Source organism: the organism of the source record quoted next, unplaced genomic scaffold (assembly GCF_019419815.1).
Source record: "Pyrus x bretschneideri cultivar Hongxiangsu unplaced genomic scaffold, Pyrus_bretschneideri_v1 Contig12, whole genome shotgun sequence".
NCBI lineage: Eukaryota > Viridiplantae > Streptophyta > Magnoliopsida > Rosales > Rosaceae > Pyrus > Pyrus x bretschneideri.
In genome coordinates this window covers 2,061,676-2,312,500 of record NW_025999413.1, presented here as the reverse complement: position 1 = coordinate 2,312,500, position 250,825 = coordinate 2,061,676, and the positions used below count along the sequence as shown (strand labels likewise).

Sequence of the window (250,825 nt, the reverse complement as noted above, 5' to 3'; positions counted from 1 at the left end):
GAGCTGTTGGATCTAATTCTGAAATTTCGCGGCATATCGACTTCACCTTGTGAAAGTACTGGGCAACCGTCATGTCACGTTGTACCATCGATAGCAGCTCATTCTCGAGAAGTTGCAATTTTGTATCGTTCCTCTTCGAAAAGAGTGTAACAAAAGTGTCCCATGCTTCCTTTGGCGTTTTAGCATCCCGAATGTGCTCCAACATTTCTTCTTCTACTGTGATCTTTAAAGCAAACATTGATTTGCCTGCTTTAATTTTCCACTTCCGCAAGACGCCGTTAGCATCTTCCGCTGCCGGTTGTGTAGCTTCACTACCACCGACAACCTCCCACAAGTCTTGACCTTGAAGGTAAGACTCTATACACGTTGCCCACGTGTTATAGTTTTGATTTTTGAGCTTCTTGATTCCTCCAACAACTTGAAGATCACCCATCGTATCGACAAGACTTTGACTACACCGAACAAGCTTGAGTGACTACCGTGCAGAGTAATACACTACTCTCGACACAAAGAAGCTCCCTCTCAAGGTTTGTGATAACCCCAGCAATAATCTCAAGAAATTTTTTTCTGATGTGGAAGATCAGTCAAAACTGCAACCACAGAGCATACTCGGAATTTCAAGAGACTTTACAACCAATGCTCTACCAAGAACGATCCCTGACCGACTTGGCTCTAGATACCAATTGTTGAATAAGAAGAGTATCCAAGATAACTCTAATGATCCCAAGAAGAAGAAAATAGAGCACACTCTTAAAGAAAGCTCACAAAACAAACTAATTAGCAAAGCTTTTCTTATTTAGCTCTAGGCTTTGTTTATCCTTGGATGATGTACAATGCTTGGGGACTTGGGTATTTATAGCAAACCAAATGAAAGCTACACCACACACTTACTTCACCTACAACATCCACCTACTTCACCTACAACCTCCACTTACTTCACCAACCTCACACACTTACTTCGCCTACAAATGACATTGATTCTTAACATGGTATGTATCATTGATTGATAGGTTTGCCCACTATTTCCCATTTACATTTTTTTCGTTCTAAATTTTTTGGATATTGTACTTGTCATGGTCCGGGCATGTCGTATGCTGCAGTAAAATGTGTCTTGAAATGATGACGGAAGTGTAAGAACTGCTGGAAAGATGTATATTTGAAAGAGGAAATCCAAAGAAAACTTGTCTCTGATTCTGTGCAAACCTGTGGATCTAAAGCTGTTTCTTTCAACAACAAAAATAAAAAAATAAAAAAAACTGTGTTTTGCTCGTCTTGTTACGTTCAGGGTTTTTTTTTTCGACTGCCATTATTTGGTTTGTTGGATGATAATTCATTTGGTCATGCCTATGAATTGAAGCCCATGACCCCTTAGGCTTTGGAGCCTCCTGGGCACAGGCCATCCATGCGTTGCCCTGCCGTGGAGAGATTCTAACTAGGCGTGGGCACGGTGCGGTTCCACCCCTAAATTGGAACCGAAACCGAAATATATTAACGGTTCGATTCGGTGCGGTTCCACTTAAATTTATTACTAGAACATTACGGTTCGGTCTACACCGGTTCCGATTTGGTTCTTGCCAGTTTACGGTTCCTAATAATAAATTATTTGAACACCAAATCAGTATGCATTCAAATACATCTTCTAAAACTGATTACATAAAGTTGCATACAACACATCTTTTTTAATGCAAATGTCTTTGTTAGTGGCACCAAGTCAACAAAAAGAGACAACTAAAATACATATGCACTGGTCAATCAGTCAACAAACAAAAAAATGACGAAGCAAATTGCAGGTTTTCAGACTTTAGAGAGCAAGCAAGAAACATCAGCTCTTGTACACAATTTTTCAACCTATTATACCATGACATGTGTGTGTATATATAATTTATTTATTTATTATTAATAAAACGGTTCGGTTCGGTTCGGCTGGTTCTTGGTCATTCGAAACCAGAACCGGAACTGGTTTGAACGGTTCGGTTCGGTTTTTCACTCAAAGTTGACTTTTCCGGTCAGCACGGTTTTTTTCAGTTTTTTTTCTTACGGTTCGATGCGGTTTTGCGGTTTGACGGTTTTTATGCCCACCCCTAATTCTAACACAAATCCTCGTCTCAATATCTCTCTTCTAATTTCATATGACGGATATACATCTAATTACACTTAAGAATTTCCTCCAATGGGGGGGAAAATCTCTCTTTCTCTTTCTTTTTACCTAAACTTTTATAATTTTGTAAGTATTTTTGTGGAATAACTCTTCAAGTCGTGTTGTGTAATCCTTCCGAGTGATGTATTATATTGCAATTAAATGAGTTTTACATTAAAGTGTGAATAAAATCGATCGATGTTGATGGTGGTGCTCATCACCACGATGAACACATATTTAACACTTAAAAATGGACATTCATTTAGCTAAATAGCTACTCATTGACCAGCCCTACCGTCCACTAAAAGGTTTCAAACTCCATTGCTGTCTGTGAGAGATTTTATTTTCTGTTACATTGCAAAGTTTCGGATTCTGAATTTAGGCTACTTGTACCCATCACTTTACACTACGCCCGCCCTCATCACAGGCTAACCTTAGTGCCTTTGAGAAATTATTAACTCCTAAAAAGCTTGTATTTCTCTTTTCTTGTTAAGATTTGGTTCACTCTCATTGATGGAAAGTAACTAAGAACACTAGTGCATGGAGTTAAATGTTGAAGGGGACTTGACATCAACATTAGGGTTTGCTGCAACTAGCAGAACATAAAGTGATGGACTCATGTGGTTACTTACTACCCTATTGTAGAATTGTAATTCCCTCAAATGTATTGATGACACAATATTACAAATATATATATACAAGTTAACTATCTTGGGATACAAGTAATCTTAAGCCCACATGAATTTATAAAACCTAGCCCTCTAATTGAATTCTCCTATACTAACACCTATAGAGGAGTATGGATAAAAAAAATATATACATTAACATTAAGGGAGAGAAGAGAATTCAAAACTATTACAATTATTTAATAAAAGAGTAAGTTTTGAATCAGGAACACATAGATAAAAATCTAACATTCGTACACTAAAACATTGGACCACATGTCCTATAGAGGACTATGGAGTGATACTTTTCCTAGCCAAATTCATTGCATAACTCTAAATAATCCAAACGGGTGGCTCTCCATACACCTGTGTTGTGCATGCTAGCCAGCTTCTTATTTAGTTTTCAATCATTTTTTTCATGTAAAATTATTGATCCCAAACACCTTTTGTGCTTATATGGTCTATGAATGCAAGGCAATTTAGAAGCATGCATTGAAGCAAATAGTGGCCCCACTTTCAATAATTATCTTCCGCACAATTGACGTGAATAGCATATGTTTTAGGGTTCTTTAGATATAAGCCCGGACAAATTACATTTCATAAACAAAAACCCATATAAATTTAAATGTCTAAATAAAACCCAATTTTCAAACAAACTGACATGTAAGCAAAAAAGTGGCCTATTGTTACAATATATTTACAACTTATGCCACAACTCCCAAATTAAGTCAATAAAGGTTATCATAACTCACCCTAATTATGATGAGCAACAAGCTCCTATACTGTTAATATATTATACCAACAAATTTACCTATATTTTGTTGATTAAATAATAAGTATATTTATCTAAGAAATATCAATAGTATGCCTAATAAGTGTATTTATATGAGAAATATCGATAATATGCCTACTAATAGAGGCTCAGAATGCATGATAAACATGTATGAAATATTATACTAATTTACCTATATTTTGTAGATTCACTAATGTAAATAATAAAATATATTTTATATGAGAAACATCAATAGTTTGCCTAATAAGTATATTTATATGAGAAATACCAATAATATGCCTACTAATAGAGGCTCGGGATGCATGACAAACATGTATGAAATATTATACTAATTTACCTATACAAATTAATTTACCTATATTTTGTAGATTCACTAATTTAAATGATAAATATATTTTATATGAGAAATATTAACAATATGCCACCTAATAGAGGCTCAGGATCCATGATAAACATGTATGAAATATAATACTAATTTACCTACATAAATTAATTTACCTATATTTTCCAGATTCAAAAATTTAATAACAGGTGCATTATTTTTCAAAATGACCAAAACTATTAGTACTAAGTAGGTACACTAATCTTTTCAATACAAAAAAAAATAGGTACATTGATGTTCGAAAAGTAAAACAAAACATACTAGACACATCATTTTTTACCCCTTTTGTTTTAAAGAAAACAAAAAGCATGGTTTTTATTAAATCGCAATAGGGTACATTAATCTGAAAATTTATTGTTGAATTCAAAACGTTTTGAATTTTTATTCCTACGTCAACTAAAATTTCAAAGCCAATACACACGTTACAGGAAAATTAAAAAAGCTTTCCATTTTAATTTTGATATCAACATAAACTGCTACAATGACTTAACTGAGGGTAATTTGGGGAATCCAAATAATATTAAATATGACGCACAATCTCGATTAGGTAATTTGCTTAGGTGGAGCCTAGTCATTGGGTTTTTGTTAGAAAAATATATTATTGTGGGTTTTATGTAAAAAAAATTGAGTTTGAAGGGGTAAAGTCACATTTTCAGTATGTTTTATGAGTAATCTTTGGAAAATTAAATTTTTGGATCAAACTTACAAATTAAATGAAGTTTCACAAATAGAAATAAATTCGTTTATCAATACTTAAGTCATAATCTAATCATCAACTTTCATATTATTTAATTTACAAACTTTTATCTAAAAATTTAGTCTCTTTAGTATTACTATGTTTTATTGTTCTTGTTTGGGAAAGTTTTTATTTATTATTTTTTTTATGTATAATCAGCGATATATCTCTTTGTAATTGTATTTTGTATTGTGTAATTGAGAATGTATCAGTTTATATCTATATCACTCATGATATAATAAGTGAAAGATATATTATGATATATTTTGGAAGTCAGAATCCTCTTTGAGAGAATTTCAAAAATTTGTAAATCGTGCTCGTTCATCATACATCGTGCAGTTAGAAATATTTGTAAATTTTTTTATTTAAAATTAAACACAAATAGTATTTAACTAAAACTAATCGTACGATATATAATAAACGGACACGATAAAAAATTTCTAAATCTTCACAAAAAAAAAAAATCGGAAAATATCCTATTGGTACTAACGTTATATATATAAAAAAGGAAAGGGATCTCTCCGGATCCCTTCTACTAAATTTACCCAATCAATCAATCCGGACTTTTGAAATTTGATTCAAAGGCTACAAACAAGAGGTCATTTTAAAAATTATAATAACTTTAACCGTTTGATCAAATTTCAAGTGTCTAAATTAGATGATTGGATGAATTAGTTGGAAATGGATCATTTCCTAAACAAAACTCTCATTAGTCAGTTGATTTGACGCTCCTCCATCTAATTCAATCAACCTTTCTGCCATTTTTTTCAGCCGTACACCGTTCAATCAAGCTTTCGGCATCGTAAAATAGTTGATTTACCTCTTTACGACCTATCTAAAGAAAATTTTCTACCGTGCAACTGTAATGAGAAAGAGAAAATACTTTCTACTGCAATTACAGTCGGCTAAATGCTTATAAAAAAACAATGAACATAAACTAAACTGATTACAAATGTATGTATTGACACCATTGACACCACCACCTAGTGTCCAAGATAGAGGGAGAAGCTCCCAACCCTAGAAAAAGAAACCCCTAAAAACACATATCATGAAATCATTGGGACAACAAAATTGTGCATGCGTGTGTGTGTGTGTACAGAGCACAACATGGAAAGAAAAGATAATTCTTTAACAACATATACATACATCTATCTACATATATATACGTTCAATAATATTCTGGGCCAGAATAATTGAATTCAAATAATAATTAAAATAAGAGAAAATAGGCTTTGCTGCAATCTCCAAACTATATAAGCTGGCTTGAATATTTAGCAAAATATAATAGAGAAACACCAGTTGCAGGCTTACAATGATTTTTAAGTCCTAATTCACACTGCAATCACATGTAGAATGACTTACACTTGCGGCGAACCCTGTGAACACAAGATCTTCAATTAGCTCTCCATTCTTTAGCCTTCATCTCGACAAGGAGTATACAAACCCTTCTCAGTAGAAATCATGTGCTTGAGTCCTTCACTAGCTAGCTAATGAGCGAAACCCCCGCCGACCAGGCCATGCGATTCTCCGTTGCCCTTGTTGAAGAGGACGTCACAGGTGGCCGGATCTAGCTAAAAGGAGAGGAAAAACCAATGTGCATTTGAATCTTGGAAAACATTTGCTAGGTACTCTCTTTTCTTTTTACAGACACAAATACATACATACAAAATATTATATATATATATATATATATGCTTTCTATTCTTTCGATCCCTTTCATGTATATAAGCACTTACCATGATCCATTGATCCAAGAAAATAGGTTTAGTTCATAACAAAATCTTAGAATACAATAAAATTAGACAACAAAATCCAGAAAAAAAAAAAAAAAGGGTAAAACAATACTACATTACCTGATCTTTCTCCGAGCTTGCAAAAAATTAAAGATGGGTTTTCTTTTCCGTAGAATCAAAGCATTAGAGGCTTCTGTCGAGGAGAGATGAAGCTCGCTGCCCCGAATTACATGGCATCGGCGCCATCTCACCCACGACAGAAGTCCCGACGCTTTGATATTTCGATCTCGCTTTTAGTACGGGTTTTCGATCCACTGGCTAGATCTCTTCTCCGGAATCCTCATGATGTAGCTTTTTCTATATAGGCATGAAAGAGCCAGTATAGTATTTCTTCATTTTCCTTTTTATTTTAACAAAGTGCAACTGGAACTATAAATAACTATTATTCGTACATTATAAACTCCAAATTTCTCTCTCACAAACAATGATTAAAGCCTCATGTCATGGATAAGGGACACAAAATATAATATACAATACATATTTAGTACAGCTTTGGATATAAATATATATTATAAAATGAAACAAATGTATAAACTTATATTTAGGAAGGGGTTGTCCTTGGGTGAATAAATTTATTTTTTCATAAAATTAAAAATAAAAAAAAAATATATATATATATATATATATATATAAACTATGTCATTATATGATCTCAGCAGTACCTATATGTTTATTTTTAGATTTATGACCTAGCCCTAAGCTCATACATATGAGTTGATGAATTATTCATGAAATTTGTCAACGCAAAACAGTTGTGAGATGAAATCGATCTGCAAAACTAGTATTATTAGTTGATTAGTAATCTCTTGACGTAGTCTGAATGATAAATTCGTACTGCAATATATATGAGATCACCAAGAATTCCATCATCTAATCATAGCAACTTATTATGTTTACAGCTCCAAATGGAAGGAACCTTTTATTATTAATCCACGTTTTAGTGCGGTTAGATCAATCATCAGATTATGATAATCATGATAGGCCTGTTTTAATTAATAATTTATATATGGCTTCTGCAGTAGATTACCTAGCTAAAACAATCATATCTTGACAAAGTTATTGAGAGTATATTAATCAAAAAATTAATCTACAAACATAAGATAAAAATCATGTTGAAAAAAAAAAAGCTAAAATGTTGTAACGTTAATATTTGCTTGGTCTATATAAGTTATGGAGTGTGGTTCTGGAAATCAATGGAGTTTACAGACCCTAATATTAAGGCCTTACCAAAATAAGAAGTCGCAAAATGTGAAGACCAAAAAGAATCCAATTAACATGTACTTATATACACAGACTACAGTCTACGGAAGTTGTAGGGTATCTGATCGTCACTAGCTTAAAGGCCAGCAGCAAGGCGTCAGTGCCATTCCTCCTGACAAGGGTCCTCATCAACTCCTACACATGTTTTCTCTTTGAAGTTTAAACCTTGCCTTCCAATCCTCGCACTCTCTCGTTTTTATGTTTAGAGTGGTGCTATCCACGCTATACTACTTTTTATTTTAACACACATTTTTTAATTTTTGAGAATCAGTTTAAATTAATTGAAAAAAATAAAATAATAGAAATTAACAAATATTGTGTAAGAGATAAAAATAAAAGTTTTTAACGAAAAGATTCCGGTACTGTTTACTTTAACAAAAAATTATATTTTTACATTAAAAAATTAATTTTTGTACTATTCACTTTACTCTTTATTTTGTTCTTATCGTTAAACTCAAAATTTTCAAACCATTTTCATTAGTTTTCTTAAAAATAATTGTGTGAATGGAAAGTAGGAAGTTGGAGAAATTGATTGGGCATCGATATATACATTAACAAGTCGTTGACTAGAAAGTTGTGTGGTGCAATTCTGTAAACAAAGTAGGAAAGCAAACCCTACATATCTTTCGGCTTTCCCAGTCCATTCCACCATGTATTTTTATTTATTTATTGACAAAGTAAATTAGTGGCAGAATTACACAGATAATGATAGCTTCTAGATGGAGAGATCGATCAGCTCCAGAAGGCACATCCACCCTATATTTATAGTTAGGTTAGTGGAATATGTTAGCTTCCCTGCAAACACATGCATTTGGAGGAGTCGTTCCTTTCACACGTGAAATTTCCAGATTATAAAATTTGCCTCGAAGCAACGAGACAAGCTTTCAACTTGCTTCATCATTTTTAACCACATGGACTGCGACATGACCTTTTTTTTTTGACAATTTGACTGATGACAAAATGAACGAAGAAAGGAGGACAAGTTTATTGGAACGTGGACAACGAGGATGAAAAATTAAAGTAGCAACCTTATGGCACATAAAGTAGTTTTATAATTACTAGAACTAAAAATTGGTCACAAAAGAGATCAAACTTAACGGGAAAACTGCAAATGGCTTGTTAGCAAGTTAATTGAGTTTGTTCGACAAAAAAAAAAAAAAACGTTAATTTAGTTTGTTGCATACACATTAATTAGCAAGACAAAAGTATTTGGAGAAATAACAAAGACAAGAAAAAAAATCATGAAATTTAATAAGAACATGACTATGAATAAACAACTACAATATACATATATATATGGATGCAAATATTGAAGATGGAGTTGGTACGTGCCAACTTACCAATATACCTTTTTTTTTTTACTCTTTGGATTCTTGTTAGATACCCATTTAGAGAAAGATCAAACGTTGTAGAAGTTGTGTAGAGATTTTTGGTCACATGAGAGATGGCAACAACTGTTGGTACAATTAGTGCCATCTCTCCTGCGAACATAAATCCCCCAACTTTCTTAATTCCATCACTTCCCTAGAGGTACCTCTCTCCCTCTCTCCCTTTCTCTCAATGAATTTGGAGAATGCTGCATTTTTCTTTAATAGAATGAAGAAATTATTGCATCTACATAAAGAAATAAAGGGGTTCATGTCACAGGAGGATGGAACATGCTGTTAACTAGAGCGCAGCTCGTACCATCTCTCCTGCGACAAGAATCCCTCAACCTCTTTTATCTCTTCTTTGTTTCTCTATACAATGTGTTAATGCTCTACGACCTTAGATAGCCCCCAGTATTTATAGCCATCAAGCTAGGCCGATATTTCTCTATGTACTCGGAGAATGTTAGGTTTATCAACAATGTCAGGAAATTACCTGCACATTTCCATGAAGTTTGCTTTTAATTTTCAAGGACTTTGCCCGTGATTACATAATATAGAAAGTGAGATAAATTGGCATATGCTAATGAATTAATCATTATTCAAAATCAAATATCTTGTTTAAAATTTGGAAAATTGGTCTAACCACACAAATTTGAAACTCACTAGTAATTTACAGGGTTCATTTTTCCATGGAAAATAATAAAAGTTACAAGCATACAATTTCGTCGAGACCTTCATATCTCCTAATAGATCTCCATAGCCAATCAAAAGAAAATGAAAATGATGTTAGACTCTTCGAATGACTGAGTCATTCTGGCTTGGACTAGATTTTTTTTTTATAATGTTAGTCATATATTAGAACAAATCACAGAGTTTAACTTGTAAAACGATTCTTAGCAATGAAATTTCAAGTTCTCATGAAAAGTGAGACAATTTTGATCCGTAAGTTGGTCTAAGAAATAGCTAGGAAATGAGGGGTGTAATTAAATAGGATTTAAGAGGATTTTAATTGACATTTTTAAGTGACGGTTTTCATTATGTTGACTTCTAGAAATTTCATATGGATTTTGGAAGATTTGAGAAGATTTTTTTTTTTCCTTTTTGTCAAATGATAAATTTGTTAGATTAAATGTTAGATTAGTGAGCCGATGAGATTTGAACCCACGCCATGATGTAAGAACAACAGTTCTCTCTACCACTGTGGTACTTGTGAAGAAGATTTGAGAAGATTCATATAGCATATTTCTATGGATTTTGATAGACTTATGTAACGTTGAATCTTGAATGTCGAATAGATCAAATTGTGATAAATGTGCCTAGGTCTAAACCTAATCAAATTGTCACATCATGGCATGGGGTTCGAATTTACGTTGAATACACTGATTTGTGACTCTTTTTCGTTCGAGTATTTTCTGGTTGCGGGATGTACACATTGTGCGCTCTTCGAGGGTTGCGTGGTGTTTCGAAGACAAGCTCTGTATGAAATTAAAGCACCAGGATTCCAAGCCTACTACAAAACCGGGGGATTTAAGTTGCCTATTATCACTTTGTTTCCAGTTTGACATGTTTGTTCATAAATATGCAATCATTCTCTATAAGATATATGAGATTCAGACTGATGTATCAACTGATTGGTTTTCGAATACAAGATTCAAGTTAGGAAACTATTAATCTGCCACAAGTTTACATGCTGCCTTCAACAAATCTACGTTAATTAATTAAGCAAATTTTACATAGACATCGATCTGATTAACAATTGGAAACCACATTTCTTGCTTAATTACCTGTATCTGTCAAAGATTAATCACATCCTTTTTGGGTCTATTGGTGTTTCCATATATTAATCTTGGGATCTAGTCATCAGCCGGCCATTCCTGTATATGATACTCGAACTTTGAAGAGGGTCTTGTGAGGAGAAGCCGGATTAGGGACATGTGAGAGGGAAGTAGGACCAAAGAGCGGTCCTAGGTTCGCATAACAAATCATGAGGATGGACTGGTGGATTTTTTGTGTCTTGGGACCGCACAGGACAGGCGATATGATTGCCAGATCCCAAAATTTCTTCAAACTTGAAAGAAAAATAATAGATACCTCAACCCCTCCTTGATGGTGCTTCATTTGTTATGGGCATCCAGTGCTAATTTTTGTGCTTAATATTAAACATATACGGTCTGTGAGCAATCATGCACTCTGGTCTGGATACAACATTCCTCAGATAAAACTCCCTTTCTTTTAACTGGAGAATATATTAACTAGTACATACGTATAATTTATGTAATATATACTGAACCATGACATGTGGGGAATATTTCTTTTTAACTTTATACATTTTCGATCAGTTTTTTGTCCAATGCCGGGAAAGCATGAACACGCTGTAAGATTCCTAGCAGGATCATCATGCAGTGCGAAATTCATTGGTAGTATCCTCAATATAATACTGTAGAAAAAGCGGCCTACTGGAATCTTATGTTGTTGCTTGTGCTTTGTGTCGAAGATTTGTGCTGCTTTTGGATTACGTTCTGGTGAAAATTTGCACTTTTTCCCTAATAACTGAGTGTCCACCACATGCTAGTTAAATTTGTGTGAATAGAGGGGATTATTAGGATCTTAGTTATGCCCGATTGTATATTCATGGTTCAAGACAGACATATATTCCTTTTGGATTGAATATTTCTCAAACAATGGATGTACAACCGAATAGATTTTTCCTAAACATGAGGCTGACATGCCCAACAATTGCCTTGCTCAAACCTTGACACAATTATAGGTAAATATATATATATATATATGCAAGCTGGTTATTAGGGGGGAAGAACTAGGACCACATTGGCGGTACCCAAAGACAATCACACTTTAACTTTGTGATAGATTTGGGATATAACCGCCGTGTCTTTCCATGTGTGAGTAAAGTTTCTTTTATATATGGGTTATGGATACCCAACTTCAGGTAAGTAAAGTCATATTAACCTCCCCAAGAACTGCTAGAATATTGCCCACACGAACATTAACCCGCCGACCGTGGATCCGAGGAGAGCGAAAATGGTTGCCAGAACCATGATTTGGGGTTCAAAGTTTGAAACTTTTTGCTTGTTCTTGGGTTTCTTCTGCGTGATCTTGCTGAAAATGTTAAAATTTGTATAATTTTGTGGAGATTAATTAATATATATTTAATGGAAAAGGGGTTTTTGGGGTGAGTCGGCGTTGATTATTCTGTGCAAATACAATAAACGTTAAGGTCCAAAAATTGACTGGTGGATTTGTCTCAATGCAAATAAGTTGGGGTGTGTATGTGTCTGCGTGGAAGAGTCGTGGAATCATTTACCTTGCTCCGTAGGTTAGCTTAATGTGGACCAATGGAAAATATTATCTTTAAAAAAATGGAGTTTTTTTTGTTTTTTATAAAATGGAAATTATTATTAGTTCCCTGACTTCATATAACAATGATGTCATCATAATCTTTTAGTTCAACAGTTCAACATCACATGGTAATATCCTCTCGGTTTGAATTGCACTTAGTGGCAAAGGAAATGCCAATTAGTATGGTCCCAAAATAAATCATGAACTGAAATGTTTGGTAGGAAAACCATGTACTTATTTTGTTGGCGATTATGATATCCACACATAACTGATGCAATATATTAGATGGATGTTCGTTCCATAACTAGACGAGTACGGAAATATCAATTCGAAACTATGTTAAACATAATCTTTAAGGGAAGATCTTCCTATTTTTTGAAAAAAAAAAAATTGGGGATTAGTGGTACGGCTCACACCACATCGAACTTCAACAATTCAAACCTCCTATTTTTCAAGTTGCACCCCATAGATCATTTTTGTAAAAATATTAGCCAAATAGGAAATATCTGAAGCATCTAATTTGAGTTCAAAAAAATTGACGAACACTATGATCTAAGAAATATTGGAATTTCATCATGACAATTAAATAGGCAAATGATTTTGGATTGAATTGAATTTTTGCAAGAATGCATCAAAGAATCGAGACTTATAAAATCTACTGTTCAAATCATTGAAGCTCGATGTAGTGTGGGCCTCACAACTAATCCCCATTCTTTAAACAAAATGAGAACATCTTCCCTTAAAGGGCCTGTAATTATTGATATACTTACTTCGAGTAGGCCTATCTGTGCACCTTCTAATCCTTTCTTACGAGGTTCGTTAATTGGTATGTCTTCCCCTTGTTTTGTATTTTGAACCTTCAATACAAGAACATGTGTGAGATTGACGATGTATTAGGGTTTACAGTAGTCATGAACTCTTTCCACCCAAGTTCTTATTACATTATTAAGATAAACAGCCACATTCATCAGGGTGTACAATGGAAGAAATAAGGTTGAAAAACCCCCACCCCACCCCCAGGCTGACTGTTTTCTTCAAATTATGTCTGCTGGAGTCGCCATTTGAACTCCGCTTTTCTTGCATGGTTCTGTATTTTACAAATACGGGCAAGCAGTCCACAACTAACCGTAAACAAGGAAACTAACAGCAACATACATGCAAGACAAAGAAAAACAAGGAAACTAATCACATTTCTAGTTATATTGACCAAATCTGATGGAATTTGTAGACAATTTGTTGTTAATTGATAAAATTATAAGCTTTTCTTGTATGCCCTTAGCCCGCTTTTCTTGTATTTTATTTTTCTTGCTTTATGAGGGGCAAGGTTTATATCATCTTCTAACTAGGTGTAACATTTTTTTTTTTTTTCATATCAATAAATTTCTTCATACCACCGAAATTTCTCAAAAAAATAAAATAAATTCTTGAAATAGGGCGCACACGCACATCACACCGGCGATATCTGAGCCTAGTTTAAGCCCACACCCATCGTACGCATTCTTTCTAATTCACTTTGAGTTTCAATTACAGGTTTGGTATCACGAACGGTCACCTTTGGATAGAATTCTGGAATACCAAATATTGAAAGAGAACTCTGTTTTAATTTTTGAATTTTATTGAATGAAAGATCCTAAAATACAACCCTAATTGTTGTTTAAATAGTCTTAACAAGCCCTAGCTCCAAATAAAAAATAAATTAAACAAATAACAAATAAAAAATTTCTAAAATATTGAAACCCGAATTAAACACATTATACGACATAAGTAGCCTAAATTTCGGCTGGGCTTGTTAGGCGTCAACAAGTCTTGTAGATCTCGTCGTTTTCTTCAAATTCAGATCTTACAAGCCCAAAATTGACACGCCAAATGAAAGTAACATTCATCCGAACAACTTGAAAAGCCTAAAATATAAACTTTCTAGATATGGCACCAGCAAATAATCTGTTAACCCCCTGAATTACCCATTTTTCCAATTAATTTTCTTAATTAAATGACGCTTCATTCCTTTAACTCTCTCGTATCTAAAATAACTCCAACTCATTCTCTCGGTTCCTGTTATTGGTAAATAAGTAAGAAAGGCCACTTTCAAACGAGAGACCTATTTTCACTGTATACTTTGATCTGATAGTAATTCAGGATGTATTGCAGTAAGAAAATCTCAATAATTAGAGACACTATTACTTACTTTCACCTTGTTCTTCACAGCAACAAGAGTTTTTGTAGATTAACTTGTTTTACTTTGCTGCCCAGAAGTTTTTTGTGCCTCGCCTTTGACTCTTTTGTACTTATATTGTAGATAAAAGAGAAAAAGATAAAGAAAAAAAAAAGTGGCTGCAAACCATATACTTGAAGACGCTTATGTGGCTACACAAAATGTTTTACAACTCCATTAAATGATTCTCATTACACACTAACAAAAGGTAGAACATATACAAGAAAAAGGGTTTGTAAACTTTGTAGCTCAGTCTGCTACGAGCATTCGCTCATTGAACTCGGGATTCTGAGTTCGGTTCCCTCACATCCTCATACCACTTGTGTATAAAAGATGATGAGGAAATTATATAGGTGGAAAATATAGTACACAAACATCACACTTACATAAACAAACATAGCATTAGAGGATCTGATTCTTAAATCCTAATTTTTGGCTCTCTTTTTATCTTCTATCAAATGATCTTGTGTGCTTGTCATGCACTTCCAGCTGATTGCTCCGTATTTACCGTATTTCCTTTCTTCCTCGGCTATTAACTTTCCGTTCTCTTTCTCCTTTTTGAGAGCTTGAACCAGGTTCTGCAGGCAGATGTCAGCGCTTTGAGAAAGTGTCTTGGGCATCAAATGCTCTGCGACATCAGCTGGAACCACATTAGTTTTCCCCAGCAACTCGCAAATCGTGGGGAACAAATGGTGGGATTCAAGTTTAAGGTAGTTTCTAGCGAGCACCTTGAATGCTTCAAAGGTGCAGTATGATAGTTCTATGTGCTTGTCCAACCGTCCTTTCGAGTGAGTGCAGCGTCGAGTTTCTCCACATGGTTGGTGGTGAATACTATCAGCCTCTCTCCTTTACAGGCTGACCAGAGCCCGTCAATGAAGTTCAGAAGCCCTGAAAGAGTAACCTGGCTCAGTATATTTGCTTCCTTTTCCTGTCCTCCGTTTTCCTTTCCATGATCTTTATCTTTGTCCTCTTTCGCTTTATCATTCTTCTTAATCCTTTGCCCAGTGAGATCAAGCGAACAATCAATGTCTTCGATCACAATAAGAGACTTGTTCGATGTTTCAAGCAGTAGCTTCCTCAGCTCGGTGTTGTTCTTCACTGAAGTCAACTCAAGATCGTAAATATTGTAGCCCAAATGATTCGCCATGGCGGCAATCATGGTTGACTTCCCAGTTCCCGGGGGGCCATAAAGGAGGTACCCTCGCTTCCACGCCCTCCCAATGCTTTTGTAAAACTCTTCCGCTTTGCTGAATGTCATTAAATCGTCCATAATCTCCTGCTTCTTCACCGGATCCATGGCTAGTGTCTGAAATGTCGCAGGGTGCTCAAACACAACATGGCTCCAACGTACCCCATTGTTGGTATAAAGCTTCCTTTCCCGGTTTCTCAACTTAATTGCATTGCCCTCTTTCATGACATGTTCGATATAACGCCCGATAATGAGATCCCTCTGCGTCTTATGAAAAGTGAGCTTGTAGTACCATCTCTCATAAGGAACTGGATGGTTCGACGAACTCCTTTGCATAACAATGGTTTTCCCGAAAGCCCACCATACTTTGGCTCCTTCAAACTCGTCAGCAACCTTTTCATTTGCATCCATGCTAAGCACAAGGGACTGGTTGTTTGTCACGCAACCACGCAGCCGATTTGCTTCATCGGAAGCTTTGGACCTCAGGTAGTTCTCAATAGCGGAGAAGGCTTCACTGCGCATGAGGTTATGTTCTCCAGAATATTCACTGAATTTGATTTGGATGTAAGGATAGTAAATGGAACCGAGTACTACTGGAAAGAGCATATCAACGTGTCTTAGAAAACCGTAGGCAAAGCAGAATTCTCTTAAGATAGCCCACGCAGACGAAGACATTGTTTCGCTAATTGCTGTTTATGGGTGCTAATTAACCTCCTTTTCACTCTTTTCTTGCTTCTCTCTTGGCTTCAAGTCCTCCATTATATATTTACAGGCAGCGCCAGGGTTTTCATTTTTTTTTTCTTTTTTAATGCGTTAACAAGAGCAGCAAATTTATCTACATTTAATGCTTACAACTATTCTATTAAGAGGTATTTGTCGACTTCTCAAATTTGTAAGGAGTTAAATTTTTCTGAATTTTAATTTTAGTCAGTTACCTCCAAAACTTTCATAATTGACCAATTTCTCTCCTGAATTTTAATTTTAGCAGATTAGTCTCTGAATTTTATAATTAATTAATTTCCCCTTGGACTTTAGTTTTATTATTGCCCAATTATAAAAGCTCAGGAGGATAATCAGTTAGAATTAAAGGTAAGGAGAAAATTGACAGCTCCTTACAAGTTTGGGAAAAAAATCAACTAATACCTCTTCTATTAATTACATAAATTTCTTGTTGTAGTCAAGATTTGCTACTCTAGTTAACACTAAGGTTGAAACTTACTGGCAAATACAGTATATATAGGAATCAGAAACGCTATTTCCTGAAGAGCTTCTTCATAAATTCCCCGACTTCTTTCTTAAAAATTTAACACAGTATTCTTACTACGAAAATATGCTCACATCTCCATAACAAAACTGTGCGGGCGCAAGAACGAAGGTGACAGGCTACCAGCTTTACTATAAATAACTTTGATGCAGAGTATAAAACATTATCCCGACCGATGTCAGTGTGTCAAGGAAGGTTCCGACTTGTTCCATGGCAGTTCTTTTTCTGTATTTTAAGTATTTCAGTTGCGGCTGGAAATTAATGTAGTCCTCCAGTTCTTCTATGGCAGATCGCGACAGGTTTCCAATCGATTGTTTTTTTTATTTTTCATGACGCAATTCCAGTTGGAAGTACCGGACTTGTTTATTAATTACGATGCTTCTTCGAAACTTCCTTCACAAACTTCTTCTGAGCGATTTCCTTGCGGCTCTTAGTTTCACCTTTTTAGCCGGTTCCTTATTTCCTTATAATCGAAAGGCTTACGTGCTACACAAAATGATTCTTACTACACATTAGGAAAATAGAGACTTTAGATGCGGTCCTTAGCTATGAATATTTTTTTATTGAAATCCTGTTGATTTTTAATTTTTGATCCAGATCCCTGAAATTAATGTAATAATTTATTTTTATGTACGTTACTATATTTTTTAAATTAAAAATTAGAAATTTTAGTTGTTTATAGTAAATGAGATTTTAAATTAAAAAAACCATAATTTGTGGGATTAAAAATATTAAAATATAAATATACTAATGTGTGTGTATGTATATAAACATGGGTACATCCATCAAAATTAACCAAAAAAATTATTGTATCAAAACATGGATACATTCTTCAAAATCACAAAAAAAAATAAAAAATAAAAAATAAAAAAATAATAGTAGGCTTAATAACATTAGTAAGTTTCTTCGATTAAACTTGACATGGATACATTTTAAAATCAAAGAAAAAAAATGTACCCATATAAGTTTAAAAATGAATTAGAAAAAAATTGAATAGATTTTATATTAAAAAAATGATACATTTTACATATAACAAATTGGTATATTTAAGAATGAGTACATTTCAAGATTAAAAAGTTTTACATGAATGGGTACATATAATTAGCATGGGTACATTTAGCAAAATAAAAAGTACAAATAAAAAAAATATATGGGTACAAATACAAATAAACTTTAAAAAATATGGACACAAAAAGAATTTAATATATGGGTACAAATTAAAATTGAAAAGAAAATTAGTACAAATTAAAAATGGGTACAAACTAAAACTAAAAATATATGATAAAAAATTTAGTCATAAATATAAATATACTAATTGTAACATTTTTAACATAAAATGAACATATTTAGAAATTAAAATAAAATTATTATTAAAATAATTAATGATGTTATTAATACCCAAGAATCTTGATCAAAAATTGAAAAAAAGTAGATTTTAATCAATGGAGTAATAAAAGGAAGGATGAGAACTTAATTTTTCCTTAGGAAAAAAACACACACTGATCATGGTGTAAGGTTGAAATTTATACGGACACTCTCTTTCCCACAAATTCAAGGCTAACTCTGATGCGGCACGAGTGTAGTAAATGGATACAAACGTAAACCCAAGATCCGGAAGGCTGGAATCAACTAGTTTAGAGATAAAATCTCAAAGGGTTTTTATTTTATTTTTTATTTTTATTAATTTTTGAATGTTCCATTACAACAGAATCCATAAGGCTTAAATAAATTTAATCTGACCCTCGGGAAGTTCAAGGGGTCTTAGGAAATATAAAAGACATTAATTGGACGGAAAATCAAAAGCTTAACTTTTTTACAAATATTAAAACGTTGTTTTGGAGGCTGAAACTATCATTTTTTGCCTTAAACATGACAGGCTCATGACAAAATCATGAGTCTTCTTCTGCTCGCGATTCTCTACAAAAAGACATATATACACCAATTTCTGACATCTAAATATTTCTTGCTACCATATATGTCGCTATATCAATTGAAAAAAATATATATCCTAACTTTAATTCTTCTTTTCTATAATTTGAAACATTTTATTTTCTTTATTTGTCTTCACCGGTATTGACCCATATCTTCACCTACATTAGCATCCTCCACTTGAATGGAACTCAACCTCTAGTTCGCCTTAAAATTGACTCTGATACTAGGGATCATGAAGCTAGATAATCATATATAGTCTCTAACATGTAGTCGATTCCGTAATAAGATTTGATATGTAGTTGACTCATCTTCTTGTTTGGGTTCACATGTTTAGTAGTTCATGTTCGTGTTTGATAATGGCTTATCTTCTAAAACCATACAACTTTATCAACCATAATAGTTTGAGTTTTATCAATACCTTGTCGGTCATGGATGCTAACTTGATTGTCTTCTTTTATTATGGCTTCCTCTTCAATCACGAGATCAGTTTGAAAATGCGATTCAACTTCTGTGTCAGAATCGTTGTCGACTACTCAAATACGATCTCATCATTCTGCTCTCCAATCACCTTCATTCGATATTCTGCCCCTTTCTTTGCTTCGACAATTGGCTTAGCTTGTTTGCGATTTAGATATTTCCTTGATAAATACAAATCGTAATCATAAGGAAGCAATTTTTCCACCAATAGTCGTTCAGTTTCGTCTTCCTCCTGTGTGGACTTCTGATTTGCCCTGTTGACGAGCTTTCTTTATACTTTTTCCATGATATGTTAGCAATATTCCTAATCCATAATTTTAAAGAACAACTCAACATCTTCAATCTATAGGAGAAATATTATCTTAATACACTCACAATTTTCGAAATAAGGAATATCCTCCATGAAAAATTGATGAAGTTGGCCATGGGCGAATCCTATAATGTGTTCCCTTCAATATTTGGTACTCATTTACAAAGAAAGTCGTTTAGGGTTTTACTTCTTTCACGATTGATTGCCATTAAAATAGGGCATGCTGATACCAATTGACACAGCACGAGCATAGAAAGGATACATGTGATCGAGATTTTCAAGAACTCGCTGAATATTTGATACAAGAATTTTTTGTGCCCTGTTGTGTCCACATATATAGTTGTAAGCACGAACAGTCTCTCCCCTCCACAAGCTGGCCCAATCCCATCGATAAAGTCTAGCAGCCCCGAAAGAGTCACCTTGCTCGGTCTGTTTTTTTCATCTTCCTTCTTTTTCCGAACTGGATCATTTTCTTCATTGTCCTCCTCGTCCTTCTCCTTCTTCTTCTTTCTCTAGTTCGGTAAGATCAAAAGAGCAATCAATGTCCTCAATCACAATTATACACTTACTCGGCGAGTCAATCAGTAGCTTCCTCAGCTCAGTGTGTTCACTCAAGATCATAGACATCATAATCCATGAGATTAATTAAAATATATTTAATGGAAAAGGGGTTTTGCGGTGAGTCGGCATTGATTATTCTGTGTGAATATAATTTAACATTATGGTCCAAACATTGACTGGTGGAATTGTCTCAATGCAAAGAAGTTGGGGTGTGTGTGTGTTAGTGTGGAAGAGTCGTGGACTCGTTTACTTGCTCCGTAAGTTAACAAGCCAATGGAAATTATTATTAGTTCCATCACGTCAATAACAATGATGTCATCATCATCTTTCAGTTCAACGTCACATGGTACTTTCCTCTCAGTTTGAATTGTAGCTCGTGGCAAAGAAAATGCGTCTTAGTATGGTCCCAAAGTTAATCTGAACTAGAATGTTTGGTAGGAAAACCATGCACCTATTTTGTTGGCGAATATGATATTATTGATTCATTATATTAACTTACATTATAACCGAATGGTGTCAATGTGTGTCATGGATGGTGAACCTGACTTGTTTCGTGGCCTTTTCCTCACTCTTCTTTTCATTTTTTTAGTATTTTACGTATAGGCCGGCGCTTTAGTCTACCATTTGGACTCATGCTTTCTTCCGGTGATGAGTTCCTGCCTGTAGAAACTGGTGTGCAAAATTTTCTTTGGCTCATCGCAGAGCTTTCTAATTGACATATATGTATATATACACACACATTTTATTGTAGAGATCAATTGTTCTTCATAAAAAGCTTTCTCTGAACGATTTCGTTGCAGCACAAGTTACATATGTTCTTGATGATCGAAAACGCTTATGTGCCATATATGATTTATTACAACACCATAAAATAATTCTTATTACACATTAAGTAAAACCACACACTGATCAGGCTGTACAAGCACAACATTTCACTATATTTCGTACACATTCAAGCACTTTGTTTTCTTCGCGTTGCAACTTATGTTCCATTACATTTCTCTTCAACTTTAGCAGACTGGTCTTCTCCTTTTCTTTCTCTGCCTTGAATTTTTCTGCTTCTTCTGCCCTTAATTTCGCTTCTTCCTCGGCCTTCACTCTTGCCTCCTCCTTTGCAGCCTCAAGTGCTTCGATCAAGTTCTTCAAACAAGACTCAGCATCCTGTATAATAGACTTAGGCATCAAGTTCTCAGCAACATCAGCAGGAGTTACATTGGTTTCGCCCAACAAACGTGCAATTGTTTCAAACAACTTGTGTGAATCCAAATCTAAATAATTCCTAGCAAGCACTTTGAATGCTTCGAGGCAGCAATAGGACAACTCTATGTGCTTGTCCATCATTCCTCTTCTAATGAGCGCAGGATCAAGTTTGTCCACATAATTAGTCGTAAACACGACCAGCCTTTCCCCTCCACAAGCTGACCAAATCCCATCGATAAAGTTTAGCAGCCCTGAAGAAGTCACCTTGCTCGGTAGTGTTTTCTTCATCTTCCATCATTTTTCGAACTGAATCCTTTACTTCCATGTCCCCCTCACCCTTGTCCTTCTTCTTTCTTTGGCTGTCCGGTAAGATCAAGCGAGCAATCAAAGTCCGCAATCACAGTTATAGACTTACTTGGTGTGTCAATCAGTAGCTTCCTCAGCCAGTGTTGTCCTTCACCGTAGTTAACTCAAGATATAATTGTTGGGTCAATGACCCAACTTCCCGTCAAACAGCCCCATATATATATATTATTTTTAATATTCAACACATAGACATGATAATTCATTACATTAGACATGGCAGCAATCATGGTAGACTTTCCAGTGCCTGGTGGCCCGTAAAGGAGATAACCCCGCTTCCAAGCCTTCCCGATTTTCGCATAGTACTCCTTTCCCTCCCTGAACTTGGTAGGTCATTGATGATTTCCTCCTTCTTTTCTGGGTCCATTGCTAGGGTTTCAAATGTTGCCGGGTGCTCAAACACTACAGGACTCCACTTTGTCCCCCTGTAGGAATACCAATCATGTGCAGGATTGTTAACGTAGAGCTTTCGTTGCCTTGAAATTCATCAGTTACTTCTTTATTGTCGTCCATGCCAAGGACTAGAGACTTTGCTGTCCTTGACATCATGAGCTTTTAAACGCTTAGCCCGAGTGGAAGATTTTGTGCTGAGGTAGCTCTGGATGGCGGAATAGATTTCGCTTTGGTTGCGAAAATCATTGGTGAATTCATCAAAGGTGATTTGTGTTGGAGTAAATATGTTTTTATTTAATAATATATATGTTTATATATTTATGTTTTGTTTTATTATCAATATTATATACATAACATTTTGTTTTATTATCATTATTCTATGCATAACAGCCAATTGATTTTAGCTTTTCAATAAGATAAGGAGTTAGCTTTTTAAGTTTGAAACATGCCATTGACTTTTCAATTAGATAAGAATTTATCTCCTTTTAAGTTTGAAAAGATGGGATTCCTTCTCTGAAGATCAAGTCTATTTACATAATTTTTATTCCGTTGTGATTTTGACGTTTTGATTTTGTCCGTTTTGTTTTCTTCTGCATTTGATTCCCTACAGTTTTGCATTTGATTGTAGATAGTTATACACGCCGTAAATCCCCATTAACTCCCTTCATTTCTTACGTTCGTACACCCCACAACGTCTACTTTATATATATATATATATATATATATATATATATATATATATAGGTAGATGGTACATAAAAAAACATGGGAAAAAAAAAAGTTTTACAAATATTGATTTAAAAAGCAACATATTAAGAGGGTGTGAGTTCGAAGGTTCTTCTACTGTGCAATGAAGAACTTTATCAGAAGAAGAAGGTTCTGGGCTGTTTTATCCTGGGAACGATGTGATGTTTGTGAACTGCTTGCACACTTTAGGCAGAGCCGCAAAACGTCTTAAAGAGAGTGAGTTAGTCCACGACTCATCCCAAGAATCATTCACCACTCATGACTTCTACATTTTTCGGGTAACTTCGTTCATTTTCTATTTCAATTGTCAACAATTTGTATGTAAGGGTAGACAAAGCCCACTAATTTTTGAGTGTATCCTTCGACATGGTACCGAAGTTGGCGGGGAACGTATCATTGAAATATGGTGACAACGAACACCACTCGCTATCACCGAGCCCATTTGAGGCCACATTCCCCCAATCATCTTCATTTCTGGCCGAAGGGTTTACAGAATCTCTTGAAGGTTTACATTATGTTTGAATGAGGAAAATAAACTTAGAATTTATAAATTGAAATGCACCAATTCTCTTGTTTGGATTTATAAACATGGAAATTTAGAATTTCCTTGTGGAAAAAAAATTTGGAATTTGGAACCTCCAATTCCCAAGTTTAAGGGGGGTGTATTCAATTGGATTTTGAGGGATTTTAATTCTTTTAATGAATCTAGAGGTATTCAATCAGATTTTAAGTGATTCTCTGAAATTCAAGGTGTATTCAATTAGAATTTTAAGATAGTTTATTAAAATCCTTAGAAATTCGGGTGTATTCAATTAGGATTTTAAAGAAGTTTATAACATTGTAAGTGTATTCAATTAGAAATTGATTTTAAAGAATTTGAGAAAGTTGAGAAATTAGAGGGAATTTGAGAGATTTCATAGTGTATTTTAAGCATCCACAAATCTCACATCTTCCCATGAGATTTCGAGGGAATTGAATCAAAATTTTATATGGAATATCTTCAAATCAATTAAACTCCATATAAATTCATGGATTTATAAATCTATTAAAGTCTCTCAAATTCTCAATTGAATACATCCTCTAAATTCTATGTAAATAGGTGTCATTTCTTAATTTCTATGATTAAGAGTTTAAAAATAACATATTCCTGTATTCAATTCCATTGTTCTTTTAAGTTAACCAAACAAGAAAATTCACAAATACCCGGAAATAAAATCTCGTCATTCCAATTTCTGTCATTTTAAAATTCCTTAATAATCTTAAATTTCTTTAGCCAATCATAATGTTAGAGATTTAATTTTGTTTCTGCTCAATGAAAGACATGGTTTTATATGGAGTGGAGGATTTGTTCTTTTCTTGGAAGCCAAGTTTTAGTTGTTTACGATAACACAGTGAATAAAGGGAAAAAAAATTGAGGAAGTTTGCTGCGATCTTCCGAAGGTAGCCGCCATTGATGACAAAGGACAGTTATTTTTGGCTTATTTTTCTGTTTTTAAGAGAAACTCCGTTATACGAGGTGATTTTTTTTTTTAAATTAAAAAAAGAAAGTCATTTTTAATGGTGGCAAAGAGGAGGACATAATGAGAAATTCAAAGGCGTGTGTGCTGGAAAAATTGTTTTTAAAGTGAAGAAAATTGTTATTAACACTTCAAAATTTCATTTTACATTCTTAATTTTTTACATTTGGAAAGAAAAATACACTTGTGAGGAGTGTCGAATGAGATTTTTTGAGTGCAAATAACAGTTCCCAAAGGGAAAATTCATGCATTTACATCCTGTTACTATCGTTGCAAGCCACCGCCACCATCTTAAACACAATCATCGTTGTTAATAATGTTGTTGTCACCACTACCACCAGTGTGACCTCTGCAACTCAACAACCTCACCCATTTATTACCACCACCACCACCACCATCACAACTATTGCCCTTGCTACTGTTCTTGTGGTCATCGCTCACATAATCATGTCCATTTTTGTCATTGTATACAACTATATCATTTTTACACCAAAGTTTTACCAATCACTTTTACACTCCTTTCCATATTGAAAAGATTTTTAAAAATAAGTTTACCAAAGCTCAAACTAGCCCTAGTTCATACAATGGTCCAATCATAATAAAGTGGTAACTAATTTGTTGTTTAAAAGTTGAGCCTAAGACTTCCAACTTGTGAAAATGAATACTACTAGACAGTCTAGACCATATTACTAAATAACATATTACCGAAGCTTAATCCTAATAGTCAAAGGTAATTAACCAAAACTTGTTAATCAAGTGACAAGAGTAATTCACCATGTATGATTCAAGAAGAAAATAAAACTAACCTAAACAACGAAGGACAATAAAAGACATATAAATTAACAAAAGCAAGAGCTACTGAAGACAACAAAACCCAACAAGTGGGATCATATATCCTTCGTTTTTTCCACCCACTAATTGATATTAGAAGAAGAAGAAAAATGTCGGACGGGCTGTAGCACAGCCAGTCCTGTGGCTCGCTAAGTCCCTGCGTTTTGGTTCATCTGTTGGCCCGTGAATACGCAAACCGTCACTGCCCGTCGTCTATTCCGTTACGCTATAAAATCGAACGGTGATACAAAATAGTGTACTTAGAGTGGATGCATAATTTTTTTCGGAACCTCTTGAAGGTTTACGTTTTTTTTTTGTCATGACTAATGAATGGTGGAAAAAAAAAAAAGGGGGCATTGGTTCATTCCATTGGCCGGTGAATAAGTACTTAGAGCAGATGTGTTTTCTTATGTCCGAGAATCTCCCTTTCTCTAATTTTAAAGACTAGTTTTAAGAAATTTCAGATGGGAGCTGCTCTTCCACTGTTAACTCTGTTTGACAGGTTGGTCCAAGGTGCACAGAAAACAAAAAATTAGGTAAGTGACTAATAAGAGTGCAAGTCACTCCATACTTTTCGTTCTTTCACCTTCACAAGGGGATGAAGAATGTCAAGCTCTTGGCATCCGAGCCTCCAATTAATTTGGCCGAACCACGTAAATACTTGTGTTGAACAATTGTCCCATTTTATTGTCTTAATCATAACGATTTATTTACTCTAATTGATGAAGCTTCGTTAATTGAAAATAGAAATGATAAGTACAATCTTAGAACTTCTAAGAAACTTTAGTAAGTAATGTTGAAATTAATAGAAAACATTAAAAAAACTTCAAATTACTAATCTTTTTGTTTAGATTAGATTATTAATGGGGTGACACCATTTTCCTCGACCTTTTCAGCTAATGTTCCATTACATTTCACTTCCTTTTTGGTAGATTCATCTTTCTTGTCCTTTTCTTCTTCCTCCGCCTTCAATTTCCCTTCTTCCTCCGCCTTCTGTTTCGCGTCTTCCTCCGCCTTCTGTTTTGCTACCTCCTCCGCCTTCACTCTCGCCGCTTCCTTAGCAGCCTCGAGCGCTTCAATCAAGTTCTTCAAACACGACTCAGCATCCTCCACATCAGATTTTGGCATCAAATTCTCCGCAACATCGGCAGGTGTCATGTCGGTCTCTCCCAACAAGCGCTCAATGGTTCCAAACAACACGTGCGTTTCCAGATCCAAATAATTCATAGCAAGAACTTTGAACGCCTCGTAGCAGCAGTAGGACAGTTTTATGTGCTTGTCCATCCTTCCTCTTCTAATCAGAGCAGGATCAAGTTTATCCACATAATTAGTCGTAAACACGATCAGTCTCTCCCCTCCACACGCAGACCAAATGCCATCGATAAAATTTAGCAGCCCCGAAAGAGTCACCTTGCTAGTTGTGTTCTCTTCTTCTTCCGGCTTTTTCAGAATTTGATCCTTTTCATCACCATCTTTGGCCTCCTCTACTTTCTTCTTCTTTCGCTGCCCGGTAAGATCAAGCGAGCAATCAATGTCCTCAATCACAATAATCGCCTTACCGGATATGTCAATCAGCAGCTTTCTCAGCTCGGTGTTGTCCTTAACCGCGGTCAGCTCTAGATCATAGACATCATAATTCATTAAGTTCGATATGGCGGAGATCATGGTGGACTTCCCTGTCCCCGGTGGCCCGTAAAGGAGGTAACCCCTCTTCCAAGCCTTCCCGATTTTCTTATAGTAGTCCCTTCCCCTTTCCGAACTTCAAAAGATCGTTAATTATCGACTGTTTCTCCTTCGGATCCATCGCCAATGTCTCAAATGTCGCCGGATGCTCAAACACCACATGGCTCCATTTCGTGCCCTTTCCGGTGTTGTTAATGTAGAGCTTCCGCTGCCTGTTCTTAACCGCAATCGCCTTCCCCTCCTGCCTCACATGGTCAAGATACGACCCCATGATAACGTCCCTATGCCGGCGGTGGAACGTCAGCTTGAACATCTTCCTCTCATCGTAATCGGGAAAGAACGAAAAGGATGCCTTTTTCGTCGCGCTCTTCTTGGACGCCCACCAGAGCTTGACGCCCTCGAACTCGTCGGTGACCTCCTCGTTGTCGTCCATGCCTAGAACCAAAGCCTTGCTTCCTTTAACCTCATGAGCCTTGAGGCGCTTCGCCAGCGTCGAGGATTTCGTGCTGAGGTAGTTCTGGATCGCGGAGTAGACCTCGCTCCGCCGGTAAAAGTCGCTGTCGTATTCATCGAAGGTGATTTGGATGTACGGGTAGACATAGGCTACTAATTTCTGACCGTATTTTTCAAGGATATCGCCGAGATTGTCTGGGAAGAATTGCTTGAACATGGCATAAGCAAACATCATGCTCGCCATCACCGAGCCGAGCTGCCCCCACATATCCCCCATTTTCAACATCGGTGAAGGAGAAATCAAGTGACAGTCCGACAGTAGCAGTATTCTCAAGAAAAAATCACGTAACGATACGACAGTCACACTGTAAATCTCTTTGATAAAGATTTGATAATGAAGGCGAAGTTATATAGAGAAGACGATGAGGAAGTTTGGCTTGGTGATCAAGACAGAGGACTGTCTAGAGAGAAGCGTGACCAGCTAACTAAACGCTCTGATCAACTCAATTTCCTGGCAGCTTCCATTTGGCCACTTTTGATTTATCTGAATTTAGCTTTTTCAACGCCTACCAAGTTTGACCAATGCAAAATATTGTGTACGTTCACATACATGGAATTGAAATGACCAAGACTATAAGATATTTTCTTTTTTAAGTATTGGTATTTAAGCAAATGCTTCATATGTTATTAAAAGAATATATATGTTATAATATTATGAGTCGTCCAATATATGGATGGTCAACCCATTACATCTCACTCATCCCACTTTACATGTCCTTCCACTAGGAGCTGCCACTGTTTGCTTTTGGTGTTCCTGCTTTGCCTATAAATCAAAGGAGATACGAAGAGAATAAATATATAGAAGAAGAAATGGAAGAGAGAAGCCAGAAGGCTCATGGTAGAGAGAGGAAAAAGAGAGGAGAGAATAAAGAGAGTTATATTTGTAATCTTATTATTTCAGATTATAATGAAAACACTACTACTGCTCTGAGGACGTACTCCAGTCACACTGACTATAGAGGAACCTCGTAAATTTTTGTGTCTTGTTTATTTATTCTGCTGCACATACCGTCAATTTTACAACAATATAAAGAAACACAAAAAAAAAAAAAAAAAAAAAAATTTAACACGTGGAGTATCGCTTTAACATAGGTCATGAGGAAATTGATGTCAATATGAAATAGAAAGCGGTTTTCTCGTTAAATTATTTACTTACGATCATGAATTGAAGTAAAATTAGTTTGGTTACTGAAATATTTTTGTGTACGATAACATTTACTTCTCAATTTTCAAGGAATTGTTTTAGGTCTTTGAGCGTGAGGAGCATTTGATGATTACTTGTTTGGAGGTACTTTTAAAATTATCGAAAAAACGTTGTTAGACAAAAATTTTTTCGATTCTCAAAGCACTTGAAGTGCTTCCAAGGAGAATGATTTACTTGCGTTTTTACCAAGAATTAATTCCAAAAATATTTTTACAACAAATTATTTTCAGTCATTTTAAAATGTTGTTAGACAAAATGTTTTTTTGATTCCCAAAATACTTAAAGTGCTTCATGAGAGAATGATTTACTTACGTTTTTATCAAAAATTAATTCTAAAAATATTTTTATAAAAAATTATTTTCAATCATTTTAAAAATATTCCAAACAAGTACTTCCACACATAACAATTTCATTCATTGTTCTTTTTAATTCCCACCTAACATGAGGAATCTCACCCGCCCTACCAATTAGTAACGGCATTCCTAATTTAGCTTACAAAGCTATTTCATGGAAAGGGATAATTTCTGGATCCCTTCCTCCTAATCAACCAAATCAATAGATTCGTACCATTGAAATTTGATTTAAAAGCTAAAGTTATTATAACTTTTAAAGTAGGCACCTGTTTGTTTGGATCAAATTTCAACAGTACAGATCCACTGATTTGGTGAATTAAGAAGAAAGAATCTAGAAAGGATGCCTTTTCCTATTTCATTACCTTTTAGAACAAGCTGTCAAAAATTAAATTGGTTAACTATCTTTTCCATCTTACTTTAAAATTCATAAATTTTAATTCATCAAAATTCTTTAAAATCTCAATTAAACACACCTCTTTAAAAATAATATAATTTTATATAAACAGTTTATTAATTTACCTCAATCAAAATGGACCAATATAATTATTAAAATTTTACATGCTAATTAATAGGTAAACATAGAATATCAAAAAATTAGTGAGTGTGTAATAATTAGAAATTTGGATTGTCACATCAATCACCTCCACTATTCTTTTTCTTTGCCGATTCACCTTCACCGGTTCACACTAGTCAAATAGGATCAGTACACCGCCTTGTGACGTTTTCTATTAATAAGCGACGTTTTCTATTAGTATCTGTCACCAATCAGTATACGTCGGCATGACCAACACAATATAAATTATTCTCCGTTCTCCGCAACATTCTTCAACACTCAATTTAAAAAAAATAATATTTCATATCATTTTTATTTTTAAACTAAGATATTAAATTGTTAAAGCAACGTGGCATTTTTGTTTTTACATTAGTATATTTTATATAAGAAAATATTATTGGCACTTTAAAAATCTCATTCTACCCTCCTCACAAATGTATTTTTCATTCCAAATATAGAAAGTGTAGAATGAGATTTTTGAGTACCAATAACAATTCTTTTTATATATTTTGTTTTAAAAAATTTTGATACGAATTTAATATTCTTAATTTTGTCAAATATATTCTTGAGAGAAATTTATGCATTACCCAAATGTATTTATAAGGTCATCTTCAACCGACCCGACCAAAAGGTTATATGGTTAAAAATAGCTCGAAATGACACGAAAATCGTCTACAACTAAGGGCTTATGGGCCCTATCGGGCCTAAACTCCCAAATCAAGCCAATGGGCTAGCCATTTCAGCCAGCCAACTAGCCATCCAGCTCAATCCATTTGAATGCAAATGGCTAGCTAACGTCATGCTGCCGTCAGGTTACAGATGGAATTTGAATTATTTTTTTTGAACGAATTTAAAAAGAAAATTTCTAATTTTTTCCTATAAATACCTACATCATTCCTACAACATTGAAAGTTGAAGATAATAAGTGCCACTTAGATAAGAATCTTATCTAAAATTTGCACAACCAATTACATCTCAACACGTGGCACTCGAAATCCTATCGGAAAAATTATTAAGCTTAATAAAGATAAGAAATCTAGAAAGTTACTCACTTTAGCAACACGTGTCACTTAAAATTCTATTCAAAAAATTATTAAAATTACATAAAGATAAGAAATCTGAAGAGTTATTTAAGTTAGCAACACATGTCATTCAAAATCCTATCAAAAATATTATTGAGATTATATAAAAGGAAATCCAAAAGCTTATTCATTTGGCAATAAACAGCACTCAAAATATGTCCAAAAATCTTATTTTAATATAATAATTTAATTTAATTAATCATATTAATTTAATTAAAATAATAAATTATGTTTAGCATTTGATCCTTTGGACCCCTCGCTGGAGATGATTTTTTATCAAATGACTATATTTGACCTATAATCCTTTGATGAAAATGTTATAAAATATAACTTAACACTGTTTATTAAAATATAATTTCTTATAAGGCTATTAGTGTTAAAACGGCATTGCCTAAGAGAAATTGGTTGGTCGCGAGAATATGATAAGTCCGACAGCAAACGCCGACGTCAAAATTCACAAATTTGGCACGATAAAAAACGAGAATGAAATCGTTATCAAACAGAACAAAAACAAACCCCTCGGTGGAGATGATTTTTTATCAAATGACTATATTTGACCTATAATCCTTTGATGAAAATGTTATAAAATATAACTTAACACTGTTTATTAAAATATAATTTCTTATAAGGCTATTAGTGTTAAAACGGCATTGCCTAAGAGAAATTGGTTGGTCGCGAGAATATGATAAGTCCGACAGCAAACGCCGACGTCAAAATTCACAAATTTGGCACGATAAAAAACGAGAATGAAATCGTTATCAAACAGAACAAAAACAAACCCTGGAGATGATTTTTTATCAAATGACTATATTTGACCTATAATCCTTTGATGAAAATGTTATAAAATATAACTTAACACTGTTTATTAAAATATAAATTCTTATAAGGCTATTAGTGTTAAAACGGCAATGCCTAAGAGAAATTGGTTGGTCGCGAGAATATGATAAGTCCGACAGCAAACGCAGACGTCAAAATTCACAAATTTGGCACGATAAAAAACGAGAATGAAATCGTTATCAAACAGAACAAAAACAAATGGCAAGGAAGTAAATCTCAGACATCCAAGGAAGGATAAAAGCAGCATAAGCTCTCAAGCCCGGCGAAAGGCGAAAGCTCTTAGGCGGCCACTGCGAATGTTCTTGAGAAACAAGCCTTCGATTTTGTCATCATCGATAATTTTATATTTATACATACAAATTATGATTTAAAAATTCACAACACAAATGCAAAAAACAAAAATTAACAATTTTTTTTTGTGAATCCGATCTGCCCAGATAATTTCAATTTTCATTCTCATTGATTTTAAAAAAATAAAAGAAAAAACAAATCTCTGAAGTCTGACATGTGAATTAATTCAGAAATCATCACAGCAGAAAATAAAATTTAAAAAAAAAAATGAAGAACATTGGAAAACTTTCGGATATTTTTAACGACAAATTGAAATTGGTAAAACTGGAAGAGCGATCAGAGATGGTTAAGGGTTGTCGGTCACGGTTAAATCAGAAACACGGACCAATAAGTTCATCATCATATCACAATTGAAAAATTAATTTTGCAAAGTAAATAGGTTTTAAATTTGTGAAATTCATGAAAAAAAAAAAATGGAAGAGTGGAAAGAAATCATCAGAGACTTAAATAACAGGAATCATGGAAAACGGAGCGTATCCATCATATTGTTGCAGTATTTTCTTCATCACCTGATTCGCAATTTCCACATCACAAAACTAAAATCGGGACGTAAAGAGATAGAGCGGCAGAGGAAGGGTTGGGGGCGGCGGAGGGAGTGTGTGTGCGTGTGCGCGCGCGCAGAGGTTGAAGAGAAACCCTAGAGTGATAAGAAGAGGAAGAAGACGACGGTTTGAAACTCTAGGAGAGAATATTTATAAGGTGACGGCTGAGGTGTAAAAACCCTAAATTTTGATATGGGCCGTGAGACATAAATGGGCCTTGTATTCACTTAATACGTATTCATAATGTAACCGCCTGTCACTATACTACATAGTATAAGGTCCACAAATGAAACCCAAAAACTTATCTTTTGGGCTAGTTTAACCTAGAGGTGGGCCGGGAGCAATCCGGTTTGGTTCGGTTAAACCCTCAAATCCCATACTGACTCAGAGCTTTGCTCATTCATACTTTCTTTAAGCGGGAATGGTTGAGATTTATTGAGATTTAACTAATTAAGCTTGTGAGAAAAAAGGGTGAGGAAGAATTGTAGACATCGAAATTTCAGTAAAACAAATGTTCACCAATGCATTAAAGTTTTGACGTGTCAAGGCATACATGGCATACGCCACGTGTTGTACAAATTGTACACATGGCGTGTGACTCAACAAAATAGGAAGAAATACCCTTGAAGGATTAAACAAGTTTTTCTTCTCATTTTGGGCAATGACAAGGCAAGTACATTTCAATCCATTGAGGATCAAAACAAGTTTTTCTTCTCATGTTGGGTAATGACAAGGCAAGCACACTTCAATCCATTACGGATCAAAGCAAGTTTTTCTCATTTGGGCAATGACAAAGCATACACATTTCAAGTTTAAAATGGTGTTAAGTGGGAAATTAGGCCATAAGTTAGACCACTTCAAGTTTAAAATGGTATTAAGTAGGAAATTAGGCCATAAGTTACACCACTTCAATTTCAATATTGCATTAAGTGGGAAAATTAGGCAATGGTGCTTGGAAAGGAAAAAAATATTTTTGTGGTGGTGATTCATTCTCAAAGCCTATAAATAGGCTTCTCCATCAAGGTATCAAGCATCAAGGAATTCACAAATACATTTCTCTACTCCAAAATTAGAAGAGGAATTCCCCAAATCCTTGAAGCTTTGAAACTCCAAAGCTTCCAACCATCCAAATTCCCAAGAATTGCGAAGGATCAAGAAAGCTCTCTTCGTTCTTCGTTAAATCCTCTTTCAAAATCAAGCCCCGACGGCCCTTGAAGAAAGTGTTCATCGTTCATCCTAAGATCAAGCCCCAACGGCCCTTTGGATCAACAGCACAAACAAATCCACACATCCAATCATTCTTCAAGATTAAGCCCAAAAGCCCTTGAAGATCCGCTCATCCATCAACCTTCAAGATCAAGCCCAAAAGCCCTTGAAGAAATCCACACAATCATTATTCAAGATCAAGCCCCGACGGCCCTTGAAGAAAGTGTTCATCCGTTCATCCTAAGCATAAGCCCCCAACGGCCATTTGGATCAACAACCTCAACAAATCCACACATCCAATCGTTCTTCAAGATTAAGCCCCAACAGCCCTTGAAGATCCGCTCATCCATCAACCTTCAAGATCAAGCCCAAAAGCCCTTGAAGAACTCCCACCAACTCAAGATCAAGCCCCGACGGCCCTTGAAGAAAGTGTTCATCCGTTCATCAACTGTTCATCCTTAGATCAAGCCCCAACGGCCCTTAAAGATCCGCTCATCCATCAACCTTCAAGATCAAGCCCAAAAGCCCTTGAAGAAATCCACACAACCATTATTCAAGATCAAGCCCCGACGGCCCTTGAAGAAAGTGTTCATTCGTTCATCAACTGTTCATCCTTAGATCAAGCCCCGACGGCCCTTTGGATCAACAACTCATCCACAAACCTACACCCTACGAAGATAGAATCAGAGGACCAAATTTGAGAGAGATCGTAACCCCAAAATCATTAAACACAAAAACATTATTTTGTACACGTTATTCTTGTTTCTTGTTTCAAGGAACTTTCGTGTTCACAAGAATTTCCACACCGACCCAATGTAAGTGTTAAGAAAATAATAAAAGTAAAATTGACAGTTTAGTGCGGTTTAAGCCAGTTCCAAATAGTCAATTTTTAGTAGTTTGTTCGTGTAAAATTTCATTGCTTTAACGTAAAATTTGAATCAAATTGCTCAAATTGGTTTGGGTTGACCGAGTTGAACAGTTCGGACGGTTGTCAAACTACTCCTAGATCTTTTCCCTTTAAAATTTGGAGAAATTGAGCGTCCAACGAAAATAAATGAAACAGTTAAATCTCCAACGACATTATTTGTGGTGTTGATTATCAATTGTACATTAGCCTTTACACCCAAATTTCAAAGTAACACAACATGGGGCAAACTAGTCTTTAACCTACATGGAGGTATACCCAGCAGCACCCCACCCTGCAGGACAAAATGTGATCACATACTTACTTGCCTTGCAGGTCACCAATGGAGGTGGTGTATCATAAGCATAGCTGTAATACGAAGGGCAAGCATCTTTGAATAACTTTGAGTACACACTCGGCTTGCATTTTTCTGGGGTTCCATACTCTTTCCGGCAACAATACGCGTCCGTATTAAACGCCAAGCAAGCACTTTTGCACGCCACAACTTCCCCTTTCTTGTTTAAAACCTTAAGCTCTTTGGGGCACCGAGTTTTCAAATCTTTCAAACACCCTTCGATAGTGCAATTGGATTTTAGTGGGTTTGATAAGACTGCGACCGGAAGATTGTATCCATCAACCGCGCTCACATCGTAGAAATTCAGCTTGCCTTTGTCGCCTTGAACCGAAACTTGCACTAGTGTCACTGGTGGATTGCCTATTAGCCCATTGCATGCTAATCGTCCGTCACAATCTCCTGTTTCGCAGGCAGGCTTCCCCTTGGAAGCAAAGTCGCATCCTGTTCGGGCCCAAATCCGACCGCTCCATGACCACGGGGCAGTAACGCGCTGAGTCTTGCCAGCGGGGAGGTAGAAGCCACCATCAGCTATCACGGCCTTTCCGGCGTTGGGGGCAGTTGCTGGCCATATGTTGAAGGGGCACTTGTTGTGTATGTAAAACGAAACTGTCTGTGCCTTTCCATGACCTGCAATATAACATATTGATTCAAAACTAGTAACAATAAAGTTCAAGAACAGTTTAGACACTGCAAAATATGAATCTGCTTTAACAAAGGAAACCGATTTTCACATTTCCTCCCCCCCAAACATTGTTTCCCTTGGGAGGAGTACATACCGAGAGAAACGGGAGTGTGAAAATCACTACCTTGACAAACAAAACTGTTAAACGAACATGTTTGTTTCTATGAAATTACCAAAAAAGATGAAAGTCCACACTAGGAACAGAAGGAAAGCAGCAACAAAGTCAGGCGACTTCATGGTTTGGATGCATATATTCAGGTGGAATGCAATGTTGCTTAGGAGCTACATATATAGGTAAAGTTAAATGGTGCTTCTTCTTGGATTGCACTTCAAGGTTTGATGTGGGACAATCTTTGTAGATAATCAATACAAGATTATAGTAATGTTGCCCTTTAAGCAACGTTCTTAAATTGTCATTTGGACATTGACCTCTGTTGACAAATGATGAGAATCAATACGATGTCTAATTACTTTTGCAGAGAAAAATCACCAAATATAGGTCACATGTAAAACATAGGATGAGCGGTAATTGTCAGTAGTGCCAACTTTAAGGTCACTCTTTGAAAGGGTAAATTATTCGGTGAATCCGGTTGTATATTTTGTGTTTATCATCAAATGAAAGAGATAGTCACACGATGATATACATCCGTTGCACCATAAGTTCTCTCATTTCAAAGCAAAAATTTCTAGGTACAATCAAGTGTATATCACATTGTCTCTGTTCCTCTTGTATCTCTCTTCATGTGATACGGCACATGAGGAGAAAGATAGGCACAAAAAAATATACACCCGAATGTATATCACTTTGTCTTTGTTCCTCCTATATCTCTTTATGTGATATGACACATGAAAAGCGAGATAGATAAAAAAAAATATACATCCTATTGCACTTTAGTTTCTTTGCTTTATTTAGAAAGGAAAAAGGCAAAAGCTTTACAACAGTTGGACAATGATGATGACTGATTTGTGTAATATAAACTTATTTTCTTTTCAAAATTGAAATAATACAAAAACTCTCAGATAATCATCAGTGCAATTAATGTGGTAACCAAGAAATTCAACCCCAGGATTCTGACCTGACCCTCTCAGTTTTTGTGCATTGTTTATTCTTTCCAAAGTCCAAATAATATTTGTTATAGTAATGCTATTTACACACTTATTTTTACTTCTTACATATTTCTTGCTAATCTTCATTCTTCGATCAATTCATTTGATTCGCAGCTGAAAATTAAGAGTGGTGTGTAAGAGGTTAAAATGAGTGTGTGAATAACACCATCCTATTTGTTATAACAATGGTGATATTTCTTGCCCTTTTTAGAACAAATTAATAAATAATGAGTTCCTTTCTTATTCTGGTCTCTGCAAATGTGTTTTACAAATTTAAAAAATAAAAAATTGCCTCTTTTTAGTAAAATCTTTTCACATACATGGAAAAGTAATTATTGTCCAGGGTGGTTTACCTTACCTTCTCCTTCTCCTGCCACATTTAGCTGTCAAGAATATCCAATGGTATCCACACTGCATCCTCTGCATCAATTGCACTTTGCAAATCTGCTATTCACCATCTACTCACTTCTGGATACAGTACACTGAAACTGTTCATAATCCGACACGAGATAAACTTCTATACACCAGAATGTCACCGCGACGATATTTCAAGTTAATCACGAACACCCCACCGACCCAAACTTGAGACCTGATGTGGGTTTATCACATGGCACCGTACACTCAAACCAGAGGGGGAAGGCCATAACGGTATTGGCTAAGGAGGTGTAAAATATACATTTGCACTTTTGGTTTCATTAGAAAAATCTGAGAGGCTTTTGTCGTCCTCGTAAACAGGGATTCTCTGTTTCCTTCTCTCTCTCTCTCTCTCTCTCTCTCTCTCTCTCCCTCTGTGTTGTGTTTTGTCTCTAAGCTGTAACGTTGTCTGGGGCAGAGAGTAAGAAAATGGACATTGGTTATCTCACCCCGTTCTTCCCACACTCACACTCTGATTTCAAATTTGAATACCGTTTTTATACACTCTCTTTTGGGTCCCTACGCTCAGCTCCCTTCTTCGCGCCCGCATCTCTCTCGTCCTCCCTTTGACCACCTCGGTCACACCCCCATCCATCCCCCACCCCACCACCAACCCCCATTTTTAACCCCAGTTTTTTCTCTCTGACATTTCATCGAACAGCTCATCCGCAACGTCTCAACCATGGACAAACCGCCCCATTCCGCCGAATCCCACGATGGCGAATCCGTCGTCAGCAGCCTCCAAGATCTCAGCTTCAAAAACAGCTTCAGCATCAGCATGTGTAGTAGCACCGTTTCTGGGTCCGACAGCACCAAGGTCAGTAGTAATGGCACTCCGGAAGCAAACAAGAACGCCGAAAATGCCGATTGCGAAGACGAAAGTTACAAAAGTAGCTTAACCCACTTGGGAAATTCCAACCGGTCCGACCCGAACGAGAGCAGCTTCCGGAGTTTCTGCCCGTCGAAGCCGCACAAAGGCAACGACGCGCGGTGGGACGCGATACAATCAGTGAAATCCAAAGACGGAGACTTGGGACTCGGCCATTTCCACCTGCTGAAGAAGCTCGGCTGCGGCGACATCGGAAGCGTCTACTTGGCGGAGCTGAGAGGGATGGGTTGCTTCTTCGCCATGAAAGTAATGGACAGAGGAATGTTGGCGGGAAGGAAGAAGCTGATCAGAGCTCAGACGGAAAGAGACATATTGGGGTTGCTGGACCACCCGTTTCTTCCGACCCTCTATTCGAATTTCGAGACAGAGAAGTTTTCTTGCTTGTTAATGGAGTTTTGCTGCGGCGGCGATCTGCATACGCTGCGGCAGCGCCAGCCCGGGAAGCATTTTACAGAACAAGCAGCGAGGTTAGTGTCGATTGCTGTTGATATTTACCCTTTTGTCCTTGTACTTTCTCTCGGTGTGTGTTTATCTTGTTGTCCCATAATTTGCAACATATTATGTAGGTCTGATGATATTAAGGACGTTGTAATTTTTTGGTCAAGACAGTATTTTCGTCGTTACACGTTTATTTTTTCTGTAAATTATAATGGTTTATAATATCGTCTTGTAAATGAAAAATTTTTAATGCCTGTTTGGTATTTTAATTTTTTTGTGATTAAAATAAAAATTTTAAATTTTGATTAGGCTTAACTGTTTTTTTTTTCACAGCTAATTTATTAACATGATTTAGACCAAAAAATTTTCAATCTTACGCAACAAATAAAGTGATTATTTTCTCAGCACATCAATATCAAACTAACCATGTGTTGGCCTAGATGTTGAGGACTAATTTCAAACCAATATTCCACTCAACATGTTCTGAATTCAATTCCATTTATGTGTGATTGTCACGATGATGATCAAAAGAAAGAAGCTTGGTGGTCAGGTTAGTAGGAGGTTGGAATGCTAGTCTCTAAGAACCTTTTGACCTTGGAAAAGATAGACTACGGTGGCGAAACCACCGTCAGTCCCTTTTCAGACAAAAAAAACTATTATACTTAAAAGTGATTTATTTTTAGTTTAACTCTTGTACTCTTGACACTGGGAAAAAGCTCTGTCCTTCCAAATGGTTTTGCAATCAAAATGTTTAGAAATTTCATTGACTTTTGAAGCTTTTATGGGTATAGCAAGCTTACGAGTTGTTTCACTTTTCAACAATCTTTTTTATGTTCATAGCCACAACACCCTTTTATGTGCTTGGACCTAGATCCCAAAACCGTCGGCTCGATAGCCATGTAGCCGTGATCAATGTCATGTGTTTTAATGTTCTTACATGTCAGTGTGTATTGATTACATTCATAGTGAAGTATCCGGTTTATGTAAATCTCTTTCAGTGTAATGCTTGAAAGATTATCTACCACCACCAATGACTTGATAACCAATTCCGGTTAATTTTGGTGCTAACTTCTCGATCAAACAGTAAAAACATTTGATCAAATCAAATTGCATTTTGTTTTGCAGGTTTTATGCTTCAGAAGTGCTTCTTGCCCTCGAGTATCTCCACATGATGGGCGTGGTGTACAGGGACTTAAAACCCGAAAACGTACTAGTGAGGGAGGACGGCCATATCATGCTTTCCGACTTCGATTTATCGTTGAGATGTTACGTGAGTCCGACTCTCGTTCAGTCCAGCGACGATCCATCTTGCAGAATATCTGCGTACTGCATTCAGCCAGCATGCATTGATCCCTCGTGCAAATTGCCGGTTTGTGTTCAGCCGGCTTGTTTGCAACCCTCTTGCTTTAAGCCTCGGTTTCTTAGCTCCAAATCAACCAAGGAGAAAACCGAAAGAGTAGGTTTTGGAAATTCGGATTCGTTGCCTGTACTTATTGCTGAGCCAACGAGTGCGCGCTCTATGTCATTCGTTGGGACACACGAGTATTTAGCTCCAGAGATAATCAGAGGTGACGGTCATGGTAGCGCGGTTGATTGGTGGACTTTCGGTATCTTCTTGTACGAGCTGCTGCATGGGAAGACGCCATTCAAAGGGAATGGAAACCGGGAGACATTGTTCAACGTGGTCGGTCAGTCTCTCAAGTTTCCGGATGGATTCAACGTTAGTTTCGCTGCAAAGGATTTGATCCGGGGCTTACTTGTGAAGAACCCTCAAAAGAGACTGGGATTTAAACGTGGTGCCACAGAAATTAAACAGCACCCCTTCTTTGCAAGCGTAAATTGGGCTCTCATCCGCGGCACGCGCCCGCCGGAGATTCCAAAACCGTTTGATCTTGCGACTCTAAGTCACACATTCAAGTCTGCGGTGCCTCAAAACAACAAGGTGGCTACCGAATCGAATCGATCGTCGGGTCCATACTTAGATTTTGAATTTTTCTGATGAATTTTGATGGGATGAGAAAAAAGGAATGTAGCATTTTTCTTGTGACATTATTCATGTTCTCAATGAAATATTTTCTTCACATAATTGTTTCATTCAACCCCTTGCATAGGGAGGGTTATGCTAAAAAGCATAATTGTGCCACGATGGCGGCGTATGAAGCGGATCAAGCATTGACATATGAAAAAGTTAAAACATGACACTCTATATTGGTTTAGAATACTGTTATAGTTACAGTTATATCTCATTTGTAGGTGATTAAGTTTCTCTCACTCTATTGGTGGTGGAGAAAAACATCGGGCACATACTATTTGCCTCGTTCGCCCTCACACAAAACCAGCCGTCCCCATGTATTTTGTCACACACATTGTTCTTGAACCTTACCTTTTGTACGTACGGCCTTAGTGCGGCAGCCCTACTAAATACTCCATATTCTCGTTCACTTGTAAGTTCCTTTCCATCTACTGGTGCTGGAATCTGAATTGACATGTAAAATGTCTGAAACTTTGGCTGGAAATGCACTTTTCGAAAAGAAGATTAAGAACGAGACAACACAAAAAAAGGGAGGAAAAAAGAACCGTGATTTTGTCTCCCTGGCACTTTGATCTCTTTTGTTCTTATATAATCTGCTTTTATCAGTGTTGGATTCTGCTTTTTATTGAATTGTTCCATGTGCTTCTTTGCTTTTATTTTTTTTCCAGTGCAGCCATTTCTTCAAGATCATACTTTATCAGTGTCCTTTTCCTAAATAGTGAAAATGATTTTACAAAAAAATAAAAATAGTGAAAATGGATACTCACTAAAATATGAAGAAATGTTTTCATATCTTATATCGCCCTTCTTCTTTTTACCCGCTGTATTTCCACCTCCATGCCTCTAGTCAAACCATTTTCACTCTTGATTTCTCAATTGCTTTGATCTGCAACCGTTTCGTTCCTCCGTGTATCACGGCTTTATCAGAAGGTGTCTAGAGTTTTAGCTCGGGTGTTCACACCACCACCTTCTTTTTATGTGTCGATCTCAGCATTGTTGCCTGTGGGAGGTAATGGCTGCGGATTTGAACTTTGTGATGTTTGATTAAGGACGACGAAGTCTACTTCTTCTTTTATTCTTTTTTCTTTTTTTTTTTTTTTTTTTTTTTTCCGGGGCTTGGTTGGGTTTCATCTCTAGCGCATGCAGGGGTTGGTTCGTGTTCGGCGGTAGAGGAATGAGGTGGCTAGAGTTTCATTGTGTGTTTTTCAATTTTGGGCTTAACTCTCGGGTTAGGCATCTTTTTGTCGTTCTATTGGGGGTCCAACTTTTGTTTTGTGCTTTATGTGTAATTAGGCCTTTGTTTATGCACGTATAGTGTGCTAGTAGTAAAATTTACTGAAAATATGACTTTAGCCCCTGAAACTCAAGTTTCTTTACATAAAACCCGACATAGTCTTTTTATTTGAATAAAACCCAATGACTAGGCTCCACATAAGTAAATTCATTAATTTTGTTTGCCTTTACACATTTTTCATTTTTTAGATACCTAAAATACCCCTAATTACCGTTTTGATGTAGACATTTAATTCTATGCATATTTGAAGGGAGAAATTAATAAAAAGAAATGTATTAATGAAGTCGCTATCATTTCAACTCTTGCATTATTGTATGTCGTCTTCTTGACATTAATAAAGTCGCTATCATTTCAACTCAAAAAAAAAATTTAAATTAATTATAGAATAAAAAATGTTATTTGATTCAAAATAAATTTATCTATATTTTATATGATAATATAGGTAAATTTTTCCACACATATATATTAGTAGTAAAATATGCCCAATATATATAATAATGCATGAAAATAATTCACCAACAAATAAAGGAAATTTGATTAAAAATTAATATATCTATTGCTTTTTGTTTATGAACTTCAATTCTTTTTTTATATTACAAACATAATGTACCTACAATATAATTTACCTATTGTTTAATCTTATAAGAAAATAATGTATCTACTATTTTATTTTATTTTATTTATTTATTTATTTTTGTTTTTGTCGAATATGTACTGTTTTATTTTAATGGAGATAATTTGTCTTGGTTTAATTTTTACGAAATTATTTATGCACTGTTTAACTTTCCCAAAATAATGGAACTACTATTTTAATTTACCTACAAAATAAATACTATTTGATTCAAAATTAATTTACTTATATTTTAAATATAAATATAGATAAATTATTTTTAACAAGCATATATGATAACAAACAAAAAATGCCTAATGTATGTAATAATCTAGGTAAAATAATTTACCTACAACATAAACGAATATTAATTGGTTTTTTGTTGTTTTATAAAACAATATTATTATTTGATGCAAAATAACTGATTGTACAAAGGATTTTTCTTTCCAAACGAAAAATGTGCCCATAAATTGTTTATCAACATAGCTAAATTTATATATATATATATATATATGTATATTCCTAATATTTATCATACAAGAAAGGTAAAATTTTCATATGGGGTTAATTGCTAATCATAATTAGGGTGGGTAATAATATTTATTGACATAACTAGAGTTTTGTGGCATAAGTTGTAAATATGTGATGATAATTGGTTACATATTTGTCTACATGGTACTCTATTTGAAATTTGGGTTTTATTTGGAAGTTTAATATTATGTGGGTTTTTACTTGGAAAATAAGAGTTTCAAGGGCCTTTTTCTAAAGAACCCTAAAATTTATCGTTTACCAAAAAAAAAAAACGAAGAAATGTGTATACAAAGTTTTATTTTACAATACGATGTATATGTTTAATTACTCTGATTTTTATATACAAGAGCGAAGATTAAAACGTGAATGCAAAAGGAGGAATCCGGGTCCTCTTTGGGAGGATTCCGGGAATTCGTCAATCATGTTCGTTCATCGTACATCGTGTGGTTATAAATTATTTTAAATATTTTTATGTAAAATTAAACCCAAACAGTACTTAACAAAAACTAACCGCACAATGTATAATGAACAGACATAATTTACGGATCCCATAATCCTCACCAAAAGTATCCGAACAATGTTGCGATAAACCAATCCAAATTCAGCTCAATGATTTACCAACAACATGTACTTTTACCCCTTTAGCATTCTTGGTTGTGGCCTCACGTCTCCTTTGAAGCCCAATTAAATATACAAGGCTCGGTTGTTACTTTGAATTTCTATTTTCTTAGCAATAAGAGTTGATTGAGTTGGTAAGATCGTTCTTTTTAATAAACTAAGATATAAGTTCGAGTCTCGCTACAAGCAATCTCACTTGGTGGGTTTTCTGTAAAAACAATAAAAAAGGATTGAGCCCCCCTCTGTAGCCCACAAAGAGGCTTGTGATATACCTTGACCCTAAGACAGGGGTAGCCTCCTCTTCTCCTAAACTTTTGGTAATCTCCCACTAACGCGCAATACACACAAGCAACACAGCATGTATAAACATTACATATTGAATGTCGTTGCATCTTTGTTTATGAATAACAAAAGTCCTTTATAATGTAATAAAAATCGAGAAATGATAAACACACATTATTTTTTTTTATTTTTTTATACCTCTCGTTGATCTTTTCATTGTTTTTGTTTTATTTATTCACTTCAATGACCATTACTAAAATTAGGCAAGAGTCTAAAAATGATGGGCAAAAATCTATATACCCTAAAAGTATCACTTTTACTATAATTTTAAGTTCAATTATCTTCGCACGAAACTTACAATTATAGCTTAATTAATTAGTAAACTCCCCTCTTTCCTCTATCTTTCCCATAAACAAACAAGAAAAACAGTTATGGAACCTTCACCTCTCCTCTGTATCATCAAATGACATGTTTGAAAGTCATAAAACATTTTACGGTCATCATTCAAAGTTAGACTAGTCGGCGGTATTGAAACGAACCAAACCACCCAATCCATGAGCTCAATTCTTCACGAATTACATTTATTAGCCTTTGCTCATACTCTACTCCAACTTAACACAACAAATCATTATTTTCAGTCTTCTTTCCCACCAACAATATTTGATAGGATAATCTTAAAGAGTTGGTCTAGTAAAAACGATCAAAGATTTGGAATCTTTAATTTGAGTTTGAACTCTTATTAGTGTATTTTTTGAGATTACCGACTTTATTTTGGCGTCCTGTTTCATTTCGAGGCTGAAACACATTGTTGCCTCATGTGAGTTAGACTGCATGGGGGAGGAGGATTTAATCTGGCTTCAATGTGCAGCGGGATACCTTTTATGTTAAAAAAATATAATAAGATGAAGTATTTAAATATTAGTGAAACCTAAAAATATAACTTTCTATTAGAATAAAGCGATCTTATTATTCTAATTTAAATTTAAAAAAAAAAGAAAAAGAAAAGAAGAGTTTGAATATGAAAGTAGTAAGTTGAAGATAAAGACTTTATTCATTAAGGCAGTATTTCGAGACACAACAGGGACAATAGTCTTACACCATAAATTTTGTATATAATTTTCATACTATCCATTTTATATTAAACGCGTTCTAAATAACCATTACATAATTCTATTTTTAAAGGATCAGCTATTGGAGAAGTTACGATAGTCTATCTTTAAAGAGCCGAAAAAACTTACAAAGACATTTCAATTTCTTCTAATTACCGTCGTGTATGATTCATTAGCACTATAAATCAAACTCAAACCTAACAGTATGAAATAAGAGTCTAATATTCGGCCCGACAGGGTCAACCTCTAGCTAATAGAATGCGTTACAAGTCATGTAACTCCCAACTACTCCCGACACTTGCTATCCCCATATTATCAGTGACAGGTTTGAAAAGTCAATGATTTAGGTTATGGTTATTGGGCCACCGGTGGGCCGAGGAAAACAAATATCTTGCAACAACTTTCCATGATCGTGTGAATAGGTACATGTACGAAGCCACGACACGACAGCCCATCGGCGGGACGTACGAAGGTGCTCGTTTTAAATTTTCAAGTTCTTTCGTTAGAACGCAATAAAAACATAAAAAAATGTAATAAAGATCAACGTCTACGTCATTTAAGTCATGTATGGCTAACAACTCAATATCATGACTAGAAAATCAATTCATTTTGGTAGTAAATCAAATTCCGACGTGATATAGTCTGTTCACATATATGATAACACGATGATACTGCATTTATATTTTTTATTAATATTATACCTAATTCATGTTATAATATAAACATGTTAGTATTAAGTAATGCAACCTGATAATGTAACGTTTCGAAGCCCGTAATTTGACCCATAATATTAAGCCCTGGTACAATAATTAGCATCTTTCTTTCTCTCGTTCATTATTAAGCATTTAAGCCTAATACACAAAGCAACTAACACAAAGACAAATGGGTGATGAGTCCAATGATGGTGTCACCATTCTCCCTTGTCTTAGGAACTCTTAGCGACACTGTCATTGGTCACATAAGCCAAAACATTCAAGCAACCACCCTATTTCTCTCTCTCTCTCTCTCTCTCTCTCTCTCTATATATATATATATATATCCACAAACAAACCCTATTAGGCAGGTGCTAATAACAAATTAACACTAGGAAAAAAAAATATTAGTACCAACAATTTCGCCATAGCCAAGTTGATATAATTTACAAAGCTTTCGATCCCCTCCATGGCCACCGGTATGAAGGAAGGTTCTCTTCCTACCTTCCCGGCAATCTACCGCTGCCCTTCAATCGGTCGTGAAAAACACACCGTCGTGGCGGACATGGACGGCACTTTGCTAAGAGGACGGAGCTCCTTCCCTTACTTTGCCCTCGTCGCCTTCGAGGCCGGCGGCATACTAAGGCTTCTGTTTTTACTACTGGCGTCTCCACTCATTGGTCTGCTGTACTACTTTGTCTCGGAGTCAGCCGGCATTCGTGTCATGGTTTTCGCCACTTTCGCCGGCATGAGAGTCTCCGACATAGAATCTGTGGCGCGTGCGATCCTCCCCAAGTTCTATTCTGCCGACTTGCACCCCGAGACGTGGAGAGTCTTTTCTTCGTGTGGGAAACGCTGCGTTCTGACAGCAAACCCGAGGATAATGGTGGAGCCGTTTTTGAAGGCAGTTTTTGGGCGCTGACATGGTTCTTGGGACTGAGATCGCCACCTACAAAAGCAGAGCCACAGGTTGGGTCCTCAGTCCTGGGGTTCTGGTCGACGGAGGCAAGGCCAACGCACTTAACAAAGCGTTCGGCACTGAGCCTTCATCAGCTCCTGATGTCGGGCTTGGCGATCGTGAAACGGACTACCCATTCATGAAGTTATGCAAGGAAAGCTATGTAGTTCCTGCTACGCCGGAAGTCGAGGCAGTGAGCCTCGACAAGTTGCCAAAACCGATAGTATTTCACGACGGAAGGCTGGTTCAGAAGCCATCGCCGCTTTTGGCTTTGCTCATAATTCTTTGGATCCCGGTCGGTTTTCCTTTAGCTTGCTTGAGAATAGCAGCTGGCTCACTGCTTCCTATGCCCGTCGTATACTACGCGTTTTGGGCGTTGGGCGTACGGGTGTACATCAAAGGAACCCCACCGCCTCCCGCCAAGAAATCAACGGGCCGCACCGGAGTCCTTTTCATTTGCTCACACCGCACTCTCCTCGACCCGATTTTTCTCTCAATCGCTCTGGGCCGGCCCATCCCGGCCGTGACCTACTCTATCTCCCGCCTCTCCGAACTCATCTCGCCAATTAAAACCGTCCGACTCACACGGAACCGGGTCAAGGACGCGAACCAGATTAAAGACCTCTTAGAACAAGGCGACCTCGTCATATGCCCCGAGGGAACAACGTGCCGAGAACCATTTTTGCTCCGATTCTCGGCCCTGTTTGCAGAGCTGACCAACGAGCTCATCCCCATAGCCATGTCGAACCGCATGAGCATGTTCCACGGGACGACGGCCCGAGGGTGGAAGGGGATGGACCCGTTCTACTTCTTCATGAACCCTAGCCCGGCGTACGAAGTCACGTTTTTAAACAAGCTGCCGTACGAGCTGACTTGTGGAGCCGGAAAGTCGAGCCACGACGTGGCGAATTACATACAGAGGAACATCGCGGCGAGCCTGTCGTATGAGTGCACCACCTTCACGCGGAAGGACAAGTACCGGGCTTTGGCGGGGAATGACGGCATCATCGAGGAAAAGTCTAAGCGCGCGGCTGCAGCCGAGAAAATTATGGGCTGCTAGCCATAACGTGATTAATTAAAACAGAAATTATATATAAATTAGCGTGTGTGTTCTGTTTTTGTTCCTTCTCATAAAGTTAATCTCAGATAATCACATGCATATTGGATAACAACGTATGCATGGTAATGCATGGCGACATATTTTTCTGCGTGCCAAAAACACAGTCAGATTATGATATTAAGTGTATCGAATCGTGGTCTTGACACACTAAAAAATTTCTCATGCATGGCAATTAATTAATTAATATATTGTAGTAGTTTAAATGTATTTTTCCTTTGGTTTGGTACTTTCACCTAGATTTAGAGGTTTTCAATTGGGAGTTAATTTTGATTAGCCAAAGGCTAATTGCCCCGTTAACTAATATTTTTCCTTTGATTGGTATTTTCGCCTTGATTTAGAGGTTTCGTGCAAGACAATACAAATGTCGCTATTGCATTTGTTTGTGAACTTTATCATGGTTTGTCAAAAAGATATCACAAATTCAAATGCTGATTAAAACCAAAGAGTTTTGTTATATCGCGTTAGTTAGGAACGCATTTAAAGGTTAACTGATAAAAAACCTAGAGCCAGAAAATATCCCTAGAGAATCTCCAAATTAAGGAGATGTAAAAAAATGTCAGTTGGACAAAAACAAATATTTTTAATAGCAAAAGTGGCTCCAACCGATGAGCCAAATTCTGACTTAAATGAAGCAGGTGCTCCTAAACATTTTTAATTTGATTAAGATAGGGTCCACAATAAATACAACCTTTTTGGTTTCTTTGAAATTATTACTTTCCACTTTCCTTAATAAATAAGGAAAATAATATAAAATGAAACATTCTGATATATCGATGGAGTAAGAAGTTTTGCAAAATACTAAATTGCCACATAAGCTATTAAATTTAAATTTGATGTTTGACATTTGACATCTCCATTTAGAATGTGCTTAAAAACTCATCAAGTTCAGACAAAATAGTCTCAGGAAATTAATCAATCTTTAAAGAGTAATGTTACACTTACTACATATTTGTACCATCATTTGTATTATATTTCTTATAGAGATAGAGTCCACCAACACATAAAATCTCATCTTTATGAGAAATATAATAAAAATAATTGTACAAATATGATAAGAGTAGTATTTTTTATCTTCGAAACATACGTAAGTTAAAAGTGTGGCCGACAGTCAATATAAACTGGCCAACAATAAAGAGGTTGGGTAGGAGCAAAATATGTCCCTGGGAGTTGGAATTCCCACAATATTTCTAGGCCCAATATTTAACATTGTGTTGCACAATGCAAGCCCAGATATTTGTTATAAAATTGCCGTTGAGACCCAAGATGAGGGCTGCATAATATTTGGATATTTCATACGACCAATGGAATCGAGAGTTCCGCGTGGGTCATTTTTTTTAGGAAAATTTTGAAATAGGTCCAATTTTATAGACTACCTTTTGAAATAGGTCTAATTTTTAGTGACTTTTGACTTTTGAAATAGGTCCAATTTTTAGTTACTTTGGACTCATTTCAAAAAACCCTTTTTTTTAAGTATAATTAAGAGTTTGGGATGAATGAGAAGTTGACTTAGTTGTACTACCTAACTATGCCTAACTCATAACTTATAAAGAGTGTTGGTCGATTAAACAGCAGGACGATGACCATAAAAATTCAAATCCGATAAAGAACATGAATAAACTAACCTGCCGAATCAACTAGTTATGAACCCGAAAACATACGGCGTTAAAGCAGACGACCTATACCTTGGTGTCATGATAAGTTTCAGACCCTGATGAGTAAGACGATGCAACATTGCTGTAAAACATGGGTTTGATCCAACACTATACTGATCTACTATATGTGAGAGCTATCCAATCAAACAATTCTACCGAAATTTCTCTAGGGACCCTTTATTTGTTTTTCTTTCTTTGGACTAGCCTTTTGACTTTGTACAACCCTACATTACCTCAAACTCACGGAACCTTCCAGAAAATAACAATTGGGGGCTTTGACTCCAGACAACAGAAACAAAACCGGACCAAAACGGTGCAGTGGGCGCCCATTTTATTTGTCCCAACCGAAGAAAAAGCTAAAAAGTCGAATTAATTAATTAACTTTTTGCAAGAAAACTATTTAATTTGCCAAACAACCCACCAATTTAGTACATTTTCAGCATAAACCCCAACGAAGGGACAAAGTCTTCCATCTTCGTCTCCCTCCGATTCTGTAACATTTCTTACAGAACTTTACCAAAACCCTAGATTTTCTCATGGATCGTGGATATTCTCTAGCACTTTCTCTCTGTTTCCTCTGCATTTTCCCTCACCTCGCCCATTCCAGAACCCGCGTCCCGGGATCGCTCGACGAGAAAACGTATTCCGATCCCTCTCACTCTCTACGTATTTTTTGGTGTACATTTTCGTAGTTTCGTTGAATTAATTTTTGTTTGGAAATTGTGTGAATTTTCAGGGAGGGATCGGTGATCAGATTGAGAAGGGGAGCTTCATCTGCTACCTTCGATCCGACTCGTGTCAGTCAGCTCTCATGGCGTCCAAGGTGGGTTTTTTATTTTTCTCTCAATTGCATTTCTAATAATTTCTGCTGAATTTATCTTTTTATTATTGTTTCATTAATTTTATTGTTTTTTTTCCCTTAATTTTACGTGTGATCGACAATCTGCAGGGCGTTTTTGTATAAGGGTTTTCTTTCTGAGGAGGAATGTGATCATCTAATTGAAATAGTAAATGATTTTGTTTCCTATATTTTCATTGAATTTTGTGTTTTTAGTCCATCTAGAATTCACTAATTAGAGTCTCTAATCAGTATTAATTTGGTTATAATTTGAATTTTGGTTTGTGTGAATTTCGCGGAGTAGGCGAAGGATAAGCTAGAAAAGTCTATGGTGGCCTGATAACGAGTCTGGTAAGAGTATAGAGAGTGAAGTCCGGACGAGCTCCGGAATGTTCCTTCTGAAAGCTCAGGTTTGTGAAGTCCTCTGTTTTTTTGTCAATCTCTCTGCTTTCTTGAATTAGTCATTTTACTTCGTCGAATGATTTTGAATTACTTCATTAATGCCACAATGGTTTCGGTCTAATGTGGTGTGTTTCTATTTTCCTTCACTCTTTATAATTCAATGTACCTTTGAACCTACTTGTTCAGCGGAATGGTTAACTTGCATTTGGTGTTGTCCAATTTGTGGAATTAGAACTGAAACGTCTAACATTCATTGGGTTAATAGTTATGTTTTTTTCCTCGGTCGTTGATAGACAATTGAACTCAGAGCAAGTGTATGCGTTAACACGATCATCTTCTTGCATCTTATTTAAATAAACTTAAGCTGTAGACTTTTCATATCAAAAAAGTCTGAATGTTATCATTGATCCAAACCTTCGTATATTTGTGTTCGGAAGAAGAGAAGTTTCTATTTTTGTTTAGCTGTCAAGTATTAATCCTGTCTTACTATGCCCTGAGATTCAAACCCATTACGCTTCTACGTTAGATGATAATCCCATCATGTGCAAAAGCTTATGTGGTAAACGTAGCCACTGGGATGGGTTTTTTTTGCATTTATTAGAAAATGCAAACCATGTTCCGTTCCTATAGTGTCTCGCTTTCTCTGACTTTTGAATTCAGACGGTTTACTTGGTGTCCTATGTTTCACCTTAGGATGAAGTAGTTGCTAACATTGAAGCCAGGATTGCTGCATGGACCTTTCTTCCAGTTGGTAAAATTTCTCGTGCGCTTTTGATTTACAGTTTATTGGACTATTAAGAAAGTGCCTTATTTCATCTTTCTTGAACTTCCTTTTCTTTTCTAATCAGAAAATGGGGAGTCCATTCAGATACTGCACTATGAACACGGTCAAAAGTACGAACCGCATTTTGATTATTTTCATGACAAGGCTAACCAACAATTGGGTGGCCACCGTATTGCCACCGTATTGATGTATCTCTCTAATGTTGAAAAGGGTGGGGAAACAGTCTTTCCTAATTCGGAGGTAATTGGTTACTTGCAAGACTGAATTAGTTTGCCCTCCTTTCCTTTCTCCTTCCTTACCTCTTGAATTTCATTCTTCTTATGCGTTGACAGGGGAAACTGTCTCAAATTAAGGATGATGACGCTTCTGATTGTGCTAGAGACGGCTATTCAGGTAATCACATTATGATATGGTCATGTAAACTGAATGTATTTGAAATTTTCTGCTTAATTCTCTTTTAACTGATTCACAAGTGGGTATGGGGGTATGTCAATACTTACAATTTAACCATTTCATGTCCCATGTACAGTGCGGGAGGGGGTAGTGAATTATACTGTTCTATCTGTGTTGTAGCCACTTATTTACTATGTCTATGTATCCTTACAGTGAAACCGTACAAGGGTGATGCCCTGATGTTCTTCAGTCTCCATCCCAATGCAACCATCGATCCAAACAGCTTGCACGGGAGTTGCCCTGTCATTGAGGGCGAGAAATGGTCTGCAACCAAGTGGATTCATGTGAGATCTTTCGAGAAGTCGCTATTAAAGTCTGCAACTGGCAAGGATTGTTCAGACGAGAATGATAACTGCCCCCTGTGGGCTAAAGCCGGTGAATGTCAAAAGAACCCGACTTATATGATAGGCACACAGGGCCTTCCTGGATATTGCAGGAAGAGTTGCGAGGCGTGTTCGTCCTAGGGGAGGTCAATATTTACAGAGCGTGGTTAAATGCTTAGGTGTACATAACATTGAGCTCTGCCATAGTGAGATATATGTTCGGAGCTGCTGTGCCCAGATTGAAACTTTAGAACATTATTCATTTGTTGCGCAGTTTACTATTACAAAGATGAAAATTTTAATTTGGGAGTCTTAACGAAACACTTATGGTACTGTTCACCTTTTACGTTAAGGACATTTTGGGAGTCTTTAACGGTTATCCCTTATCCGTTGAAGCATCACGAGCTGTAAAAGCTTATGTCCAACTGTTTAATTCTGAATTGCTAACTTTCAACTTGTTCCCTCTAGTTGTTTCATTGTTATTTATTCTGCTTGTGCCTTTAACCAAATAATTCATACAATTTGAACCAGCTGGGTGAGAGAGAGAGAGAGAGCGCATAGGTTGGTTTGTGATGTGATGTTAATCCGTTTTCAAAAAGAGATTTTTCAATGTGACGGAAATACTGTTCGGTACACCAAGTGTAATAATATAATTGGTTAGAAACTTAAAATAAAGAATTCAACCAATTGTAATATGACACTTCGTGTACCAGACCGTATTCTTAGCATACTAAAAAATTTCTCTTCTAAGAGATGAAAATGTTGATGCAATTCTGGTTAATTGAGAGCCTATTAGCATGCATTCCTTGCCTTCTTCTCTTTGCTAATTTCTTTCCTCTTTTTAAATTGCACTTGCAAAGCTTGGAACTTGCATCACCATTACATAATTATTCTCTCTCTCTCTCTCTCTCTCTCTCTCTCTCTCTCAATGGGAAGGCCGCCTTGCTGCGATAAATCGAACGTGAAGCGAGGCCTCTGGACTGCAGCGGAGGATGCAAAAATTCTTGCATATGTATCGAAACATGGAGTCGGAAATTGGACGTTGGTTCCTAAAAAAGCAGGTTCGATTTTTATGGTTAAGTTCGTTAATTGTTTATAGAGCGTCTGTTTGATAACTATTTCGTTAGTTCTTCCAACGCTTAAAACTTACGTGTTTGCATGATGAGTTTGTCTGCAGGACCTCAAGCATGACAACTTCACTCCTCAAGAGGAAGAGCACATCATTGACCTGCACAAGGCCATAGGAAGCAGGTGGAGTAATTTTTCTTTTACTTTTCTCCTTTCATGTGAACGTAACTGGGAAAATATAACATAAATAACCAAGATTATATCTTTAAGTATATAAAAACCAAGAAATTATCCCGGATTAACATGAGAAGAAGTAAATAAGGGGTCTAGAAAATTAGTGAATTTCCCAATAAAAACAACAAATTAAAATTTTAAATGTACATGTAAAAGAAATTCTGTGTTTTTAATGAGTTAATAATATTTTAGGCATCATACTGTGATTTGTAACTAGACGTCATACTGTGATATGTAGTTAAGTAAGGAGTCAAGTAGTATTTTCCCCTAACTTGGTTGGTGTGATATTTTGGTTTTAACGAACTCTTTTAGGAGTAAAGGACTTGTAACTCAAGTGATTATGATCATTATTATCTGTGCACTCGAAATCCTAGGTGCATTGCCCCGTCTCACCATCACTTGTATCAAAACAAAAAATTAGATGAATCCAAAACCATTAAGACATTCATTTGTAGAGAAGAAAATGGACGAATACAGTTCTACGTCACTAAATTTAATCCAACAGTCGTGTGGTTTTGGATTTGGGTGATTTATGGTAGACATGATCTTTGAGGGAATATCTAAAAGATAGACAATTTGAATCGTTAAAAGACATTACAGAATGATCCTAAGAAGCCGTGTGTCAAAAGCGTGTTCCCGGATCCTAACCCTATACATGTATAATGTATATATAACTAACTGTTTAACAGCCCGTATTAATTCTGTTAGAAGTGACCCTGTCACCCACAAACCCTACTCTCAGATCCTCTCCGACTACGGAAACATTAGCGGCCTCCCAAGCACTGCCGGGAATCATCCGTTCTCGTCCTTTTTCAAGCAATACCCGAATCAAACTCTTCCTGCATCACAGGAACTCCATTCACCAATGTGATGATGAACCCTAATATTAATGGACAAGGATCAGAGTACAATTCCTCTGCTAGCACAGTTGGCTTTTTGGCTCATCGGTTTCAAGAGAGTGTGCAAATTGAGCACCCGCACATTTTAAATGAAGTAACCTCATCTTGCTCCTCATCATCCTCTCCTCGTGCCACAGATCATCAATTAATTTCGCAACCAACTTACGTGTGCCGGGAAGCACACGAGGCTCAGATTACGCCGTCCTCTTCTTCGTTTAATCGGAGGGAGTATCTTCGGTACGATCCTTTTACATCAGCTGATCATTTGAAGCAAGAACAAGATTTGCATGGGATGTGATTACACTTGGAGTGCAAGGCAGCTCCGATGCAATTGAGGGATGTGATTTTGTAGGTCAAAGGAGCTATGGCTTGCCTGATCACCAAACTTCTTCGACTTCCATGTGTTCGTTTGTGGAGACAATCTTGGATCAAGACAGTGAGATGCAGGCAGCTTTTCCTCAACTTTTGGATGCTTCTTTCGATTATTAATTAGTTAAACTATTTTTTGATATGAGGATATCCTATAAACTATTATAATTTAGAAAAAAAAGAAATCGAACTTGGATGCAACGGGCAAACATACTACCATTATACTGGCAATAACTCACATATGCGTTAATGTAGTTAATTTCTTGTCTTAGCTTTAGCATGTTACGTTAACTACATAATGAAAGCTTTAATTTTCACTTACCACCAAGGATGAGCCCAGAATAATCAATATCAAATTATTTAAGGTTGAGGGAGAAAAAAAACTTCCTTTTTTTTTTTGGTTACACAAAGGGGCTAATAGCCCGACAAAAGAGAAATTACAAAATAATGTCTCGAGGTTGAGAGATCTCAAAAATATCAGAAAATAATAATTGCTTACAAGACTACTTACAAGAAGATAAAGTTTACTCAAAATAGACCGGACCCAAAGAATGATTGAGGCTCAAATTGGCCAATTGATCATCAACAAATTCATCTCATGATCAATATGTCGCATATTACATTTCCGGTCACACAGTAACATCGCATGACAAGCTTAAATCAATTCACCAATAGGATATTATCAATTGCACCATGTGATATCAACTACAGAGCAATTATGAAATCAAACTCCACCAAGACGCTGGATGAGAGATGATTATACGGTACTAGAATAAGATCACGTAGTTTTAATATAGGTGGATTATTGTTAATATTATAACCTAAGATATAAACTTGTTGTCCACTCATATTATAACATGGACTCACAAGTTAACCAAAACTAAAGCAAGATGATAGTCTCAAAATGAACGACTTTTTATTTACTCGTTTAGAAATTATTGTGTGGTATTGGAATGTGGGTACAATGCATAGTAATGTAATTGCATCTAGAATATATTGTGGCTATAATTATGAGTGAGTGGCCACAAACTCAAAACAAGAAACTGTTTTGTTAGTTGAAAAAGGAAAGCCTATTAATATCATCCTCCAAGTAAAGGAAGAGACCAAACAAGACCATTGACCGAGGAAGGGAAGAGGACCGAAAGTATCGATCAATGACTGCGTTGCGGAGATCGTCGATGTCATTTCGACGGCAGGGCTCCTCCGGCCTCATTTGGGAGGATAAGATTCAAGTTGTCGAGAAAAAGCCGACTCTGAAGGTCACAGTTTCGATTAACAGAAGTGACGGGGAAGAACATCCAAATCCAGACGAAGGGTCTCGAGAAAGAAAGGATGCTGATTCACATTCCCCACCAGATTCATCTTTACGTTCTAAGCCTGCTCAAAGTGTTCATAAATGTTCGTTTTCTACTGTTTTCGGGCGATGTATGAGGCCTCCTGCAGCCTAGTGGGAACCTCGTTTTATAAGTGCCTCGCGACGGTAATTATGAATGAAAATCTTTATTTCTTACTTTCTTACCTTGCACATCTGGAAAGATGAAATTATCGATCATCAGCGTGCAGATAAAAGCAGCAGCTTCCAGATACAATCAGGTGGATTTAAATGGAGGGGAGGGAATGAGACCCGTAGATGCAGCAGCAGCAGAAGGAGGTGAGGAGAAGATTCTGGCTCTTGCTCCAATCTATAGCCAAACCCCTTGCTGCCAAGAAGCTGCAAACAGAAACCGAAAGCATACTGGACACAGAAGTATGAATACAGATTTTATCGTAGAACTTGTTTTTCAGTTATTTATTAATTTGAGAAACTCGAATCGTGTTGGGATTACAGAGACTTTTGATTCAAATCTCCTGGTAATGATTTATTATTGTAGTCAACTTTATTCAACCGTATGCTGCATAACAAATGTTCAGGCAAGTCTTCTGGCTTGTTCCCCTATTTGAAAATCACAATGCATAGCACAGATTAGGCGTCGATCTTAAGTATGCGGTAAATACGCCATGCTCAGATTAACGAAATATATTGCTTACCTGAATTGTGAGACCAAAATCCAATACTGACAGCTTCATTCTTTCGTGAAATGCTTCAATACCTTTTCTAGAGATGTAGCTGAATCTGTGCATATCCAAATCGATCTCGAAGTAGTTTTCTCCCTGTATGAGTATGATTGACGGGAAATAAAAGTTAGATGGGGATATATGGTGTGTTTTCCGATAATTATGTAGGTGGAGAATCAAAACCAAAAATTACCAAGTAAAATTCATGTTGAGGACGTGAAAGAACAGGTTTTTCATTGTAAGCATTCATTAGCTTCTTCTCGGCTGTGCTTAAATGAAGATCCTCCAAATTTGCCACTCGGCCCAAAATTTTCAATCTTTCCCTGAAGGGTGCAATTGTATCAACAGGGAATCCTCTAACTCTCTCCACTTCGTCATTGATTAGTCTCTGTCACGGAATTAACCAAGGACACAAAATAATTAATAAGCTATACATACTAAATCAACACAATGAGCGAGTCTTGAGTCTACTATACGATAATCAGGAACCAGGACACATCTAGAGTTTCATGCAGCTTACAGTGATACTTTCTCGGAAATGAGGGGGAAGCTCTTTGGAATAAGTTTCAGAAATCTTATAGTACATAACCAAGTTCATTCCTTCTCCATCACTATCGCCTTGAAAAAAATTGGCTGGATAAAGTGGTATCTGTAGCATAGAAGATTCACATAGAATTAGGGAAAAATTACAAAGACTGTTTAGCAGTAAGAAAAAAACGATTGCTGAACCTAGAGGACAAACAGATTATGAACATACCAACAGTTAGCATGGAACATTATTATTATCTAAAGCGAAACGAAATAAGAGGTACAAAGTTCAGGATAATTTTTGAAGAATAGGCACCTGAACATTTACAACAAGAATAGAAGGGACGTCTCCGGTGGTACTCACAACTGGAAGTTCCACAAAACGAGCAATGTGATCAATCTTTTTCTGAGATAAGAAAATATCAGCGGCAAAAGGATAAAATGCAGCGCAACTCGGAGCAATCTCTTTCTTTTTATCCCTGTCAAGCAAATGAAGAGTTGATACACGCACAAATCAGACAGATTGTTCCAAGAAAAAAGAAATCGATCAATTCTATCAAAAGTACTAAGCTCTCACCTAAGATAATTTTTACCCCGGACTTTGAATGTGTTTGGCTCGAGAGGTGACCAACAATCTGGAATTCTCTTCTCAACGGGACAGTACGGAATTGTAGAACCGGCTAGTGGTCTTTTCGCAAGCGATCTGGGGGAAACTAGCATGAACACAGAAGATTATGATCAGCTGCCAGTCCACATTGTTAAGTAGCACGATTTAACATCACAACGCTAACAAAACGGCAAGTATACGGGCAAAACTCACGTAATGTAGGGGTGGAATCAGCTGCAGCTGCAGCACTAGCAGAATGCCCTTCCCTCCATTTAAAGGAAAGGACTTTCCTCCTCAAACTTGGCGCGGCCGGGGTTATTCTTTTGTCGCCCAACGGGCTATTGGAAGTGGAAGGAAGACAAGGCAAGCAAGAATTTTGAAGAATCCCACAATGATCCAGTCCCTGCATCTTGTCCCCTCCGCCAATTTCATCCACGGTCACCTCCGCAGACACAGCGGAAGTGGAATGCAACGGCGGCGGTTTCAGTGCCAGCCGAGAAAGACCTCTCGGTGACGACACACTCAATGTGGATGCACTTTCCGACTCGTTTAATGACATCACATCTGAAAAATAATACAAAGCAACCCACTTTTCAACTCCACCATTCACTTCCTACAACTACTCTTGCACAAACTCGCTTTAACTACAAAATTCAGGCCAATTTCCTACGCAATTATTTAAAAAAATCGGAAAAAAAAAAATTACTGAAAATTGAGAAATGAAAATACCATCATGAACACTGTAAAATTCGTCATCTCGCTCCGACTCGATCGCCGAATTCGCATCAAAAAACGATGCATCCATACTTCCTGCCGGTCAGAACTCGTCCAATTAAATAAAATAAAAAGAAAAAAGAAAACCCAACGAATCAAAAGAGTAAATTAAAAACCTTGGAGTGTAGGAACGGAGTGAGAGCGATCGGAGGCCGACGAAACGCGCCGGGGAATGACTCGCCTCCGGCGGCGTGCGCCGCCGTCATTCTTCTTCTTCTTCTTGAATCCGAAACTGCAGCCCTTCGGCCTCGAAGCACAAGCCCCCATTTCCCCAAAACTAAATTCCCTCGCTCTCCAATCGGATTGGGCAGCTTGTGCTTCGGCTACTGCTCCTCCACTCTCTGATCGATCGATTAATTAAAAATTAAATACTTAACTAATTAATTAATTAATCAAGATTCGACGCCTCTTTCTCTCTCGCTTGCGGCTTCGGAACTGGGCAGACTTGGTTGGCGAGTCCTGTTTAGTGATTTTTCAGTGTCACCGCTATACGGACGTGTCATTGTACAGCCGAGTTAAAAATTTAATAATTTCAAAAATAAAATTTATCGTCACTCTTATAAAAACACGCGATGTGACGCGGTCTTCCCACGCATGAAATCGACGGCTGAGGGAATGCCGCGTGGCAGGGTGATCGTGCTCGTGATGGCTAGACATCACGTGTTCCGTGTGTTAGTGTATAGTGACGTGTCTCAGTTTGCGAGACCCCGTTTGGTGACGTTATTGGTAGATAGATTCGGACACGTGTGGATGCGTTAACAAGGCACCGGGTTCGAGGAAGGGTCTGGTTGTTGGGCTAGCCGACTAAAATTGTAGGCCCATCTACCCTTTTTCTGATTTGTAATGATTCGATACATAAAAGCCCACATATATTGGCCCAGCTCGTATTCAGCCCAACAGAAAGAAAAAGATAACAAAGTGAGAAGCTTTCACTCTACAGTCTACAGCTTGAGTTGGAGCTCTGAGCTCAGGGCGGCAATGGCGGTTTCATCTTCTCCGATCCTCTCTCCATTCCGAATGAAGATAACAGCTACGGAATTTGTCTCACCTTCTTCCACTCTTCCTCGCATCAATTTCTGCAACAATCGACGGCAATCACCTGCCGTCGTCCTCGCTTCCAGTAAACCTCGTCGTTTTTATACGATTCGATTGAAATTTCGTCGTTTGTATTAGAAATTTGAAGGTTTTTTTTTTTTTTTTTTTTTTTTTGTGTTGATGGTTGCAGAGTCGGAGAAGGAGTCGTGGAGTGAGGCCAAGAGAGTGTTGATGGAGCAGTACGGTTTCAACCCCGACGAAGCCTTATCTCCTGAGCCCTCTCCAAACGTACCCTCTCTCTCTTTCTTCCTTTAATCTGTTTGATTATGATTGGTGATATATATATATATATATATATGTATATATGTATATTTACGTTTGGGAATTGGAACGTTAGGGAAAGAGGAAGAAAAAGCTGAAAGAGTCTGGACGGGGCGTTGAAATTACACCAAAGGAGCCTAAGGCCGCTCGAACAACCCATAAGTTGCTTACTGTATTCAATTTCTCCAAATTTTGTGTCTTTCCTTCGTAATTTAATGCAAGTTAAGAACACATTTAGCTGCTACTTGTTGATTAGCGAAACGGCGGTATACAATAACATGTTTGGCAGTTGGAAATAGTGAAATACCAATTACAGTAATATTTCTTGAGTCTAAAATTGCGGCTAATGTTTTCGGCCAATGTAGGTGCTTGGAGGAAAGGCGCGGAGAATGAAGTTGCTAAGTCCAAAAGGTATGGATGTGCGCCCGATGATGGAGGTTGTGAAAGGTGCAGCCTTTGATATCCTGCAGGTAAGTAAGTGTTGTGCCTACGACATATGTGCTTGTATTCAACATTTGTGCTTGTAAATTAATATTTGTGCTGCAAATCTTAGGCTGCTGGTGGTTGTCCTGCATCTTTGAGGCCTGGCCGTTGGTTAGACTTGTACAGTGGTACTGGATCAGTTGGAATTGAAGCTATTAGCCGAGGATGCTCCGAGGTGCCATTCATAAATTAGTTCATATCTCTTGGTACTACAAAATTGTTCAATGTTTAATACAATAGACTTATGTATGTACTTTAGTGAGTTCTCAATTCATATCTGGACCTACAACAGTCTAAAGCAGTCTTCTAAGTTTAGGTGAAGTTGGGGTTTAAATGTGGATTTTCCTATGAATTTTTTCTTTTGCAATGCATTTCTTTTCTGTTTTTGTTGTACTTCGTAGCATATTATATCTTTTGTGTCTTTGGGTCAAGAACTTACATCTTGATGAATTTCCTACTTTCGACAATTACAAATTCCAGGTACATTTTGTTGAGATGGATCCATGGGTCGTTTCAGATGTTTTACGTCCAAATTTGGAATGGACTGGGTTTCTTGATATGTCAGTTATACATACTGTTCGTGTTGAAAAATTCATGGAACGTGCACAGAAACTTGCAGGTATGTGCTAATAATCTGTCTTTCTATCTTGCTCTCTGTGTGTGTGTGTGTGTGTGTGGGTGTGGTAACCATAGACAAAGGTTTAAGTGCTGATTAGAAGAGACCTCATTGTGCACAAACATTGTTATAATCTTAGATTCGTTATCGTCATATTTCTTACAACATATATACCATCTTTCATTCTCCTTTTGTATCCAGTCATTACAAAATAAAATCAATTTCCTGCAGGTAAAGAACCATTTGATTACATTAGCGTTACCCCACCGTATATGGAAGTTGACTATGCAGTACTGATGGATCAAATATCAAGTTCAGATCTAGTTGGAGAAGATACCTTTATAGTAAGTTGTGATTTTCTATTTCTGTTATTGCTTATATTTTTGCCAGTTCTTCACTAATCTTCCAAATTCATGGTCTAGGTAGTTGAGTACCCACTAAGGACTGACATGCTGGATTCATGTGGATGCCTTGTGAAGGTAATGCAAACTATCAGCAGTTTTACAATGGATAAAGCATTATGAAATGTGAGATAGTGATAGCTATCCGGACCTTATAACTGTAGAATGTTTGGGATGGGTTTAATTGCTAATGGTTTCATATGAAACTGCAGATAACCGATCGACGGTTTGGCAGGACACACTTGGCTATTTATGGACCCAAGTGGGCCCAGAAGAAGAAGAAGAAAGAAAAGTCACTTCGAGGAGCAGCAGTAGAAATTTGAAGGAAGTCTATCTATGGGAGGGGGATCATGGAAACTGAAATCTGAAACTGTGATGATTTTTCAGATGATGCAATTGCACATTCTCTAATGCCATGTTGAGAAGGTGAGCTTGTAACTTTGAGTCATGCTGCATCAGCTTTAATGAACTTGCATTGTAAGTTGCTGTTTTACGGGCAGTATATATGAGTTGTGTTTTCCACATGGTCCCATATATGTTACTATTATGTATATGTCCATATTGTTACATCTCTCTGATTTTTGGACCTATATATTGCAGGTCAAAGATTTCGGTGATAAATTATAGTTTCCTGGATGATCAACTACTGTTGAAATTGAGTTAAACTTTATTATGTTAAAGCTGAGTTTTGTCAAGAATGTAAGAAATCTGCAACTAACTTTGTATATATATTTCTTTTATTGGAAAGTTAACTGTGTAGGTAGAGTTATTCCTTAAGTATTTATCATCTCCCAATATCTGAGTTGCTCAAATTATTAGGTTTTATAACCAGCTTATCATTTGGTTTTGCATGAAATAATGGCACCAAAATTGGTCCATATCAATACCTGCCTTATTTGTGAAGTCTTTTCTTATGTATGCAGGATATATATGTGCTACATAGTCATGTCCTGATCTTCCAATGCTATAGTTATAAATTTTGTTTTATAACTATATGAAAATTCTTTTCATTTTGATCGCAAGATTTATGTATACATATGCTACATAGCCTAACTCTTGATCTACCTATACTATCGTCTTCTCTTATCATTCCCAAAATGTAGTTGATTTGTAGCATAACAGTTCCTTTAGAAATTCTTCAAAAATTGGTTTCCTTTATTTATTTATTTTTTTGCTGATGTGATGGTGGCATTATCTTATTCATATTGGTGTGTGGTCTTACTCCATTCAAGGCCGGTAACGGAGGTATAGAAGAGCGCATAGCATCTAGTATCAAATTGGTTGACCCCACTAAATGGTTTATGCTTCTAAGATCTAAGGTAAAGGAAATACTTTTGACTTGATTCTGTTGGTTTTAGTATCAGAGAATCAAACTGGGCCCTTGAAAGCACAATATATGTTCACCTAATAGAGGTGACAGTATGTAAAAGTACAAATTTCATAAAGAGAGGTGAATTTTGATCAAATGATGAATGGTGGGCGTTAATAAATACTTCGGGTTTTGTAATTGCAAGTTTGAAAGCACAAAGACATTGCATAGGGAGGGGGAAAACTAGTAGAAATCAGTAAGGCGTTATATCAGACATGTAGGGTACACTCATTTTGGACAGAAATACTAACTTTGAACTAGGTTCATGTCTTCATTGTGGGATGAGGGCTTGATGTTTGGATTCATTGTGACTTATTAATCTCATTTGTATGTCAAATTGATTAGCTCACTCACACTCGCTCGCATATGGTGCATCACAAAGAACAAACATTTTCTGACTGGATATATTTGTAGAATCGGGTAGATAAATGTCTAAAATTCAAGTCAAGTTCAGTATTCTTTTTTTCCTTTTACTTTCTGGCAAGAGAATTGAGTTCTTTGAGGTTTGTGATTGTTGATTATATGTTTCATGTTCTAGGTTTTGCTACTTATACTCCAATCTTTGTTGTGGAAAGGGCAGTTAGCATTAAGTGGGCATCTCACAACATCTGAAAGTTGATTAACTTTTTTGCGAATGATTTAGATGTGGTTTGAAATTTTGAATAGCATCTGCATTGCTGCTTCATATCAGGAGCTATCTGCATTTCGTTGAACTGATGATATTTCATAGCTAATGTTTGCCCCATTTCCCCTCTCCCTTCTCTCTTCAGAACTGTGAGAAACTAATTGGGCTAAGTGGAAGTTGGGACCCAAAAAGGTAAATTGCTGTTGTTGGAACCCAGTTAATTAATAAACTATAGTCTCCACATGTACTTATTTATGAAGAAAGAGTTGGGACCTTTTGGTGGACCGTATATTTCATATGATTGAAAGAGTTGCCCCCACATGTTGGTTTGAACCATAGTTCTTTCAATGGAGCCATGGATTAAGAATTTGTTGATGTAATACATATCTCTAGCCTTGAAAGTAACATGGAGAACTTTGAAAATAAAGTAGTTAAAGCTAATAATTAAATACTATTAGTAACATTACTGGTAGCATTTCTTTATCTGTCACTAAATTTATATCGTCTGTCGGGCAAGCTGCCAAGCTTTAGTACACATCAGTTTCTGTAAGTAGTGACCATGGATATTTGTTCAATCATATATGGTATAATCGTCAGATTTCGTAAAAACACCACCAGGTTTTTTTCAGGTTTCGATGTTTCTGATTCCTCGATTATTTGCGACACTTAGTGTTATGTTTAAGGATTTGTGTCTGGTCCCCCCACTTGGATTGCAATGGCACGTCCTTTAACTGTCACTCTCTGGTTGTATTTCTTATAATGCTATGGTTGTTGCCGACATTGACGAGTCTGATGGGTAATCCCCTATTATACCCTTCTGGTGTTATGATTAATAAGAAAGTAGATTTTAGAGATGTACTTGTGTTTGCCTCTCCAGTTTGTATCTTTGTTACCGAACTTAGTAGATTAATTATGTGCTCACATCTCTTTATTCAACTCTTATTCCTCTGTAAGCTTTCAAATTTTGCACATCCACATGCATTTGAATAAAACTAGTTCAAACTGTTACGAGATCATCCTTACTTGAAGACGCTTAAGGAGTAAGTAGCGTACACTTTTGTGATACATCGTTTATCATATATTCATGTGACCGACTGATGTCGAGTAGTGTTGCAACTGATTAGGGGACAGATATACCTTATAGTCCTCTAATGAATCGATTGCATTAAAGTAATTGCATACTTGATGGCTTAATTGGTAGTTCTAAAGCATTTAGCTTCTTTTTGGTGGGACTTTTAAAACCTGTTTGGAAATTTCACCTCATTTTGAGGGCATATTTGGAAAATTGTCTAGTCGACTAAGACTGGTACATTATCCAGTCCAGAATACATTGATCTGAAACTTAGTGCCAATCCAATTTGCTATTGTCTTTGTTTGAATGAAAAGTAGCATATGACCTTACTTTTTATTGTTAATTATTTCTACTTTATTACAGACAAGCATATGTTGAGATCCTTACGAAGCAAGGAAACTCTCAACCGTAGCCAAAGTTTTAGCCTGACGCATTTCTGTTTATTAGTATTATTATTATTATTATAAATATCATTTAGTTTCTGTTGTTTGGGTGAAGTCGTTTATATAATGTGGGTGAGGGCGTTAGGGTTTAGTTTAATTCAGTTCAGAAATCAGGGGGTAGCTTGTTCTCTGGAGCCAAGTATTCATCATAGGTGGGGAGGGAGGAGCTCGTGTGAAGCTAGTGTATAGGGTAGCTGACTCAAAGGTGTATAACCAGCGTGGGGTTGAGTGGGACCAAATACAGGGGGTCCCGCTCTGTTGTGGGGAGGGTCGGACAGGTTACGTGGTCCAGCAATTGAATCCTAGAATTTTCCGGTAGGGAGGGGAACAAACAAACCAGTAAAGAGGGGGTTCCAACTTCCTCAGTCCCGAATGTTATATGATAGGGTAGCTCCAGGCTCTATGTCTTTTAGAAACTTGGGAGTACGCAAGGATTAGGAGGACAGTGAGGTCCCCTATTAGCTGCATGAAAATACACAAACCAAAGCAGAGAAAGAGGGCATAAATGGACCCATTCAACACAGAAAAGGAATAATGAACTTTTCTGTTTATTATTATCCATTTATTCTCTCTCCCTCACTCACAGAAATACCTCTCATAGAGCACCTTCCTGTATGAGCCTTTAAATAGAACCAACAACTCTACCCGCCAAGTTAAAGATCACCTAATCATTTGTTCAATTCTGTTCTTCTTTTTGCTCTCTCTCTCTCTCTCTCTCTCTCTCTCTCTCTCTCTCTCTCTATTTTCTGTTTGTGCTTGCTTTTCTGAGAGTTCATCTTCGTACTCTCGCCACAAGCATTGGTCTTTGGGTACATTCTTTATCGTGGTTTCAAATGACCGGCCATTAGGCTTGGTGGAAAAGCCAGTAGGAAAAACTTAAAGCCGGAGGGGGCTGAGGAGAGATATATACATGGCAAGTGGCAGGAAGGTTTTAAGAGCTATGTTTGGAGCTCTTCTGCTTTTGGGTGTCTTCTGGTTTTTCCTTGCTGGAATTCTTGTAAACCGCAGTGCTGAAAAACCAGCTGTTACAGTTTCATCCACCGAAATCTTCAAGCATTGGAAGTTGATTGGAAGAGAGAAGCATGCTGTTGTCTGGGATTCCACCTTTATTTACGTGAGCAAAAGAAGAGTGCCAAATGGACCCGATCCCATTCATAACAGGTACTTATATTTTCCTTCATCAATTTTTACTAGTATATTTCTCCGTAGCACTATAATTTACTGCTGCATAATTAAAAGCTGCTTAATTATGAGGGAGGGGACATGCATACTGAGACAGAAGAGAGAGACTTCCCTACACCCCAGATCAATAATACAACGCAATGTGAGGAATTTAAAACTCGTGGCATTGTATCATTGGTCTGGGACGCTAAAATGGCATCCCTGGGTGTAGGTAAGTCCTTTCCTACAGAAAGATCCAAAAGAAAGAAAACCAATATAGAGAAAAGCCAAATCACAGTAATTGGAAAGAGAATATATTGTTTCCATAAATTTCATTTCATATATTCGGTCTCTGGTTTTCGGAGACGTGACCGTGAACTTTCTTTACCTACAAGTGGCTCACTGGCTTTGGTATCATCCTGAAATATTGGTTTTTGTTTTTTTTTTTTTTTTGGGGGGGGGTTGTAAAAAGAAATGCATCCCTGTTTCTTTCTTTGTTTGTTGGTATATTTTATATGGAAATTGAGGATTGTCTCCCTCTTTATTTAAAGCTTCTTTATATACCAAGCTTTCTCTTATTTTTATAAGGAACACGTATAAAGGCCTTGGAGAAAGAACTTGACAACTTTTTGTTGTGGGAGGGAACATAAAGAACTAGCTTCTCCTTTTTCTTTTGACAGTTTTGTTAATATATTTACAGTGTCGATCTACTCTTTTTGCCCCATATGAATTCGAGATTAAAATTGGGGTATTAATTTTAATCTTAGGAAGGCTTGGTGCAAAACCGAGCGCAGTGGCATAGTATTAAACTCTTCATAATCGGCATGTTTTCCCAATTTCCATACCATTTGCTCGCCTCATCTTTTTAGTGCTTTCTTTTTTGTTTATACAGGAGAGTAGTGAAGACTAGACAACCACCTACGCGAGCCTAGACGTGCGGAGTTTTGAAGCATCAGAACTTGGCAGCAGGCATGTACAATAAGTTAATTATATATCTGCATTCTGCATTTTTTACCCTTCAGTTAGTTATCATTTTCCCCGCCCGTAGGAATTAGGACTTGTGGAGTGATTAGTTACTAGATTTTTTTGGAGAAGAATAAGCTTAAGCTCACTAGTTTGATCGATTTCCAAGTTCCGAGCATTGTTGCAGACTCACGGTAAAGCTGTTCGTGGGCATGGAAAGAAGCCAAAGCTTTATCTCAAACAAACTATACACGTTCAAGAATCTTGAGAAAGATAGGAACAACTTTTGAAATGTATCTCGATGGTATTTGCTTAAAATGTTTTGGAGACAAGTTTATGGAGTGGATTTTGCTTTTGTATTGAAAAAAACAGACCAAGTAGATATACTATAAGAAAATCGGAACACCGCCCGAGGAAAATCCTATTCTGGTTCCACACGATGTGAGAGTTAGTCTGTTGAAGCCTCGATCCTCCGTACGATATATGTTGATGTCACTCGTGAATATCTCACTCATCATGTGATCTGGCCCTGTACGTATTGGGGTATTGGAGAGGAGTGGGCTTGTAACTTGTATGACTCATTCATCATTCCTCTCTCTCCTCGTTCTTGAAGTGGCTTTTGTCGTTTGTGTTTCCCAAGTAAAGCAGTTCCCTCTCAATAAAGGTAAGAATCCAAAAAAGGTGGGTAGAACATAAAGCATAACCCACCAATAAAAATTTAAAAAAAAATGATTTAAAAAAGAAAAGGGAAAAAAGAGAAAGTAGAAAGAAACGAATCGAGTTGAATTCAAAGTTAAGAGATGATGAATATGCGAAGTGAATAATCGACTACCTCTGGGGATCTCGTAGCTAGAGCCGACGGGTCGTGTAATCCAGATCACTTGTTCAAATCCTATGGTTCCAGAGGAGAGATAGGATCCTTATCTGATTTTCTTTGTAAGGTTTCTGAGAATCTTTCAATTACATCCGTTCATCTTATATTAGGTATTGTTTATATTCAATTTTAAATAAAAATTTACATTGATTTTTGACTGCACGATATACGATAAATGACTATGATTGGAGGATTCTCACAAAGAGGATCTGACGAGGATCCACTTGTCACCTCATACAAACCAAGAGTCCGAATCTCTCTCTATTAAAAACGGTCTCTATTACTTTGTTCGTTGGTTCCGGACTGCGAGATCCAAAGAGGATCTGAATTGCAAAAGTGAAAACAAAGGAGCTAAAAAATGTGGAATTTTACTTTAACTTTTGCTTCCTTTTGTCGTTTGATTTTGATTGATTCGAGAGAGGGAGAAGGAAGACTGGGTCCAAAGTCTCTTTTGCTTGTTGCATGGGACACAGATTCCCCTCCCGTGCAGTGCCCGTTCCCTTCCCTTTGCTTTGCTTTAAAGAATCAAGGCAGTAAAAAGAAGATTTTTCCCCTCAAACTATTCCACTCAAATTAACACTACTTAGACAGACAAAACTAACGACATTGTCTGCACTCTTTCAAATATAGAGGTGGGGGCATTTACTATTGCAAGTAAGATCCACCTGTATTAAAGAGTCGTTAATATAATCAGTTTTGTACGGCTAAATAACCGTACTTGTAATAAACATACACAAAAGTGGTAATGGCACTATGCATGACAAATCTTGCAGGATTGTTGCTGGATGTGAGGGTTGGTCGTTCGGTTATATAGTGTCGATCGACCAGTTACTCACATCTAGCCAAGCACTCGAGAATTACAAGTGATGGCATTGGTCAATTAGAAAGTATAATGGCCCAACTCATCTCATGCTACTATTTGTCAATGATGAAAGTTGAAATCAAGGTGGTGCCGTGCTGAATGTGGTGATAGTAGCAGTGGCCTAAGTCTACGGATTAGACTTGGACTGCCTGCCGCACACAACTTAAATTCTTAGTGGTATGAAAGGATCAGATTAGACTACTGTATTCAGTGCCTCAGACTATTTCTTTCCCACTGTGTTTTGTGATTCCAGCTGTTGTATAACAACACTCAACACCTCTATTTCTAACCTTGTAAGTTCGGGGGCATGAACGATTTTTCTACGAGTTTCTATCGCTGCTTAACAAGAAAGAACTAGCATATCCCGGTTGTGTGCAACATGTACAGCCGGGTTCTTCTCCTGCTCGATGCTGATCTACCTAAATAATTGTACGGAAACCATCAATCTACAAACCCCATGTTGCTCCTGTACCAGTTGGCATTTAAAGTGATGTATAAGAACTCGGAAGTGGATACCAATTGGTAATGCGTTACCACTTCGGATATTTTCATCACTGAATCCAGCTCCTAATGAGCATGTCTAAACAAGAAGTAGAAAGGCTCGGTCTGTATCGAATGGGTCCAGCTGCGCTGTTTCTTTGGTTCTAGCCTAGCACCTAGGTCGGCATCAGTTCTATGAGTTGTAGTTCAGGCCTCTAAGCTATCCACAACTCTTTTTGCGAATACATAAATTGATCTTCAACAGTCTTTAAGAGTGAAAACAAAATCTTGTTTAAATCATAAACACAGTTAATATGCAAAGGAGGTCGTAAGAAATTGAACACGGTAGAATCAGCACGCGACACAAAATCTTGTTTAAATCTGAACAACGAGAATGTGAAGGTCATGGTAGTCTATGGAGTCCAGCACGATTCAGATAAACTTAGACGTTCTGAAATATTTTCGTTGTGTCAAGCAGTAAAAGAAACAGATTGAGCAGATAAAATGCAAGGATTTAACTGTTTGCATATAATATATTACACGGGAACTTCCATTTTTCGATCTTTAATTCCAACTTTCTATGGCGAAAAACTGGAAAGCATATTGCAAACATCAGTGGATTTATAACAAATAGTTTCGTGGGATGCAGGACCTTAGGATGTTTATTGTATTATACAGCTAACTAAAAAATAGGGAAAAACCGGCTAATTGAAATAGAGATCACATCGTAGCATAGTACCATTTACATATATGAACCTTATAATAAAACTTACCTCAATACGGAATTCTGTAACCATTTGTCATCTCTCTCCTCTTTGATTCGAGTTTACGCTGAATCCTTATTCAGTATCTGGCTTGCGAAAGAGCAATGGAAACTCGTCGTCTTGTTCCCTGAAACTGTGTTCTTTGCTCATACTCTTCAATGCATGGTAAACCTGGTACATAGACCACCTGTCCTTAGGCCGAGAAATCACACAACTACTAGCAATCTTCAGAAACTGCAAAATTTCCTCGTCATGCCCTTTTCCAATGAGAGCTTTATCGATGGCATCCTTGGTTCGACCAGAATTATATAGATGATTCACCCAATCCACAACATTGCCCTTATAACCTTCATCAGCCGTGCTGACTTCGAGAGGCTTTTGCCCGGTCGCCAGCTCCAGAAGCACAATTCCAAGTCCATAAACGTCCCCTTTCAGTGACGCAACCAGAGTACTCGGATACTCTGGAGCTACATAACCGAGCTCTCCCAAGTCTCCGTTGACGAAACTGCTCTCCTTAGGATCAGAAGCCGTGAGCGTTGCCAATCCAAAATCCATTATCCTAGCATCAAAATCCTCGTCGAGGAGGATCACATTGGAGCATATGTTCTGATGCATAATCGGAGGTTGGCAACCGTGGTGAAGCCAAGCAAGTCCCCTGGCAGCACCCAAACCGATCCTAAACCTAGTCGGCCAATCCAATCCCTCACCACTTCCGTGCAACAACGAATGCAAAGTCCCACTCGACAAGTACTTATATACCAAAAGCTTTTCCTCCTCCACAATGCAGAAACCCAAAAGGGGGGTCAAATTCGGATGCCTAAGCTGTCCTAACCGGTTCATCTCCAACCGGAACTGCTTCTCAGCGAGCTTACAAGCACTAAGCCGCTTAATGGCCAGCGCCGACCCATCAGGCAGCAGGGCCTTGTAAGTAGTCCCCGTCCTAGTCGAAATGATCTCATTTTCGGGGCTAAAATTATTGGTAGCCGCCATCAAGTCCGCCAACTTAACCTTCACAAGTGGCTTCTGAAACAAGGAAACTTGAGTAAGCCTATGAGCCCTCAACTTTTCAGCCCAATCTTCCCTCGCAACACCAAAGCCTCCCGTCCTCCGCTGCTTACTCAGCCTCAAATGGTACCACCACCACAGCCCCAAAGCCGCCAGCAAAGACGCAGCCGCGCCAAAAACTCCGGCAGCAATTATAATAGCAAGACTCTTTTTGCTCAAGCCACCACACTTGGACCCGAGAGGCCCGCCGCAAAGCCCGCTGTTCCCGGCAAACTCCGCCTTATCAAAATCGTCGAGAAACGAGGGGATAGCTCCCTTCAACTTATTATTCGCCACCGAAAACCTCTTAAGCCTACCCAAGCTAGAGAATTCATAGGGAATCGGACCCGTAAGCTTATTATCTGAAAGGATCAGATTGTTCAGATACTTACAGTGCTGGAGGCCCGGCGGGATCGGGCCGGAGAAGTCGTTCCCGGACAAATCCAGGGTCACCAAAAAGGGCAACCAATCGCAAATATCCGGCGGAATCGACCCGGAAATAGCGTTGCTGCCGAGATCCAGACTCGTGAGGCTGGCGCAGTACTCTATCTCCTTGGGAACCGCGCCGGTGAGCTCCATCTCTCGGAGCTCCAGTTTGACGATCCGATTCTCCTTATCGTTCCAGCAGGTGACGCCGACGAACTTGCAGACGACTCCTACGGTGGTGTTCCGCAAATCCCAAGACGCCAGCTTCTCGAGCGGATCATGCAGCGACTGCTGCAGCCCCCGAAGGCACCTCAAGTCGTCTTCGACCACGACGGCGTAAGAGCAGAAATGGGTGCTCACACAGCTCAAAAACAACACCGGAATCCAAATCCTGGCTGTACGGGAATCCATATCCGGCCAATTCAGCAGGTAACAGATTGTGGGTTCTGCTCCTTGAGGTCTGAAATGCTCAAAGGTCCGGACTTTTTAGTCAAATTTGCGCGTAATCTGTGGGGAAGAAGGTAGGCTTGTAGAGAAAGCGAGGGCCATTGACTTCTCTGCGCCCTGTCTGAAGTCCGAAATTACCAATTTACCACTACATTCCAGGCAAATAGTGGCATGGAAAATTTAGGGTTGAATTGTACGAATCACTGCGAAATGTGTGACTGAAAATTGAGTGTTGAAAATTCTGGGGTTGTGTTAAATAAAGTTTTAATCTTGTTTTAGTTGGCAGGTGCTTAATTTAATTAACTTTAATTGAGGGATTATTTGACCAAAAGGGGCTGCCTACTGAACTACATAATGAACCGAATATGATACTTCTTTCAATTATTTAACTAACTTCCAATTAGTTTCTAATTAATGTGTGTTTTATTCTTCTGTATTGATTTGCCCTTTAGTGCCCAGCCAATCAGAGTTTGGGAATATGCATCATTGACTTTGACTGCCACTAGCTTGTAGACTGAGAGATATTTTTTAAGAAAACTAATAAAAAGGTTTAAAAATTTTGAGTTTTAACGGTAAGGATAAAATAAAGGGTAGAGTGAATGGTATCAGGATTGAGTTTTTAGTGTAAAAATATGGTTTTTATTAAAATAAACAGTACTGGAAACATTTAGTTAAAGTTCCCTATTTTTTAATGTGTTCAAAATATGAGCACATACTTTGGACATTGTTTAAAATGACACTTAAAAAAAATTTATATTATGACATTCAGTGTCTTAGGCCGTGTTCTCGATGCATTGAGATTTTTTTTCATTGATAGGATGGAATTTATCTTAGTATCGCTCCATTTGTCAAATTTGTTTCCCTTCTATTTTGGTCATATCTTTATTTTTGTTTCATGTGCTTTTTTTCAGTCAAATTTGTTTCATATTATAACTACTTGCGTTTATTTTATTCTTATTTCGTTTAGCGTTGATATCATATATGTATACATGGATAATGTGTTAGCTCTTTACATTCTTATCTATATAAATTGAATTACTCTACCAAATTATCTTGTAAAACAAAAACCACTATCAAGCTATTGAAATTATTATGTAATATTGACAATATCGTGAAAATATCACCGACATGAGAAGAAATCGACTTATTCTCAATCTCGGTGTCAATATTCGGAAAAAAGAAGAAGATTTTATTGGCCGAAACTAATACGTGCGCATACATTTCTTTATTAACTTTTAACATTAAAGAAATAAAAACATTTAAAGTAAAGATAATCCTAATTCATAATTTCACTCTTTCGATCGAAGATCTCGAAAACAAATTTGGCGATATCTAACCGACTCCTATCGTATGAATGCGAGTTGAATCTTTCCTGGCCCAAAATATACTTTGACATCAAAGCCCAATAAATAACAAAAACGAGGCCCAATAGAAGCCCAGTAACGCTCCAGCGGAGACGTGACCTTGACCGCGCGTTTACAGAAGAACCGCGACCCGCGTCATATTAAACTGTCGGAAACAGCTTTATGCCATCGGTGGGCCCCACAATTTTCCCTCCTCGCGCGCCTAAACGGGTGAAATGACCACACTAACCCCCAAGACCTAACTGACAGGGGCACACGCAATACAGGCACAGCTTAACAAGTAACAACCGAAAACCCACCCCCTTCTCTCTCTCTCTCTCTCTCTCTCGCCTACTGTTTCACTACTCTCACTAGTTAGTTGGCCCCCAAGAGAAAATGGACGACGAGGCGCAGGTGAAATTCTCAACCACCTTCCACCACTACTGGCGGCGGCGCCGCCATCGCCGCCTCAAATTTCAAATCTTTTCATCTTATATTGTAAAATCCGGTGCTGATTTACTTTGGTTTGTGGGTGATGATGATGATGATGCAGAAAATGGAGGCTCTGAAGAAGGCGTACGCGGAGATAATTCTGAACACGGCGAAAGAGGCGGCGGCGAGAGTAATGGCATCGGAGCGCAAGGCTCTCCGGTACCAGCACGATCTGCAATTTACGAAAGACGAGGCGCTTCGCGTGCTTTGCCGCTTAAAGCAAATGCTCGATTCCAAGGTTTGCTTCTTTCTTATTTTTCTTTTTTTTTTCCCTTCTGAATTTTGCATCCTTGAAGTTTAAAGTTTTTTTTTTTTTTTACTAGTTTTGATGATCGGATTCCTGTTCTTGGTTGGAAAGAGGGGTTTTTTTTTATTTGTCAAAACTAAATGGAATCATCAATCTTGAATCTTTGTGATTTTGTTTGGATGGAATATGAATGTGTTGGAATTCTGGAGGTTGTAATTGCGATTCGTTTTCGCGAAAGCAGCCATTTTCTGTTCTATTGAACGTAGATGATGCTTCACTTTTGGTGAACATTTATTTCGCTGAAATTTTGATGTCTACAGGGTGTCTCTTTGTGTGCTGTGAAAGCAGTTTTCTATTTCTAAAAGCAAAAGCTCTTTGTTAATTTTTAGGTATACTGAACTTTGACGAAATGGAAGGTAGCAATTGAAGAATCTTTGTAATCTAATTTGGATGGAACGTGAGTGTTTTGATTTGAGAGTAATTGCAATTCGTTGCTATGAAAAAGCATTTTTCGGGTATTTTTAACTTTGAAGAAGCTTCACGTTTCAAAAAGCAAGAAATCCCTTTGCATCTTCTGTTCAAGCAATTAAATTTTCCAAAAAGCTAGATAGCATTTCCCAAGTGCTAACTACTTGTTCGACTGTCAACGTTGTCGTTTAGGAGTAAGCTCTTTGTTGATGTTTAATCAATCTACACATTTTGAAACTCCTGTGATGCATCCATTATGCCTTGTCTAAATTTGCAGGGTTTACTCCTTGTGATGTTTGGTCGTTTATACTTGCGTCGTCTGGTATTGCTTGAAGGTTCTATAGATTCTCAATGTAATATACCCATGTGCAAATTGAGTGATGCAAGAGTTTTATGTATATCTTATGGAATTTATACTGATCACTCACTCATTGTATTTACTATAAGTGCTCTTACTTAGTGGACATTTCAATTGACGCAGACAAGTGAAGCGGAGATAACTTCTTTGAGCCAACAAAGAAAGATTGAAGAGCTTGAAGCGCAGCTCCAAGAGGCGGAGGATATCATAACTGATCTGAGATCAGAGTTGAAACAAGTATGGAGTGAATTGGAGAGGGTAAATAACAACCAAGTGAAGCCTTTGGACGAACAAATGACGATTGAAGATGCATCATTTTCCTACAATCCGATACCTGAGCCCATCATACTATCTTCTTTAGCTTCAGAACATGAAACTATTCCAACTTCTGGCCCAAAGAACATCGAAGTAAATAGAGGTATTGAGCATAAGTGCTGTAATGAAATGAAACGAAGTGTTTCTGATTTGGATAAATTGTTTGCACCTGACTCTGACCTTGCCTCAATAATCATGAGACCCAAGGAGCCTGAGCTGCTCAGAAATGGATGCACACAGAGAATTCGTGCTTTTGAAAGAAACTTACTTGATGATAAACCGCTGCCCTCTGGATATGTAGACAATAGCATTTGCCATGAGAAGAATGAGTTGGTCATCAAAGCAAATGACAAGGAGGAAGAAAAGTGTGATTCACCCTCTTTTAGCGACAACAGCGTGGAAGTAGTTAATGGCCCATCTTTGGAAGAGACCAAAAGGAATGCTAAAGTGCACACATTACGAAGAAGGCAGACTGGATTTGGGAAAGCCAAAACCTCGGGCCGATATCGTCCTAGTGAGCTCATGAAATCTCACCAACAAACTTCTGTTCCTTCTCGTTGTAGAGTGTATTCGGTCAATGGAAATGATAGTTCTCAAAAAGAAGCTTGCATCCTGCCCTCTATCGAGACCAAGAATGTAGACATGAAAGGAACTTCCAGTGGGTTGGAAGAAAGTTTGCAGCATAGTAGCTGCTATTTCATGGACAGAGTTAAGAATATTCCGAAGGGAAAAAGAAAAAGGAAAATGAAAAGTAAGGATGACATTACAACCTCACTCACGACTACTGATCAGCCATCTTCTGTTCTGTCCCGCTGCAGGACTTTTGCGTATTTACTTTATGGTGGTGTGAAATCTTGGGAAGATCAACCAATCACAACTGAAAATGCGGCTAAGATGAAGCCATTGCCCCGTCTGGATCGTGGGTTGAGATTAATGAGAAATGATGTGGATCCTATATCAGGGTCAGCTAGTGTCGCGGTGAGCATGAAGGGGATGAATAAATCTGGAACTGTCCAGGATGCAGCAGACAAGGACATGGAGTTGATAGATGTGCCTGTGTTGATGACGGAAAGTGATGGTATTGAGAATTCAGAGGCCCTGAGTTCTGAACTCGACCTTTGTTCTGTTGATGTATCACTAATGAACTCCGAGCTAAAAACTGTCAAAGTGTCATTGATGAATTCTGAACTAGAACATGTGAATGCATCATCGATGAAATCTGAATTAAAAGATGCAAGTGCATTATTGATGAGTTCTGAATTAAAAGACGTGAGAGCATCAGAACAATCAAATGGATCTCCTAGTCATGTGGACAACAGCAGACTTCTCAAGTACACTTTCCAGAGGAAGCGCAAGAATTCCTCAAGGAATCCTGGTGAAGAGATCACTGCTAAGAGGAGGATGGAAGAGAAAGAATGTGTTGCACAACAGCCACAAACGACAGATGAATTATCTAGGGACAGCCGGCGACTGGCTCAGGTTGCTCGACAGGTTGGTTGCCAACAGTCCTTTTCTTCATTCCAAATTTGAATTGAAAACTGAGATAACTTGACCTTATTTTTCACATCCGTGAATTGTATTAGCACGCCAAGGGCTAAGGTCACTGTGCACTGTGTTTGGGAAAAGTTTACTTAGGCTGGGGAGGAAAGTAGGTCAATTAGGCAACCATGAATCATGAAATGTGTTACAATTCACGCATATTTGTTAAATTTCACAGAGCAAAACAAATACAATTGGATATTGTAATGTTCCATTGAAACTCGGGATCTTTGGTTGAAATGACCTGAAGTATATTGTAGAGCTTTAATCCCCAAGGCGAGAACTATAACAAGATTGCTAAATACGGAACTTAGCCGCTGTTGCCTCCAAACTTATTTATGCTTTGATATATGGTTTGTCTGTGAAATCTTTATTTTTGGGGACTACACTCTATAATCTATATGCCTGTTAAGTTACTGCTACGGGGTCATTGATCTCGCTTAATCTTTCATTTGTTGGCAGCTCATATCATTGTCTGGGAAGAGATGGGATTAAGAACCACGATCAGAGGTAGTTTTCGAAGGATGTTTTTTGACAAAAATTGACGGACAATTGGCTGCATAGCATCAGGGGAGAAAGAGGGAAAGAGAGAGGCGGCAAGAGAGATTTATAAATATGCAGTAATGTCCGTTAATTCTCAGTTTTTCAATACTATTTTTACAAATCAATTCCTCTCAAAACTTCTTCCAAGATGCCTCCAAACATTTATCGTCTGCGATTTTCAGTAAGCATATTGCAAGCTGACGCTTAGAATCTTTTGTATCTCATTCTCGTAGCACAGGAAGCTGCTCGAACAAGTCATCATGTGAGTTAGATCAGTTTGGTTAAAGGTAGTGTGTCCGTCTACTTGCATCCTGATTCAATCCCCTCAGAAAATTAGAGCAGTTTAGAATGATAACCACTTCAGTGTCTAGTTGCTGAAAGTTTGGGCCATTTCTTGTTTACTTGATTCTTTTTTCTTCTGTTTGGTCCGCAAAGGGTTCAATCTAAAAACCGATGCAATTCGCTTCCAAATGTCTGCCCACGGCATAACGAGCTGGTTTTTGCATTTCAGCCCGGTTTGGTTTTAGATAGTTCCTTTTTTTTTTGGTCCAGACCAAATCAGGTTCAGATTGACCGGTTTGGTTAGTTGGACCATCTTAACGCCCACATTTGCATTTGAATGTACTTTTAAAACACATCACAATATCAAGACTGAATATTAATTGGACAAGAGATTCTTGTGGACCTGTAGATTGAAATCTCTTCTTTCTATGAAAATTTGAAAAAACGCAGGAACCCAAAAGAACCAAAAGAATGATTCTCTGGTGCTGACAGCTGCTGCCGCTGACGGTGGTGGTGATGTAATTACGGTGGCATGAGGGGTCGTTTTTCTGATGATGAAGCAAACAGGCGTGCTTTTTCGACCTTCACGTTTTATAATTTCGTTGCCCCTCCTTTACGCGGCAAGGCCCGCTTTTCTGAGTTCCAACTTCCGATTCGAGTAAAAAGGCATGCGCCTTTCCTTACTACTTCTCTAGAATTTCGCCTAACCTAAGCTTTAATTAAATTAAATCAAACTAGCATTGGCCCACATAATTTGTATGAATGAACATATTTTTTTGGGAAATGAGAAGGAGAGAGAACATGGGGAGAGTCGGAGATTTTTTGTTTTTTGTTTTTTTAATATTGAAGGTATTTTAACATCGTCTATAGATAAAGTTTCAATAAAAAACAGTAAAATTTGAAGATGTGAAATTACAATATGGCCCATAATTTTTTTTGTATGATAGAAGGCTAATTTGTCTTTTCACATTTTTTTTATTGACAAAGAAAATTTTATTAATTAGTAGAGATATTTTTCTTCCATTTTCATACAAGCAAGAAGATCGACCTTGATAATCCCAAAAGTAATGACTTTTGTTTTGGTAGGCTGGAATTTAATCCAGCGCCAAAATTAAGAGAATTTTTGTTGGTTTAACAGAATATTTTGTCACATAATCTCATTCATTACTTTAAATTATGTAACGGGTGAGATGGAGTGATGAACATATTTGATTACGTGTGAGAATGTCTTAAAAACCAAAGGTAAAAAAACTTGCATGGTTAAATCTAAAGTCGAGAAATTGTCCAGAATATATTCCTGCATGACTATGACAAAACTCATATTGAACATATATTAAGAGAATTTAGCAAGCTAAGTTTCCAAAATCAAGAAAACATTTTGAGTGTAATTGAGGATATCCTCTATCATACTTACTCCTCACGTAACAGAGAAACAGGAGAAAGACTTATATAAACATGTTCACCATTACATGGTGTCATTTATCCAATAATACATTGTCATGTGCCAGTTTTTCCCCACACAGCAATGTATCATTAGATCAGTATGCTACGTAGCGGTGCACATGTCAATGCATTATTGGACAAAAGACGTCATGTGGCAGTGACAATAAACCCGTTTCATGTAAATTGCTCTTGTGATAGAATGATTACACGTAAGAATACTTTCACAACCAGCTAGAAGACTAAATCCAAATTGGAGAACTCATCATATGGTTGCAATTCACGTCGCTGAAAGGAAGAACATGGACTGCAGGCTTCAGTGAATATATGTCTAGATGTCTCCCCTCCCCAAGCAAGCTTAAGTCACGTCTCTCTGATCATCACAGCTGCCCCTTGAAAAACTGAAGCGCACTCACAAATCCCACAAAATCCTCTCCTGTTCAGCAACCCAAAATCCCACGGATAAATCCCATCCCCCCACCCCCTGCCCCTGGTACATATAAACCAGACCAAACAGATGATATCACAATTTGTAACATCTGAGAAAACCAAACACATTGATATCATATGGAGAAGATGAGAGAGAGTGGGAGAATAAACACAGTTTTGGTCACAGCAGGAGCAGCTGTGTTGATGGCATGTTTGAAACGTTTTATGTTAATGGTGTTTCTCATGGAGCAATGGCGGGCGTGGGTTTTCCTTCTACTCAACCTTGTCCTCTTAGCCATTGTTTTCACCTCCATTTCTTCCGGGACGTCGAGTATTGGTCGAGAATGTGAAAACAAAAACAATGGCGAAAACAATGCCGAAGGATTCAAAAGCAACGAAGGAGTAAAGAGAAGAGAGTATCGGTGCCCATCAGCTCCTCAAATAGTTGAACGAGTTAAGGTATGTGAGGATGAAATGTGCAAGAGATCGGACAGCGGCGGTGGTGAGAGCGAGCATGAGCGGGTTGAAGACGATGCGGAGGACGAGGAGGTTAGGAAGCTGTCGAAGGAGGATTTGAATGAGAAAGTGGAAGCTTTCATCGTTATGTTCCGGCAGCATTTGGTTTCCGATGCAAGAAACTGATTAAGGTTGTAGGGTTAAGGGTTTAAAAAACCAGCATTCTGATTTTTAAACCTGTAATATGTTTTAGTTAGTGATGTTGGAAGGAGTTGTTTAGAGTGTAATAATAGGGTCTCATATACGAAGAAAGTTGAGATTCCATTATAAAACCAATTGGTAATATGAATGCAAGATTTTTCCTCTTATCAATGTGTATGGCAATATGGGTGCAAGAACCTTCCTCCCATCAATGTAGTGTTCATTCTCAACATGTTTCATTAGTACATGTGTGAATTTTCAAGCCTAACACGTGGATAACACAAGAGGGTATGTGAAGCACGTGTGGCAGTTGAGTTTTACACGTGGGACAACTTGCTTTAATACTATGAAAAAAGCTCAGGTTCTACTATAAAACCAATTGACAATTTGAGAGTAGCCTAATTTACTTATAAGCACATGCAATGTCCTTTCGTCCATCAAAATGAAATTCATTATGAACATTGTGTGACTAAGTGAGACGGAAATTTGTATGTACCTTTTGAATTATAACCTTGTAGAGAGACTTGCATGTATTTGGGCGTATATTATAGTATCTCTCTCTTTTTTCACGTAATGAAAACGTTTTCTCATGTAAGAGATTACATGAAAAGAAATATAGATACAAAACCGAGCCTGCCATATATGCGATGCAACAATATCAAATAAATTAACAAGGTTAATTTTCCCACCCAAACAAACTTCCAAACACTTGACAAGGTATTCAATTCCGAACAATACTTGGCTACTCAAAGATGAGTAGGAACTCTCACTCGAAACTCTTAATGTTTTAATCACAAAGCTTTGTGCTTATGATCAGAATCGTTCATACTATGAATCATACGGTAAAGATCATCTCTGCAAAAAATAAATTAAAACTAAGGTCGTTTAGTCAATTTATTGTAGTAAATACATAGACGATTCGTAATGCTTTTACAAATACCGTTGGTTTGTTTTTACATAGTTTGATGACTAAACGACCTTAGTTTTAATTGATTTTTTGCAAATACAATCTTTACAGGGTGATTTATAACATGAACGGTTCTGATTATAAACACAAAATTCTATAAATTGACAACGAACAATTTTAAGAAATTTTAAGTAGAATTTCCTACTCATCTTTAAGTAGCTAAGCATTGTTCTTCAATTTCTATGATGGGTGCTAGAATGGGAGGGTATGGTCGTCATTTTACGAGTAATGATTGGAAAAGGAATCAAATGGTCCCCAAGGAACGAAGGTTGAGGAGTAAGCATCTCATTATAGTTTGAGGTAGAAAGCTATCTGCAAAGACTATAATCGCATAGACTTCTCCCGCCAGAATGTCTCAAACCCAAGAAAACAAGAAGAATTTAATTAAAATACGTCAAAATCCAGCTTCCAAAGGATAAGTGTGGATCAAATTAATTCCGATCCGCCAGTTCAAATCTGCAAGGTACACTGAGGCCACAAAAGGTCAAAGTGCAGAAGATTTTAACTCAAGGCCAGCCTGCACAACCGACGAAAAACGTAACTTTTGTTTGGAGGCAGATTGCCTATCCTTTCCATCCTCTCTTATTTTATGCGATCACGGTTAAGTTACGTAAATATTTTATATTGATTTTTTATAGAGATAATAAGGCAAAAAGTAATAGAAATATAAAATATTGACATAGTTTAACTGTGATCGTATAAATTAGGAAGGAATGTGAATGACATCTAAACAGGAAGGCAGACAATCTGCTTCCAGGTTTTTTATAGTTATATTGAAAGTTTCAAACTTTGAAGCTAAGCTATTTTTACTGATCGCCGTACTCATTCATACCACCTGTCTGACCTATTTTTGCATGCTGCATACTTCATGTGCTTGTACAATAAATCCAAACGTACAAGTCACTGGCGTCATTACTACTTTGGACCCCATATCCATGCTCCCACATGGACCGATGGTGAGATGATCTTCATTTTGGAGTTTTATTTTGGCCATTAATCCTTACTAGGAGTTGGGACAACAACTTATCACATATAGACCAAAAGAGCTCAGTGGTTGATGAGTCGTCGGCCTCACTCTCATTGACGATTGGTGAGTCATGAAATTCACCTTCATCCACGATTGACAGTCACTCACATATATACCTGTTAATTTCTGGCACGATCAATTAACGAGTTAAGTTATTATCGGGTAAGAACCCAATGAGACATCGTTTGTCAGATCCATACATTAGACAAAACAATTTCTTGCATAACTTGTTAACCTGACATGAAATAACACGATTCATAAAGAAATTGGATCATTATCGGGTCATCTGTTTAGAACTCGTTAAGATAACAAGTATGACACGAAAACGACAAACACAATCTGTTTTCCGGACCAACTCATTTAGTCTAACAAGTTATTGATAGGTCGTGAGACTTGTATCAGCTGACAACCAGACACATAGTTCAACTTGTGATTAATTAATGGAAGATACACCATTTAGCTAGTTAATGCAGAATTAGTGAAGTCTAAGAAGCCTATAGGGGCAGATATGTACAAAGATATTCTAGCTTGTTGATTGGACTTTGGACCCCTCGTAGGTGTACCCAATGCTGTAAGCCTATAACCTGGCTTTTTAATTATTTGACTTGGACATGTTACAATCTTGTCACGTAGAAATCCCACGACACGAACGTGACAACCACCAACCTAACCAACCCGAATAATCAAACCAAATGAAAGAGCCATTGTGCTTTTAATCCTCCCCTACTTATCCTAATTCTTAACCATCTCTGCCTTCACACGCACGGTATGTTTTCTCTCTTGTGTTTGCCGCCGGATCCGTATTTTCTCTCAGCTTCTTGCGCTTGTCTGTTCCTATGCTTTGAATCGCTTCCGAACACGGCGGGCTATACGATGTTCTTACAGCTAAACCCGCGTTTTGTTTTTGTGTCCAGAGCAATGCGGCTAGAGGCCGCCATGGTAGGAGGGGAACAGCTTTCATCTGATCAGCAAGGCGCAGGAGTATTACGGAGTTTCACAACGGCGATCCTCTAGTGCTCTACCTATTTTGTAGTTGATGTATGGACATACGAAAGACCGGAGAGTTAGGGGAAGAATGTTTAGAAAGTGGTTCAAGAGAAAGCATAAGAGAGCTGAATCCTATCAACTGAGTCAAGTTTCAGGTTTTGTTTCTTCTAACTATGGATTTGATACCGACTTCCTTCTTATTCGCGTTCTTATTCTTCTTCTGTCCACAGAGTAAGTTCAATCCGGACTGAAGTTTACTGAATTTTTCTCCAGATGGGGGCGAAGATGAAAGCGCAGATTACTTGGATGATATTCTCTTTCAGTCCATAGAGATGGATCCATGCACTTCAACTAGTGAGTTGAGGTAATTTTTTTCGATTTATGGAAGAAAGAAAGCAACAGGAAAGTGTATGATCTTATAGTACTTCGTCTGATAACCATTTTCGTATGTTTTAGAATCTTTGTGGGAACTTGGAATGTTGCTGGAAGGTCTCCCAGAGGGAGCTTGGCAGTAGATTTGGATGAGTGGTTGAATCTTAAGGACGCGGCAGACATGTATGTTCTCGGGTATGTTATATAAACTTGGAACTCAACATTACATATAGTGTTCATATTTTCTTGATTTTTTTTCTGACTAATATGAGAAAGTCGCATGGATATCACAACTCGGATATTTCGCTTGCAGATTTCAGGAGATCGTACCTTTGAAGACCCGAAATGTGATAGGAGTGGAAGACCCAACCGAAGCAAGAAACTGGAACCTGCTGATAGGGAAAACTCTCAACGAAAAATTCGGATGCCCTTGGTCGACGCCCATTGTTCATCCAATTTCTAGTGAGAACTACAATTATGTGCAACTTTCTGAACTCGAACCTGAAATCACGAGGGAGCAATCAAGAACCCTACAAGAAAAGCCAAATAGTGTGAGTAAGTACAAGCTAATTGCAAGCAAGAAGATGGTTGGAGTCTTCATTAGTGTATGGATGAAAAGTGAATTGGTCAGAAAATATAACATTTCAAATGTTAAAGTTTGTTCCGTGGCCTGTGGCATCATGGGTTATTTGGGAAACAAAGGTTCGGTTTCAGTTAGCATGACAATCGAGAGAACTAGTTTTTGCTTTGTTGTTGCCCATTTAGCTTCTGGAGAGAAGAAAGGAGATGAAGGTAGAAGGAATCATCAAGTCGCAGAGATTTTTAAGCGAACGGCTTTCCCTCGATCCTCTTCAGACGACGATATTCCTCATCCTCTCACCATCTTAGGACACGAGTACGTGTTCCTCCCAGTAGAAATGTAGCAGTAAAATTTTCCCGTTATTCGTTATTCAACCCAATAATTACAAGAGTTCCTAAAACTGACAATGATAGGACAGCTTTGACAACTAGTAGTATGCTTTAACGTAACCAAAACTCAATACTCACAGAAGTCTGTCAAAATTTAACCAGATTTTAAAACCAATAAGGTATCTGGATGACCCAATTAACTGAATGAGTCAAAATTATCAAAGAATGGAAGAAGTCATCCTTAACGGCTAATTTTTCTGTTGTGAAACAGTCGGATTTTCTGGTTCGGGGATCTCAACTATAGGCTATACTTGGAGGACAATTCAGCCAGGCAGATGATAAAGAAACTAGACTGGACAGCGTTGCAAGAATTTGATCAACTTCGTAGGGAACGAGAATATGGTGGGGTATTTCAGGGTTGGAAGGAGGGAGCTTTAGAATTTGCACCTACCTATAAGTATTCTTCATCAAATTGCAATCGCTATTCAGGTGGGCTTCCAGGCAGATCAGGAGAGAAGCAAAGGACTCCAGCATGGTAAGAACCACCGGAATCAGTTGTCTACCCCCCCATAGGCCTCCCATGAGCCTTGATCAACAAATACCTTAACTTTCTTCTGTTACATAAAAACTAAAGACGTAATTTAATTATGGTGGCAGGTGTGATAGAATTCTGTGGTATGGAAAAGGGGTGACACAGCTCTCTTATTTCCGTAGTGAAAGTAAGTTCTCAGACCATCGGCCCGTCTCTGCCCTATTCTCAACACAGGTAGACGTAGAACAGTCTACTAATCCAAGAATGGTTTCAATGCATACCATTCTTCCCGCCATACAAACTCCTAAAGAAATTGTAAGTTCTCTCTAACAAGGTCAAGTTCAGTAAACTATATGTCATGTTCAATTTGAGTTTTGTAAGAAGATAAAGCTTTTTGTTGTTGGAATAATGAGAAGAAATTTATCAATGCAGATGCAGAGCAACAGTGATGAAGAGGCCAGTTCTACATTTTTATCATTGATCGTAAAGGATTTCGAAGAATCACCAACACAAAATGGAAGTTGTATAGAACAAATAGATGACAGTGGTTGCAGCTAGCATTTGGCAAGTGTGTTGTTGGATGCATGCTCTCCAATGTAGTGTAGTAAGCAATTATCTATGATATAGTTATAGTCGTTTAATTTCAATTGTTTAAATTCAGCAGCATGGAACCTTAAAAAACTCAGAGGCAAACTGTGGTCATTGCTAAATTGCATATAGATTCTACAATTTCTCATTTGCAGTACATTACATGTTAGGTACAACGAACATATAAAGTGTAGTTATGTGAAGTAGATTACTTACAAAAAATTAATTTGCCTCACTTGACTGAATTAATCCACCCAGGACGTCCACGTTGTCAAAATGACAACTGGGACACACGCATCTGCTCTGCAACGTCTCACCAATGGTAGCACAGATCTGTTCCAATTCTGAACTCTGCTTGTTTCCCGTCAAAGGCAAAACTTATGTAGGTCATGCTCACAAATATGGTATTTATGACATACTAGACCTTAAAATCCAGCATAGCAAATTAAATTCTAGACTTCATGACTAAAACAGGCATTCACTTCGGAAGAAAGCTGTCCAAGAAGCTTGTACAAATAGCCCTTGTGGATAGGGTTTCATTCAATTATGGCAGTTTTCAAACGATGAAACATTCAAACGGCCTACGAAGTGCATTTGACTATTCTCATAATCATTTATAAGCATTGGGACTGCTTTAAAATCATTCACCTATGATCAATAAATAATTGCCATATCGGATGCCTAGTTTTCTTTGCATTCAAATTTTCTCGATGGTCCGGAGGAAAAATATATTTTTTGCTTAAGCATTGAATAATTTCAGTAACCAATGCATTCTTGAAAAGGATATCTTGTCAAATCATGCACTTCTTTCGTTGCCTTGAACGTCTCCTCCATCAAGAACACCTTCCTTTCACAATCACTCAGCGCCTGCTGGACCTGCAGAGGCAGAAGTGCCATACAATCCAATTACTTAAGCTAAGCTTCTAGCAAACCGTAAAGACCCATTCGTAATGTTTCCAAGACCGATTTCTTCACCTGCTTTTGAGTGTTCTGTTCAGCTTTGTATTCTTCTTCCGCTTTGGCTGTCTGAGACACCACACCAGCAAGCATATCCTCAAGTTCTCTTAAATCACCTTCAGTAACCTCCTCCTCTCCTAGCTTGGGATCTTCTTCTGAAACAAAAATTGCAATTTTATTTTAGTTGCTACCCACACTACATTAGGAATCATTTTGTTCCTCTTATGAGAAATATTAATTTTGAAGATTAAAAGAGAGACGGACGAGTTTGGTCCATAACAAATAGAAGATTCAACAAATTGAATTATGTCAAGAGATCAATTCTACAGGTTAATGGCAAAACGTACGTAGGCCATCACCTTCTGCACTTCCACAGTACTCTTCCTCATGAATATGGCCAGCAATTGACTCTTGGAACTTTCTACATTCACAGATGTTAACAAGTACAGTAGTAATTTAGTAACTGCCAGGAAGGCACTAATCGCTTTTGAAATATGACTCGCATCAATCACGTGAAAGTAGACTTTAAACGGGGCACATAAATATGTCGAGTATTCCAAATTATCTGTGAACTTGTTACAAACTGCAGCTTGGTCGCGGTCGATCAAGTTGTATAAAATGTCAGTATTGATCAAAGCAAAATTCGGTAATATGCCTGTCAAGAATACGAAAATGTCTTCTCTTCTCCTTTAAGATATGCATTAAATGGAGCATACAAGTACAATATTTTGCTATTGAAATGAGGCTAACCTTATCTTAGCGTTAATCTCAAACATTTCGCTTATAAACTCGTCCCTGCGTAAACAATTATGGAAAATAGGAAGGTAAGCAATTGGAATATTTCGAAAAGAAAAACAGATGTGAAAAATAGAAGTAAAAACAATTGAGATGAAAATTTCATACCTCGAAGCAGCTTCTTTGTTCTTTTGCAAGATCCAACAAAAACAATGTAAAATTAGGATAAGTAATCAAAGATTATAGCTGAGAAAATTACAAGAAACTGAAACTTCAATACCTTAAGAGCTTCTACTTCAGATCCGACGGCGGAAATCTCGTCTTGCGTATGAGAAATCCTCAACTGAATTTGAAAATCCGATCGGAACCTAATCAAATTAAGAACAAAATCACTCAATCCAAACAATGCGCAAAAATAACAAACAAACCTCCAGCGTTTGAACCGTTGCTTCGTTCATCGCCAATTCGACTTCGTAGCCTTTGACCTCTTGCTCGGCGGTTTCCTTGGTGCGCTTGGCTTCTTCGAGCTCCGCATTTGCAATTTCCAGCTCGGAACCGAGCTCTTCGATTCGCTTCCTCAGACTTACCACTCTTCGCTCTGCATTTCTCAAATCATGCACATGCAAAGTCCTTTAGCTGAATTTTGAAAATCAAAGAAATCGGAACTCTATTTGTTCGTTTCCAGGTGAAAATTGATTTTTCAAATTTTCCCTTTCCTCCACATTTTCTCAGGAACCAAACAGAGTGGCGAATGCAGAACGGGAAAAGGTGTGCAGGTAAGGACTGTACCTCCGTGCGACTTTTCGGATGCGAAATCGTGAATTAAGTTCAGAAGCTGCTTCCGAGCGTCGCTTCCCGCCATGACTTGTGTGCTTCTTTTTCGCGCTTCTTCTGCAAATATATAGTGCTCAACCAGTCTCAGACCATCACACGCGACCGCGGATGGTCTCACTTATATGCGAGATCATAAATTCATATTTGTTTTTTTAAGCCCAAGACTAGGCCCACTTCCCTTTTTAATTTTTGATGGGTGAGGCCCAAAAAGGCCCACTACCAACACTTGGAAAAAGAAGGTCGTATTCAATTTTCAACAAAGGTGGTATTTGCTCGTGTATCTGAAGTTTTGTGCTTCGAAGTTGTCGCTCAAGTTATTAATATTGTTTGCTAAACTACCCTTGTGTTTGAATTTCTCACAAAATATTTTCTATATTAAGATTGAGTTAATAAAGAAATTTTTGGCAAGTGAAATTGAATATAGATGGGGAGGAAAATTATTTTCATTATAGCTTTCTTGGTCCTAAAAATACCAAAGCTCATGGGGCCTCCAAGCCGAAATAATTAGGAGTTAAATGCGTTTTTTCGGTGGCTTGAATATTGATGCGAGCGTGTGCCAATTCGTTGCCCATATCGGCTGAATGAATAACGTGAATATGGTGAAATGCGCTGCTAAATTTTGAATTGAGCGACATCAGACGAATAAGGAATACTCTTCACCTTGGGTTTTATAACTTGAAGATAATGTTATACAAATCGCTATGAAGTTTATGAATCATTTGCACCAGGTTCGGTAGCCTAGATTCAATTGGTGAGAATGTAGGCTTGTCGAATCGATATCAAGCTGTATGAACAAAAATACTCAAAGAAGATGATTGTCTTTATTGTAAAAGTGGTTCGAACGTTTGCGTACCGAACTCTAAAGATGACTTGAGAGTGACTAAACATAGACTCACTCTTCACAAAAAAGCTGATAAAGAAACATCTTTCAGCGAAAAAATCGAAGACTCTTTACCGGCTGAGACTTAAGATAAATAGGCAACCAAAGACTTAGGAAAATGCCTTTCCATCCAATCGGTCATTTTCATGGTTACTTTAGAAAACCTCGTCTATTTAGTCGGCTGTCAACTCAACCACGTTTATCCAATCGAAATTCGTGCTCATGGTTAGTGAAGCAATTAGTCTTCACATAAAGTGTGAGAGATGTCTGTCGAGCATACCGTTGATTTATTAATTATTGATGTTTAGTTATTTGTAAACAAGTAGTGGAAGTCCTATTCTTTAGGAATCCATATGGATTGCTACAAATTAGGAGTATCTCGTTTATTTGTTTATTTATTTTAATAAACGACTATTATCTACTAAGAGGAGGCGTGGGAATAATCTCACAATGAGTTAACAATAATGTGGTTAAAACTCGCCTTTAACGAAAATCGAACTTAAAACCTCTCACTTACAAGTGAAGAGGAATATCACTAGACCGTAGTACTAAAAACTTAGGTTCGATTCTCGCCAAATGCGAATTTGAACTACATTATTGTTGGCTCATTGTGAGGCTGAGCCTACCTCCTCCCCTTAGTGTAGATAATAACGACTGTTGAAAAAAAAAAATATTATAGTCTTGTTTTCAACACCCTTCCGCGTAGACTAAATTAGACCACCTATCCGTAATCCACAGAAGTCACTTATAGTCTCATTTAAATTAGTCCTTCAGCACATCAAACATGGTATTATAATCCTAGCTAATCCAATCCTAGCTAAGGAAGTGATACAAACAGGAATCTAAGTTGGAGTTAACACAACATGTTCACGTGTTTAATCTTGACTATTTAATAAGAGGATTAGAGAGGAAAAAAAATTGAAGGGAGAGAATCATATTCCATTGAAGTAAACATGGAGTTAATGTTATTAACTTATTCGAGATGCATTATTAAAAGATAGATTAATTGGTGGCGCACAATGATGCTAAACTGAGTGTCTTGTATGTCTTGAAACTTTTTTAGTTCGTCTCCCACTATAAGATACCAAATTATACTTTTAACAATAATCCAATGGAAATTTTTAATCCCTGAGTTGAGTCCTTGTAGATACGTTAACTTTTGTATAAACTTTGCTTTATACACACACACACACACACTAGAACCATAGAATAACATTTGCCTTTGTAAATGTGGATTCGAATATGCTAAATTTTGCAAATTCACATCTTATTATTCTCAATGTCACTCCTCACATGAAAAAAATAAAATGTTTTAAATTCCACTTAAAAAAAGCAATGAACAATACATATTTCGTATTAAATTGAATTGAATATGAGACCGACATATTGTCTTTTATAATCTCTTTTGTTGGATCGAGACTCCATAAGACTAATTTGGACTCAATTCCAATTTTCTTCCGTCTGAATAACAACAAAATGTGACACTACATGCATTAAGTACTATGTTCCACCAACTTGAACAAATAATTTCCAGACTTTTCTATCCAAATCACTTTATAAATTGTTGGATTATTTGTCAGTGTGCACTATAAGCCAACTACCAATAAAGCAGGAGACGGATGCTATCCAGTGGCCATTATAAACAAGCAGGCCAGCAGGTTTATTTTTGCGTTACTAATTACTACTGCTTGTCATCATCTCCGAGAGAGACTCAGAAAAAAATGAGTAGTGTAGAGAAGAGTAGTAATGGAGAAAAGAAGAAGAAGAAAAACGGGTCGATACGCTCCATTTTCGCGCATGCAGATGGAGTGGACATGTTGTTGATGACTCTAGGGTTGCTCGGAGCCATTTTTGATGGATTGACCTCGCGGTTGCTTGCCGTTCTCGCTAGCAGGTTGTTTAACCTTATGGGGAGAGCGGACAAACATGGAGCCTCAGATTTCGACGCACATATTTTGCACCGTTATATCAATAAGGTCTCTCTCTCTCTCTCTCTCTCTCTCTCCTCACACATGCATAAACACAAACACTGAAAAACCAGTACTGAAATTCCAATATCAAGTTTGTAACGTTGGTTTCTGATCTCAATGGCCTCATGCAGGACGGAATACTCGCTTTCGTTTACTTAGCTTTGGCGTCGTGGGTTGCTTGTTTCTTAGGTAATCAATCCGAGCGATCCAATGTTAAGCGTCAAACGAGTCTTATGGTTTTTGTTTTATTTTGAATAATTTTTTGTGTAATTGTGATTGTTTTAGAGGGTTATTGTTGGACAAGAACAGGGGAGAGACAAACTGCAAGAATGAGAAGTAGGTATTTGAAAGCAGTGTTAAGGCAAGATGTAGGTTACTTTGATTTGCATGTAACAAGCACATCCGAGGTCATCACAAGCATCTCAAACGACATTCAGGTCATCCAAGATGTGCTTGGTGAAAAGGTTTGATCCTACAAATCTATTTTCTAAATTCTAATTATATACAATCACAAAGTCAGAAATTCATGTTAGCATGGTCACACTTCATACTAAAATGGACATAATATATATGGACAACTATCTATAAATGAAATCGTTCATATATAGAGTAATGCTAAGGAGATCAAATTTGGAGATAAAATTTGTTAATTAAATGATGCGTCACTAATATAAATAAGCACATTTATCAACACTTAAGTAATAAATAAATCATTAACATTCCATGTCCTTTAGTTCTAAAAAATTTAGTCTCCTTAGTATTAAATTGTCGTTGTTTGGTGCACCTAGGTATCAAATTCAAAGGTGAGTGACCATGCATTTATTCTTCTTTATATGTGGACAACTATATCAAGACTTGAAAATAAAACATTAAAAGCATATCCATTTATTCTTCATTCTTGATATCAAATTCAATAGTGAGTGATCATGCATTTCATATCTCATGGTGAGCAAGAGAACATTTTTGTAACAACATTAGACATGAGAGAATTTGAAGTTTTTTTGTGCTAATTTGGATACAAGAAATCTTTTTCTCTTCTTCATTGAATGATATAATAGAGGGAAATGAAAAATTAACCAAAATAATAGTCTGCAAGCAAAGGTTAAAAATTGTACATAGGCAAGAAACAGAGAATATGATCAACTAATATTATTAGATAAATATAGTTTCGAATCTTTGATGTAAAAAATTAAAGGCTTTGTATTTGTTGAATTGAAATTAATTGGACCAACCAATACAATTACAAATTCAAGTTTACGTCCTGTCTAGAGAATTACACACGCACGCACACAGTATATGAAATTGGTAGAGTCCAAAGTCCAATTTCTAAAATATGAATGACCAGGTGCCAGATTTTTTAAGCAAAGTGTCAACATTCATCGCGGGTTACATGGTGGCATTTGTACTGCTGTGGGAACTGGCTATGGTGGGACTCCCTTTCGCATTGCTTCTGGTTGTCCCAGGTTGGATTTGCGGAAGAACTTTAACCGGATTAACGAGGAAGAGAAGAGAAGAGAAGATTAAGGCCGGGACAATAGCCGAGCAGGCAGTATCTTCCATTAGAACTGTTTATGCATTCGTTGGAGAGAACAAGACTATAGCACAATTTTGTACAGCTCTGCACGGGACGACAAAGCTGGGGTTAAAGAAGGTTTGGTTAAAGGCTTTGCTATTGGCAGCTCCGGCATTGCTTTCTCCATTTGGGCTGTCATGTCCTACTCCGGTAGCAGAATGGTTATTTACCACGGTGCCTTAGGTGGGACCGTTTTCGCAGTCGGCTTCTCGATCGTCAACGGCGGATTGTAAGCAAATTTCTCCTCAATTTATGATGATAATATGAATCATTTCATGTGGCTTACTAATAGACAGGGCCAGAGTTGTAGAATCAGTTTGGTTTAGGAGTCTCGGCCAACTGAATAGACGGGGACTCTCCCAAGTCTGTGGCTTACTAATTATCTCAAGTCTTAGTCGACAAAGAGTATTTAATTCTTTCGCCTAAAGAGGTCACTTCATTAGCCTTCTCGGCGAAGTGAGGTATCATTTTTAGAGCTCAACAGACAAACAGCGGAACCATTTTCAAACTTCACAATGATGTATAACCTTATCTTCAGGTTATAGAAGTCAGGCCAAAATTGTTTCTTCCTCGGTTGAAGTCGCTCAATTCAGAAGTCAACAACGCATTTCACCACAAGCCACCAAAGGACGTAGTTAGCTTCTAGTTATTTCCACCTACACGTCAAGAAGTCTGTGTAATTTTTAGAATCAACAGAACTATTTTATGTTATGTAACGAATTTTTCGAAGTAGGAACATGTATTAAGTAAGAACAACTACAAATGACCTATCAGGTGATTTAACGTACAGCGATAATTTTTCAGTATTCACATTGAGCATACCTGTTTCCCAAACCCCCCACCCACCCTCCTCTTCCCACACAACAAAATTATGATGTAGAGAATAAATTCTAACCGGTTTTTTGTACATACTAATTTGTTTTTGGTGAACAGAGCAATGGGAGCTGCACTATCCAACCTGAAGTACATTGCTGAAGCATGCTCAGCTGGTGAGAGAATAATGGAGGCCATAAAACTAGTCCCCAACATCGATTCAGACAACATGGGAGGCAAAGTTTTAGAAAATATTTCAGGAGAAGTAGAGTTTAAGGGTGTCAAATTTGCCTATCCATCAAGGCCAGATAGCATCATCCTCAACAAATTTTGCCTCACCATACCAGCAGGAAAGACTGTTGCCTTGGTAGGTTCGAGTGGCTCGGGAAAATCCACAGTGATATCTTTGCTGCAAAGATTATATGACCCACTTGAGGGAGAGGTTGTTCTGGATGGAATTGCCATTAATGAGTTGCGGCTCAAGTGGCTTAGGTCACAAATGGCAGTAGTGAGCCAAGAGCCTTCTCTTTTCTCAACCAGCATTAAGGAGAACGTACTTTTTGGGAAGGAGGAGGAGGATGGTGGAATAGAGGAAGTGATTGAGGCTGCCAAAGCTAGCAATGCCCATGATTTCATATGTCAACTGCCTCAAGGATACGATACTCAGGTAAATTAACATTCCCTACTAGAAATTAAAACAACGTGAAATTGCACAAATCACTCATTTGAGGGAGAGAAATTTGGGGTCTGCACAACTGGATCATCGTGACCGTCTTACTACACACACAAAACACCCTAGTCGCTGCAATTTGGTCTTCCACTCTTCCACTCTTCCCCACGTCCAACTGCACACACAAAACACCGTGTGATATGTAGATGTTACTCTTGTGATGGAAAAACTCTTGACCATACTTCATATGTATGTTTCTTATCAATCCAAACCGAACCATGTATCCAAATTTGTTTAGTTTTCGCACGTTCGAGGGTGATTAAAAATAGTTTTTAAGGCATTGAAGCCTGTCAGATTCTTGAATTAGGCTCAAAATGATATATTTGCTCCTGGAATTTAGACTGAAAGTTTAATTTGGACTGCAATTGATAAAAATATAACTACAAAGGACATTACTTATCAAAGTTTTTCCTGAATGAGTGACATTGATGTATAATCGACATAATTTACCCCTAAAACAACTATTTACACTAGTTATATACTCATAAAGACTTACAATCACGTTATAGTAAATTGGTAAAAATTCAAAAGATATGAACTGCAGGTTGGTGAGAGAGGCATGCAACTCTCAGGCGGACAGAAGCAGAGAATAGCCATTGCAAGAGCAGTAATAAAGAAACCCAGAATCCTCCTTCTCGACGAAGCCACCAGCGCATTGGACTTGGAATCCGAAAGGCTCGTCCAAGAGGCCCTCCACAAGGCAGCTGTGGGCAGAACAACCATAGTCATCGCGCACCGCTTGTCCACAATCCGAAACGCTGACATTATTGCAGTCATGCAAACCGGTAATGTCATAGAAATTGGCTCACACGAAGAGCTGGTTCAAAGCCAAAACAGCCTCTACTCCTCATTTGTCCGTCTCCAACAAACGATAAAAAATCCAGAAGAATGCACCGCAAGTATGTCCCTTCACTGCAACAGTACTAGTACTAGTCTTTTATTATTGGCTGATCAACCGGACTCGAGTCCCAGGGTCGCTGCATTTGACAGTACTAGTAGTGCCCGAGAATGTCCAAACAGCACGACTAACCAGTCCAAACACACTTCGTCGTTTTGGAGATTGCTGCCGATTTGTCAGCCAGAGTGGAAGCAAGCAGTTTTGGGGTGTTTGAGTGCGGTTCTGTTCGGAGCAGTCCAACCGGTGTACGGATTCATCCAAGGCGCCACGGTGTCTCTGTTTTTCGCGACGGATTATGACGAGGTTAAAGAGAGAATAAGAACCCTTGCGTTAATATTTTTTGGACTGTCCGTTTTTACAATGGGGATTAATATCGTCGAGCATTACAATTTTGCATACGTGGGGGAGTGCTTGACTAATCGGATTAAAGGGAGGTTGCTTTCCAGGATACTCACTTTTGAAGTCGGATGGTTTGAGGAGGATCAAAATTCTAGTGGTGCCATTTGCTCTAGACTGGCCAAAGATGCTGAAATGGTACGTAATAACGTAACATACTATATTGTTCGACAAATATTTATTAACAACTTTTCTTAAAAAATGATCATTTTTTTCCGTCGTGTCTCTTTTTACGCTTCTCATCTTGTTTTTAGCTCTATAAATGAATAATTCTAAAGAAAATTAAGAGACTAAAAAATATAATGCAACCCGAAATTAGAATGCGAAAATTACCATTCTTTCCCTTTAGCTCAATTTTATATAATAATGCACATACATTATCTATGTTCTGTTGATATTAGCAAAATATCAATAGAATATAAACTGCGTATCACCAATCTTTGCATACAAAAGAATACTTTCATTACCCCAATCTATCAGAAATTTTATCCGTTGGTTATTTGCTTTTAACTATGATATCTATAAGTTGAAAATGCATTGGTAATATATTGCTAGGTTTTGTTGGTGATACTGGTAATAACACATTATCAACAACCTATCCACAATTCGTTCTTCGCTAAAAAAAATAGAAATAAAAAAATGTGTTAGTTCTGTAGAAAGATTAATCTGTAGAATAACCATAGTTTGGCAATTGGCAGGTGGGATCTTTAGTGGGTGACAGAGTGGGCTTTCTTGTACAAACATTCGCAGGCGTAGCCATAGCATGGGCAATGGGTCTAATAATCGCGTGGAAGCTTGCAATCGTCATAATAGCCGTACAACCAATAGTGATTGCGAGCTTTTATGCAAAGCGAGTGCTACTCAAAACGACCTCCACCAAAGCCGTCGAAGCCCAAGAGGAAAGCTCCAAGCTTGCGGCCGAAGCAGTCGCCAACCACCGCACCATCACAGCCTTCTCCGCCCAAAACAAAATTCTCAAGATGTTGCAAAAGACGCGAGTGGGCCCACGTAGAGAGAACATCAAATGGTCATGGTACGCAGGCATTGGGCTAGGGTTTGCGCAGAGCATCACCCTCCTCAATTGGGGCTTGAGCTTTCTGTGGGGTGGCATGCTCATCTCTAACGGCCACATCACATCAAGAGCAGCGTTTCAAACCATCGCCATTTTGGTAAGTGCTAATTTCTTTTGGGTCAAAAAATAGTATAAGTAGCAGGCCTTAATTTTTCGTACAATAATATATTTACACTAAGTGGTTTGAAAGATAATTAGTTGTGTACTAATCACTTACGAGATTTTAACATAAAATCACTCACTTACAATGGTAGAGAAACACTAGATCATAATACTGAATAACACTAGTAGGCAGCAATTAATTTTTTTTTTTTTTTCATTAGCTTAGATTAAAGTTAAATGGTAATTCTTTCATCATTTGTAGTAATAATGAAAGTTTTGTTTCGCATCATATTGAATAATAATTTTGCAGTAAAGAAGTTATAGTATTAGTAGTAGGCTAAGACATTACAAAATGTGTGTCACCTTTGTTTTCTTTTTAAAGGGGAAAATGTTAAGTTTTTGAAAAGTATAATAAACGGTTTACTTGCGACATATACTAACAACGGGCTCGTGTGAAGTGCTTAAAAAGAATTAAAAGTGTTTTTTGTGAAAATGTTTTTGAAAACATTTTAACTGGTGTTTCTTGCATGAAACATTTTAAGTACATTTGAAATTCAAAAACATTTTCTAACGCTTTCAGTCATTTTAAAAACACTTTCAAACAAATTAAAATATGATGATTTCTTTACAATTCTGAGGAGTTGTGACCAAAACCTCTTATCCTATTTAGGTAACAACTGGCCGAACTATTGCCGATGCTGGAAGTATGACGTCGGACCTTGCCATTGGTTTGTACGCAATCGGTTCGATTTTCAGTGTTCTGGACCGGACGACAAAAATTGAGCCCCAAGTTCCTGAGAACTCCCAAGTGGAAAAGATAAGGGGCATGATCCAATTTTGTCATGTTTATTTTGCATACCCAACTAGGCCGAGTGTGATGATCTTGCAAGACTTCTCGTTCAAAATTGAAGCAGAAAAATCTACGGCCTTGGTGGGTCAAAGTGGATCAGGTATAAGTACTTTATCTTATGCCAAAAAATATTTTTAATATTTGGAATCAATTAAATTACCTTTTTTTTATGTTTAGTTTTAGATGAAAGTTAACAATTAAATTACTTTTTTTTTCCTATTTAGTTTTCCTCTTCAACTGATCGCTCTGTTTTGCGTTTATGTCTTTCTACTCTCTTTAATATTTCTTTTTAGTGCACCCCTCATTATTAATATGGCTTAATTGGAATAATAATTTTCGTAGAGATAAGGTAATTGGAAGATAGTTCATGTTGTAAAAAAAAAAACTAGGATTTAAGTTCTTGTGGTAAAGTCTGTTAGGATTTATGCCCAAAATTAAAATTTTCAGTCAACTTTCTGTTAGTTACTAGCATGTGAGCCAGCCCCACGTGTTAACAATTAACAGAGATGTCCGTTTTAGCGTAATATGTGTATGGAGAGTTCTGTTTTATCCTAATATGTGCAGCTCACATGCTAATAATTAACAGAAAATTTACGAGATTTTCAATCTTAGGCATAAATCATAACAGACTTTACCACAGGCTTAAATCCTATTTTTTTCACCACAGCACTTATCTTCCAACTACCATATTACCACGAAAACTATTAATCCAATTAGGCCTAATAATATTATAGATATAAGGTATGTCAAAAGAGGAATATATTTGTTCCATTTTCAAATTTAAAAGTTTTGTGACCCAAGCAAAACTTCCTGCAGGTAAATCGACCATCATTGGATTAATCGAGAGATTCTACGATCCAATCAAAGGTGTATTGGAAATGGACGGTCGAGATTTAAGGTCATACAACCTTAGATCATTGAGGAAACATATTGCATTGGTAAGCCAAGAGCCAATGTTATTCGCCGGAACCATAAAAGACAACATTGCATATGGATCGTCCAACAATAACGTCGACGAGGCGGAGATCGTGGAGGCGGCCAAAGCAGCCAACGCTCATGATTTCATCAGCGGGTTAAAGGACGGATACGACACGTCGTGCGGGGACAAAGGAGTGCAGCTATCAGGGGGACAAAAGCAACGGATAGCAATAGCCCGGGCAGTACTAAGAAATCCAGCGGTGTTGCTATTGGACGAGGCCACCAGCGCGCTCGACAGCCAATCAGAGAAGGTGGTGCAGGAGGCGCTCGAGAGGCTGAGGGCGGGGAGGACTAGCGTCGTGGTGGCGCACAGATTGAGTACCGTACAGAAGTGCGAAGTCATAGTTGTGCTGGAAAAGGGGAAGGTGGTGGAGAAGGGGTCCCACTCTTCTCTGCTGGCTAAGGGGCCCGCGGGGGCTTATCACTGCTTGGTCAACCTCCCGACGACGGAACCATAGCTGACTAGCTGCCAAAAGCTTATTAGTTGGTGTGGTTACTTGAGTTTTGTGTGCTTTCAACAAAAAAAAAAAAAAAAAAAAAAAACCATGAGTTTGTGCAATCTTGGATTGGTACACTTATCAAAATTTGAGACTAATAAATTGTTGTAGTGCAGGTTAATTATACTAAATGTATATAAAAAGAAATCAATTGTTTTTTTATTATAAATAAATAAATTGTAGAGAAAACAAGAGAAATTACAATAAAGTTTGTTCTTAAAAACTTATCACTTTAGTCTTCATTACTAGTTTCTTAATTTTTTCAAACAATAGAAAATTTCATTAAATATAGGTTTTGGGGTGTTTGAGTGCGGTTTTGTTCGGAGCAATTCAACCGGTGTTTGGATTCATCCAGGGGGGCATGTTGTCTGTGTTTTTTGTGACGGATTATGACGAGGTTAAAGAGAATAAGAACCTTTGTGTTAATTTTTTTTGGACTGTCCGATTTTACAATGGAGATTAATACCGTCGAGCATTACAATTTTGCGTACGTGGGGGAGTGCTTGACTAATCGGATTAGAGGGAGGTTGCTTTCCAAGATACTCACTTTTGAAGTCAGATGGTTTGAGGAGGATCACAATTCTACTGGTGCCGTTTGCTCTAGGCTGACCAAAGACGTGTTGGAAATTATATATTGTAATATATAATTTTAATAATTGAATAAAAAATATTGTTAACCAATTTCTTGGAAAGGTTATGTTGTTTAGGTGTATTCCTTGATAAGTGATGTATACTTATAGATGAAAAGTTACATCTCTTTAATAAGTAGAAATTGGATTCTATTTAAACCCATGAAACGATTGGTATTAAAGATAGAAAAAATTAGAGTTAATTTTTACTCTTGAGAAATAGGGTTTCCCCACTTTGTTTCTCTCATGTTTCGTGAGTCAAATTTCGAGTCGTGTCTTGAGAGTATGGAATATATAAAGTTCGTCAGAGTCCGAAGATTGAAGTGCTTTGCCTTCGGATTATAGATTGTTGAATCTTGGGAGATGGACGCCTACCGAACTACAAGCACAAGAGTAGGGGCGAAATTCTATCTTTAGGACATTGCATTTATGCAAGCCTCAATCTCCAAGTTTGTCAGTTATTCTAACTTTCTCTCTAGTTGTTTATATTAATCTTATATATAATTGATGTTGTGAATTTCTTTATGATTATTAGCATTGAAATTATATTGTTATTTTTCATATTTTCTAATATTGCTCCAAAAAGACGCTGAAATGGTAGGTAATAACATAACATAGTAAACTGTTTCATAAATATTTTTGACAATTTTATGAAAAAATGATCATGCTTTGATGATTGGCAGGTGAGATCTTTAGTGATTGCGATATTCACAAGCGTAGCCCTAGCATGGACATTGGGTCTAATAATCGCATGGAAGCTTGCAATCGTCATAATAGCCGTACAACCACTAGTGATTGCGAGCTTTTATGCAAAGCGAGTCCTGCTCAAAACGACCTCCACCAGAGCCGTGGAAGCCCAAGAGGAAAGCTCCAAGCTTGCGGCCGAAGCAGTTGCCAATCACTGGACCATCACTGCTTTCTCCGCCCAAAACAGAATTCTCAAGATGCTGGAAAAGACACGAGTGGGCCCGCGTAGAGAGAACATCAATCGATCATGGTACACAAGCATTGGGTTAGGGTTTGCCCATAGCATCATCGACCTCAACTGGGGCATGAGCTTTTTGTGGGGTGGCATGCTCGTCTCTAACGGCCACGTCGCATCAAGGGCAGTGTTTCATACCATCCTCATTTTAGTAAATGTTAATACCACTAGATTATAATACTAAACGGTACTAGTAGGCGGCATTTTTGAACAAAAATATGATGGTTTATTTACAATTCTAAAGACCTAATTTCCTCTTTCAGGTGACGACCGGTCGAACCATTGCCGATGCTGGAAGTATGACGTTGGACCTTGCCATTGGTTTGTATGAAATCGGTTCGATATTTAGTATTCTGGACAGGGCCACAAAAATTGAGCCCCAAGTTCCTGAGAACTCCCAAGTGGAAAAGATAAGGAGCATGATCCAATTTTGTCATGTTTATTTTGCATACCCAACTAGGCCGAATGTGATAATCTTCCAAGACTTCTCATTCAAAATTGAAGCAGAAAAATCTACGGCGTTGGTGGGTCAAAGTGGATCAGGTAAGTACTTTATCTTATGCCAAAAATTATTTTGTTTATTAGGAATCAATTAAATTACCTTTTTATGTTTAGTTTTAGATCGAAGGTTGGCAATTAAATTTACCTTTTTCTATTTAGTTTTCCTCTTCAACTCATTATATTTTCGCTTTCATGTCTTTTCCCTCTCTTTAATATTTATTTTTAATACACCCATGTCCTTGATAATATTATAGATATAAGGTATGTTAAACAAGAAATTTTTTTTTTTTAATTTCCATTAAATGTTTTGTGACTTAAACAAAACTTCCTACAGGTAAATCGACCATCATTGGATTAATCGAGAGATTCTACGATCCAATCAAAGGTTTACTGGAAATGGACGGTCGAGATTTGAGATCATACAACCTTAGGTCATTGAGGAGACAGATTGCATTGGTCAGCCAGGAGCCAACGCTATTTGCCGGAACCATAAAAGACAACCTTGCATACGGATCTTCCGACGATAAGGTCGACGAGATGGAGATCGTGGAGGCGGCAAAGGCGGCCAACGCTCACGATTTCATCAGCGGGTTAAGGGACGGATACAACACGTCGTGAGGGGACAAAGGAGTGCAGCTATCCGGGGGACAAAAGCAACGGATAGCAAAAGCCCGAGCAGTACTAAGAAATCCAACGGTATTGCTGTTGGATGAGGCTACCAGCGCGCTCGACTGCCAATCAGAGAAGGTGGTGCAAGAGGCGCTCGAGAGACTGAGGGTGGGGAGGACTAGCGTGGTGGCGGCGCACATATTGAGTACCATACAGAAGTGCAATGCTGAAGGGGTCCCATTCTTCTCTGCTGGCCAAGGGGCCCGCAGGGTCTTATTACTGCTTGGTCAACATCCCCAAGACTGCGGAAGCCTAGCTGACTAGCTACCAAAAAGCTTATTAGTTGGTGTGGTTACATGAGTTTTGTGTGCTTTCAACAAAAGAAAACCATGAGTTTGTGCAATATTGGATTGGTGTATTGATCACAAGTTGTGATTAAATTGTTGTAGTGCAGGCCAATCATAATAAACATGTATAAAAAGGAATAAATTGTTATGTAACTATAGGAGAAATTGTAGAAAAAGCAAGAGAAATTACAATAAAGTGTGCTCTAATAAACTTGTCACTTTACTTTTCATTACTAATAGGAGTGTTTTTCTTTATTTTTCGAAACAAAAAGAAATTTCATTAAATATACAAATCGAATGTTGACATCATTCACTAGAATATTAAAGAGCCAGTTTGGCTCATATTTTTCCATCTTTGAAGTTCTCCATGCTCGTATACATGTTTCGAGGAATGAAAAAAGGGTATTGAAAAGTTCATACAAAGTACATCTTCTAGGCCTCGATTGGTATTGGAATAAATAAGCCTATATATATTCAAAGGTTTGTTGAAAGAACAAATGAAAAATTGTGCTTCAGGCGAAGTTGAACCACATTATTATGGCGAGCCAATTGTAAGGTTTAGCCCTCTCCTCTACCCCCTTAGTATAGATACAATCGTTTATTCGAAGAAAAAAATGAATTACCCATTACGGAAACTTAAACCACTCTAACCCACCCCACCCTGTCCCTCCCTTCCATATGAGAGAATTAAGTGTGTTTATTCATTACAACAATCCGATTAGTTTATATATGCAATTGCATGGAATATCCATGGTGAAATTGAAGCTTTCACATACAGTGGCGAAGTTGATGAAAGGCCCGGTGAAATTAAAGCTCACAAAGAACGAAGAAAGTTTATTTCCAAAGAAAGCGGGAGACAAAATCGATGCATGCACTGTCTAAAGAAGAGGTGAATGACTTTGTCAAGTGTTTGGCGTACAAGTAAAGTTGCCTACAAGCCAAATAAATGCTTCTTTTTTGGTGTGTTAGGTATTGATATGCTCTGTGTTTTTTCCGTATTAAGACACTGTCTCAAGCTTAAAGGACACCCACCCGGTCACCCCACACTTATTTCATTACAAATTCATGTACCGCACTTTCGATAAGGATCGTGAATTCCAAATGCGATCAATCTTTCTTCAATTGTTCATCTTGTCTGTCAATCTTTGAGTCCATGATTTTAACTGATATGACAGAATGAATGAATGAATGCAATCTGGATGAAATGAACTCTCCATGCAATGCTGATGTGGAATCCAACAATTCGAACCAAAGGTCTTCAATTATTTGATGACCAACCGACTCTCCTTAACCTCAATTAGTTCTGCGTGAAATTTTGACTACAAAAAGGAGATAATTATTAGGAATGTGGCTTCAGTGGCGCCTTTGGATATCACATATATATGTTCCCCATTCTTATGCAGAAGTGTTCTTAATTTTTACGATTTTTTTTTTTTTAATTTTTTCTTAAATCTGGCATTGGCAAGGGCCAGATGATTATGCGAGCAGAACTATACATTAGGGGCTAAGTCATCGAACTACTACAACAGCTTACTTTCCCAGCACAGAGCGATTAGAGGGAACTTCAGCCCCCGATAAACTTAATGCCCTTGGTCCCTAGCTCCCTAGACACCCATATCTACTAAAACTTATTAGCCAAGAAGAGAAAAGTACAATGAGGGCACATGTAGGATGTAGACAAAGACTCATGTATATGAAACAATAGTCACACATGAACAACCAATCTACTCATGTATATGAAACAATAGTCACACATGAACAACCAATCTCTATTAAAAAAAAAAGTATAAACTGTTTAGGGTTTAAGAGTTTAAAAGTGTTTTCCTTTGCACAGAAGCCATGATTTCATTTCAATATCCTTTCAGTTTTATACAATGTCCCCAAAAAAACCCGGTGCAGTACTACTATTTATTAATTATTAGTTATGGATATAATGGATATATGTGCTTCTACTGAAGATTTGTGTATGAATCTTTAGATGTGCTAGCTTGATTTGAGAATCAATTAATCACCACTTAATCTCTTTGTCTCTATGTGTCTATGTGACTAGATTACCACCTACGAGAAATGTACAATATACAAGCACTCATATAGAGTGAACTTAGTGACCTAGCTACAAAAACTTAAATGATAGCGGGAGAGAACTTGCCCTACAACAAGAGTGACGACACAATTTATATATCGCAGTTACATAAAGTTTTTAATTTTCATGTAGTGCATGAAGGTGAGAGATAGTGGGTTGAGTGTGTGATAAGGAGAAATAGAGACCGATATGTGCCTGCAGTAAAGCTGCTGCATGATCATGTTGGACGGTTGATGGATGTTGGCACATAACTGTCCTATATACTATTTCTATCCACTTTTGATGGTTTATACTAACAGAAATGTAGAAAGGGTGGTGCATATTTAACAACAAGCATATAATTTCAAAAGTTAGCCAACGAATGAAATTAGAATTCAGATGGACAAAAGTATCGGGCCAAGGCGCCAAAGTTTAAGCCTTTGAGGGGATTAATGGGTGCAACAATACCATATATTTGGTCCAACTCACAGCTCAACAGGGCTGTCTTAACTTTGTTTACTTAATAATTTACTAATTCATTGGATTATTGGTGAAGTTGATGATACAGATCATTAACAAAATTATGATCATCAAATGTTTGACAATAATGTAACTTTCAGCCTCTCATCAGTATGACAATAACAACAATAAAAATTGTTAGAGGATTGATAAACCATCTGCTTCTCTGCCACTCACACAAAAACAAGAACAATTTGAGTGAGTTAGGCAATCATGGAAGTAAATGATGATAGGGTTTCCTAGTCATCAAAACTTGCATTAATTAAAAAATAAAACTCCAACTATCAATTTCAGTCTTCATATTCCTTGATGTGAAGTGTTTGTAATTTGGTTGGCAAATTAAGGTGGGTATTTTTCATTCATAGGACATGTTGATTCCTTGGTGTAGTTGAATTTCTAAGGGACTAATTATGATAAAGTCACTTGTTTTCAATTTTATTTGGGTGTTGTAATTAACATTCGACAAATGTCATTTGTGCTCTTTCTGTAAAAAAAAAAAAAAAAAAAAAAAAAAAGAAAACAACAACAACAACTCCATTAAGTAGTCTAGTTTTACTCTTTCTCTGAAGCCTTAACCATTAAGAGATATAAAGCATGTTCCATTTCCTCCATGCATGTCCGGATGTCCCTTTTTGACCTCCTGAACGGAACCAAATAAATGAAAGTTGGAGAAATGGAAGAACTGTTTAAATAGTAATAGCTGCCATATATGGCGCCTAGGGCAACTGGTGGTGATTGGTAATGGTGGGGATGTTAAAGAGGTAGTACTTGGATGACTTAAGAAGTAGTTGCTTTTTCTTTAATCGTGAGGAAAAAATAATTTGCTTTGTTTCTAAATCTGCTGAAAGATTCTGCAGATAAATTGATGATGAGGGAGCTGTTCTTCCGAATTGGGGTGTGAAAAAAACAAATCAATGGTGGAGCCTTAGATGTATGGAGTTGTGGACCCTTCGGGTCCTCTGCTGCAATAATAGTAATGTCCCCTTCTATAGTTCTATGGGTAGCATCAGCCATCTGCAAACCCTATTAACCACTTTAGCTGAATCATATTGAAGTGAAGCACCTCCTTCACTTTTCTTTATTGTGTAGTTTACTGGCTTGGGATGCCGAAGACGCCCACAAGTTTACAGAGGCCTGGCATGCACCACTAGCTAGCTACTTTATCTCATTCACGCTACTTCACGTGTGTTGGAGCATGTGTTACCGTTGAGCAATCAAGTGAAAAGTCTGATATGGTATCAAATCACTTAACAATAGTAAAAAGCTGTAGATCTTTAAGCCCTTGTGCAATACTTGTGAGAGTCATGTTGTCAAACCCTTCTTGTAAGCACACTAACGCATTAACAAAACAAATTAGAAGGAATGTATAGCTCCAAGCAAATTAAAATTGATCATGTCTACCAGGGTGGACACAATCAAGTAGCACTGGACCGGAGTGTGCCCCTTGCTTTTATCGTGCTGTCATTGAGGACCAAAATCATAAGCATTTACAACCAAATATGTGTACATATGTGTGTGTGTGTGTGTGTCTGTGTGTCTGTGTGTATATATATAATTTTTTTTTTTAAGCTCTTGTTCAGGAGTTGGAAAAATGGCAGCATCGATGCGCACAATACAACAGACGGTTATAAATACATTGATCTGTGCATAGAATCTATGCAACTGCAAAAGTGTAAATACATAACTTTTGTTTTCTTTTTATAAAAGTGATTTAAAAGAAGGGAGAATAGAAGATGAGACTGTTCGACTGTATGAGTTCTTTACAGCAACTTAAAAAGCACCAATGAATTGACAAGAACATGAATACAAGACTCATCAAAGCAAAAATTAGGATACATTTAGCAACTTAAAACTAATATTCATGTAATCAAATTTTGCACGCAATATGTTTTAAGTTCAGATTGTCTGCAAAAAGTTAAAATAAGTTTAGCCATTAATTCCCAATAAAGATGAATTTGATCCCACTCTTAATTTCTAAGTAAGTATACAAATCATGTTCATAATTATAAACAACCACTTTTACTGGAACATTGGGTGGTTGAGATTGAAGACAGTTAATATACATATGACTGATGTTGTCTTGAAATTAAAAGAATTAAGATATTTCAAATGGGGAATCCAATATTATGGGTGTTTTAAATCTTATTCTCTTCAAATTTGCCTTTATTCCCACTTTTAAATGCAAAATATATTCACCCATATTGAAGTATAACACAAAACGTACGAGAACGAATTGTTTCCAGTTGGTGATTTGTCCTGGTCCAAATATAATCTTTTTCCAATTGGAAAAAAAATATTCTCTGCTATATTTACTTTTAGTGATTTTGGAACTTTTCTTGTACATACACAACTGAAAGCTATATTGATACTCAAATGTTATAGGTAAGAAACGTGGTCGTCCGCTGTTTTCCTCAAATATGTAGGTAGGGAGATTCTTATATGTAATTAGGTATATATATTAATGCCACTTAATATATTTTAGTACGTGACGAGTGAAATAGAGATACCAATTTTTAGATTGAGCATGACATCTAAGTTAATTTTTCTTCTCAATTATAACATAACTATAATGTTACACGATGAGGGAAATTCTTACATGTAATTAGATTTATCCGTCTTATCTCACTCATTATGTAACTAACTACACTTAATCCGGTTAAAGATCAAGGAGGGTAATATATAATCCGATTACATACACCTAAGTTTTTCTCTTCGAGTGTAAGACATATCTCGATTTTAACCAACACTACAAGAAAAAGCGGCAACAAATTAAAAGTTGGTATCAAGGGACCTCGAATGATAAGAGATGAACCGCGCGCATCAATCACATTCATGGATCGATCCCACCAGTTAGTTGATATATATGTATGTTGAGAGTGAATCTTACATCGGAAAAAGAATTGATCTCGCATGTGTTTATAAGAAATTAGTCATTCCCTGTATTGCTAATTGGTTTTATGATGAAACCCCACCTTTTTTCATATATGGTATTAGAGTCATATCGTCTCATATGTGATGCTCAACGGCACACGTACTTTACATTATCTGATTTGTATTGTTCACATGGTAGACTTAAAAATTTACCACATATATGAGCTTGTGTTGAAAGTGAATACCACTTCAGAAAAAGAAAATATTTTATACGTGTTTATAAGAGATTGAATTACTTATCGTATTGTCATTAATTTTACGATGGATTCTTTAGTATGTTGTAATTGAAAAGCATAAACTATTGCATGAACTTTCCTACGGAGTACATACATGACCAGTCACTTTGCATCATGGGAAAAAGTTCAATATATTGGTGATGAAAATTGAAAAACTGAAGTTGGTGGATTAAAAAGACAAAGAGAAGAGGAGAGGGGGCCCGGTGGGGCGCGTGGCGTTTATGGGGTAAAGGACCAAATTGACAAGCGAAAGAAAAACAAATGACATGGAGTTGAACCCGAAAGATGTGACTAATGACAACATGATTAAGTGTTAGTTTCTGATAGCAATATGAGTTTGTCAATGAAGAGTATGTCCATGCCAACTGTCTGCCGGCCAATTGGTAATGTGATTAGGATGCTACTTTCTTATCTTTTCAAGCATGCAATTTGACGAAGAAATCGAACACAACATCTCAAGTGCATGTGTTAATATTGCAAAACATTATATTACATATAATCGTTTTCTTCTTTTGTATATGGTCTCATAACTACACCATTAGTCACCTAAATTAAGCATCTCCTCAAACTATTCCATCAATATAACCAATTTAGTTGTACATAGTGTAATCTTCAAATATTGTCCAACTTAATCAGATGAACCGTTTACTTTGTTTTAGATTTGTACAAAATAATTTTTAATTGGTCAGGTTTATTAGTTTAGAGAAGACCGTGGATAATTAGACATATCACATCAAACTAAAACGTCACTACGTGCGTTTCTAATGCTTCAACAAGAAAAATACAAATTAAAATAAAACGACAATGGTATTATAGTAGTATGTAATCAGTGTCAACCCCCTTTATTTGGCTTCAAGCATTCAACATATAACGGGGGATGGAATTCTTATTCTGGACCCGAAAAAAAAAAAAAAAGAACTCTTACTTTATACATTATACTTCAAAGTTCAAACGTATTTCTTTATATGTTTAACTTGAACATAAAGCCATATGCAAGTACGTCATATGTACTACTTTACTTGAAATCCTGGATCTCTACTCTTCCTAACAGACAGGGAGAACCCTACCATGTTCCATAAATTCGTATAAGAGATGAGCGAAAGGAAGTTGAGGATGGGAGGTGGCATATTAAGTTGTTAATGAGTATCCATTAAGTTTTATTTAGTTTGATTTCATCTTACACTATCATTATCACAATCAATCTCACATTTATATTATTATAATATTAAATTAAACGGATCTTAACAGGTACCCATTAAGTGCTTATAAATTGTAATCATATATAATTTCTTCACTCTTGACAATGAGAACTGTCAAAATGCATTAATGGCTTCCTCCTGCTGCCTGCAGAGAGAAGACCACTGCATGTCTTTCCTTTTTCCTCCACATTTCTGCATGTGGCACCATCTGCAAAAGTTTCTGGAACTGAAAACTACCAAATTTGGTCACCCATGCATATTAGTGCACAATTCCACAGCATTCTAGCGACTGTTTTCAAATCTATTTTCTAATTAATGCAACTCTTTTATAAATTTGTTAATTTGGAATTTGCGATTTTACTAGGAGAAATATTAAGAAGATTTTTTTCAAAAACATGACTCTTTATAGGTTATTTGTCATTTCATATTTTTTACATAATATTTTAAAATATTAATATAAAAAATAACGTTAAATTATGAGATAACTAAAAATCTTCCTTAAAAAAACGGCATTTAACAGTCTCTTTTTGCGAAACATATCTAAGAAACCTGCAGCTATAATAAAAGCCAAATTTAATGCAATTCTTTATAAATATAGGATTTGGATCCTCTCATGAGCAAAGGAGATGGAGCCTCCTGATCCAAATACACAGGTCGTCGGATTTTGATCAAACGGCTACAATTATTATAACTTTTAAAAAAACTTCATGTTTGTAACTGTTTGATCAAAATTCAACGGTTCGTGTGTTTGAATCAGGAGGATCCGTCTCCCTTGCTCAGGAGAGGATCCAAATCCATAAATATATTATGTATATATGCAAACCAATTGAAATTAAACCCAATACCTAACCAACAAAAATAAGATTATTGGATATCGTGCAAGCCACGTGTTCACCTTCTTGCATGTTTTTGTCGAGAGATGCTCTTTTGGGATTTGCATCCTCGCCGGATCCCCCGGATCCTAAGATCAAGGCACGTTGATCGTTGATCAAAAATCATAAAATTATAATTAAATATATTTTTATATTTTTAAAAGTAATACAACTTTTTTTTACGTGAAAAATATAAAAAAGAAAAAAATTGAGACAACATGATTTTTTATCAAGGGTCCACATGCGTTAATCCCTAGAACTCATAGAGAGAGGATCCAGGGAGGATCCAAGTCCCTTTTTGCTAAAGATATTTGGGAAGTTATGTATTGTATTCTTTTTCATATGAAGGTCAGTATATATACAAGCTAATTACAAGATAATAAGAAATTATATGATTGTAGGAAACCCTAATTATAATTATAAAGTTAATTAAGCCCACACAGGGCTGGGCTCACGCCTCACGTTTGTCACATATTATAATGAATGACAAAAGTTGATTGAATAATAAACATCTATGGGACGAGAATACGAGTGATAGTATTAGTAAAGTCTAAAACCATGCTTTTAGATACAAAAGAAAACCTCTCGTTTTTGTCCCTTGCAATCAGAATATATATGATTTTGATCGTTTTGTACCAATGGTATCTGATTTCTTTATTATTTTCATTTCTTTTATTTGTTGGATGAGAAGTGGAATGTCAATATGACTGATGGTTATGGCCATGAGCTAGCAGAAGACGGCAACCTAAAATAATGCTTTTTCAACGAGAAAAAAAAATAATGCTTTTTCAATATATTAACCATGTTTTTCCAACGAGCTTCTTCTGGATCAGAAATGAATAAACGTGATTTTTCACTAGTTGTCTTTTTTTTTTTTTTTTAAAGAAAAAAAAAATTAACCACACTTGTGACAAGCTCTTATTTAATTTAGTTTTTTAAATTAGTAGTTGGTAATAAGCTGTTAGGACTGTCAGATAAGTCCCGTATTATTTTAATTTTCTCAGCCTAACTGTCTCACAAGTCACAATGCAGTGTACAGCGTGATTATTGCTTTTGTTTTATTCAATTTTTATGGTTTATTGATTCAGTGACACCGTTAGGACTGTCAGCAAAATTTTAAAACACATATATCAGGCATACTCTAGAATCCAAATAACTAGCTAGCTTAATTAGAATTGTTTATACGTAATTTTAATGTAATCGTGATGAGAGGGAAGTAATGATATTTGATGCAATTCTTTTATGCACCTTATGTGAGTCTTGTACGAATCTTTGTTTGACGAAAAAAAATATATATATACTACTGATAATAATTTACGAATCTTGAGGACAACCAATGAAGTAATTGCTGAAATTTAGTGAATGTTTTTTCACAAACAATAGCGGAGGTTAAATTGTAAATGTCATGAGAGAAAGAGACTAGTGGAGATCAAACTCGCAACAGAGTGCATATGCGTTATTGTTTTTCATCATATGGTAAATAATAACAACTTTTAATAGTAATTAACTCTATTTGTGGGGGAAATAGTAATAGAAATATTTTATCCCAAATAATATTTTCTACATGGGTACTAATCAAATATTAAGTTTTGTAAATAATTTGATAATACAATGGATACATTAAATATATGAACCAACTACTTTATTAATATTTTTAGATGCATTGTATCTAATAGTTTGATATAAATATATGCAACAACTACTCGAGCAATATTTTTTGCATTTAACCAATGAGCATTTGGTTTGGTGATAGTTGTCTAACATATTCGTAGATTAACCAATTATTTTTTTTATCGATTTGTGCATATAATTGCCAGTACGGTATGCATACGTAATGACTTTAATATTTAATTGTGATTTAATTAACGGCATAATTTTGTATAAAACCCTTATTTTCTTCAGAATGTTCCTTTTGCTAGAAAACAAAAATATCAAGCTAAGATTCGTTTTAATGGGGGAAAAAAAAAGATTGATGAGGAAATTTGTTTAGAACATGGAAAAAATTTGCCCTATTTGTGGTATTGATGAGGAAAATCAAAATCATTTGTTTCTAAATTGCCAACGTGCTATGGAGATCTGGAACCTTTTTCCTGTAAGTCCTTGGAAAAATAATTTGAATCAAGTAAATAATGTGATTGATTGGTTGGAAACGCTGGATGCTAAGGAAGGAAAGGCGTTGAGTGATTTAAGCAAAGGGTTCCTTAACTGCTGGCACATTTGGAATAACAGAAATAACAAAGTTTTTAGAAGTTTAAATCCTATGGCAACTAGCTTAGCCATTGTGGCAAATATTGGTGTTTCTTATTTGCAGACCAACTGTAAGAAGAAATCCAACGGCGACCACACCATTGAGCACCCCATCAAATGGTTTCCTCCCCCTCATGGTTGTATTAAACTAAACTGTGATGGTTATGTGCTGCTTTTGCTTTAAGTTGTTGGTGTGGGGGCGATTAATCTGAATGGCGCCACTATTTCTACTGCGGAGACTATTGCGTTGAAGGAAGGATAGTTGCTCGCTAGACGGAAGGGTATAAATACTTTAATGGTTGAAGGAGACTCAAAGCTGGTTATCCAGGTGGTTCTTTGGCGATTGGGTCCCTCCTTGGCGTCTTAATCTGATCATCGACAAAATAAAGTGGCTGGCTTCTGATTTTATAATATTAGTTGGAAGCATATATTCAGGAAAACAAATTTTATAGCTGATGCCTTAGCCCATGTATGTCTCTCGATAGATAATCCTTTCTTTTGGGACCACTGTCTTCCGAGGTCGGCCATGGAAGTTTTTAGATTTGATTGTTTGGGCACTGGTTGTACTAGAGATTTGAGCTTTTATAAAATTTTATTTTCTGGTAAAAAAAGAAAAAAAAAAGATTGATATGTGGATTTAAATAAATAGATAGAAAGAAGTAGTGAAAAAACAGTAGAAAGGTAGGGGAAAAAAAAAAAAAAAAACCCTTCAAATATAATTAATAATTGTTTTGTACCAAGTTGAAGGTATAACATGTCGCAATTCCCAATTCTAAAACCCAAATGAGTAATAATACAAGATCCAGGTTCCAAATCAAGAAATTAAGCACCAGCAGAGACCATTATTCCTGCAATATTCCAATTCGTTTTTAATCCATTATTCCTGCAACATTCCAATTCGTTTTTAATCCATTGTTCCTGCAACATTCCACACCATTATTTCTGCAATATTCCAATTCGTTTTTAATCCATTGTTCCTGCAACATTCCACAGGCTTGCCAAGGGGGGGTTACTTTGCGAGCAAGAAGCTATTTGGTTTGAAGAATCACCGGATATGTTAGCTGATGTTTTGATCGAGGATAGTCTCAATGTTTAATTTATAAGTCTTTGTAGTTTTTATCATGGTGATCTATTTTTCTTTGATTTCTGGTTGAAAACCTGACAAAGTTTTTTATTTATTTTTCTTCCCAGAAGTATGTAAATTGTGATCTACCGAGTTCACTTGTACATAATTAAATTGTGATCTGTCATTTTCTACGATTTCTTTTGTTGCTTAATGAATAAAATAAATAAAAAATCATTTGCTTTTTAAAAACACTGTATAGCAACAGATGCTTACGGGGAATAACTAGTCATGTGGACCCACCGATCGTCACTAATGACGCTATCCGCAGAGAAGAGCCTATAAAGTCAGCCGTGATCTTCTCCCATCAGCACATGTTCATTTTATTCATCCCAACTTCATTTCACTTACAAAAGTCCTATGCATAAGAAATCCTAATCCTATGGGCTCTGAAGATATATAGTGTACTATAGTGAAGACCAAAGGGTTTATATATTTGAAGCATACATAACCCGAGTCGGGACGTGGTCTGAGAATCTTAACTGTTGTTTGGTTGCTGAGAAAGGGTGGGAAAATGGGACAGAAAAGTCCCAGTAAGGACAACAACAGCAGCAGCACGATGAAAGTTGGGTCCATGAGGTCCATCTTCATGCATGCTGATGGGGTTGATAGATTGTTGATGATTTTAGGGCTGTTTGGATCCCTTGGTGATGGCTTCTCCACACCGCTGGTTTTGTTGATCACTAGCAAATTGATGAACAATATTGGCGGTTCACCAACTTCGGCTCAAGATGCGTTTCTGCATAACATAAATAAGGTAATCATTTAATTTAAGTATCACACACACACACACACACACTCTCTCTCTCTCTCTCTCTCTCTCTCTCTCTCTCTCTCTCTCTCTCTCTTTTCGCGGAATGATCTTTTCACCTTCTGTTCACAAACTCAAAGCCGATAATTTTGACACTCTTTTTCTTTGGCTTTCTATATGCCCTCACAAGTGCATATAAACTATGGAATATTTACTTTGCAGTGCAGTTGATTGAAAGAGGAGTACGAGAAAAATTGTTGTTTCACTCTAACTTCGCATATTATGAGTGAACATAAAAATATAAACAGTTCAGATTATACTCGGCTGAAAAATGGACTGCGAAAATCGTCGCAAAAAGGAAAACACAAATATTTAATTTCTAACTGGGTTCTGGTTTTTGTGGTTGGCAGAATGCAGTGGCGCTGTTGTACTTGGCTTGTGGGGGATTTGTTTGTTGTTTCCTAGGTGGGTTTCACCAAATGTTGTTTACTTTTGCTCACTCAATGACTCAATGAAATGATAACTAATATATCACTTTGAATTTGTAATTTTGTAGAGGGATATTGCTGGACAAGAACCGGCGAGAGGCAAGCAGCTAGAATGAGAGTCAGATATTTGAAGGCGGTTCTACGGCAAGATGTAGGCTACTTTGATTTACATGTCACAAGCACCTCAGAAGTCATCACAAGTGTCTCTAATGATAGCTTAGTGATTCAAGATGTCCTAAGTGAAAAGGTAATCCCACAAGTTTTCATTGTGCATAATTTATCAAAAGTTGTTATCAACACTTTAAAATCGTCATTCTAATAAGCGAGTGCATAATGAATGTTTTGTAGTATTAATAACCTTTACGAGTTTATTTTCATCAAGTAATGAAGTTGCATGTTTCAAATTCCACCAGCTACCGAACTTCTTGATGAATTCCTCCATGTTCTTTGGAAGCTACATAGCGGCGTTTATAATGATGTGGAGGCTAGCAATCGTAGGGTTTCCATTTGTGGTGCTGCTAGTAATTCCCGGTTTAATTTACGGAAGGACTTTGATGGGATTAGCTAGGCAGATTAGGGAAGAGTACAACAAGGCTGCCAACATAGCAGAGCAGGCAATTTCTTCAATCCGGACCGTTTATGCCTTCGTCGGAGAAAACAAAACTGTATCGGAATTCTCTGTGGCTCTTCAGGGCTCCGTCAAGTTGGGATTGAGCCAGGGCTTGGCTAAAGGCCTGGCCATTGGAAGTAACGGCGTTGTCTTCGCCATTTGGTCTTTCATGTCATATTATGGAAGCAGAATGGTCATGTACCATGGCGCTCGGGGAGGCACTGTTTTTGCTGTTGGTGCTGCCATCGCCGTTGGTGGATTGTATGCTCGACGCCTTTTTGCATATTTTTAATACGTATATTGTTGATTTTTTTTTTTTTTTCCTTTTCGTCGGGAAATTGCATTGATCAAACTGGTTTAGACTTTTAATAAAAAATAGAATGTGAACTACACTAAACGGGTGCTAAAGTGACACAAAACTGTGAGTAGTGTATGACATATTGTTTGTTTAGTGTTTCTTATTATATTTTTGAGAAAATTTATAAAATGTCTACTCATGTATATTGCCTCTTTTTTATTCGTTACGGCAACAAAATGACAATGTACCATGTACTGTAGTTTGTAGATTGGTAAATTGGTACTTCTTGTAAAGACAAACTTATATATAACCTCCCAAAAATGATGCATCCTTTGATTTTCTTCAATTTTGTTTCTGTTTATGATAAAATATTAACAGTGTATCATATGATGTAGATTGTTATGATCCTTTTAATTTACCCAAATTCTTAATACATGGTTTTATTGTTTTGGTGAACAGGGCTTTAGGTTCTGGACTATCAAACTTGAAGTACTTTTCAGAGGCATGTTCGGCAGCCGAGCGCATAATGGAAGTGATAAGAAGAGTTCCCAAGATCGATTCCGACAACATGGAAGGCGAATGTCTAGAGGATGTCTCCGGTGAAGTCGAATTTAAGCATGTGGAATTCGCATACCCGTCGAGACCCGAAAGCATCATCTTCAAAGACTTCAACTTGACAATTCCGGCCGGCAAAACGGTGGCGTTGGTGGGCGGAAGCGGCTCGGGGAAGTCCACGGTGATATCGCTGTTGCAGCGGTTTTATGATCCACTCGGAGGCGAGGTTCTTCTTGATGGGGTGGCGATAAATAAGCTTCAGCTCAAGTGGCTGAGGTCGCAGATGGGTTTGGTGAGCCAGGAGCCTGCTCTATTTGCAACCAGCATTAAGGAGAACATACTTTTTGGGAAAGAAGATGCTGAGATTGAAGAGGTTATTGAGGCTGGAAAAGCTGCCAATGCTCATAATTTCATCTCCCAGTTACCTCAAGGATATGATACTCAGGTAATTACTTCACTAGCATGTAACATGTGAATTAGTGACATGATACTTACTGACTTTTTTCATATAAGAGATTATTTTTTTAACTTTTAATCACAATTTGACGTAGAAACTAAAATATATCATTATAAATAAAAAGATTAAAAAAATATTTCAACGCGTGTCAAAATTTGATTTGTTAACAAAAACGAATGACATTTTGCATATAAAAGTCAAGTATTTTTATTAAAAATGGTGTGACATTTAAACATTCCACTTTTTAAGCAAATGATAAATCATTGCTTTTCAATTGTTAATCACATATGCAAAATGTCAAAGATTTTGTCTTTTGATATGCTTGTCGTCTAGTGTAATGGATCCACATGGAAGCCTAAGATAACTAGCCAAACTGGTGTGGGGGGTTTAAGTTAGGGCAGTAATTTCAACACTCTTTTTTTTTACCTTATTTTGTGTACACTTTCTTAATTTTGATCGTTAATTTTACTTTATAATTGTTCAATTTAGTGGCTATAAAATTAGAAGGGTGTTGTATGAAGTGAGCAAAGGTGTGTAAAAAACATTAAGCTTATCTTTTTTGTGGATGTTTTGGGCGAAGAGTGGATTTTAAATTATATCAATATGGTTTTCATTGGTATATATTCTTCTAGTGCAAGCTCTTTCTTATTTTTCCCATTTTTTCCCGAGAAGTCCTTGCTTTCCTGTAGAGAATGACATGAGTAAGTAAGAAATGTGAATAAAAAAAGGATTATCTTAGTTTATAGATATAGTTTTAAAATTATATATTTATTATACAGTTGTATATCTATTATTTTATATAATAATAATCCTCTACTGTGCGCATTCCTTTATGCATCTTATTGTTCCTAAACCTTGATGATTTTGTCCCCCCACTAGGCTATGTAGGTCTTCCCTTCAATCGTCTAAAGTGGCAACAGAACAAACCCAATATAGTAGTAGTATTGCATGCCCATCACTACTTGCAGCCATCAGTTGCATCATATAAATCTTCACCACCTTGGTTTATATAATTGGTGATTAATGTTATAGTACTTTATTTCGTTATATCCTGCCCTTAAGTAAGGTTTTAACTTAATCAGGAATCAAGATAATTGCTAAATATAATACGAATTTGATTGCCTCTCTAGCATGTTAGACCGTCTTAAAAAAACCTTCCCCCCAAAACCCCAATAAAAAAAAGCTCTAAACTAGTATTCTACCATTTTGTTACTCTCAAACGATAACGTTAGTAGTTAAATTGTTCAATGGTAGGGGGAGGGTGATCAGTGGAGGACGAATCGCACTAGGGTACGTAGGCTTTATTACTTTTTGTCACTGCAATTAAGTGTCATCCGCTAGTCTTGTACAACTTAATTTAGGTAAACTTAATCAGTAAGTCTTTCTAGTAATTTTCATTTCATTTTTATTACAGTTCATGAAACATGTAGACACAACAAAACTAGATTTTTCAAGTACTAAAACAAATTAACGTTTTGATTAAACAGGTTGGCGAGCGGGGTGTTCAAATGTCGGGAGGACAGAAACAAAGGATCGCCATTGCACGAGCCATCATCAAGAAACCTCGTATCCTCCTCCTAGATGAAGCCACCAGCGCACTGGACTCCGAATCCGAACGAGTAGTCCAAGAAGCCCTAGACAAAGCAGCCGTCGGCCGCACCACGATCATCATCGCGCACCGCCTCTCCACCATCCGAAATGCGGACGTGATTGCCGTAGTTCAAAACGGCCAGGTCATGGAAATCGGCTCCCACGATGAGCTCTCCCAACGCGAAAACGGCCACTACACGTCCCTTGTCCGCCTCCAACGAACGGAGAAAGAAAATGAACCAGAAGAGTTAGGGCATTATGGTGCTTCGTCTTCCATTTCAAACGATATTCACAGCACAAGCAGCCGTAGGCTCTCCATGGTGAGTCGTTCGAGTTCCGCAAACTCGTTTGCTCAGGGTAGAGCTCTGGATCAAGAGAGTGTTGTAGAGTATGAACAGAAGAAACTGCCCGTGCCTTCGTTTAGGAGACTTTTGGACTTGAACCTTCCGGAGTGGAAACAAGCAGTTATGGGGTGCACCAGTGCGACTCTTTTTGGGGCGGTACAGCCGTTGTACGCGTTTGCGATGGGGTCCATGATATCGGTTTATTTCTTGAAGGACCACGACGAGATTAAGGCGAAGACGAGGACTTATTCTCTTTGCTTTCTAGGGTTGGCAATCTTCTCGTTGCTGATCAATGTCAGCCAGCATTACAACTTTGCTTACATGGGAGAGTACTTGACTAAGAGGATTAGAGAGAGGATGCTTTCAAAGGTACTCACTTTTGAAGTGGGATGGTTTGATCAGGATGAGAATTCTAGTGGTGCCATTTGCTCTAGACTCGCCAATGATGCCAATGTGGTACGTATAATCAGAATTTGATGATGCTATAGTCCTCAAAATTGTTCACTAATAATCTACTGTGATCGATAATGTTGTTCAGACAAACAAACTGATCACATTATTGACACATTTTTTTTAAATGAGTCACTAGTTTAAGAGTGTGTCCATATTAAAATCATGTATGGAGTCGCATATTTTATATTTTTGTTAAAACTTCCTTAAAATAAATGTGATCCGAACTTCGAACTTAATTTGAAGTTGAAAAGAAAAATAACATTGTAGAGCTAGTTGGACTGATCTTCTTAGCTATATAAAAGTAGGAATTTTTAAAGATTTAAGATGAACATTATTTTGTTGCAGGTGAGATCTTTGGTGGGTGATCGAATGGCTCTTGTTGTACAAACCATGTCAGCAGTAACAGTAGCTTGCACAATGGGATTGATCATTACATGGAGACTTGCACTTGTCATGATAGCCGTACAACCCCTCATCATTGTATGCTTCTACACAAGGCGTGTCCTGCTCAAAAAGATGTCCCAGAAGGCCATAAAATCCCAGGAAGAAAGCAGCAAGCTCGCCGCGGAAGCAGTCTCCAACCTCCGGACAGTCACCGCCTTCTCATCCCAAAACCGCCTCTTGAAAATGCTCGAAAAGGCCCAAGAAGGCCCGCGTCGGGAGAGCATCCGACAGTCATGGTACGCCGGCATTGGACTCGCTTGTTCCCAAAGCCTCACGACCGTCACTTGGGCCTTCGACTTTTGGTACGGAGGCAAGCTTGTCGCCAAGGGCTACGTCAATGCAAAACAACTTTTCCAGACCTTCATGGTCTTGGTCAGCACGGGCCGGGTCATTGCCGATGCTGGTAGCATGACCACTGACCTCGCCAAGGGAGCAGACGCGGTTGGGTCTGTTTTTGCCGTGTTAGACAAGTACACAAAAATCGAGCCTGAAGACCCCGAAGGTCTCGACCCCAAAAGAATTACGGGCAGCATTGAGCTACGCAACGTACATTTCGCGTACCCCGCTAGGCCCGATGTTATGATCTTCAACGGCTTCTCAATCAAAATCGAGGCGGGAAAATCAACGGCATTGGTGGGCCAAAGTGGTTCAGGTAAATCAACGATCATCGGATTGATCGAACGGTTTTATGATCCGATCAAAGGACTGGTCAAAATCGACGGTCAAGATGTGAAGTCGTACCACCTCAAATCATTGAGAAAACACATAGCATTGGTCAGTCAAGAGCCGACGTTATTTGCCGGGACCATACGAGAAAACATTGTGTACGGCGTATCGGACAAGGTCGATGAGTTGGAGATAGTGGAAGCTGCAAGGGCGGCCAACGCGCACGATTTCATTGCAGGATTGAAAGACGGATATGACACGTCGTGCGGGGACAGGGGAGTGCAGCTATCCGGCGGACAAAAGCAACGGATTGCTATAGCCAGGGCGATACTTCGAAACCCTGTCATTTTGTTGTTGGACGAGGCGACCAGCGCGCTCGACAGTCAGTCTGAAAAGGTTGTGCAGGACGCGCTGGAGCGTGTGATGGTGGGGAGGACTAGCGTGGTGGTGGCCCACAGGTTGAGTACGATACGGAATTGTGATATGATTACTGTGCTGGATAAAGGAAAGGTGGTGGAGAAAGGGACCCACTCGTCGCTTTTGGCCAAGGGGCCTGCCGGTGCTTATTTCTCATTGGTCAGCCTCCAAAGGACCCCACCCACAGAAAAGGGCACTGAATTGTATTGAAATTATAATCAACTCCTCCCTTCTTTTTGTTCTATTTTTTTTTTTGCCCCACCAAAATGGTGGTTGATGATGAAGGTGTAAATAGTCCTAAGCGGGAAGAGTAAACTTGCAAAAGCTTCAAGTCTCTTTTGAAATAATGGTGTTGGCATTGGGTAAGAAGTATGGACTAGAAAACTAGAAGGGATGCCAAGGCACTGTATAAATATTCTCTCTTTTTTAAACTCTAATGTACATATATGTTGTCTCTTTACTAATTAGGTTTTTCCGTAAAGAGTAGTGCTATACTTACTATACATTTGTACAATATTTTCAATAGAGGTAGAGCCCACCAATACATGTGGGTCATATCTCTTTTAGAGAGATGATACAAATAGATGATAAAAATATCATATTTGTTTCGTAAAAGGGACCGATGGTTTTAAAGTTTTTTAACTAAAATAAAACATGAAAAGTCTCGTAAGTTGTTAAATTAAAAGAAGCATAGTGCTATTCACACATCCGTTTTTACCTCTCATACATCCTTATTAACGTTTTGTCGTTGATCTTTTTCAATTCATTCGATCTAACGGTTGGAAATTGAGAGGGGCATGTGAGAAGTACAAGAGTGTGTGTGAATAACACTATCCTAAAAGAATGTCTAGCATGTATTTTAGGTTCCATGTTTAGATTTTTTTTCGAATGTTTAGCATGTATTAAAGTCTCAGTAAATTTTCAAGGCTCCTAAACCACTTTCCTGTGGCCTCTTTTACTTCAGCCCAACTCCCTGAAAATAATGTTCGACTTGCAAGTACTGAGCATATAGCTAGCATTCATTTTGAGCCATGACCAAACTCTTCTTTTGTATGATTAGGCCTCGTAGTGGTAGTAACTGGTGAAACGGCCAACTGGACCTTGCTTCTCTTATGATTTTTGTTACCTATTTTTTTAGGGGACTGTTATTAGCATTCAAAAAATCTCATTTTACACTCCTTACAAGTGTATTTTTTTCTTCTTTTAATTATAGAAAATTTAGAGTTCCAAATCAAAACAATTCCCTTTTTTTAATATAAGAAGCTTGCGCTGGTAGTTGGGCGGACGACTAACATTAATAATCCGACCTAGAACTTAGTCTAGCTAGCCTTTAACCACTGTTTATACTCAAGTTGGCATATGAGATTGAAAGAAACAGAATGTCTTTGTCAACCAAATGAGGATAAATCCAACTGCCAAGAAAAACAACCAATTGACATGGGAGATTCCTTTTGAGGCTTCTGACAGTAATAAAAATTAATAGAAAAACACTTTAAAATGTTTATAACCCCCTCAATTGCCAACGGACAGTTCTTTTTTTTCAAAACAAAAATAAACTACAGTACTAAATAAGCTAATCATACGCCAGAGATATAAGTTTAGCAAAAATGTATAGCCATTTTACCATAAATAATCAATGGTTGGGGGGGGGGGGTGGGGAAGTTGTACATGACTTGGATCAACGAACGCCACAATAATGCATATATACTAGTTAGGTTGAAGGAAAATAATTTTAGAATTTTGCTAGAGTTTAGTTGAAATTGACAATGAAAATAATACGATCAATCGCCTTTTTAACTATTGTTCAAAGGGGTGTGATATTCACACACCTTATTTTACTTATCACACACTTTTTTAATTGTCGGCCGTCGGATCGGATGAATTGAATAAGATCGAAGGACATAAATTAATAAGAGGTGTGTGAGAAAATGGGTGTGTAGTGGATAGCACACCCCTTGTTCAACTTGGGTCTCATAGTGATCAACGGTCAAGAATCATCTATACACGCAATTGAGTGCACCCTAGCTCAATCAGCAAGCTTAATTCTTACGTACTATTGTGAAATTGTTGGAACCCCTGTTTGTCCCACATCGGCTAGGGGAAGGAAAGCAAAGCAATTTAAATAGAATTACCCCACTTCAACTAGCATCAAGGTTTTTTGTGATAAAACCCCACACCTAAGGATTGTGCAGGTGGTTAGGTGGGGACAATATCAGTATTGTTGGAGTGGGCCCTCGGCCCGTCGACCTGAAAAATTTCCACATAAATCTCATTTATTTTTTGGATGAGTTTGTGTCTTGTCTAATTGTGTATTGAAATGGAGATTGAATGCAACAATTACAGGTAGCAATGATGTCGTGCTATATTGGGATTGTGTTAACTTTGATTTAGGGAGGAATTTGACCCTTTTGATTTTTCAGTCATTTCATTCTGATGACCTTTTCGTGATACCGTGAGCACCTGTTGTCAACTCCTCAGTGGTCCAAAGAAGTATAATTTTCTCATTAATTTTGGAAGAGAGAGAATCATACTCCAGTCTAAAGGATGCTCTGCTCTACATAGGCAGGCATACAGTACAACGAGCCATTTCTCAATGACAAACCTCTACCACTAATTTGCACGACATATCGTTTTGATTTTTGCTAATTATTATCTCACACTTTCCCAATATTCTCATTTGTCAACGAGGGAAAGACTGTTATCAAACATTTTGCTCAATTCTGAACCCTCAAAAGTTGGGTAGAGTTTGATAGTTATTTGCATCCAACAAGTAATATGTGTAGCAATATCAATCAACATTTACTACATGTTTCGCTTCAAACTTTGTATGTGGTAGTAATTAATGGGTTCAAATCTTTCATGATGTTTTTTTGTTTAGTTAAGTTTACGGGAGCAAATGTTTAGCAAGTATTTCATACATGTTGTCTCTTGTACCAATAAAAAGAAAAAAGAGTTGTCAATGAGGAATGGATTTATGGTTATTTCAGAATGCTGACAAAACATATGCATCCAAAGTGCCAATCCTTTGGGAAGCTGTGTTAAGGTCCAAGGAGCCTTCTCTAGAGAGATCTTTGCCCGAACACCCACCAAGGCTTGACCAAATGCCAATTTGTATGCTCAACTGTCCATAAATTTTGTGCACTACATGTGCTATTCTTATTAACCCCACATTTTATTTCTTAGATTAGCCATTGATATCTTTAGAGAAGCAAATTTCATGGCGGACAATATTACTAGATTTGATCTTCCTATTCAAAACACTCATATGTGGGATCACTCCTTCACTTCCAAGGTTTGGAATGCTTTCCTTTTTTATTGTACTCTAGTGGTACTCGTTTTTTTCCCTAGCAAAAAAGAAAAATGTACCGAACTCGTCATCTATAAAAATTTAGTCAAAAAAAAAAGAAATCTATAAAAATTAAACATGATTGTCATTTACAAATCAAGAGGAATTGACATTCGATTCTAATTTATTTGGCTATTTTAGGAGAATTATAAAGTCGTTGATATTATCCAAACTGGCCTATCGTGGTCCAAATTACAGAAAGGTTAATGCTAGCGAGTTCAAATTTTAAACCAAATTTGTAAACTAAATGATGTGTTACTAATAAGAAATAAGTACGTTAATTAACACTTAAATAATAATTTAATCATCAACAACTACATCATTTGATTTGAAAGTTTGGTTTAAAATTTATCCTAAAAATCGAAAATACAAGAGGTCATATCCACAAAACCACCAAGAATTTGTTTTTAACACAAAACCCTAAAATATCAGCGTCCCCATTTGTCACTGTCAGCGATCAAAACCCTAACCACTTTCCAGCTCTTCCGTGAAATCTGTTCACAAATTCTGCTTATTTTCTCGAGAAAGTCCTTAAAATTTCTGTTTGGCGGATGGCTAATGGTTTTGAAAGGTGAATTTAAGAGCTTTATGAATTTTGTCAAGTATATCTGTCGTTCTTCCAACTTTTTTTTTTGGATTATATAAATTTTTTTATCTTAGATAATTATATTATCAAATTTACGAATTTCTTTTGTTCTTTTCTGGATTTGGACCACAGCAATGGGCGATCCCGATTACCTGGCGGCGGAGGAGGCGGTGATTCTCAGAAATTGACAACCGTCGATGCTCTTTTGTTTCTCAAACAGGTGAAGGATGCGTTTTATGACAAAGAAGAAAATTATGAGAAATTTCTCGAGATCATGAAAGATTTCAAAGCTAAAAGGTAAGTTCAGATTTCCAATTTCCAATCTCAAATTAAAACTAAAATTATTTTTTATTTTTCTGTATGTTGTTGTTGTTGGTGTTATATCCGCAGTTGGATTAATTTTCTTGTTCTCGTTCTCCTGAACTCAGGGCTGTCACTGAAGATGTGGTTGCACGAGTGAAGGAATTATTCAAAGGGCATAAGGATTTAATTTTGGGATTTAATCCCTTCTTACCGGAGGGTTATCAGATAACCCCGGATGACGATGAAGATGCAACTTCGCTGAAACAGACTGTTGATGAAGATGAAGAAGCTGCTGACTCTATAAACTTGACAAACGTGAGTGAGTAGATCTATATTTTTTAAATCAAAGCGTGTGTCTTAATTTGTTAGGATTCCCTAGTACATTGAATGACTTAGTACAATTATTCATTGACAGTTAAATATATATAATCGTTGAATGTCATTACAACATATATGATCGTTAATTGGTGATTATTTTACATGAATGTATTGTTTTTGATTTCCGATATTTGATTTGAATTGTTGATTTAAACTTGTATTTTAGTTTTTGAATTTTGCCAAAATGATTACTATTTGTCAAGTAAGTGAAGTGTATTCCGTCAGAATATCTAGCAACATAAAATGTTTATGTTGTCAAAGTTGTGGATATGGATCGCTGCTCATGAGTAACTGTTGCGTGGTATTAGAAAACAGCTACATGAGTTGGTCCCCGTGTTATGAGTGGATACTTATAGATACTAACCCTAAAAGTCGCAAATATCAATCCGTAACGCATGGACTTGTTAAATCACCTGGCCGTATTCCCGTTGGTAATTTTTCATTGATCAAGATAATTTTTGTTTCAATTCGATTCCGACAACATAAGCATTCTGGCGAAAAATCATTACTCGTGAAAATGTGAATTCCAAAATCAAAACTCTAGATTTCAAAATTATCAATTCAGGAAAAATAAAGAAAGTCTTCTCTATGAGAAGTTTTGAACTTTTGAGATTATTATCATGATTTCCTCATTGCAATAAGTATAAAAATATTGTTATTATTTTTATCATAATCTGCTTTTGATCTTTGACTTTCAGGAGGACAACGGGGAGTGCAGTATCTGCTTGGGGAGACTGAGTGCTGGGTACATTTCACTGGATTGCTCCCACCGCTTCCATGCTAAATGTTTTAGGACCTGGTGGAGCAATAACCCGACGTGCCCATATTGCAGACTTCGGGTTAACGAGAATGGAGAGAAGGATGCCTAGGAGGACCGAGCCTGGGTGGGGCAGCTGGAAGATGGAATAACGAGAACCTGTTGCGAGCAGATAAACCACATGATTAGATAACGGGAGTTGTTATTGACATTTCAGAAAAGTCGTAGGCACTGCTCCTTAGGGAGAAGTTGCACTTGCTAGAGTGAGTGATGACGTTTTTGAAGTGCCATTGACGGCTCCCGAAGAGACACAGAAGTACATTGGTTGTTTTCATAATTAATAACAATCGATCAAGGTCAATTAGAAGTTTCGATGTCTTAAGAACTAGAGCAATAAAGTGCACAGGTCGAACGTTTAATGAAGAAGATGTCCCCCCGCAGTTGGAGCGCGGGAACATTTGTGTTCGTAAATCTTAATTTTCTTGTTTACCCAATTGTCTAATTTTTGCTTTTAGTTGAATGTGGTCAAAAACACAAAACCAAAAATCCTTGATTGACATTGAAAGTTTTCATAATGTTTTTCTAAGGTTGTTTGATAACCATTTCATTTTCAATTTTGGTTTTACATTTTTGTTTTATAAAAAAACAAAACAAAAAGCATGTTTGGTAACTATTTTGAGTTTTCAGTTCAAGCAAAACTAAAAATAAAAAATGATAAAATTAAATTTTGAAGTTTTCAAAATTTGACTTTTTTTTTTTGTTTCTGTTATGATTTTTTATTATTGGAACTAGGTAAACTTGAATCACCATAAGATAGTAGGGAGCCTTTCCACCCACTAGACCTGGCATTTTAGACTCAATTCATTATTCCAAAGCATTTGATTTTGGGTGAATGTTTAACAGATCGGATTATTAATGGATGAACCCGTTACATAACAGGTCATTTTGAATTTAACTGTGAAATCCATTAGCACCGATTAATTTTAACAGAACAAATCCCTTCACTTCTCTTATAGCAAATAGTTTCTTTTTTTCAAACAAAGTTGAATGCTCGAGGAAAAAGTTGAGAAGAAGAGAACAAATAAGCTTATCCACAGTCCTTTTCCAGTTTCTAGTTATGGATGAGCCTTTATCTTAAAATTTTATTCTCTTAAAATAAAACAAAAATAACTAGTAATATTCATCTAAGAAAATGTCCTCATCTTTTCTTTTTATTTGCCTTTTGTAGCAACTGAATCTAAAATCGACTTTTTCACTATACTCAAACTCATATCACTTCCCCTAAATTTTTAATTAAAGATCTTCCATTTTTTTTAGTGATAGTAAGCGATTTAGTTTATTTAGAGATGGATTCGTGACACCAGTTTTTTTTAATAATTTTTGACACACGTTTTTGTGGAGCTCATAACGTCTTTTAACGATTTGAACGTCTATCTTTTAGGTATTCTCTCAAAGTTCTTGTCTTTAAAAAAATCATCCAATTTTGAAACCATATGACCATTGAATTAAGAATTTTCTTTGTAGAACTGTATTGTTTATTTTCTTCACTACAAATAAATGTTAATGACTTTGGATTTGTCTAATTTATTGCGACGAAGATCTATGAATAATGTTCCAAAAGACAGAAGGTTCAGATCGTTGAAGTACATTATTAAGTAGGCACTACAAAAACTTGTGTTAAAAGTTATGTATTAAAAAAATGGTGTCACAGATCTGTTATGATTTCTTTTGTCTAACAAGATGATATATATTATAAACAACTCTAGTTCATTAGAAGGAAATTTAAACTTGAGTAATCAAATCCACACATTGTCATTACTAACTGACTTAACCTAAATCAGCTTAATACTTTTCTTTATAGTTACTCCTCGTAGACCCTACGCTTTAAAAGATGTTAGGAATGATCCAAGTTATCAAACTATATTTTAATCTTCCTCTCTTTGCCATTGTTTTTCTTTTCTCTCCTTTGTCACTATTTTCTGGCTCCCTTTTTGCATATCTTATATTTACTTTTGTGCATGGAGTTGATTGTACCACCACATTACCGCTTCGAGGAGGAAGGCACCAGTTTGTGTACTTGCGTGGATTGGCAGTTTTGAAGCCTAACTCCACGTGAAAAAATTAAGAAATGTTTTAATGTGCCGCTGGAAACACCGTTCAATACAATAAGTGTTTTAATACAGATGATTGAAACTTATTTTTCAAGTATTCAACCCTTGTATTATAATACTTAATTTATAAAATTATGTACCCGACATACTGAAAAATCTATCCAAATAACTTGTGCGGTTGCAGGTTTAAGAATCCCAACTGTCACAAGGGGCAGCCTCTCTACAAAACAAACAAAACAATCAACATGCAAAGGAAAAATTGAACAAAAGCTTGAAGTTGGAGACAGGACCACATTTCGGCCCAACTCACCTTTCGCCATTTTGAGCAAAATTGTAGGCGTGCTTTTGAGTCTAGGGTTTTAAACTAAAATGATGAATGATAAAATGTCAATTCATTCATGATATTTAAATTTATGACGTCTCACTTACAAGTAAGAAAAAATATTATTAAATTGTAGTATTAAATTTCAATGATACATATAATTTTAAAATTTGACACATCATCATTATCTAGAGAACGAGAGCAATTTCTAGTCATATATACAAAAGTCCAATACGTAAATATGTTGAATTAAACCAGAGACTTGGTTAAATCAAATTTAAAATCCATAATTATAGCAACCGCTTCTTAAGTTACAATAAAATTCAATGTTGTAATATGACAGTTACGCTCCACTAACCAATGTTTTGATGTCTCACTTTAAACTACTAATCATTAAGTTCGTCAATATGACATAGTTGTTTTGTGGTATTGACGAAATATTTTAAGTTACTTAATGATGTGGAACAAAATGACACATCAAACATCATTTTTGTGGGAAAGCTAGGTCAATACAACTTTAGAGCAATATCAGATTCGGCTATAGTTCCAAGAGCGTGGCATTATTCTAACCTCTTTTTTTTTTCAAAAATTTGAGTACTAAAGAAGGGCAACATTCTTTGAAAAAAACATGGGAAAAAAGTAGGCCAAACATACTTTACATGTACTTTCATGACATAACAATCATGGGCTGAAATTGTCCAAAACCCGGCCCATAATTTGGTCAGGAAAAACAAATAAAGAAATCGGTGACTTTATTTAGAGTAAATCAATTTTTAGTGCAAACCGTGATACAATTGAGTACGTTAATTAATATTTAATATTTAAATAATAGTTTAATATTCAAAATCAAGTTATATGATTTAAATTGATTGTCTCATTAGAATTACTCATTTATTTAAGAAGAGATATATGACTCGTTTGGAAATATTTTTAAATGACTAAAAATGAGTTTAAGTTATAAAATCACTTGACGTGTTTCTTGCAATAAGCACATGCAAGAAGCACTTGGAAGTGATTCTTACTAAAAACACTTCACAATTCACTTGCAAATTAACCATAAATTAGTTTTAAAAATACTTTCATTAAAAACGTTCTCACCAGTTTAAAAGCACTACCGAACAAGCCAGTTGTTTTTTTTTTTTTTTTAATTTTGGCAAGTGGAGGCCGAGGCTCGGATGGGAAGAGAAAAGAGAGAGATGAGCTATATTTCAATACAAAACCCCAAAAACGCAAGCCATTCTGTTCCTCTTCGCATTTTCGAATTCTCTCTCTTTTCTCTCTTTCTCTCCGATTATTTTACTTGCCATTTCCACGTTTTTTCTTCTCCTCAAAAACTACAAAACCTAAAATCTCTCCCTTCTCGTCTCTTCGCTCACAAAATTCACTTCCTAACGTAACACAAGAAGCAGCAGAAAGCAGAAGACAATCACAGATATCTCCAAAGCCATTCTCTCTCCTTTCTTTTGGTCTAAATTTCTCTCTTTCTCTCTCTTCCTCTGTGCGCGATCAAAGATCTGTTGCAGAATAGTAAGTCTTCGACGATTGCTTTCGGCAAATGGCTGTTTTTTTTATTTTTTATTTTTGTGTTCAATTTTCTGATTTGCGATTTTTGGTTTTTTTGGCAGGGATGAAGAGAGTAAGAGATGATGTGTGCGTCGGTCCTCAAGTGAAGCGGCCCCCCTGTTCGTCTCGCGGGGACTCGTAAGTTCCATGATTTGTTCATCACTCTTCAATTGCTTGATTTGCTTTATGTTTTGTTTGGTTTGTTTGGTTTGTGAGGATTTAATTTTTCCCATGTTAGTGTATCGGTGCGCGATTTTGGTTCTGTTGCCCTTGTTTGTGAATATTGGTGTAATTTGATCGTTGTGTTGTCGAATTGCGTACTTTTTAACCTGCAGTGGATTGGATTGGTCGTTTTTTATCGTGAAATTTGTTCAATTTGTTTAGGGTTTGTTGTTTATTAGAGTTGAACTGAGTAGTAGTTTGGGTTTTAGTGGTAAAGTCGAGAGCTTTCTGAAAATTCTGTTAGGTATGCTGTTTTCAGCAGATATGATTTCGGTTTTTAGACGTAAAGTCAAGAGCTTTCTGAAAATTTTGTTAGGTATGTTGTTTTCAGCAGATATGTTTAGGAAGATTAAATCTTCTGATGAATATTAATATAGTTTTATGTTTGGGGCTTAGATCAATGCAGTAGACAGAATGTTGACAGAAATAGTACCTGAGAATGATGATTATCTTTGTTTTCTGGAAGTATGTTCTATTTTTTCTGTTGTAGCTGACTAGATTTAGAAAACAACTATCAGGGGAAGTAGGAAGGAGTTGTATGTATTGAGTAATTATTCTTTTGTTTATGATGTTTCATGAATTTGACAGTATTTATTTTATAGTTATATGTTGAGTTTGATGATCATTTTTTGGATGTGGGGCAATAGGCAATCCCAGATACCGGGGGGAGGAGGTGTAGGAGGGGGCGTTGGAGTAGGTGGAGCTGGGCCCATTGGAGGAGGAGGAGGTGCTTCACAGAAATTGACCACCAATGACGCTCTAACCTATCTCAAAGAGGTGAAGGACATGTTTTTAGACCAAAAAGAAAAATACGATACGTTTCTTGAGGTCATGAAAGATTTCAAGGCCCAAAGGTATCAATGTGCTCAGTATCATTCTTTTTTCTATCGTAATACATTCCTAGTTGATTCCTCAGCTACTGGATTCCTGTTTTTGTCTTTTTCAGAACTGACACAGCAGGTGTCATTGCAAGAGTAAAGGAATTATTTAAAGGGCATAACAACTTAATTTTGGGCTTTAATACCTTCTTGCCGAAGGGTTATGAGATAACCCTCGATGAAGATGAGACTCCACCAAAAAAGACAGTTGAGTTTGAGGAAGCTATCAGTTTTGTAAACAAGATAAAGGTGAATATGTTTAATTTTATTCTAATGGCAAGTGTAAACATTTATTATTTTCTGTTTGATTGATGGATTTATGCCCCTACAGAAACGTTTCCAAAATGATGATCATGTCTATAAATCATTCCTAGACATATTGAACATGTATCGAAAGGAGCACAAGGATATAAATGAGGTTTACAGTGAGGTAAGTATACACAATTTTCACTTTCGGCGTTTGATGTTGAATTGTTTTCTGTTACACGGTATTTCTATTTACCTGAGAAAATATTCCTCCCTATGTTCTTAGTAATTTAAATTAATTTACAGGTTGCCGCTCTTTTTGATGAGCATCCCGATTTGCTTGATGAGTTCACCAGATTTTTACCAGATGCGTCAGCAGCAGCTTCAGCACATCAAGCTCAATATGGCCGCAATTCATTTCCACGTTTCAATGAGCGAAGCTCTGCTACACCCACATTTCGGCCAATGCATATGGAGAAGGTAATTACAAAATTCTCTTTCTATTATGTTTTTGACATTTTCTTGTTTAGTTAGTGATTTGTAATGGGGGGCTGGCTTCTTTTCACAGCAACGTAGGAGGGATAGGATCATGACATCCCATGCTGATCGTGATCTTAGTGTTGATTGTCCTGAGCTAGACGATGACAAAGGAACGGTGAAAGTTCAGAAGGAGCATAGAAAGCGTAGTGAAAAGGAGAATAGGGATAGAAGAAATCGGGATGATGATGATAGAGAATTAGAGAATGATAACAGTGTCTACAAATTGCAGCGTTTTCCTGACAAAAGAAAATCCACCAGGAAGGTTGAAGGTTTTGGTTTGACTGCTAACTTTGCTCCTTATGATGACAAGGACTCCTTAAAGAGTGAGTTTATGATGAAACTGTTTCAGTTATATACATTCATGGTCCTTTCGTAAATGTGTTGCATCTAGGTAGTGTGGTTTTATTCTCTGGTTTATAGATGGAATAAGGAGTTGTAATTTGTTTTGAAATGGCAATATGTGTGTTTCTCATGATAATAGCCATCATAAATGTTAGTCTTCACAGCCATAAAATTATGAAATAAATTGTTGGTTTGTCAACATTGATACGATTTTAGGTTATGGAACTAACAAAAATGCACATCGTTTGATTAGTTTTAGTATAAGTGTAAAATTCTACCTGGAGAAAGAGACGTGATTTCTGGTAGTTGGTCTGAAAGTCTGCCATTAGAGATGTGTTAATTGAATATTCTTTTAACCCACAATGCGCCTTGTAATGTTTCCCTGTTCAATATTAGGAAAACCTGAATTTTTTTTATCACAGTACTTGATTTTGAAATCCTTGGGAAATGGATGCAGCTTATTTTGCTTACATTCATCATTCTTTGGAACATAATTGTTGTTTTTTAAAGTTCTATAGTTTCAGTTCTCGTGTTATTATGTCAGTGTTACTTATGGTCTCTCATTTTTATGTTAGGCATGTACAGCCAGGGATTCGTTTTCTGTGAGAAGGTGAAGGAGAGGTTGTGTAGTCAAGATGACTACCAGGCATTTTTGAAGTTGCTTAACATTTATAGCAACGGAATAATTAAAAGGAATGATCTGCAAGGTTTGGTAAGTATTACTCCATGTTCAGCAGTTAATCAACACTTCTAAAGTCAAGCATTTTGTGCTCTCTCTTTGAGCTAGGGGAAACTGGACGAAGGACACTTCATGATAACCACATATTTATCTTTCTATTCAATAAACTTTCTTAAAAAATGCTATTGCCTCTAGTTTGACTTTTTCCAGTAAACTTTACCCATCTTAGGTGACTGATTTATTGGGAAAGTATTCAGATCTTATGGAGGAGTTTAATGATTTTTTGGAGCGTTGTGAGAATATAGGTAACTTAAATGCCATCAATTTTGAGCTGCTTTCTTGTGGTTCTTTTTCTTTTAGATTGTATCTGATGGGATTTATTCTTGCAGATGGGTTCCTTGCTGGTGTTATGAGTAGAAGTATGTATATTAGTCCTCCATTGGTCTGTTTTTTCATAAGACACTAAGTGATTTGTTTCTGTACTATCTGCGTTTGGAAGAATAATTATTCTTCTTCTGCATGGCATAATTTGAGCTATCATGTGATATCTCATTTCTTTGGAATTTTTGCTTGCTTCTGTAATTTGAGAATCCTGATTGGTAACTTGTTGACTGCAGAATCTCTGAGTAGTGATGGTCCTGTTCCTTTTTCTAGACCGGTGAAGGTAGAGGACAAAGATAAAGAGCCAAAGCGTGAAATGGAGGGAGCCAAAGAAAAGGAAAGATACAGGGAGAAGTATTGGGCAAAATCTATTCAAGAGCTTGATCTCTCTAACTGTGAACGTTGTACTCCAAGCTATCGGCTTCTGCCCGAAGACGTACGGGTTAACATTATGTACTTAATATAGGACTATGTAACATATTCTGATGCTCAACTTATTGTTGCTTGTCCCTTTGCAGTATCCAATACCTTCAGCAAGCCAGAGATCAGAACTTGGTGCTCAGGTTTTGAATGACCATTGGGTCTCTGTGACTTCAGGAAGTGAAGATTACTCTTTTAAACATATGCGCAGAAATCAGTATGAAGAAAGTCTGTTCAGATGCGAGGATGATAGGTAATGTTTGGTACAAGGCTGTTGATATCATTTTTACTTTTGGTATGGAAGTGAGCTTGCATGATCGTATGGATGGATAGAGGTCCTAGTAGGTTCTGTAGATCACTATTGATGTAATATCATTTCCTTTACAGTACATGCTAGTTCATTATTGTAAACTTATGTTGGCTTTCATTTTGGAAAGTTTAGGTTTGAGTTGGATATGTTGTTAGAGTCGGTGAGCTCAACTGCTAAGCGAGCGGAGGAACTCTTGAACAGCATTAATGAAAATAAGATCAGCATGGAAACTTCAATCCGTATTGAAGACCACTTCACTGGTTGGTATCTATTAATTGATTGAGAAGCAATTAAATGTCAGGTATCTATTCTGGTATTTGAGCTCCTTTAACTGCATTGACCTTTTTCATTTGATTAATTTTATTGCAGCGTTAAACTTAAGGTGCATTGAACGTTTATATGGTGACCATGGTCTTGATGTGGTGGACATACTGCGGAAAAATCCAACTCTGGCTTTGCCTGTTGTATTAACTCGCCTGAAGCAGAAACAAGAAGAATGGACAAGGTGTAGATCCGATTTTAACAAGGTCTGGGCTGATATATATGCCAAAAATCATTACAAATCACTTGATCACCGGAGCTTCTATTTCAAGCAACAAGATTCAAAGAACTTGAGTAGCAAATGTAAGTTTTTAATTTGATGATTAGTTTCCTTGAGCACTTCTCTCTCTGTGGGTTTTTACTAACTGTTCCTCCGTGCTGATTCTGACTCCTATTGATTTACAGCTTTGGTGGCCGAGATCAAGGAATTGAAAGAGAAAAAGCAGATAGAGGATGATATCCTTCTGGCCGTTGCTGCTGGAAACAGGCAATCTATAGTTCCACATATGGAGTTTGAATACTTAGATATCAGCTTACATGAAGACTTGTATAAACTTGTCCAATATTCATGTGAAGAGGTTTTCTCAACAAAAGAACAATTAAATAAGGCTATGAGACTTTACACTACCTTTTTGGAGCCAATGCTGGGTGTTTCTTCTCGGCCCAATGATTCAGAGGATGATGAAGATGTTGACAAAAGTAGGAATCGGGCTAAGAATTGTACTGCGTCAAGCATAGGAGAAAGCGATGGAAGTCCTGGTGGTGATTCTGCCACATTGAATTTTAAGCAGCCCAAATCTGTGTGTAATGAAGAAGAAAATGCTTTAGCAGAAGTGGAAAGTTTGGCTAACAGGGATAACTCACCTAAAGAAGATGGAAGTCGTGATGCAGATCTTGTCTGTAGGAAAGATTCTATATCTGAGAAAATTCAACTAGAAAAAGACCAGAAGAATATGGATGTCCATAAGAAAAGGTATCTGGTCACCGGCATGGACAGTGCGTGGCCGTCCAGTCAACCATCACATCCAATTGGAGCAGATAATAATCATGGTAGAACGAGCTTGGAAGTGTTATCAGGTCTGTTTTTCTGAATTTGATTTTTTTTATTGTAATGGCATCTTATTTGATGTTATAATTTATTTTACTTTCCAGAGTTATAATAATGCGAATACTGTGAATTTTTTTTAATTGAAGGGTGTGCTGCAACCACGTCAAGGCCTGGTGCTTCTATTAGTGGCAATGACCATTTACAGAAAGGAAATGCTGATGCTGTTCCATTGTCAGAGGTATGAGTCTGGATCCTGGAATATCGTCATCTGTGATGGCTTTTGTTTTTAATTTATTTATTTCACCTTACGGTTTTGGCAATGCTACTGATTTACTGTTTGGTGCTTCAGGGTGTCGATAATGCAAAACCTGCTTTAATTGCTAATGGAGTGTTTCCAGAAAGCACTAAAGTTAACAGTCGTCATGAAGAGTCTGTTGGGCCCTCCAAAATTGAAAAGGAAGAGGGGGAATTATCACCAATTGCTGACTTTGGGGAGGATAACTTTGTTGTCTCTGGAGATGCTGGGGTGCAAGCTATGCCTAAGGCAAACCGCAGTGTTGAAAGCAGACCGTTTCAGTCTGGGAATGGGGAAGACATTAGTTGTCAGGAAGCTGGAGAAAATGATGCAGATGCAGATGATGAAAATAGTGAAAATGTTTCCGAGGCTGGTGAAGATGTCTCTGGCAGTGAGACAGCTGGTGATGAATGTTCCAGAGAAGAGCAAGGCGATGATGAAGATGCTGAACCGGATGACATTGATGGTAAGGCTGAGAGTGAAGGTGAGGCTGAAGGGATGGTGGATGGGCACCATGTTGGAGGAGATGGAATGTCTTTGCAATTGTCAGAACGTTTTCTTTTGTCTGTGAAACCTCTTGCGAAGCATGTACCAGGTTCTTTACTTGAAGAAAGGAAAGACTCTCGCGTTTTCTATGGGAATGATAATTTCTATGTGCTTTGTAGGCTTCATCAAGTAAGAGACATTTTCTTTCATTTTTGGAAGTTAGTTTGTCTTTTATTTACAACTGGATATAAGCTTGACTTATTTGATTTGCAGATTCTATACGAAAGGATTTTATCTGCAAAAACAAGTTCCACAGGTGCAGAAATGAAATGGAGAACTTCAAAGGATGGCAGTTCTTCGGATCTGTATGCCAGGTATTTTTCAGGCCATCTTCTCTTTTATATAGTTAATAGATTAGAACTGTGGCAACTGTTCAAAGCAATTTTAATCATATAATTTATTCATCTATCATGCAGATTTATGAGTGCTCTATACAATTTGCTTGATGGATCTGTTGATAATGCAAAATTTGAGGATGAATGCCGAGCTATTATTGGAAACCAGTCATATATATTATTCACCTTGGACAAATTAATATATAAATTTGTCAAACAGGTTTGCTCACTGGAACTTATGTACTTAATAAATAAAAAAATTATGTGTGTTTGCTTTTTGCTGCCAAGGTTCTGATTAGTGGTTATTTATGCAGCTTCAAACTGTTGCAAGTGATGAGACGGACAATAAGCTGCTTCAATTATATGAATATGAAAAGTCCCGGAAAACTGGGAAGTTGATTGATTCTGTTTATCATGAAAATGCACGTGTCCTCATTCATGAGGAGAATATTTACAGATTGGAATTTGTAAGTTCTTTGACAATTGCCCATGTATTAGACTAAAACCTACCCTTTTGAATATACTTTCTTATTTTATGATTTACTTATTTTTAATTTTCTTTGTGCAGTCCTCTTCACCCTCCCGGCTGTCCATCCAGCTGATGGACAGTGTGAGTGAAAAGCCTGAGGTGTTTGCAGTTTCCATGGAACCTAATTTTGCATCCTATCTGCACAACGAATTTCTGCCGGTTTATCCTGGAAAAAAGGAGCCGCATGGGATTACCCTTCAGAGGTGATAATGCACTCTTCATTAATGTTAAAAGTGCTAGAATTGCTATACTTCTCTGAAGAAACATGATAGACACTGAAATACAGTACCATCCGATGGATTTAGCTTCTTCCTGTGTTTTTTGGCAGGAAAAATTGTATGTAAATCCACTCACATTGTTATGATATGTTAATAATTAGTCATATGCAGCAACTCAGGTTACCTTGTGGTATAGAATGAGCCAAAAATTTCTAGTGTTTTTGTTAGTTAATGGATAACTTGCTGATTCAATCCGTTTTGCAGAAACAAGCGCAAATATGCAGGGCAAGCTGAATCCTCTGCCTTTTGCAAGGCCATGGACGGTGTTCACTTAGTCAATGGTTTGGAGTGCAAGATAGCTTGCAATTCATCCAAGGTATCTTGCCCTCGTATGTATTTCTTATCTTAAGCATCACCATCAGTTTTACCTTCTTTACAATATAAGCACAGATGGAAGCTGGAGAAATAATAGCCACACGTGCGCACGCGCACACACTTATGCATTTTTTGTGCACGGAGTTTTATTCATCAGAGTATCATGTGGCAGATCTCTTACGTTCTTGACACAGAAGATTACTTCTTCCGTATGAGAAGGAAAAGGAGAACATCTGAGGCCAGATCACCATATTGTGATCAGACGAGAGTACAGCGGTTCCACAAATTCTTATCAATCTCATCATAGCTTAGAAGGAAAATCGTTTGACATTGGGAAGCTAAAGGTAGACATGATAAACATTTCAAAAACATATGCCCTTTTTTCGTATCTTCCACTGCCATACAAGTTCTGCGAACGACTGTAACCCAAGCTTTCTTGAACAGGAGTCATCTACTCGATTTCTGAGACTGGAGAAGGATGATGGCGGCCCTGGACACGTAGAGCATGTCTGGTTCAGAAGATTGGCCTCCGAGCCATTGTTGTGTATATAAGGTTGGTGTATGATAATTTCGTAGAAAGGTATTTAAGTTAAAGTTCTTAATCTTTGTCATAGATAGGATATTTTCTTCCCCACTTCCATAAGCACACTGTGTAAGTGTAACAAATTGATCAAATAGCAGAAAAGCACGCGAGTTTTAACAAATCCCGAGCTTTTTAACTACAAATTTGTGGTTTCATACCAGCATTTTGCAGGCATTACTGCATCAGTATTCTTTTCCACCATAAGATTATGTTTCATAGAACAGATTCATTACTTCAAATTTGTGGTTTTATATATGCTGTTCTTACCGAAAGATTTTTGAGTTGGCTATCACCGAAACTATATATGCGCACCTGTTTTGTTTTCGGATTCAGTTACATTGGGATGGAAATAAACAGGGTGTGGAAGAAGGAGAAAAGTAATGTGCGGAAATCATTTTCTTTACGCGCGGAAAATAGATGAAAAAAGTTCAAGAAAGATTCAAGACCAGAAAGGAAGAAGTAAAAGCCGAATCTGGGTAACAAAGCTAGAACGGGGCGGGGCCTAGAGAACTGGATTAGCGTGAGAGGGAATGGGATCCGCTCCAGACCTTAGTCTTAGTATTCGGAGCCTAGAAATCAATTCATCTGGCCTGCACAAATTCAATCCAATGGTTTCATTAACTTATTTTCCTGCCTCATCACACAAAATCAACGGCTTTGATTTCTTTTACACATCAATTAACAGTCCAGATGAATTGATCTTTAGGCTCTGGATACCAAGGTCCGGAGCAGATCCAATTCCGGTGAAAAGTGGGCCGGAGTTGGTTGAATCCGGTAACCGTAGATAATGGATAATGGATAATGGGCCGTCACGTGGTTCTCGTACGTGGAAGTGTAACGGACTCCTCGTTTGGGGATCCACTTTCTGCATGTCGACCTGCTCGCGCCACTTGTGGCTTGAGCTCCGCCAGCAGTAACAAGAATCCGCACCGGTTAATTACTGAAATGCCCTTGGCTCGTTTAAATATCAACAATTAGTTATTTTCTCGTATTTTTGATATTTAAACAAACATCATCTTAATCGTCTGACAGTGATTGCATTGCAGCCAATTCCGACATAATTGATGTGCTCTTAATAAGATATTAAATTAATCGGACAATGCTGATGTTTCTCTTTTTGTGTAAATAGAGAGGTCTCATGTTTGAATCGTTAAATAACAAGTTTGATTTCTAATTATGTAGTTTAAATCCTTTTATCCCTAAAATAAAAAATAAAAAAAAAAACCAAATTGTAATTTTCATTTTATCCCTTTTCTATTTTCAGCTCATTGACATGAATGCTTTTTTTTTTTTTTTTTTCAACGAATGTTTTAAAAATGGAAATGAAAAGCGTACGCAAGTAAATAAAGGTGGATCTCGAGGGCAGTTTCGGAATCGAATAAATACGTAAAACCGGCAGGCAGAAGTAGTGTTTGGCTGTGGGCGTGGAAGAAAAAATCAGTTCATAAAAGAAAGAGAGAAGAGAGCCAGAAGATTTCGTAACATCCACTCCCTCCCTATCCACCCCCTCTCTCTCTCTTTCTATACACACACACACACACACACACACACACACGCACACTATATTTCCCAGTTTCTATCTTCTCATTTCTCTCTTCCATTTCTGAATCATTCCCCGTGGGGGGTTTTCAGAGCTAGGGTTTTGTGGATCGAATTTTCATTCCGATTTCAATGAGTTCGGGTTCAATATCCTGCTCTCCTGTCGTCACCAAAGACTTGGCCAAGAAGAAGAGGGTAAGCTCGCTCGCTATGTCATCCATTCTCCTCCGCTCTCTGTCTTTTCTCTTTCGTGCATACGTCTGCGTGTGCTTGGAAATGGAGGGAAATTCGAATATGAAAAGTTTCAATTTCGGCCCAGGGTTATTGGTGCATTCGTGAAATTCGAATTCAATTTTGGTTTTTGGGCGGAATTGAAGTTGAATTTTTGTGATGTTGTGAATTGTGAGCTTTGTTCTTAATTGTAGTTGTTTTTCTCAGACGAACAGGTTGGCGAAATTGAAGCAGAGCAAGCTCGATGTTCGCCGCGAGCAATGGCTTTCACATGGTATTGCTTCCTTCTCTCTCGAAATTTTCTTTTTTTTTTTTTTGTTTTTTTGAAATATGAATTTTCACTAAGACCATAAAAAAATTTACTTTTTTGGATTGCCAATGAAGCTAGTATGCTCCAACAAATAAAACAATGGAAGCTAATATGCTTAGTGGAGGTATGAAAATCGAAACTTGGGCATCGGACAATGTTTGTATTTGGATGCAGAACTTGGTGTTTGCGAAATGTAGACTTAGGCATCGGGTGAGCACAATGATGTTCGTTAAAAATTTAGAAAAAGAAAAAGGACCTTTATCTAAGCGTCATACATGTTCTTACCTAGAATTTTGCAGTAAAGCTGGTTACTTTGTCAAGAGTTCACTGCCATTGGTCGTCATTACTCGATCAATGGATATAGGGAAAATTCGTTTTCATGCCTTAGGTAGTTCTATGAACCAAATCAAGACGCCGAGCTTTTTCTAGAAATTTTGATAACATCGATTCAGGAAAGACAGAAGAGTGGCTTAGCTTCTGAATTGTTTTTGTTTTTTTTTTTTTTTTAATATGCGTCTTGCACAACTGACTTATGATGGGGCACCTGACGTTTTCCCTGACATTGATGACCTGATTTTTCTTCTCCCCACCCCCACAAAAGACAACAAAATTTTACATTAACGGCTTTTGTGGAACAAGTTAGAGATTTTTAGTAGTTATCAAAATTTTCTTATATACATTTGATCCTAATAAACTTCGTGTGCAATGCAGTCAAGAATAAAGGGCACAAAGTGAACTCGGATGGGAGGGGTGGGTCTCCTACACCATCTAGGCAAGTAGAGAAAGGGCAAAATGGATCATTGGACAATTTGGAAATGAGTTCAACCGGAGGAGAGAATGACAGTTCGAGCATCCATGACAGTGATTCGGAGTCTCTGACAACCAGTCCGAGTGGAAGCAGTTTGGATTGTAATGATTCGATGAAGAATCTTAGTGAGAGCAGTGGAAGTGATTGTTCGGGAAATGTCAGCAAGGAGGATGCTGATGATGGGTGTCTAGATGACTGGGAGGCTGTGGCCGATGCTTTAAATGCAGAGGACAACAAGCATACCCCTATTATTGATTTTCCTTCCAAAGCTGAAATCACAGTTGAACCCACAGGCCTTGAACCATCTAGCGAGAATCCTGGAGTTGAATTATCGAATCCAGAGAACAGAAACATGGTTCCTGGGTCACGTACGGCGCGTTGTGCTTGGAGACCTGATGATGCTTCCCGTCCTCAGAATCTGCCCAATGTGCCAAAACAGCATAGTTTCGTGGTTCAATCAGACTGGCATTGTGGCCATGGAGCCATTGCATGGGCATGGCAAAACATCGTGCCCCAGCCTTCTTCATGTCCTATATGCTATGAGGATTTAGATGTCACAGACTCGAGCTTTGTTCCATGTTCATGCGGCTTTCGGCTTTGCCTCTTTTGCCACAAAAGGATTCTAGAGGCAGACGGGCGCTGTCCAGGCTGCAGGAAGCAGTACGATCATGGAAATGGAGCAATGAGCATCAACAGAGGAGCTACAACTTTTAGAGTGGCTTGATCTTGCAGTGTGAGTACTAGATCCTAGAAAGTGAGTTTCTATATCTTGAACTTTTTGTTTATCGCCTCTCTGTTTGCGCCGAGTCAAGTCTGTCAAACTTGCAGCATCGTTAACGAAAATTTGAGTATAGTGATAGAGGTGGGAAGCGGCCTGGTATCGGAATTGGAACTTTGGTGAGTCCAATTCCTGTATAATGTTTAGGATATGTTGGTGTAGGAAACTGATGCAGTTATGTGAATAGTTGGGGTTGGTACAAACTTTCCAAATAAGAAATTTGAGTATATCCGCGTTCTTTTACTTGTCTTGCTTCTTGAATCAAAAGACTTTTTCTGCAATTTTACCTTCTCTTTCTCAAGTCCTTTTTTCTGGACTTACACTTGGCGGTATGTCACTGGCGTTCCGAGTCAATAACACAATGACATGCTTCCGGGAGATCTCTCTTAAATGACGCTTCATTCCGGTTAGTCCTTGTCATCTCAACTTTAAACACATTTCAAGTTTACTGGGAGTAGATCTTCCCTGCACCCGGGATGCCTCAATCGCGGTATTCTCAACCCAATCATGCAGTGCCATGGACCATGTACGATTATCTTGAGATACTGTTATTGTCGCATTGAAGTTTCACTCTTGTACGAGATAAAATTGTCGTGTTTGTCTAGTATGAACCGACTCATAGCATGCCTTGAAATGTATAGCCGTTGAATTGTTAGAGAAGGATCCAACGGTTACATTCTGGAATTTCCGATTTTTGTGTCTAAATTCGCTTGAATTCTTCAAGTCTAATGTGAAACTGCCAGATGGAATTGTGGAGCCAGGGCGTTGTGGTGACGACAGCCAGCCAGGTGGTTGCCGCCTCTCCTACAAGACTCATCTGTCCACGTGAACTCTTAACGTTTGGAAGCCATGCTGGTTAACTTTTATTTTTTTAAATACCAATTTTATTATTCTCAAGTTTTTGAAAAATCGTACTTTTCTGTACTTTTTTTTTTCGGTGTCTCACTCTTATACTTAAAAGTATAATTTTTCTGTCATTTGCATATTTCTGTTTGACTTTTCGTTATATTATCCGTTAAGTGTTGACGCGATGGAAAATCGAAGGTGGTCAAATTTGTTGTCAAATCTACTTCTCCCAGGGGAAAATAATGGCCATTGACTAGTCGGCTTCCAAACCTGCTTCAATTTAGTCACCAAGTCGCTTTAAGATTTTGAAAACCTCGGATAACTTGTGTGACCAGTAAACCCAAGTCACATTTATCTTCTAGGGCATCTTAGATACTTTATAGAATGTATATATAAACTTGACTACTTACTCTCGAAAAAATTATAGTAACAAGGGAAACATCGTCATCGATCAACTTATAACTTTAAAAAATAACAATCAAATCTTATATCACTAAGTATGATCTATTGTATGAATTTTAAAACGTTTATGCGTTTGGTTTTGCACCAAATTTTCCTTTTGATGAAAATTGCGATATTCCAGTACTGTTAACTTCAAGTATTTTATATCATTTTTGAGATTTTTTGTTACTTTTTCCATTTTAAAAGGATACTATGTTTGAAACTTGAAAGGTAAAAACAGCAATTGTGTTTTAGTCCAAGATAAATGTTTTTTTTTTTTTAATTTGGTACCACAAGTAAAATAAATATAATCATTTTTGGTTAAAATAAGGTACTTTCATGGCATTGAGATTCACTCTGAATCTCCTGTTTCAGAGTCCGTAAATCAAGAGATCTGAACTAATCAACTTCAATCCTACAGTCCCATTAACCTCTCTCGTTGACCTACTTCGCAAAAACTCAAAAACTTGAACGATTTGAATCCCCTTGTCTCTCTAAACAGTCTCTCAATCTTTAGACTATTGACACAAAAATCCGTATTAAACCTCATTCTCATTCATGGCATGTGGACACTTGCCATTGAGTAACAATAAGTGCAATAATGTAATGATAATCCAAGCTGTTCAAAGCACATGGCCACATGGCTTCCCATGCTGGACAGAAGCTCCAGTGGAAAGGCATATTAAAATAATATTCTCTTTTTTTTTAATCCAATATTAAAATAATATTCAAACAACCCACCTACAAGAAAATTCCTCTGCACCAAACCAAATGTGTTATATTGCATAACTGTCCTCTCAGTTTTCCAGAAATTTCACCTTCTTCTCTACAATTTATTTTTTTGCACTTTCATCCAAATAAGTTTGTTTTGATTTTTACTTTAGACATATTTGGGATTGCTTATACAAAGACTAAAAGTGCTTTTTATGAGCATAACTCCTTCCCTACATAAGCGTAACTGGTAAAAGCCTGCAAGGAAAACAACAGCTGAAAAACAACTTAACTGAGAAACAAAAGAACAAATCCACCCGAGTTGAGGCTTGCGACTGATTCATACAAGGATTAACTGAGAAACAAAAAAAATTCGCCTCATTGCCAGATTGAAACGATGCTAACGAAGCGAACCAACAAGGATTAACACTGAAAGAAAAACAAACTATCGGAATGAAAATGAAAACCCGAATAAGCTACCGGGACTGTTAGTGCAAGTTTAATTTTTTGTTCCCAACTAATTATTACAATTTAAGCAACCAAATAATATTCAGACGCGTTTTTCTGTTAACACAAAAAAGACGTTTACTCTCTCTCTTTGCTTTTTCTTTGACCATTTCACTTACAAATAGTCCTTCCTCTCCTCCTCCTCTCCATTTCCATTCCCCTCCTCCATCGCCGACGATGCTTCTCCTTAAACCCATTTCTCTCCTCCTCCTCCTACTCCTCCTCTCAGCCGTCCCCATTCCCGCAAACGCAATCCGATCATTCCCGGACTCGCAAACCCGACCGGGAAATGAAAAACGATTCCACATGGATTTCTCAGAAGCTCCCAAATACACAAACGGAATCAGCTGCCGTGTTCTTCCAGGTGCAGCAAACGACGTCTGTGATTCCTCCCTCGTCCACGTCGCAATGACAATCGATTCCGAGTACTTGCGCGGCACCATTGCCGCCGTGCACTCTGTTTTCAAGCAAGCCTCCTGCCCGGAGAACACATTCTTCCACTTCGTCGCCTCGGATTCCGGCTCGGTTGATTCTCACCACCTCTCTCGCATTCTGACAGTCAACTTTTCCGGCGCTTAATTTCCGAGTTTATATCTTCAGAGAGAGTCTGGTGAACCATCTGATTTCTCCTTCGATTCGCCGAGCTCTGGAGAACCCATTGAACTACGCGAGGAGCTACTTGGCTGATTTGCTCGACCCCTGCGTCGAGCGAGTGATCTATCTCGACTCCGATGTCGTTGTCGTCGATGATATCCAGAAGTTATGGGGGATTTCCTTATCCGGGTCGAGAGTGATCGGAGCTCCGGAGTACTGCCACGCCAATTTCACCAAGTATTTCTCCGACGAGTTCTGGAGAGATTCCGAGCTCCCCAAGGCGTTCGATAAAAAACAACCGTGCTATTTCAACACCGGCGTGATGGTCATCGACTTGGTGAGATGGAGGGCCGGAGGGTTTACGAGAAAGATCGAGAATTGGATGGAGATTCAGAAGGAGAAGAGGATTTACGAGCTGGGTTCTCTTCCGCCGTTTCTGCTGGTGTTCGGCGGCGACGTGGAGGCGATTCACCACCGGTGGAACCAGCACGGCCTCGGCGGCGATAATTTGATGAACAGCTGCAGGCCTCTGCATCCGGGTCCGGTGAGTTTGCTGCATTGGAGCGGGGGCGGGAAGCCATGGACGCGGCTGGATTTGGGAATGCCTTGCCCTGTCGATCTTCTCTGGGCCCCTTACGATCTCTACAAACACCATCAAAGTCACCTTCAAGATCTGCATCTTCTTCAACACGACCACCATCAACAATTTTTTATGTTGTAGCATTAATTAGTAACAGGATTATTTATTTATTTTTATTTTTATTTTTTACAGAAATTCATTGATAGATGGGAAGAAATATTATTTCTACCAGATGTAAATAGAGGGAGAGATTTGAACTGAATGAAAATTTTTGGAACATATTGTTCCATTTTGCCAAACAACATATGCCTAGATCGTCAATGCGCTCAGTTTTGTATCAAGTTTCGGTTTTCTCCAAGTGCTCAATATCTTTTTTAGAGCGTCTTTCCAAATCTTTGATAGGTTAAGTTATGTAGATCAAGATGCAAGAGGTCAGAAGAACAAGCGAAAATTATTGCGTTATTCCGTAAAACGCTTTCATTTCGAAGAAGAAGAATGATACAGATGAAAAACAAACAAGGTTGACATAGATGAACATGAAGAATGTACACGCTTCGCACTTTCCTCTCTTCACAATAATCCAACAACGCAACTCAAATGTAATCGGTTCTCCAAGCCTCTTAAATGATGACCTAACAACATACACCTGCCAAAAGAATTGTGAATTTTCAGATTTCAATCGCTAATGGAATTGGTTCTACTACCAAGTTATCAGAAAAATCTGAAGCACTTTGCATCTACGACTCTACGGCGGACCATTCCCAGAAGTGACTTCATGCAAAGTAAATTTGGACAAGCAATAAAAACAAGCCATTTAAGGAGGACTATGACAGGAGTCTAACCAGAAAAGCAGCTTCGCTAGGTAATCTCGTGAAGTTCCTATGGTCTCAAGTTCGCCATCAGCATCTAGGCCAATCTCTTTGTCCCCTGTCACCAAATCTTCAACAAATTCTGAGGAAGTACCGTCTTTGAAGAATCTCTGCAATATATTTTGAACAAGCTGGTGTATAATTTCCTTCACCTCTAATGATGACGGTCGAGATAATTCAGTTACCTGTTAAAACAAATGATGGTAGCATCATAAGAAAGGATGGACTCATAAAAATTGCAACTCCATCACAAAGTAAGATTATTACCATATTAGAATCTAGAGACCGTAGATAGTCCAATAAATCATTCCTAGGTCCCGTATCATATTCTAATTGCATATTTTCCTGCTTTTCCGCCTTCAGTTCCTGAAAAAACCAAAGCATGTCATTCCCACATTCTGCTTAAAACAATGCACAATCCTTCAGGCATTTAACTTCAATATCAAATTAAGCTCAAAAACACAAAACTTAAGCGTCGTTACCTAGAGGTAGCAAATCAACCCATTGGGTTGTTAATGGGTAACCATTAAGACCCGTTTAGTTTGATTTCACCATAATAAGGTATTACACCATCATCACCACTACCATTCTTACCACCACAAATCTCACCACCTTATGACAGTGAAATCAAACTAAACGGGTCTTAATAGTTACCTATTGACAACCCAATGGGTTGATTTGCCACCTTCGTATATATGATTGATAAAGACACATACAACGAATATAAAAACGTTCAGAAACTAAAACTTGGAAGATCATAAACCAAACAAAAACGAGCTTTGATCTTGCTTTCGAAACTAAAACAAAGCAGTCCAAACTAGAATTTTCGACTATTTTAGGCTCAATTCGAAGAAAAGCATTAGTAATTGTGGAAATGAAAAGGACAGAAAATTCACAGAGCAAATGCTCACCTCCTTCACATTTGTCAGCTCTGATTGCAACGTCTGGATATAATTCAAAGCCTCCGGAGGCAAATCGCCGAAAACCTGAGGAGTTGCTGAATCCAAAAGTTCGCTACTCAGCCCGATACCATTACCACCATCCCTTTCCCCGCTCTCCACCCTATCCGACACCCCATCCATCTCCGACCGATCCAACGGCACAGAATTCTCCGTGGATATGTCGAAATTCCTCATCAACGATATCCGATACTCCGCGTTCCACAGTGTATATCTAATTGATACGATAAATCCCAAAGCAATTTTACTCTAATTAATACAATTACGCACTGAATTTACTGAAATTTGAAGAAAGGGGATAGAAATGTGAATTATTACCCGGTGATTATGGAGGATGCGAGGAGGCGATGGAGGGGTGCCTTGCAAACCCTAACGGTGACGGAGAACTGATCGGACGGGAGCAACCCCAGCATAGTAGAAATGGTCTGCTTCATGGAGTCCCTGGCGGAATCCGAAACGCCCTTGGAGATAACGGAGGTGTCGAGGGGCTCAATTTTCTTGAGCATGTTCGAAATCACGGAGAAGCCGCGGTCGAACCCGGACTTCCGAGTCGAGACGAACTCGTCCGATACGCCGCCGCCGTCGACGCCGGAGATGAGGCATCGGACGGAAGAAGTTGAACCGGCGGACAAACGTCGCCGCGGAAAGGAGGAGGGGAGTAAGGGGCGGACGAGGAGGTGGCGGGAAATCGGTGGGGGCGGTTGGGATGGCTTGAGAGAGAGGTCGGCGAAGCGGGAGAAAACGAAGGCGCGAGCTGGCGCCGCCATGAACGAGCTGGCTATTTGTTGGAGGCTCTCCGCCTCTCTCACTCTCTGTGGCTTGCGCCTCCTGGAATCTTCAATCCTTTTATCTGCCCGTTCAATTTTGATTGGCTGATGAGATTGACCTGGGCTTTTAAGGAAATTACAGATTCGCCACTGATTTACTTATCTTATTAGACAAGTACCTACTACGGCGAAAGCGAGTATAAGTTTGTTGGGGATTTTTGTGAATCAATTTCTAATAAAATAAAATTTAATTACTATTGCAATTATTGTAATCGAGTGAGTTGGCAATTTGCAATTGGACCACGTATCTAATTAGCTAAAGTAGAGGAGAAAAAAGAACTTGGTTGCTACTTTGTTTCTTCTTTGTAATTGAGATTCTGAGCTGACAGATCACATAATTCGATTCAAACCGTTCAAAAAAAGAAAGGGGGAGATTTGTACTCTTAATTTTTGTGAGCTGATAGATCACGTAATTCAATTTGGACCGTTCAAAAGAGAAAGAAGAGATTTGTACTCGATTCATTCTCACGTTCCAATCACACCTCATTTTTTAACTCCCAGACTAACAAAAATCTTGCCACGCAGGTAAAAGCAACATTAGCTAAGATATCATAATTTGGTCATAACTTGAGCATTTCCACCAAGTGAAAACCAACGGACATGGTTCCTCTTCGGATTCATTGTCCCAATTCAACAAGTCACATCATCAGAGCCACTAAAATTTGATCCATCAGCTAATCCATCAAGTCACATCATCTGAGCCATTGAAATTTGATCTAACGGTTAAAATTATTATAACTTTTAAAGTGAGCCCTTGTTTGTAGCCGTTGGATCAAATTTTAATGGCCTAGATGATGTGACTTGGTGGATTAGGACCAATGGATCCGGAGAGAATCCATGTCCAAAACCAACGAGTAGTACAACTTATGACTATTACCATTGGAGTGTGATATATACACACCCCTGTTTACTTCTCACACACCCGTCTAAATTTTCGGCCACCTAGATCAAATAAATTGAAAAAGATCAACGAAGAGCAATTAACAAAGGGTGTGTGAAAAGTAAAAAAGAGTGTGGATAGCACATCCTTTACAATTTCACCAGCAAAAAAGACCTAAAAAAAGTAAATCAGAAACAGATACACAAGGAGTGAAAACACATACGATCGAACAACTCCAACTGATTACAACACGAAACCTGAATCTTCATCCCACAATAAGCAAAGAACCAATTCGATAAAGCACTAACTGTTACAGGCAAAGTATTGAAAATAAAACCGAGATAATTCTGTTCTAAGACGCTATCACTCTAGTTCATGAAGAATACCGTTAAGACAGTAATTGGAAGTAGTGGTGATCACAAAACCTATGGCTCGACTGTGCTTACTTGTTGCCACTCGCCATCGACAGATTCTTTCCACAATGTTACATTGTTATTCCCATCAGCTACCGCCAGCAAATTTCCAGTTAGTGACCATGACACCCTCCAGACCGGGGTCTTGAAATCCTTCAAAACCTTCCCCTCCCATTGCTCGCCTTCCTTAGCCACAGTCCAAATCACCACTGTTCCATCCTGTGAAGCACTTGCGATTGTGGACTTTGGGAGTCCCAAGTTGGGTGCCCAGGCTACATCTCTCACCCAATCACTGTGCATTTGAAGGGCCGGAAAGCAATCCATCTTCCAAATCCCATTGTACAGCTTCCACACCTTCACAGTATTATCACACCCACCAGATGCCAGCTTATGAACGGGATCAAGCAGTCCAGATCCTACTAGAGCACCAGGAGCCATTGCTGGGGCCCATGAAACTGAGGTTACTCCAACAGGGTGGGCTTGATCTATCTTCGTGGTGTCCCAACCACCATCGGCCCTGGCAGTGAAAACCGATATATTCCCATCAGAAGAACCGCAAGCTAAGATTAGACCAAGTTCATGAGGTGCCCAAGAAATGGAATTTACTGACGACTTGTGGTCATTAAACACATGAGCCTGTTGCCACTCATTCGGATTGCCCTCCTTCCAGATGATCACCTGACCATCGTAAGAACAGGAAGCAAGGATTGACCCGAACTTGGGATGCGCCCAAGCTACCTCCCAAACCGGGCCGCTATGAGCTGACAGTGTAGCTAGGTGCTGTGAAGCGTTTCCAACACCAATTATCTTAATGGTGGCATCAGACGAAGCTGTTGCTAGCCGCTTTCCGTAGTAATCCATGGCTACATCGTGGACAGTGTCCTGGTGACCCGTTTCGATCTTCTGTGCAGGCATCGTTACCAATTTATATTCTCGTGCCCAAAATGTCCCCAAATCACCTTTCCTTCAATTTCCTGAATTTGTCTCCCTTATGCTTCCTCTGGATTACAATGTTCTTCATATCAAAATTCAAGTCTAAATTCACTAACTAAATTCCCAAATTATTGCAATTCAGATAATTTCTATAGGCAAATTATATCACAAACAACAAGAAATTGAAATAAACAAATTCACAATAAAAATATTATTTTGCGAGAAATTCCTCTTACAGCAGGTTGAAGATCTAACAGATCACAGGAGAAAAAATAATTCGCTATAAAAACCCATAATTTAATTTAAATTTTCATACCAATAAAACGAAATCAATCATAATTTCAGATTATTTGAAGCCGAAAATAAAAATTCCAGAAACTTTGATTTCAGTAGCTCCGTAAGGGAAGATCTAGAAAAAAAATGTGATAGATCTGAAAATATCGTGCCAGAAATTGAACAGATTTTACATCGGAAATATAAGTGGAGGAGCGACTGACCTCTGAGAGGAAGAGAGAGAGAGAGAGGACGCGGCGGAGGTCTCTGATCGGAGAACCAAAATTTCTTCAGTTGAGAGAAAGCACTTATCTTTGTAAGAGAGAGGAGAGAGAGTCGCTAACTTTCAGGCTTCAGCAGCTGAGAGAGTGCGTGCGTGTTTCTTAGGGAATGTTTAGGCACGTGGGCTTTGATTTGGATATGGGCATCCATAATATGCATAGCCAGTCAGTTGGCCCAGTTGATCATTCAATAGATATTTCTCATATCGTTAATGTGTTTAAAGAAAGACTCTATCTCTCTTCTCTTCATAAAATTTAAAAAAAAAAAAAAAAAAAAAAAAAAGTATTTGTCAATTTGCTCCCTAAACTTGTATAGAGGCGTTAATTTTCCTCCTAAACTTTAATTTTAGCCAATTACCCTCTTGAACTTTTATAATTAGTCAATTTTCCCCCACGAACTTTAACTTTAGCCGATTACTCCTCTAAAATATTACAAATAGCTAATTTACTCCAATAGCGTTAGATTTAAAATTTTTCATCCATCCAATTTTTCATTCTTTTTGCCCTAATACATTGTCATGTGTTGTCCGCGTGATCAAAATGGATAAAAAAGTTGGATGAATGAAAATTTTTAAAATCTAGCGTATTTGGGAAATTGGCTATTTATAAAGTTCATGGGGTAATCGGCTAAAATTAAAGTTCAAGGGAGAAATTAGTTAATTATAAAAGTTCAAGAGGACAATCGGCTAAAATTAAAATGCAGGAGGTAAATTGACAAATAAAAAAAAGAGCAGACTCTCTTGCCAAGTGTCCAATAGATGTTTGCCACTTGTTACAATGGATGCTTGTCAGATAATTTTTCCTTTTTTTTACAATAGAGTTTTGCACCCGCTCAAGACACAAAGAAGATAGCTCTTTGTATTCGGGTCCATGTCGGTCCTAAATACAAGAGGTCCTCCTTGCTTGTGGCTTAGGCAAGAGAAATTCTAGGGTTTGGCCTTCCGAACGGCCTCATCCCTCCGCACACAAAATCTCACCCAGGGCCAACCTATGCATTCAGACCCTACTTACCACTGTGTCTTGACCACACAGTCCGCACCATGTGGTGCTCGAACCAAAGTTGTTGTCTTTGGACGGACAGGTGACATAGCCCGGGTGATCATACCTAAGAATCTCTTGGATGGATGTACTTAGACAACAAATTAGCCCTCCATTTCACATAGATAAGAATTAACTACAGCTGCAAACTTCAAAAATAGCCCTCTATTTCATGGATGCAAACCATTACAAGCAAAATCATACCTGAAACAAAATCCAAACACCACCACTTACCTCACTATCATTTTGAACACACAATTACTGGTCCTAATCTCATACATAATTGTTAGCAGCAATTTTACAACAAAAAGAATCCCGAGGGCAAGTCTATCAATCGACTTGCTCCCAAGGGCAACCGTGGATGACTACTTCGACTGTATCGCTACTCTACTAATTGTCTATGCCCTGACTTGGCAACATGTATTGAAGTAGCAGCATATACATGGTTCCCACTTTCATCAGGCTGATAGCGGGATGTGATAAACCATTGTAATTTGCTACTAACCCCATTGACGAAGCGTCCATGAGAATGCAGTAATGAAATCAGTCACAAGTACCTTTGCCCGTGTGGTAGTAACTTGAACTTGTATGCCTGCATTTCTACGGGAGAGATAAGGATGCGTCATAGCTCTTAGCTATAAACCCTGCTGAAGAAGCAACAATGAGAATACAGTAAGAAACCAGTTGCTAGTACATTCATTTGGGTGGCCGCAATTCCAACTTGTAAGCCTGTATTTCCATTGGAGAGATAAGAACGTGTCCGTCTTGAGCAAGATCTCCAAATTGCTCAGTATACCCAAGCATATCCATGTCCTCATGTAAAAGATTTAAGGAAGTAACTCTTGCATTCAATACCATAAGGTCCTTGAACATGTAAAAGAGATTCACAGTCTCATCAGCAAATCTAGTGCACCCTGATCTGCCCTTCCGACAATATGAAGAGTCCCAGTTTTGTCTCTGTAAAATTAGGGCAAACCTAGAGTCTTCGAGAGGTTGCTGAGTGTATTTTAGAGGTTGGGGAACCTTAAAACTTACAATATGCAGATCACATGGTAAGGGAGCGGCTAAGGGGGAGAAAGATCTTGGGGGTGGCTGCACTGATAACTCCTCTGGCTTCTTGGCAATGAATGCATGCAACGGATAGTTCAGGTGAGCACTGATGCGGTGAGAAAGAAGTGAGGGATTTAAGGGCAATGAGCTGGAAACTGGGTTTGATGTGGCTGAAATGTTAGACTCCACAACAATGTGGAAGATTACATTCATTGCGCGGTTGTCCATCACTCCTTGTCCAAGACCTCGTCCATCATCTCTTACCAAACGACGGTCAAGCATAATCTCCAACCATCCACTTTTAAGACTTGCCACACCCAATGACTGCCGGGAATGGACCGAAAACCGCTGACCAGCAGACCCCTGCATGAATGCAAGAGAAGGCATAGGGTAGTAATTGCCCTGAACTGGGATTTTATCATAGGTTTCTCTCCTGCTCATCTGAAAGCCATTTAAATCAGAAAAGAATATTCTTTTGTTATCAACATCTGTTTTATATCTAACTATCAACTCCTTGTCATCGAACTCCTGACCAAGAAGCTCAACATGATACTCCTTCTCGATGAGAAATTCCTGTACAGTATTCTCTCCATTGTAGACACGAGTGCTATGAGAAATGGGGCTCTTTTCCCATTCGGTCCTTGGATAAGAGTATACTTCCTGCACCAAAGGGCCCTCAGAGATCACCAACTGCCCACCTTCTTCAATGATAAGCTGTGCATCACCATTGGGTTTAAATAGGTAGGCTCCACTTCCCATACTAGAGTACATAGCTATTTCTTCACCCACAACATTTTGGGAACCATTCTTATGGCTGACTTTCTGCAACAGACCATGCTTCACATCAAATGTGAGTATTTGGTGCCTGTTCGTGATTTCAGCCACATCAGCGTCTGCTTTTGAGCATGCATATGGAGTGGGGCAAGATAAAGAACTAGACTTTGAGAAGAATCTTAGTTTTGCTGGTTTGGCCTTTTCACATCCATGCAACCCGTTAGCAATGTAATATGTTTGCAACCCCAAGGCGGGAACAGAAACCTGCCAGTAAACACGATGCCTTCCAGTAAATATTTTGCTTTTATCATGCTGCAGCTCAGGAGATATTTGGCTTTGAACACATGTCGAGTTTGAGTCCAGAACAGTAACATCTGGACGGTTAACAATAACCATCACAACCTCTTCTCTTGTCTGCCCCAAAGGATTAAAAAACACCACTGATTGTCTAGTTCCTTCACGGGCCATGATTGCTCTATGGACAGGCTGAACATCATATTTAGATCTCACCTGTTCTGGCTCAAACTGAGAAGGGTTATTGTCATTTTTCTCATGGCGTATTCCAAGCAGTACTTCAATAGCTTTAGACATGAAAATCTGCAAGTCCTGCAAAGATGTGTGCATCCGAGTCCCATAGTCCAGGACCACATGATCTTTAGCAGTACCAGTCACACCATCATGATGCTGGAAAAGAGCCAAGTTCCTCCTGGCAGCAGCCAACTTGTAGGAGAACCCCATGGGCAACTTTTCACATTGTGCTCTCTCGCAGTACCCAAGCAGGAAAGCCATCATCATATCTGTGGTACGAAGTGTTTGCTCAAGTACTCGATCAACAGCCTTGAAGAAAGGCCTGGAAACATAATAGCCACTCCAATAGTCCTGTTGCCTATCAGCATAAGTGAAGAAGTCACCTGACAAAGAAGGAAAACCCCCAACCTGACCGGAACCAATCTCACCAGGAAGTGAATGATTTATTCTTTCAGCCTCCTCACGAAGGGTCCAAAAGTAATCTTCCAAAGTTCCAAACTTGACCTCTGTGTTTAAACTGGGATTAGAATTGATATAGTCAAACAACATTTGGTAGTTCCTAAACTGAGCTTCAGCTTCATCGATGCTTATGTAGCGGAAATCATCTCCAAGAGGAATAAGAAGTGTATTTGTCCTGTACAGTGTTGATTTCTTCTTATATTGATCCAGTAGAATAAGCGCCCGCTCCTGAACATTTTCCTGGTTGGTCTCTACCGGATTGTCTCCCCACGGACAGAGTTCATAAACAAAGCCACGCATTCGAGCAAAGTCAAACTGACAACAAATGGCAGGCTCTGGCCCACAAGTATGTGGAATATCATAAGAATAAAAGGGCATCATATGGACAAAAATATCGGTAGTTTCATCCACATCCCAGCTCTGACGCCATATATACTCCAAATTTTTATGCAGTGCAAGTTCCTTCTTCAGCTCATAATGGGTCCTCTGAATAAGCATATTTTCAAAACCCATGCGACGGAGAAGATATGCCATGGTAGGTGAGTATCCAAACGGATCTATCGCCCATGCATTTTTAGGAACAACCCCAACAGTTTCATTCAACCACATATTTCCTTCTGTCATCTGATACATCAATTGCCGAAAGATATAAGAAGCATTTCAGCAGCATAAGAGATGCATAAAATCTTAACAAAGAACAATATAAAATATAAAAAATTTAATATAATGTACCTGCTCAATTATGGCATAATAATGTGAATTAGCCTGCACCAAGAAGAAGAACCAATCTATTAAGCTTCAACAACACGAACGCATTGGTTAAAAAATCAACGTAGATCTAAGAGTAGTCTAAGCATATGCTATACCGGTAAAAACAAGCATGCAGTTAAACAAAAGCTTACATATATGAATATTACCTCATCGTTCATTACCCAGCCACCTCCAACAATTTCTAACTGACCATTCTTCACCAAATTTGTGAATGACTCCCTTTTGAGATCAGAGGAGTCCCTCCACCATCTTTCGAGATAAGACATCTCTTCCCATATAAACTTGCGCCGAGAATCCTACACATCCAGGAAAAATCCACTCAATTGAATCAAACACAATCTCGGAAGGTTTCGAAAACAGAAAAACCTCAACAGAACAGCAAAACCAAAATTATATGTAGTTAATTAAAACAATCAACATATGAACTCAATGCAATTACTGCTATCATACGAAATGCAAGTTCTTCTATAATTAAAACAATCAACATATGAACTCCATGCACTAATCATATAAAACAAGAAAATTTAACCCAAATGAGCAAAATTTAAGCTCAAGCAAAACCCGATTAAAAGTTTGAATCTTTTGCTCACCTTAGAAAGCGTATCGACAATGGTGTCGAGAATATGCCTGGATTGCCTATCGTAGTACTCTTCGACGGTGAGCTTCCAGCCGGGATCGTTATGCGAATGGGGCACCACAAACACCTTCAATTTCTCAGAGTCCCACTCGTCCCCTTTGTAGCTCACCCGCCACCCCTGCTTCCACGGCCCGCCGTCCATATCCGAGAATTCAATCTTGTCGTACAGCTCCTTGGTGGTGATGTCAACGGTGGCCCCTGCAGCGGCGGCGGATCCCGAATCGGCGGCCGAGACGGGTTTGCGGGAGATGGGCTTTCGGGGCTTGGAGAAGCGGGTGGAGGATTTGGATTTGAAGTGGGTGGAGAGGGGTGTGGGGACGCCGTAGCGGAGGATGACGATGAGAAATAGGAAGAGGGAGATCGAGAGGCCGATGATGAAGAAGTTTGCGAAGATGAAGTCGCGGAGGAATAATCGCCTGCGGGGCTTTCTAGTGAGCTTGGATTTGGGGTTGGAAGCGGAGGAGGAGGGGAGGAGGGAGTTGGCCCAGCCGCCGCGGCGGGTGCTGCCGATGTACGATGAGAAAGCCATTGTCGTTTGTTTTGCTTTGGGCGAAATGAGATCGAAGGGAAGGAGGAAGAGGAGGAGAAAGACTTTACAGTCGGTCGTTTGCTTGCTGACGGTGGGTGGGGCCCCGCGGCGGAGAGTTATTAGTTTGTTTGTAGTAGTGAGGTTTTGGTTAGTGTAGCGACGACGGGACCAATACGGCAATACCAATCGGATCGGTCGGATTATTGGACTTTTCTCTTCAACACTCTTGACTTCTGCATTTTTCTTGACTTTTTAGCTAAAATTATGAGATTGGTTTAACTTCTCATTTGATCTTTGATATTTGAATTCGATAAAAATTGTTTGTGTTTGTCCATCATCAATCATTTAGGTCATTTCATACAAAATTGGTGTTAAATAAGGACTAAAATGATAAAAATAACCTCACTTTGTATACAATTGGCCAAAATGATTTGACAAAAAATCAAAGTATTTTTGTTATTTTATCCTTATTCGACGAAATTCTTTTTTGTAAAAAACTAAAATAATTAACGATGTTCAAACTCATGGATCACTTCTATCGATTTCAAATCTCATGGTCTAAAGTGAGAAATTATGTCAATTTCATGTATCATTTTGGCTAAAAAGCCAATTTTCTCTGATATATTATATATAGAGTAAATTGTAGCAATGGTTAAGCAACTTTAATCAAATTGAAGCAATGATCCCTCAACTAAAAATACATTACCATTGATCCTTCAACTTATCAAAACGTGTAGCTATGATCATTTTCGTCAAAATGAGTTATGTTGAAATGATCATTGCTACAATTGGGTTAAAGTTGAGAGACTATTTCTCCGATTGGATTAAAGTTGAAGGACCATTGGTAATGAATTTTTAGTTGAGAAACTATAGCAGCACGTTTTAATGAGTTGATGAACCAATGCTAATGAATTTTTAGTTGAGGATTCATTGCTCCAATTGAGTTAAAGTTGAAGAACCATTGTTACAATTTACTCTTACATGTAATGAGAGAAAATTAGGTACTAGAAAAAGTATTAACTCGATGTCTCAAGTTCGATTTCATTTCGACATAAACGCTTTCTGGCACATTTGAGACTGCCCTTCGTAAACAAATAAACTTTTACATATCTGATACAAATGCATTCTTCGTCGAAACAAAAATGTTACGTAGCTGTTCTTGCGTAGCACGATTATACAATACGCTGGTCAACCAAAATAATTAAACAAAAATACCGGCATGAACACGAGCGGCGAGCAAAAACCAGGAAGCAAGCTCTCTCTTGAATATCATAAAATGATTTCCTCCTGTACGCTAACGTTAAGAGTCTTATTTGGGAGAACGATGCTGTTGATCACCACAACTTCGTCTTCAACTGTCACCTCTTCTCCTGCGAAAAGAAAACGAGAGGGCTCTTCAAATCGGTCAAATGCATTGAAAAATATCCTTGCGCATTCAACAGCATCAAATTCATATACGAAAGAAATGAGAAACCAGGCACCATACCGAGGATGGTAATTCCAAGCTTTGCGCTGTAGTCTCCGTCAGCCTAAGCCAGTAAATTAAGTTCTTAGTTAGCCACAAGAATGACAAGCAAGCTGTACAAGTTTATAGAAATCTATAACTTAACAGAAACGGTAAGTTACTAGTTGCATTCGCTAAAGTTTGTGAATTTTCCTTATCGTGCAACTACATAGCTAGACTTGCCTGGACACGCGACCATTTTCCAATAGATGACTTCCATCCAACAATAGCATTTATAACGACTGCATTTTCCTGTCATGAAATAGAACAATGAAGTTTGGATAAATTCACTAAAGCGTTCCCAATACGCTATAGTTCTTGTTTATCCATCGATATACCAACTTCAATACCTTGATTTCCACGTCATCCAAGACAATGCAATTTATAAGCCTTACTCCTGCCCCTACACGAACATTTGCTGAAAGAGACACATCGGGACCAATCTGTGCGCAAAAGTAACTCACACTTTAGAAGGAAATGCTGAAGAAGGAGGCTCTAATTCAGAGTGTCAGTAATGACTACTGCCTCCACTATATTCACCATCCTACACCGTTCAATATTCATTTACAATATATACATGCAACCGCAAATAAGAACAGAACAAAATGGGATACATGTACATTAGTAGAAGATGAGATGAAAGTGAACTTACCTTAGAAGTTGGATGTACTTTTGCCGATGGATGAACATAAACATTACCAACAATTCTAGCATTCTTGGTACCATCTCCACTAGCTAAAAGGTGTTCGGAGTTAATTTGGAATTGAGAAAGATACAAACCCGAACATTTTAAAGACATTCTGTAACAGAAAACAAAGATTAGTATAAGGCAAATGATAGTAAAGATTAAGGAAAAGGAAAAATAAATGAAGCTATTAGGATAAATTAGGGTACCCAGGAGTCTTGATCTGTTCCCAAAAGTCCATGGTCTCATATGTATACAGTTTCTTCTTTCCAGCAAGAGGTGACAAAATATCTTGATCCAATCTAACAAAATCTGTAGGAAGAGTCCTGTTGAAAGGAGTGTAAATCAACATTAAAAGTGGCACACACTAATTTAAACCAGTTACAACTCTATTTCCAAACGCACGTTATACTGCATTCATGCCACAAGAGATGACATTCCAAACAAAAGTTCCTTCTTCTAGTACTAAGTACTAACACAAAAAGATCTTAGCTTTTAAACGGGCATTCACAATGGATACGATCAGAACAAGCGGTAAGCACTTCTCAAGTGAAACCAGGGAATTTAAATGAGAAATCGCTATAAGTTCATTATTCAAAGTATAAGTATGCAACCAGGATAAAGATGTCAACCTTGTTGCGGACTGGAGGGCTTCAAAGCTGGAAACACGACGTAAATTAGCTGCAATTGTCAAATACAAAGTCAGACCCCCAGAAGACCGAAACCAGGGAATTCAAATGAGAAATAGCTATAAGTTCATTCTTCAGATACAGACAGACGTCTAGGAATGCTGGCCGGCTATTCATTTGCATCATGATCCAAGCTTCATGACTTAATTTTGAATATTCTACGGAGTAGCAAATGATTCATTCACTTCATAGGGGTAAAAGAAAATAGGAATAGCAATATGTGTTGAGGCCAAATTTGTTCTCAATAATTACAAATCAAGTAACAAAACATCTTTAGAGCCAGAATTTGATCCCAAGTGCAAACCAATCCACAACTATAATGCCAGCAGAGAAAAGGACCAACCTCTGCCTTCTCGGTGACTGGAGACTTCTTGAATGGCAGAAAAAATATCTGGAGTAAATACATATACACCACAATTGATCAAATCACTCACCTGCATTTAGAAAATAGATAACCCTTACAAAATGTGGCCGGGAACAAGCAAATAAAACAAAGAATTGAGATCATCAAACACCAACTAAATGAACAATTTCTGAACATTAACTGCATCGTTTACATACAAAAGTCTCTGGCTTCTCAGTATAATGCAATAGTTCTTTGGTGGCAGGATCAGCAACCAACTCCCCAAACTGGTTCGCAGATTCAGCAGAAACCTACAGATGAACCAAAAAACGAAGAATAGAATGACGAAAAAACAAGAGGAAAGAGCATCAGCAATATGGAGCAGAGTTGTAACATTATTCAATAATTCAAGCCGTCTGTCAACAAACTAACCTTAATTACTAACATTGTACCCATCCCCTTATATCCTTTATGAGCCTCTGCAACGATGAACAACAAGAAGCAACAAAAGGAATTAATTTTTTGAAATCTTATCAATAATTCCACGCAATAAACTTCCAATTAACATACACGAATACGGAACACAAAACTCACCAAGCATGTCTGCAAGCGGAAAACTGCAGCAAACATCACAGTTCAGCAAAAAGATGTGCGACTGTTCCACAGACACAAAACACAACATTGAATTAAGCAAAATCTTATTACAAACATTGCAGTGGAAAACGGAAACAAACGAGAATTAAGCATAGAATTCGAACCGGGCTGTCTTCCATGATGATATCTCTGTAGTAATACAGTCCGCCGGCCGAGCCGTGCGGTTTGTCCTCTCTCAAGTACCTCACTGGCACTCTGAGCTCATTGGAAATGGAAGACACGTACAGTGCAAATTCTTTCTCTTCATAGAATCCAACCAAATAGATTTGTGCTAAATTGGGTATCTGTAGCATAAAATTAAGCATTCAAATCTTGCTACTTAGTTCGAAATCAAAATTCTTTAATGGGATTTTGGTTAAAGGTTGAAAAGCCAAAATCCAAAAGCTAAAAGCCAGAAGCCAAAAGCTAACCTTTTTACAAGCTGAAATGGGGTGGTACACCATAGCCTGCCCAGCCAATGGGAACAGCGGTTTCGGGGTGTTGAATGACAGAGGCCGAAACCTAGTCCCTGCCCAGAAAAGCAAACACAAAAAAATCACAAAAATTGAAGAACAAAAATTGAAGGAAAAGATTATGAATTGTACGAAGAGTCGTACCTTTGGTAGGCCCGCCCACCATGATTACAGCGACTACCTTCTCCTCCATGACTGAAACGGAAACCCTAGATCTTGAGCTGGGCTGGAGATCTCAGCTCCTCGGAGACAAGCTCAAAGTTTGAACCTTTGGAGGAGAAGAGAGTTCGTTACTAAACCACTTTTGCTGACTTTTGGCTTCTGTGGTGAGACCTGGAACTAATCAATATTTTGCTAAAATCGGATCCCAAGGGAGAATATTACTTGAACTCGACACCATCTACGACGTCGTTCGTCACTCTATCCACGCAGTTTTTTTAGTTCTCACTTAATCCTCTAAATTTTGATCGTCGGATCGAATGAATTTAATAAATTAATAACAAAAAATTAACATATCATGAATGTGTGGAAGATAAAAATAATTGTGTAAATAACATTATCCTTTGTCAAAAATATATCATTTCACTTGTTCAAATCTCTCTATCTATATAGATTAAAGTAGTTTGAAATGTACATAATCATTATCAACTATCTAGTGTATCAGTGATAATTCTGTTAGAAACTTAATTGGACTAAACTATCATTTAGTGAAGAATGAAATGTTTTGGGTAACAATACAATCTGATGCAAGTTGCACACATGGAAAAACTGCTTCCTATAAGCAAGGATATGTTGATAACATGCAGCAAATGATAACTGCTTATCCATTACTTGGTGAAAACTGCAGGCAACTGTAGGTAACTAATTTCCACGATAGATGGAAATTAAATGAAGCCTATGTCTATATAATCCAATTCCCTACTTGTGAAGAGTTGTTTTGAGATTCGAGGGTTCTATCACCTTTGGAACATAAGGTCTTAAACAAGTGGAAGAATTGCATTTTTCAACCAAAAACATGGCTGCCTCAGGTATCATGTTAACCTCTGTTAGTAATCTAGGAAACTTGTTAATATTATATACTCCTAGTTTTCCAACAAATTCTCGTTATAGAGTTAAAGTAAGGCAAATTGGACGTAGGCAAATTAGCTAAAACATAATCTCACACTCGAATTTCTCTCGTAATATAATTTATATCATAATATCCCTAGAACATATAAATTATATCAAAGTATCGCTCGAACATGAACTACAAACTACATTATATTGTATTGCCTGCTAAAAGAAGTTTACATACATCCAATCTACCCAACACAACTATTGCCCTTTGCATGTTTCTTGACTTGTCCAAACACAATTACATTCATTAGACACACAAACATGAGCTGCCACTTCTCATGACAAGAGGGAAAGATTCATGCCCATCTTCAAGCAGAAAAACATCTGGTATCATTAACTTTATAATGTTTGGCAAAATCTATTTCTCAGCTTCAAGATGTACACAAAGAAGTCCTGAACGATGGCGAAAGAGGAGCCGGAGAACCCATCTGGAACCGCCAACAGGGTCCTTAATCGCATCGAGTGCACAATAAATGGGCTACAATGTCACTGTCAATTCTGTCAAGGGATGAAAGTTGTCAAAAGTTCTAACGCTATGACCCAACGCATTCCAACTGCAATGTTATATCCTTGACTCTAGCTTCGTGTAGTACATGTGAGACCTGTGGCTTTGCAGCAGCCTTGTCAATTTCTGTCAAAACATGAAGATGGAGAGTCCCCACTACGTCTGAGTTTGTGGAACTCCATACGTGCATGCCAGTTTCGAATGCCAGAAATCCCCCTATCTTCTTAACCTCGATAACAGCTTTCTCAAATCCTGCTCGTGTGCTCTGGGAATTCTTTGGAGCAAGATTTCTGCCGAGTTTCTGAGTAATGGGATAACTGAAGATATAATCAAGACGGAAATGAATAACTAAAGTAATTAAGTAAATCTCAAAGCCAAAAGTAAGAAAGTTATGCTAATCTAAAAAATCATTTTGGCTAAAAAGACTTCTGCAAATCGGCCACTGAAATTCTCAAGCATTCCTCCTCCACTTCGGGAGTTCCCCCTAGGCTATTTGATTGACATAAGCATTCTTATCATATGATGATGATGGTAGCTAATCATGAAAGAGACTTTCACCACTTCACGTAACTTTAAAAGTTTGTTATCTTAAACATTCTTTCCCAACAGACTTGATTAAACCTATGCAAAAAAAGAGACCACAAACAAGATAAAGATACAATCTAAGCTAAGTCTATATATGATACGGTATGAACATACATAAAATAAGGTATTTTAGTCAAAATGGTCTTTTGAGATTGAAATAACTCTTCATTTTGGTCATTCCATCAATTATTTTGGTAATTCTGTAAAAAATGTTAAATAAGGACCAAAACGACAAAATACCTACAATTTTAATAAATAAAGGACAAAAATGATTAACGATGAACAAATTCATGATCTACTTCTATTAATTTTAAATCTCAATAACCAAATTCATTCTCAAGCATTCCTCCACTCTGAGAGTCCCGCTGGGCCATTTGATTGACGTAGCATTTTTATCATATGACGATGATGAACTAATCATGAAAGAGAAACTCACTACATTGGCCAGTAAATATAAATTTCACTACTTCACGTCTTTAAAAGTTGATATTATCTTAAACATTCTTTCCCAACTTAGACTTCATTAAACCTATGCGAAAAAAAGAAACCACAAACAAGTTAAAGATTTAATCTAAGCTAAGTCTATATATGATATGGTACGAACATATATATATATAAAAGGTATTTTAGTCAAAATGGTCTTTTGAGATTGAAATAACTCTTCATATTGGTCCCTCCATCAATCATTCTAGTAATTCTGTGAAAAATGTTAAATAAGGACCAAAACGACAAAATACCCACAATTTTAATAAATAAAGGACGAAAATGATTGACAATGGACAAATTCATGAACTACTTCTCTCGATTTAAAATCTCAAGAATCAACGTGAGAAGTTATATATGTCCATTTCATGGACCATTTTGACTAAAAAAACCTATAATAAGGTATCATTTTAGAAGTGATTTTAGAATGACTGATAGTACTTTTGATTAAGTGCTTTTTGAAATTAATCTTTAGTAAAAAATAAAAAATGTAAGTGAATTTTGAAAAAAAAAAAAACACTTAAAATGCTTCCTGCAAGAAACACATCACTGGTACTTCATGAAGAAAGCAGTTCAAATTCTTTTGGAATCCAAAAAAATTTCACTAAAAACATTTTCAATCATTTGAAAAACACTTCTAAATAAGTACTAAATATTTACATATATGTGGTGTTTAAGTGAAACAAACTAAACATCATGAGAGTGAGTCTTTTGTAATTAGCACAACTGCAGAGATCAACTTCATCTACCATCCGTTGGTTACACTTTCGTGCATCAACAATATAAATTAATTTATTAATTTATAAATAATAGTCCCTTTTGTTACATTCAAAGGTGTAATTAACCGCGCTGTACAAAAATTCCATACCTATAAATACAGCATAACATGTGGATTGTGTTTATGTAAATCGGAAGAATATCCAAGAATGCGTCCGCACTCATGTCTCGATATTGCTTTGCATACGTGTGTCAAAGAATTTAAGATTACAAAACGACAGTTCTTTTGCCTCCATTGTTGTCCCTGTCCCTGTCGACCCTCTTGTAAAGATTATCATGTGTAGCTAGCTCAACCATGCACAACTCAAAAGTAGGGTACCACTAAAAGGCACTCGTGTCTTGAGAAAATATAATATCATATAAATTTTATAAGAACTGAGAACACAAGTCACATAATGTATTATTCAATGTGTTATAATAAAGATAAACGATATAACTGATATATCTCACTTCTAAACTTTATTAATAAAATAAAAATATATATATTATAATTTAAGTGAAATACTAACGTCACATGACTGTACTTTCTTAGGAACGACGGTTTTGTTTTGTTTTTATCTCTCAGAAATCTTTCACTACAAATCGCTAGTCGTTTCATAAAGAAATCGAGTGCTTTCCATCGCTGCAAGCCACCCAAATGAAAAGTTTAAAACTACTCCTCGAAGCACTGAAGAACATTCATGCTCCCTCCAACTGTCCCTTCCAGACTACATATCTTCAGCTAGTTATCTTTTACCTAATTTTTTAATTTAGATTTCTTAGTTTAATTCCTAGCTGAAACTTATACGTAGCAGCCATCCTCGTCAGCCACCACAGCATGTATATACACAACAATTGTATATAGAAAAGAAGTGCGGGTGCATGCATGCTTGTCTGCAGTTGTGTGTGTAAACTGTGTGTCTGCGTAAGTCACTTGTGTGTCCCTGTGTGTCATCTGCATGCTTTGCCCTTCACAAGTAACGCATGCTGATGAATCTCTCTTTTAGTTCAATTCTCAAACGAAACGCATCCAAAAATCAAACGCACTCAAAACTTTATTGCTTCTGTTGCCCTAATTGTGTGGATTTTTCGACACAAAAAGATGAACAAATTGTAACAGACTGAAAGGAGAGAACCGACCGGTGTGCATATCATTATTAATGGAGATTGGACACTCAGTCAAAAGAGTTTTCTGCGTAGGATAATGAGGCTGCTTTCTGATCACCATGGAATCTTATTTTGTGGTAGTAGTAGCTAGTAGCACTATTGAGGATCCGGATCCTCATTGTGAGGATTCTGGAGATCTTTTAATTGTGTTTGTTTATTGTATATCGTGTAACTAGTTTTTATCTAGTACTATTAATATTCTATTTTAAATAAAAAAATTTACAATGATTTCTGATCGAACGATGTATTATAAACGAATACGATTGAAAGATTCTCAGAGTTCTCCCACAAAGGATTCGGAGATGATCATCATTCATCTTTTAGTACTGAATCTTAATTACATGGAAATTACGTGCACAAGTGTGGCACATGCATGTTATTGTTTGTGAAATGTTTACATCAAATCATTAGTTTTGATGCAAAATAAATATGATATGCCAAATTATCTGACAATATATAAGATGTTTATGTGATCATTTTGAATATACGAGCATTGTTCCCTATGTTAGTTTTATTTACTTTTCATTCCCCGTACGAGAAATGAAAAGTAAATAAAACTAATTTAAAAATGATTGTTTCTTTTATTATCTTTATGTTGTGTTTATAATTATAAAATTCTATTTTGATGACGATGTTTTTCATTTTATTTGTTTAATAAAATACTTATTACCTTAAAAAACAATAATCACAGCGAAAATTCTAAAAATTAAGGAACCTATTCTAACATATCTTTGATGTATGGTTGGCAAGAAAACATTAATGGTTAAGCTACTTTTAGGGTTTAATTGCATGAAAGTGTATCCCATTTATTTATCATCCAACTCTGTATGGTTTATATAATTACTAGTTGGAACTTAATTGGAATAACCTTGGGAATCTTCCATGTATATCACATGATTCGCATCACATGGAACACAAAGTAGGAGGAAAGGGATCTTCTCCCTTTCATCAAATCCACCAATCTGAGCTCTTGAAATTTGATCCAACGGTTAAAAATAGAGGCCCCTTTAAAAGTTATAATAATTTTAGACTTTGGATCAAATTTTAAAAGTTCAAATTGGTGGATTTAGTAAATTTTGTGAAAGGAATTCGGAGAGGATCCCTTTTTTGGAACTGGCCCATCCGAACTTGGAGTTGGCGCCTACATAACTGGTTGTTTGCTTACCAAGTAATCCTGGCAAGCTCCTCCCCGGATCCCTTTCCTAGGGCTGGCGCATCCTACGTGTCAAACGCTCCACTTGTTCCATCATTATGTGGCACATATATCAGTAGGATATCAAACAGTGAACGTTAGAGACTGACGTATGGGGCTTATTTTGTTGCATCAGATCATTGCCTTCTTGGTCACGTCGCCATGAAGACACCATGCCCAAAACTGAAAAAATAAAATAAAGTGGAATCCATTTAACTTTAATTGATAGCTCTTTCCATTGCCTAATAAATTTGTGCGAGCATTGTTGGAGAGCTTACCATTATATATACAAAACATTTTCACAAGTGTTTGGGAAGGAAGGAAATATATTGCCAATGATGATGAAGTTTGCATTATTGCTGGTTGGTGGGAATATGAAAACAACAGTAGCAGCACAGTAATCTCCAAATGATGACAGATTATAGGAGCGCTAAAGCCGAGTTCCGTGGCTATAGCTCAATTTTCTAGTAGCTTCGCATCACATCGAAGCAGAGGTTATATGTTAAAGGGATCATTAGCAGTCATCCTTTGATATAATTTTGGAACATCATGGCTGGATCAGGAGGAAAAAGACTCGGCACCTCTTGCTTTCTTCTGATAGGTAATTAATCATACTCTCTTCATGATATGAGTTTTACCGGCCAGATGGGTTAATTTTTGTCTGTTTATTTATAATTATAGTGATTTCTGGGATGGAGAGATTTGCATACAAAGGAGTGGCATCGAATCTAGTGACTTATTTAACCGATGTGGTGAAAATGAGCAACTCGGCAGCAGCCAAGACGGTAAACAGTTGGTGTGGGTTCACATCCATGCTCCCACTCTTAGTTGCACCCCTTGTCGACTCTTACTGGGATAGATATCCCACTATCTTGGTCTCTTCTTTCCTCTATGTTGCAGTAAGTACCCATTCACTTTGTTTCCTCCCTTCCTTTCCTTTGTTTTTGACAAAGGGACATCTCTAACTAGTTGAAAGTGAGATTCGAATTCTAGCGCAAGGTTTGCACGCTGCAATGGTCAACTAACCTAACCCACATATGCACTTACTCGATCTTCTTTGACTCTTACTTAATATCAATGACTATCTATAAAATAGTTTTAGCGAATTTAGGCCAATTATCTTGATCATAGGATATCACTGAATAAATAGGAATTTATATAGTTAAAAGTATCTTATTGAACAGAAATTCCTTTTTTGCTAAAAGTTTAAAAGCTCAGCACAAATAATGTTTTTTTTTTTGGAATTTTTTTGGAATTTTTTTATCAAGATGTCGCTGATGATAGATTTAAAATGGGGTATGAGTCATCTGCACTAATCTTCTTTCCATTAGAATATAGTGGAGATTTTTAGAAATGCCTCTTAATTTATTGTTGAAGAATATAAGGTCATAACAAGTGGGTTTACTGTTAAAAAAAAAGCAAGTAGATTTACTACTAATTGCACAGAGATATTTTACAAATAAAACCTCCCAACTACAACTACCGTTTATTACCTTTTTCTGATTTGGCCTCTCGACTTTCAATTTGGTCACGATAAATTTTTGCTCTAAATGTGTAGGAAAGGTGCAACTATAAGCTCACATATACATGGTTTTGTTTTTAGGGGCTTGTGGCATTGACATCAACGGCATTCACCCGGGCAACACCTGCTGCAAACAAAGCAAGTTCCAATTCATCATTTCTGTTTTGCTCTCTGTACTTGATTTCTCTAGGTCAAGGTGGATACAACCCATCGCTGCAAGCATTTGGAGCAGACCAACTGGACGGTGAAGAGGAACTTCCTAGCAGCAAAGACGACCAAAAATCAAGCAAAAAGACAATGTTTTTTCAGTGGTGGTATTTTGGTGTTTGCAGTGGCAGCCTCATGGGTGTCACTCTCATGTCCTACATTCAAGACACTTTCGGTTGGATTATAGGTTTCGCCATCCCCATGATATCGATGGTTATATCGGTCGTGGTGTTTATGTGTGGAAGCCGAATCTATACATACAGAGAGAATGATCAGGCAATGGATTATAAGCCTATTTTCAACGTAGTTCAAGTCATCAAGGCAACTGCATTAAGGTTAATGAAATGCAGAATCATATTACCGAATGAAACTAATGTTACCGAGCTAGAGTAAGTTAACTAATTTCTAACATGGTACTTCTTTTTGTGGTTTTAATGGTCAAGTTTACAATAATGATTTTCCCACTCTCTTTTTCTCCCCTGCACTCCTCCCTTACCTGTTGCGTTGAATAAACAAAGGAGAATGAAGGGACATATATAAATCGACGACTGCCAAAAGGAGAAAATGAGAGTGTGGATCGAAAATTTTCCCTTAGAATTAAGGGAACTTTAACGAAAAGTTATCGGTACTGTTCACTTTAACGAAAATGCACATTTTTACACTAAAAAGTCAATCATCATACTATTCACTTTGCCCTTTATTCTGTCATTATCGTTAAAACTTAAAATTTTCAAGTCATTTTCATTAGTTTTCCTTAGAATTAATGTACATGAATCCTGATGCTAATGATATATTCTTTGGCTGGTTTTATACCATGTAGGCTTCAAGAGACACCGCTTTTCTGTCAAAATAATAGCAGCACAGCAAGCTTGGTTGGGAATCCCAAAAGTGGCTTCTACGTGCTTGAAAATGCAAAAGTGCTTTTGAGGCTTCTGCCAATATGGATTATGCTTTTGATGTTTGCAGTGATTTTCCAACAGCCTCCAACATTTTTCACCAAACAAGGCATGACGATGAAGAGGAACATTGGAAGCAACTTCAAGGTTCCACCAGCAACTCTTCAAAGCGCTATCACACTTTCCATAATCCTCCTGATGCCTCTATATGACAAAATAATGATCCCGATTACGCGTCTGGTTACGTCTAATGAAAAGGGTATTAGCGTGATGCAACGGATGGGGATCGGAATGTTCGTTTCGGTCATAGCAATGGTCATCGCAGCGGTTGTGGAAACAAAAAGGCTCAAGATCAGCAGAGAAATGGAAATGCTGGGATCTCAACCCGAAACTGTACCGTTTAGCATCTTTTGGCTGCTTCCACAGTACATTCTTCTAGGCATTTCAGACATTTTCACCGTTGTTGGAATACAAGAGTTCTTTTACTCTGAAGTCCCCAGAAGAATGAGAACAATGGCCTTTGCATTGTACACTAGTGTTTTTGGGGTGGGAAGTTACCTGAGTACCCTTTTGATTGCAACGGTTGAGGCAGTTACAAGCTCAGGAGGAAGGCAGAGCTGGTTCTCCGATGACATGAATGAAGCTAGACTTGATAAATACTACTGGTTTTTGGCCTCACTAAGTGCATTGAGCTTTGTGTTTTATGTGATTTTGTCTAGGTGTTACACAAGTATTAAGGATTTGGACTTGGAAAATGAAGTCTGTAAATAAAGCTCTTTGTAATTTTGTCCAACATATACATACTGGTACAACTTTTATTTGTTTATTATTTTATAACTTCTAGGTACGGTTTATATGGTTGGAGAATCTTAATTATCCCCAGTTATATGGTCAACGGAGAATTTTTACCGGTTATAAGACAGATTTTTTCGTACAATAGGTACATTTATTCGATATAGGAAACTGGAAAATCACGGCTTTTGACGAACTTACTAATAAGTGAACTTGGTGATCATCATCGATCCAGTGTTGTATAGAGCCTTGATTCCGCTTAATATCATCCCTAGTCAACCTCCGGCGTGTGAAGCCGGAGCTAATAGTGGGAAGCATTACAGCCCCTCGAACAGAACTATGCCCAAGCCCAAGCAGATGCCCAATTTCATGCCAAGCCACAGACAACAAGTCATAAGCACCCGTCACAACATCCACAGACGTATGATCATTACGCTTCAATCGGGTTATTTTATTCCACCTCTTAAAAAGAAAAGAATTTAAATCAAAATACTTAATAGCATGGCGATGAATGGGCCAAGACTCCACCACGGCTATTAAATGGGTATCCATCTCCATGAGCACGTCTGTGAAAAATCACCGTTAGATCTGGATTCCTAGTGCTTGAGATCAGGCGGAAGCTGAACTGCGTGCTAGCAGCCCATGTAGGATATTCAGTAAGTTTGGTACTCTCCACTGAGTTCCCAAGTATTGTCCGATTAGAAATTGTAACTAATTGTGGTTAAAGCTGTTGGTTTGTTGCTTAGCATATAAGTATGTTCATAGTTAGTATAAATGAATCCGGATCCTCTTTGTGAGAATTCCGAAGATTCGTGAATCGTGTCCGTGGTCATAAATTATTTTAAATATTTTTATTTAAAATTAAATACAAACAGTACCTGACAAAAACTGACCGCATGAAGTACGATGAATAGACACAACTTACGGATCCCCAGGATCTCACCAAAATGATCCGGAGAGGATCATGTTGGGGTATAAATAGGGTTCTTATAAAGCAGCATGCGTCAGTTGTAAAGTTGTCATTTGTGTAATAAAGAGTTACTTTTACAGTGCAATTGAGGAAGACGTAGAGAGGGTCTTAACACTGAGTTCAGTAAGGTTGCACCTTATTTGCATTTTCTTGGAGTCGGACACACTTGCATAAGGGTACATTCGATTTCTTGGAGTCGGGCATGCTTGCACAAGGCGCAAATTTGCGTCCGTAGATCCATAGAGTCCTCATTCTGCGAGTAACAGACTCCCGAGCCCAACTATGTTCACGCTACTCCGATTACAGCGCAGAGTATGAAAGAAGTCTTCAAGAAAATCCAGGCAATTGAAGAAAATCAATCTACAATGTGGAGTTCCTAAGGTCCTTCTGAATCGGCAATTCGGAAACTTGTTGGCTAAGCATGAAAGTTACATATTGAACCTGCTCCTATGCAATCTTCCAGCTTAAGGCACCCAAATACATAAAATTCCTATGCGTCCTCCGTATGAAGAACCTGCTTACAAATAGATTTAGGACATCAACATTCAAGTGTAAAAGAAGAAGGAAACTACCCGTCCTGAATCCTAATATGTCCGACTCCAAGAGAATATAAATAAGATGCAACTGAACTCAGCAGCCGAACTGAGTTACATGAGTAAAAGATTTACAAACTGATGAACATTAACACGGTTAATAAAACACCAGACATCAATTTACTTTCACGATCGCAGTTTAGAAAAGATTTAAGAAACTTAATGCGATTTAAGATCAAAGATTGAAGAACTACTACATCATTTTCCAAATCCTTACTCATTCTCCATATAAGCTGATGAGCTTATCCATAAAGAATATCTAGCTATAATAAAGTTACAAAGAACTACTTACTATCAGAATGTCATCCGTATGCCAACAAGGATAATCAAGTTCAGGAAGTCGGTTGAAACTGAATGCATAAATGCAGCATGAAAAATGGAGTAGTACGTTCAGCATATCAAAATTCGGTAAGATATACCTCACTTATGAGAACCATAACCGTTCACGCCCAATTCCACTTCGCCGGCTTTCTGCATTGCCAAATTCCCCTCCTCTTTAATCTCATCATCCTCATCAGAATCCAAAGTAAACCGGCTTTGATTATCAAACTGATGTACTTCTGTGCCAAGCGGCTTATAGTGAGAAACATCAACGCGAACTCCGCCACTCTTCCTACTGATAATCGAGTACACTCCCACAACCATAACCACCGTAAAAGCAAGATGGCAGTTAAATTGAAGCGTGACGATGGCTCTAGCCCTGTGATACTCAGGGTGCCCCTTACATTTCACTGTGTAATTCCCTCTACTCTTTTCGTGCAACGAGCATCCGTGCGCCATGAAGCCGGTGTACAAAGAAATACCCATTTGCAGAAACCACATTCCTTGCAGAACCAGCCCAACCCCACGAGCCAATTTCGGATAATTCGATTTGGGGTTGTTGAATTCAAGCATTGTAGAAAATATACACACAGCAATAGGCACAAGCAACAGATCAAAGTACCGATTTTCGATTCCGAAAGTGTCTTTTCTTTGCAGGTAAAACATTAAAAACTCTTCAACGAATGCGAAAAGACCGACCAAACTAAGCAACGAACAAGGTAAAGCTGAATTCGTGAATTTTACCAGAAGACCCGTAATCGCGTACAGCAAGAACAGCGATGCGACCGCCAGGACTTGCAACTGCATAGCTGACCCGACTCCGTCGGCTGAGTCGAGCGCATCAAAGAAAGAAACCAAAGAGTTCAAGATGAACAGCAACGAAATAACGGCGGCGGCGAGGTAATAAATCGACGATGATCGAGACTGCGTTTTCGCTTTAGACTGCGGCGGCGGGGGACGAATCGGAGCTTGAGGCGGCGACGGCGGAGATGAATCCGAATCTGAATCTGCGTTTGGTTTTTGGATTGAGGAAGAAATGGCCTCGTATGCGCCCATCAAAATCAGGCCGCCGCCTGCGGCGGCGAAGGTGAGAAAACCCATGTGCTTGATCTTCGGATTGGTGTTTCTTTTGTCCTCTCAGAAGAGAGTTGTCGAGGGGCTCCAATTCCAATGCAGGGTTCGAATTTCTGAGACGGTCGGGTGGTTGATGTTGCTGGCGTGCGCCGACATGTCGGACTCTTTCGGAATTGTCTAATCCATGATGATGTTTCCGCTGACAATTGCAGGAGGAGTCTGACTTTTCGGTTGCATTATTTGCAGTTCGGAATGAGCTCGCTGCTACCGCGAATTTGCGAACTTGCCGGGTGGGCTTCCGCTAGTCCAACTGTTTTGTGGGGAAGCCCAATTGTGAAGCCCAACTTTTATGGGCTTCTTGAGTTGATATTTTTTAGCCCATCATATAAACTTAACAAATGTTGCAAGGTAGATAAACACGAGTTCGTGTCCATGAATAAACACTCAGAACCCAAGTATTATCCTTTTCGTTTTGTATATTTGTGCATCTATACTTTATGGTCGTGGGTATTGTGACTAGTGACTTGTGAGTGTTGTGTAAGATCCAAATGGACAATTCATGTGAATTCTCCAAAAAAAAAAAAAGAGTGAACAGAAAAAGGGAAAAAAAAGCCAGGGGAGAAAAAACGTGGGCCGAATAACGTAGATGGAGGCGTTATTCAAAATTAAAGAGAGAATATGGACAGGAACACAACTATATATATGAAGTATCATAATTAAGCTGCAATGAAGTGCATGCAACTTTCTTTTTAATTTTAATTTCAACTTCTTATTATTCATTTTCTACAAGATTTTTTAGACATCTCATATTCTTAATAAAGTTGAAGATTTATTTCTCTGCAAAGGATTGTAAACATCATGTCAATTAATAAAAGTATTTTTCATTGACTAATGTACCAACCATTTATCACATCATGTGTGGTATAAATATGTGGTATTCCCAACACTATTCGATATTATATTAAGAAAGTAATGCAGGCACTTGGCATACTCCTTTTTATCATCTACGCACTTCTTCCAAAAGTCAGAGATACACTAAAGGGTGCAAAGAGACAAAACAGTGTGTGAAAATCACTTCCAATTTATTATAGAAAATCCATTTGCATTGATTATCATTCTTTAGGAAATTAATAAATTTTAAACAAAATAGAAAAGAAAAAAAAAAAAAAAAAAGAAGAGAAATGTGCGGTTACATCCATTACTAGAATGCTATCTACCTTCTCTATTTGCCTTTCAATATTTATCTTTCACACTCATCACTTTACACTTGCATTTCACTAACAAATTAAATTACATAATTCATGATTTTAAGGTGAAAATTTTGAATTTATGATTTTAACTCATTAATTATGGAGTTTAATTTGTTAATAAAATACACGTGTCAAATGATGAGTGAGAAAGACAAATGAGGAAGGTAAATAGCGATCCATTATCCCTTATGCTACCCCCGCTTGCAGAGGATAGAACCTCCTCCTCGCATGCTCACAACCGGTAATTCGGGGGTCAGCCCATAAGATTTCGAGTATAAAAAGCACGTTCCCGTATAGTATCATGCTCATCTCCTTCTTTCCCTCTCTCTTTCTACACAAAAAACCATGACAGAAAACAGACAGAGTCCGATGACGACGACGAAGAAGATCAAAGGGCTTGTCCACTTCGTTTTCGCAATCTACCTGGTTTCTGTGCTGTCGGATGTCCAAGTGCCCGTGCACGGGCGAGTTCTCTTGCAGAAGAAACCCGACCCGGAGAATGCTGCTGCCAGTGCTCGTTGGTTGGTCTCCCAGAATATTTGGGGCGTCTTGGAGTAATGATCTCTTTACTATCTTCTCGTATTTTGGTGTTGTTTCTGTTGGTTTTTACTTTACCGTCGTGCGTTAATTTGGGGCCGCTCAGTTTTGATGGTACAGAGGCTTTTGGCCTACAACGCATCGATACATGATACGACACAATACGACATGGATCAGATGCATAAAATTAACAAGAAGAAATGATATATGACCACAAGAGAATACGACATCGAGATACGATACGACATGGCACATGATACGAGGGGATACCATCGTGTCCATACATTACTGTGCTTTGAAAAAAAATGTTTCTGCTGTATTGTGAGAAAGCAGCAGAGTGTTTTGTAAATTTTTTTGTAAAAGTGTTTTTGAAAAGAAAAGAAAAAAAAAACAGTATTATAGTGTTTGGTAAACTTTTATGTAAAACAGATGTGAAAAAAAGCTAGTTTTTCAAAGCTGGGTTTTACAGCTTCTTGTTTTTTGCTTTTTTCACCCAAAACTGTGAAAAAAAAGCTAAAGCTGAATGTTTACCAAACAGAAAAACAGTTCCTAGCTTTTTTTTATACCAACTTTTTTCATAATCACGTCAGTACCAGACCAAGCCTAAGTTTGCTGATTAGAGAACCAAATTTGTGTGATTTTAATTTGGTTTCTTATTGGTCAAATTGGAGATCTGATTTCGAACCTTGTGTGTTGTGATGAAATTCAAACATGTGTTGGGTGCTCTAGAATCTTGCTTGTAAATTGGTGTTAGAAAGCACTTTTAGCGACGTTTGCCATTAAAATTTAAAAGTGCTTTTGATTATGGAAGCACTTGTTGGTGTCATTTGTAATTACTTTTGTAAGAAGTACTTCAGCTCGTAAGTGTTTATGCTAGAAGTGTTTTCATTAGAAAGTAGTTGATATTTGTGTTTGGAAGTTAGATATTTCATGCTTACTTGTGTTTTTTTTTTTTTTTTTTCCGTTCACAGTACTATCTCAAGCGATTTGGGAGGAGCACCCTTCGGGTAAGATTTCTTATTTCTTCTTGTTATATATATTATCGCGTTAGGTATACTACTAAATGCTAGTATTTGAGTCAAGTGTTCCTCACGAGTACAAGTTTAGGCAAAAGCGAAATATTTTGCAGGGTTCGATCGAGGCCAGACATACACTCCTAGGCCTCAGTCGATAGAGAGAATTGACTTGTGTAGGACTATTCACTGTATTAAAAGCATTTTAAAAGAAGAAATGAATGACAAATCCTTATTTTCTCGGATAAAATAATTTTGAAAATACGATGCAGGAATGTGGTTTCATTTAGCGACGGAGAACCTGGAAAAGGCAGTGGTATCCCTTACTTCTACTTGACAACTCTTGATCCGACTGCAAGAAAGGCACTGAAAGATCCAAGAGTTTCGTTGACAATTAGTGAACATCCTATCGGAACCTGTGGCAAGACAGACCCAGAAAATCCCACTTGTGCAAAGCTTACACTCAACGGGAAGGTGTGCCGCAACAGAAAATTTATTTGTTATCCTTACTATCCTTGAGAAGAAGGAGAAATCGCATTGATTTTGGCTAACCTGGAATGCATGATATTTTTTTCAGCTGAGGCTTGCGGATCCTAAAGAATTAGAATTTGCTAAAAGGGCCTTGTTCACGAAGCATCCGGAGATGAAGGGTAAACACAAATATAGTGTTTGAATTTCTCCAATACCGGTTGATATTCTGTTAAAAGGGTGACTCTAACCCAAAAAGACTTCTTACTCTACAAGAGTCAAGGGAACGTTTATCGTATACAGTTTTACTCTTGCTTTGCAAAGAGGTTATTTCCACGATTCGAACTTGTGATATTTCAGTCACAAAAAACCTTTCTGTTGTGCTAAGGCTCGCCCTTTACCCCACATCGGAGAAACTATTTAATTTTGGCTAAAATTGACAAGTTTCATCAATATTTCTGACATATTAGTTGAATATCGACAAACTGTCATATGTCATTTTCCAAAGGAAACCGATATCGTTATCAATAATGATATATCTATCGATATTTCCATCAATTTATATATCGATATTTCCACCAATACCGATATTATAAACATTGCACTCTAGTACACCACTTGTGGTCCCTATTTTGTAATGGATAATGTTAGGGAGACTAAATTTGTAAACAAAATTTTGAAAACTAAAAGACATGAAAGTTGATGATTGGTTTATTACTTTAACACTTATTCCTATTGATAAATTATGTCTCCGCATTTAGTCTCTTAGCATTACCTTTTTGTAATTTCAGCTTTTCGTTTCATCTTCTGCTCAACTAACAGAGTGATTTTTGTTTAATTTTGCTGCATGGTTAACAGACTGGCCCAAGACTCACAACTTCCAGTTCTTCAAATTAGACATCGAGAACATCTTTCTGATCAACTGGTTCGGCGGTCCAAAACCTCTCACGGTCGATCAGTACCTTCATCCAAAAAAATAAATGTAGCCTCATGTTGTCATATCTGAATCAATAAATTTACTTTCTTGTCTTCAAGTGCTTAATTCAAAAGATTCTGTTTGTTTTTCGACTTCCTGAAAACGAATCTCCGCCATCTACAGCACAGAGAACGCCTTGACTCGGGGATTACTCGTGCTCAAACTGTGATTCGTCTTGCTTGTTTATGAGCTGGCTGGATCTGCATTTGGATTGTGCATAAGAATTCTGTTGTGTATTACAGGAGACAATTATAATGGCATATAAAATCCATATAATTTCTGAGGCTACATTCAAACTCGAATGCACGAGGAGAAAGTATTCTTGCTCTAACGAATGTGGCTAAGTCCACGTTTGCCAATACATGAGTATATCAAGATATAAAAAATCTAAGCAGATGGCGGTTTACTGCAGTGCGGAAAATCTAAGCAGATGCCTATGCACTCTGGCGGAAAACTTAAAACACTGAATTAACGACGAGTGATCTAATTCCATCATTTAAAATATCAAGTTAAGTACTTTAACATACAAAGTCATCTCCTCTGAAACCTGATGATAATGGTGCTTTTGGTTGGAAACATGTTATAAAGTATACACCTAGTTTCACTGCCATGGAATCCATTATGTCAAGGATCTTGGCTCAATCTAGACTTGTTTATTTTTGTGGAAAAAACTACTGACATATTAATTTGTGTAATTACTTTCTGTTTTGAGCTTTCCCCAATCTCAAATCTACTTCAACTGATTCCTCTTTCTTCGTTTCCTGCTTTGACAAGCAGTCCTTGAAACTTCATGTTTTAAGGCTTAACGAAAACATAGATGAATTGAAGCTTCAGTTGGTGAGTTGTCCCGGGTTTCAAAAATCTATGTCATTCCCATGAATTTGAATGATGAAATAGTTCCTGTGACGAACGATCAATTACACTCAACAAGTTAATGTGTCTAGTTTCTCTCTGACCTGTGACGTGGATGAACCTGGAAAAGTTGAGCCAGGATCTTCAAATGAATCAATTACAAATGAAGAGGATGAAACTGGTACAGTCGAGACAGGATCTTCGAATGAATCAGTTACATATGAAAGACATGCAAATTCGCTCAAGGATATAAATGGAGAAGTTGAAGACTTCCTAACGACATCATGTGCCGAAGATGTTATGGTAGTATCTTCTGCAGCTTCAGGAGCGATATCTGAAATAGTGTACATTGTATTTGTCAAGGCTAGAGACAAACAAGAAGTTCATGTGACTCCCGTGAAATTGGAAGATGAAACTGTTGGAATCCCACATGGTGGGTGCAAAAAGAAAATAATAGGTTTAAATATGATTAGCTCACTCTAACTAATATCGAGATTTTTTATAATAAAACCTTATACTTGATGGGTGGTAAAGTTGAGGATAGTATCGATGTCGTTAGAATGGAACCCCACAGGCTCGCCGATCCAAAATCCAAGAGAAACGGGCACTGTAGTAAATGGTCAGTTAGCCATACAACAGGATATGGCGATTACATTTTCTTCCATCTGTGGTGAGAGTATCTTCAAATGAACCAGTTATAAGAAATGAAACGGTTGCAAATTTGTTCGATGATCATGGAGAAAAGGGAGTCCTCGTTTCTATATCTGTCTTGGTAATAACAGTTACCATGAAGTTCTATGCATGTTTATATTCTAGATCCTTTATGGAAACTTCTTATGTGGTCCGATATATATTGTTCAGCGAAATGGTCCGGGCAGTTCAGCAACTGCTGGCAAACAGCGTTGCATTTGTGGCAATAGTAAGAAAGAATTTTAATGAGAGGCCCTCGAGAGCAGTGCATCTTTCCAACAATTAGAGGCTTCTTCTGCAAAACAAGCCCTCAAGATGAAAAATCGCCCTGTGATTACAGTCGGTAATTTTATATCCAAATTAAGTTTTCCGGTTTGCCTCTTCTTGTTCATCTACCATTATGCTAAAACGGTTGTTTATATAGTTGGTAAGAAACTTTAAGTACTTAGCTTCTGTTATCACCTTTTAGGAAGGAACAATATTGTAGCTGGTGTTGCTAAGACAATCAAGCAGCACTTTGAGAAGCACCCTCTTGCCATAGTGAACGTCAAAGGCATAGCAAAAGGAACTTCGACACGGGAAGTGGTTTTCAAACTCGAGGTCTGCACGCCCAAGTTCCTTTTATTTCTCTTATCGCCTCCTTTTTATTTTTTCTTACATTATAAATTGGTTGATCTCTCTCTTTCTGTCTCTCTTATAGCAAGCAACAGGTGCAGTGTTAGTCTCCCACGAGCCTAGCAAAGTTGTACTTTACAGGGGTTGGGGCGCAGGAGATGATCCCGGCCTTAATGATAGGAACGGAATTAACACAGGGAAAAAAGGCTTCTTCTCAGGGTGTTGTGTCTCCCGAACTCCTGGCGGCAATAAGACTTGAGTGCGGATTCAAGTTTCGTGAAGACAAAGATGCGGCTTCTTAGGTTGGAATCTTAGCTTGTGCCAGAATGTACCATTGGTATCATCTATCCCTTGATCATTGCCTATGGTAGTATGCGTGCACGTAGACTCACTGTGTACATAGCAGTCACTGAAGCCCATGATCGTCGACGAGTGTGAGGTTTGGTATTTCAAATTCCAGGAATTGAGATTATTACTTTGGAATGGTGAACAACCTCTGTACATAGATTGATTTATTGCTGCAAGAAGAAATGCACGCACATCGTCGACACCTGACATCCAGTGGCCGAAGTTTTACGTTGCAAGTCCTGAGAGCTGGTTGAGTTGAGGTTCAGAAACAATAACATGTGTTGATCAGAACGGGTCATGTAATGGTAAAGTCGTTTTATGAATGAGAAACCAACATTTTCCCTTTAGGTATTGTCCAACCAAAACTCCTCATTTTGAGAACATGCATAAGCAGGCGAAAGAGATCCTCTCCGAATCTCTCCTACTAAAGTCACCAAGTCTACTCATCCAGAAATTTGAAATTTAATTCAACAATTACAAACAGAGGATCTCTTAAAAAGTTATAATAATTTTAGTCTTTGGATCAAATTTCAAGGATCTAGATGAATAGACTTGATGATTTTGATGAAAAAATCTGGAACGATCTCTTTCTTAAACAGGATATTAATGTGATAGTGTTTCCAACCTATGTTGTCGTATTGAAAGTTAAAAAAATTTAATTTTCCATCGTTATCTCGAGATGTTACTCGTTTCATATAAATCTTTCGCCCGTTTAAGTCTTTTTCCTTTTTCCACTTGTGTGGAAGTGGAACGAACCCACGATGCTTTATTTGGAGAATGACATGACACTACAGGCCGCACCAGCCATTGCCTAGAAGCATGCGTTTTGTTTCTCCGTCGATATCGAAGAAATAATGTTAAGGTCTGTGAAAGTGGATTACGGATGTGTTTGGATGTTTAAGCTTTAAGTAATGATGGGTAACCTGACATTATCGAGCCAGTCCAAATGTTCAATGATGAATCAATATTAGTTTTTATGGTTTAAAAACCTGAATCAACTTTTGCGTTTTGACATTTGGATAGCCTAATATGGAATTGAATCCTCTTCTTAGCGAGAGATCAGGATCTTCCTCTTGATCTACTAACTCGAATTGTTAAATTTTGATCCAACGATTATAATTGTTATAATTTTTAGAGAGACTTCTTGTTCGTAACCGTTGAATCAAAATCTAACGGTCCATGTTAGTAGGTCAGGAGGATCTTGATCTTCTGCTCATGAGAGGATCCAATTCTGCCTAATATAACTTCTAGACACTGTTATAAAAATCTTCGTTTAGCAACTCATAAGCATTAGATGGCTAACCACTGTTCGAATTAATTGATATTTAAAAATTAAGAAATAACACTTAGACCTCCCAAGCATCCATCTAATCTGCAAGACCCGGCTAGGTGAGACGACATTTACAAAGTTGGCTGAGAAACCATCCATTGTACCAAAGAAAACAATACAAACTCTCTTTTTAATAGTTATTTTGTTTTTAATTTTAGTTTTATTTTATTAAAAAATTAAAATACATTTTTTAATCAAACGATAAATTTTGTTACATTAGATATTAGACTAATCACATGATTCGTTAATTATATTTAATTTAAAAAAGAAACTAAAAACGAAAAATTACAAACTATCATTTTTCGTTTTTAGAATTTGTCTTTTAATTTTTATTTATTTATTAATTAAACTGAAAGTAATTTTAAACAAAATTTTTAATTTTAAGTTTTTTAAAATATTAAAAATTAAAAGGGTTATCAAATAGTTCAATAATGCATATAGTGGCTTAAAAATAAAGAGATGAAAATGAGGATTATGGTTGACACGTACGCACCTTGGTTTCAGATGAAAAGTAGCTAGGGTTTGGCCTGATCAATGGATGTCATCATCACTCGCACACAATCTCTCTCTATCTACCCTCTAATATGTGTCAGATCAGAGAGAGAGAGAGGCACAAAAAACCTAGACATTTCTTTGCCTTTCTTTCAAAGCCAGAAGCCAAACAGCAATCATCATGTCCTCTCCTTACCTTCTTTATCGCCATCATTGCTACCACACCATCCCCTCCTGCAACTTCATCACCTCCTTCAACCACCCCACCACAAAAGCAGCATCATCATTGTCCTTAATATTATCACCAACAAAAAAGAAGAAGAAGAAAAAGCGACGACCCAAAACGAAAAGAAAACTTTCTCATCATGATTTCGAGCGGCCAGCTGAAACCCTAGCTCAGCTCAGCTATAGCTACTACCTTTCTCACTCCTTTGTGAGAAAAAGTGAAAGAGTCTGATGAGTTTCTCTCTCCTCTCCTTGATATATTTCAAAGATTCTGTCCAAGTCTTTGTTGCTTTTGGGGAATCAAGCATCTTGGTCCGACGACAACGATTTGCTGTTGCTAGTGTGTTGTATCAAAGCAAGCAAATCTTAAATTTTCATGTTCTTGCAACCTGTTTCTTTACGTACTTTGTTTGTGCGAAAAACTTTAGATCGTGTGTTTTAGCTTGAAAGATAGAGGGTTTTCCGGTCCTGGTTTTGTTTGTTAGTTATCAAGACTCAAGTTACTGTTTAAGTAAGAAACTCCTCTCTCTCTCTCTCTCTCTAGATTATCCTGTTGAAATGATCAGAAGTATTAATTATATGTGGATCAATTTATCTATGTTTCAAATTTTATGATGGAATGGAAGTCATTGTATAAATTTTTCTGCTGGAAAAAATTATTTGTATTAGCCTATAACATGAACTGGTTTTGGAAAATAATAATTTTTATCTAAAATTAATCCCATAAGTATTACTGAAATTAAGTGTGCACTTGATTTTTACATGAACATAAAAAACGACATGCACTATAAGCTTGGAATCTCATCGATCTGTCCAGGTTGTGAAGTAAGAAAATCTTGTTCTTTTACCCAAATTATATGAATGCTGTGTACATTTTGTCAGATATGGGTGATGTACTTGTGATAGAATGTAAAGATAAAGTCTCACATGGATGAGGGATCAATTTATGTAAGAGCTTATAAGAGGTTGTATTACTATTCATATTTTTATTTGATTTTATAGTGGAATTTCAACTTTTTTCATAGTATAGAGCAGGTTGTCTCACATGTGAATCTCAACGTACGGCCACACATGCTCTATATCATCCCGTTTGTGTTGTTCATATGTTGTGTTGTTTACGTGTTAGACTTGAAAATAGGAGTGTGTGAGAATGTGAAGATAAAGTTTCACATCTCGAAGGGCATGTGAGAATGCGAAGACAAAATCGACACCGGTGAAAGATTAATTTATGTAAGGATTTATAAAAGATTGAGCTATTCTCCGTATTCCCATTTAGTTTTACATGTGAAACTTCAAAATGTTGTGTCCCTACCCTTCTTGTGTATATTAGAGAGAGAGAGAGAGAGAGAGAGAGCTGGTCATGGTGATCTTTTTTCCACCTTTGTTTGACAGTGTAGATTAACAGAGATATTGAGATTACATATATAATTAATATAGAATACAGATGAAATGGAGAAAGTACTGTACAGGGTTTGCTTCGCTCAAGAATTTCTCCATGAAATTATGCCTTGCCCCAGCTAGCTAATGGTTCTGGTTCTGCCAACACTTCTTTTGGCTTCGTTTGGCAATTAGCTGGGCAACGACAAGACTGTATTTCAAGCAAATTGAATTATTTCATGTGGTACATGTTTGGTGCTCGTAGTAGAGAAGAAACTCGACTCATGAAATTGGACAACGGTCTCGCACTTTAGAAAATCAAGTAGGCAACTCATTGGCTAAGGCCATTGGCTTTGGTAAATGCAAGCCATGTTCATCAAGCTCTTAAGACTTGTTCATACCTTTCTTTTTGGCTGTGGACGGAAAACCTTATTTTCCGGCGCAGCAGGACTGAAGCCGGATGTAAAATCTGAGTTCAATTCACACCATTATTCACTCCAATTTGTTTGAAGATTAAAGATTGCATTTTATGACACTTGCGCCCTGGTTTAGCCATAATCATCTTTACTTGTACGTTGGACGCCTCAAGTTTGAATACTTTTCATGAATAAGGAGTTCAAACTTAATTACGACCACTTGCAGTGTGACTTTACTCAAACCGCCAACAAAGGTTCTACCAAACTAATTAGCAATATGGATAGTAGTCCAACTACTCCAAGCACAAGGTCCCTCTCTTCTCCGATGTAGAATTCACTCTCAACACGCCATCCTCACATGCAAGCGAATTTTCAATCTTAACGTGTGGACAACACAAATCGGATGAAATGGAGCACGTGCGGCCATTGGGCTTCACACATGAGACAACATGTTCTAATATCATGAAACAAGTTGAGGTTCCATTATAAAACCAATTAAGTACTGTCGCATTTGCATTAAACACATACAAGGTATCTTCCTTTCGAATCCAGTGTCTCAACACAAATATCGCTGTATCCATGTTTGGGCCAGAATTGGTATATTCCGTTCCAGATATAAATGGATTGGGCCGACAAACCGAGAAGGGAAAAGGCCCCAAAGGCCTTATAATATAAGGAAACGAAGGGAAGGGGGTTGGATTCGTTGGTGGAGGCCGCGAACGGACCGAGTGGTTGGTGTGTTTCCCTAACCGATATACACAACGTGTGGCGGGCAACGGCTCCTCCTACCACAACTCTGTTAAATCCCAGTTACCAAAACCCTCCAAAAATTAAATCACAAATCCCCAAAATTCCAAAACTAAAACCCCCAGAAATTATATAAGCGAACGGATTATTACCCAGAAAAAATAATTTAATTTCACAGCGGTCCACTCTCTCATCAGTCTCAGAGGCCATGACTCTGCAACTCCAAGCTCCGTCGTTCGCCGCCAGCCTTTCGTCCTTCGTCTCTCCTCTCAACCGCTCCACGCGCCGCCCTGTAATCCGAGCTAAAGGTTAGGCTGGTTAGCATTGCTCAACTTCTTAATCTCCTTCTTTTTTTCTTTTTTTTTTTAATTATTTTTTTATATTTGAATTTATGAGTTTATAATTAGTGACCCTTCAGATTTACAGCACCAATTGAACGTTCTTAGATTAGATGCGATGCCAATTAGACTTTGGGATTTTCATAAATTATCCATTTGGTTGGAAAGCTCGTGACTTTATAACATTTTTGAGCTTCGGTCAGAATTTAGCTCGTGAATGTTGCGTTGATGGATACTCCAAAATTTGTGTGTTTTCTGGCAGCGGAGCCGTCAGATAAGTCTGTTGAAATCATGAGGAAGTTCTCCGAGCAGTATGCTCGCAAGTCCGGAACATATTTCTGCGTCGATAAGGGAGTTACTTCTGTTGTTATCAAGGTGTGTTTTAATTTCCTTATTGGATATTATTACTTGTATTGTTGTATGCTTAATTGGAACTGTGTTAAGTATTTTCGTCGTGGTTGTATGCTGGAATGACTCAAATCAACGTCAAAGCCGATTACTTTATGAGCTTCCGGCCTTCAACCGAACACTAAGGAACATGTAACCTGACCCCCTAGATCCTATAGATTATGAAATAGCGTTAAATTATTCCCTCAAATCGACCCCCATATGCATAACTTTTCGGTTCAGTATCTTGCTGCTGTAGTTCTTTATCTTTTTTATCACAATTCACAAGAGATTTTATTTGGGGCGAAAGGATCTTCTTACAGATCGTTATGGCACCCTGAGATTATATATTTGGATCCTTCATTATCGTCATTGCAGTTGATTAAACTGTATTTGTTCAATAGTGTATGTGAAAGAAACTCATCCTCGAATTTCAACAGGGGTTGGCAGACCATAAAGATTCGTTGGGCGCACCACTCTGCCCTTGTCGGTAAGCATCTGTTCTTTGATAGTTTTTCTTGACCATGAGTCTATGGTGTTCTTACTTCGCCCCATGCCTCAAACGTCTTACCAGTGTCAAAGTCAATTCATATTCATGTCATATCGTGTTTTCCAAGTCTGAATTTGTTGTGTTGCAGGCATTATGATGATAAACCTGCCGAGGCAGGCCAAGGCTTTTGGAACTGCCCGTGTGTTCCCATGAGAGAGAGGTATATATCGTTTCATAATTTTATAAGATTAGTATATCAACTAGTTTTTCTATACAGTTTCAATTTCATTTGTTTGTAGATTTGTATACTTGACGGGAAAGTGGTGTTAAAACCCACGCTAGATTATGATATATTGGTAGATCTTTATCGGCATTACACTTTGGTACTCAGACATTCAAATCGAAGATAAGTAGGCTTTATGTTAGATATTTTTAAATGCTAAAAATATAGTAAGAAAAAAAATCTACTTGGAAATTTCCAGCGAAACACCGATAGTTGCTGCAAGTTTCAATCCAGCTTGACAGTCACAAGCTTATCTACTCACTTTAGCTCTAACATTTGAATTCAAACGATCGTTATATGAAAATGATGTGTGTATATGTCAACCCGGTTAGTTCTTATGAAAACTGTAAATCGGTGTTGGCAGGAAGGAATGCCACTGCATGCTCTTTCTCACTCCTGACAATGATTTTGCCGGACCGGAACAGGTAATTTATCCATCATTCTTTGAGAAATCTTATGTAGTCGTGTTCTTCGGTTACGGTATTTTATAACCTAATTACCGACCTCAATAATTCTTATGCAATGCAGGCCATCTCCTTGGAAGAGATCAGAGAATCGACGGCAAACATGTAACAAGCTTTTTGTGTGTATTGCAAATTATGTGTAAACAATCCACTTCTGTATTTGTTAAAAAAAAAAAAAAAAAAAAAAAAAAAAAAAAAAAAGGAGCTCATCTTTTGAATATAATTTTTCGAGGGAAATAATTTCCGCACTCTTTTTCGCCTTCTTGATGATCTTTTGTATTATTCAATCAAAATTAGCCCTCTAAAGGTTCAATGTGAACTCGGAATACTGGTTGTAGAATTATGCTCCAGCCCCTATACTTTCCTTTTTTCTGGGATATATACTGGTTGTAGAATTATGCTCCAGCCCCTATACTTTGCCATATTCTCATGAACCCCAACATTCTTTTCTTGTAATATAACTTTGCCTTATCCTCAAAACCAAATGAAATTTTGCCACGTAGCTTTTGTGCTTCAAACCAACATTCACTTGGATGTGTTCCTGAGACACATGGGACAATTATAGTTTGTCATCACCACCTATTGGTGCATTTTAATTTTTTTTTTTAATTTTTTTTATAAAGTGAGTTAAATTAGGACTGGAAAAAAATCCTAAAAATCTCGAATCGAAAATTTTGATACCAATCTCAAACCGATCTCAAATAATTCAGTACGAGAATCAGTATCACATTTTTTCTTAATGCGCGAATCCCAAACCGATAATATATATATATATATATATATATATATTATTTAATCAACCACCGTTCCTCTGGACAATAACCATCTTTCTTCAGCATGAACAGAACAGAAAGATTCTACGTTGCTTATTAAGTTGGGTATGATAATCATTCAATTGTTCTAATGTCCAATGCAATAAAAAAGTATATGCATGTTTTGCTGCCGTCAAATAACCAAATGTTGATGTCCAAATTGTGTTTCTGGTTCAAGCTCTGAATACAGTTGTGGTATTCTCACCTTATACCGTCGCAAAAATTTCTTGGCAAAGCGCTCCGACTCCCAAAGGCAGCAAAGACAAGCCCAGGAATGAGAGGGATGGAGATGGGGATGGAGGGTGGGGAGATCGACAAATTTGGGATGAGGTGTGGCTTTCTGGGCTGGCAAGGAAGATGGGAGGTCGATAAATTCCGAATCATACCGAAATCCCGAAATTCGAGAATCTTAAAAGTTCGGTTTGGTTTTGATTTCTGAAACTCTGTCCCAAGAAAATTCGGTTTGGAATTTCGAATCTCAATTTCGTTTGGGATCCCGTACCGAACCAGCCCTAAGTTAAATAGTTGAATGTTAAAGGGAGAAAATTCATGGAGATCAAACCTGCACTTGAGTGTATAGACATTATTATTTTTCGCGGCAAAAACGCGATCTGCATTTTTAACTTTTAATTCGGGCAAATTGATAATGTTTTTTGGGAATTGATTAAAAGTCATGACTTAATAGTTTACAGTTTTTGATAAAAATATAATATTTTTTATTTATGTAGAATTATGGTATAATTCCTTTGTGATTAAGTGATTTAGTTGACCTAAACCGTACTTTTGATATGGGCCTCAACTGTATTGATCTCTAAATAAGTGGGCTTGGAAGGCGGTGGGTCCGCGGGAATATCTTGGGCCCATCCCAGCAGATTGACTTGACCGGGCGTCAACTGGAAGATGGCGATGCAACGCGGCATCCATGGAAATGGATGAGAGCACCTTTGCTTTTGCAAACGCAGCATCTGCACTGCAGCATACATAGAGAAAGAGAGAGATTGAAATTAGGGTTTTGCTTTTCCTTTTCTTCTTCCCGGATCTCTGAAAGTAATTGAGGAATTTGACTTTCAAAAATGTCGAATTCCAGGGTCACCATCACCCTCGGTCGCTCTGGTCAGGTAAATTCTTCTTCTTTGCTTTTGTTCTTGTTTCTGTGTTTTTCTGCGCCAGTTTATCTGTGAGGAAGAAGGGGGTGGATGCAATTATTCAAATTGTATAGTTTTCCACATTAATCAAGCTTCAATGGGAAAGGGAGCAATTTTGTCTGACGTTTACTATATTTGATTCAATTTCTTGAGCTTCAAATCCAGCCCTTTTGTTATTTAGCTATTTGGAATGCTTTGATGAACTTTTGGGTTGTGCTGTCCTGGGCTGAAGAACCAATTTTGATGCGAATTCGGGTTGGTTTGTGTGTTTGTTTGCTTATTTGTTGACATATTTGTAGGTTGTGGAGAGAGGAGGATTTGTATCCAATTCTGCAAAAGTGCGTGGTGATAGTGGGATGGTTTCCGGAAGTAAACGAATGGCAGGCAGACTTGGGAGTAATGCTCATGGTTTTTCGTTTTCTGCGGGTAAACGGTACGTTGTTCTATCTATTTACCTGGCTTATCAGCATATTACTTGTTTTTGTAGTCCTTCGGAGGCTGTGTGTTGGGAATGCCTGTGATTCTCCAATAGTCTTTTTCCTTCTTATGGTGGTTATCAGTTATTTCTATGAACTCCTATCCAATGCCCTTAATTGTTTAACATCTTCTACCGTGCAAGCCACCGCCAATGCCACAACTAGCTCGTGAAGTATTTTCATTTTGAGAATGGTCGTAACCGTTTTATGGTCGTCCCATTTCAAGAATTGGTATTTCAGGCAGTAAGATAATAACATGTCAGATGCGTATTTAATCCTATCATGATGCGTTCAATATCAATTTTCAGGCAACGAGGAGATGGCATAAAATGGAATGAGGATGATAGAACAATGCAAGGTAAAACTATCTTACGTGATATTACCAACTATTATATTTCGTTTATTGTTTTTTATATGGTTTCTTTGTATTGACTCTGGTGCATTAAAACAAGTGAAGATTCACGAATCAGTCGAAATGACCTCAGATTGAAATTGTTGCATAAAAGATTATCTAAGAAGCAAATTGACGGAGTTGCTGAAGAGCGCAAGCAGATGGACCCTCATGCAAAGCTTTCAAAACCTGTTCATCCTTCACTGAGATACCAGGTGCTGCAGCATACTTCTGAAACAAATGCAAGTAGCCACATGAGGCAGGCTCCTCTGAGAGAAAGTCCAGCTGGTCTATACCAGGTAAATTCTCGAGGAAACTTCTACTCTTCTCCAACTACGGATGGATTCAGAGGTAGATCCCCACCAAGAGAGCTGCACCCACCATCATCATTGAGGCCAGTTGACGCTTGTAGAGCTGGCCAGTTCCCGAGAAATGGTATGGTTGGTTCTTCTCAGCCGACAGACTCCTTTATTTTCACAATGAAAGCTACCCCTCAAGCTGCCAGGCCAATAGCACAGTTTGCTCCAGCAACTGGCGGCATGCAGAGAAGTTCACAAATGGTACTACCTTGTGGCAATTGCACCATTTTAGCTTCCTTTTTGGGAAATCTGGTCATGTATTGCTACTTCAAATTTGATGAGTTTATCTCTGTGGTTGTGCAGGTGGATGACACTCGAACTGTTGCTGAGTTGTTGCATAGACTTGGTTTGGGAAAATATGCCATTATTTTCCAGGCTGAAGAAGTAAGTTACCTGGCCGAATTTGATTTTCCATTCAAATTTGCTTTCCTTAATTTGGATGACGATTATAGGCTGTCGTTGTCTGATTTCCGACACAGCATCTAAAATAGGGAATATTATGTGTGTTTTTAAAGGGGAAATCTGATCAATCCAATGAGGAATACCAATATAAATGAAGATGACTTTAGGTTCTACATTTCATCTTTGGCTGCGGACTTCAAGTTTTCGTAATTCTCGATTTTCTGATTTACAGGTAGACATGACTGCTTTGAAGCAGATGGGGGATAAGGACCTCAAAGAGCTGGGCATACCGATGGTAATTTTCGTTCACTCTAAGCTTCGTCTGTTATCTGCATGCTCAGTGCAATGGAACTCGGTCCATTCTCACAAAGGTTGCTTAATATGTAGGGACCAAGAAAAAAGATCCTTCTTGCACTTTTACCCCGTACTAAACGGCCAGCCACCATAATCCCTACTTGTAACGATGCAACGAAAGATCCTATTAAGAACGAAGAAAAGAAAATTGCTGCTATTTCAAGAGCATTTCGTTTGTTTGTATGTACCTTCACCCATTGTATCCGAAATCGAGTTTGAAGTTCAGGTTTGCGACGGTTTTGATTAGGTTGAATAACTTCTATAGGGCTTGTGCTGTTGTATTTTATATACACAAAAATTAATCTTTAGTTATTTTGTTCGTTGCACATCAGTTTCTCGTTTTGTTTGTGTACTTGTGTACATAAAGTACTCGTAACACTGTGATTTGCAGTTACTGGAGGAATCGAACGTTCTTTAGAGTACTACAATCGGATCAAAGTATGAATTCTAATTTGTAGATTAATGATGAAGGGTCTTAAAATCTTGACCATTTAAAAGAATTACAACGACACGACGCTGTTTCGAAGAAACACGGAACTGCGGAATGGTAAACAAACCCAGCAGAAGCAGATGAACAGTCTCTCAATGCGCTCGAACAGATGGCGCACTCGAAGCGGAAGACTTGGAATCCCGCTCACTCTTCCCGCATTCTTTCCCTTTCCTCGAAGCAAAAGCAGCCATGAACCTGTCGTTCCAGCTGACGCCATTACCCGCCAGCAACAACGGCTGAGCTGCCGTTTGCTTCCTGCAAACATGGTCGGCCGGGAACCGGTGCTTGAGGCAGACCTTCGTATGGCAGGTTTTGCAGGTGCTGGTATTAGAAAACGTGAGAGTCTCCTTGCACCGGCGAACGGGACAGGTGGGTTTCTTCTTGTTTTTGGGGTCGCAATTCCCGGACTTGGCGTGCTTCTCCAACAGCAATTTATGGTCTTGTTCGTCGTCGCAGCCGGTGGTTTCTACGGAGGCGGAGCAGATTTCGCAAACCACCACCTTTCTGCTGTTGTGGTCCGATTTGGGGCACTCGTGGGACTTGTAAGACCGATGCTCAACGCAGAAAACCTTACGGCAACCGTCGCACTGGAAGGGGAGGAAATCGAGTTGGTGGCAATCGGAGAGCTGGCAGTGCCGACCCAAATCCGGAAAAGCTTCTGTTCCTCCCGTCATCCTGATCGTAGTTTGATTTTTCAGTTTGTTAAATTTTGCAAAGAAACAATTCGTAAGCAAAAGGGGGAATTTAAATTTTATTTATAGAGGGAGAGGGAGAGGGGTCGGTTCTGGGGTTGGCTTGCGGGAAAAGCTAAAGCCAAAAGCCAGGTTTGACTCGGATTCCACACGGTGTCGCACGATGCTTCTTACGTCGCTCCTACAATTTGTAGTTTGTACGCGTCATCGCAAACGCTGACACGGAAGGAAGGACCCACGCCACCCACCTGTTTGGACCATCCTTGCAAAAGAGTGAGGGATCTCACTAGATCTTCTTTGTGGGATTTCGGAAATTCTTAAATTATGTTCGTTCGTTATATATTGTACGATCAGAAATCATTGTAAATTTTTCTATTTAAATTTGAATATAAACAGTACCTAAAAAAAAATGGTCGCATAATGTACGATGAACGGATGTAATTGGAAGATCTCCAGGATCTTCACAAAAAGGATATGGCGAGGATCCTCTCTCCTTGCAAAAATAGGACATACACCCCCCACTAAATATTTTTTGATCAATTCGCTTCAGCTCTCCAACTCATCTTGAAATGTTGTTCGATGATCAAGATGTCTAGTAAACTATTTAAAAATTATCTGAGCAAAAAATTAATTAAATCTTCAATGGTTATCTAATAAATAGAGAAGTCAATTAGTATTATAGTCTAGCGGTATTCAACTTCACTTGTAAAATGAGAGGTCTTAGGCTCAATTTTCATCAAAGGCAAATTTAAATCATATTATAGCTAGCTCATTGTGAGGATTAACCCAATCCCTCACCCCGTTAGTGTAGATAATATCGTTTTGTTTATGAGTTAGACTCAATAGGATTTGATCAATCCTTTTTTCGGTCGTTAAGGTGGAGAATTGAACCAAGAATTCTCTTTCTTTATCATCAATCGAATCACTGTTCGAGACTTAGGATTCTATTTTATCATCAATCGAATCCCTGTTCACGTTTTTTCTTTTTCATCAATGAATGGATCTCTTTACCACAAACTATGTTTCGCACTTAAAGACTTAAATTTGACAGCATTCATCGAACAATTAAACGATTTCTAATTTTGTTGATTCTTTGCAGACTTGGTCTTTAGAGGGTGATGTCGGAAGTAAATGGTTCCAATCATCAAAGTAACCTTGCATAATGAGAATGGAAGCCGAGAAAGTTGGAGTGAGAAAGTTACTAGATGGGTATTGGCCCAAAAAAGTTACTAAACCTGAGCTACCATCAACTTCGCAGCCCACCAATAAGAGATTCTCTTTGTTTTGATGCCCAAATCAAACTAGAATCCATGACATTGCTTTAACCCAGCCAAGTCCTCGGCGTTTAAGCCCACTTGTCAAAGCGGAGCAAATGTGGTTTTTCCTTTTTATTTACAAATTGCTTCTGAGAATCCAATTCCCTGCGCCCCACAAATTTACATTCGAACTACCCTTAACCTATACTCTTTTGATTACTTAAAACTCATTGCATGGATATATCCTTAATAAGGGAAAATACTTCCCTATCTCTGTGTCAATTTCCGCTCCCTTCTCTATCAGTATCTTACTATAATTGATCTCGTCACGTAAGAAGAAAGACATGAAAGAAACGGGGGTAGAGAAGTTCCTCTCCATTAAAGTTAAAAACATGTACGTGAAGGATTAGACAAAAGCTAAAAACCAATGTGCTTTTTACCATGCAGATGGTGACCTGACCTACCTAAAGCCTATGGCTATGATTGTATGAACGAAAAGAGGAAAAGCCATGCAGCACTAGAGATTATATAAGCAAACAAAAAGGTTGGTGCCAAATTGTAAAGTTGGAACAAAACACTCTTTCCTTTCCTTTCATAAAGCTTAAATCACATCAACATTGGGCACATATAAATATAATATATCATATTAACATCAGAAAAGGACGAAAGAACCAAAATTCTTCGTGCAAATCCAGCATAACATAATGCATGATATATATATATATATATATATATATTTTTTTTTTTTTGAGTGAAATATAATGTATGATATTAGATTAGAGTATATTGGCAGTACCACCAAGATATGCTGCTCTATAATTGGATGTCAATGGAAGGATTATTAGAGCAAAGGACCCGGTTAAGAGAGATTTTTAGCGTGCCGGAAGCACGTAGCGTTTGGTACATCAAGTGTTATAATACTTAAAGCAAAGGACTCGGTTAAGAGAGATTATTAGAGCAAAGAGCCCGGTTAGGAGAGATTTTTAGATGCTTCTTTCTTCGCTCCTACAATTTGTAGTTTGTACGCGTCATCGCAAACGCTGACACAGAAGAGAGGACCCACGCCACCCACCTATTTGGACCATCCTTGCAAAAGAGTGAGGAATCTCGCCGGATCTTCTTTGTGAGATCCTGATAATTCTTAAATCATATTCGTTCATTATACATTGTGTGGTCAGGAATCATTGTAAATTTTTTTATCTAAAATTGAATATAAACATTACCTAACAAAAACTGACTGCATGATGTACAATGAACGGATATGATTGAAAAATTTCGAGGATCTTCATAAAGAGGATATGGCGAGGATCCTCTCTCCTTGCAAAAATAGGACATACACCCCCCCCCCCAAGTATTTTTTGATCAATTTGCTTCAGCTCTCCAACTCATCTTGAAATGTTGTTCGATGATCAAGATGTCTAGTAAACCATTTAAAAATTATCTGAGCAAAAAATTAATTAAATCTTCAATGGTTATCTAATAAATAGAGAAGCTAATTAGTATTATAGTCTAGTGGTATTCATCTTCACTTGTAAAGTGAAAGGTCTTAGGCTCGATTTTCGCCAAAAACGAATTTAAACCATATTATAGCTAGCTCATTATGAGGCTTAACCCAATCCCCCACTCTGTTAGTGTAGATAATATCGTTTTGTTTATGAGTTAGACTCAGTAGAATTTGATCAATCCTTTTTTCGATCGTTAAGGTGGAGAACTAAACCAAGAATTCTCTTTCTTTATCATCAATTGAATCACTGTTCAAGACCTAGGATTCTATTTAATCATCTATCGAATCACCGTTCACGTTTTTTCTTTTTCTTATCAATGAATGGATCTCTTTACCACAAACTATGTTTCGCACTTAAAACACTACAATTTGACAACATTCATCGAACAATTACACGAGTTCTAATTTCGTTGATTCTTTGCAGACTTGGTCTTCAAAAGGTGATGTCAGAAGTAAATGGTTCCAAACATCAAAGTAACCTTGCATAACGAGAATGGAGTTCGAGAAAGTTCGAGTGAGAAAGTTACTAGATGGGTATTGGCCCAAAAAAGTCAATACACCTGAGCTACCATCGACTTCGCAGCCCACCAATAAGAGATTCTCTTTGTGTACTAGAATTCATGACATCGCTTTAACCCGCCCCAAGTCCTCGGCGTTTAAGCCCACTCTATGAAATAGCACTTGTCAAAGCGGAGCAAATGTGCTTTTTTCCTTTTTATTTACAAATTGCTTCTGAGAATCCAAATTCGCCGCGCCCCACAAATTTTCATTCGAACTACCCTTAACCTATACTCTTCTGATTACTTAAAACTCATTGCAGGGATATATCCTTAATAAGGGAAAATACTTCCTTATCCTTGTGTCAATTTCTGCTCCCCCCTCTATTGGTATCTTACTGTAATTGATTTCGTCACGTAAGAAAAGAGGCAGGAAAGGAACGAGACGAGGGTGGAGAAGTTCCTCTCCATTAAAGTTGAAAACATGTACGTGAAGGATTAGACAAAAGCTAAAAACCAATGTGCTTTTAACCTTTCAGATGGTGACCTGACCTACCTAAAGCCTAGGGCTTTGATTGTATGAACGAAAAGACCAAAAGCCATGCAGCACTAGAGATTATATAAGCAAACAAAAAGGTTGGTGCCAAATTGTAAAGTTGGAACAAAACACTCTTTCTTTTCCTTTCATAAAGCTTAACTCACATCAACATTGGGCACATATAAATATAATATATCATATTAACATCAAAAGAGGACGAAAGAACCAAAATTCTTCGTGCAAATCCAGCATAATATAATGCATGATATATATATATATATATATATAATGTATGATATTAGATTAGAGTATATTGGCAGTACCACCAAGATATGCTGCTCTATAATTGGATGTCAATGGAAGGATTATTAGAGCAAAGGACCCGGTTAGGATAGATTTTTTAGCGTGTTGGAAGCACGTACGGTTTGGTACATCAAGTGCTATAATACAAATAGTTGGATACTTGATAAAAAAAATTCAATCACTTAAATTACGACACTTGACGTACCAAGCCATGATCCCAAAAAATTTCTCCACGGATAGAACTTGCTCTGGAGAGATTTTTCCTTGTGTTGGAAACACTGCTTAGTACACTAAGTCTGATGATACAAGTGGTTGAGTACCTGAAGAAAAATTCAACTACTTGTATTATGATACTTGGTGTCGGATCATGTTCCCGATACACTGAAAAAGTTGTCCCTGTGTGAAATGGTGGGTTCTGATTAAAGCATGCAATCATGCATCCTTGTTGGGTGCCAGGGAAAACCACAGCTCAAAATCTTCATTTTCTTCAGCTTTTTTGGTTTCAGGTTTTGTTATTGTATATAAAATTAGCTTTCCCCACGTGAAAAGTGCATGTAATTTAGAAATGCAGCCAGAGCATTTGGTCTGAAAATAACTTCGAAAGATAGGGCATTACTCTCCGAAATACGCCAAGTAATTAAGAAGATAATTAATGTTTCTTATATGTTTCAGAAGAAAACCATTTTGGAAGCAAAACAACATTCATAAAATAATACATATGTATTTAAATAAAAATAGGCAACTTCCAATCTTAATCAGACAAAGGAGGGGCCCTCCTGGAGGGCTACAACCAAATCACGAGTCTGAATCTGATCTCCCCATACGAACATGAAAGCTGTGTTCAACCGATAGAAATGGAAAGATTACCTCTCTTAACTAATTACAATTATTAACATAAACTAATCCCAAATCTTTGAAATGAATTAAGCACTTGGCTTAGATCTAATCATATAACGAAGGGAAAGGAAAAGGAAAAAAACACTAGTTTATAAAAACAGATTTTTCAGTGTGTCTGGAAAACAAGCACATACGTCATTTACATTATAAAGGTAGAGGAACATTTAAAAAAAAAAAAAAAATTCCTTTCCAATTGTATAATAACGTATGGTGTACATTGTACTGCCCCGTGTTCAGACACATTTGAAAAATCTGTCATTTATGTGAAGGGTGGGTGGTCCATCATCCATGTATTGAGTAGAAAAAGGGAATCAACCACGCTTTGGTAAAGAAGAAAGGGATATATTAATATTATCCAGCCTAGAACACTGGTAAAGAAACTGCGTATTTCTATGGCTACACAAACTTAACTATTAAGTATATACAAATAATGATGAAAGTGGAGCTCTTCTTCTCCATCTCCATGCAAAGTAAGGAGGAGAGAGTACCTTTTTCCTTCAAACTTTCTCAGTGGTGGGATCAAACGGCTGTAACAGCATGTATTTGTCTGCAAAAGTGGGCAATGAGATGGATGGTCCAGACATTTCCACATCAACCCTTCTCTAAGCTTCTGTTGATTCACGGATTAACATCTGTTTAGAGGAGGGTTCTTGGGTACTTATTGGTGTACACAATATCAATATCTCTTTCGTCACATAATAAAAAAAACGCAAGGTAAAAGGGATTAATACACACCCGGTTAGATAATGATGAGACGATATAGTCTCGTTTACTTGTTAGAATCCATCATGTATAGAATCACTTGTTTTACACCGTCCTTTGTTTTCTAGTATAATTTAGCCTAAGGAAGGTGTTTTAGCTTTTAGACTTTCCTTGCAATAAAATTTGATGGGTGGAATATTGGGTTGGCTTGTGACAGACTAGGGTTGGTACTTAATCAAAGAATAAGCTCCAAGGATATATATATATATATATATATATATATATACATTCTTCCCCCACAGTTTTTCTTTATTTATAAAATTTTAAGAAATTAGTCAAAAAGTTTGACCGTTGATCTTTGAGTTCGAAACTCAAGGATCAGGAGATTCAAACCATTTATTCTAAAGTCTCTGGCCCATGTTAACTCATTTTATTGACGCACCTTAAACAAATTAAAGTCTGGATCTCTTTTTCTAAAGGCCCGACACAGGAATACAGAGAGGGTGTCGATTCATTAAGGCCATCTCCAACCGAAGGGTCTAGAGAGCCAGATGGCCGAAAATAGCCCGAAAACCGTCTCCAACCGAGGGTTAGGCCAGAGGGCTTTGGAATCTGAGAGGGCCCCACAGAATCGGAGAGGGCTAGAGGGCTGGCCTTTTTTTTTGCTTATGTTGGATTTCCTGTCGGTTATAACCAACATGAATACATTGTATTACTAATATAAATAATACAAATGTATTCCTGTCGGTTATAATCGACAGGAATTCTTTGAATATTTTTTTTAACAGTTTTATTATTATTTTTTATTTACAAAAATTTTCCTATAACTTCTATTTTTCATATATTTTTTTTAAATTCTATTTTTTTCCTATTAACTTTTATTTTACAAATTTGTTTCATATTTTTTTTTAAATTTCATTTTTTCCTATAATTTCTATAACTTCTATTTCACAAAATTTGTTTCATATTTTTTTTTAATTCTATTTTTTTCTATAACCTCCTAAGCTATTATACAACATTAAATTAAATTAAGTAACATGAAACAGCATTAAAATTATACAACATAAAAAAAAAACATTTAACAACATGAAACTTAAACAACATTTAAGTTGTAATTTTTAAATAATAAATTATGTTTGGCCCTATCATCCTTTGGCCCTCGTTGGAGACGGTTTTTTGTGACAGGGCTAAAACGAGCCCTCTGGCCCTCGATTGGAGATGGAGACAAATATGACCATGTACTATTTATTAAAATATTAATATTTTGGAGAATCTTAGAGAGTCATAGAGCTAAAACAAACCCTCTGGCCAGCCCTCGGTTGGAGATAGCCTACCCAGTCATGAGAAGCTCGAGGGAAGCACACTCTACAAGGGAAATGAGTTACTTACAACACAAGCGAAGCCGCAGGAGAAAAACAAGAGATTGGGTTGCTGATATAGCTCCAGCATTTGTTTTGTGATTCGGGCTAATTTCTCCAAACCAGAGGAATCGGAATCCCATTCCTTTTCCCAGTCTCCTCTATCAGACAAACAACACCAACCTTTCTCTCTCTCCCTCTCTCTCTCCCGCCGTATCCCCACCAAACTCTACCTTCAAGCAAGCTCCATATCTCTGCTAATCCAAATTATCCAAAACATAATCCCATCGGATTAGGCCTCTCAAAGTCGCTTAAATTTGAATTAAGGATCATGGGGTTTAGGCATAATCCTTACTTAAGCTTAAAGCTCAGAACTTTCACTCCCATAATACAGAGTTGAAGAAAGTAGCTTACTTTTTTCAGGTATGGAGTTTCAGGAAGCTATGTTGAAGCTGATGGTCCACAAATCAAAAGAGAACGAATGGGCTTTCGCCACGCCGGAAAGAGCGGCGGAGATGAGCGGTGCAAGCCCGAGTTCCCGGCGAAAATGGAAGCTTTTTCAGAGGTCGTCGTCGGCAATTCCGTCGAAAACTTCAAAGCCGCAAGCTCCCAGAGAGTTCCTCTGTCCAATCTCCGGCTCTCTGATGGCGGACCCGGTCATCGTCTCCTCCGGCCACACCTTCGAGCGCGCCTGCATCCAAGCCTGCAAGTCCCTCAGCTTCACGCCCGCTCTCCCGGACTCTCCGCCGCCCGATTTCTCCTCCGTAATCTCCAACCTCTCTCTCAAATCTGCAATTCTCAGTTGGTGCCGGAAGTCCTCGGTCGATCCTCCCAAGCCCCTCGATGTCGCCTCCGCCGAGAAGCTCGTCCGCGCCTCCATTGCTTCCCGGAACGAAACCAAGCTCCAAAATGGCGTAGTTTTGGAGAATCGGTTGCTGATCAACGGTGTTAAGGATACCCCTACTGTGAATTTCGTCCACGCGGCCACCGATCTGACTCGGCGCCCGACTCACTTCCACTCGAGCTCCGACGAATCGGTCACCGCGGCTCCGCCTCTCCCGTTCTCAACTCAGCCGAGTTGCTACTCATCTCCGTCGTCTTCCTTCTCGGAAAACGAAATCCTAACCGTTAACGGCAACAGTAATCCCTCCCGCTCTGTAGAAGAAGACGAAATCTCGATCAAGCTCAGAAGCTGCCACGTGTTCGAAATCGAGGAGGCCCTGGCTTCGCTGAGGAAGATCACGCGGACCAGAGAGGACGCCCGGGCCCGACTCTGCACCCCACGGTTGCTCTCCGGCCTCCGCCCTCTGATTATATCCAGGTACACCGCCGTTCAGGTGGATTCCGTCGCAGCGTTGGTCAACCTGTCGCTGGAAAAGTCAAACAAGATTAAGATCGTACGGTCAGGAGTCCTCCCTCCTCTGATCGACGTGCTCAAGACAGGATCCCGTGAGGCGCAGGAACACGCTTCCAGTGCGTTGTTCAGCTTAGCACTTGATGACGACTGCAAGACCGCGATTGGCGCATTGGGCGCGTTGCCGCCTTTGCTGCACTTACTCCGGTCCGAGAGCGAGCGGACGCGGCATGACTCGGCACTCGCATTGTACCACCTCTCACTAGTTCAGAGCAACCGGTCCAAGTTGGTTAAGCTCGGGTCGGTTCCGGTTCTGTTGAGAATGGTAAAGTCGGGCCACATGACGGGTCGGGTATTGCTCATATTGTGTAATTTGAGTTTGTGTGCGAACGGGCGGGCCGCATTGTTGGATTCGGGTGGGGTGGAGTGTTTGGTGGGTGTGTTAAGGGGAAACGAGTTTGACTCGAAGGCGACTCAAGAGAGTTGTGTGGCCACATTGTATGGGCTGAGTTACGGCGGTTTGAGGTTCAAAGGGTTGGCGAAGACGGCGGGGGTGGTGGAGGCGTTGAGAGAGGTGGAGAAAAAGGGAAGCGAACGGGCGAGGGAGAAAGCGAGGAGAATGTTGGAGATGATGAGAGGGAAAGAGAAGGAAGAAGAAGAAGAAGTGGACTGGGAGGAATTGCTCGACTCGGGGTTTGGGAGTCGAACTCGGTGTCAACTCGGTGGTGGGTTAGAAGGGTTGAGTGCCAACTCATCTGAATTTTGAGTACATAATTTGACGGTTTTTTTATATAAAAGTTTTTCGGTATTATAATTTTTGGAGTGCTTTCAATTTAGTTTATGTGTTCTCAATCTGAACAATATCAATTTTACTGGCTTTAAAATTAGGGAATTGTTACGAGCATTTCAAAAATCTCATTTTACACTCCAAACTTTTTATATTATGAAAACAAAAATACACTTGTGAGAAGTGTAGAATGAGATTTTTGGAGTGCCAATAATACTTCTCTTTCTTCACAAATTTGAAAGTTGTTAGACCATCTTCAATGGTTGGGCTAAAAACCAAATTTTTTAGCCCGGAAAATTTAGTTTTTAGCCCAGAAATAACTTTTTTGCTCCAACCGTTCTAGCCTAAAATTTTAGCCCGGGATTATTAAAGAATGAACTTAGGCTATTTTTTTGTTAAATTATTATTATTATTATTTTTAAATATGTAGATTATTGTAAATTAATTTTATGAACATTTTAACCTAAAAAAATTTAAATTCTGATAAATATTGGGTGGAGTTCGCTCCGATTTCTGGGCTAAATTTTGGGGAGAATTCGGCATTAGTTTAGCATTTAGCATTTAGCCCAAAATTTCCCCTTGGGTTGGAGTGGGTTTAGGGGGAAATTTTGGGGGGTAATTTGGCTTTTAGCCCACCATTGGGGTTGGTTTTAGGAGGTTCTATATTTAAAATATCTTTCGACGTTTAGAAGAGAGATGTTGAGTACCATTTTTATTGTGTACAATTAGTTTAAAAGCAGTTTTATGTTTAGGGATTTTGATTGTAGAGGTGTTGAACTTCGCATTATTTATGATATAGCGCTTGAACTTGTGACATTTTCGGCCATAAGTTTGTGTGTTGACATAACTTACATATGAAAGCGCTTTGTGGAGAGGTGCGTGACACGTGATGAGAGTTAGGTTCTTTTATTATTCTCTAAAGAGTACCTTGTTAGTGAAATAGTGAATTACTTTTTAACTAAATGAAGAACAAGAGAGAAGGAACATTTACCAAGCATAACCCGAACATAGCATAATTCTAAAGTTATGGGTTGCCGGACTAAAGAGTCCAGTCCAGGTTAATATTAGACAAGCCCGATGGCCAATCAGGACCACCATAGTCCCTGGGCCATCTTTACCATCCAACCAGCCTCACATCTTCTTAGTAGTATTGGGCCCAATCTTCAGCTTAGCTTTGGATGCCGCATCTGTAGTCACTTTCGTTGGATTTCGAGTTTCAACATCCAATGACATTGCGTTAAAAAAATTGCATTTAAAAAGATACTTGATGAGGGACAATTCTCCGGATCTTCTTTGTGAAAATCCAAAAAATCAATTAATCATCGTTGTTTATTGTATATGTGCAGTTAATTTTTATTAGGTATTGTTTATATTTAATTTTAAATAAAAAATTTCAAATAATTTTTAACCACACAATGTACAATGAACAGACATTTGGATTCCCACAAATAGAATCCGCATAGGATCCTATTCCATTTTATGGAGCCCATGCTTTAAATAGTCATTGACTTCAACTGGATTAAAGCAAACTAGCTGTGATACAACGAACGAAGAAAATTAAGATTTCATTATAAAATTAATTGATAATATGAAAAGTAGACAACTCTTTCTAAGTCTTTGTATAGTTTGGTCCCTCCCTAATGTGAGATTTTATCCTCACATTGTCACAAGCTCTTTCAGGTGTGATAAATTTTTAAGTCAAACATGTGGACAACCAAAAGTAAGTGATGTAGAGCACGTGTGGCCGTTGAACTTCACACGTGGGTCAACCTGCTTTGATACCATGAAAGAAGTCGAGATCCTACCCTAAAATCAATTGATAATATGAAAAATAACCTAAATATTAATTTATGATACACACAAGAATATAAAAATGATTAAAACCCAACTCAATCACAGAGATTGGCTCCCTATATGTTGATTGAGAACAAATTCATATTCTCGCCGGATCTTATTTATGAGAAACTGTAAACGAACACGACATACGGATCTTCATGATGTCCACCAAAAGAATGTGGAGAGGATTGTGTTGGATTGAGAACAAGGCTTCTCGGAAGAACAATCATTATGTACTCATATAATAATTGGACCCCACATGACCGACTGTCAGATGCTTCTAGTTTGACTGTAACCTTCTCCTCGTCCCCCTCCTCGACATGAGAAGCTGTTTGAGTGTTTTCCCAAATTTAAAACCCGAGCTTTGGCACATAAATTACTCGACGCGCATGCAAATTTGCATACGGACCAATTTAAATCAATTTCTTCTTGTTTTAGAAAACGTCTAAACTAATTTCTAAATAAATAAATTATCGAAGGAGACGTACAGAATAGACAAAATTCAATTAATTTGTTCATCATTAAATTATAATATTTTTTAATGGAGCTGAAATGCTAGCTAATTAGTTAATTGCATTCAACTATGCCATTTGCTGCCATCGTGTTTCCACAAACGCTCTCCCGTAAACCAAATCCCAAAGTAATAGCTACATTAGCTAGAACATTGTTTTTTTTTTCTTTTTCCCTTCCTTTCTGTATTTACGATCTACAGCTAACTTTTACATGGATTCGAAGCAATTAGGGTCGGGTGTGACGAAAATGAAAAGCGATATCATGCTAATATAAAGGTGCTAACAAATAACTTAGTTGAAATATCCGAGCTCAAGCTTTTCTCCTCTTCACACGTAAGTTTGAAAGTCATTCTCGTAATTTGCATTACATGAGCATATATCAATTGAATAAAACGAATGTATAGGTAATCAAATTACAACATTTCTCCATTACCTTAATTAAACCGCACAATTTCCAAAATCAAGACACTTAAACAGAGGCACTAGTGTACAATCGAGGATTTACCATAAAACCAAAACTACTGAAGAAAATTGGTACGCAATTTTATTTTGCAGAATTCACAAAAAAATGTATATTTATGAAATATCCCTTTAACAAAAATAAATAAATAAACAAGTATACATATTATCATTTCTTCTCACAAATATTGGATCTCACCACAAAATGCACTTAAAAAAGCACCCAAAAAAAAAAAACAAAGAAATTAAAACAAAGTCTTTTTCTCCTTTTCAAATTATTTAAATGCGAATCGTAAATTAATTAATTAATAATTAGACTTGTCGCATCTGTGCCTAATCTCTCCCCGCCTTCCGGTCTGAATCCCTAACACGCCGAGCTTCTCCATCGCCTTGGCAAAATCCCCGAAGAAGCGGTTCTGGTCGTTTGCGTACAGCTCCACAAACGGCCGCGTCCTCGCGTCGTCAAACAGCGCGTGGTCCGATTTCAAAACCCCCAACCCCTTTGGTAAGTTTTGGAAGTAGACATTGTCGAATTTGTTCGGCGTCATAACGTCGTTAAATACGGATAGAGTTGGGTTTGTCTTGAAATCCGCGCATGCCCGCTGCAACCCGGACGCGAATCTCGGGTTGTAACTCGGGTCGGACTGCGCCGACTTGCTGTAGTTGTAAATCGAGGAGCTGAACTCGCTGCAGTGGGAGAACCCAATGGTGTGGGCCCCGCTGAGGGCGACCATTTCCTGGACGGAGAAGCCCCTGGACCCGAAAACCTGGATGAGCTGGGAGATGGACATGGCGGGGCGGGGGAGGTTGCCTTCGACGGCGGAGGCTTTGGAGAAGCGGCCATCGCGGCGGCCGAGTGGGACGTTGTAGAAGGGCCCCCCCATCATGGTGACGAGATCGCGGGTGGCGACGGCGAGGATGTCGGCGCAGGAGACGGTGTTGGGGCAGGCGAGCTCGAGGGCGGTCTTGGCGCGGACGACGACGTCGAAGGCGTCGCCGGGGAGGGAGAGGTTGATGTCGGCGTCGCGCTCGGCCTTGTTGAAGGGGGTGGAGGAGAGGAGGATGGAGGCGTCGCAGCCGTTGGCGAGGCAGTCGTGGAAGAAAAGGCGGAGAGTGGCGGCGGCGGTGGTGGGATTCATGATCTGCTTATTGGTCACGGTGTCTTGGACAATTTGGGCGAATCTCGGGCACGATTTTTGGTAGTAGTTGGTGTAGAGTCGGGATTCGGCGGCGGGGAGAGTGGTGAGAGATAGTAGAGATGTGAGGAGGACAATGATGAATGCCGCCATGCTTAGCTTCTCTCTGCGGCTGCTGCTGCTTCTGCAACTGCTTCAGCTGGCGGGCGGTAGCTCGAAGGAAGAAATGAGCTTTTTGCAAGCTCGAAGGAGGAAGACAGAGAGAGAGAAATACGGAGTGAGGTCTCGTAGTAGAAGAGATGGATTTACCGGGGGGAGATAGAGTGGGGAAGGGAGTGACCACGTGGCACTCTGTCCACCGTCAATCACGGGAATCGTGCTTAGGAGTAATGGACGGCCCGCTTAAATTTTGGGTTGGATCAAGGCATTTGGAATGACGGAAATGCCCTTATTTTATGAGGAGGCACATTGCCTGTCCTTCTGTTGGGTGCCTTCTCATCCTCTCTTATTTGTGTGGTCATGGTTAAATCACGTCAATATTTTATATTCATATTGCTTTTTGTCTTATTATCTTTATAAAAAAATTAATATAAAATATTGACATGACTTAACCGTGATCATACAAAATAAGAGAAGATACAAGGATATCCAAACAGGAGAGCAGACAATGTGCTTCCATTTTATGGAGTGAGTGAGGACGACTTTTCTACCCGTCAATAGTACTATGGCTGTGACATTGTATAAAGTCAATTATACGTTGGCCGTGCCTAGCAATGTAGACGTGACTTGTAATGAAGTAAAGTACTAAATTAGTTGTATAATTCACGAGTTAAGTGAATGAGTAATTCATTATCACCTTATGTTATGGTTCAATTAATCACGCCTAAACCTTGAAGTTATCTAATCTCATAAAAAGTCTATTATGCATTGCAATGTGAAAAAGTTAAATTTCAGGTATTATCACAGGGTTATGTTATTTACACACTCATTTTACTTATCACACACATTTCTCAATTTTCAGTTGTCGAATCAAATGAATTGAAAAAAATCTATAGCTAAAACTTAATCAGGATGTGTGAAAGGTAAAAATGATTGTGTGAATATAACTATTTGTGTCAAGATGCATATTGAGTGTAGCTAACTGTTCCTTAAATTTGAGAGTAACAAATATTTTTTTAGTTTGAATGTCACATTGTCACACAATATAATTATGTCACTTTTGGTCTAACACATGTTTATACGCTATTTTACGACTATCGTGCTTTTGAGAGGAGGCGATATGAGATGTCGACCCTTCATTTATTATTATGATACACTTATTAATAACACTATTTGGTTATGAGTAGAGGTGACAAATCAACTTATTAGGTTTTTAATGAGTAACAGTTAAGACCCGTTTAATTTGATATCACCAAATTATAGAGATGAGATTGGTAGTGATGATAATGGTGTAAGGTGAAATCAAACTACGTGGGTCTTAATGGATACACATTAACAATCCAATGAGTTGATTTGCCACCTCCAGTTAAGGGTGTTGTTAACCCCTTTTTACTTTTCACACACATCTATCAATTTCGATTATTGAGTCAAAAGATTTGAAGATGATCAAATGACATAAATTAACAACGAATATGTGAGACTTAAAAAAACATGTGTACACAACATCATCCTTTGGTTAATCTGAGTATTGAACCGACCGCACCTCCATCCCCCTCAACAAGGTCAAGCACAGCGCCAATATCAACCTCTTCCTCCCTTAGCAAGGACTTCCTTCCTCCGGTCTCATGCAACTCTGATTCGATAACACTAAATCTTTCTTTAAATCTGATTACCATTATTGACAGTGTGACAATCACGCTCAAATTCTTCCAAAATCACCTAAACTGTGGTCCACTTTGGGAATATTTCTTCGGTCATCAACATACGGTTGTGGTTATCCTGCACAGTTTTGTACACAGTACACACAACTTAGTTAAGAAAAACCCCCCAACTATTAGCAAAGGGATCGTAGATATTAAATTCTCATTAAATGAAGGCTGAGATAATTAGGTGGAAATAGGGGAGAGAGGTTAAAAGGTGCAACGTTGTATCTGGTGCGTATATTGGCCATTGCGTGATGGATCACGTAGCGTTAAAGCTAAACAGCGTGCTGAAAGCTCATCATTGTCTCTAATCCAACGGTCCAAAGTCAAAGGGGCTGTTTTATCAAAAAGGAAATGGGCCCCGCTCCAATTTGGACTAGCGTTCCATTGAATCGTATAAATGGCATTGATCTAGTTGTATTTTCGAATCCAGGGGCTAATTGTGTGTTGTACTTAATCGAATAGTCGACCCAGGCCGATTTTAAAAGGACGATATTGTCCATTTAAAAGAACAATTTATATGGAACGATTTTGCAGTAACGTAGCATCTTGATCAATTTAACTATATAATGTGATGTAATGAAAAACTTACACACGTCATTGTTTTGTTAAATCAGGACACAACGGTGTCGATAAATTCGTTCCATATTATTAGGGACAAGGTTCGAATTATCACAATAATTTAGGAATAAGAGAGTTTTTAATTGGGAGCATCTTGATCAATTTAACTATATAATGTGATGTAATGAAAAACTTACACACGTCATTGTTTTGTTAAATCAGGACACAACGGTGTCGATAAATTCGTTCCATATTATTAGGGACAAGGTTCGAATTATCACAATAATTTAGGAATAAGAGAGTTTTTAATTGGGAGCATCTTGATCAATTTAACTATATAATGTGATGTAATGAAAAACTTACACACGTCATTGTTTTGTTAAATCAGGACACAACGGTGGCGATAAATTCGTTCCATATTACTAGGGACAATGTTCGAATTATCACAATAATTTAGGAATAAGAGAGTTTCTAATTGGGAGCGCATAAGTAAAAACCTAACACGCTATCTATTATAATATTAGATCACATGCAAATTTGAATGATATCTCAATTTAGGCATGCTCCTCCTAGTTCATATACGCATTAACATATTTTGATCGTATAAACATCATAAGATTCGTTTGAAAACCAAAAATTGAAAAGAAAATTCTGAAACCAATTTTAATTTTCAAAATAATAATAATAATAATGGGCAGTTAAACTTATAAAGATAAAAAACTGCTCCTTGCCCTCCGAGCAGAAAGCACGAAAGGACAATTGCAGTAGGACCGGAAGAAACGAAAGTGGGAAACTGTTTGAATCAAAACAAAAAGGTTTGTTGAAAATTATTGAGATTGATGAGAACTGGATGTGGATGTTCACATGCATGTGCATGTGCATGTGCATGTGGGTCCCATATCTAAGCTGGGCTTTCTTCCCATGTCTACCCTCTACTTTCCTAATATTTGGCATGTCAAATTGACAGTGTCTATCTAAATCACTATCTCATTTTAAGAAAGGATACCATATGAAATTTTAACGATTTGAATTATGTATTTTTTAAGTTATATTTTATAGATTAATTTTGTAAAATATTAGTTAAATGATAATATTTAAGGCATCTAATTTAGTTCAAAAAAACTGACGAATGCTTAGTTCTAATAAAACATTGAAATTTTATCGTGATAATTAAATTGGTAAATGGTTTCGGACTTGAATTTTTGCAAGATGATCTATGAATCAAGATTTAGAAAATAGACGATTCGGATCGTTGAAATTCAATGTGGAGTGGGTCTCACAACTAATTCTTATTTTTTGAAAAAAATGGAGATCCATCTCGACCTGCCTCACCCAGAGCATACATACATGTAGTTGTAAAATGTATATGTACTGTGTCCCAAGTTGTACACTCGTTTCTTCGTTTCTTACGCGTCACATGACTACATTACATCAAGCTAATTTACTAGGAGATGGACTTACCTATCTCGAGGTGTATACCATTTATGGCGCGTTTACGTAACGGTAATAAAAATAAGAGGAATTGAATTGAATTGAGGACGAGTTGGAATGAGGAGAAGTCAGAATCGGATTCCAGTTGAAGCTGTTTACTTAAATATTCTGGAATCGGAATAGAATTTCATAAAACCGTTTACTAATTCAGCATAATCGGAATATAAACTAGTATGATTACTAAAATGCCCTTGTCCCAAATAAAATATTTTATGTACTTTAATGGGTTTATAAAGGATACTCTTGAAAATAAAAAAAGTAAGTGAGGGCACAAAGGGAACAAAAGTGTCATTCCGATTACACAAACAATCAGGAATTGAATTACCACCTATATCTAGGAAATCCAATTGCACCAATACAAGGAATTGAATTCCAAAATTTGTGTGGGCCCCACTGCTTTTTTGATTCCTCCATGTTTAGTAAACACCAAAGTACTCCGTAATTGGAATTCAACTCTACATTCTCTTTCTGATTACGGATACGTAAACACATCCTTAGTTTCTTAATCACACGTTGCGTGCTATGTGAAAAAGCATCAGAAGGCATACACTATGGGATATGTAAATATTTCTACTTCAGCTTTGAATCCCGTTTCCACACTTTGTCACTTGTTTAAAATATGTATTTACTAGATTAAGCTTTTGTACTTTATAAGTTCATATGAAGATTAATACAACGCAAACCATGACAAACGCCAAGTTTCAATTTATTATAAACTTAGTGAAATCAAAATACAAGAAGCGTGATTACTGTTATGAAGTGGAAATTACAACATTATAATTGAAAACAATTCCCCCACACATTATTTTTCTTACGAGAGAGGTTGATGCTAGAGCCCAAAACAACACGAAACCACAAACAAAAACATTCAAACGTAGTAGCACCAACAAGTCCTGCAAGTACTGCCCGTCTTTCTCTATGAAGATCGGGAGGAATACAGCAAAACTAATCTTGCTTTATCTGATTTAATTGCTTGCGTAAAACTTAATTATCTTGGATTATAGAACAGCAAGAACCGAGACCCCATCGGCATACCTGCGATAAGTGCGACGCTTCATGACATCTGTGAGTTCTGAGGAGTAGCTACTTCCCACAATCTCTTTATATTTGTTCCACCATCGCATGAAGCTGCTCTGCGCCAAGAAAATATCAGGTGTCACTGCGAAATTCTCGAGCGTATCCAGCACGTAACGCTCAAATTCGATCAGCTTTTGCTTCGCATCTGGATTACTTGCTAGTTCGTCGCACAAGATAAGCGCTTCCTCGACGTGCACCCAAAAACAAGAATCATCATTCAGACTAGAAGCCACACTCTTCGCTTTTGAGTTGGACTTGCTTGCGCTGCGCAGTTGCGGGTTCTCCCTTTCTTCCCTCTCTCTCTTTTCCTTCTTCTTTTTCTCCTCTTCATTGTACCATTGCTCCAAAAGAACGAAATGCCGAGGCCTTTCCTCTATGTAATTTTTTCCACCTTCCTTGTAGTACTCAGCAATGTGAAGCGGTTCGATCATCCTTCTGTAATTCGTTCCAGCAAAAAGAAAACGGACACGCATTGCGGCTCCTTCTGTCTGGGGCTTGTTCGCAGCTTCTGTAACCGTGTCAAGCCAATAGTTTGAGAGCTTCTTCTTGTACTCTTCGGCATTAATGTCACTTGCGTAACGCTTGTTTCTGTACCTGTCATAGTATCCAATTCCCATGTCTTTGGACTCCTTCTTGTACCATTCCATGTTGGCCATGTACTTTTTAATGTCATTCAATTTCAAGAAAGAACTGTAAACCTTCGTCTTCTGGATCGCTAGTTTACGTTCGTGAGTGACCATCTTTTTTATCAGACCTTCGAATTCAATTTTGGGTTGTTGCTGCTGCAATGACTTTTACAAAAGGCGTTAAGAGAAAAGTTAGTAGCTAGAAGTAAACATGGGATGTGATTTCCGCAAAACTCGTATTCTCCCCTCGCACACCCGTGTTTATTTCTAGTCTTTGGATTAAATAAATCAAAGGAGAATCAAGAGATGGAAATAAACAGGTTTGTGCGGAAACCATTTCCCTAAATCATCATCAAATCAGATATTTCTGTTGAAAGTTTGATACCTGTGAGCTGAGAACTCCTAATAGTGCTGCCAACTGTGTTTTAATTCCAGCTTTAAGTGGAACTCTATCCTCTTCAACCAACTCAAAGACATCTCTAGACAATGCCTTAGTCTTGAGATCATTCAAAATCTTTCCGTAATCAAAGAACTGAGTCCCTGAATTCGGAACTGAATGAGAGCTGGTTTCCACCAATAGTTGCAAAATGGCATCAGCGTCCTCAAAGCAAGAACCACCCGAAGAGGAGCACAGTAGGAATGTTCCGAAAGGCTTATAACCACTCGCTTGCGAAGTTAGGAAGACTTTAGGTACAGGATCATTGATGGAGGCTACATTCAAGAAGCAAGAACTCCATGTTGAGAATTCCAACACACATTGTCGGAGATTTTCGTCACCGATCAAGGGTGAACCGAAAGTGATGCAAAGGGGGCGTTTCGCTTTCGACAAGTCGAGGATTTGTAGCAGCCATAAGGTGAAAAGGGTAGCCACAGCACCTCCAAAAGAATGTCCAGTGATAACTATCCGTGAGGATTTGCTGCTAGCTACCAGCTGAAATATTACATAAAAGTTAATCAATTACTGAATTTCTATATAATCAATTCGGAGAAGTCCTTACAAATAAGTTCCTCAAACTTCGTTCATAGTAACAAAAAAAAAAAAAAAAAGAACACTTAAACTCGGTTTTGAAACAAACAAAGAAAGGACTCCACTGTTAATATATCCGGCTCTTATAACTCTATAAATGAGGGATTTGTAAGCGTTTTCCGTTAACATTAACTGTTTGTCAAAGAAGCCAAACTAATTAAGTGAAAAGTAATCTAGCAATATAAATATGATTTTTAACTGTTTCTCACTAACATTAAGAGTCGTCAAAGTGGTTAAACATTATCGGTTATCAGAGAGACAATAATACACACCTCTTTTCGCAAATTATCGAGGTTTGTGAGGTTCAATTTGAAGAAGTTGATTGCCAATTCATTGACGGAGAAACTTGGGGTGTTTTTGCTGCACAAAAACTCAAAGAGAGGAAAACTTGCGTCCTTGAGAGTCAACGACGAAACCATCACTTGTTGATCGTGAGGCGTGACGGGTGAAGTAAGAAACGATACGATGATGGTGTTTGAGTGCTTGGTTTCGCTAATGTATAAGGCCATTTGTGCATTCGGATCAGCAGCTGTCGGGAGCTTTTGCTTCTGAACCGCGTCCCATGACTGGTGCAGGGGAGGAGAAGTCACCAGCACATTTGCTAGTTCAAGCCCAGCACTGCTAATTCTGTCATCACCAACAAAAATTTGAAGCAAAGTTAAATGGAGGGTGTAAGCAAATAGCATCCAACTATAATAACAAACATGCTTGAAACTTCTGTTGAAATAGCTGAAAATGTCAGTCTAACCACCAAAAGTATTTTTAATTACATTTCGTTTGGATGCACTTTTAAAATAATTAAAAGTTTTTTAGAGAAAATATTTTTAGATTTTAAAAACACTTACAAGAAGTATTTGAAGTGCTTCCTTCAAAAAACAATAATTATGTGTTTTTTGCAAAGAAGCACTGCAAATGTTTTTTCAGGCTTTACTTATATTTTTAGTAAGAATTGGTTTAAAAATTATTTCAAACAAACTAGTTTTCTAAAGAAATTTCGTCATATTTCTAGCAAAGTGTTATTTCTGAAAATTATTGTTCCTTGATATTCCTCATTTCATTTGATCTGACGACCCGAAAATTAAGAGATGTATGACAAGTAAAAATAAGTGCGTGAATAATACTACCTATTTCTAACGAAGCCACTTCATCAAATACTTGGAAGAATGAAATTGCAATTTGGTAAACTATAAGGACGATAATTAAGCTATTGTATTTCGTAAGATTCACTTTACTCATAAGCACTTATTATTTACCATGAACATATAGAAATGTTTATTAAATATTCAAGTGCCCTTCGAAAAAGCACTTGAAAATATAGAAGTGCTTGTAGAAGGCGGACATAGCACATGCTTCTCCTAAAAGAGCTTATACCGTCTATCTAAAAGCGTTTTGCAAGTGTTTTTTTTTTGGGGCATTTAGATCCGAGTCCAAAAAATTGAGCTACTTTCCAATTGAGTCCAATTCCATGTGCGTTTAGGTTCAACTGATCTTTTTTATGTCTATTTTGCCCTTTTATAATCTAAATGAAAATATATTTAAATTTCTTGATTTATCAAAATTTTGAATCATTAAAGCCTTTAATCCATTCAATATCCAAGGAAAAAAATTAAAATTAAAATTCATGGCATGTTTATCAACAACAAAATCTATTGTGATATACATTCTTGATAAAAGTAGATTACAAAAAGAAAAAAACCTATGATATAGGTACATAAATACAAAATATGTCATGAAGATATATTTAAATAATATCTAATTAAACTATGGTGTAGGTAGATAATGCAACTAATCTGTGTTGTAGGTAGATAATGCAACTAATCTGTGTTGTAGGTAGATAATGCAACTATGATATAGGTACATATGATACATATGCAATTAATCTCTAATATGGGTAGAGTATTATAAAAAAATCCTATGGTACAGGTAGATAAACACAATTAATCTTAAATTATCAACAGAATATAATATATATATATATATATATATATATAGGTAGATAAATACAATTATTCACTATACATGTACATTATAATATAAAAAAAAAAAAAAAAGGACAAGTGATATAGGTAGATAAAACAAAAAAAAAAATGGGGAAGAAAAATGATATTGAGGGAGGAAACACTAGAGAAAATGCTAATTCGATAGAACTTCAAAAAAAAAAAAAAAGACGAAGAATCCAAAACACAAATGCAATTTGTTTTTTTTTTTTTTAACCAATCAAATGTATATTCATCATTCTTATGGAAGAGGAGGAGAAAAGGAATATTATGGAAGAAGATTACTCGGCAAAATAACAAAGAGAAAGATATTGTGAGGGAGAAACAAGAAAAGAGAATTGAAACAAGAAAATAGAAATTAACGGTTGGGGAAATGAGAAGAAAAAAAGAGATTTCAATCCCTAATCCTATAATTAAGGATAAGATTAACATTAATCATAAATTAAAAAAAACAGTAATTACTTAATTAGTCAATTTGAGGGTAAATTTGGCAAGAAAATACAAATAAGCTTAAGTGGATAATAAATCATTGTACCTAACCCAAAATTTAAAACAAAATTGGACTATAACTAATAATGGCTCATAAAATTGGACTCATATTAAGTTTCCCTTTTTTTTTTTGCCAGATTCAACCATAAGAACTTTTGATTGTTGAAAAAACACACTTTTAGCCATTCCAGACCATTTTCCACTTAATCAAGATAACACAAGAAAAATCATGGCAAAGGATTCAAAGGAAAACAAGGATCGGAGGAGTTTGAAGTCGAAGTTGACTTACTGGTCGTTCATCTTCAAGCTTTTGCCGATCTGCTTGAAACACACGGTAGATGGAGAAAACTGGATAGCAGAATAGTCCTCCTGTCTCTATTTATATAGAATAATTAATCCTATCGTTATTATTAATATTATGGACGTCTTTCTCCCACCAATCAAAAGGCCCCACGACGAAACTTCCACCAAGTCGACGATGCACAGCAAAGTCTAGGTCGTCGTCAACGCAAATTGTTCCTAAAAGCTTCTCGGAGGGAAAGGGAGGGCCCTAGACCTTTGCCTTGATGCTTTTCCCCGGCTTCTCCTGTACGTTTACGTGTTAAAATTCAGGTTAATTATTCCCACTTGCATTATTTATTTCCTCTTGTGCCCTGCAACGAATATTCGAAGCGGGTTAATATATTGCTGATTTTAACTGAACGTTCATGGAAGGATGCAAAGAAATTTACAAAGAAATCTAACGAGTGAATCTGAGGGCTCAGGTATGGCCGTTGACAGTTCTGTTTCTTTCTGAGTTCACCTACCAGCAATACAATACGGTCGTCTTTTCTATTCTTTGCTTTTACAAATTACAAGGGGCAATCCTTGAGTTCGGACGCTCACACGCGCGCAAGGAGCGCAGGGTGGGACCATCGGCAAGAATGGGTGTTTGTCCCAATACTTGATCCTTACCACCGCGTGTCCTTAAAGTTAAGAACTTGGTGACTTTCAGTGGATTGGAACTCCAGTCCCTATAATATAGGGGACTGTCCAGAGACCCCAAAAATTACCTTACAATTAAAGATTGCGTAGAGATGTGTATGTAGATGGTATTATTCTTAGTTTTATATTGGAAGTTCAACTTTTTTCAGATGAAGTTCCCAGCACGTGATGGGATTCTAGAATACCAGCTCCCAATGGGGCAGATGCCGTTACTTTTCTCACCTGTTGCTGAGAAAACAAGAGTTATGAAAGTATTTTTGGGGGTTTTTTTGTTTTTGTTTTTTTACGGTTTAGATCAACTCCTGTGAAATTAACAATGATTTTTTAACTTGTAATCCCTAAATTTAAAGATTATACTATAAAGACACTCCCATTGGAACTAATTTTCTTTTAGGAACAAGTATATTCCTCTTAAGTTCGTAAATGAGTCTTCAAAAATAGTGGTGGGACTCCGATTAAAAATGCTCTTAGACAGCCATGTAGTCTGGTCGTTCGCAGCCAAGAATTTCTCCCAATATAGGGCTGACTTTTATTGTTTCAAGATGGAAGATAGATCTGTGATCAATCAAATATTTCAGACAGCCAAAAGAGGAGTTTGCACTTGTTAGATTTAGTTAAAAATTGATCAATGAATATCTAAATGGGATAACTGGTTAAATCGTATCAACTAATCAAGACATGTGAGAAGAGTGCCAAAATTTCAATCGAACGTTGTGCGATCTTTGGGGAACACTTGGAAAATCCCGTTGCTCTGACTCGCATTAAATTTTAATCGAACTTTGTACGAGCAATCAGCAGTTGTAGGAATAAAGGGCAAAAAATTGCATAAGACAGAAAGAGGTGTGCCTTAGCAGCGTTAATGCTTGCTTTTCCTGAACACTGGTGACTTATTTTGATGCCCAAAGTCCCAATTTAACACGACCTAAATTGCTTCCACTGAACCAATGTCGATATCTTTCGATTATATGTTCGTGAGAGCAAAGAGAAAAAGCACAAAGACAACCTGAGCACTCATGATTTCGAAGTGGCTGATGCTGTTACCAATTTGCTAGAAACGACTGTTCTGATGCTGTATGATAAGAAGCATTCGTCCCTGCACGTGTAGTATGTATAGTGTGGTTACTTTATTGGGTACTCTCGTATTGTTACAAGAAACAGGTGCGGTGGGAAAAATTTACGAGTCCAAAATCTGAAGAGTATAGTAACTTACCAGGAAGAAAAAATGCATAGTCATTACGTCTGAAAATAGTATAACGAGAAAATAGCATGCCAACCGTGGAAGTCGGTTTAGCTTTGCTATTGCACTGAATACACATCTGCAAGTGAGTCGAACAAAAATTATATGAGAACCCAATTGCTTACAATTTCTTATGCCTTAAGAGCACTTCCACCGTGGAAAACCCTCCCTCAGGCTATTCACTATTTAATTCATCCAATGAATAATAACTGCTCTTAATGAACGGTAATTACCTTTTGCATTTCCACCATTGCACTTGAATAGCCTTGACAATAGGTAATAAAATATTAGTTTTTTTTTTCAAATAATACAAAATAATTTTATTTTAATTTCGGATAGGATTTTTAATCGATCTCGTTGTACTATTTTCTATTAATTTTTTTTCTTTTCACGTGGTGTACTACACCATTCCAAAACCTTTATTATTATTATTATTATTATTATTATTATTTTTCTTCTACTCTTTCACATGGTGCCAACGCACCATTCCAAAAGCCCAAACCCCTTCTTTTGAACCCGTGGTCCCCCCCCTCCGACGCACCCAAACCCTCGTCGCCTCTCTTCCTCCATCTTCACCACCCCACCACCGCCGCCTCTCTTCCTCTATCTTCACCATCCCACCCACCTCAGCCTCCATCAACAGTCTCGATCTTCCCGCTCCCTAACCAAACTCTCTCTCTCTCTCCTCTTTCCCCCAAAAACAAATCCCAAATTGTTTGATCTGGGTGTGTCAGTGGAAGGAGGAGGATCGCGAGGGGGCAAAGGCGGTGTGGGGTGTGGCGGCAATTGCGGCGGAGAAGGGATTGGATCTCTGCCATTTGTCTGTGGGTGTTCATCAACCTCGGCGACGAACTCCGGCGAGAGCCGTTGAGTTTGAAGCTTGGGTTTTACAATTTTTAATTTTTTTTTTTAATTTTACTTGTTTTTTTATTTATTAATATTTAATATTTAATATTTTTATTAAATTTATATTATGACTGACATCGCCCTGACGTCAACCCACGTCGCGTTGCCTTTGGGCTCTCGGGTTGGCAACTCGTGCCAGGCCTCTCCCTCGGGCCCGCTCGGGCTCCATCGCCAGCACACGCTGGGCTTGGTTGCTCAGGCTCTCTGCCACTGTTTGCGGGCCTGTCCCTCGAAGGACGTTTCAACAGCTTGCAACCACGTATCACACACAAAATTGTAATTGTACTTACATGACTAGCAGGAATGGAATGAACAACTTGAAGATAAGTAAGGCGGCCATGAGAAATGGCTGCAATTAGAAGCAAATAATATCAGATAAGTAGTAGCGACTAATCCGATAAGTACTCAGGAAAGTTCAACCTTCACTTACACTGAAGACAGTAATGAACTGATACACTGATGAAATCTCAAAACTTGCAATACTGGCAAAGTTTCCCGTTCCAAAGAAAGCAGCATTGAATAAAACCATCTAAAACCACAAAAGACATCCGAGAGTACCATGATGAGCAGTAAAATTATCAAAAAGACTGGGCAATGTATATCATTAAATTTCTCCAACAATCAGACAAATATTTTCCAAAAAGAAAAGAGAAAGGACTTACAAAGATTAACGGAATTCTCACGTCAGAGTATCTACCGTCAAGTATGACGTTATCCTCCATATCGCTAAAGGAACTTGACGACCTTTTCACCTTACTTGAGTAAATGTGTTTTCAACTAGTATCCAAGAGATGAGTACAAGGGACAGAGCACCGTAGAAAACAGCTTCATATCTGCATATGTTTTGAGAATGAAGGAAAAGATAAAAAAAAAATCATCCTAACATTATGCATATTAAAAAAGGAAAATAGTATTGGCACTTTAAAAATCTCATTCTATACTCCTTACAAGTGTATTTTTCTTTCCAAATATAGAAAGTTTGAAGTATAGAATAAGATTTTTGAAATGCCAATAACAATCTTTTTAAAAAAAAAAAAAAAAAACTGCTAAATAAAGGCAACTATAAAAGTTAGCATATGGATGGATTGTACCCGATAGATAATAGAAGAAATGTGGAAAAGCATCGTAGCTATCCTTTAATTATAACCGTTTATTGTACATTGTAGGATCAGAAATCATTTTAAAATTTAAAATTAAATATAAATAATATTTAACAAAAATTGACTTCACGATATACAATGAACTGTTACGATTTCAGGATCCCTACGATGCCAGGAATCCAAGAAATGTGGGAGCAAAAACGAGAAATATGGAAGTAAGCCGGACAAGAGACCATTTGCTGAAAATAATGGAAGTATAAATATTAACCTAATAGGGAAGAGTTAAAACGCATACCAGCGATGGACCAATTTATGATCTGGTGCACAGCGAGTGGGTCCTGCTTTTTTGTTCTATGAGAGGTTGATATCGACACCTGTGCCTAATCTCTCCCCGCCTTCCGGTCTCAATCCCTAACACGCCGAGCTTCTCCATCGCCTTGTTGATGGGGGTGGAGGAGAGGAGGGTGGAGGCGTCGCAGCCGTTGGCGAGGCTGTCGTGGAAGAAGAGGCGGAAAGTGGCTGCGGCGGTGGTGGGATTCATGATCTGCCTCTCGGGCACGATTTTTGGTAGTAGTTGGTGTAGAGTCGGGATTCGGCGGCGGGGAGAGTGGTGAGAGCTAGTAGAGATGTGAGGAGGACAATGAGGAATGCCGCCATGCTTAGCTTCTCTCTGCGGCTGCTGCTGCTTCTGCAACTGCTTCAGCTGGCGGGCGGTAGCTCGAAGGAAGAAATGAGCTTTTTGGATGCTCAGAGGAGGAGGAAGACAGAGAGAGAGAGAGAGAGAGAGAAATAGAGAGAGAGGTCTCGTGTCCCGTCACAATTTCGACTAGCGTTCCATTGAATCATCCAGTTGTATTTTCGAATCCAGGGGCTAATTATGTGTTTACCCAACTTAAAAAAGGACAATGTCGAGCTAATTTTAGAGAGAACGGTTTTATCGTCATGCAGTACGGATTTGGATTCTATCCGGATATTAAAGATTCTCATATTTTAGTTATTTATCGTGTGTGATCAGAAATTATTTGATTTTTTGTTATTTAAAATTAAACATAAATAGTACTTGACGAAAATTGATCATACAATGTACGATGAACGACTATGATGTGAGAATCCCTAGAATTCTTACAAATTGAATTCAAAGATGATCCTCTTCCACGTAGCACCTTGATCAATTTAACTATACAATGTCACGTATTTAAAAATGTACACATGTCATTGTTTTGTTTGATTGGAATATCACGGTAGCGATAAATTCGTACCATATTATTAGAGAATGTTCAAAGTATTACAATAATTTAACAAATGAGAGGATTTCGAACCCTAAAAGCATAGATAAAAATCTAACACTTCATTTATTAAGATATTAAACCACATACAAAAATTTAGACTTTTTCTCGGTTTAGACGTGCTCCTCTTTGTTCATGCACACTTTAATGAATTTTGCCCGTATAAACATCATAAGATTCGTTTGAAAGCCAAAAATTGAAAAGAAAATTCTGAAACCAATTTTGGTTTTCAAAAAAATAAATTTTTAATGGGCAGTTAAACTTATAAAGTAAAGAGTAAAAATGCTCCTTGCCCACCGAGCAGATAGCCAGAAAGTGGGTAACTGTTTGAATCAAAACAAAAAGGTTTGTTGAAGATTGTTGAGATTGATGAGAACTGCATTTGCATTTGCATTTGCATTTGCATTTGCATTTGCATGTGCATGTGGGTCCCATATCCAAGCTGGGTTTTCTTCTCATGTCCACACTCTACTCTACTTTCCTAATATTTGGCATGGCAAATTGACAGTTTCTATCTAAATCACTACCTTATCTTAAGAAAATGATACCATATCAAATTTTAATGATTCGAATTGTAAAGAAACTGATGAACATTTTGTTCTAATAAAATATTGAAATTTTATCGTGATACTTAAATTGACAAATGGTTTTGGACTTAAATTTTTGCAAGAATGGTGTTTGAATCAAGATTTACAAAATAGACGATTCGGATCGTTAGAGTTCGATGTGGAGTGAGTCTCATAACTAGTTAGAGTTTGAGTTTGATGGGGAGGGCCTGCCTCATCCAAAGCATACATACATGAAGTTGTAAAATATATATGTACTGTGTCCCAGGCTGTAAAATCCATTCTTCGTTTCTTACGCATCACGTGACTTCATCATTTCAAACTAATTCACTAGGAGATGGACTTACCTATCTCGAGGTGCATACCATTTTGTTCCTTAATCACACGTTGCGTGTTATGTGAAAAACATCAGAAAGGTATGAGATACGTGAGTATTTCTACTTTAACTTCGAATCCCAGTTCCACACTAGGTCATTTGGCTAAAATATGTATTTACTAGATTAAGCTTTTGTACTTTATAGGTTCATATGAAGATTAATACAACGCAAACCACAAGAAACGCAAGTCTCAATTTATTATAAATGTTGATTAGGGTAGCTCTCAAACTTAGCGAAATCAAAATACAAGTAGTGTCATTACTTTTATGATGTGGAAATTACAACATTATAATTGAAACCATTCCCCCACACATTATTTTTCTTACAAGAGAGGTAGATGCTAGAGCCCAAAACAAAAAGAAACCACAAACAAAACATTCAAACGTAGTAGCACCGACAAGTCCTGCAAGTACTGCACGTCATTCTCTACAAAATCACGAGCAATACAGGAAAACTAATCTTGCTTTATCTGACTTAATTGCTTGCTTAAAACTTAATTATCTTGAATTATGGAACAGCAAGAACCGAGACCCCATCCTCGTACTTGCGATAAGTGTGAAGCCTCATGGCGTCTGTGAATTTTGAGGAGTAGCTACTTCCCACAATCTCTTTATACTTGTTCCACCATCGCATGAAGCTGCTCTGCGCCAAGAAAATATCAGGAGTCACTGCGAAATTCTCGAGCGTATCCAGCACGTAATGCTCAAATTCGATCAGCTTTTGCTTGGCATCTGGATTACTCGCTAGTTCGTCGCACAAGATAAGCGCTTCCTCGACGTGCACCCAAAAACATGAATCATCATTCAGACTAGAAGCCACACTCTTCGCTTTTGAGTTGGACTTGCTTGCGCTGCGCAGTTGCGGGTTCTCCCTTTCTTCCCTCTCTCTCTTTTCCTTCTTCTTTTTCTCATCTTCCTTGAACCATTGCTCCAAAAGAACGAAATGTGGAGGCCTTTCCTCTACGTAATTTTTTCCACCTTCCTTGTAGTACTCAGCAATGTGGAGCGGTTCGATCATCCTTCTGTAATTCGTTCCAGCAAAAAGAAAACGGACACGCATTGCGGCTCCTTCTGTCTGGGGCTTGTTCGCAGCTTCTGTAACCGTGTCATGCCAATAATTATAGAGCTTCTTCTTGTACTCTTGGGCAATAATGTCACTTGGGTAACGCTTGTTTCTGTACCTGTCATAGTATCCAATTTTCATGTCCTTGGACTCCTTCTTGTACCATTCCATGTTGACCATGTACTTTTTAGCCTCATTCAAATTCAAGAAAGAACTGTAAACCTTCGTCTTCTGGCTCACTAGATTACGTTCGTGAGTGACCATCTTTTTTATCAGACTTTCGAATTCTATGTTGGGTTCTTGCTGCTGCAGTGACTTTTACAAAAGGAGTTGAGAGAAAAGTTAGTAGCTAGAAGTAAACATGGGAGGTGATTTCCGCAAAACTCGTATTCTCCCATTGCACACCCATGTTTATTTCTAGTCTTTGGATTAAATAAATCAAAGAAGAATCAAGAGATGGAAATAAACAGGTTTGTGTGGAAACCATTTCCCTAAATCATCATCAAATCAGATATTTCTGTTGAAAGTTTGATACCTGTGAGCTGAGAACTCCTAATATTGCTGCCAACTGTGTTTTAATTCCAGCTTTAAGTGGAACTCTATCCTCTTCAACCAACTCAAAGACATCTCTAAACAATGCCTTAGTCTTGAGATCATTCAAAATCTTTCCGTAATCAAAGAACTGAGTCCCTGAATTCGGAGCTGGATTTTGAACACATTGAGAGCTGGTTTCCACCAATAGTTGCAAAATGGCATCAGCGTCCTCAAAGCAAGAACCACCCGAAGAGGAGCACAGTAGGAATGTTCCGAAAGGCTTATAACCACTCCCTTGCGAAGTTAGGAAGATTTTAGGTACAGGATCATTGATGGAGGCTACATTCAAGAAGCAAGAACTCCATGTTGAGAATTCCAACACACATTTTCGGAGTTGTTGGTCACCGATCAAGGGTGAACCGAAAGTGATGCAAAGTGGGCGTTTCGCTTTCGACAAGTCAAGGCTTTGTAGCAGCCATAAGGTGAAAAGGGTAGCCACAGCACCTCCAAAAGAATGTCCGGTGATAACTATCCGTGAGGATTTGCTGCTTTCTACCAGCTGAAATATTACATAAAAGTTAATCAATTACTGAACATATAATCAATTCGGAGACGTCTTTACAATTAAGTTCCTCAAACTACATTCATAGTTTAAAATAAAAAATAAAAAAATAAAAAAACACACTTAAACTCGGTTTTGAAACAAACAAAGAAAGGAATCCATTGTTAATATATCCGGCTCTCATAACTCTATAAATGAGGGATTTGTAAGCGTTTTTCGTGAACATTAACAGTTTGTCAAAGAAGCCAAACTAATTAAGTGAAATATAAATATGATTTTTAACTGTTTCTCACTAACATTAAGAGTCGTCAAAGCCGTTAAACATTATCAGTTATCAGAGAGGCAATAATACGCACCTCTTTTCGCAAATTATCGAGGTTTTTGTGGTTAAATTTGAAGAATTCGATTGCCAATTCATTGACGGAGAAACTTGGGGCGTTTTTGCTGCACAAAAACTCAAAGAGAGAAAAACCTTTGTCCTTGAGAGTCAACGACGAAACCATCGGCTGTTGATCGTGAAGCGTGACGGGTGAAGTAAGAAAAGATATGATGATGGTGTTTGAGTGCTTGGTTTCACTAATGTATAAGGCCATTTTTGCATTCGGATCAGCAGCTGTCTGGAGCTTTTGGTTCTGAACCGCATCCCATGACTGGTGCAGGGGAGGAGAAGTCACCAGCACATTTGCTAGTTCAAGCCCAGCACTGCTAATTCTGTCATCACCAACAAAAATTTGAAGCAAAGTTAAATGGAGGGTGTAAGCAAATAGCATCCAACTATAATAACAAACATGCTTGAAACTTATGTTGAAATAGCTAAAAATATCAGTCTAACCACCAAAAGTATTTTTAATTACATGTTGTTTGGAATTGCTTTTAAAATAATTGAAAACGTTTTTAAAGAAAATAGTTTTAGATTCCAAAAGCACTTACAAGAAGTATTTAAAGTGCTTCCTTCAAAAAAACACTAATTATGTGCTTTTTACAAGGAAGCACTGCAAGTGCTTTTCCAAACTTTACTTACATTTTTACTAAGAATTGGTTTAAAAAATATTTCAAACAAGCTAGTTTTCTAAAGACATTTCGTCATATTTCTAGCAAAGTGTTCTTCCCCAACCCATTTTCACCTCTCACACACCCTTGTTAATTATTGTTCATGGGTCTTCCTCACTTCATTTGATCTGACGATCCAAAAATTAAGAGGTGCATGACAAGTAAAAATAAGTGCGTGGATAATACTACCTATTTCTAACGTAGCCACTTAGCAAAATATTTGTAAGATTGAAATTGCACTTTGGTAAACTATCAGGACGATTATTAAGCTGTTGTATTTCGTAAGATTCACTTTACTCATAAGCACTTATCTTTTACCATGAACATATAGCAATGTTTATTAAATACTCAAGTGCTCTTCGAAAAAGCACTTGAAAATATAGAAGTGCTTGTGGAAGGCGGACATAGCACATGCTTCTCCGAAAAGAGCTTATACCGTCTATCGAAAAGCGTTTTGCAAGTTTTTTTTTTTTTTGCCAGATTCAACCATAAGAACTTTTGATTGTTGAAAAAACACACTTTTAGCAATTCCATACCATTTTCCGCTTAATCAAGATAACACAAGAAAAATCATGGCAAAGGATTCAAAGAAAAACAAGGATCGGAGGAGTTTGAAGTCGAAGTTTACTTACTGGTCGTTCATCTTCATGCTTTTGATCTGCTTCAAACACACGGTAGATGGAGAAAACTGGATACCAGAATGGTCCTGTCTCTGCTTTTATAGAATAATTATTCCCATCGTTATTATTAATATTATGGAAGTCTTTCTCCCACCAATCAAAAGGCCCCACGACGAAACTTCTCACCAAGTCCAAATGCACAGCAAAGTCTAGGTCGTCGTCAACGCAACTTGTTCCTGAAAGCTTCTCGGAGGAAAAGGGAGGGCCCTAGACCTTTGTATCGATGCTTTTCCTCGGCTTCTTTTGTACGTTTACGTGTTAAAATTCAGGTAGATTATTCCCACTTGCATTATTTATTTCCTCCTCCCCGCAACGAATATTCCGGTGCAGGTTAATACATTACTGAGTTTAACGACTGAACATTCGAGGAAGGATGCAAAGAAATTTACAAAGGAATCTAACGAGTGAATATGAGGGCTCGGGTATGGCCGTTGACCGATGGTCGTCTTTTTCTGAGTTCACCTACCAGCAATACAATGTGGTCGTCTTTTTCTTTTCTTTGCTTCTACTATTAAGTATACAAGTTAGCAATACAGTTAGTAAGTTGGTTAGAGTAGTTAGGCTCTCCCTTATAAAAACAGTTGTGTAACCTTCATTCTATTAATGAATACAAAAGCATATTTCTCTCTCTCTAAATCTCTCTCTCTAAAACTCTCTGTGTTCATCTTTCCTCTCTTCATCTTTCTTCTTGATTTTCTCTCTACTTCTCAAACATTGCAATGTAGTTAACATGGTATCAGAGCCACCAGGCTCACGCCATTGATTCTGGTGGTTCCATTTCCTATTAGTTTTCATCTGTTTATAGCTTAATTTCTTTCCAAATTTTCATTAGATTTTTGGTGCTTTTGTGATTGTTCTTGGGTTCTTTCTCCGTTTCTTGCTTCGAATGCCAGAAATACTTTCCTTCCGGATTTTCTTGAATCTGATTCTTAGCATGGGTTGAATCCTCAGAGAACAAGATGTTGAGGGTGTTACGAAATCCAAAAAAATTTGTCACCAGATACAAATCAGACAGAGTCTTGGTGTCACGTAGCTTGCTCTCGAAATCGGCCGTGGATTGGTCGAGGTCGACTGCCTTGATTGCGACGGTTGCAGAGTTCATGGGGATGCAGAGCTCACGCGAGATCTCACGGACCTCTCGCCATCCATGGTTCATATATAAAATTTCAATTTCTAGAAGACAATGCAGTCGCCGTCGACGTGGTCAAAATCCCTAAAACCTTCTTCACTGATAGAGATGCTGATAAGGGAAGAAGAATGAAAGAATGAAGTCAAGATCACATATGGTTTTTTTTCATCTTCCATGCGTATTCTGTGATTTCAGAAATAAAGTGATATCTGGGTTTTCGAAATCGTAGCGGGTCTTGGAGTCGTAGCATGATCTGAACGTAATTGGCTAATGGGTTCTTGCCTGATTCGATCCCATGCGTCAATGAAAAATTTAGCAAGGTGATATATTTGGAGTTTGGGCCAAGTCTCTGGGACCAATCTTGAAGACCTTCAAGAAATTCCCAATTCTGCGAATGAAAAGCTTGTATCTTTGGATTTAATTTCTGGGTTTCCTGCATCTAATGGAGTTGCCCAAGATGTCATGGGAAATTGCGATCTGAGTTGTTAGTTATTGCTTATCTGCGAATTTGATCAGTGCTCTGCTCTCTGGTGTGGAAGAAAGTTTAGATTTTTTTTTTGTGTAGTTCAAGTGTTTGCTGAAATGCCCATCTCAAAAATTTTCATATCTGTATTTGTGATATTTGGGATATTTGGGTTGGTTCTGTGACTGCATCTGCTTCGCTTGCTGTTGCGAATTTCTGCGATTCTGTATCTGTTATCTGGTGGCATTTGGTGATTGAAGAAGGAGTTGTTCTTTGACGAGTGGATGTTCGAAGAGGTGTTCTCAGATCAGGTGATTCGTATATCATTTCTTTGTTCTACGATAGTTTTGTGGTTTGCAAATTGTGAACTGGTGGTTTGATACTGTAATTCTTCAAGATTTGTGATGAAATTTCTTGCTGTTTCTGGGTATATTGTTGGAATTTCAATAAAGCTGTGATGGTGGTGCTGAAGTTTTCTTCGCATATTCTACAAGAAGCTTTCCCAATCAAGTTCTTCATGTCAATACGACATTCAACACTAGTGTCATGGCTGCAGAAGAGATAGTTGAAGACGATATTAAGCTTGTCATTCCACTTCTTAGGAGGCGGTTTTGCTGATGACTTCCTCTTCCCATTGCTCAAAATGTTTTGAAAATCGATGAAGAAGGAACAAACTTGGTAATTTACTCTCTGCATGTTTTGGATGTATTGCAAAATATAATGTTCCCTTACTGTTCCAGAAATTCTGTCTTGAATGGTGGAGATTAAAACCTGCAAAAGCGATGCCAAAGAATAGGAAACTGAAGGATCCTGAAATTGGACCCCCGAGAACTGATTGTGGATGCTGCTGAAGCATAGATTGTGTTGACTGATGAATGGAAGCTTGTTCAGGAGTTAATTGAGGAGTTTGTACATTATGTTTTCTTATCACAGCCTATAATGTCGAGTCTAACCAACTCAATTGTTAGCATGAATCTACAGTAAGTCCGGTTATACGATGAAGTTTGATGAAGTTGTAAACGGTAAATCCCACGAAGGGTAATTCCGTGATGTAAGTAGGTAAATCCCACAAAGCGTAATCCTACATAGATGATGATTTTCTGTTGTTGAAATTGTGAAGGCCAATGCCATTGTTAAGAGTAGTTGTATTTTGGTAAAATCCACAAAGGGCGAACCCGTGGTGCTATAGTTAAGGCCGATGCCACACTATAGTTTGTTATTTTTCTGTTTAAAGGCCGAAGCCAATGTTAAATGAAGTTGTTGACGGTAAATCCCACGAAGGGTAATCCCGCAAGAAGTTGTTATAACCGGCCTGAGGGTGTGTTACAATTTTATAAGAGGCTGTTCTTCGATTGAAACTCCTGTGAGAGGCAGATGGAAGATTGCAGATGGTTCAACATTGTGTTCAGTGATTGTAGATGTTCTTCCAATCTCAAACTGGGTTTCCCCAGTTGAGATTGAGGGGGAGTATTAAGTTTACAAGTTAGCAATACAGTTAGTAAGTTGGTTAGAGTAGTTAGGCTCTCCCTTATAAAAACAGTTGTGTAACCTTCATTCTATTAATGAATACAAAAGCATATTTCTCTCTCTCTAAATCTCTCTCTCTAAAACTCTCTGTGTTCATCTTTCCTCTCTTCATCTTTCTTCTTGATTTTCTCTCTACTTCTCAAACATTGCAATGTAGTTAACATCTACAAGGGGTAATCCTTGAGTTCGGACGCTCGCACGCGCGCAAGGGGCGCAGGGTGGGACCATCGGCAAGAATGGGTGTTTTGTGTGTGCAATTAGAGCATCTCCAATGCTTGTCCCTGTACGTTTCCTTACCACCGTATGTCCTTAAAGTTAATGACTTGGTGACTTCCAGTGGATCGGTGCTCCAGTCCCTATAATATAGGAGACTGCCCGGAGACCCCAAAAATTACCTTACAATTAAGGATTGCGTAGGGATGTGTATGTCGATAGCATTATCCTTGGTTTTATGTTGGAATCCCAACTTTTTCAGGTGAAGTCCCCAGCACGTGATGAGATTCTAGAATACTAGCTTCCAATGGGGAAGATGCCGTTACTTTTCTCGTCTGTTGATGAGAAAACAAGAGTTACGAAAGTATTTTTGGGTTTTTTTGGTTTTTTTTTTTAACAATTTAGATCAACCGCTGTGAAATTAACGATGATTTTTTAACTTGTAGTCCCTAAATTTAAAGATTATATTATAAAGACACTCTTGTTGGAACTAATTTTCTTTTAGGAACAAGTATATTCCCTTTAAGTTCGTAAATGAGTCTTCAAAATTAGTGATGGGACTCCGATTAAAGATGGCTCTTAGACAACCATGAGGTTTGGTCGTTCGCAACCAAGAATTTCTTCCAAGAGGACCGACTTTTATTGTTTCAAGATGGAAGATAGTAACATTTAATCTATGATCAATCAAATATTTCAGACAGCTAAAAAAGGAGTTTGTACTTGTTAAATTTAGTTTCAAAATTGATCAATGAATATCTATATGGGATAACTGGTTAAATCGTATCAACTAATCAAGACATGTGAGAAGAGTGCCAAAATTTCAATCGAACGTTGTGCGATCTTTGGGGAACACTCGGAAAATCCCATTGCTCTGACTCCCATTAAATTTCAGTCGAACTTTGTACGAGCAATCAGCAGTTGTAGGAATAAAGGGCAAAAAATTGCAGAAGACCGCAAGAGGTGTGCCTTCGCAGCGTTAATGCTCGCTTTTCCTGAACACTGGTGACTTATTTTGATGCCCAAAGTCCCAATTTAACACGACCTACATTGCTTTCCGAGAGGAGCGGTCCACGGAACCAATGTCGATATCTTTCGTGTATATGTTCGTGAGAGCAAAGAGCAAAAGCACAAAGACAACCTGAGCACTCATGATTCCGAAGTGGCTGATGCTGTTACCAATTTCCATCCAGCTTCCTGTATTCCGGACCTAATAACGATAAAAACTGTCAGTAGGTTTTGCTAGAAACGATTGTTTTGATGCTGTGTGATAAGAAGCATTCGTCCATGCACGTGTAGTATGTATGGTGTGGTTACTTTATTGGGTACTCTCATATCGTTACAAGAGACAGGTGCGGTGAGAGAAAGTTACGAGTCCAAAATCTGAAGAGTATAGTAACTTACCAGGAAGAAAAAATGCATGGTCATTACGTCTGAAAATAGTATAACGAGAAAATAGCATGCCAACTGTGGAAGTCGGTTTAGCTTTGTTATTGCACTGAATACACATCTGCAAAGTGAGTCGAACAAAAATTATATGAGAACCCAATTGCTTACAATTTCTCATGCCGTAAGAGCACTTCCACAGTGGGAAACCCTCCTCCAGGCTATTCACTATTTAATCCATCTAGTGAACCGTAATTGCCCTTAATGAACAGTAATTACATTTTGCATCTCTACCATTGCACTTGAATAGCCCTGACAATGGGCAATAAAATATTAGTTTTTTTAAAATAATACAAAATAATTTTATTTGTAATTTCGAATAAAATTTTTAATCGGTTTCGTTGTACCATTTTCTATTAAATTTTTTTTTCCTTTCACATGGTGCAGCACACCATTCCAAAACCTTTATTATTATAATAATAATAATTATTATTATTATTATTTTTTTCCTTCTACTTTTTCACATGGTGCCAACGCACCATTCCAAAAGCCCAAACCCCTTCTTTTCAACCCGTGTCCCCCCCTCCAACGCACCCAACACCCCACCGCCGCCTCTCTTCCTCCATCTTCACCATCCCACCCACCTCAGCCTCCATCAACAGTCCCGATCTTCCCCGCTCTCTAACCAAACTCTTTCTCTCTCTCTCTCTCTCTCTCCCCCAAAAACAAATCCCAAATCGTGCAATCTGGGCGCGCCAGTGGAAGAAGGTGGATCGAGAGGGGGCGAAGGCGGTGTGGGGTGCAGCGGTAGCTGCGGCGGAGAAGGGATTGGATCTCATTTGTCTGTGGGTGTTCATCAACCTTAGCGACGAACTCCGACGAGAGCCGTTGAGTTCGAAGCCTGGGTTTTACAATTTTTTTTTAATTTTACTTTTTTTATTAATATTTAATATTTTTATTAATTTTATATTATGGCTGACGTCGCCCTGACGTCAGCCCACGTCACGTTGCCTTCGGGCTGGCAACTCGTGCCAGGCCTTTCCCTCAGGCCTGCTCGGGCTCCATCGCCAGCACACGCTGGGCTTGGTTGCTCAGGCTCTCAGCCACTGTTCGCGGCCTGTCCCTCGAAGGACGTTTCAACAGCTTGCAACCACGTATCACACACAAAATTGTAATTGTATTTACATGACTAGCAGGAATGGAATGAATAACTTGAAGATAAGTAAGGCGGCCATGAGAAATGGCTGCAATTAGAAGCAAATAATATCAGGTAAGTAGTAGCGACTAATCCGATAAATACTCAGGAAAGTTCAACCTTCACTTACACTGAAGACAGTAATGAACTGATACACACTGATGAAATCTCAAAACTTGCAATACTCGCAAAGTTTCCCGTTCCAAAGAAAGCAGCGTTGAATAAAACCATCTAAAACCACAAAAGACATCCGAGAGTACCATGATGAGCGGTAAAATTATCAAAAAGACCGGGCAATGTATATCATTAAATTTCTCCAACAATCAGACAAATATTTTCCAAAAAGAAAAGAGAAAGGACTTACAAAGATTAACGGAATCCTCACGTCAGACAGCTGTAAGTATCTACCGTCAAGTATCTAAAGGAACTTGACGACCTTTTCACCTTACTTGAGTAAATAAGTGTGTTTTCAACTAGTATCCAAGAGATGAGTACAAGGGCCAGAGCACCGTAGAAAACAGCTTCATATCTGCATATGTTTTGAGAATGAAGGAAAAGATAAAAAAAAATCATCCTAACATTATGCATATTAAAAAAAACCGTTAAATGAAGGCAACTATAAAAGTTAGCATATGGATGGACTGTACCCGATAGATAATAGAAGAAATGTGGGAGCAAAACCGAGAAATATGGAAGCAAGCCGGGACAAGAGACCATTTGCTGAAAATAATGGAGGTATAAATATTAACCTAATAGGGAAGAGTTAAAACGCATACCAGCGATGGACCAATTTATGATCTGGTGCACAGCGAGTAGTTCCTGCTTCTCTGTTCTATGAAAGGTTGATATCGACACCTGTGCCTAATCTCTCCCCGCCTTCCGGTCTCAATCCCTAACACGCCGAGCTTCTCCATCGCCTTGTTGAAGGGGGTGGAGGAAAGGAGGATGGAGGCGTCGCAGCTGTTGGCGAGGCAGTCGTGGAAGAAGAGGTGGAGAGTGGCGGCGGCAGCGGCGGGATTCATGATCTGCTTATTGGTGACGGTGTCTTGCGTTGACAATATCCAAAGGTTGTTAGAGTTGTTACCAAAAATTAGTTAGTTAAATAGCTTAGGTTGTAAGTTAGTCATGATGGCTATATAAATTGTATTCTCATAGTTGTAAAGATTAATTCAGTATCAATGTAATCAATTACTTTCTCTCTCTCTCTCTCTTATTCTCTTTCTGCATTCCTGTGCTTCTCTGCACTACTGTTAACATGGTATCAGAGCCACCAGGCTCACGCTATTGATTCTGGTGGTTTCGTTTCCTATTAGTTTTCATTTGTATATAGCTTAATTTCTTTCCAAATTTCCATTAGATTTTCGGTGCTTCTGTGATTGTTCTTGGGTTCTTTCTCCGTTTCTTGCTTCGAATGCCAGAAATACTTTCCTTCCGAGTTTTCTTGAATCTGATTCTTAGCATGGGCTGAATCCTCAGAGAACAAGATGTTGAGGGTGTTGCGAAATCCGAAAATTTGTCATCAGATACAAATCGGACAGAGTCTTGGTGTCACGTAGCTTGCTCTCGAAATCGGTCGTGGATTGGTCGAGGTCGACGGCCTTAATTGCGACGGTTGCAGAGTTAATGGGGATGCAGAGTTAATGGGGTTTCAGAAATAAAGTGATATCTGGGTTTTCGAAATCGTAACGGGTCTTGGAGTCGTAGCATGATCTGAACGCAGTTGGCTAATGTGTTCTTGCCTGATTCGATCCCACGCGTCAATGAAAAATTCAGCAAGGTGATATATTTGGAGTTTGGGCCAAGTCTCTGGGACCAATCTTGAAGACCTTCAAGAAATTCCCAATTTTGCGAATGAAAAGCTCGTATCTTTGGATTTAATTTCTGGGTTTCCTGCTACTGATGGAGTTGCCCAAGATTTCATGGGAAATTGCGATCTAAGTTGTTAGTTATTGCTTGTCTACGAATTTGATCAGTGCTCTGCTCTCTGGTGTGGAAGAAAGTTCGGATTTTTTTTGTGTAGTTCAAGTGTTTGCTGAAATGCCCATCTCAAAAAAAAAAAAAAAAAAAAAAAATTCCATTAAATTTTCAGTGCTTCCGCGAGCTTGGGTTGATTTTTCTGCGATTGTTGGTTGATTGTTCTGATTTGGAGATTTATCCACTGACGCCTTCACTACCTCCAATAACTAAAGCTCTCTGCCGAGGGATTCCTCTCGCCCAATTCCAAAGCCCTATGCGCCGATCTAGCCACTCGGTTTAGCAGTGCAGATAAATTTGCTCCAACTTGTGGAAGAAATTCAAGATAAGCTGACGAAGGGCACTGTCGAGTGTATGATTTGTTATGATATGGTAAGGAGGTCTGCACATGTTTGGTCCTGCTCAAGTTGCTACTTAATTTTCCATCTGACTTGCATCAAGAAATGGGCCCGAGCTCCCACTTCTATCGACATGTCTGCGAGGAAGAATCAGGGGTTTAATTGGCGGTGTCCTGGATGTTAATTTGTATAGCTCACTTCGTCAAAGATTAGGGTGCCGAGATCCATCTTCTTTCTGCTGTGCAAATCTCGATTCGGTGGTGATTCTTTCTGCTGTTCGTCTGGGAATTTCTCTTTTGCGTTGCTGATTGGAAAGTGGGATCTTGGATTCTGTCAGGTTATTTCGTGTATCTGTCATCTTCTTTATGCATACATAGTGTTTGTGGAATTGCCGCAGAAGATAAAGTGTGAGATTTTATACATGATTACTTGTGAAGGTCATTGACATTAGTTGAAGAATGATGAAATATAGTTTCTGCCAAGATTAAGTTTTGAAGGAGTTTCTGCGATTCTGATGATCTGGTGATATGAGGGACAAGGTTCAATTGTAAAACCAGTGTCTGGTGATCTGCATTTCTTGATTGTCTGGAGTTGCTGTTGATAATGGTAGTGCTACAGACTCGTGTCCAGTTAAAATGTTGAAGGAGAAGGAGCACAAAATCTCAAACTGGAAGTCGATTGATCCCAGAAGCAGGGTATGTCTGTGCATTGCCTAGCCAAAAGAGAGAGAAAGAAACGGATAAGGAAGTGTCTACAAGTGAGTCGGAGTAAGAACAGTGTGTTATGGGTTTCAAGATTCAAGTTCTCAGGTTTTGTCTTAGATTACTAATTTTCCTTCCAACATATCAACTTGGAAGTGTCTACAAGTGAGCCGTATACTTCAGATTTGTTCAGATTTGTGCACTCGAAAAAGGCCGATTGCCAAGAGTGTGTTGAATGCATTTTGTTTCCTCCATAAGGCCGATAGCCGGAGTGAAAAGTTCTGTCTCAGATATTGTGTGTTATTCCTTAAAGGCCGATAGCCGGAGTAACGTTCTTGAAAAATTTTGTTTGTTGTTATTGTGTGCAACTTCATTAAGGCCGATTGCCGAAGAAGGTTGTGTTTCTTGATTTCTGTGATTGTAAGAAGTTGATTGCTGGATGGTCTGCTTCAATCTCAAACTGGGCAATCCCAGTTGAGATTGAGGGGGGATGTTGACAATATCCAAAGGTTGTTAGAGTTGTTACCAAAAATTAGTTAGTTAAATAGCTTAGGTTGTAAGTTAGTCATGATGGCTATATAAACTGTATTCTCATAGTTGTAAAGATTAATTCAGTATCAATGTAATCAATTACTTTCTCTCTCTCTCTTATTCTCTTTCTGCATTTCTGTGCTTCTCTGCACTACTGTTAACATCTTGGACGGTTTGGGCGAATCTCGGGCACGATTTTTGGTAGTATAGTTGGTGTAGAGTCGGGATTCGGCGGCGGGGAGAGTGGTGAGAGCTAGTAGAGATGTGAGGAGGACAATGAGGAATGCGGCCATGCTTAGCTTCTCTCTGCTGCTGCTGCTGCTGCTTCTGCAACTGCTTCAACTGGCGGGCGGTAGCTCGAAGGAAGAAATGAGCTTTTTGGAAGCTCGGAGGAGGAGGGAGAGAGAGATAGAGAGTGAGGTCTCGTAGTAGAAGAGATGGATTTACCCGCCCGCGGGGGGGGGGGGGTGGAGATAGAGTTGGGGGGGAGTGACTAGAAACCGTACATGCACCTTTTGATGCATACGGTTCAACAAAAATAACGATAAAAAAAAAAAGAATCAATGTGTAGATGTAGATTCTAGCCACCGTCAATCACGGGGATCGTGCTTAGAGTGATGGACGACCCACTTAAATTTTGGGTTGAACTTCGGATCAAGGCACATGGAATGACGGAAATTCCCCTATTATTTTGGGTTGAACTTCGGATCAAGGCACATGGAATGACGGAAATGCCCTATTTTATGGAATCAGTGAGGACGACTTTTCTGCCCTTCAATACCCAATAGGGGAAAAAGATCCTCTTCTGAGCTCAGGATAGAGATCCTCCAAACCACGAAATTCGGGCATTTCAAATTTAATTCAACGGTTGCAATTATTATAATTTTTAGATGATCTTCCTGTTTGGAGTCGTTGGATTAAATTTAAACGACCCGGATTTCGTGGTCAGGAAGATCCCCATCCCGAGCTCAGGAGAGGATCCTTTTCCCCAATAGGGTTCTCTTTGGATTCTGTCGGTGAGGATTTTGAAAATATGTAAATCGTGTTCGTTCATCGTACATCGTACAATCAGTTTTTTTCAGGTACTATTTATATTTAATTTTAAATAAAAATATTTAAAATGATTTCTGACCGCACTATATACGATGAACGAATATGATTCATAGATCTTCAGAATCCTCACAAAGAAGATCCGACGAGAAACTGGATTCCTTCAATACCACTATGACTGTGACATTGTACAAAGTCAATCATACGTTGACCGAGCCTAGTACTGTAGACGTCACTTGTAATTAAGTAAAGTATTAAATTAGTTGTATAATTGACAAGTTAAGTGGGTAAGTAATTCATTATCATCTCATGTTAGGGTTCAATTAATTACACCTAAACCCTAAAGTTATCTAACTGCATAAATAAGACTAATTATGCATTGCAATGTGAAATTGTTTAATTTCAGGATTGTCACATGGTAGTGCTATTCACACACTTACTTTTACTTTTCACGCACCCTTCTTAGTTTTCGGTTATCGCATTAAATGAATTGAAAAAAAAATCAATGGCCGAAACTTAACCAAGTAAATATAGGTGTGAATAACATTATCCATGTCACGATACAGATTGAGTGTAGCTAAATGTTCTTTAAACTTGAGAGTAATGAGTATTTTTTTGGTTTGAATGTCACATAGCCGCGTAGTGTAATTACCTCGCTTTTGGTCTAACACATATCTATATAATATTTTATGATTCCGGATCCTCTTTGTGAGGATTCCAGGAATCCGTGAATCGTGTCCGTTCATCGTACATCTTGCGGTCAGTTTTTGTCAGATATTGTTTGTGTTCAATTTTAAATAATAAAATTTAAAATGATTTCTGACTGCACGATGTACGATGAATGGACACAATACATGGATCCTCGGGATCCTCACAAAGAGAATCCGGAGAGGATCCTTATTCCTATTTTATGACTATCAAGCTTATGAAAGAAGACGATATGAAATGTCAACCTTTCGTCATTATTTGGTTAAGGGTAAAGGTGGAGATTAACACATTGAGTTGTTAATGATTGTTAATGAGTACTCGTATCAACACATTGAGTTGTTAATGAGTACTCGTTAAGACTCGTTGAATTTGATATCATCATAATATACAGGTAGGGTTTGTAATGGTGATAATGGTGTAAGGTGAAGTCAAACTAAATGAGTCTTAATGAGTAACCATTAACAACCCAACGTGTTGATTTGCCACCTCTAGTTTAGGGTGTTGCTAACCTCTTTTTACCTTTCACACACAACTCTCAATTTTTGGTCATCGAATCAAATGAATTAAAGATGATCATGTGACATAAATTAACAAGGAGTGTGTGAGACTTAAAAGAAGGTGTGTAGACAACATCACTCTTTGGTTATTCCGAATATTAAACCTACCACACCTTCATCCCCCTCGACAAGGTTGAGCGTGACACCAATATCAACTTTTTCCTCCCTTAACGAGGACTTCCTTCCTCCAGTATAGCTCTGGTTCAACAACACCAAATCATTTGTTTTTTTTTTTTTTTTTTTTTTGAAATTTGATTAACATTATTTGACAGTGTGACAATCACACACAAATTTCTCCAGAATCACCTAAGTGTGGTCCACTTTGGGAATATTTCTCAGAGTTCAGTCATCATTGTATGGTTGTGGTTAATCCTGCACAGTTTTGTACACATTATAGAGTCACAGTGTCACACCCCGACCCATGAATAAAGACTATTCACTAGCTAGGGTGTGAGCCATATCTTAGCTATAGAAATAAATTCTACAACCAAGATATGGTGGAAAAATTAAAGTAAATTTATTTGGAGCTGGTTACACAATACATCATATAACACTAGTTAACAACTTTTTCCTACTAAACGCTTGAGTTTACTACATATAATTTATTGAATACGTAGCGGAAATAAAATATTAGTATACAAAATTAATTCATAACAAAAGTACCAACAAAAATAATAATTGAAATGAGTAGCTCTTGAAAATACAGAAAATGTATGCAATGAGATGCATGAATGTACTCACTCCCTTTTAATCATGTCAACACATACCTAAGGCACCCAAGCATGCACGTCCCATACCATGCTTATACCACTTGGCTCCGAGTACGTTAGAATATGAGTTAACACCCGTTCATCCCTTAAACCCAATTTTTGTAATTAAACTCTCAGTTTCCACTTTATTATACAGGCACTTTCCCCAATGCCCAAATGTATATTCAAGCCCTGCACCCTAAGTCTGACATATACAAGATTTCATTATTTTTATAATCAACCAATTTGTATACTCAAGCCCTGCACCCTACGCCTGACATATACAAGGTTCATTATTTTATATTCAAGGTAAACTTCAGCCCTTGAATATCTTCACAACGCAAACACTTTACAAACTCAACACAACTCTTTTTCTTGCTTTGCAATGGATATGTATATGTACGGCACATAAAGATTAATAATCACTTACTCACCATATATAAATATGAGCATAGATCAAACTACTTAGTAACCAATGTAATAATGTTTGATAATATCATTTAAAATATTGATCATTTACCACTTTATAGAACTACCATAATCTTTTCACTTTCATTTTGCCAGCACCTGCTATTGGTTTGCCTCTGTAAACATGAACAAAATAGTAAGAGTAAAATGTATACATGTATCCAAAGAACAAGGCATGAAATCGTGACTCAATTTCCCCCTTCAACCTCATCTTTCCAAATTCACTTATTTTTCTCTAATTTTAGTACGTACACCGTCAGATTCCTTTTATGTTTTCTTCGAGTTGATCCAACCACTCTATTCTTCCATCCCACTCATCTTTTATTTTTTCACATCAACCCAACATTAATCTTTTCTTACAATTTTCCCTAGGATTTCTCCCAAAGAACTATCTCTGCCATCTTTCTTTTAAATTGGTACTCTCACTTGCTACAACCCAACCTCTCTTCCTTACTCTCTCTCTCTCTCTCTCTCTCTCTTTTCACTCAACTGTTGCTTCCCATTCTTTTCCTTTCTTTCATTTCCTCTCACAACTCTTTTCACTCATCATAAAACACCTCATCTCTTTCTCATCATCTCAATCTGTCAAAAATCATAACCACGGGTGGTGATAGTTGGCGGGGATGGATGAGTCACATGGAGTGACTCTCATGAGAGCATAGCCACGACGTCATCCATCGTCTCGTCCGTCATGGCTGCAGTTGGTGAGTGTGTGACTGGCCAAGCGTAGCAGTTGTTGTTGCTGCTTAGTGGTGGCGTTCGAATACCGATCAGAAGATGAAGAACTGTGTAGACTATTTTGGTGTGGCATGATGACGGGAAACTTGTGTTGCGCAAGGAGTTTATGATGATAGGGTCTTCATGGTCTTGTTTTGTAGGAGTTTGGTACGAGAAGGTTGAGATAAATTTTGGAAATGGTGTGCTTAGTACATCATGTAAGGACCATATAACAGCTTTTTTCTCCTTTGATTCATGCATGATTAATCTGCTTGCACAAGGTAACTATGGGTGTATTGATCGTATATTTTTGGCAGCTTTTGGCATGAGAGAAAATATGTACGTCCACTAAGAAAGTAAATCTTATACTAAGACAATCTCACACCGAATTTAAGTGGTTCACCAATTCGGGTATGTCCATTGAGATGGGGTTTGTATTTCTATTGCACTATATATGGAGGATTTACAATACATGATTATGGCTGAAGGTCCTGAACAACATGTAAAAGAAAGGTAGAAAGCAATTTGAAATGGGAGAAATGGCTCTTCTTCTTGTTGGATCAAGTGTTATTGCTGGTGTTTTCTTCCTCTCCTTTTTTTCCTTGGCACTTCTCATTCACTTGTATACCGGAACCCGATGAAGACTGCTGCTACCCGTCTGCACTTCAATCTCAAATCACCTGATATCATCTCCTTGGAGCATTTGAAATGATGGATGTGTTAGAAGTTGGTATAGAATCCGAGAAGGGTTCCTAACTGGTGTGGGAGTTCTAATTGTAATAGGTATGGGAAACTTGGACGCAAGTTTCAGATAGGTTTAGGATTCCAACTCAGTTTAGGATTAGGTTTTTGAGTTAGTATAAAAGGGTCCTTAACGGTAGGGTACAAAGTGTGGATATAGTGTGTGAGAGACTTATGTGACAAGAAAACTATTTGTATCTGTGAGTTTTCTTGTATTCCTTTATTCAATCAAAAGGTGTGCTTCCGTTGTTCATGTTTTCCTGTTATTGGTTTGGTTTGATCAAAGAGTAAGTTTCAACAAGTGGTATCAGAGCCATAGGTTGCGTGGTCAAATCAAAACGATGACAAAAACTGAAAGTGGAGATGATAGGGGTACTGAGGTAACCAAGACTTCGGTGCAAAGTGCTCGGTTTGAGATCGAGAAATTCATTGGGACAAATAACTTCGCTATGTGGCAGTGCGAAGTAAAGGATGTACTGATTCAACAAGGTTTACTGGTGGTGCTTGAAGACATGCCTATAACAATGAAGAAGGAGGAATGGCAGCGGCTGAATGCACATGCATGTTCCACGATTAGACTATGTCTTGGAAAAGCACAAAAATATGGTGTAATGAATATCTCATCAGCTAGAGAACTATGGGATACGTTGGAATCGAAGTACTTGAAGAAGAGTGCAGAAAACAGACTTTATCTTAAGAGTAAATTGTATCGTTTTCAGTACAAGGAAGGAACTAAGATGATTGACCATCTTGAAGAATTTAACAAGATGATTGCTGAACTTCTGAACCTAGAAGAGACGATCAAAGATGAAGATAAAGCGTTGATTCTGATGAATTCCCTACCTGAATCTTACGAGTCGTTTGTTACGACATGGATTTATGGTAGAGAAACTCTTAAGTTTGATGAAATCTCAAGCGCAGTGATGAATCATGAAGTCCGCAATTTAGACAGACAAGAGAGAAACAATTCCGAAGCACTAATGGTAAGAGGAAGATCAAAGGAAAGAAAACCAGCAACTAAGAAGAAAGGCAAGTCTCGTTCGAGAGGTGCCTCAAGCAACAGAAAGTTTCTCGATAAAGATGAGTGCGCCTTCTGTCATGAGAAAGGGCACTGGAAAAAGGATTGTCCCAAAATCAAAGCCAAGAACAAAGAGAAGAAATATGAAGACTCAGAGGCAAACATTGTCGAGGCTAACAATGAAGATTTCGTCTGTGCCCTAACTGCATCAGACGGAATAAATTATATGAATCACTGGGTGCTTGATACTGGATGCACGCATCATATAACCTCTCAACGTCATTGGTTTTCTTCGTTCAAGACCCTCACTGGAATGGTATATATGGGGGATGATAATCCATGTGCAACGAAAGGAATTGGTAGTGTTAAAATCAGACACCATGATGGTGTAGTCCGAGAGCTACAAGGGGTGAGATATGTCCCAAATCTTAAGAAGAATTTAATCTCGCTTGGAACTCTTGAAGATCAAGGTTGTAAATTCTACTCAGAAAAACAAACATTGAAGGTTGCAAGAGGAGCATTGGTGATAATGAAAGCGCCAAGAAGGGGTTTGCTTTATTTGTTAGAAGGCACCACTATTGAATCTCTGATGGCTATGGTAGCAGCAAGTGATCAATCTGATACATCTTGTCTATGGCATATGAGGCTAGGGCACGTGGGAAACAAGGCATTGCACGGATTGATTAAACAAGGGGTCCTAGAGGGAGCCAAAAGTGGGAAGATCGATTTTTGTGAACATTGCATCCTTGGCAAACAAACCAAAGTAAGTTTTGGCACGGCAATACATCAAACGGAGGGAATCCTAGATTATGTACACTCAGATGTCTGGGGGCCTGCGAAGAATGAATCCCTAGGAGGAAAGAGATGGTTCGTATCCTTCATTGATGATTATTCACGAAGAGCATGGATTTATATGATGAAGCACAAACATGAGGTGCTGGATATTTTCTTAGAATGGAAAAACACAGTCGAAATGAAGACTGGAAAAAAATTGAAAGTCTTAAGAAGTGATAATGGGGGAGAGTATACGTCTGATCCCTTCTTTGAAACCTGCAAAAAGGAAGGTATAACACGACATTTCAGTGTTAGAGAAACTCCTCAGCAGAATGGAATTGCAGAACGGTTGAATCGAACACTGTTAGAAAAGGTCAGATGTATGCTGTCACAAGCAAAACTGCATAAACGTTTTTGGGCAGAAGCATTGAGTTATGCATGTCACATTCTAAATCGTCTTCCTTCTTCAGCCTTAAACGGAAAGACTCCAATGGAAGTATGGTCAGGACAAATTGCTCAAGATTATGACAGACTAAGGGTATTCGGGTGTGATGCGTATTACCATGTGAAAGAAAATAAATTAGACCCGAGAGCAAGGAAGGCTATCTTTCTAGGGTTTAACAGTGGCGTCAAGGGATTCAGATTGTGGAGTACAGAACTCAAGAAGGTTGTAATAAGCAGAAATGTGACGTTTAATGAAACCCATATGCAACTAAGAGAAGATCGAAAGATTGTGCAAGAGGTGGAGCTAGCAAAAGAACAAACTGAACATTCAAGAGATGAAGACAAACACGACAATGAGGGTCAAATCAGTGTCGATCAAGAAGAAAAGCAAGAAGATGACAGTATGATTAATGATGTACCAGATCAAGAAGATTGTATCGCCAAGAGAAAAGGAAAAAGAGAGGTTGGGCTTCCTGCTAAATTCAAAGATTGCGTCTCCTGTATAGCCTACGCATTGCCAGTAATCGAAGTAGACATCCCTACAGATTTCACAGAAGCATCAAGGAGTAAAGAAGCTAAAAATTGGCATGAAGCTATGGATGATGAGATGATGAGATGTTGTCACTAAAGAAGAACAAAACTTGGGATCTGGTGGAGCTACCTAAGGGAAGAAAGGCCATTGGATGCAAATGGGTGTATGCAAAGAAAGATGGAATAAATAATGCAAGTTCAGTAAGGTTTAAAGCCAGATTAGTAGCAAAAGGCTACGCTCAGAAAGAGGGAATAGATTACAATGAAATCTTCTCTCCCGTGGTGAAACATTCATCCATTCGAATCCTCCTAGCACTGGTGGCACAGTTCGATCTCGAATTAGTACAATTGGACGTAAAAACTGCGTTTCTGCATGGAAATTTGTCTGAAGAAATTTACATATGTCAACCAGAAGGATATGAAGAGAAAGGAAAGGAGAATCTAGTATGCAAGCTCAACAAATCTCTATATGGTTTGAAGCAATCACCGAGGCAATGGTACTTGAGGTTCGACAAGGTTATGAAGGATTTTGGCTACACTAGGAGCCAATACGATCACTGTGTATATCACAAGAAAACAAGGGAAGGTACATATGTATATTTACTGATTTATGTAGATGATATGCTCATTGCCTCTAGTGATCAAACAGAAATCTCAAAACTCAAAACTCAGATGCAAAATGAGTTTGAGATGAAAGACCTTGGCGAAGCAAAGAAAATTTTGGGGATGGAAATCACACGGGATAGAAAGAAAGGGCTGGTGTGTTTATCACAGAAACAGTATGTGGAAAAATTGCTACACAAGTTTGGCATCCGTGATGAAACCAAACCTGTAAGTACACCTCTGGCCTCTCACTTCAAGATGAGCACGCAGTTATGCCCTAAGTCTGATGAAGAAAGGACTAAGATGAAGGACATTCCTTATTCTAGTTTGGTTGGAGGGTTGATGTATGCCATGGTGTGTACTCGACCTGATATTGCTCATGCAGTTGGATTAGTAAGTAGATTTATGCATAATCCTGGAAAAATGCATTGGGAAGCTGCTCGATGGATACTGCGATATTTGCATGGAACAAGGAGCACGGGAATTTGTTTTGAGCGGAATGATAAAGGAATCGAGAAGTTCTCTATTGGATATGTAGATTCTGATTTTGCTAGTGACTTAGACAAAAGAAGATCTACCACAGGATATGTGTTTACCATGGCGAATGGTCCTATATGTTGGAGATCAATTCTACAACCAACTGTTGCTTTATCAACTACAGAAGCTGAATATATGGCAATGGCAGAAGCAATTAAGGAAGCTATTTGGACACTGGGATTAATAGCAGATTTGGGAGTTAAACAGCGCAAGATAGATGTGCATTGTGATAGTCAAAGTGCTATTTACTTGGCGAAGTATCAAGTGCATCATGCAAGAACCAAACATATAGATGTAAGATATCATTTTGTTCGGGAGATTATAGCTGAAGGCGAGATTCTTGTAAAGAAAATTGCTTCAGCTGATAATCCTGCAGATATGTTAACAAAGGTGGTTGGTGCATCAAAATTCAGTCATTGTCTGGGTTTGGTGCATGTAAGACAGGTTTGATACTTGAAAATGGTGGAGCGATGGAAGCAGAAGAAGTCTCGAGGCGGAGTTCTTACCAAGGTGGAGTTTGTTAGAAGTTGGTATAGAATCCGAGAAGGGTTCCTAACTGGTGTGGGAGTTCTAATTGTAATAGGTATGGGAAACTTGGACGCAAGTTTCAGATAGGTTTAGGATTCCAACTCAGTTTAGGATTAGGTTTTTGAGTTAGTATAAAAGGGTCCTTAACGTTAGGGTACAAAAGTGTGGATATAGTGTGTGAGAGACTTATGTGACAAGAAAACTATTTGTATCTGTGAGTTTTCTTGTATTCCTTTATTCAATCAAAAGGTGTGCTTCCGTTGTTCATGTTTTCCTGTTATTGGTTTGGTTTGATCAAAGAGTAAGTTTCAACAGGATGAATATAATCAAATGATTGAACCTTCAGTAGGCCAGTGAGTAAGCACCTCTATAAGTCACAACGCAATGCCACCTGCACGCTAATAGATACACGTACATAGCCTATGACCCTATATAGACTCACACCTCTCCAAACTTGGGGAATGAATCATCACACTACATTAACTCAACTTGCCAACTCACTCTTAATCGGTAAGAATGTCAAACCAAACTCAACACTTAGCCACACGTATAAGCTATAGACTTCCCACCTCCACACCCTAATAATAATTACCAACTTCCACCTTACCATTTGGAGAAAAATGAATCGACCAAAAACTATTCAAATAATCTTAAGTTATGTACAAAATTACAAAACTACAATGAGGATGGCAAACACTAGAAACCTCTTTAGTTGGAGAAATTTGAGTTTAAAAGTACTAGCTAGGCTTAGATATATTCTTGTAGTGAAAGAATCTCTACTAACTTACATGCTAAAAATACGAGTTTTTTTTTTGTTCTCATAGCGTATATAAAGAATCCAATAAAATTATTACATAAAAATAACTTCGCACATACATACATATGTATATATAACCATTTTTTTTTTAAAATACAGGGTATTACACACAGACAGCTTAGTTAAGAAAACCCCCTAACTATCAGCAAAAGATTGTAGATATTAAATTGTCATAAAATGGAGGTTGAGATAATTAGGTGGATACTGGGGAGAAAGGTTAAAAGTTGCAACGTTGTATCTGGCGTGTATATTGTCCGTCGCGTGATGGATCATGCAACATTAAAGCTACACTGCGCGCTGAAAGCTCATCAGTGTCGCCAATCCAACAATCAAACATCAACATGGTTGTTTTATTGGAAAGGAAATGGGCCCCACTCCAATTTGGACTAGCGTTCCATTGAATCGTATAAATGACGGTGATCCAGTTGTATTTTCGAATCCAGGGGCTAATTGTGTGTTGCACCCGACTTAAAAAAGGACGATGTCAAGTTAATTTTAAAGAGCAATTTATATAGAACGGTTTTATCGTCACGTAGTAGGGATTTGGATTATATACGGATCCTAAAGATCCTCACATCTTAGTCATTCATCGTGTGCGGTTAGAAATTATTTGATTTTTTTTATTTAAAATTAAACATAAATAGTACCTAACGAAAACTAACCGCACGATGTACGATGAACGACTATGATGTGGGAATCCCTATGATTCCCACAAAATGGATTCGGAGATGATCCTCTTCCACATAGCACCTTGATCAATTTAACTGTACAATGTCACGTATTGAAAAATGTACATATGTCATTGTTTTGTTTGATTGAAATATTACGATAGCGATAAATTCGTACCATATTATTAGGGGATGTTCAAATTATTACAATAATTTAAAAAATGGGAGGATTTCGAACCCGGGAAGCATAGATGGAAACCTAACACTTCATTCATTAGGATATTGAATCACATACAAAAATTTAGAGTTTTTCTCGGTTTAGACGTGCTCCTCTTTGTTCATGCACACGTTAATGTATTTTGCCTGTATAAACATCATAAGATTCGTTTGAAAGCCAAAAATTGAAAAGAAAATTCTGAAACCAACTTTAGTTTTCAAAAAAATAATTTTTTAATGGGCAGTTAAACTTATAAAGTAAAGAGTAAAAACTGCTCCTTGCCCTCCGAGCAGAAAGCACGAAAGGACAATTGCAGTAGGACCGGAAGAAACGAAAGTGGGAAACTGTTTGAACCAAAACAAAAGGGTTTGTTGAAAATTGTTGAGATTGATGACAACTGCATTTGCATGTGGGTCCGATATCTAAGCTGGGTTTTCTTCTCATGTCTACACTCTACTCTACTCTCCTAATATTTGCATGGCAAATTGAAAGTGTCTATCTAAATCACTACCTTATTTTAAGGAAAGGACACTATATCAAATTTTAACGACTCGAATTGTAAAGAAATTGACAAATGCTTTGTTGTAATGAAATATTGAAATTTTATCATGATAATTAAATTGGTAAATAGTTTCGAACTTGAATTTTTGCAAGAATGATCTATAAATTAAAATTTACAAAATAGACGATTCGGATCGTTGAAGTTCGATGTTGAGTGAGTCTCACAACTAATTCCTATTTTTTGAAAAAAATGGAGATCCCTCCCCTAAGGGCATGCCTCACCCAGAGCATACATACATGTAGTTGTAAAATATATACATACTGTGTCCTAGGCTGTACACTCCTTTCTTCGTTTCTTATGCATCACCTGACTACATTACATCAAGCTAATTTACTAGGAGATGGACTTACCTATCTCGAGGTGTATACCATTTTGTTCCTTAATCACACGTTGCGTGCTATGTGAAAAAGCTTCAGAAGGTATACACTATGGGATACGTAAGTATTTCTACTTTAGCTTTGAATCCCAGTTCCACACTTAGTCACTTAGCTAAAATATGTATTTACTAGATTAAGCTTTTGTACTTTATAAGTTGATATGAAGATTAAGACAACGCAAACTACGACGAACGTAAATCTCAATTTATTATAAATACTGATTAGGTAGCACTCACACTAAGTAAAATCAAATGAAGTGGAAATTACAACGTAATTGAAACAATACCCCCACACATTATTTTTCTTACAAGAGAGCTGGATGCTAGAGCCCAATACAAAAAGAAACCACAAACAAAAATATTCAAACGTAGTAGCACCAACAAGTCCTGCAAGTACTGCCCGTCTCTCTGTGAAGATCATGAGCGATACAGCAAAACTAATCTTGCTTTGTCTGATTTAATTGCTTGCTTAAAACTTTATTATCTTGGCTTATAGACCAGTAAGAACCGAGACCCCATTCGCATACTTGAGATAAGTGCAATGCCTCATGACATCTGTGAGTTCTGAGGAGTAGCTGCTTCCCACAATCTCTTCATACTTGTTCCACCATCGCATGAAGCTGCTCTGCGCCAAGAAAATATCAGGTGTCACTGCAAAATTCTCGAGCGTATCCAGCACGTAACGCTCAAATTCGATCAGCTTTAGCTTGGCATCTGGATTACTTGCTAGTTCGTCGCACAAGATAAGGGCTTCCTCGACGTGCACCCAAAAACAAGAATCATCGTTCAGACTAGTAGCCACACTTTTCGCTTTTGAGTTGGACTTGCTTGCGCTGCGCAGTTGCGGGTTCTCCCTTTCTTCCCTCTCTCTCTTTTCCTTCTTCTTTTTCTCCTCTTCATTGAACCATTGCTCCAAAAGAACGAAATGTCGAGGCCTTTCCTCTTTGTAATTTTTTCTACCTTCCTTGTAGTACTCAGTGATGTGAAGCGGTTCGATCATCCTTCTGTAATTCGTTCCAGCATAAAGAAAACGGATACGCATTGCGGCTCCTTCTTTCTGGGGCTTGCTCTCAGCTTCTGTAACCGTGTCATCCCAATAAATTGAGAGCTTCTTCTTGTACTCTTCGGCCTTAATGTCACTCGGGAAACACTTGTTTCTGTACTTGTCATAGTATCCAATTCCCATGCCTTTGGACTCCTTCTTGTACCATTCCATGTAGGCCATGTACATTTTAATCTCATTCAATTTCAAGGAAGAACTATAAACCTTCGTCTTCTGGTTCACTAGTTTACGTTCGTGATTGACCATCTTTTTCATCAGACTTTCGAATTCTATGTTGGGTTCTTGCTGCTGCAGTGACTTTTACAAAAGGAGTTGAGAGAAAAGTTAGTAGCTAGAAGTAAACATGGGAGGTAATTTCCGCAGACTCATATTCTCCCATTGCACACCCGTGTTTATTTCTAGTCTTTGGATTAAATAAATCAAAGAAGAATCAAGAGATGGAAATAAACAGGTTTGTGCGGAAACCATTTCCCTAAATCATCATCAAATCAGATATTTCTGTTGAAAGTTTGATACCTGTGAGCTGAGAACTCCTAATATTGCTGCCAACTGTGTTTTAATTCCAGCTTTAAGTGGAACTCTATCCTCTTCAACCAACTCAAAGACATCTCTAAACAATGCCTTAGTCTTGAGATCATTCAAAATCTTTCCGTATTCAAAGAACTGAGTCCCTGAATTCGGAGCTGGATTTTGAACACATTGAGAGCTGGTTTCCACCAATAGTTGCAAAATGGCATCAGCGTCCTCAAGGCAAGAACCACCCGAAGAGGAGCACAGTAGGAATGTTCCGAAAGGCTTATAACCACTCCCTTGCGAAGTTAGGAAGATTTTAGGTACAGGATCATTGATGGAGGCTACATTCAAGAAGCAAGAACTCCATGTTGAGAATTCCAACACACATTTTCGGAGTTGTTGGTCACCGATCAAGGGTGAACCGAAAGTGATGCAAAGTGGGCGTTTCGCTTTCGACAAGTCAAGGCTTTGTAGCAGCCATAAGGTGAAAAGGGTAGCCACAGCACCTCCAAAAGAATGTCCAGTGATAACTATCCGTGAGGATTTGCTGCTTTCTACCAGCTGAAATATTACATAAAAGTTAGTCAATTACTGAACATATAATCAATTCGGAGACGTCTTTACAATTAAGTTCCTCAAACTACATTCATAGTTAAAAAAAATAAATAAATAAATAAAAAAACACACTTAAACTCGGTTTTGAAACAAACAAAGAAAGGACTCCATTGTTAATATATCCGGCTCTCATAACTCTATAAATGAGGGATTTGTAAGCGTTTTTCGTGAACATTAACAGTTTGTCAAAGAAGCCAAACTAATTAAGTGAAAAGTAATCTAGCAATATAAATATGATTTTTAACTGTTTCTCACTAACATTAAGAGTCGTCAAAGCCGTTAAACATTATCAGTTATCAGAGAGACAATAATACGCACCTCTTTCCGCAAATTATCGAGGTTTTTGTGGTTAAATTTGAAGAATTCGATTGCCAATTCATTGACAGAGAAACTTGGGGCGTTTTTGCTGCACAAAAACTCAAAGAGAGAAAAACCTTTGTCCTTGAGAGTCAACGACGAAACCATCGGCTGTTGATCGTGAAGCGTGACGGGTGAAGTAAGAAAAGATATGATGATGGTGTTTGAGTGCTTGGTTTCACTAATGTATAAGGCCATTTTTGCATTCGGATCAGCAGCTGTCTGGAGCTTTTGCTTCTGAACCGCGTCCCATGACTGGTGCAGGGGAGGAGAAGTCACCAGCACATTTGCTAGTTCAAGCCCAGCACTGCTAATTCTGTCATCACCAACAAAAATTTGAAGCAAAGTTAAATGGAGGGTGTAAGCAAATAGCATCCAACTATAATAACAAACATGCTTGAAACTTATGTTGAAATAGCTAAAAATATCAGTCTAACCACCAAAAGTATTTTTAATTACATGTAGTTTGGAATTGCTTTTAAAATAATTGAAAGCGTTTTTAAAGAAAATAGTTTTAGATTCCAAAACCACTTACAAGAAGTATTTGAAGTGCTTTCTTCAAAAAACACTAATTATGTGCTTTTTACAAGGAAGCACTGCAAGTGCTTTTCCAAACTTTACTTACATTTTTACTAAGAATTGGTTTAAAAAATATTTCAAACAAGCTAGTTTTCTAAAGACATTTCGTCATATTTCTAGCAAAGTGTTCTTCCCCAACCCATTTTCACCTCTCACACACCCTTGTTAATTATTGTTCATGGGTCTTCCTCACTTCATTTGATCTGACAATCCAAAAATTAAGAGGTGCATGACAAGTAAAAATAAGTGCGTGGATAATACTACCTATTTCTAACGTAGCCACTTAGCAAAATATTTGTAAGATTGAAATTGCACTTTGGTAAACTATAAGGACGATTATTAAGCTGTTGTATTTCGTAAGATTCACTTTACTCAAAAGCACTTATCTTTTACCATGAACATATAGCAATGTTTATTAAATACTCAAGTGCTCTTCGAAAAAGCACTTGAAAATATAGAAGTGCTTGTAGAAGGCGGACATAGCACATGCTTCTCCGAAAAGAGCTTATACCGTCTATCTAAAAGCGTTTTGCAAGTGTTTTTTTTTTTTGCCAGATTCAACCATAAGAACTTTTGATTGTTGAAAAAACACACTTTTAGCAATTCCAGACCATTTTCCGCTTAATCAAGATAACACAAGAAGAATCTTGGCAAAGGATTCAAAGAAAAACAAGGATCGGAGGAGTTTGAAGTCGAAGTTTACTTACTGGTCGTTCATCTTCAAGCTTTTGATCTGCTTCAAACACACGGTAGATGGAGAAAACTGGATACCAGAATGGTCCTGTCTCTGCTTTTATAGAATAATTAATCCTATCGTTATTATTAATATTATGGACTTCTTTCTCCCACCATTCAAAAGGCCCCACGACGAAACTTCTCACCAAGTCGAAATGCACAGCAAAGTGTAGGTCGTCGTCAACGCAGCTTGTTCCTGAAAGCTTCTCGGAGGAAAAGGGAGGGCCCTAGACCTTTGTATCGATGCTTTTCCTCGGCTTCTTTTGTACGTTTACGTGTTAAAATTCAGGTAGATTATTCCCACTTGCATTACTGAGTTTAACTACTGAACATTCCGGTGCAGGTTAATACATTACTGAGTTTAACTACTGAACATTCGAGGAAGGATGCAAAGAAATTTACAAAGGAATCTAACGAGTGAATATGAGGGCTCGGGTATGGCCGTTGACCGATGGTCGTCTTTTTCTGAGTTCACCTCCCAGCAATACAATATGGTCGTCTTTTTCTTTTCTTTGCTTCTACAAGGGGTAATCCTTGAGTTCGGACGCGCGCACGCGCGCAAGGGGCGCAGGGTGGGACCATCGGCAAGAATGGGTGTTTTGTGTGTGCAATTAGAGCATCTCCAATATAGGGGACTGCCCGAAGACCCCAAAAATTACCTTACAATTAAGGATTGCGTAGGGATGTGTATGTCGATAGCATTATCCTTGGTTTTATGTTGGAATCCCAACTTTTTTAGGTGAAGTTCCCAGCACGTGATGGGATTCTAGAATACCAGCTTCCAATGGGGCAGATGCCGTTACTTTTCTCATCTGTTGATGAGAAAACAAGAGTTACGAAAGTATTTTTGGGTTATTTTGTTTTTTTTTTTTACAATTTAGATCAACCGCTGTGAAATTAACAATGATTTTTTAACTTGTAGTCCCTAAATTTAAAGATTATATTATAAAGACACTTCTGTTGGAACTAATTTTCTTTTAGGAACAAATATATTCCCTTTAAGTTCGTAAATGAGTCTTCAAAATTAGTGATGGGACTCCGATTAAAGATGGCTCTTAGACAGCCATGAGGTTTGATCGTTCGCAGCCAAGAATTTCTTCCAAGAGGACCGACTTTTATTGTTTCAAGATGGAAGATAGTAACATTTAATCTATGATCGATCAAATATTTCAGACAGCCAAAAAAGGAGTTTGTACTTGTTAAATTTAGTTTCAAAATTGATCAATGAACATCTAAATAGGATAACTGGCTAAATCGTATCAACTAATCAAGACATGTGAGAAGAGTGCCAAAATTTCAATCGAACGTTGTGCCATCTGAGCAATTTTTCGGTGTACCCGGTACACCAAAAAAATTTGGTGTACCCTCACTCATAA

General features: G+C 37.8%; 34 protein-coding genes, 2 long non-coding RNA genes, 3 other non-coding genes and 5 pseudogenes across 46 annotated transcripts; 21 read left to right on the top strand and 23 right to left on the bottom strand.

Moving 5' to 3' along the window:
• Nucleotides 1–15,039: 15,039 nt before the first annotated feature.
• On the bottom strand, nucleotides 15,040–17,106 carry LOC125474106 (annotated as a pseudogene).
• A 4,314-nt stretch (nucleotides 17,107–21,420) lies between these two features.
• LOC125474203 lies at nucleotides 21,421–23,613 on the bottom strand (annotated as a pseudogene).
• Nucleotides 23,614–26,208: 2,595 nt separating this feature from the next.
• On the bottom strand, nucleotides 26,209–28,143 carry LOC125474350 (annotated as a pseudogene).
• Nucleotides 28,144–31,926: 3,783 nt separating this feature from the next.
• LOC125474565 lies at nucleotides 31,927–32,052 on the bottom strand. Its single transcript, XR_007256035.1, has one exon. It is a non-coding gene; the product is annotated as a small nucleolar RNA SNORD14 (small nucleolar RNA).
• An 88-nt stretch (nucleotides 32,053–32,140) lies between these two features.
• LOC125474582 lies at nucleotides 32,141–32,253 on the bottom strand. The gene has a single exon (XR_007256052.1). It is a non-coding gene; the product is annotated as a small nucleolar RNA R64/Z200 family (small nucleolar RNA).
• A 242-nt stretch (nucleotides 32,254–32,495) lies between these two features.
• On the bottom strand, nucleotides 32,496–32,581 carry LOC125474573. Its single transcript, XR_007256043.1, has one exon. It is a non-coding gene; the product is annotated as a small nucleolar RNA Z199 (small nucleolar RNA).
• Nucleotides 32,582–34,868: 2,287 nt separating this feature from the next.
• On the bottom strand, nucleotides 34,869–36,146 carry LOC125474349 (thaumatin-like protein). The gene is made up of 2 exons (XM_048577910.1): nucleotides 35,928–36,146; nucleotides 34,869–35,699 (listed from the first exon to the last, which is right to left on the bottom strand). Exons 1-2 carry the CDS (start codon nucleotides 35,989–35,991, stop codon nucleotides 34,981–34,983), a joined length of 783 nt encoding a protein of 260 aa, XP_048433867.1. The 5' UTR covers nucleotides 35,992–36,146; the 3' UTR covers nucleotides 34,869–34,980.
• Nucleotides 36,147–36,278: 132 nt separating this feature from the next.
• On the top strand, nucleotides 36,279–40,722 carry LOC103928480 (serine/threonine-protein kinase D6PK). Its single transcript, XM_009337527.3, has 2 exons — nucleotides 36,279–38,631; nucleotides 39,728–40,722. Exons 1-2 carry the CDS (start codon nucleotides 37,958–37,960, stop codon nucleotides 40,599–40,601), a joined length of 1,548 nt encoding a protein of 515 aa, XP_009335802.2. The 5' UTR covers nucleotides 36,279–37,957; the 3' UTR covers nucleotides 40,602–40,722.
• Nucleotides 40,723–45,922: 5,200 nt separating this feature from the next.
• LOC103928481 (glycerol-3-phosphate acyltransferase RAM2-like) lies at nucleotides 45,923–48,055 on the top strand. The gene is given in 2 exon segments (XM_009337528.3): nucleotides 45,923–46,674; nucleotides 46,676–48,055. Coding segments are annotated over 2 exon segments (1,548 nt in total). The 5' UTR covers nucleotides 45,923–46,239; the 3' UTR covers nucleotides 47,789–48,055.
• Nucleotides 48,056–49,917: 1,862 nt separating this feature from the next.
• LOC125474347 (probable prolyl 4-hydroxylase 7) lies at nucleotides 49,918–52,767 on the top strand. Its single transcript, XM_048577909.1, is given in 9 exon segments — nucleotides 49,918–50,140; nucleotides 50,237–50,323; nucleotides 50,450–50,507; nucleotides 50,643–50,674; nucleotides 50,676–50,748; nucleotides 51,434–51,491; nucleotides 51,589–51,764; nucleotides 51,857–51,917; nucleotides 52,131–52,767. Coding segments are annotated over 9 exon segments (960 nt in total). The 5' UTR covers nucleotides 49,918–50,036; the 3' UTR covers nucleotides 52,442–52,767.
• Nucleotides 52,768–53,477: 710 nt separating this feature from the next.
• LOC125474348 lies at nucleotides 53,478–55,141 on the top strand. The gene is made up of 2 exons (XR_007255888.1): nucleotides 53,478–53,551; nucleotides 54,345–55,141. It is a non-coding gene; the product is annotated as an uncharacterized LOC125474348 (long non-coding RNA).
• A 1,489-nt stretch (nucleotides 55,142–56,630) lies between these two features.
• Nucleotides 56,631–59,355, bottom strand: LOC103928479. The gene is made up of 9 exons (XM_048577908.1): nucleotides 58,951–59,355; nucleotides 58,790–58,870; nucleotides 58,274–58,624; nucleotides 58,031–58,166; nucleotides 57,770–57,932; nucleotides 57,446–57,574; nucleotides 57,119–57,313; nucleotides 56,899–57,021; nucleotides 56,631–56,803 (listed from the first exon to the last, which is right to left on the bottom strand). Exons 1-9 carry the CDS (start codon nucleotides 59,099–59,101, stop codon nucleotides 56,693–56,695), a joined length of 1,440 nt encoding a protein of 479 aa, XP_048433865.1. The 5' UTR covers nucleotides 59,102–59,355; the 3' UTR covers nucleotides 56,631–56,692.
• A 436-nt stretch (nucleotides 59,356–59,791) lies between these two features.
• On the top strand, nucleotides 59,792–67,726 carry LOC103928503 (putative rRNA methyltransferase YlbH). 3 transcript variants are annotated; one of them, XM_048577906.1, is made up of 12 exons: nucleotides 59,792–59,954; nucleotides 60,060–60,157; nucleotides 60,267–60,362; nucleotides 60,556–60,660; nucleotides 60,744–60,848; nucleotides 61,154–61,292; nucleotides 61,521–61,633; nucleotides 61,712–61,768; nucleotides 61,903–62,116; nucleotides 62,291–62,389; nucleotides 63,830–66,360; nucleotides 67,253–67,726. In XM_048577906.1, the coding sequence occupies exons 1-9, from the start codon at nucleotides 59,813–59,815 to the stop codon at nucleotides 62,011–62,013; spliced, it is 966 nt and encodes a 321-aa protein (XP_048433863.1). In that variant the 5' UTR covers nucleotides 59,792–59,812; the 3' UTR covers nucleotides 62,014–62,116; nucleotides 62,291–62,389; nucleotides 63,830–66,360; nucleotides 67,253–67,726. The 3 variants fall into 3 exon arrangements, with proteins under 3 accessions (XP_048433863.1, XP_048433862.1, XP_048433864.1); XM_048577905.1 differs by lacking the exons at nucleotides 63,830–66,360; nucleotides 67,253–67,726 and having other exon boundaries at nucleotides 62,291–62,467; XM_048577907.1 differs by lacking the exons at nucleotides 60,267–60,362; nucleotides 63,830–66,360; nucleotides 67,253–67,726 and having other exon boundaries at nucleotides 62,291–62,467.
• A 2,414-nt stretch (nucleotides 67,727–70,140) lies between these two features.
• Nucleotides 70,141–72,425, bottom strand: LOC103928471 (inactive LRR receptor-like serine/threonine-protein kinase BIR2). Its single transcript, XM_048577903.1, has one exon. The coding sequence runs from the start codon at nucleotides 72,182–72,184 to the stop codon at nucleotides 70,379–70,381; it is 1,806 nt and encodes a 601-aa protein (XP_048433860.1). The 5' UTR covers nucleotides 72,185–72,425; the 3' UTR covers nucleotides 70,141–70,378.
• A 1,390-nt stretch (nucleotides 72,426–73,815) lies between these two features.
• Nucleotides 73,816–76,620, top strand: LOC125474202. The gene is made up of 4 exons (XM_048577640.1): nucleotides 73,816–73,977; nucleotides 74,117–74,293; nucleotides 75,252–76,568; nucleotides 76,612–76,620. Exons 1-4 carry the CDS (start codon nucleotides 73,960–73,962, stop codon nucleotides 76,618–76,620), a joined length of 1,521 nt encoding a protein of 506 aa, XP_048433597.1. The 5' UTR covers nucleotides 73,816–73,959.
• LOC125474346 lies at nucleotides 76,592–77,737 on the top strand. The gene is made up of 2 exons (XM_048577904.1): nucleotides 76,592–76,934; nucleotides 77,445–77,737. The coding sequence occupies exons 1-2, from the start codon at nucleotides 76,620–76,622 to the stop codon at nucleotides 77,475–77,477; spliced, it is 348 nt and encodes a 115-aa protein (XP_048433861.1). The 5' UTR covers nucleotides 76,592–76,619; the 3' UTR covers nucleotides 77,478–77,737.
• Nucleotides 77,738–79,814: 2,077 nt separating this feature from the next.
• Nucleotides 79,815–80,318, top strand: LOC125474201. Its single transcript, XM_048577639.1, has one exon. The coding sequence runs from the start codon at nucleotides 79,815–79,817 to the stop codon at nucleotides 80,316–80,318; it is 504 nt and encodes a 167-aa protein (XP_048433596.1).
• A 2,617-nt stretch (nucleotides 80,319–82,935) lies between these two features.
• On the top strand, nucleotides 82,936–85,774 carry LOC125467943 (type I inositol polyphosphate 5-phosphatase 4-like). 3 transcript variants are annotated; one of them, XM_048577900.1, is made up of 8 exons: nucleotides 82,936–83,093; nucleotides 83,242–83,469; nucleotides 83,588–83,678; nucleotides 83,771–83,881; nucleotides 84,000–84,581; nucleotides 84,867–85,130; nucleotides 85,253–85,442; nucleotides 85,560–85,774. In XM_048577900.1, the coding sequence occupies exons 2-8, from the start codon at nucleotides 83,364–83,366 to the stop codon at nucleotides 85,683–85,685; spliced, it is 1,470 nt and encodes a 489-aa protein (XP_048433857.1). In that variant the 5' UTR covers nucleotides 82,936–83,093; nucleotides 83,242–83,363; the 3' UTR covers nucleotides 85,686–85,774. The 3 variants fall into 3 exon arrangements, with proteins under 3 accessions (XP_048433857.1, XP_048433858.1, XP_048433859.1); XM_048577901.1 differs by having other exon boundaries at nucleotides 83,089–83,153; XM_048577902.1 differs by lacking the exon at nucleotides 82,936–83,093 and having other exon boundaries at nucleotides 83,168–83,469; nucleotides 83,545–83,678.
• Nucleotides 85,775–85,975: 201 nt separating this feature from the next.
• Nucleotides 85,976–87,090, bottom strand: LOC125474345. The gene is made up of 3 exons (XR_007255887.1): nucleotides 87,032–87,090; nucleotides 86,691–86,827; nucleotides 85,976–86,591 (listed from the first exon to the last, which is right to left on the bottom strand). It is a non-coding gene; the product is annotated as an uncharacterized LOC125474345 (long non-coding RNA).
• A 313-nt stretch (nucleotides 87,091–87,403) lies between these two features.
• Nucleotides 87,404–88,305, bottom strand: LOC103928502 (MAR-binding filament-like protein 1). The gene is made up of 5 exons (XM_009337549.2): nucleotides 88,197–88,305; nucleotides 87,836–88,005; nucleotides 87,688–87,750; nucleotides 87,576–87,595; nucleotides 87,404–87,467 (listed from the first exon to the last, which is right to left on the bottom strand). The coding sequence occupies exons 1-5, from the start codon at nucleotides 88,267–88,269 to the stop codon at nucleotides 87,404–87,406; spliced, it is 390 nt and encodes a 129-aa protein (XP_009335824.2). The 5' UTR covers nucleotides 88,270–88,305.
• A 2,435-nt stretch (nucleotides 88,306–90,740) lies between these two features.
• Nucleotides 90,741–99,199, top strand: LOC125474344 (ABC transporter B family member 15-like). Its single transcript, XM_048577899.1, is given in 10 exon segments — nucleotides 90,741–91,097; nucleotides 91,223–91,280; nucleotides 91,377–91,555; nucleotides 92,437–92,731; nucleotides 92,734–92,893; nucleotides 93,598–94,144; nucleotides 94,752–95,639; nucleotides 96,200–96,670; nucleotides 97,346–97,625; nucleotides 98,342–99,199. Coding segments are annotated over 10 exon segments (3,855 nt in total). The 3' UTR covers nucleotides 98,962–99,199.
• Nucleotides 99,049–102,222, top strand: LOC125474200 (annotated as a pseudogene).
• An 11,345-nt stretch (nucleotides 102,223–113,567) lies between these two features.
• LOC103928466 (ABC transporter B family member 15) lies at nucleotides 113,568–120,945 on the top strand. Its single transcript, XM_009337510.2, has 7 exons — nucleotides 113,568–114,014; nucleotides 114,419–114,473; nucleotides 114,565–114,743; nucleotides 114,910–115,367; nucleotides 115,864–116,404; nucleotides 117,904–118,806; nucleotides 119,149–120,945. The coding sequence occupies exons 1-7, from the start codon at nucleotides 113,772–113,774 to the stop codon at nucleotides 120,538–120,540; spliced, it is 3,771 nt and encodes a 1,256-aa protein (XP_009335785.2). The 5' UTR covers nucleotides 113,568–113,771; the 3' UTR covers nucleotides 120,541–120,945.
• A 3,140-nt stretch (nucleotides 120,946–124,085) lies between these two features.
• On the top strand, nucleotides 124,086–126,067 carry LOC125474105 (paired amphipathic helix protein Sin3-like 4). The gene is made up of 4 exons (XM_048577542.1): nucleotides 124,086–124,247; nucleotides 124,395–124,559; nucleotides 124,691–124,880; nucleotides 125,642–126,067. Exons 1-4 carry the CDS (start codon nucleotides 124,228–124,230, stop codon nucleotides 125,810–125,812), a joined length of 546 nt encoding a protein of 181 aa, XP_048433499.1. The 5' UTR covers nucleotides 124,086–124,227; the 3' UTR covers nucleotides 125,813–126,067.
• Nucleotides 126,068–129,347: 3,280 nt separating this feature from the next.
• Nucleotides 129,348–138,085, top strand: LOC125474342 (paired amphipathic helix protein Sin3-like 2). 2 transcript variants are annotated; one of them, XM_048577897.1, is made up of 24 exons: nucleotides 129,349–129,660; nucleotides 129,759–129,834; nucleotides 130,566–130,772; nucleotides 130,865–131,045; nucleotides 131,128–131,226; nucleotides 131,349–131,522; nucleotides 131,611–131,905; nucleotides 132,500–132,636; nucleotides 132,833–132,908; nucleotides 132,993–133,022; nucleotides 133,221–133,420; nucleotides 133,503–133,657; nucleotides 133,847–133,974; nucleotides 134,084–134,338; nucleotides 134,441–135,112; nucleotides 135,230–135,321; nucleotides 135,433–136,053; nucleotides 136,138–136,238; nucleotides 136,341–136,479; nucleotides 136,574–136,726; nucleotides 136,828–136,991; nucleotides 137,271–137,382; nucleotides 137,554–137,725; nucleotides 137,826–138,085. In XM_048577897.1, exons 2-23 carry the CDS (start codon nucleotides 129,761–129,763, stop codon nucleotides 137,686–137,688), a joined length of 4,200 nt encoding a protein of 1,399 aa, XP_048433854.1. In that variant the 5' UTR covers nucleotides 129,349–129,660; nucleotides 129,759–129,760; the 3' UTR covers nucleotides 137,689–137,725; nucleotides 137,826–138,085. The 2 variants fall into 2 exon arrangements, with proteins under 2 accessions (XP_048433855.1, XP_048433854.1); XM_048577898.1 differs by lacking the exon at nucleotides 137,826–138,085 and having other exon boundaries at nucleotides 129,348–129,660; nucleotides 137,271–137,395; nucleotides 137,554–137,709.
• Nucleotides 138,086–139,381: 1,296 nt separating this feature from the next.
• Nucleotides 139,382–141,873, top strand: LOC103928459. The gene is made up of 3 exons (XM_009337502.3): nucleotides 139,382–139,698; nucleotides 139,942–140,008; nucleotides 140,756–141,873. Exons 1-3 carry the CDS (start codon nucleotides 139,636–139,638, stop codon nucleotides 141,574–141,576), a joined length of 951 nt encoding a protein of 316 aa, XP_009335777.2. The 5' UTR covers nucleotides 139,382–139,635; the 3' UTR covers nucleotides 141,577–141,873.
• A 2,214-nt stretch (nucleotides 141,874–144,087) lies between these two features.
• On the top strand, nucleotides 144,088–145,611 carry LOC125474343 (annotated as a pseudogene).
• A 137-nt stretch (nucleotides 145,612–145,748) lies between these two features.
• Nucleotides 145,749–147,936, bottom strand: LOC103928461. The gene is made up of 5 exons (XM_009337504.3): nucleotides 147,456–147,936; nucleotides 147,090–147,351; nucleotides 146,446–146,544; nucleotides 146,152–146,363; nucleotides 145,749–145,955 (listed from the first exon to the last, which is right to left on the bottom strand). Exons 1-5 carry the CDS (start codon nucleotides 147,902–147,904, stop codon nucleotides 145,880–145,882), a joined length of 1,098 nt encoding a protein of 365 aa, XP_009335779.2. The 5' UTR covers nucleotides 147,905–147,936; the 3' UTR covers nucleotides 145,749–145,879.
• A 1,118-nt stretch (nucleotides 147,937–149,054) lies between these two features.
• On the bottom strand, nucleotides 149,055–150,854 carry LOC103928462 (protein transport protein SEC13 homolog B). 2 transcript variants are annotated; one of them, XM_009337506.3, is made up of 2 exons: nucleotides 150,688–150,854; nucleotides 149,055–150,272 (listed from the first exon to the last, which is right to left on the bottom strand). In XM_009337506.3, exon 2 carries the CDS (start codon nucleotides 150,170–150,172, stop codon nucleotides 149,270–149,272), a length of 903 nt encoding a protein of 300 aa, XP_009335781.2. In that variant the 5' UTR covers nucleotides 150,173–150,272; nucleotides 150,688–150,854; the 3' UTR covers nucleotides 149,055–149,269. The 2 variants fall into 2 exon arrangements, with proteins under 2 accessions (XP_009335781.2, XP_009335780.2); XM_009337505.3 differs by having other exon boundaries at nucleotides 149,055–150,257; nucleotides 150,688–150,852.
• A 1,624-nt stretch (nucleotides 150,855–152,478) lies between these two features.
• Nucleotides 152,479–156,706, bottom strand: LOC103928463 (alpha-mannosidase 2). The gene is made up of 4 exons (XM_018642849.2): nucleotides 155,955–156,706; nucleotides 155,511–155,660; nucleotides 155,326–155,358; nucleotides 152,479–155,217 (listed from the first exon to the last, which is right to left on the bottom strand). Exons 1-4 carry the CDS (start codon nucleotides 156,528–156,530, stop codon nucleotides 152,479–152,481), a joined length of 3,498 nt encoding a protein of 1,165 aa, XP_018498365.2. The 5' UTR covers nucleotides 156,531–156,706.
• An 838-nt stretch (nucleotides 156,707–157,544) lies between these two features.
• On the bottom strand, nucleotides 157,545–161,214 carry LOC103928465 (mannose-1-phosphate guanyltransferase alpha). Its single transcript, XM_009337509.3, has 14 exons — nucleotides 161,002–161,214; nucleotides 160,816–160,913; nucleotides 160,510–160,689; nucleotides 160,346–160,406; nucleotides 160,184–160,230; nucleotides 159,970–160,062; nucleotides 159,752–159,842; nucleotides 159,352–159,400; nucleotides 158,929–159,045; nucleotides 158,687–158,834; nucleotides 158,385–158,477; nucleotides 158,218–158,286; nucleotides 158,017–158,059; nucleotides 157,545–157,900 (listed from the first exon to the last, which is right to left on the bottom strand). Exons 1-14 carry the CDS (start codon nucleotides 161,048–161,050, stop codon nucleotides 157,800–157,802), a joined length of 1,239 nt encoding a protein of 412 aa, XP_009335784.2. The 5' UTR covers nucleotides 161,051–161,214; the 3' UTR covers nucleotides 157,545–157,799.
• A 5,714-nt stretch (nucleotides 161,215–166,928) lies between these two features.
• Nucleotides 166,929–170,139, top strand: LOC103928453 (protein NRT1/ PTR FAMILY 5.8-like). Its single transcript, XM_009337496.3, has 4 exons — nucleotides 166,929–167,262; nucleotides 167,343–167,560; nucleotides 168,265–168,779; nucleotides 169,211–170,139. The coding sequence occupies exons 1-4, from the start codon at nucleotides 167,211–167,213 to the stop codon at nucleotides 170,055–170,057; spliced, it is 1,632 nt and encodes a 543-aa protein (XP_009335771.2). The 5' UTR covers nucleotides 166,929–167,210; the 3' UTR covers nucleotides 170,058–170,139.
• A 943-nt stretch (nucleotides 170,140–171,082) lies between these two features.
• On the bottom strand, nucleotides 171,083–173,289 carry LOC103928455. Its single transcript, XM_009337497.3, has 2 exons — nucleotides 172,061–173,289; nucleotides 171,083–171,562 (listed from the first exon to the last, which is right to left on the bottom strand). The coding sequence occupies exon 1, from the start codon at nucleotides 173,061–173,063 to the stop codon at nucleotides 172,062–172,064; it is 1,002 nt and encodes a 333-aa protein (XP_009335772.2). The 5' UTR covers nucleotides 173,064–173,289; the 3' UTR covers nucleotides 171,083–171,562; nucleotide 172,061.
• Nucleotides 173,290–174,523: 1,234 nt separating this feature from the next.
• Nucleotides 174,524–177,310, top strand: LOC103928456 (protein CREG1). Its single transcript, XM_009337498.3, has 5 exons — nucleotides 174,524–174,840; nucleotides 175,795–175,830; nucleotides 176,109–176,310; nucleotides 176,414–176,486; nucleotides 177,163–177,310. Exons 1-5 carry the CDS (start codon nucleotides 174,632–174,634, stop codon nucleotides 177,282–177,284), a joined length of 642 nt encoding a protein of 213 aa, XP_009335773.2. The 5' UTR covers nucleotides 174,524–174,631; the 3' UTR covers nucleotides 177,285–177,310.
• Nucleotides 177,311–184,323: 7,013 nt separating this feature from the next.
• LOC103928451 (ferredoxin-thioredoxin reductase catalytic chain, chloroplastic) lies at nucleotides 184,324–186,852 on the top strand. Its single transcript, XM_009337495.3, has 6 exons — nucleotides 184,324–184,680; nucleotides 184,973–185,085; nucleotides 185,538–185,587; nucleotides 185,736–185,807; nucleotides 186,235–186,295; nucleotides 186,399–186,852. Exons 1-6 carry the CDS (start codon nucleotides 184,581–184,583, stop codon nucleotides 186,441–186,443), a joined length of 441 nt encoding a protein of 146 aa, XP_009335770.2. The 5' UTR covers nucleotides 184,324–184,580; the 3' UTR covers nucleotides 186,444–186,852.
• A 1,186-nt stretch (nucleotides 186,853–188,038) lies between these two features.
• Nucleotides 188,039–190,599, top strand: LOC103928450 (protein bicaudal C homolog 1-B). Its single transcript, XM_009337494.3, has 7 exons — nucleotides 188,039–188,264; nucleotides 188,591–188,724; nucleotides 189,076–189,125; nucleotides 189,225–189,718; nucleotides 189,821–189,901; nucleotides 190,152–190,214; nucleotides 190,307–190,599. The coding sequence occupies exons 1-7, from the start codon at nucleotides 188,220–188,222 to the stop codon at nucleotides 190,490–190,492; spliced, it is 1,053 nt and encodes a 350-aa protein (XP_009335769.2). The 5' UTR covers nucleotides 188,039–188,219; the 3' UTR covers nucleotides 190,493–190,599.
• Nucleotides 190,600–190,706: 107 nt separating this feature from the next.
• Nucleotides 190,707–191,496, bottom strand: LOC103928501 (zinc finger AN1 domain-containing stress-associated protein 12). The gene has a single exon (XM_009337548.3). It carries the CDS (start codon nucleotides 191,435–191,437, stop codon nucleotides 190,856–190,858), a length of 582 nt encoding a protein of 193 aa, XP_009335823.2. The 5' UTR covers nucleotides 191,438–191,496; the 3' UTR covers nucleotides 190,707–190,855.
• Nucleotides 191,497–198,401: 6,905 nt separating this feature from the next.
• On the top strand, nucleotides 198,402–200,680 carry LOC125474104 (U-box domain-containing protein 40). The gene has a single exon (XM_048577541.1). It carries the CDS (start codon nucleotides 198,936–198,938, stop codon nucleotides 200,628–200,630), a length of 1,695 nt encoding a protein of 564 aa, XP_048433498.1. The 5' UTR covers nucleotides 198,402–198,935; the 3' UTR covers nucleotides 200,631–200,680.
• Nucleotides 200,681–203,604: 2,924 nt separating this feature from the next.
• Nucleotides 203,605–204,761, bottom strand: LOC125467881 (peroxidase 63-like). The gene has a single exon (XM_048577896.1). It carries the CDS (start codon nucleotides 204,745–204,747, stop codon nucleotides 203,764–203,766), a length of 984 nt encoding a protein of 327 aa, XP_048433853.1. The 5' UTR covers nucleotides 204,748–204,761; the 3' UTR covers nucleotides 203,605–203,763.
• Nucleotides 204,762–209,193: 4,432 nt separating this feature from the next.
• LOC103928442 (senescence-associated carboxylesterase 101) lies at nucleotides 209,194–214,166 on the bottom strand. The gene is made up of 4 exons (XM_048577893.1): nucleotides 214,014–214,166; nucleotides 211,511–211,865; nucleotides 210,597–211,142; nucleotides 209,194–210,376 (listed from the first exon to the last, which is right to left on the bottom strand). The coding sequence occupies exons 1-4, from the start codon at nucleotides 214,022–214,024 to the stop codon at nucleotides 209,507–209,509; spliced, it is 1,782 nt and encodes a 593-aa protein (XP_048433850.1). The 5' UTR covers nucleotides 214,025–214,166; the 3' UTR covers nucleotides 209,194–209,506.
• A 77-nt stretch (nucleotides 214,167–214,243) lies between these two features.
• On the bottom strand, nucleotides 214,244–218,825 carry LOC125474341 (GPI ethanolamine phosphate transferase 1-like). 2 transcript variants are annotated; one of them, XM_048577894.1, is made up of 6 exons: nucleotides 218,247–218,825; nucleotides 217,514–217,684; nucleotides 217,282–217,380; nucleotides 217,142–217,200; nucleotides 215,919–216,024; nucleotides 215,323–215,801 (listed from the first exon to the last, which is right to left on the bottom strand). In XM_048577894.1, the coding sequence occupies exons 2-6, from the start codon at nucleotides 217,571–217,573 to the stop codon at nucleotides 215,757–215,759; spliced, it is 369 nt and encodes a 122-aa protein (XP_048433851.1). In that variant the 5' UTR covers nucleotides 217,574–217,684; nucleotides 218,247–218,825; the 3' UTR covers nucleotides 215,323–215,756. The 2 variants fall into 2 exon arrangements, with proteins under 2 accessions (XP_048433852.1, XP_048433851.1); XM_048577895.1 differs by lacking the exons at nucleotides 215,323–215,801; nucleotides 215,919–216,024 and adding an exon at nucleotides 214,244–214,377.
• A 1,534-nt stretch (nucleotides 218,826–220,359) lies between these two features.
• On the bottom strand, nucleotides 220,360–224,052 carry LOC125474340 (senescence-associated carboxylesterase 101-like). The gene is made up of 4 exons (XM_048577892.1): nucleotides 224,021–224,052; nucleotides 222,695–223,049; nucleotides 221,778–222,335; nucleotides 220,360–221,557 (listed from the first exon to the last, which is right to left on the bottom strand). Exons 1-4 carry the CDS (start codon nucleotides 224,035–224,037, stop codon nucleotides 220,688–220,690), a joined length of 1,800 nt encoding a protein of 599 aa, XP_048433849.1. The 5' UTR covers nucleotides 224,038–224,052; the 3' UTR covers nucleotides 220,360–220,687.
• A 4,007-nt stretch (nucleotides 224,053–228,059) lies between these two features.
• LOC125474199 (GPI ethanolamine phosphate transferase 1-like) lies at nucleotides 228,060–231,000 on the bottom strand. The gene is made up of 5 exons (XM_048577638.1): nucleotides 230,834–231,000; nucleotides 230,109–230,136; nucleotides 229,969–230,027; nucleotides 228,802–228,907; nucleotides 228,060–228,607 (listed from the first exon to the last, which is right to left on the bottom strand). Exons 1-5 carry the CDS (start codon nucleotides 230,998–231,000, stop codon nucleotides 228,443–228,445), a joined length of 525 nt encoding a protein of 174 aa, XP_048433595.1. The 3' UTR covers nucleotides 228,060–228,442.
• Nucleotides 231,001–245,918: 14,918 nt separating this feature from the next.
• On the bottom strand, nucleotides 245,919–249,583 carry LOC125474339 (senescence-associated carboxylesterase 101-like). The gene is made up of 4 exons (XM_048577890.1): nucleotides 249,422–249,583; nucleotides 248,097–248,451; nucleotides 247,167–247,724; nucleotides 245,919–246,947 (listed from the first exon to the last, which is right to left on the bottom strand). The coding sequence occupies exons 1-4, from the start codon at nucleotides 249,430–249,432 to the stop codon at nucleotides 246,078–246,080; spliced, it is 1,794 nt and encodes a 597-aa protein (XP_048433847.1). The 5' UTR covers nucleotides 249,433–249,583; the 3' UTR covers nucleotides 245,919–246,077.
• Between the last annotated feature and the right edge of the window lie 1,242 nt (nucleotides 249,584–250,825).

Bases quoted from the DNA above. Each gene is read 5' to 3' on its own strand.
- LOC125474349 (XM_048577910.1), bottom strand. From the start codon at position 35,991: ATGAAGTCGCCTGACTTTGTTGCTGCTTTCCTTCTGTTCCTAGTGTGG. The intron at 35,700-35,927 runs GTAATTTCATAG...GTTATATTGCAG, and splicing joins GTGGACTTTCATCTTTTTTG to GTCATGGAAAGGCACAGACA.
- LOC103928480 (XM_009337527.3), top strand. From the start codon at position 37,958: ATGGACAAACCGCCCCATTCCGCCGAATCCCACGATGGCGAATCCGTC. The intron at 38,632-39,727 runs GTTAGTGTCGAT...TTTGTTTTGCAG, and splicing joins TTTACAGAACAAGCAGCGAG to GTTTTATGCTTCAGAAGTGC.
- LOC103928479 (XM_048577908.1), bottom strand. From the start codon at position 59,101: ATGGGGGCTTGTGCTTCGAGGCCGAAGGGCTGCAGTTTCGGATTCAAG. The intron at 58,871-58,950 runs GTTTTTAATTTA...TCTGACCGGCAG, and splicing joins CTCCGTTCCTACACTCCAAG to GAAGTATGGATGCATCGTTT. The intron at 57,933-58,030 runs GTGAGAGCTTAG...TTTGCTTGACAG, and splicing joins CGGGGTAAAAATTATCTTAG to GGATAAAAAGAAAGAGATTG.
- LOC103928503 (XM_048577906.1), top strand. From the start codon at position 59,813: ATGGCGGTTTCATCTTCTCCGATCCTCTCTCCATTCCGAATGAAGATA. The intron at 60,158-60,266 runs GTACCCTCTCTC...TTGGAACGTTAG, and splicing joins CTCCTGAGCCCTCTCCAAAC to GGAAAGAGGAAGAAAAAGCT. The intron at 60,363-60,555 runs GTATTCAATTTC...CGGCCAATGTAG, and splicing joins CAACCCATAAGTTGCTTACT to GTGCTTGGAGGAAAGGCGCG.
- LOC103928471 (XM_048577903.1), bottom strand. From the start codon at position 72,184: ATGGATTCCCGTACAGCCAGGATTTGGATTCCGGTGTTGTTTTTGAGC.
- LOC125474202 (XM_048577640.1), top strand. The intron at 74,294-75,251 runs GTTTGCTTCTTT...CAATTGACGCAG, and splicing joins AGCAAATGCTCGATTCCAAG to ACAAGTGAAGCGGAGATAAC.
- LOC125474346 (XM_048577904.1), top strand. From the start codon at position 76,620: ATGAATTCTGAACTAGAACATGTGAATGCATCATCGATGAAATCTGAA. The intron at 76,935-77,444 runs GTTGGTTGCCAA...ATTTGTTGGCAG, and splicing joins TGGCTCAGGTTGCTCGACAG to CTCATATCATTGTCTGGGAA.
- LOC125474201 (XM_048577639.1), top strand. From the start codon at position 79,815: ATGGAGAAGATGAGAGAGAGTGGGAGAATAAACACAGTTTTGGTCACA.
- LOC125467943 (XM_048577900.1), top strand. From the start codon at position 83,364: ATGTATGGACATACGAAAGACCGGAGAGTTAGGGGAAGAATGTTTAGA. The intron at 83,882-83,999 runs GTATGTTATATA...TTTCGCTTGCAG, and splicing joins GCAGACATGTATGTTCTCGG to ATTTCAGGAGATCGTACCTT. The intron at 84,582-84,866 runs GTACGTGTTCCT...GTTGTGAAACAG, and splicing joins CTCACCATCTTAGGACACGA to TCGGATTTTCTGGTTCGGGG.
- LOC103928502 (XM_009337549.2), bottom strand. From the start codon at position 88,269: ATGGCGGGAAGCGACGCTCGGAAGCAGCTTCTGAACTTAATTCACGAT. The intron at 88,006-88,196 runs GTACAGTCCTTA...TGAGAAATGCAG, and splicing joins ATCCGAAAAGTCGCACGGAG to AGCGAAGAGTGGTAAGTCTG. The intron at 87,468-87,575 runs GTATGAAATTTT...TTGTTTACGCAG, and splicing joins AACAAAGAAGCTGCTTCGAG to GGACGAGTTTATAAGCGAAA.
- LOC103928466 (XM_009337510.2), top strand. From the start codon at position 113,772: ATGGGACAGAAAAGTCCCAGTAAGGACAACAACAGCAGCAGCACGATG. The intron at 114,015-114,418 runs GTAATCATTTAA...TGTGGTTGGCAG, and splicing joins TTCTGCATAACATAAATAAG to AATGCAGTGGCGCTGTTGTA. The intron at 114,474-114,564 runs GTGGGTTTCACC...GTAATTTTGTAG, and splicing joins ATTTGTTTGTTGTTTCCTAG to AGGGATATTGCTGGACAAGA.
- LOC125474105 (XM_048577542.1), top strand. From the start codon at position 124,228: ATGGCTAATGGTTTTGAAAG. The intron at 124,248-124,394 runs GTGAATTTAAGA...TTTGGACCACAG, and splicing joins ATGGCTAATGGTTTTGAAAG to CAATGGGCGATCCCGATTAC. The intron at 124,560-124,690 runs GTAAGTTCAGAT...TCCTGAACTCAG, and splicing joins AAAGATTTCAAAGCTAAAAG to GGCTGTCACTGAAGATGTGG.
- LOC125474342 (XM_048577897.1), top strand. From the start codon at position 129,761: ATGAAGAGAGTAAGAGATGATGTGTGCGTCGGTCCTCAAGTGAAGCGG. The intron at 135,113-135,229 runs GTCTGTTTTTCT...TTTTAATTGAAG, and splicing joins GAGCTTGGAAGTGTTATCAG to GGTGTGCTGCAACCACGTCA. The intron at 136,239-136,340 runs GTATTTTTCAGG...TCTATCATGCAG, and splicing joins TCTTCGGATCTGTATGCCAG to ATTTATGAGTGCTCTATACA.
- LOC103928459 (XM_009337502.3), top strand. From the start codon at position 139,636: ATGAGTTCGGGTTCAATATCCTGCTCTCCTGTCGTCACCAAAGACTTG. The intron at 139,699-139,941 runs GTAAGCTCGCTC...TGTTTTTCTCAG, and splicing joins ACTTGGCCAAGAAGAAGAGG to ACGAACAGGTTGGCGAAATT. The intron at 140,009-140,755 runs GTATTGCTTCCT...TGTGCAATGCAG, and splicing joins CGAGCAATGGCTTTCACATG to TCAAGAATAAAGGGCACAAA.
- LOC103928461 (XM_009337504.3), bottom strand. From the start codon at position 147,904: ATGGCGGCGCCAGCTCGCGCCTTCGTTTTCTCCCGCTTCGCCGACCTC. The intron at 147,352-147,455 runs GTAATAATTCAC...CGTATCAATTAG, and splicing joins GCATCCTCCATAATCACCGG to ATATACACTGTGGAACGCGG. The intron at 146,364-146,445 runs GTAATAATCTTA...TTGTTTTAACAG, and splicing joins GGTCTCTAGATTCTAATATG to GTAACTGAATTATCTCGACC.
- LOC103928462 (XM_009337506.3), bottom strand. From the start codon at position 150,172: ATGCCTGCACAGAAGATCGAAACGGGTCACCAGGACACTGTCCACGAT.
- LOC103928463 (XM_018642849.2), bottom strand. From the start codon at position 156,530: ATGGCTTTCTCATCGTACATCGGCAGCACCCGCCGCGGCGGCTGGGCC. The intron at 155,661-155,954 runs GTGAGCAAAAGA...CTGGATGTGTAG, and splicing joins TTGTCGATACGCTTTCTAAG to GATTCTCGGCGCAAGTTTAT. The intron at 155,359-155,510 runs GTAATATTCATA...TTCTTGGTGCAG, and splicing joins GCTGGGTAATGAACGATGAG to GCTAATTCACATTATTATGC.
- LOC103928465 (XM_009337509.3), bottom strand. From the start codon at position 161,050: ATGGAGGAGAAGGTAGTCGCTGTAATCATGGTGGGCGGGCCTACCAAA. The intron at 160,690-160,815 runs GTTAGCTTTTGG...TTTATGCTACAG, and splicing joins CCATTTCAGCTTGTAAAAAG to ATACCCAATTTAGCACAAAT. The intron at 157,901-158,016 runs GTATGGTGCCTG...TTCTTTTCGCAG, and splicing joins GCTTGGAATTACCATCCTCG to GAGAAGAGGTGACAGTTGAA.
- LOC103928453 (XM_009337496.3), top strand. From the start codon at position 167,211: ATGGCTGGATCAGGAGGAAAAAGACTCGGCACCTCTTGCTTTCTTCTG. The intron at 167,263-167,342 runs GTAATTAATCAT...TTATAATTATAG, and splicing joins CTCTTGCTTTCTTCTGATAG to TGATTTCTGGGATGGAGAGA. The intron at 168,780-169,210 runs GTAAGTTAACTA...TATACCATGTAG, and splicing joins ACTAATGTTACCGAGCTAGA to GCTTCAAGAGACACCGCTTT.
- LOC103928455 (XM_009337497.3), bottom strand. From the start codon at position 173,063: ATGGGTTTTCTCACCTTCGCCGCCGCAGGCGGCGGCCTGATTTTGATG.
- LOC103928456 (XM_009337498.3), top strand. From the start codon at position 174,632: ATGACAGAAAACAGACAGAGTCCGATGACGACGACGAAGAAGATCAAA. The intron at 176,311-176,413 runs GTGTGCCGCAAC...TATTTTTTTCAG, and splicing joins AGCTTACACTCAACGGGAAG to CTGAGGCTTGCGGATCCTAA. The intron at 176,487-177,162 runs GTAAACACAAAT...CATGGTTAACAG, and splicing joins GAAGCATCCGGAGATGAAGG to ACTGGCCCAAGACTCACAAC.
- LOC103928451 (XM_009337495.3), top strand. From the start codon at position 184,581: ATGACTCTGCAACTCCAAGCTCCGTCGTTCGCCGCCAGCCTTTCGTCC. The intron at 184,681-184,972 runs GTTAGGCTGGTT...GTTTTCTGGCAG, and splicing joins CCCTGTAATCCGAGCTAAAG to CGGAGCCGTCAGATAAGTCT. The intron at 185,086-185,537 runs GTGTGTTTTAAT...GAATTTCAACAG, and splicing joins TTACTTCTGTTGTTATCAAG to GGGTTGGCAGACCATAAAGA.
- LOC103928450 (XM_009337494.3), top strand. From the start codon at position 188,220: ATGTCGAATTCCAGGGTCACCATCACCCTCGGTCGCTCTGGTCAG. The intron at 189,126-189,224 runs GTAAAACTATCT...AAACAAGTGAAG, and splicing joins GGATGATAGAACAATGCAAG to ATTCACGAATCAGTCGAAAT. The intron at 189,719-189,820 runs GTACTACCTTGT...GTGGTTGTGCAG, and splicing joins TGCAGAGAAGTTCACAAATG to GTGGATGACACTCGAACTGT.
- LOC103928501 (XM_009337548.3), bottom strand. From the start codon at position 191,437: ATGACGGGAGGAACAGAAGCTTTTCCGGATTTGGGTCGGCACTGCCAG.
- LOC125474104 (XM_048577541.1), top strand. From the start codon at position 198,936: ATGGAGTTTCAGGAAGCTATGTTGAAGCTGATGGTCCACAAATCAAAA.
- LOC125467881 (XM_048577896.1), bottom strand. From the start codon at position 204,747: ATGGCGGCATTCATCATTGTCCTCCTCACATCTCTACTATCTCTCACC.
- LOC103928442 (XM_048577893.1), bottom strand. The intron at 211,143-211,510 runs GTGTGTATTATT...GTAATATTTCAG, and splicing joins TCGATAATTTGCGAAAAGAG to CTGGTAGCTAGCAGCAAATC. The intron at 210,377-210,596 runs GTATCAAACTTT...CTTTTGTAAAAG, and splicing joins TAGGAGTTCTCAGCTCACAG to TCATTGCAGCAGCAACAACC.
- LOC125474341 (XM_048577894.1), bottom strand. From the start codon at position 217,573: ATGGAGGATAACGTCATACTTGACGGTAGATACTCTGACGTGAGAATT. The intron at 217,381-217,513 runs GTAAGTCCTTTC...TTGTGGTTTTAG, and splicing joins TGAGAATTCCGTTAATCTTT to ATGGTTTTATTCAATGCTGC. The intron at 217,201-217,281 runs GTAAGTGAAGGT...TTCTAATTGCAG, and splicing joins AGTTCATTACTGTCTTCAGT to CCATTTCTCATGGCCGCCTT.
- LOC125474340 (XM_048577892.1), bottom strand. The intron at 222,336-222,694 runs GTGCGTATTATT...GTAATATTTCAG, and splicing joins TCGATAATTTGCGAAAAGAG to CTGGTAGAAAGCAGCAAATC. The intron at 221,558-221,777 runs GTATCAAACTTT...CTTTTGTAAAAG, and splicing joins TAGGAGTTCTCAGCTCACAG to TCACTGCAGCAGCAAGAACC.
- LOC125474199 (XM_048577638.1), bottom strand. From the start codon at position 231,000: ATGAATCCCGCCGCTGCCGCCGCCACTCTCCACCTCTTCTTCCACGAC. The intron at 230,028-230,108 runs GTAAGTGAAGGT...TTCTAATTGCAG, and splicing joins AGTTCATTACTGTCTTCAGT to CCATTTCTCATGGCCGCCTT. The intron at 228,908-229,968 runs GTAAATACAATT...CTCACTTTGCAG, and splicing joins ATTCCATTCCTGCTAGTCAT to ATGTGTATTCAGTGCAATAA.
- LOC125474339 (XM_048577890.1), bottom strand. The intron at 247,725-248,096 runs GTGCGTATTATT...GTAATATTTCAG, and splicing joins TCGATAATTTGCGGAAAGAG to CTGGTAGAAAGCAGCAAATC. The intron at 246,948-247,166 runs GTATCAAACTTT...CTTTTGTAAAAG, and splicing joins TAGGAGTTCTCAGCTCACAG to TCACTGCAGCAGCAAGAACC.